General features: G+C 38.6%; 1 protein-coding gene across 1 annotated transcript; it reads right to left on the bottom strand.

The window, feature by feature from the left end:
• Positions 1–105,541: 105,541 nt before the first annotated feature.
• Positions 105,542–242,477, bottom strand: CPS1 (carbamoyl-phosphate synthase 1). The gene is made up of 38 exons (XM_007421662.2): positions 242,352–242,477; positions 230,921–231,030; positions 225,355–225,499; positions 225,018–225,107; positions 224,059–224,115; positions 222,888–222,980; positions 217,129–217,218; positions 215,532–215,660; positions 212,927–213,033; positions 211,183–211,324; positions 210,203–210,280; positions 202,396–202,494; positions 199,337–199,432; positions 197,250–197,439; positions 196,138–196,295; positions 191,299–191,427; positions 189,263–189,407; positions 186,494–186,704; positions 185,040–185,238; positions 180,216–180,392; positions 177,546–177,664; positions 154,203–154,344; positions 149,276–149,341; positions 147,225–147,288; positions 146,046–146,227; positions 144,711–144,905; positions 144,234–144,301; positions 137,952–138,027; positions 132,094–132,171; positions 130,059–130,166; positions 128,025–128,114; positions 126,156–126,326; positions 122,980–123,054; positions 119,387–119,485; positions 112,924–112,983; positions 110,068–110,180; positions 109,161–109,290; positions 105,542–105,700 (listed from the first exon to the last, which is right to left on the bottom strand). The coding sequence occupies exons 1-38, from the start codon at positions 242,475–242,477 to the stop codon at positions 105,602–105,604; spliced, it is 4,506 nt and encodes a 1,501-aa protein (XP_007421724.2). The 3' UTR covers positions 105,542–105,601.
• Positions 242,478–243,793: the final 1,316 nt, after the last annotated feature.

Consider the following 243,793-nt stretch of genomic DNA (forward strand, 5'->3'; position numbering starts at 1 on the left):
AGAAGTCCACACCTTTTGAGTGAATGGATACAGGAGGATATTTAGACCTGCCTTGTGTAGAAGATAATTTCTCTACCAAAATTGGTTTCTGACTGATGAAAAAGTATGTCTGCCAAAGTTTCAGTGGCAGTCAGTAATTAACTCAACAAAAGAAACAGGAAAAGATTTTGCATTTGAAAACTCCACTTTATGCAAGTATAATTTCCTGCTTATCTTTTTTTTTTTCAGGATAAAAAAGTAGTCATCTATTTGGCATGATTCCAGAGCAACAGTCTTTAAATCATAATTACAGTAAATTTAATAGACAATGTTATTGCTGTTTTGTACAGCAAAGCTGTACATCACTAAGTAATTGGCAACAGATGTGGGTCCCTTCCCCCACAACTCTAGTTAAAAAAAAGAGTAACTTTAAAAAGAACTATTTCTAGAAGAAGCCTTCTTTAAGCACATACTGTACATTTAAGAGATCTATAGCTCCCCCCTTAAACTTATCCATAATGATACATGGTTTCCCTTTGTGGCATTTGTTTTTTGTCAGTGTAAGGTAGGTCTGGTCTAACCTTCTAACATAAACTGTGCCTCCAAGAAAATGTGAGAGAACTGTTATGATTTGAAAAAAGAGCCACACTTTTATTAACTATTGAAAACTGCAGCGTACCCAGCAATAAAGCAAGGTGCAGGCATCCAGGAAGCGGCCCCTCTGTCTCCAACTGCTAGGCCAAAATCACAGGTCACATGTCTTTAAATTGGATCATTCTTAAGCAGCCCACCCTGGAGGCAAAGTGAGGGTGCCCAGTTTGTTCTACTCAGCCCCACTAGTCAGCGTTGGATGGGCTAAAGCACCCTGGCTGATAACAAGTAGAAACATTTTTCCTCATCACCAAGGGCCTCAGGATGTTATGCAATAATCCATCTGGGTCCTTGTGCCACCTAGAGAAAATAGTTCAGGGAGGATGGTGGCTGCAGGCCTCTTAAAAACAATGCTAAAGAGCTTGGAGGCACTTCCAAAGCTTCAGATACTAATACCTGCAATCAAGCAGAAAGAGCTCTAAATATTTTTGTTTGGGTAGCCTTCTGAACAGGGTAACCAAGCACAGGGATCCAGTCCTCCATTCATGCCCATCTCAACAGCATCCAGCCAGAAAGTTTGAAAGTCAGGAGACTTCCTCCTTTGAAGGCTGAGTGCACTTGCCTGGTTTCTGTCGAGCATGTTGATGACACATTTTGGATGTGCAAATGTTAACAAGACTGCCCCAAAAGGAAAGCATGTAAATTTGGACTAAAACCTCCAAATGGAATACTAAAGAAAATACAGCAACCCAAGTGAGCATGTGTAACCACCCTTCACCAGCAGAAGTAGCCTTGCCCAGCAAAAGAGATGCTGGAAAATTAACTCTACCTGGCTATCAAGAACTGGGGAGGAGCACAATCACAAAAGTAACCAAGTAAGTCTAAAGAGGCTAAGTCTGCCTTTTATGTAGACCCTGAGCCTAAAATAAGGCCTGACTCTCAACCTCTTTGAAACAGTACAGTACCCTTCCCAGAAGGAAGCTGTCCAACCCTTAGTCCACTTCCTGGGCTAAAGTGCAGCTGTTCTCCTTGAAAAAGGTCCTTCTTCTCTGCCATCCTTAGTCGGTGCAAACTGCTGGATGCTGCTGCCAGCAGCGACTTCCTTTGCTTGCTGTGTGGGTTTCGGCTGCTCTCTTAGGAGGCTACAATCTACAAAGCAGAGTAGCTAAGACCTCCAATAGCAATACAGTCCCCAAAAGAGGTCAAGAGAGCTGGATGGGTTGCTTTTAAGTGCGGCCATCCCCATCTTCTCCTCAGCTTGCCAATTCATAAGGCTAGTCCATGCAAACCATCATCATCATCATCATTATCATCATCATCATCCATTTAAATTAGTTATAGCTGCTTACTCCAACAGACTCTGGTGGTTTACAAAATTGACAAACAGTAAAAACATTTTAAAAACATAAAACAACACCAGTAGCCTGGACTAAAACAGCCATAGCCATAACAGAAAATCACCACAGCCCCCTCCCACCCACCGAAAAAAAACATTAATCCCAGGCTGGGCTGCTGCTGAAATTGCTTTGCTTGCTTATTTCCACCACTTCTGTCTACTCAGGTATGGGCACTTCATAGTGTTGGAGGCACCCTCCTTCCTTTTATCATTTGTTTCCACTGCATGCAATCAGAAGCCATGGAGGCAAGGTGAACTTGCCAGCTTCTACTGCATTCTTTCCTGCTAAGGTTTCAATGCAATGTCTTCTGCTTCTTTTTGAGTAAGTCTTTCACTGTCGTATAAATCCATCATGGGGGCATTTTCATGTAGATTTGCTGAAGCTGGTGAAAGCCAGCTTTGAGACAGTTGTCAGGCATTCTCAACAAGGGGCTGATTCAGGTCCATCACCTGATTGTTATGAAGTCCAAGATGGCCATTACTTTCCACCTTCTGCAGACCTCTTCATTTTGGATCATTATTGGAAATTTGATACCAAGGATGCGATATAGACAGTGATGGACAAAACCATCTACTGTAGGTTTTTACAATCTTTGACTCTAGTAGACCAGGTCTCACAGCCATGAAGAAGAGTGGCCATATTGTTGCACAGTATATTCAGACATTTCTGCTATGGTGTCCATCATTGCATTTTCAGAACCTGGAAAGGACATTAAAAACATTGAATGCTCACATGAATCAAGATATTATTTCTTGTAGTGCTTCACCAGTTGTACTTATTTTACTTCCAAGATATGCAAAATAATCTCGTGTATTTGTTCAATAGTTTTGTTTCCTATCTTTATTGCTCTACTGGCTGAGTCAGGTGAAGCATGGAGATATTTGGTTTTTGCAGCATTTATCTGGAGGGTGTTTTTGCCAGCTTCACTTGCTATATAGCTAACAATTTCTTGTAGGTCTTCCTGAGTACTGGCCACATCATCAGCAAAGGTTAAATCTATAATTATTGAATCGGATGGCTCTGTAACAACGTCACTGACCTTTCCATCCAATGCTTTTCTCAAAATATGATCCATGCGTATATAGTGGCAAGAGGGTATCACTCTGATGAACTCCAGTTGAAATGGAGGAGTATTGATTGTCTGTACTCTTGGATGATTCAGCATATTTTTGGTGGTACTACACTTAGAGCCAGTTTGGTGTGGCGGTTAAGGCCCCAGGTTAGAAACCAAGAGACCGTAAGTTCTAGTTCCACCTTAGGAATGAAGCCAGCTGGGTGACTTTGGGCCAGTCATTCTCTCTCAGCCCTAGAAAGCAGGCAAAGGCAAACCACTTTTGAAAAACCTTGCCAGGAAAATTGCAGGGACCAGTCCAGACATTCACCAGGAGTCAAAAACTGACTCGAAGGCACACCCACCCACCCACACACACACACACACAAATCTGTCAGAAGCCTTGCCCAAATGCTATCATAGTGCAAGTTATCAAATGCTGTTTTGAAAATCAGTAAATGCTATACATGTTTCTTGACAAAACACAAAATGCAATTCCAATAGTTGCTGAGTCGTGAATATTTGATCAATGCAACTATTCCCAGGTTTAAATTCAGCTTGATTTTCTGTAGTTCTTTTATCCATTTCAGATAGGAGGCAATTGAGAAATATTCTTTCCATAATTTTGTATTCAATATTCAGTAGAGAAATTCCTCTGTACTTGCTACAAGGTTTTATTTCCTCTCTTGTGTAATAGAATGATAACTGACTGCCAGTTCACTTTCCCATATTTTCCTAATAAAACTTTAGGTTTAAGAACCAAGGGTATCCTGGGAGCCTTATGTATTTCTGGCTTCAGCTAATTTGATCCTGGTGACTTCCTGTTCTTCAAGGCCTTTTGTATTTCATCCAGTCTTAACAGGCCTTTGTCTATGGAGCATATTGATTGTTTAAAAAAAAAAAAATCTCCGAAATGTACCTAGTACTAGCATCCAGAGTTACTGGAATTGGGTGTCTTACAAGTTCCTTGAAATATTTCTTCCATTGTTCTACCTCATCTTTCTTGTTACATAAAATTCCACCATTTGCAACTGTGATAATATCACTAATAGGTGCTGTATATTTTCTTGCCAGTTCTTTCATAAGATGAAATAGTTTTTTCAAGTCACCTTTTTCTCTTGTTTGTACTAATTCTGTTGCTTTTTGCTTTCAATGTACTTCTTTATCTTGTCTAGCTTGCTTGTAACTAAATTGGCCAAGATAGGTCTTGGTTGGCTAGCATGGTTTTCCTTTGATTTGCTAATTGTTTAAGCACTTATTCAGTGTTTGTGTGTTTTCGTGATGTACCTAGTCACCTTGACTGCTGTACTGTGAATAATGTTTTTCACTTTAGACAAGCAGATTTCCAATTGTTCATATTAGTGTGCAATTATGTTCTTCATGTTGTTTTTACATTTCTTTTGAAATGTGTCAGCAGTATCTGATGGATGTTATTCTTTTATTCCATCCAGTAGAGGACTTTAAGAGGCTTCTTTATAACTAGTTGTAACTTGTTTAATTTGGTGTGATCAATATTCAATATTCAATTGAATTAATTTTTATTCTAGCATAAAAGTGATAGCATTTACAATTAGTTTGACTATCAGAAATTTCTACCTAATCAGAAATAATGATTCTTTTAAATGATCTGGGCTTGTAAATGCTGAGTTTGTGACTAAAAAAGGTACTTATTCGTACTAAACTGTGAACAGTTGCCAGATCTTATAAAAATCATCCATTTCTACACATTTGGTTTAGGATGTATCTTTACCGTCACGATGGCCAATCTGGGTGCTAAAGTCCCTGGCAACTATGAGATAGTCAACTTTTTGGAATAGCTGTGATCTCTGTATGCAGTGCTGAACAGAATTACTCTGCTCGTTCATCAAAAGCACTATTACTTGGTACATAGACAGGGATAGTTTGGGCCTGCAGCTGTAGCCCAGCTAGGTGTTCATTCACTTGTTTTTCAGTTTATGACTGCATTAGAAAGCTGAACTGATAAAGCTACTCCAACACCATGGCAGCCATGTCCACTTGTGGATCTGCTATAATACAGCGTAAAGCTTGAATTTAAAGCTGGTATTTTAATTATGGTAATGCCATGGGCCAGCATTAATTAAGGTAATGCTGTAGACTGCTGAAATTAGGGCTGACTCAAATATTGTAATATTTCTGTATACATTATTTTGTGGAGAAAATGTTGAGAAATGTAGGAGAAACTCAGTAGTCATTTGAATAAAGAAATAGTGGGATAGCTAGTATTTGCAGAACCAGAAACAAAATTCAATATTATCTTAATAAGTTAGAGAAGTGGATTTTAAGGTCCATGCTTTTAAAAGCTGTCCTCTTAAAGACCTCATTACATTATTTGCTTTTCAGTAGAACAGAATATAAATTATAGGAATGCTATATCACTATTATTTATTGTATTTATTTAAAGATTTGTATAGCTGTCCATCTTATACAGCATAACTCTGGGCAACTCACAATTATTAAGCAATGTAACATGCCAAATTTAATATAAATTAATGGTATGATTTTCAAATTATGCTTCATTAACATCCCTTTTTTTTAAAAAAAATAACCATAACCTTTTCGTTTTGAAACAAAGCCCTGAAATTTACTGTGAAAATTTGCAAAGAAATTTGCAGTGGTAAGTTTCAGACAGATAGATAGAAATGTTTTAGTGCAAAGGAAATGTGGTTATAAGAAATAATAAGGCTATATAAAGTTTCAAAGGGGTGATTCATTTTGAAGGAGTTTTGATCAAATCACCCCTCTGAATCTTCAAATCTAATTTCCCAGGTGATCTGCAGCATCAAATCAAATCAGGCGCTTTTGAATTGCTTTGGAAAGATTCAAAGGTAATTTGGAGATTTGATGGGGCTTTCTGATGTTTTCTGGTTTTGCGGAATTTGAACAGCATTTGGACAAAGCTGGAAGAGGCCAGCTGAATACTGCCACAGGCTTTTCTATGGCCGAGAAGCTTTATCATCTTCTCTCCCCTTCCCTCCCCTCCCCTCCCCCCATTAGAGCACAACATGGCTCTTGGGGTGGTGTGTACTGTGCATCGGTGGCAGCTCTGGATTTGTTTAAGCAGCTTTGCTTGCAGGGAGCACAAGAGAGAAAGAGGGGCTCCAGTTTCTTATACTGCTCCTTTAAAATCGTTGGTCTTTCTTTCTCTACCTTCCCCTAAAGCAATGACCTTTTATCCTTACCCGTAACTTTCATTCTAGTTCTCTATTAGTATAGAAATCCCTCTTAGCCTCAGTGTCTAGTCTGTTAGCTGGTTTTACATTCTCCCCATATTTTTTAATTCCCATTTTCTTTCTCCTATTTGTCTGTCTCTGTCATGTCTTACACTGAGTGAGTCTTCTGCATGGTGTGAGTAGACCCAAGACAGTTAGGTTGCTGTCTGACTATGTGCATGATACAGACTACTGTATTCCATTACAGTATAGTATATTATACATGTAGTAACACACTTCAATTTTTTTGACAAAATATGTTACACAAGCATATTACCTGTCTGTTCCTTAACCACAATAAATATAGTGAAACAGAGTGGGAGTCGCAAGATGGGCAAGGGAGGCTGAGGTAAAAGTGGGTTTCCCAGGTGGCCAAAGCTGTCCTGCCATCCTCTGTCCTGCCATCCTCACCAGCATCAGCCTGGTGCAGGTAGAGGACATTCCTTTTTCCCTTCATCAGAAAGACCCAGTTGCAGCAAAGTGCCAGTGGGCAGAAGACTTGTGGCACAGAGGGAGGTAGAGGTGCTCTCCATGGGAAAGGAATTTGTTTGCTGAAAGAGAAAGAGTGAGCCCATGGCGGAAGAGGGGGATCTCATCATCCTGGCTTTCTGAGCTCTCCTTCTTAGTCACGGGCAGCAATGTAGCTCCTTACCTGGGACTTGTGCTGGCAATGAGAATATGGAAGAGGAGCATGAGTATGAGGCAGGATCCATACCTTTATCCCAGAATTCTGCAGCCAGCATTGTATGGGATCCCGGCTGCTTTGTTGTCTATATCCACTGCAAATACAGGTCATAGTGCACCCAAATACACTGCTAACATACGTACATACATATATACCTTTATTATGGTCACTGGCCAGAATACAACAATGAGCAGTGAATGGAACAAAATAAAACATTTGTGACTAGATCACTGATGCATGTTTCTGGTTTTACAAACAGTGTAACAAATTTTGGGCATGTTCATAAAATAGAGTCATACTGGTCTGATAATAACAACTGTACATAGCATAAATCAGAATTGCTGGGGTACTTCATTAAATGAGGAGTGATAAGAGGGGTCCTTTCATCCTTATAGAAAATACAATACAGGTAGTCCTCGTTTAGTGACCACAATTGGGACTGGCAACTTGGTTGTTAAGCAAAGTTGTCACTAAGTGAAACATGATTTTACAATTTTACATCACCTTTCCTTTGCTTTACGGACCTACGAAGGTCACAAATTTACTTGTTCATCACTGTTGTAACTGTGAACTGACACTAAACAAGGCAGTCACTAAAATGAGGACTACCTGTATAGCAAGACATTGACTATGGTTTCAATAGACCCTTCTCCTGAGGGTGGTGCTATAATTTAGTTATTTTGGCTATAACAGGCTTAACATACAAATTAAACAACAAGGTGCCAAAATACACTCCTGTCTCACTCTTCTTTGGGTTGGGATCTCTTTAGTAGAATTAGGCCTTGAGTATTGCAACAAACCTTTATTCTGGAATTCTCATAAAGGTTATGCATTAACAACAGTGGGTATCTATCTATAGAGATATGTAAGAGTTTGTCCCACCCCCTTGTTCTGGAAATGAGATCAAATGCGGGCCCAAAATCAGTGAATGCAGTGTATAGCGTACAGCCTGTCTTGGATTAATATTTTTCAGCCAGATGTTGCAGTATTAAGGCATGGTCAAGGATAGAGTGTCCAACTCTGAGGCCTGCTTGCTCATCTGCCAGGATCCGCTTTAAATTAAACCAATGGGCCAATTTCTTCTGGAGATGTTTAGTGCAGGGCTTGCTTATTACGCTTAGAAGGCTGAAGGGTCGATAGTTAGCAGATGTTTCACAATTACACTTTCTATAAATGGGCACTATGATGGCTAGACCCCAGTCCTTGGTATTTGCACAGGGCAATCAATATAGTTGTTGTTGTTCAGTCGTTAAGTCATGTCCCACTCTTCATGACCCCATGAACCATATCACGCCAGGCCTTCCTGTCCTTCACTGCCTCCCTGAGTTTGCTCAGTTTCATGCTCATTGCTTCAGTGATGCTATCTAACCATCTCATCCTCTGCCATCCCCTTCTCCTTTTGCCTTCAATCTTTCCCAGCATCAGGGTCTTTTCCAAAGAGTCCTCTCTTTGCATTAGGTGACCAAAGTATCTGAGCTTGAGCTTCATTATCAATCCTTCCAATGAGCAGTCAGGGTTGATTTCCTTTAAGATTGACTGGTTTGACCTCCTAGCAGTCCAGGGAACTCTTAAGAGTCTTCTCCAGCACCACAGTTCAAAGGCATCAATTCTTCGGCGCTCAGCCTTCTTTATGGTCCAGCTCTCACAGCCATACATTACTGCTAGAAAAACCATAGCTTTGACTATGCGGATCTTTGTCGGCAAGGTGATGTCTCTGCTTTTTAATATGCTATCTAGATTTGCCATAGCTTTCCTCCCAAGGAGCAAGCGTCTTTTAATTTCATGGCTGCAGTCTCCGTCTGCGGTGATCTTGGAGCCCAAATAAATGAAGTCTGTTACTGCTTCCATTTCTACCCCTTCTATTTGCCAGGAATTGATGGGTCCAGATGCCATGTCCTTAGTTTTTTTAATGTTGAGTTTCAAGCCAGCTTTCGCACTCTTGTCTTTCACCCTCATCAAGAGGCTCTTTAGTTCTTCTTCACTTTCTGCCATTAGGGTGGTATAATCAATATAGGCGTACAGAAAAACAAGTACAGGGTTCCATCATTCCAAATTACTGCATAAGGCTTCAGCAGTAATAGAATAATTACCTGGGGCTTTGTCAGGCTTAAGCTGTTTTATGAGGCCTGTTATAACTGGGGCCCAGTTAGGGAGTAGGTTAATACTGAGCTCTAATTTGGATTCAGGCAAGTCTTCTTGTGCATGTTGTTGTTGTTGTTGTTTAGTCGTTAAGTCGTGTCCGACTCTTCGTGACCCCATGAACCATATTGCGCCAGGCCTTCCTGTCCTTCACTGCCTCCCTGAGTTTGCTCAGTTTCATGCTCATTGCTTCCTTCTTGTGCATACCTGATGTCCTAAAATGGTCCTCCTGAGGACTGTTGCTGTTATAAGGTAAGGAAATGAAAGGGGCCTATTAATTGAATGGGAAACTATCAGGCATCAAAGTAAGACCAGGTTCCTGGCTTGGGATGTGTTTACTTTTGTTGTTGTTGTTTTTTATTAAACATTTTTTAAAAAGAGAAAAAAGAAGTCAAAAAAGAAAGGAAGGAAGGAAGGAAGGAAGGAAGGAAGGAAGGAAGGAAGGAAGGAAGGAAGGAAGGAAGGAAGGAAGGAAGGAAGGAAGGAGAAGAATAATAAATAAAGAAATTTACAAACATCAGAAACTGAATAAAATTGAGTATGCTATGTAAGGATTTTCAGTATAGCATTCATTTGGTTTTATATAGCTAAATCTCTTATGTCATTTTAAAAACTGCAAGTTAATATTAACATCAGAGTAATGTTCAAGTATCAATGACAGTAATCAATGCAGTATAAATTGTGCAGTAAAAGAGAATGTTACAGTCAGTAAGGGATCTATCCTTACAAGATTTTCAAATTCAGTCAAATCTCTAAGTGTTGCCTCCTGGTTTTGCGGTTCTTTTAAAACTATATTACTTAAGTCAAGCTATTGGAATTGGTCAGATGGTTCTGTTCATTCCAAAGAGAGAGTCTCAAAAGATTTCCTTTGTCTTACTAATAATTAGATCTTGCCATCTGTATGTTTTGTTGTCTCTCCATTGAGTGAATTTATTTGCACTCTCATCTTCATAAAAATAAATGTTTAATAATGAAGCAAAAGGTGATAAATCTGAACTAATTCTTTTTCTGTGTTTGTCCCAAACTTGTAATATACTGCTTATTATTAAATGATCTCTTATAAGTTGTCTATTTTTATTTGTATCAGTCCAAAGATTTTTATGCAGGCTGTCTGAAAGTCCTGCTCCCTCAACAAAGTGACACAATCTAATCCATAATCCAAGTTAGATAGCTAGTTCAACAACGCAATTTGAACTTTCATACTGCTGGGCAGTGGTGTGCTAGTAAATTTTTAACAGCTGACTGTCCCCCTACCCCCCAAAATCCAATGCCTCCACACCTCACTGCTTGCTTGATTGTTTCTGCCCTCCTGTGCTGCTAGCCACCAAATAGCTGATCAGCACGCCAGCCATCATGGCTCAGCTCTGCTTTCAACCAGCATGCAAAATTCCAGAAAATTTAACAATGGTTAAAGTCAGAAAGCCAGTTGCAACATACCGGTGCTGTCAGATCACCTCATACTTTAAAATTCTGTAGTATCTTAAATTTAATCCTTGGTTTTTTATTTGACCATATGAAGTTTGTTACTCGTTTCTGCCAGTCATTTAATACCTTATTTTTAATTTTTATTGGAATCATTTGACATTTGACATTGACACTACAATTTGGTTATAGTGGTTAAGGCACCAGACTAGAAACTAGGAGACTATGTGTTCTACTCCCACCTTAAGCATAAAACCAGCTGGGTGACCTTGGACCAGTCACTCTCTCAGACCTAGGAAGGAGGGAAGGGCAAACCACTTCCAAAAAACCTTGCCAAGAAAACTGCAGGGACTAGTCCAGGAGTCACCAGGAGTCAACACTGACTCAAAGGCACATACACACATTTGACATAGAAAATTGAACCTTGGTAGAATATACACTACCTAGAATCACTTTGGGTGAGATGCGTGGCTATATAAATATGATAAATGAATGAATAAATAAATAAATATTCATTTTAATGGCTGCAATTCTTTCTAACCAAGACAGTTTTGGGCTTCTCCATTGTAGGTTATTTGCCATTGTATGTTTCATGAGCTGTGAAAAATTATTTTTAAATATGTCTTTGTTATTTTTTGTCAAAAAAAATCCCTAGGTATTTAACCTTTTTAGGGACAATATTAAGCCTTGTTATTTGCTGCAAATATTGTTTTTCTTCTTCAACTACGTTTCATGTCAACATTTGCATCTGATCCTTATTAATCCAGTATCCCAACATCCAACCATACTGCTATGGTTGGATGATCAATTCTAAAGAGTCCTTTGGCTGATAAGTGCAACATCATCAGCATTATGACCGTACCACATCATGATAGCAAAGCTTCTCCATCCCTGTGCCTCTTGCATACACAGTTGCATTTGGGCAACGTTTGCTTAAATGACAAAGGGTATAACGTCTGATGCTAAGTATCTGTGCCTTTCATTTGTCTAGACTTCATTTCTCTAGAAGACTGATCCTGTGATTTGGGCCAGTACAATGTCCAAATCTAGAACACACTCCTTTTCAAGTTCCATCTGGATTCCATTCTCTACTTTCCACATCTTTTCATGACTGAGGTAGGTTTGAAATTGCTTTTCTGTAACTGCTTCGATATGCTATATTATTATTTGATTAAAGTGTATTATTAGTAGTAAAGTGGTACAAAATATTCTAAATACAGAGAGTCTTCATTTGGTTCAACAACACAGTGGTTGAGAAGATTGTGATAGTAGGATCCAAGCTTGCTGTACATCTTCAAAGTCCCAAATTCCTCTTTGTATTATCATAAACTGTCAACTTTGCCCCCTTTAGATTGGGGTTAGAAAACCAGTACCTTCTTTTCTTCATTTTTTTGAGATGGATTGGAAGTCATCTTCTCAGGATTAACCCAGGGAAGGTAAGAGAGAGAATCATTAAGATGTGTATGAAATAGTATGTATATTTCAGTCTCTCAGAAGAATTTCTCCAGATAATCCAAGAATGTGGGGAGTGTCCTCTCTCTTTTGGAAGTTCAAGATAGTAGCTGGGAAAGTGCAGAGATACTCCCTAATCAGCCCTAATTGGAAGGAATTTGGGGTCAATGGGTATATAATTTCTAAATTAGTGATAAATCTACCATTCCAAAATGAAGAAATGTTGGAACAGTGCTGGAACAGATAGTTATTAAAGTTTAAGGAAATTGGAGGGCAGGTTTCACAGATCTGATTTCACATCTTGAAGACAGCATATTTTTGGTGGGTTTTTTAGAGGCACTCAGAAAGATAAAAATATTCATGGAGAATTGCTGTATACCTACAGTATCAGCACATTAAAAACCAAGCTTTGTCAGTGTGCAAAAAGCTACGCAGTTTGTTTAGAAGTCAGTCCGCTATGTTCAGTGAAGCTTAATTCCATACCAGCATATACAGCATTAGAACCAATTATTATTGTAACAATAATAATAATAATTTGGTTTTTTTAGAAATCTATCATTATTGGTGAGGCACTAGCGATGAGTTTTCAGTCAAATCAAAGAGTCAGCTCCTCAGAAGAGATACAATTTAGGATCCATTTAATTGCTGAATGATTGAAGATACTCAATTATATTGGGAATTATTTCTCATGCCACAACTGCAACTCCTTGTCTTAGAGCCAGTTGTATTTTTCCTAAAAGAGAAAAAAGACAGAAAGATATTAGGTATTGGCTGTTTTCAAACAAAGAAAGGAATAAAAAGGGGCTCCACTTGGATTCATTTGTCACAGTGGCATCATGTTGCCACAGGAGTTGCATTTATTCTTGTGTCAGGCAGCTCGTACAGCAGGCCTAAGGAATGTATCGGTTAGTCAGAAAATAGAGTGCCATCCAATGACCCCAAGATTATTATAGGAGCAAGTTTTATTTTTCAGAGGCACAAAAAGGTTCTTTAGAAAAAAAAGTCTAATTAAAACATCCTCCCACAATCGTTGGAATCCAGTATGTCCGCATTCCAAGCTAATTTCCCGGTTTAAAAAACTTTCAAAAATATTAGGGGCCTTCAGAGGAAAAATGCAAGTTAAATGCTTTTCAAGCACGACTCTTTTAAGCCTTCATTACTCATTGTGGTATTTTATGAAGCTCAGGCTGCAATCCAAGGTTGTTGGGAGGTTTTGCTTAAGGGAGAAAATGATCAAGGCAAAGGAATTACTTGCTTCATTTCTACCAGCCTAGTGACGTATTCAGGAGTCTTACCTGAATCCTGGCCAGATGGAGAATCTATCGCATTTCATACAAAGTGTAACACTGGATGCTCATGCAAGATTTTCTGTTAACTCACAGAAATAATATCAACAGTTTTCTGCTGAAAAATGAGCAAAAGAGGAGGAAAAACAAAAAGTTCCTTCAGCAAAACAGGAAGATGTTTAACCAGAACACTGGTCAGCCTGTGCTTTTCGTACGTCATGGTCTAAGTGCTAAATATGTACCGAGCCATCCAAATCCATATCGTTTTAAAAACACAGTGATCATTCCAGTGACTAAAGACAATATTAACCTTTTATGCTAGAATTACCAACCAGTTTGTGTAACTTGCCCCCTCCTCTCAGTTTGCCTTGCAGACATCTGCAGCAAATAATATTTATTTTCAGGCCACAAAAATGTGAAGTTCTGGATTTCAGAAAATCAAGATGTTGTTAAAAGCACAAGAGTGAGGCTGGTCAATCAGCTGGTATTTCCTGATGTGCCCAAATGTCCAAACTGTCGACAAAACAGGCCCCTAAATAAATTACCAAAGGGCAGCAATGCACTGACATCCTGTTCTCTGCAAGTCTAAGAAAAGAATTGTGTTAACCAAGAGTAATAAGAGATCATTCTGGTAGCATTTTGAACCCTTTCCTCATTATTTGTAGCTGGCTTATCTTAGCATTTTCTTCACATATTTGCACAGCTTAGGAGAAGGGCTTTTAAATAAGTTTTTAACTTCTTTATGATGCTTTGCTCTAATGACCAGGATGACGTGGACCTCTGCTAAATTGTTTCTGGCACAATCAATAGAATGATCTCTGTGCCCTACAGCATATTTACAAGTATGCCATCTCAATGTAGCGGAAAAATAGTTATTCATTTATTCCCTTTGCTGACTTTTGGAAATATATACTAATAAATAATCCTTTCCTAAATTTCTTATCTGAAAAGTCAGAGCAGGTTATATGAAACAGCTTTCCCACGGACTAGGTTTCTGCCCTAAATGTGACTTGAAGGACAAGGTTTGCAATTATGCAATTTTTTTTCCCTAGCACAATTTCTTTATTATTCTGTATAATTCCAAATTTGGCTGGAACTTTTAAATGAGGTGGTTGAAGGTACCATCACAATTAATTACATTGTGGTTTCAAAATATTGTGTAGATCTGTAGCCTATCTGGGAATGGATTATCATATTGAGATAATAATTTTCCACTTGTGGTTGTGTTATAGAAACACTAAAATGACCGTGTATTAAATTGTGTGTTGCAATTCATGTAGAATAGAGGCTTTTAGGACAAGATGATAAGAGAAATGAAATCCGATATTTATTGATATTCAGAAAAGCGTTTAAGCTTCATTGTATCTCATCTTATCCTCCTTGTGTTCCTACTAATACGAATCCTCCCACTAGTAGGATTTTCCTGTCATGGAATCATACTTATCATTCTTCTGAATGTATTAAAATATGCTTTTTTGAAATCCAGGATATATATGCTAACTTTATCTTACCTTAATATTAAGAATGTCAGCATTAAATAATAATTTCCTTCCCAAATTCATACTCCTTCTACTTTGACTACTAAGTCTTCCCAATTGATTAGAAACAAGTCAGAGATATCAAGTCTGATCCTTTTATACCTTCCTTCACTTTCTGAAAGAGAAAGTTGCCAGCGAGACAGATTAGGAATTTTTTGGATGGACCACGCTTGGTAGAGTTTGTTTTGTAGATGTGTTGCTTACCTTGAAAATGTCAGGGTAATCATCATCTCCATCATTACTAGTTCACCTCTTTTCAAAAGATCTGCAATTTGTTCTTGGAAAACATCACCCACATCTTCTCCTTGGTTGGCAAGGGAAGCCAACAACAGTGCTACTTTTATATCTTCTTCCATATTTTTAACCCAGAAACTGTCAACAATACTACCAAATTAAAGTCTTTGGATTTTTTTCACAGAAGTGGACATTGTTAACACACATTGCAACATTTTCCTCTTTCTGTGGCTTCTATTCCTTTTCAGCATGTGTTTCCTTAAATTGAGATATTCTTATCATGAAGATCATTCCACTGAATTTCCATTATCCGTACTAAGTCATATCTGCCTTTCTTTACTAAGAGATTAAGCCCATCCTGTTTATTTCTCATATTCTGATTTTTGATAAAATAATAATAATGAAAGTCTCTAAAGTTTATCAGTGTTGTTTCTGATTTTGAGTCATGTAATAGTCCCCTGTTTAATTATTCTCTTATCCTGCTGTATTAGTCCTTTTTAGCCTCTTTCTAAGAACTTCAAACTCTGAGGTAATGCAGTCATAGTTACCTCATATGCTCCCATGTGACCAAGCAGGAAAAGTCTGGATGAGTCTTAACAGCTCATTCTTTTGATCCTTCAGAGACAGTATACTTCTTGAGCCAGTAGATCTGGCCAGTCCCAACAATTTCTGTTGAAGAAACAAGATAGGAAGAGTATTGACACTTCTGAATTTTGGTATTGGAGAAGACTCCTGAGAATACCATGTACTGCCAAGAAAAGAATAAATGGATCAGCAATAGAAGAGAATATATGTACTGTAGCTCAGGGTTCAACTGTGGAGTCCTTGTGGTTCTCTGAGCTTGGTTGTTTTCTTGCAGATGTTTCATTACCCGGCTAGGTAACATCTTCAGTGCTAGCCTGAATAGATTATTGAACAAATAAACCCAGAGTTCATACTCGAGGCATAAATAACCAGGCTAAAATTATCCTCCTTCGTCCACAGTGTGCAAAGACCTAGCTCTCTGGGGAAGGCTCTAATGCTAGGAAAGGAAAGAGAAGGATGATCAGCATCATGGCGATGGGTTCACCATTGGGAGACTTGAAAGAATAGGTTAGGGATAGATCATCTTGGAGAAAACCTATCTAAGTGGTCACTAAAAGTCGACAACAACTTGATGGTACATAATCAATCAGTCAGTCAATCAATCAATCATTAAAGAACTGTCCTCTTGGTCTTGCTAAAAGTATTAGTTCCATTCCTCTATTCTTCAGAGCTCCAGCCTCTCATTGTCTGTTCAGCCCAGTCTTTTGTTCTTTAATATCAGAACCAGATCCTGTTTCTTCAGCAAGGACTTAAAAGCAAATTATTTGTGTCTGTGCTGAAGAATATTTCCTATCTCTTGTTTCTGGCTGTCACTGTCAACCACTGGGTTTGCTTCTCTGTTAGCTTTTTTTCTTGTGAAAGGCAGATTCTTTGATCAGCTCTTATTGAAGTGATTTGTTTGTTCAGTCTAATACATTTGTCTCATCTTCTCTTGCGAGACAAAGTGTGGCTTCTTGGTGCTCCAATCCTCTTACTTTTACCTCAAGTACTGCAAAAAGCTTGCACATGAGAAGTTTGTTTTCAGCTGTAAACAAAAGCATGGAGCACACATTGCAGGTTATGACCATTCGTATTTACTTCTGTTTCTTAAGGTAGAGTCAGTACAAAAGCTTTCTATTTTCCCATGTTTTCTTCTCAGGTCTGCAGGTTAGCCAAATATACTTTGTCAGTCTAAAGGGGAAATTTGTTCGGGGCCTCACCCTTGAACTCCCCCTTCTAACACCTATTTGTTCTTTCTGCTCACCCCCTCTTCCTCTACTTGCTCAGCATGGAGAAATCATACAGTCACTCACAAAGGGCAATGAGCAGATCTCAGGACATGCCCTTTGCAATCAGCAGCCATTCAGAAGACGATCATTCACTCCACATAGCTTCACTCTCAGTCCGTTAAAACATTTAGTGTCTCTCTTCTTTATTGAACTCTACTGTCAAACTCATATTGGCACTACCTGCTCAGTCAGTTAGGCATTGTGGTTTGTAAATTCAGAATGTTGGCATTAGGGTTTATAATTCAGAATGTAGTACAAATCCAGCCAATTGTGACTTATTCAATAAACCATGGTTAAACAAACTATGGTTCAACATGCTTTGTGAACTCACCATCTCTGCATAGTTACAAAAGATTTCCTTTGGCTCAAGAATGTTTTGTCCTTCTGGATTTTCTATATTCCTTGTAATGTCCTTGGAGGAATACTAAAGAAACTGCAAATTATTGCTACATTTATAGCAACCTTTAAAAATACTATATATAAAATATAGCATGCACACACACACACACATATACATATGACTATAAACAATGTGTTGTAAAATAAAATTAAAGGAAAATGAGAAAAGGCTGCACAATTATTTTATCAACAGTACAGTTCCAAAATTTGACTAAATTCTTCAAAAGTCATTTTCCTTACCTCTTTGTTGTATCCTCCCCACAATTAAAATACCAGCAAGCAACACATAACAGCAATCGACTGCTATTCATCAGGTGCAGATTTAAGTTTCTGTATTGTACAATAATTCAGTTGGCCTGCTACAAAAAGTCCACAGTTCTTGATGTCTTGAGTGATGCTTAAACATTGGCAATGTAATCAAGAACTTATGCATTTCTGACATGTAGTAATGAGTCTAAAGTCATTTTAAGAATGCTGTGGATTTAAGCCAAAAATGTAGCACTTATACAAGCCCAGACCACATAAGTTTGTGGAATATTTAATCATTAAATATTTTGTGATGTACCCAATATATAAATAAGATTTTTTATATATATAATCCTTGCTTTAAAATCAAAGGGGACTAATTTAATATTCTTTAAAGCAACCTTCCATTGATGTGCACAAACAAGGCATTCAAGCTTGTTATTCCAAGGCTGCATAAATAATTAATACCTATTTGAGCCAATCCATTCTGCTTCTTTTAATAATGGATTACTGTCTTTGGAGATTCTAATTGATTCCACAAAATCTCTAATCCATCTGGAACTTCTAATATGTATTACTAGAGAGAAGAAATATTCCAAATAACAAATACTTTTGCCAAGAAGCACCTGTGATTTCAATTTCTACAGAAGTGTTTCAAACTGTTTTATCAAAACTAAGTTGATCCAGAGTAGTAATATTATGACAGGCCACTTGATTCCAGGAAAGGATTTACCAGCTATTTTTAAATTGCAGAGTAACAGATAATGGAAGCTTTTCAATATTTTTCATATTCTTTTGCCACATTAAGTACATATATTAAAATTGATCCCTAAACCAGCAAGGATCCAAATGTTGTCAATATTTCAATGGAGTGAAAAACAAGAGTTAAATTCCTACATTCCTTACACCAGCTAGTAACTGACATTAAAATAAACTGTGAATGTTTAGAAAATGAAATCTATCTTTTTCCAAGGCAATTGTAATTTATGCAGTGAAAATCTTGATGAATACCCTATTGGAAATATATATTCAATATCAAATAAACATACTTGAAATGATATGAATGTAAATAGCAATGCAAATTTAAAATATAAGCTAGCCTTGGAATTAAATCTTAATTATATTAGGATTCCTCTTAATTATATTCATCCTATCCCAAACATTTAAAGGAAGCCTAGACCACCTCTCTAAATCTTTTTTTTTTTAATTTGATATTCACATTTGACAGTTGGACAAGCTTCCAAACAATCTTTAAAGCAAGGTAAACAAAAGAATCAGTGCACAGCCTAAAACATAAATCCTTAAACATGTCAGAATTATCACTGAGGCCTTTGGCCTCTGCTCTGGTTTAAACCCCTACTTTAATATTTTCAGAATTTCTAATAGTGTCAGCAAGAGGCAAACATGCATGCACAACTCTAAAAGACACAGAGTATGCAAAAAGTAATGCAATTTCCTAGCTTTGGCACACATCAATAACATCAGAAGTTGAATCCATGATACCCCATAAAGTTGAGAAGTACCTACCAATATTAGGAGGCATGACTTAGGCATTACCCCAGGAACTGGGCCAACCCTATTGCCATGGCAATTCATTCCCATGAAATATAAGGCCCAAATGGGGAGAGGGGATAGGAGACGCATGTTCTGCCAGATGACCACTGTGGAGGCCTACCTATCTGCCCTTGGAGGGATGAAATTCAGGGAGCTTCAGCTACGGTGCCAGTGCTCCACAGATATTACAGCGATCAGGTCCTTGCTTTCTCAGCCATAGTACTTTGATTTCCATGTGTCCATTTCTAGAGTCCACTGGAGTTGGGTGGCCAATAAATTTAAATAAATAAACAGCCATGCTTTCCCATCCTTTTCCTTACAACTATATTGGCCATCTACAGTATATTCTGTGCCCAACAATTTTCCTATAAATCTCCCTGCTCCCTGGCCATCTCTGCAATTTATGATATCAAGATGCATATGTGATTGGTCATAGCCCCTGTTCAATACTGCATGCATCTGTCAAATGCAGCATTTTGCTGCCAGACATCAGTGGATGTCTTGGCTGAAGAGGAGAACGTAGAAGAGGAAGTGGAAACTGTTGCCAACGTTGGCCTCCAGGGTGAGGAATCCCCTAGATGCCTAAACCTGATAATTATATTGGTGAAGGACAGATAGGAGCACTCATAAATGCCAATTTTTCCACATGTTTTTTGTCCATAAGAGCAGTAAATTGGCTCCAGATTGTCAAGAACCTAGTAACAACCACCGGGAACAAAATACATGAGACTCTCTTGGAGCTAGTCACTGGAAAAATCACATGGAAAAACTGGCATTTATGAGTGCTCTTATCTGTCCTCCACCAATATAATTATCATATTTAGGCGTCCAGGGGACTCCTCACCCTGGAGGCCGAAGTTGGCAACAGTCGTCACTTCCTCTTCTATGTTCTCCTCTTCAGCCAAGACATCAGAGTCTGCAGTGGTGAAAAGAATCTATAGAAGAGTATATTAAGCAGTGTCTTTCCTTTTTCTCCCTTGCATACGTTCCAAGGTTCCCTTCCTCCCTGAAATGCAGGCCTGCCTCCCATTCTACCACTTAAACTCAAATCTACCATAGATTATAGATTGGACTGATTTTCTTATTTGTGTCTATGTCTCCATGATCTCCTCTACTGTAGGAACTCCTGGATGGGCAAGCTGAGCTTCTAATATCAGAGGTTACTGTTCCTTGTCTCTATTTCTCTCCAAGTCATTCAGTACCTCCACATTTCTGCCAGGATACTGTGTAATCCACAGAGGTCAGCAAGCCTGCTGTCATGAAAATGGGTGGCCCATCAAAAGATGTTGTGGTGTCCTTGTTCCAGGACAGTGGCCTTAGATTGTAGCCTCATGTTTCATAACTTCCTCTTCTACTTGGTGTCTGTTCTTGGAGGTAGCCTGAAAGGGATTATAGAAGGATTGTCAATAGAGCTCCAGAAATGGCTCAATGAGTAGTCTGTGGCTATCTGTGTTGTCAAGGGTGTCTGCAAGGCTTTTCCCTTTTCCTCTTCCCCATCTTCTGAAATGGCCACATTTTCAATGTTTCATTTGTAGGCACCACATGAGACTATGATGGTTGGGGTTATCACTGGCCTTGTGTGCAGATGTTACCATTGGGGAACACTCTTGGGACATATAGCTCTTCCTCATAGGTGCCTCAGGGCTCTGGCCTTTAAGGGCTAGCATCATTTTCCTATGAAAAGACAACTAAACCAGTTTGGCAAAACACCATTCATGCCTGCTGTAGTATATTGTCAATTGCCCCCATATTAATTAGAGCAACATTATTAGATGTAGAAAGTTCTAGTCTACTGATTCTTAACCAATTGGGCACAGCTCCTTGTCAGGGAGGGCATATGGCAATTGAGCAGGTATGAAATAGCCTTTCTAATTGCAAAGGAAAGGAAATCTCAGAACAATGCAGATAAATCTTTGTGGAAGCCTTGCATTCTGAGTGGCCCTAGGAAAACTGAAGCAAAACTGAGAAGGAATTCTAGAAATTCTTTAATTGTCCAATTCAAAAGTCATATGCTGAATTGATGATTTATCTGATAATATCAAACTTGAAGCTTTGGGAAAAATCTAATTGTTGTTTTTTGCTCTTAGTGATGAAAAATTGACCAACGAAAATAATTCTGCCTCATTTACATTTCTATCTATACTCTGTAGCTAAAGATGAAATGCTGTTTTATCAAACTTTGAGTATCATGACTAAAGCTGATAATGCCTTTGAATTTGTATTGAAATTCTTAAAAAAAAAAAAAAAAGAGGAGGAGGTGAATGGAAAAAATCCTTGGAATTTGCATTTAGGGTGCTCCAGGGTTCATGATCAGGAATTTGGGCCAAAATAATATTTAAAACAACAACAACAACCCTAATCTTGGGGTGCACTACATCCTTCACTGCCAAGCACTGGCTTCCAAAACTCTGCTCAGCAATCTAGGACTCTTCAACTTCACTGTCAAAATTCTTAATTCCATGAAAAATGGTTTGTTAAACTCTAGATTTTTTGCTGTCCTTTGTGAAGATTTGGGACTTGGTTACAGAATTCATCTATTCACACTGAGTTTGACTGGGTATCAATGGAAAATAAACTTGGTCAGATTTTTCAGCTGAAGGGAAAAGTTACCATAGTTTTGGAATATTAATTAAAAGATCAAGTGCTTGAAGCTTTAAAAATGATAGTTTTCAGCTGCATATCTGGCATATATATTTGAAGACTTGAACACATTGAACTTGATGCTTCAAGGGGCAAACATGACCATCATTGCTCTTTATGATATAATACAAGCATTTGTAGCCAAATGCCAACTATGGGTACAGTGAGTTGGTATTAAAAATGTCTTTTTATTTTCTAGACTTGTTGAAGCTCTCAAGTACAAGGGTATTGCAAATGGTATCAAGGAAGCAAGTAAATCTTATCTAGTCTATCTGCAGGATGAATTCAAGTGGTTTTGCCCAGATGCTGTGTCTGAAAAATTCCATCTGGAAGCTTTTGAAGAACGCTTTTAACCACTGATATTCAGCCTTTGCCAAAGAATCTCCAAGAGTTTGATTGCCAAAGATAACTTCCAGCAAATCAATTTGGGGAATTTTTAGATAAAATATCTTCCTGTTTACCTCAAAACAAGTGAGCAGGCTCTGCATGTCATTATCCCATCTTCATCACCATGCCTTTGTGAGCTGGTTCTTCTGTACTTGTGACTATAAAAACAAAGCACAGCATGCTTGATGATGAAAGTGACCTATATTGTGTACTGTGTTCCAAACTGCCCAGAATATAAAAGCCTTAGGCAAGTAAACTTCTTCAGTACTCATACTGGTAACAACTGAGGAAAAGAATATATGCTTAATGGAAAAGAAAAAAAGAAGAAAATGTGTATAGTTTATTTATTTATCAGATCCTGGTGGTTTACAACAACATATAACAGTGAATATTATTCCAGGACAGACGCTGAAGCTGCCTTGAAGCTGTACCTGAAAACTTTTGAACTTAGTGATTAATAATGTTACAGAAAGTGAAAATTATTAAATACATGGTTGTAGAATAATTGTATGAACTGTTAAAGATTTGTGGTTAGAAAAAGATGGTGACCAGGGAAGAGGTATGAGTAAGCTGAGTAAAGGAAGTCTGACCCAATTTTCATGCAGGACAGTTTGATACTAAGGGAAATGACTCCCAAAGGAAAGAAAAGAAAAATATCCATGCATTATTCAACTGTAAAGAAAAAGAAGGTGGGAATAATATTCCAAAAATTCAAATGTCCACAGTAATAACATATCGTATATTAACATAATTTAACCAAATTTAAAATGGAGCAACAAATAATAGACATCAATAAAAGCCATAATAGCATCATCCTGTCTTTGTTCCGAAATGCCTTTGGAAGAGCTCCATCTTCACCAACTTTTGGAAGACTATAAACAGGGAGCTAATTTAGCTTCTAATGGGAGGTTTTTCCACAGGACTGGTGCCCTTACAGAAAAACAGCCCTCAGCCTGCCTTAACTCACAAAGGTGGGTTTTGCCCAGGATGAACACAGCGGATGGGTAAATTCTGGTTGGAGAAGGTGATCCTGCAGGTACATAGACAGCAAGCCACATAGAGCTTTATGGGCTAAAATCAGCATTTTGAATTGCACCAATTGTGCTGTTCTTGAACAGAAACCTGTTTGAGAACCAATGGAACAACTGTAATATGCTCACAGCAATGAGATCAGGCAACCCACAGGCACTGCACATTGTACCATCTGCAGTTTCTGCGTTGTCTTCAAGAAGAGCTTCAATCTAAAGCACACCATAATCTTGTTGTTATTATTTTACATTTATAGATCACTGAATCCCTAAGGACTTTTGGCAGTATAAAGGTGAGGTACGTCAGAAACGATATATAATAAGCAATATACTGTAAACTGTAAAAGTTCATACAATCATTCTCCAACCATGTACTTAATAATTTTCACTTTCTGTAATATTATTAATTAGTAAGGTCAAAAATTGTCAGGTGCAGTTTCTTTTATAGAATCAAAAACACTGAATAACATTCAATTAACCAAACCAATCCAAACAAAGATGGGGTCAAAACTCAAATGCCCTCTGGGGACCCCTGTTTTGAGCAGCTTCTGGAAGGCAGTCAACTGAAAGGCCACTGGGAAGCTGTTCCAAAGAATTGGGGAAGCCACTGAAAAGCAGCACAGCACTATTGAGCTTTGTCCCTCACATTTCCCTAAAGATAGGCACCACTAATAGTTTTCCCCAGTAGCTTGAACTGGCTGGGCTGATTCCAGTGGGAGGATGCAGTCCTGCAGATAGCTAGGCACCAAGCCAGGCATGTAGGACTTTATGGGGGTACCAGCATTTTAAATTGGACTTGGAAGCCTGCTGGAAAGCAATGCAGGGCCCTAGCCTTAGTGTAATGTACTCCCATTAATGTCAGTCAGCACGATGGCTGTTGCACTCTACATCATCTGCAGTTCTGAATGAACTTCAAAGGCAGCCCCATGTAGAGAATGTTGCAGTACTCTAAGCAGGTGGTGATGAAAGCTTTAGTAACTGTAGCAAGATCCTCCCACTCTAGGTAGGGTTGCAGTTGGTGCAACAGCTGAAGCTGGCGAAAGGCCTCCCTGGCCACAGCCTCCACTTGCTGTTCTAGCAGGTGCTTTGAGTCTAGGAGAATCTCCAAATCACCAACCTGCTCCTTTAGGGTAATGCCACCCCATCAGGAGAAACCACTGGAGCAGACAGAAAACCCCGATGAATAAACAGTAACTCTGTCTTACTAGGATTCAGTTTAAGTGTATCTGCCTACACGTGGCAGGCCTGAGATCACCTGAAACAAACCCGTGATTGCCATGGAGGCCATGAACTCTTGGGCCAAACTCAACCCAGTATCTGTAACGTGGAGGTTGAAGTTCCCCAACATTAAAAGGTGGGGAGTCTCCATCCACCAGTCCAGTAACCAGTTGCAGAAGCCCAGAAGGGGATCCTGCTGGGCAGCCAGACAAGTGGATTACCAACAGGATCCTTACCGTGTCTCTGTGGCCCAATTTAACTCCTAAGTACTCACACCTTAGCACTGCAGAAACAGAAACTCTGGTCACAAATAAGGTCTCCCAATAATTCAGTGCCACCCCACTTAGCAGCTCTGGCTGTAGTCCAAACAAGTGATTATAATGGTATGATTCACTACTGTAAGATTTTCTTGTTCCAGGTAGGGCTGCAACTAGCACACCAACTGAAGCTGGGCAAATGTCCATCTGGCCCCAGCCTCTGATTACCCCCCCGCCACCCCCCCCCCACCCCCCGCCCAAAAAAAGGCTGAGAAATAGTTCCCAGAACAGTTCTGAGAAAACTGGGAAATTCTGAGAAAAAGGATTGCCGGCATCCCAAAGATGCCCAGCAAATTTCCATTAACTCCAATTAGTGAATCCCTCAAAGCATCAGGGATCCAAGGTTGAAACTAGCTTTTTCTTGGACTTTCAGTGCAGAACAGTAATCATCACTGGGAATATTCTGTTCATTATTATATAATTCTTGGACTTCAGACAGAAAAGATTAATCAAAGGCATTAACATTTTAAACGTGGGTTGAAATTGATTAAACCCTGAGATACCTGTTTATCTTTTAACTATCAGAAAATTGATAGCAAAGAGAAAAAGTACAAGTAATCCAGATTGCAGGAAGATAGGAAAATGTTTGAATGAACCATCATCCTGTTACAAATGCCTTCCTGACAGCAAAACCTAAGTAAATGCTAACAAGGGTTTTATAGGTGCTTTTGAAATAAGTACAGTTATGAAAGAATGCTCTACTCTTTGAATAAAGTGCTACTATGATCAGCCAAAGCACTGTGTAACATTCAACCTCCCAAAAGTAATACTGACAAGGAACACAGCATCCGTTTCTTTAAATGATAAATATTTTTGGCATGACTTGTTGTGTACAGCTTGTAAGGATACCAACCCTATAAGCCATTCCTATAAAACCTTGTCCAACACAATGAATCGCCAGGTCTTCTGCTTCCCAAACAGATTTTAATCTCATAAACTTTCTTCTGTAGACTGCCTGAGCTATGAATGCATTTAAAGAAAATAGGCAGGTTATTGTTAGCATTGAGTTTTAAAGAACAGTTTTTATTGGGAAAAGAAAAAAGAAAAGCAAAGTTTTCTAAAACTATTCATCAAAATCTTCTCTTTGCTTAAGGGAAGCTATCGGTGTACCTGTGAAAAACTGTTTATGTATTATGGAAAGCTTCTATAGATTAAACTTTTTTATCTCTTTCTTTATAGGTTATAATCCTACTGGCATCATAAAACAACTTCCAAATAATTGCAAAATGAAGATACTGAAGAACTAGAATGCCATCTGGAAATACAAAAAGGATTGTGTTTATTTCACTAGGTGTAAAGAGCTCATAACCTTCCCTGGATTGCACTTCTAACATAACCTGAACTGCACTTCAGAGAAATGCAGAAGTTGGTTTCTTTCAAGTAAAAGAAATCAAGGTCAAAATCTCAGTATAAAGAATATTATAGCACAATTACTTTCCAACAGTCATCCCTCTAATGAATAGTAGACAGTTAGTTGTCAAATCTAGATGGAGAGAGCATATATAAAAACATTCTTAGATGTCTTTGTGAAGCTACAGTCAACTAAAACACTCTGTAGCATTTATTGTACCCAGATGTCATTGCAACAAAAAAACCACAATATTGGTTTTTATAAACATTTTTGGCATAGGATCTCATGCACAAATTCTTTTTAAATTAGAATTTATTATTGCAATCTGTAACATAAAGATTGATCAGAATGCAAATAGATGACATGGTCAAAGCGCTAATAGCACAGAAAGCAAAGACAACTGCTCTAGTTTGTGGGATTAAGGAATGGATCACAAACCTCATGATTAAACGGACATGCATACGTGACTGAAGGGTTGGACTAAGACTTGGGAGATGCAGGCTCAAATCCAAAACCACTATGAAATTTACTGGATGATTTTGGGCAGCCACAAGTATTCAATGTAACCTCCTTAAAGAACTATTATAAGGTGGGGAGATGAAGTTTTGTGATGGAAGGGTGGAATATAAATTCAGTAATTAAGAATTTTGGCTGTGGCATGTTCATTGTTTAACAGACAGGTGTGAGCCAAAACCTTAAAATTAAAATCACACTTAATCTCCTACTAGTTTCAAAGAGTTAGAATATAAATAGTTTCCATGCATGTTTAGGTACATGCATCTCTTTATATCTGATTATTGCAACATACTCTAGATGGGTCTGCCTTTAAAAACCATCAGTGGCCCAGGGGTTCATGGATGCTTAGTAATCAGTGGTTATTATACCTGTTTTGTGGGCCCTCCACTGGCTTCCTCTTAGTTTCTGGATACAATTTAAAGTGCTGGTCTTACCTATAAAGCTCTTTGTGGCTTGGCACCAGGTTACCTGCAGGACTGCATCTCCCCACTAAAGGTGGCCCAATGACTTTGATCATGTCAGGAGCGGCAGCTGATTGTCCCCCATTTTCAGGAGGGGGGGATCCCAGAAAGGTTGTTTTTTAATGATGGGGCCAGCCCTCTAGAATGTCCATCTGTCTTCAATATTACCTACCTTCTAAGAAGAGTTGAAAACAAAGCTTTTCTGGAAGACTTTGAGGTCTAATACCACGTATTACTTTGGGAAGTTTTAACATTTCTAAGATTTTTTTATTATTATTATTGTGTTTTATTTATTACTGTGAGCTGTCGAGTTTTCCATGATTGTGGCAGAGTACAAATCTGATAAATAAATAAATAAATAAATAAATAAATAAATAAATTTCAGAATTGGATACTTAAACTTGAGGGAATGAGGACTTATTTAATAGTTCTATCTAAAATGAAGGCTGACATACCCAGCTCATAACCTGATGTTGTAAATAGTAAGGATCACTGTATAGGCATACGAGGGGGGACCCAAAAAAACCCAGAATTTATTTATTAAAAAATTGTGTATTTATTTTTACATGTTCAAACTTCAGTCACCTTCAAAGTACTCTCCGCTTGATGCAATACACCTATCGAGACATTTTTTCCACTGCTCAGAACAGGTTTTGAACTCATCAATTCTGATGTCTTTTAGCGCTTCTGCCGTTTTTTGTTTCACCTCCTCCACATCGACAAAACATTTCCCTTTGAGGACTTTTTTCATCCGGGGAAACAAGAAAAAGTCTCACGGGGCGAGATCGGGTGAATAGGGAGGGTGGGCACAAGGGTCATGCCGTTTTTGGTCAAAAACTGCTGAACGCTCAGCGCGGTGTGTGCAGGTGGGTTGTCATGGTGGAAGAACCAGACACCTGTTTGCCACAACTCGGGACGTTTCTTCCGCAAATCGTGATGCAGCCTTCTCAAAACTTCCCGATAAAAACTTTGGTTGACCGTTTCACCCGGAGGAACAAATTCTGAGTGCGCAATCCCTCTCACTTCAAAGAAACAGATGATCATGGTTTTCATGTTCGACTTCACTTGTGCTTTTTTGGGTCGTGGGGATGTGGCAGTTTTCCATTGGCTGGATTGCTGTTTCATTTCGGAGTCGTAGGCATAGCACCAAGATTCATCTCCGGTTATGACTTTCGAAAAAAAATCAGGGTCAGCCTCCAAGTGCTCCTTCAAAGCACGGCATGCAGTCAAGCCATTGCCTCTTTGTTCAGGCGTGAGCAAGCAAGGCACGAATCACCCATCACGAAATAGGCAAACGTGTTGAAAGAGTCTCTGAAAAAACACTCACTGAAGCCGAACGCAGCCTCTCACAACAACCCAGCTGGTACTCTGATGCGGGTGGGTTCCTAGGACACTCACCTAACAGGGGAAGCCTGTACTACAAGGGGCCTGCCCTCCAGAAGATAATTCCAGGTTTTTTTTGGTCCCCCTTCGTATAAGAATAAACCCTTCATATGCATTTGTATAATACAGAATGAGACCAGCTACCCAATCTTCATCTTTGAAGATAAAATGGAAGTAGGGCCAAGCAACCTGGCACATGTTACATCCTGTGTGTACAAGCAGGCATTTTCTCTTTTGAGGAACTAATTGTCTTTATATAAAGATAGTTTTATTATCTTCAATAAATGTACTCAAGCTTCTGAACAAAGCCATGTATTCCTCTATGAGCCAACTGTTTCTTGGCCGGCCTCTGTCAGATGAAGAGCTGGGTGCCAATTCCTAGTATTAAGCTTTCCACTCACCAGTCCCACAGCTCATAAACACCTTATGTCTGCAGGCTCACTGTGACTGTCAGCACCATAAGATTGCAAACCAGCTTTATTAAGGGCTCAAAGTTGGTGTATACAGCAGCACATATGTACTGCATATAATGCTTTACAATGCTTTAAAGTTAATTAACATGGAGATTTTGTTTCCAACACCTACTTAGAGTTATTAAACAATATCCATATGAGGAAAACATCAACAAAATGTTAGTACAGTATAGAGTCTCCCTGTCAGGATCATAGTATTTACAAATCCTTTGATGTGTTCTGTTTTCCTCATGTGAATGCAAGACTCAGAAATCTATCATTGCATTGCTCAGGAAATAACTACATTTACTGTTTCACCTGGTGCTGTCCTGTGCTCATCTGGTTTGACTCTAAGTTGGCTTAACAAAATCCAGTCCATGGATTGCAAGGTGTTCAGTGTGAACAGCAAACTACAGTGTTCTCTCATTGGACAATTCCCTTCCTGCTATGCCCTCCCACCTTCCTTTTCCAGGAAAGCAACTCCCAGTTCTTTCCTTTCTGTATGCAGGCATTGGCAGGAAGGAATATGTCTATATGCGTGCCTGCATGCGTGTGTGTGTATTATGTATTCACATACTGTATACACATACATATACATAAACTTAAATTGTATTTATACAGTGTATACAAAGTTAAGTGCAAGCTTAACTATTTTCAGCACACCACTTCCAAACTACTAGGAATAAAATTGAACAGGTCCATTTATAAACATTAGAGCTGTGCAAAAACAACATTGCAGCCAGGCCCTTGACTCTAGAAGGAACACAGCATTCTTTGGGTCAATCCAAAGATTGGCTTGCTCTGAATACTAAATGTTGAATCGTAAAAACACAGATTCCTTCCCCCGTTATCTGGAATGAGAAAAAATACAAAGAACTGTAACTTTTTGCTTTTCATCAGAATAGGGATGATATTTATCAGAAATGTAGAATATCAAGAAGGATGCATTTCAAAGGTAATCAAAATATATGCAAAGGTTTTCAGACTACACTCCTTTAAATTCTGATGTTATAGATGTTGATCACATTTTTGGTCTGAGGCAGAATTTCCTGAAATATGCCACAGAAATAGATTTTATTTATTTGTTTATTTTCCACATTTCTACTCTGCCTTAATCCAGAGACTCCTGGTGGCTTACATAAAGTGTACAGGAAAGTAGATCCTATGTGAAGAGTATCTGGAGCAAATTTTAGGCAGATGGATTGAAGGATTTTTTTCCAAGGGAAGGGCGGTGGCAATAAATAATTCCTAAACACTATGGGGCTGACTGTTGAAAACTGAGGCTGGAAATTAATTCACTTGTCTTTAATGGCCTCTGAAAACTTTTGAGTGAAACACCTCTTCAAATGATTTGTACCTAATATGTGTCTTTAAGAAATATAATCCTTAAACCAATCAAGTAGATGAAAGCACAAAACATCTTCTTTCTATGCACTGTACATGGAAAACAGTGGGGCAAATAGTTATATGAAGGACTCCATATCAAGTTCTGTCCACCGTGCCATGGAGAAGCTGCGGTTGGACAAAACATTATATCAAATCATCTGATCAGAGAGGAGACCTGCCAGTCACTGTACCCAACGTCCAGCTTAAGCATAGGTACCTGAGCAGATTGGAAAGGGAATATTGTGAAGGATTTGGAATTAGGGACAGAACAAATCAGAGCTCCCCATTCCATTGTGGGTGCATTAAAACACACACACGCACAAATTAACCTGACCTGCTCAGGATTCGGGAGTTGCATCAAGGTGGTGCATAGCTGAAAAAACTGCTACAAAAAGTAGACTATTATTTTCATTTTGACTTGCAAACTTTAGAACTAAGTAACAAACACTTGTTGCCTTTCTCCTGCATATACAAATATGCATGTAATGCTTGTATTTGCTGCAAAGGAAATTGGAATCTTCTTCTATTTCTTTTTGATTTTTTCTTTTTGTACCTTTGTCCTTTCCTTTCTTTCTCCTTTTTCCTTTTCTTTCCTTTCTTTCCTTTGTATTAGTTGTTTGTTAGCTTTTATATTCTTTTTAAAGCTTTTAATAACATTTATACAAATAGAAAATAAAAATCAGCAGTGAGAAGGGCAACTCTAAATAGGCACAAACTGGAGAACAGCCATTTCTTTCTTTCTTTCTAAATGTAGTACACGGATATGTATTTATCAGCCTTCTGCAATGTTATCCTCCCAAGGCTATCCCATAAACGTATACAGCATTGTGGTTGTTATCACTCCTTTGCCAGAAGATCTGGGATGCAGATATATTCAAAGCACACAAATGCCTTCCTTCCCATTAGCGACTATCCTGTCCTGTGAACACCTGAAAGTCTCAGTCAGAGCAACAGTGGCACTCAGATAAAATGCCAGCAGCTTCTCTCGCCTCCTTAATGGATTTCTAAGTGATGCTTTACCACCGAGATCCTACTGTCTTGTCCCCTTTTTAGAGCTCTTTTGTCATCACACATCCAGATTTATTAGTGTGGGAATGGATGAATTAGCTTTTCCACTCCTCCTCCTCTCCTCCTCCTCCTCCTCCTCCTTTCCCCACCCCACCTCAGGAAAGGCTCTGATTTAAACCTGATGCCAAGTGTTATCTCCTGCTGACTGGCATTACCAGACATCAGTAAGTTGCAAGGAAATAATTTTATATCTTATTGAAGAATTTTGCTGAGCTACTTTTGGCTGATTCAATGCACATAAACCTGTCACTCCTTTCTGGGGTAACTTACTGTCTCTTCTCTGTTCTTTCCCTTGCTTTCAGAAGACTGTTCATCCATTGTTTATTCATTTCATTGACTCATCTGAAGGCTGCATGGATGTGTGAAAGGTTTCCTATTAAAAGATTCACATTCAAATTCTCTCTCCCTCTCTCCTTCTTTGTCTTACACACCAACACCCACAAAGGGGCCCACAAAGCAAAAAAGCCAGAGGAACACAACTTTGACCATTCTTTCTCTGTTTCCTTCCTTCTGTCTCCCTCCCCACCATGCAGACTTTCCTTTGTTGGGTTTGTTGGCCTATGACTGACAAGCAATTACAATAAGTAATTTCATTTCTGTGGAAGATAATAAAATGTGATACCATAACTACCCACAGAGCCTCCAAAGTATTTATATTCAGTCTAATAACCTGGTGCTATGCTGTTAATCTTAACAAAGGGGACTGGCAGGCACTGGGACGCTGAATCTTCATATTCTTTCCACAGGGAAAGCTCCTCCAAGCTGTTTCAAAAAGAACTCCAGTCAATTTTTTAATTACATTTTCCTATATTAGAGGCAGAATCAGGAAACAGCCATCCCTCATGAAAAGAAGGGCTGGTGAGAATAAGGAAAGATCAGGAGATTCCTCCTTTTGCCTGGTTTCAGTAGCAGATTTCAAGGCACTGTTTGTCACAGATTTGTCACTGTTCACTGCCCACTGCAGTGAGCTAGCCTAGGCTTGGATCAAATTCTCTTTTCAAACTAGTGCACAATAAAGGTGTACAGAAGCTAATGTTTTCTGGGAAATTATTTTCACTTGAAGTAGAAAATTTTCCATCCATGTGGTTGTCTAAGTATGGAGAGACAGACCTCTTAAATTCAATTTCTCAATTTTTCCAATCTTAGATCCTCTCATTTTCTTCTTATTTTGAGATTTTTAAAAACTTTGTATGATTTTTTTTAATATTTTGTATTTTTTCCCAAATGTGTGGATTTTAATTTGCAATTTTGTTTGCTATATACATTTTGCAAACATTTTCTCTAACATAAAGTGTTTCTGTATTTTGTAGAAAATAAATTTGGAGCCCTGCAGATTTTAAAGAATAACTAAAGTATTTCAGTTTACGTTGTGACCTAAGAATGGAAAATTAGTTATGTTTGCATGAGTACCACATTAATTTCTCTACCATCCTTATTGCAAAGTTAAATTCTAGAACAGAAAGACAATATCTGTTAGAACTTGTAGTTTTAAATGGTTCACTGCCCTTCAGAATTTCAAAGGATATCAGTTTCAGAGATTTTCAATCAGAGCATTTGCTTACTTTCCCTATTGTTTTGTTACACAGCATGAAAAAACCCAAGCTAACTGCAAGTAATTATTCATTTAAGGAAAATGTACATTCAAACTCATGAATTAAAGGTGTCTGCTAAGAATCTCCTTGTACAGCTGATCTGTAGGTTGTTGATTATTCTTTTTGATATTTTTGGAAATTTATTATTTTAGATCAGTTTGTGGCCCTCAACCTCTATTTGCAGCCCCAGAGCTCCTTCAGATGTACTATTGAATGTAGGTTGCCCACCTTTTGAACTCAAATATTGCATAATTATGGGCAATTCAATAAATCATAAGTGGCTGGACTCAAACTTAGCCCAAATCTGCATTGTAACCTTAAAATAGTTACTACCAATTTAAAAAAAGAAAAACTCCAAATCCCCAATGGGGGTGGGTGGGTGGATGCAGAAACAACAGAAAATCTCAGTCCTCTTCATGTACATAACTAGGCTTTACTCATTTTGTATGATCGCTTGCCTACAGTGGCTCTCGCTTCCTACATGAAAAACAATTAAGTGGAGATTTTGGCCATCAAAATGTTGTCTATTCTTCCCATGGACAATATATGGTTTGACATGATTCAAAGAAAGGGCAAGATTCTACACCAGTAATAGTTGCTGAGGTAAGTTAATTTTCTCTAGGAAAAATATGGAACAGTTGGTCAGCCAATACTTTAACGAAGAAAAAAAAAGGAAACATAGGAGGCTTGATGGATTTCTGATCTATTTTGCAATTAAAGTTCCATCTGAAAAGCAGCTCTGTTTGAAATGAATAATAGCAAAGGAGAAATTTCTTTTGTAAGTTAGCTTCTCATGAGAGGTACAGTCAAAACTGATTAAATCAGAATTGGGGTAGGTAATACAGCTTCCCGGTTTGCTGGCTGGATAAAGTGACAGTTGCCTCTGTTTAAGGGACAAGTTATCCAAGTGGTTTTGAATGTATAATCAGTACCTATATAAGACATGTACATGTGTCTCCTGTTTTGTGTTGGCTTTAAGGATTTTTAAGTACTAATACAAAAATGAAGCAAATGAAATTCTCACCCATTTACACCAAGCATAGCTGGTATAAATATGAAGAGGACCACATTATGGCTGCCTGTCACATTAAAGATGAGGAGCTTATCAGAAATAAAAGGAGTCTCAAGCAACCCCTATTTCATCCTCCTAAATGTGGCTGAGAAGAAAGAGATTCAATCCTGGACTTGTCAAAAGTCAAAATTCACGATGTTGGTTGGATAGAAGTGTAGGTCTTCTTTTCTCTCATGTTGACATGTGTTTAATTTCAAGTTGTTTTGATTCCATTTATGAAGAAATGTGTGTATAATGCTTAAGTTAAAAAAAACAAATGGTACAAAATTCTCACCCATTTCTATCTGGTAATGCTACATTTACTCTTTTTCCACCATAATGGCTCACATATCATTTCTACGCAGCAGCTATGAGTACATGACTTATCCAAATACCCAGTAGGTAAAGTGAAATAATGTGGAGATCTGCTCATTTCACAGATAAACAACAGGACATTTGCTGTTAGAGGGCCATAGAAGAGAAGCCTGGGAGGTATCAGCTTGTGGCTGACTAGAACAGTGTTTTAGCTGCTTGCTGTTTACGGATATTTTCACAGACTTTTGAATTTAAAGGTCACTTATTATTATCATTCAGCTGTTCACTTCACCAGGGAATCACTCCTTTTGGAGGACTCTGAATGGAGTCTTCAGCAAGCTACTCACAAAAGATGGGAACAGCACTTGGAAAGTGCAAATGTGTGGGTTTGTGTTAGCTCTTCTAAGAGTCTAACTGAAGTGCTCATGGGAAATGTCTTGTATGATCTCTCCACTTTCTAATTTGTCGGTGATGAAAAGCAGCTACAATTGCTTTGGAATAGAAGAACATGGAAGAGGAGCAGCCTCTCTCCTTACTCTGTAGGGATTTTGAACGAAAAAAACCCCCATAAATAAAAAAATTGAGCAATCTACCATCATTTCCCTCAATGGTATGATATATGGCCTAAAGAAACAGGAGCTGCGTCTGCAAAGTCAGGCGTCTTGGGCAAAGGGTTTGTGGAGACTGTGCATCCACAGGGGAGGCCATTTCCACAGCTTACCCCCCCAAGTCAAGCATTTCAGTTGAGTGTGCTGGCAGCCCCCTGGCTGTCTGGAGCAGCTTCCCACCCTCACGCTTCACTTTAATTCTTCTGAGTGAGAAACACCAGGGTGGGTGGGTGAGTGGCCATGTTGTCAGCCGTAGGAATCGTTCTTCTCAACTCTGAAAAGAGTAATATACAAATCCAAGTATTGTCAACAGGTATCGAGCCCCACAATTATAATGTCATCCTTAAGCAGGAAATAAAAAAAGATAAATGGCATGCATAGTTAGACAACTTGTATAACTATGTATTTATAGAAATGTGTTTTGACCAACTTTCCAGTTGAAAATAGAGGTGGTCTATCTCTGAACCTATTCCGAACGTCTTTTTGAATTACTTATTTTTCTGCTGCCAGCTATAATTTAGGGGATGATTTAAATTTAAATTAAATAAAATTTAAATGATTTAAATTTACGGGATAGACTTTTTTTTACAAGCTAGTTGGGTATCTTCTGTTTAGGCCACTTATCCAAAAAATTTTTTAATGAACAAAGTGTGAGATAATGTAATTATTCCATGGTTAAAATTTAGTTTTTCCTCATAGCAGTTCTTTTGATCATTCCCAGAAGATTTCATAAATCTATTTGTCCATTGGGCTAGCACTGCTGATAACGTTTGGATTCTTCCAAATAATTTGTCTGGCCTTCTGGAGAAAAAAATTCTGGACAATTCAGAATATTATCATTTTCTTATACATGTAAAGCTTATACTGTAAACCTTCACTTGTTAAAAGTGTGCAACCAAGTGAGTAAAAGGATTCTATAGTTTCTTTAAATACAAGGAAATATCTGAATATTAATCAGGAAATATGTGTATATTATTCTTTTTTAGCAGTAAAATTTTGAATGTAGTTTGAACTTGTCAAGCTAGTTGTGTGGAGTTAATCAAGACATAGCAGTGGCTTACAACTGATTTGTATTCACATATCTTTAGCTTTTATGTGTGTGTGTGTGTGTGTGTGTGTGTATACACTGTATACAATTTTTATTAAAGAAATTTTTAAAAGAATAAAAACAATACAATTTTTGAATGAGAAAAGTAAGGAAAGTAAAGTAATAGATAAGTGAAAAAAGTGCAAAGAAAGAAATAGAAAAAAGAAGGAAGGAAGGAAGGAAGGAAGGAAGGAAGGAAGGAAGGAAGGAAGGAAGGAAGGAAGGGGAAGAAAAAAGAAGAAAAGAAAAGGTTATAAAGAAGGAGTTTCTGGTCTTCTTAATAGCAGTTACAAGTACATTTATAGTTTATCCTCTCTCTCTAAGGTTACAACATAATCTCCTTCTTTCTATAGTCTACTCTTTCTAATCATCAAACCAATAAATCACAAGTTCGTTTCTTTCTTTTTTCAGCAAAAAGTCCATAAGGAGTTTCCAGTCACTAATAAATGTAGTTATTGTCCTTTCTCTAATCAAACAAGTCAATTTTACCATCTTTGCTAATTCTCTCATCTTCGCCAGCCATTCCTCCACTTTCAGAGTCTTTCCATTTTTGTGCATATAATAATCTCACAGCAGTTATCATATATTAAAACAATCTTCCATAACTATTTTCTAATTGTCTATTCATTAGTCCCAACAGGAAGAGTTCACGAATGGAAGTTTAAGGCAGCTTACCAAGCTTTCTTGCCCCTTGTAGCTACTGAGCACCTAAATAGTTGGGGGGTTAGAACAAGTTCCTTACAAAAAAACCACCTGTGTATCTGAGGCTTTTAGCTTGGAGGGTGGAGAAAGGGAGACATGATAGAGAAGTATAAAGTCACGTATGGTACAGAAGGTGTGGATAAAGGATTCCCCCCCCCCCTTCTCTCTCTCACAGTGTTTGAACTCAGTCGTGCATTAAAACTAAATGCAGGAGATTTGGGGCTGATAAAAAACAGTATTTCTTTACATTCAGTGGAATTCACTGTCATTAGATGTGGTGATGGGTACCAATTTAGATGGTTTTAAAAGGGGACTGGACCAATTCATACAGGATTGAGCTGTTAATGCTATGTCTCTTGGTGGCTGTTGATTATCTCCAGAATCACAGACATGATTATCAGCTGTTATCCATGTTTGTAAGCTGCCTAGATGCATTTGCTCTTATGCCCTTCTATAAATTATGATCTGAGATAGTAGCAGTAAATTTGACTAAACAAACAAAAAAATATAAGTAGCTTTTTCAATATACAAATGACATATGGAAGACAATATGTCTTCAGTTCTCCATCAATCTATATACTACTAAAACTCTTGTGTCTGTTTGTTTGTAACCTTTAACTGGGCAAAACAATACGTCATAGGCCAACAATTTGTGAACCAAGGTATCTCATATGGGCTAATTTACAGAATGCATCCAAAATCTAGGACCCATGACTCCCGTGGAATTGAAATTTAGCAAATTTTATAAAACATTTCATGACATAAAAATTATCACAAAACATTTTATGACATAATACAAAATGTCATAAAACATTTCCTGTAGTCATCTCCTGATGTTTGATTGTGCTATACAGTTCAGTATGAATGACATGGGCTATTTTCAAGGCAGATACATCTCTGAATATCTCCCTGAATTTTTAAGAACTTTTCCAGTGAAGGCGGTACATTAGAAACTCTGCCATTGTTGAAGGCATTGAGGAATCTGGTAAGGAAATATCTCTGAAACGATGACTCAGTGGGTCATGGGTTGTGTAGTAATACAAACAGACAAAAAACAAAACAACAAAACAAAACACAAACAAAAAAACCCTTTTGGCTTTTTTTAGAAGACCAGGGCTCTCAAAGATGAAAAGACTGGCTTAAGTTCACATTTTCTCAGATCAGGTCAGGCATTTCTTAGAGCTTTTCTAAGGTCACAGATTCTCAAGAGAGAGAGAAGGAATGAGAGATACAACTATCTGTAGTTCACATGAATATCTCATAGACTAGATTAATTAAGAGAAAGTACTAGAGGCAAATCTATATTCTTTAGAAATTGATGAAAATTTTACTGAGTAGTCCTTTATATTTGCCATATTTTTACATAGTAAACAATACTCCTGGTGGTTTTTCATCCAAATACCAACCAGTTTTGATTCTGCTTAGCTTTAAGCAATTAGTTAAAGTCAACCAGGTGCTATTACCTAGCTAGATAGCTTTAATGCCAGGGTGCTATATAAAAGCCATACTTTCTCCTATCAACAAAGCTTTCATGGCTCTCAATAACAACGAAAGAATGAAATGGCTAATTACAACCAAGCTTTCATTAGATAATTAGATATCATAAACAGATAAATAGAGCTTTCAAAGAGGCAGAAGAGATATGGTGTCCATAACGTTGATGAGGTTCTCAAAACAATAACCCTTTTTCAAAAGTGACATTATCATTCATCTTTGATTCTTCATATTAAAAAAAGCATGAATTAAATTTAAGCTGCTTATTGAACTTATGCCATTTGTGGAGGGTTGTTTTAAACGTACAACATGTAATGTATGTCTTTGCCCTGTTGTGATTCTGAAGACACTGTACTTACTTCATCGAACATCTAGTATGGTTACAGGGCCAATTTATAGATGAATTCAAAGTGATTAAGATACAGATTTCTTATACTTTCTCTTAAGGAATATTAAAGCTCTAAATGGCTTAGGGCTTGATTATCTGAGAGACCTTCTTTTTTGTAGAAAAGAACCTCCCAGTTATTTAGATCAGGAGGAGATGCCTTTCTGAAGATGCCCCTGCTGCCAGAAGCTTGGCTATCTGATACTTGGTAGAGGATCTCCTCTTGTGTGGTTCGTACACCATGAAGGGCACTTCCCAAGTAGAGGCATTCAGGCCGTGCTGTCCCAGTATTTAGGGAAGAAAACATACATTTTTCAAAGATTTTGTCAGGTTGCACTCAGTCCTCAATAAAAGCAATCCTCACTGAAACTGACACAGGTTCATGGATAAGAAGTTTTATTGAAAAAACAGAAGCACGCCATGATCTGGCAAAAAGAAATAGCTGGAACTAAATCCCCCCAGCCAAACCCCAAATTTAAAGCCCTTTCCTTTCCCCCTCCCCCTCAATCATTAGTCCTTTTTGCTCAGGGTGTTGAGGCTCTCTGATTTCCTCCGTTGCCAGGTTCTTAATCATCCCTGATGGTTCGGGAAATGGCTTGCTGGAATCGAGCAGTCCTCGCTCTAAGCTGCTCCCCCCCTCCTGCCGGAATGGCAGAACCGCAGCGGTTTAAGCATACGTGCTAAAGAACAATCGCGAGGATTCTGACAGATTTCAATTGTTAATTATTTTAATAGCATTGATATTCTTAGTTTCAACTGAATTGCATCAATTGTATTGTTACATTTTATAGTCCGATTTTTTAAATTATTGTAAACTTTCTGAATCAGCAGCTTATAAATACAATAAAAAATAAGCAAACAAATGAATAAATGAATGAATGAATGAATGAATGAATAAAGCATCAATACATAAGAATAAGACCAAACAACCCTCACTGATGCACAATGATGCATCCATTGTGTTCAATTACACCTGAACCTATGCCATAATTGCTCAGATAATTCAGAAAGATCCATCAGCATCTAAGGACAGACCAGATTTCCTGTCGCCTGCAAACACTAAAATAGTCTAACATTCAGCATGTAGTTGTAGGACTGTCATGATGAGATCCCCCTATATGGATCACTGTTGTCCATGATAAAAACCAGATCAAGAGTATGTCCAACTTTTCAGAAGTTTGCAGTGCAAAAGGGTACATTGCCCATAAAATTTATTTATTCATAATTACTGCCTTAAAGCTGGGATAAAACTCTTTTTGTAAACAATTATTGATAATTTTATTATGGATTTTTATTCTGCTTATAAAATTATAATGCCTTAATTCTTTATACAAGAAAAAATATTAACTTGAATGCTCTAGCACAATTTTTGCCACAAAAATATCAAATACATTTACAAATACTTATTTAAATTTGAACGTTAGGGAGGTTTTTTAAAGACAGGTTTAATGCAGGAATGGAGTAGACAGACTGATGGGTAAATATATGCAAGAGTGATATTGAGCAGAAATCAACTGATTTAGCCATCCCTAATATCCTTATTTAGAAGATATAAGAGTGAATGTTATATAAGTAAAGATATAGTAAAGATATAAGCAATTACAGCATGGTAAAGGGACCTAAGCAAATTATTAGCTAAACAGGTAATTTAAACAAAGAGACAATTTAACAAAATATAAGTAAGGATACCCCCGCTGTTTTCTTAGAGTTCATAAACCTCATTGGGAGTCCACAGATTTCAGTGTGTCTCATATAATCAGGCCATTTCTATAGTTGAACCTCTCTATGGTATTCTGTTTTTATCTATTAGTGTGTGTTCCTTCATCCCTTTATAAAAGAAACCTTTTCTTATTTTGCACAGTATTGTACATGATTTACTATGATTACAAGCTGGAAATGAATCATAGCATATGTTTGAAACAAAGGACTTAGCTGAAACACTTTTTCAGCAATGCTGATAGAGGACTATTATTTACACAAGACATCAGGTCAGTCCAACAGGAATTGTTTCTCAGAATTTGGGATTTACAACCATTATGTCAAAGGTGGAATTACCATGAAATATATTGCTTCAGCTCTGGAGAGCAAAGAGTGTCTGGAACTCTCATCTGTCCTGACTTTTGTTGATAGCCTCTCTGAACGAAAGAACCAGTCTTTCTGTGTGCTCAAAAGTCAGCGGCAATGGAGGCTCAAACTAAATGGCACGCAGAGCATGCATAAACAGTTTTAAAATATTTTACTGAAACAGGGGCAGCACTTGAACTAGCGATGTTCTTTTAATAAGAATTATTTTACACTGTCCTACAGGAGTGGACAACCTGTAGTCCAAGAAATTCTTTTTTGCAGCTCCTTGTGACAACTGTTGTTGAAAACTGAAGGTAGAGCTCTTTCTCACAGCAAATTTAATTAAGATGCTTGTTTCCCATGCTAAACCAGTTGGAAATTAAGCCGTTGTAATAAATTTCTGTCTGGATTTAAATCCATTATTTAGTTTTGGCAGCTATGCTGGCCTAGTTGCTGTCCAGATGGCAGTTACCAATCTCCCTGATTGGGGGATTCACCTGCTTCTTTATTCCTCCCGCCCTTCCCAGCAAGCACTGGCCTCTTTTCTTTCTATTGGAGAGTCTTTGAGGACATGTGGTTTCCAGTGGTAGACCTTTTGTATGAATCCTCCCGCTCACCAGGGGGCAGTAAGGATTTACTCTGTGCCCCCTCTTTGTCACTCCGCCTGCTCTATGTCAAAGAAATGAGGTTATTCATTCAAGGCCTGTCAATGTGATAGCTGAAGTGCTGCTTGCCCATGCAAATCATACAGAAATGCTGAGTTTGCTATCACCTTCAGGTATGGTATAAGCAAATATATATATATATATATATGTTTAATATATAAATATATTATATATATGTTTAATATATAAATATATTATATATATATATATATATGTTTAATATATAAATATATTATATATATATATATATATATATATATATATATATATGTTTAATATATAAATATATTATATATACATATATATATATATATATATATATGTTTAATATATAAATATATTATATATATATATATATATATATATGTTTAATATATAAATATATTATATATATATATATATATATATATATATATATATATATATATGTTTAATATATAAATATATTATATATATATTATGTTTTCCAAAAAGTTAAAATACAGAAAAATCAAGAGAAAAGGAAGGGGGGGAAAAGCGGGGGGGAGAGAAAAAGGGGGAGGGAAGAAGAGGGAGCATAAGAAAAAAAGAGTAGAGAATATATTCGCCTCTTACTCTAATATCTAAAAATTTACGTAGTAAAGAATAGTTTTTAATCTAATATTCGGACAGATTCCTAAAAATTAATTTGTTTGGGTAATGCATATGTTTTGTACAAGATATTTCTATAAGTATAACATCAATCAGCAAATCCCAAAATCAAAGTTGCATTTTTTTGAGTGTCTAGCAAAATGTCTAAGAGTGGTTTCCAGTTGGAGACAAAGTTAGAGAGTGCCCTGTCTTTGAACAAAGCGGTGAGTTTCACCATCTCAGCCAATTCCATTAGTTTCAATATCCATTCTTCAGCAGTAGGTATTTGTATATCCTTCCATTTTTGCTCATATAGGAATCTCGCCGCAGTTATCATATAAAGAAATAAATTTCCGTGTTTTCTTTCAATTTGTTTATCCATCATATCTAAAAGAAAAGTTTCTGGTTTCAATTGTAAATCTATTTTCAAAATCCTTTGAGGTAAAGAACATATCATATTCCAATATTTCTTAAACTTTTCACACGTCCACCATAAATTATAGAATGTACCGTCACCTTGAGATAGATAGATAGATAGATAGATAGATAGATAGATAGATAGATAGATAGATAGATAGATATACACACACATATATATACATATATATAAATATTTCAGCTCTTCACAACCACACAGAAATGGCCTTCTTCAGGATGAATCTGTCCCCAACCTGTTCCTTCAGGTCTTCCAATGGTGTACCCATTGCGACTATACTGAAGTCCATCCACTTTGCTGATGGTCATCCACCTTTCTCAGCATTAGAAGCTAGGTCTTCACATAATGGGTCCAAAATATGATAATTTGGCCCTGGTTATTTTTTATTTCAGTGAGAAGTCTGTATTGGTTTGTCCATTTATTTATTTTCTTGGCTATACCTGGTATCCTCAGGAGTCTTCTCAAACACCAAAGTTCAAAACTATCAATACCCTTTCTACCCTGCTTCTTTAAAGTCCAATTTTATTTCCATAATATGTCAAGGGAAAATCATTGCCTGCATGTTTCTGAGCTTTGTAGGTATAGACACATCTACCACCTGAATGTCATTTTCAGGACTTTAATTTGCTACCCTACCAAGTGCTAGTCTACACTGCATTTCTTGACTACTGTCATCTTTATTGTGATATTTGACCCAAAAAGTCAGAATCTGTCCATCTTCAATAACTTCATTGTTGATTTGCAGGTTGATTGCTGTACTTTGTCACTATTTTGGTCTTTTTTATACTTAAATTTAGTCCAGTTTTTTTACTGTGCTCTTTGACTTTTATTACTAGTGCTTCCAGATTATTTGCGTGTTCAGCTGTCAGAGCAGGGTCATCAGTTTAGCACAGATTATTGATGTTTCTTCCTCCAGTTTTAATACCATGTTCACCGTCCAGTCCAAATAGGGAGAAAATACAGCCATCTTGCTCCTTTGCTGAACTGAAGCCAGCCTGTTTTGCTATATGGTGTCCAAACTGTGGCTTTCTGTCCTGTTTATGAGTTTTGCCCAAGGACAATGAGATGTTCTGGGATTCCCATTTTCCTAAGTACATTCTACTTAGGAAAATGACACAACTGATATGATATGGTTGATGGTTGACACAATCAAAGGCCTTTATATAATCAATGAAGCATGTATTGACCCATTTTTGGTATTCTTTGTTTCAATTATCCAGCATGCTCCAGCAATAATGTCTCTTGTTCCTTGGCCTCTAACCTAAAACCAGCTTGAACATCTGGCATCTCCCTTTCCATGTAGGGCTCTAATCTGCATTGGATGATCCTAAGCATTATTTTGCTAGCATGAGACTGTTACATCTCCTTTCTTTGGCATTGGTATGTAAATTGGCCTCTTCCTATCTGTTGGCCACTGTGTTCTTCCCCAGACTTGCTGGCATAGCTTGGTTAGAACCTTTATTGATTCTCCTTGCCATATTCCTGTAGATATTCAATCAATTCCTGGAGCCTTCCTACTTGAAAATAACTTGAGTGCTGATCTAATGTTATCTTCTAATGCTAGAGGTTTTCATAAATAGAGGATATTTTCTGTCCTCTATTTACAAGAACCTCTATCTGTTCATTGGCAAATAATAACTGATTCAAAGAAAATCAGACAAGGTTGGAAGAACATTCTGTACGCTAAGGATGTCAACATCCAAGATACTTTTCCTGAGATCTTTGTTTTTGCTGGATATGAATACTGTTCTCTTCATGGCAATTTCCACCATCTGTTCTAACATCCAGTTTGCTTTCCTCTGTTTCTTGGTCTTTGGTAGTTTCTTTTCACCTTAATCTTTAACAACTTATTTGATTTCATTCCACAGTTCATTCCCCTGGTTCCCTATCAGTGAGATTCAGGACTTCTTTCTTATACTCCATGTTTCTTATGTTCCATGTTTCCACTGGAATTCTGTTTTTGAAGCTTCAGATTTTCTTTTCCTGCAAGGCAACTTCAGCAACTAGACATCCTGTAGGCTTTAATCTACTCATGTCATAACTACCACAAAAAGTATTGCAAGAGAAGCTCAGCTCTTCCTCAGTAACTTGTAGAGTGCCATCTGACTTAAAGGGCCCATCATCCGGCACTATGTCATCAAATACTTTATCTTGCCTATCCAGGTGGTTTCCTTGTAAAATACAGAGTCATTTAGTATTGCCTTCTCCTGCACAGTATGAAATGATGGCTTTACTATTGTCACTAAAGTGATTGTCCTCTCCCACCACTTCCTACATTGTTGCTGCCTGATATAGGTACCTGCTTTAGCTGGGCAGCTGGGATGACCTTCATCCCTTGGGTGACCCTGCTGGGAGTATACACTCTTAGAGTACAGTCCTGCCATTCTTTGCTTATTCCTCTCAAGAACCCCCCCTCCACACACTATGAAGAGACAGCACAGTAGAATTTGAGGGGGCAAAAAATTTTATATCAGCCTTGACTCAGGCATATCACAGTTAAAAATAATACTACACACTACATATAGTATGTGGTGTGGATGCACCCATTTTCTGGACTTTGAACCCCTAAAAGGGCAAAGGGAAGCTTAGCCCCTCTTTAGTAGCTTCACTTTTGCCCCTGGGAGAAAAACTTTTCCATATGTTTTCATTTTGGGGAAAAAGCAGCTGGGGTGAGGATTTTGATTATACCCACTGTGAGAGGAGGCAAAAATTGAGCAGCACTGTTCCAGCTGTTCTTCCAAAATTAGCAACCTTCAACATGGCTTTTAATTGTTTACAAAAGAACCCCAAAGTCACATGACTACTCACATAATTCTCATACTTCATACAGTGTTGCTCTGGAACAGCATACATGAAAACAGAATAAGGGTGCTTCTAGGACAGTATTTTGAGTTTGCTTTTTCATAAAAGAGAATTTTATCTCTAGAATAAAAGGACTTTAAACTGTGTCCTGAATCAAGCCTAGTGGGGTTGGCATAGTAGGGGATAACCATGTCCCTACTAGTGATTAATCTTGGGTGAAAACAGCTGGCCCTAGTCCTCCTGCATCAGCTGGGTTGGAAGGCTGCCTACAATGGCAGCAGAGGGCAAACCCAATCAATCAGTGATAAAATAACAGCTTCTCATGGGCTGTTGATTAAAGAATGTCATCTAGCAGGACCAGAAGGTGGGCCTTTTCTGTTGCAGTGGCAACAATTGGGAACACCATCCCCTCCCCGCTGCCCATCTGAGACTAGACTGGCCCTGACTCTGCTGGCTTTTTGAAAAGATTTAACAGCCTGGATGTGTTCCTGGGCATGGGGATCAGCAGGTTAGTGGAAGCCCATGAGAAGCTGTTATTTTATTATTGATTGGGTTTGCTCTCAGCTGCCTTTGTAGGTTTTTATACCAATGTATTTTGAAGTTTATTTTTGTAATGTATTTTTTATCTGATGTTAGCTGCCCTGAATCACTACAGTGAGATAGGTGGGCATATAAATCAAATCAATAAATATTCTGGTAAATCTGTTACTGTGGAAAACTACCTTACTCACAAATATTACAGGTGCTTCTGAAGAATAACCGATGGGCCTTGTCAGAGAGGGCTCTCGGGGATGGTGCCACTGTGTACAACATGCAGCCTGATGTCACAAAGACACAGACAAGGCACAGCAGTAAAGTTGTCCCCTGAATTCTGAAAACTCAACTCAGTTTCCACTTTGAACTAACTTTCTGGGAACTGTTCCAATGCTACACCTGTTTTGCTCTTGCCGGGGTTGATTCAGTTTGGCTGCTCTCCCAGACTAGTTTCTCAATGAGAGCAAGAAACCTAGCTGGCCCACTCACATCTTACTTTTTCTTTAAAATGAGAATCTACTATTGATCCTTCTTTCCTCTGCCCCAACATTTCCCCTGCAGGTAACTTGGCTGCCACTTGGTGTTAGAGATAGGCTAGTCTGCCACTTCAGGATTTTCTTCTCGCCTTCAATCCTGAACTCGGCAGGTCTTCTCTTCCCTTCCCCAGGTCCTGTTCTTTCCTACCCCCCTGGGCTGGACCTGGGCACCACCTGAATGGGCTTTTCCACCTCACGAGCACCTTATTCCAAGGCCTCCAGCTGAACGTCTTTTCTTCTCCCAGCTGGTCTGAAGCCTTTCTGCTAGATAAGGTGTACCTGAGGGATGAGAGGGACAAACCAAGTGTGAAAAGAACTGGCCAGGGGATTCTAATCCCCTAACTGTAGCTTTTGAATTAGCAACAATTCTTTCATTCCCACGCCACAGGAAGAAAAGAATACACTAGTCTTCTCTCACCCCCTCCCCCCAAAATCCATACCTTGTTCTACATGGGTCTGACTAGATCTGTCTGGTAGTTTTTCAAAACATACAGAAATATTTCTGAGATACTGAGAAGTGGTGGTGAGTCGAGACTGAATCTACAAAATGGAAAGAAATGCCCCAGATGTAGCAGTTCCAACTCTGATCAAGGTCTTTTCCAATGTAACCATATCAACAGAGACTAACCTGCATGGAAAAGCCTTCTGAAATGCACTGAGGCAGGGTGGGGGGAGTGATTGGAGGGGTGAATGGAGGCAAATCAATTGTAAACAATGCATCTGCCAACAACAGGACCCTGGAACCTCTATGCTGACCAGATCTGGGAGGGAGAAGATTACTGATGGAACTGAAATTGTTAAACTTTGCATGGGCATGGAGAAATTGTGAGATAGTGTGAGAAATCCCTCCTGTGGAAAATAGACTGCCCCACTGGCTGAAGAGGAATGGGAGAAGTTCCTGATCTAAGGAAAATGGATTTTTCATCATTTGGAAAACAAACAAACAAACAAGGGAGAAAAATTATGCACGGTCAGAATTTGTGTCACAAAAACTCTGTTAGGATGGAGAGTTTCCAATAGAGGTGAATATGTGTAGCTCAGGGTTGAACTGTGGAGTCCTTGGGGTTCTCTGAGCTTGGTTCTTTTCTTGCAAACGTTTCATGACCCAGCTGAAAGTGCACTGAAGATGTTACCTAGCCGAGTAATGAAATGTTTGCAAGAAAAGGACCAAGCTCAGAGAACTCCAAGGACTCCACAGATGGAGAGTTTGCTGGCCAGCTAAAAGAGATGTTTGGAAAACCTGAGAGAAAACTGGATGAGTTCTCTACAGGCTCAATCATTTCATAACCATAAGTCTCGACATCTCCTCATGGTTCTCAATCCCTGCTTTCAAGTACCCATTCTTTCAGATTTTTCTCCTCCTTTTACTCATTGCACAGTCTTGGAGGGGTAGAGGAGAAAACAAATGTTTCCAAATTGTTCTCAAATATTTTAATTATCTGATAGAACCAAGGTTCCTAAATAAATTAAAATAGGAGCATAGGCCTACCCACACTGTCACCACTGAATGGAATAATGATTCTGAAGTGGCCACTTTCACAGTGTTAACACAGAATTCAAGACTTCATGGTTACCACCATCTAAGTCTGTATACTATTTTCACAACTACCCTTAGTCGTATCTTGTCACAGTACTGTTAGCCTGGTGCTCCTCCATCTTTCATGCCCTGAATGATAGATTTAAAATGCTGGTCTAATAAAAACAAAACAAAACACAGATATATTATCAAGCAAGATGGATTTGTTTTCCACGTTTGCTTTATTGTTCATCTATAGAAAACTGATTAGAAAACCAGACTGCAAGCTGTGAGCTAAGTGAGCTGAGGAAATAATATGTTTAGGGAGATCAAGGGTTACTACTTTCAGTGTTGTCTCACACTTATTTACAAAGCTGATAATGAATCATAACAATGAAGATACTACATTGACTTAGCTCGAAAAAGAAAAAAAAATCCAATATGTATATCTCATATGATTTGGATGTTTTGCGTAGGCATTTTCCTCGGAGGAATGGAAGTTGTTGACAGTTACAGAAAAGAAAAGAGGGCCCAACATCAAATAAATACAGCAATTAATGTGAAGATGGGAAATGAGTTACCAAGGATGGAACCTGGAAGTAGGAAGGAGGTATGTTATCTTGGCTTTCATGCTTGCAAAGTTTACAGGAGGATTAGATTGTGATGAGGTGAAAAAAGCCAAAATATATACAACTTATCTGGAAAAAGGAGAAAAGACTGAATACAAACACACACACATATAGTTTTATTATATTGTTATAAGACATATATTCAGTATAAACATTATATTATTTCAATACAGTGATATTTATAGTGTTGATTATTAACACTCTAATGTTTAGATAACTTAGACAGAAAACAAAAGGTATTATATCAGTATTAATTATGATTTAAAATGTCAAAGTTAATAAGCATAGTATTATATCTGACTATACTGAGTGTCTTTTTCCCATCTGTTTATTGCTATTCAAAATGCAAGAGTGACATGTGGGTGTGCTCATGGACATTAATTCCTCCTGTGACCATTCATGGATATTGCTGTGATTCAGTACAGTAGAAATCACGGATTGAGATATCAGCTCCACTGACTGATTCTTTGGTTAATCAGTCTGAAAGAGGATCCATTCAAACTGGTTGATTTTGGCAAATACAGGCATACTTAATTCAGCTTACTGTGGAAACACATTCACTGTGGTTGGGACAATTGGGGGGCGGGGGGGAAATTCCCCTACCCTAAGGCACTGAATTCTTGTTATACGCTTTGTATGCATTCATCAACAGACTTGATTTTAGAACACTGTGTTGTATCAGTTTATATTTCAGCCCTACATGTGGAAAAATTGCTGTTTTCTCTGTGACAGGCTAAAGTGGCTATGAGAAAATAAAAATGCCCTAGAGTCCAGAACGAAAAGGAAATGCCCGTCATGAAAATCAAAATGCTCCAATATGGTTATAGCTGCCATAAGCTATATAATATGACAGTATGTAAAAACATTTAAATCTCTAGCCCTGGATAAAAGGATTTAGAGCATCCAGACAGGAAAATGGAGCCTGCAGCAACCAGCACAACAACAGCGATAACCATTATATGAGCAATAAACCCAACCCTTCTCTGTAGCTTTGCCATCATAATTGCCTCCATGAGGGTAACAATTTATCTGCTTCTTGAGCAGGGCACACAGATCTTGACTTGACCCTAATTATTTGCTCAGCGAGCTTCTTCACGCTATCCTTCTCAGTGGAAAACAGATCTCTCCTCTCTAAATTAACTACTAACAGTGCTGGAACTGGAAACAGAACATAGATATGCATGCACAAGACACCACTGTTGTTGTCTATTGTGTCTAAAACAGCTCCTCATAACAATATGCTTTCCCCAAGTTAATGGCCTCACTTTATTTACTTATGCTCAATTTATCTTCTGATTATCAGAAGACCTTTCAATTGATTCACCTATCTAACTCTGTGTTCATTTGATTTTATTTTACATTCAGCACAGCATAGAAATACTAATAAACAGATAAATAAATAAGTATAAATTGAAAGGTGGCATGCTCAAGGTATAAGTCAATCTCTAGTACAATCTCATGTAGGTCCAAGAGGCATCCCTGGAAGATGAAAATGGATACAGGCCCAATGCATTGCTTGCCTGAAGAGCAAGCAGCCCAGAAGGTAGCGTCTAGAGAGAGCTGAGGAGCAAACTCACCAGTTCACCTTCTGAGCTATCAATGTCTTGTGTCTAGCCAGGGACATCGTGGCAGTCTCTTTTGTGAGGAGCCTCCTAACATGATCTCAAGACTCAAAATGTGCTTAGTTACATGGATCATTCAACTTTTACAAAGTATATTTAATGATCAAACATAGGATTGCAAAATTGATCATTAAAGGATCATAATCTTTCATTATAAAAGCAAGCTGTAGTAATGAATTGCTAAATGAAGCAAATGTTATAAACTAATAATAAAAAATACAAAAACAAATATACTGTCATTGCAGGGTAGTTTTCTCAACTTTTTATATATTGAAATTTGCTATTAATTCTCTTTACATTTGATCACACAGACTAATTTTGCCATATTTACTATTCCTCAGTTCTTGTCAGGATTGGTAAAAAGTAATATATCCTTTGTTTTCACAACATTGCTGTTCTTTTTTTCATAATTTTTTTTATTAAAGCTCTTTTTAAGAAGAAGATTAAAAACTAATACAAAGTGAGAAAAAGAAAAGAAAAAGAAATCAAAGAGAAAGCTAAAAGTGCAAGAAAGAGAAAAAAGTAAAAGAAAAATAGAAAAGAAAGAAAAACGATACAAAGAAGTAGCTTCCGATCTTTACAGCAGTTATAAGTACAGTTATAAATTTGCCTCTTATTCTATGGTTACAACATACCTCTCTTTTTTCTATATCTATTCTGTCTAATCATCAAAATCATAAATCATAAGTTCATTTTTTTTGTTTCACACAAAAAGTCCATAAGGGGTTTCCAGTCAGCAATAAATGTAGATATTGTCTTTTCTCTGATCAAAGAAGTCAGCATAGCCATCTCAGCAAGTTCCATCATCTTTACCGAACATTTCTCCATTGTCAGTAGTGCTGAATCTTTCCATCTTTGTGCATACAGTAATTTCACTGCAGTTACCATGTACAAAAATGAATTCCACAACTTTTTTCTAACTGTTTGTCAGTCAATACCCCCCCCCCCGCCCGCACACACACAAAAATCTCTGGTTTCAATTGTGTATTAATTTTTTAAGTCTTCTGAATCAGTGTATATTTGAATCCAGAATATTCCAGCTTTTTTACATGTCCACCAAACATGATAAAATGTCCCTTATTGTTGTTTACATTTCCAACATAAATCTGAAGTGCGTTTATACATTCTAGACAATTTCTCTAGTAACATATACCAACAGTACATCATTTTATAAAAATTCTCTTTAAGATTATACCATAGTGTAAATTTCAATCCTTTCAGCCTCATATTTTGCCATTGTTCCATCTGTATATTATAAACAAAAATTTTAGCCCACTTTATCATACATTCTTTCACTTGTTCTTCTGTTTCAAATTTCAATAAAAGTGTATACGTTTTAGCAATTACATGTTCATCATTTGTACACAATTCTGTTTCAGACTAAGTCTTACAATGTTCAAAAGCATAAATTATTTTGTCTACTTTAAATCTTTCTAGTAATTGTAAATAAGAGAACCACTGACAACTATATCCGTCTGCCACCAGATCTTCTCTTGATTTTATTTTATCATGAGATACTAGAATTTTAATTATTTTAAAATTCTAGTATCTCATGATAAGTTAGCCATTTGTGTTAGTCTATTATTTCTCGTCTATAAAATGCTTTTTGTGCTGAAAGCCACAAAGGTGCTTACCTCGGTTTTTATCTATTCCATATTCTCAGTATGGCACATCTACAATAATGATTTTTAAAATCCACATTAACCTTAAGTTTGTCGTACCAGAAATATCCATGCCACCCAAATCTCAGGTCATGTTCTTCTAACTCCAGAAGCCTTCTATTTCTCAGCAACACCCACTCTTTCATCCAAACCAAACAGCAAGCTGCAAACTATAATTTCAAATCAAGTAAACCCAATACTCTTCTTTCCTTTGGAACTTGTAACATGTTATATTTAACTTGTATTTTTTTCCCCTGCCACACAAATTTAGATATATCCTTCTGCCATTGTTTAAATGGTGCATTGGTTGTCAAAACAGGTCTTGTCTGAAACAAAAACATCATTCTAGGCAAAACATTCATTTTTAACATAGAAATTCTCCCCAGTAATGACAGTTGTAGTTTCTCCCATCTTAACATATTTTTTTAACTTCATTCCATGTCTTAAAATAGTTATTCTGAAATCATTAGTAGTAGGAGCAAGAAGACAGTGAAGGTCAGCTGGGACAGCAGAGCACAGGGAGGCAGGGGTCTTGGGATGCAGGGTGGCGAGGCCAAGTGTGGCTGGACCTGGGCTGGGGTGACTGGGGCTTCCTGGGGTGGTTACAGCTTTGCACCATGCTGCTGGGCCAGGCTGGGGCTGGACTTTGCATTGAGAAGGGCTTTGCGCTGCATTGTGGGGCACCAAGAAGCCCCTTAGCTGCAGTGTGGCAAGCAAGCCGCAGAGCTGTGCGGTTCTGGGGCTGCTTGCTGCCCCGCAAGGCAGGGTGCACGGCGGCCAAAAGGGCAGAAATGGGGTAGCGGGGAGGTAGGCAGATGGGGGAAGTTGGAGGCAGTCCCTTACCTTACTGAGGCTTGGGGCTGGGTGGGATCAAGCCTGGAATGGCTTTGATTGTGGTGGGTCCTCTGCTAATGACCAGGGAATTTGCTTAACAGCGGCAATGGGGAGTGCCAGGATTGTCATTGCTAAGCAATATGGTTACGTGACGTCACGCTTTATGACCACATCACTTGATCATGGAAATTCCAGTCCCAGTTATATGCTAGCACCTTCCCTGGTTTATTTGCAAACACAAATTTTTTTTGCTTTACATAATTCATTTTTATTTCCATTTGTCTTACTGTTAACATACATAATTGTTGTTGTAAAACCTTAATTTGTTGAGAAATACTTCTCTAGAAATGTATTTAATTCTCTTTTCTCTTTATTTCATCCAGAATAGTTTGTGTTTTCTGTTGACTCTTCTTTCATTGCTGAAGCCTTAGGTCTTTTTTAATAAACAGCTAAGATCACTAAATGTAGATTAACCTGGTTCCTTTGCCTCACTGTTTCCTCAGCAGCAACTCAGCCCTGGCTACTGAAAATTACCTTTTGATTTTTAGCAAGTTAAATCTTAGAAGTAAAGGCCAATCTCATAGCCATGAGGTCATCTACCAGCTCTGATTTTACTACTTGCTGACTGATGGACTTCTAGAAACGTGGGTAGGGTATACTTTATTACCCTGCAAACAAGTAAATAAATAATGTTCCCCTGGACTTTATTTTAACAAACACACTCTGTGATTTTCAACTGGGGTTCTTAAATGGAAAAAGAACTAGATGACTAACTGTCAACGTAGCACCATAAAGCCATTACAAGCAACAGCATGAGGCTGGTGTACAAAAGCCATTAAAAATGAAGCAGCTTCCAAACACTGGCTGATTACTGAGAATATCTGATATTACACACAGCCTGATTTTTACTCTGAATTCTGAATAAGAGTCTTGTTACTGAAGTATTTCACACTTTTGATAGCTGGAGACACCTTTTGCTTTTCTTAGGAATTAAATTTGGAGACCACTTCAGTCTTACAAATCCTAACCTTTTCCATCTGTAAGATAAGTAAGATATGACCACAGTACCCATAGTGGAGTCTGCCTCTCTCCATTCCTGCTTGAGCTAAGTAAACATTCTCTAGAGGCAGAGAAGCCTGCTTAAACTATTTAGGCTGAGCCCAAATGACAAGATCACACCTGCAGCCAAGACACAGCAAACTCCTAGTATGAAGAAGAGCCAGAGGAGTAAACCAAGCAGAGAGAGAGAGAGAGAGAGAGCGAGCGAGCGCAGGCAGCCTCTTCTGTAGCTGGCACAACTGGCTTATGGGCTGCTTTAACTTCACAATTCATGTACTTCTGGTGGCACACTGCCAGCAACTCTCATTAGAGCCCCTAAGAAATTATACTTAGAACGTTTCCATAGCATTACAGTGATAGAAACAGCATATAACCTAGTTTATAGCTCCAGTGGGCTGCAAAAATCAGGCAGCCGCTAGTCAGTAGCAAAGAGGTAAGACTGTTCCTATGTCTCTTTGCTACCATCTATTGGTCAGTTTTGCAGGTCTGGCAGCCCTGCCCTAGTTTTGCCAAATAGTTCCCAATGCATGAAAGCCAATACACTGAAGATGAATTCAGGTAAAATGAAGATCCTCATCTACTCATGAAAATTGATGCAGTTGTGTAGGGAGAGGTTGTACTTCCATAAAAAAAAAATCAGGCCTGGGCTTGTAAATCAATCAGCTTCACTTGATGCACAAGTCTAGATCCCTGCCAAACCAAGAGGACTTGTCCACTATTATTGTGCACTGATTACCTCTATTAGACTAATGCACTGCTTCTCCGTATGGGATTTTCTGTGCAGATTTTTCAAAAACTCCAGTTACAGTAATGTAATAAAACGCAGGGGGGGGGAAAGCATGCAGAAGAGGTGGCAAGTTGAAGACCTTCATCAGCGGTGTCTTAAGATGAGCAGGAACAGGCTCCCCAGAGTCCTGAGCTCCAGCAGCCCTGACATTGTGAGGCCAATTTCTGCCCTGCCAGGATATTGCAACTCAGAGGCTCCCTCAGCCTGGTCCAAATGACCCAGGCCCTGATCTGGATATGAGACCACCCAGTCCTTGAGACAGAGATAAGGATATTTGGTCAGAAAGCTGTGCCATGCAGAAGTATCCAGCTGACAGTAAATTCTGGCAAGAGAACATATGAATTGCTGGAAGAGGATTGATGACATGCAGTTGTATGCCAGGAGGAAGCTCAGCATGCAATATTACAGGTTGGAAGGTTGCTGGAAAGTAACCCAGATGCTTATTGCTTCACAGAAGCAATAAGCATCTGGGTTACTTTCCAGCAACCTTGTCTGCCAAGGTTCCTTTAGATCCTTGGCCTGGCATTTGTCTGGGGTTGCTCTCCAGTTTGGCATTTTGGCTCGATGTGTTTTTGCAGTGCTCTCAACTCTTGCGGTTGTGTGGATTTGCCTGGAGTACTAAAAGCAAACCTGACTCCTTCCCTTTTCTTGTTGCTGGTTTTCCACAAGTTTGTACTGCTCAGCTCCTGACATGTTACTGGAGAGTTTTGTACCCTATCTTGGCAATTTATGACCATGTAATTGGCCTTAACAGCCAAGGGGCAGCAGGACTGGGCAAGTGGCTTGAAATGCTTGCATGGAAGCACGCACAACATTCCTCTTTTCAAATCATGAAGGCAGGGCTTGTGCAGAAGCTTCAGAAGATGCTCTCAGCCATCTCCAGATACTGTGGGAAGTGAAGAGGCTGGACATGGACATGCCTGCAGAGACAACAAGATCATCTTGCAAAGCAGCCACACCGGCCTGGCAAACAATGTGGCTGCTTTAACACTAGAGGCATTTCCTACATGCTTCTGGGCATTGCAAAGCACTTCTTTGGAATGCTTTCCACAGCCATACTAACAGTAGGTAGGACTGGTAATAGCAAACTATGGATAGTCCATTTTCACTTCCAAAATCTTGCCAAGAAAACTGTAGGAACTAGTCCAGGCAATCACCAGGATGTAACACTGACTTGAAGGCACCCCCCACCCCAGAAAAGTATCATATTACTCTTTCTGTTTTTCCTGATTTTTTTTTTTTAGTAGGAACTTCCAAATTTATCAAAATCCATTGGTAGCTGTGGGCCCAGAGTGTACAAAGAGTGAATTCATTGGCTCTTGATTGAAATAAAAATGTTGTTTTAAGCAACTGCCACTTTGCAGTACGTATGTGATTGCTTCAAAGAGTCAAAAGATGAAACTTAGTTTTTATACCAAGCACATCCATGGAACCAACAGGAAAGCATGCTACACAATGAAGTGGAGGAGAGTTTATCAAATAGTGTCCTGTGAGACTAATAAAGAGTTAGCATACCCCATAATCTTATTAGATATATAAAATTAGACTGTCAAGTACAGCATTATATGTTACACTGAGAAACAGAAGGGCACAAGAGGGAGTGAAAACACCAGGGATAAATCACTGTCATTCATTAAAAGAAAACAAAGCAAAGCTACTTGGCAGACAAAGAATTCAGTTTTTCAGACAAAGCTATCCCTGACTGTTATAAATACACTTAAATGCATCTGTCAGCTCAGTAAATATGAAAAACAAGCTTTTCAATTTGTGTATGTGTGTGTGTGTGTATAAAGTGGTCCCATTCGTTTAGAAAGAATTCAATTGTCAGCCATTCATAATTCATAAAGCAAGGGGGAACCCCCCCCCCCCCAAGTATATCATGGGCACACGGCCACACTACAGATTTGGTTTCATAATTACTTCCTCTCTACAGATGATCTAGGTTCTGTTATTTTCTAAGACTAGCCCTAATATCAATATTCCAGGCTGATGAACCCCAGGTTACTTTCCCAGGCTGGATGTGATGTATAGACATTATGATACTATCTGTAACTACCACTATATCAGTGATTTAGAACAGAATACAATCCTAAAAACAATAAGACAACTTAGCAAAAGATTGGAGGCAGAACAGAACACTGGGCACCCCACAGCTTAACAGCCTTAGGACAGGCAGAACATGCCACTTTCTGCAGTTGGACCTGTGGGTAGGAATGGAACCACTGGAACAATGTGCTCCTAACTCCCACCTCATGAACCCAGACAGTGGTTGATTTTATCAAAAGCTACTAAGTAAATGAGAAGGGGCTATCTTTTTCTTGGAGGAAGAACATCCATGGCTGTTTCAGCCTCCAGTTCTGGTCTGCAGACTGACTGTTTTCAGGAAGCTGAACAAGGAAAGTCTAAGTCAGGGTTGTCCAAACTTGGCCACTTTAACATGAGTGGACTTCAACTCCCAGAATTCCCCAGCCAGCATGGCTGGGGAATTCTGGGAGTTGAAGTCCACTCACCTTAAAGTGGCCAAGTTTGGACAACACTGGTCTAAGGCCTTCTCAGGGAGGTGAAAGTATTGCGTCTTTCAAGATAGCAAGTACTCCAGCCCACCAACATAGCATGGCTAGGCATCCCTGGCTACGTCTTCAGTGTTGCAACAAACAGATGCCAATTTTTGAGTGGATTGCCAAAAACCTAGTCCTGCTTCTCCCTCTAAGTCTGCCAGTATCCCATTCTGCTTCCATTAAAATTGAGGGCAAATAAATACATGGTAGCAGAAAGCTTGAGAGCACACAAATAAAGCAGCATCTCTGAGATTCTTCTATGACAATGAACTGCTAAGCTTATTTTTCTGAGTGGTGGAGTTGTAGAAGTTTATATGAATTGGATTATATAAATTGTTCAATATTTATTTATAAGATCAGATGCTTTTGGTATAAAAGTAAATATACATATGAATTTATATACAAATAAGCAAATAGGAGAGCAACACAGCTTACAGAAATCATAACAAATCAAATTCAGTTAAAATTAACATTACCGGCTGAATAACAGGGAATCCTTTCATCTCATCTCTTTTGATCCTCATGAGAAGAGCCAACCCTTTTTATCCACAGTCAAGTAAGTTTAACTCTTGATGACTTGGCATACTTTTAGAACTTCTCAGCTCTGTAGGGGGTGAATTTCTATGCAGCAGGAACTTCCCAATTTGCAGCTCAGCCAAATAAAATCCAAGCTGATTCTGCAAAGCAATAACTGACAGCACAATATTTGTTCACAAAACTGGTTTCATATAATTAACAGCAGCCGCTTTGCATAGTCCTCTACTGGAAACAGTGAATGGATGGGCATATCCACAGTGCCCCCTTCAGCTGCTCCTGTCTTGAGTTCGTGCCCGCTTGATTTAAGCCAGCTAAAGAAAATTCTACCTGGACTGAGATAATTTGGCAAAATGTACCATTTCATAATTTCTCCAGTCACTTGAGATAAAAGAGGGGATAAAACTCTGTTCCCTCAAGTGACTGGAGAGGACAGTACACTGCTGGATTTATTTATTTTTTAAATCCCAGGGAAAAGTAGGTAACAGAAGGAAAGTAAAACAGTTATATAAACACATTTTGCAGAGTTTCAAACTAGAAGCCTTCTATTTATTTACAAGGAAATAAATTATAACTGTCAAAATATGATCATTTGAACTGGCCACATGTGCCTCAAGTGAGAACTCTGGATTGATTTGTTCTAGGGTTCATTTGTTGTTTTCTTGGGTATCTGTAGTATTCACAGGAGTCTCCTTTAATACCAAAGTTTGAAAGCATGAATACTTTTTCTAGCCTGCTTCATTAAGGTCCAACTTTCACTTCCATAGAGTACCCAATCCTGATACTTGCCCCTTTATTGTTGATAGTCGATCCTAAAAGGCAGATGCTATCCACTTCTTCAATATCTACATTGCCAATTTTAAGGCTAGTTGCTGTACCTACTGTAATTGCTTTAGTCTTTTTTATATTTAATCTTACTCCAATTTTTTTCTCTATGCTCCTTGACCTTCATTATTAGAGCTTCCAGATTGTTTGTATTTTCAACTATCAGAGTAGTGTCGTCAGCATAGTTACAGATGTTTCTTTCTCCAGTTTTAAAACCATGTTCATCTTCTTTCAGTCTACCCTTCCTCAATAGATATTCGGCATATAGGCTGTATAAAAGAGTATACAGCCTGTCCCATCCCTTCACTCATATGGAGCCTCTCTATTTTGCTATATTCTGTCCAGACTCTGGCTTCATGTCCTGTTTATGGGTTTCTCATGAGAGTGATGAGATGTTTTGGGATTTCCAGTTTCCTAAGCACATTCCACAGATTGACACAGTCAACATAATTGAAGACCTTTCTATAATCAATGAAACACATATTTTCTTCTTTTCTGGTGTTTGTTGACTTTATCAATTACCCATTGTGTGTCAGCAATAATGTCTCTTGTTCTTTATCCCTTTCAAAAACCAGCTTGAACACCTGGCATCTCCCTTTCCATGTATCATTCTAATCTTCACTGGAAGATCATTATTTTGCTAGCATGTGAAGAAAAGCAGAAGGGTATAATAATAGGGATATATCCAGTGGTGTACTGGATCAGCTCATACCAGCTCACAAAAGCTGAGTGTTAAATTTTCTGAATTTTGTGTGCTGGTTGAGGGCAGAACTGAGCTGCAACAGCTGGCATGCCGATCGTGTGTTTGACAGTTGACAATGGGATGGTGGCAATGGAGGGAGCAGAGAAGGTCATTAAACATTACTAGTACACTGCTTTGGTTTATTTTGTTTTGACTAATAAATTTACTTTCATAAGCATTCTAGAATTTGAAGGACACACTTAGGCCCACTGCTCTGTAAGGGTATCCAAAATAATTATCCTTGATAGGTGGCTGTCTTGAATATATTCAGTGAACAGAAGCCTACCATCTCTGTATTAAGTTTAACAGGTTAGAAAGTTTAACAGCTTAGAAAGTTTTTTTTCCCTAACATTCAGTCATAATCTGCCTTCCTGTAGCTTAAATGAATTATTTCTAATCTCTTGTGTAGACATTTTTTGAGATATTTTAAAAGATAATCATTGCCCATCAGAGCTTTTCTTTTAATTTTCAGGGCTAAACGTTTTTAGTTTAGTTCCTTCGATCTGACCTCACAGGACTTAATTTTTAGTCCCCTTATTATGTTTGTTGGATTCATTGAATCTGTTCCAGTTCGTCTGAATCTTCTTTAAAGTGTGTCGCCAGAACCAGTCAGGGCGAAACTAATGAAGAATAAAGTGGAATGATTAATTCCCAGGATTTACTTCTGTTACTACAGCCCAATTAGTTAGCAATTAGCTAGTATTCCAAGATCTTTTTCGCGAGTACTATTACCAGGTGACATATTTCCTATTCTATTTCTGTATATTTTGTTTTCATTTCCAGAGAGAAAATTTGCATTCCTCTTTATTAAATTTCAATCTGTTATTTTCAGCACATTTTTCTAACCTATGAAGTTTAATTTATTTTGAATTTTGTTTCTGTCTTCTAGATTATTAGCTATCACATGCAGCTTTGTATTATCCGTAAACTGGATAAACATTCTCTTCCCCTCCTCAACTTAGTCAAAAATGAACATGTTGAAAATTACTAAAAATGAACTTGTTCAGGATCAGATCCTGGGGTACCTCCAGTCTAATGGAGGTGACTCTTAACACTCTTTGTGTTCAGTTGGATCCACCTAATAAATTGGATTCACCTAATAAACTGTGGATTCACCTAATAAACATGCTACCCATCCTATACTTAACTAGCTGCTAATTCAGAATGTCAGGGAGTTCCTCATCAAAGATTTTGCTAAATTAAAGTCCTTGGCATTCCATCAATCTGCTAAGGAAATCAACTGGTCAAAAATGAAATAAGATTTATTTAACAAAACAATTGATTTTGATAAATCCATGCCAATTTCTAATAATCACCCAAGTGTTTTCACAATTCTTATAGACTGATTGCTTTATGAACTGCTCAACAATATTCCCAAGAATTGATGTCAGGCCTTAGTTTCCCAATTTCTTTTCCCCTTCTTTGAATATAGGGAGAATTTTTGTCTAATTTTGCCATGTTGATGGACTTCGGATGTCTTGGAAGCTCTAGCACCAGAGCCCTCCTATATTTCAACCAGGATTACTCTGTCAATCTCTTATGCACTCTCAGGTACCAGGTTCTGCAAGGTAGTCATTATGAGTCACATACCATGCATTTAATTGTCAGCTTAGCTTACATCAAATATTTTCGGTAAAAGTAAAAAAAAAATAAATCTGTATTTTCCTCAGCTAAATGTAGTTAAAATGATTCACCTGAAGAAATAAATGGCAAAGAAAGGTTCTTTTCCCTGAGTCCAAACCACTAGCAAAATCTCAAAGCCATTTGAATTTAGTAAATAAATGGAATGGCATTGACATTCTAAAGCAAGTGATGGAAGTTATTGGTATATATGCCTGCATTTTATTTATTTATTTATTTATTTATTTATTTATTTATTTATTTATTTATTACAATGAAAGAAAAATCCATATTTCTCTGAACAGCAAATGTCAGCTGTGTTTTTCATTCGGTTGTTTTCCCATGGCAAACACAGAGGTGGTTTGCGGGGCTGGATTGACCAATCAATCAGCCCTTGCGCTAACTTGCATCCAAAGGGGGCAGTTGCTTAGCGATTGCAGCTCGTTTCCCATGGTACCAGTTAGAGCTCCAAATGCACTATGGAGAATGAAAAATGAACAAATAAATTGGATTTGCCAGAGCCCATCTCACAGTCAAAGGAACGGGCAAGGAGAACAGAGGGAAAACACAAGCTGACCTTGCTCTATCCTTGGAGCCATTTGCTCCAGGAAGGCAAATCTCCAGAGCATGGTGGAAGTCCATTTTTATGCAAAAAGGAAGAAGCTAATGCAGTCTACCCTGAGCCAGCCTTTGTGTTTGGAAAGGAAATCCCTGCAGTGGGATCCACTTCCTTGGACCGGACAAGCTTTTCTGATGCTTTCCAGCCCTTTACTGAAAGCATCAAACAGGGCCAAACTGTAGCAAGGCTGAAATTCAAACAATTGCCGAAGATCACCTTTCAGTAACAGACTTGAACAAGCTGAAAATGAAGAGATGTTTGAAGAACCAATTAACCTTGCTTAGCCTTGCCTAGCATCACTCTTTCCAATAAATGTGACACCATGGAGCGGACAGTTAAATGAAGGATAGTTTGTTTGCTTGCTGATTTGTTTAATCCTATGCAGATCACCCTTCATGGATCTTACCAATTTCTACTTGATGTCGATCTTGGAAATTTGAATGGAGGGGAAAGGGGGATCAATTTTTAAACAGATAAAGCGGATTGGTTTGTTTTACAGAACAGCTTCCCGGTGCTGCGTAAATCTACTTCTGTCGGCATCCCCCATTTCAGCTTTGTCTCATGAAGATTATTTTTTAAAAAATGCATCCCACAATTCCTCTTCTCTCTCCTCCAAAGGGCAATTAAACCCCATTACCCTTCAGGAAACCTACTCAGGCAAGACGGTCACTGACAGCCTGTGAAATTGTCATCAAGTAATCATCATGAAGGTGTCTCAGAGCTTCTGTCATCAAGCTGCCTGCTTTGTTCAGCCAGGAGCTCTGGCAGCTTTGGAGAGAAAGTGCGCTGAGCAAATCCCAGGGTGGGACTTTTCCTCCAGCTTGGTCACCACTTACAAAAAAAACCCTTTCCCCAGCACAGTATAGTCTAACTGTATAGTAAGATCAGAGAAATAAATAGTAGTAGTATTTAATATTTATGATTTTTAAAATATTTATAGAGCACTTCATATTTTAAAAATCTTGAAGTGGTTTACAGTAATTAAAAAAGCATAATTTAAAAACCAATTAAAACAAGATTAAAACTATCAATAAAAAACTATATTATGGAAAGTTAATAATTGGAGAAGATCTATATATAAAAATACCCAGAATGTATTAGCTTGAGTGTTAGAGGGAAAGTCTTTGTGCACAGGCATTCCTGATAGTGGGAATCTGACTGAGCAATTATTAGAGAAACAGGTTTAGAATTATAACAGAAAGAAGATTTATATACTGAAATCCATGACAGGGATAGGGAAAGTTTAGCATCTAGTTGACTACATCCTTCCAGGAGGAGAATCAATGAGCAAGATCTCCATGTATGTGTGCCTGGGAACAAAATTAGAAAGAAGTAACCTTGAAATTAGCTGTAACATTATCTATAAGGGGACAGAGTAAAAAATAAATAAATTATATAGTAATTTTATTAAAGATTACAATTTACAACACTAAAAACTAATACAAACTAAAAAAAAAGGATAAAAAGAAAAAATAGAAGGTGCAGGAAAAAAAATCAAAAGAAAAATAGAAAAAATAAGAAAAAAATAAGAATATAGTAAAGAAAAAGAAAAGAAATATATAAAGAAGTAACTTCCCCCTTCATCACAACAATTTAATAACTTATCACATTCTTTTAAAATGCAACAAAAGATCTTTTTCCAATATCCTATGTCTAATATATAAACAAATCCATAAAGCCTCGTCATTTCAGTCCTGATGTTAGCAAAAGTCCATTAAAGGTTACCAGAGATGATATCTATTTTAACCTTGATCAAATAAACCAACTTTATATTCCTTACTTTTACTTTTAACAATCTTGATCTTTAGTCCCTTCAAATAATGTCCTAGAACTTGATTTCTTTTCATTTTTTCTTTGTCCCTTCTCACAAAATCTTCAAAGCTTTAACAAGCCTCTTTTGTAAATCCAATATAGCAAACTATCCAGGTCACTCTCTTGGTTTGTTATTTGTATCTCTCTTTTAATTATTAAGAAACCAGCAGATTACTTTTGTAAGTCCAGTGTAACATCTTTTTCCATGTCATAGCCTGTCATTTTAAAATCCACTCATCTAGTCCCCCATTACATTCAAGTAATTTTAAATTAAATACACATCTCACCTAATTCTGATGCCACACAGAAATAGTTCTGGGTATCATCAGCATACTAGTGTTCAAACCTCTAATGACTGTGCCCAGCTGACTCATACAGATATGAAGCAGTACTGGATAGAACACAGCAGGTTCACATGGGGCTCAACCTACAATTTCTCAGTACTATTGGGATTTGGGAACTGAATAACAGTGCTCCACAGATCCTAGAAGGATATAATGGTATCAAAATCCACTGAGAGATCCAGCAACAGTAATAGTGTCATGTCAGGGCAACTAAGATTCATTCCATCTCATATCCAAGCTAGAATCCAGACTAAAGTAGACCTAGATAATCCTGCAGAAATACTCATAATTTGGTTATCCCTACCCTCTTGAGCACATTGCCTTTTGAGCACAACAACCATTGGGGAAAGGCATTATCTTCTGTGACATGAGAGGGATTTTTAGAAATATCCATACTACAAGCTTCTTTAGAGCAGGCTAGACTGCCTTGTCTCTCAGTGATGCCATTTGTTACTTCCCAGTCAATCCCCCATGGTTTGCTCAAATTAGCCTTCATGGGCAAAGTTCAAGAGAACAATGAGTAGGGTAAACTGAAGTAGGTCGCAGAAACTGAAACTATTCCATAAAATTGGATAAAGCCATGTACTGGATACCTCATCTTAAACCATAAGAATGACAGCACTGAAATCATTATATAGATGCTCTGCAAGTTTATCACAAACCTCCAAAGGTTGTAAAACAACATTTCCCAGGGTGGTGAAACTAAATCCCATGCAGTTCAGAAGAGCTTTGCTGGACATTTGCTTATGGATGCAATGGAAGCAGCAAAGTCTTTGCTGCCCTCACTGACATGCATTTGACATATGTATGTGTACTATGGGCACATAATGATTAGGTGCATTGTCATAGCAAGTCCTTCACCACCAGTATTCTAGCTGCTCTCCAATCTGCTTCATTGTTCAGAGCTCCCTGGTATACCACAGAGCAGTCTGTACTTCAAAGCATCAGAAAAGGCACTTAGGAGCAGCTATATTAATGGGCTATTATTCTCACTGTCCAATGTCTACTGTAGTTCCTGGAAAATCCCCCAGAACATTCAGGAAGCTATTGGATTCTATAAATATCTGAGGACACAGTTTTAATAGATCCTCATCCCTGCAGGGGATAAAGCTGAATTTCACCAGGAACTAGTCTAACTCTCAGGCTTCTCTTGACAATGCTAGACTGCAAAGCAGGCACAAGCAGGCATTCAAGGACACAAAGCTTCTGATAAGGAGTTTTATGCAGAAAAGCTAATGGACCTTTACAAGAGAATTCCATCAACTGCTATGTATTAAATACAGGCTCTACTTCTAGTGAACTCAAAGCTTAAATTCTTGTACCACTCTCTTTTAGGCTGGAGGGTCAGTTTCTCTTTGTCCCTTCTTTTAGTAACAGACCAGATTGGTCTTAGCTGTTTGGTTCTGCACTTGTGAGAACTGTCTCCCAAACTAACCATGGCCCTGGGTTTATTACAACTCTATCTATAGCAAGACCACCTGGCCCTTCCCCCGAGGCAAATATTAAATCAAGAATATATTATTTTCTAAGGGTCTGGCCAGGTGCTAATTGGCATGGCCTCATAGAGCATTGAAGCTCTGAGCTGGCCTCCTCATTACTGCCTCAGTGTGAAAGGACAATTATCCTGGGATTTTCCAGCACCTTCCTCTAGATCACTCCTGCCTGCTTAGTCAGGAGTGTGTTATGTAGCAGACCACTCAGTTTCTTTGACTGAAACTAAAACAAAGAATCTCACAGTCAGATAGGAAAGATTTCCTAGTAAAAAAGATGGAACTGTTATGAATCATGACAACACTTCCTCTGACTTTCTACTCTGTCTTTATGCAGCACAGACACAGATTGTCAGATCAACTTCTTTCAATTCATCCCCCATGTTTCCATAGTATATATCAAGCCAGCCCTCTGATCTTGATTAAATCATGGATAAAATCAACTTTATTACAGACTGACCAAATATTAAATAAAACACCACTATGCTAAAGAATACCTAGATGTTGGAAGAGAGCATCAAGGATAGAGTGAATTGAAACCATATTCCTTTCATTGCCTTTTAATGGTTGCTCCCTTCAATATATCATAGCTCCCTTTATTCACGGTCACAATTATAAGGCCTACCTTCCCGTGCCTTCCTATATGTCATTCTCAACAATCCTGTCCCATTCATTCATCCATCCATCCACAGTATGAGATGAATATGATCCATATCGCCTTGCTATCTTATTGATGGGAGACCCATTAGACTCTTAACAACAGGAACACTTCCCATTCACTTGGCCAGCTGACCCAAGGGGCATTCACCAACTGACCATTTAAATAGGTACCATCCAACCTTTTAACCATATTAGTTGAGCCTCACAGCTCTTGCCTGGGGATAGGCTAGCTTTGCCTCTCACCTTCTTTGCCATTCCAAGTCCTTCACCTGGGAACAGACCAGGCATTCTCTCTTTGACCAAACTACCTCACAATGTGGTTGTTATGGGAAAAAATGGGAGGTGGAAACATTACCAATGCCACCATGAGGGTATATGTATATCTAACAAAATAAAAATAAAAGTAAGGTCACATTCAACAAAGGAAGAATGAGAAAAAGAAGAAGAAAGAGAGCAGCATCCTCATCCTCATGGTGATCCTGAAGGAGCAACTGCTGCTTATTGGTCTCCCTGTTGTATCTGCTAAATGATGGAAAAGCAAATGTTCTGATATTCCTCTGGCCACCTCACTGCCCAGCATTCTGGCTCTTCAGCATTCCTGACATTTGTTAAGAGCGGAGAAATAAAGAGAACTGGATAATTCCCAAAGGGGAAAAAAGAGTTACTGCTGATTTAGATACCACATGTTTTAAAATGCTTCCAGCCTGCTTTGAATCTGTAACTGATTTAAAACTAATCCATTGAATCACCAAATCCATGTTATATATATAAATCTTTGGTAGGAAAACTGTGAGCCTCCAAATGTTGTTGAGCTACAGTTTTTAGCAGCCTCAGCAAACACGGCCTACAGTGAAAGATGCTGAGAGGTGTAGTTCATGGGGACATGTTCTTCTCTGTGCTTTCTCCAGCTCTATCGTTTTTTTCCCCCGGGCAGAAGTGTATATTTCATATCCCACCATACTTTTCTGTAAAGTAAGGATAGGTAGCCTGATGGCCTCTAGGAGGTTTGGACTTCAGGTTCCATAAGGCCAGTGGGAAGAAGTTACAGAAGCAGAAGTCCAAAATATATGGTTACCTGTCCCTGCTATAAAGACATTTTTATTTTTGATTCATTTTTCCAACAGACCTCAACACAGCATTTGCCTTGTTCACAGATCTGTTCACCAGCAGCATATATTTACAGTTTTTCATACTAACATTCAAACTATATAATTATTTTGAATCCTATTTGTCATGTGTTGCCCATTCATTCAAATTGGAGCTCATAACTATCCTTTTAGAACTCTTTGCAATCCTTTCTTCTTCACTTTGAAGAATTTGTGTCATCACAATTATGACACAGTAATTTTATGACCTTATACATACAGACAGCCACACACACAAAATCTTCAGCCCTCTAGTTCATTGTGTGAATGAAAGAGAGAAATTATATTATTATTATTTTTTTTATTATTATTATTATTTTTATTATTATTATTATTATACATTTATTGGCCACCCAACTCCAGTGGACTCTGCATATGCTATGGAAGATATCACCAACTGCTAGAGATGGTTCATGCCTAGGCAGTAAATAAAATGCACGCTTATGCTCATGTTATAGGATGAAAAACTAGTAGTGCTGTATTTTTTATGTTGTAGTATGGGCATGTGTCCTGCATTTTTATTTTTATGGATTAATTTTATTTCATCAACTAGGATGTATAGTTGTGCAGAAAAAAATCAAGTAATATACAACCTCAAAATGACATTTTTACAAGAAACTACCCAAAGTGGAGACATTTGCATTCCACTAAACTCATAGTTCTCTACAGACTACTATCATCCTGTAGTCAAAACAGACCATGACTTTTGAAGAGAATGTGTGAATATACCCAGTCTTAACATAAACAGTTCAGGCTGTTGCTCGTTCTTGTTAAAAGAATTGTGCAACACAACAGCAAGTTCTTTCATTTCAAGCACTGTTCATCTTCTATGAAGATTTTAACAATTTTCAGATCATTTGTATTTTATCCCTGCTATTTTTGATATATTTGTTCTCTCCCCCTCCCCATTTTGTTTTTTGTTTTTTGCTGTTTTGTTGCTGTTACTTTTGAAACCTTACTGTCCTAAGATGCAGAAATATGAGAGAAAGACGTGCTTTATTTTACTGGGTTTCTTAAGAGGCATTTTGGAATATTATTCTCACTGGAGTAGCTTCTGCCTTTGAAGCTGTTGCTGTGGAGTTTTTCTTCCTTCTAAAAAAATGTTTCATTCTTATTCTCGGAGGAAACTTTGGAATGGTGACTAAAATACATTCTGTCTTGCTGGAGATTATGCCATACGTGCTTTTTCTCTGAGAGGTTGATCGGGCTCTTCAAAGCCTGGAAAGCCTCAGAACTGCATATCACAGAGGAAGCTTTCTGTCACCTTGTACTCCCACAGAGCAACAAAGCAGTAGGGGTGATTGGCTACTGAGTATGCAAACTCTTCAACACTGGGAGGAAGTCTTTCGGAGAGGACGTTATCTCGCAAGAAGCATATTGACACCAGTGGCTGGCTTGAATCCAGGCCTCTGCATTTTTCACATAAAATGAAAGGCCTGTCAAGGTAATTTTACATATCTAATAAATGAGAGGGAGAGAAATGAGAGGAAGAGAAAGAAGGAAATAGAATGAGAATCCAGTAAAAGAAATGGAGTGTTGGATGCGTCGGTTCCATTGCCAGCAATAACAGTTGGCATTCTCTTAAACATCAAGAAACTCACCAAACTTGCTTTGAGGTACAACATGAAATATTAGCTTTCCTGGGGCAACATTTAATTGCTGTTCAAGCCAAGAGGTTCACTTGAAATTGCCCAGTCCTTAAAATTATCCTCTAAGGCTCCTGGGGGTGTCCATGCTTTCAAAAGTGAGAAAGTTGACAACAAATGGGACACTCTTTCTGTGGAAACATCTTTGTACCAAGCCTCATATCCTTACATATTACATCTTTTCAAACCCAAATATCAAGACAGGACAGTGAAGCAGCTTTCCTGAGTACCATATTAGGCCCAAGTAAATGTTCCATCCCAAGCGGGAGATTCCCTGAGGCTACAGGAATATCCTTCATGTCTAGCTAGCCAATTCTCCTTCAAAGTGTGCATATTTCCCAGAAAAGATTTCATCTATTTATTCCCACCATTGACTGGGGATAGTTGAAGGGCTGCCAAGGGAGAGGACCTTGAGATTACAGAATTGTTACTGTTATACCTTGAAAGTCATCCAAAGAATCACAGCTATGTTTGAACTAATTTTCTGTAAAGCAGGGATGGGTATTAAAAGCATTAAAGCCTTTTAAAAGACATGACAAATTAATCTTTTTGAGTATAATTTTTGAAGAAAGTGAGCCTACCCACTTTTCTGATGTGGCCTTTCTTATTGTGGCTCCTGGCATGTCTACAATTGCCCAGTCAGCAGTGCCTCTGTGTGTGTGTGTGTGTGTGTGTCAGAATAACAAAAGCAGAGTTGCAGCTTTGTGACACAAGTCCCCCACCTTTTGTACCTGCATACAACAATGAAAGCAAGCTCCTGCAGTCATCACTATGTCCAGTGCCATCCTCAGCTGAAAAAACCCCTATAAATATACTTATATATTTACATATTAAATAATTAGCTTCATAAGTTGAGATAAATAATAAATACATAAACAAAAACAATATAGTTTTTATATAAAATATAAAATAAGAAAGCTATTGTATCTGAATGTATAACTAACTGCAAGACCAAACAAAAATTTTACCTGCTTCCAAATGCTCAGACTTCACTATAGCCCCGCAAAATCTAAATACAAAAATGATTTAACTCTGGGAAACCCTAATGGTAACATACTGTTATGTTTCTATGTAGTAAATTTTTAAAAAAATATTGTATTTTTTTTTTTTTTTACAATATTGGTGATGCAAATCATTTCTTACCTGAGACCTTTGAGTGTATGGGCCTCATTTTCTCCTCTGTGAAGACAGAGTCTAGGTCTATAATGCTGTACTTCTGAAAAGTAAGATTTGGAGCTTCACATAGAGTCACTAGATTAACGTTGCAGTCTATAGGAATTGGCTGATGTACCTGGGTTGGGTCCCAGAAAGAAGGACAAAGAGATCTAAGAGCAAATTCTACTCTTGTATAAGTCAACGGCAGGATACTCTTGAAACAAGTTTGATTTTTATTTAGTATAAAACATATCCATGGAATTTTCTTGCAAGCAGTACAAAAGTGTTTTGCCACTGCTTTCTCTGGGGAGGTTTTCTCAACTTCTAAGTCTAGTCTACAGCCCTAGAATTCCCTAGTGGTCTCCATCCAAGTATTAACCTGTTTGGCTTCCAGGCCCAGAAGAGGATGACCAGGTGCTGCTATCTGTATAGGTTCAAATACTGTTTCTTAATATTTGAAGTAGTCACTGCTAACTTCAGAATAATTTAATTGATGTTTATTCCTTGCTGAAGTTTGTGGATTACTTAAAATTGTTATTATATGCCCTTCACAATTTATCCCCCCCCCACCCCCAATGTTCAAACAACTGTCTCGCTTGCAACTAATCAGAAATGTCACTCTTTTTAGTGTCAAGTACCAGTGTGAATGAGAGTCAAAAACAAAGCAGAGAGAAAATTCCAACCCAGATTTGGAGGCTCCTGCCCATTTCCTATTGCTACAACAAAATGCTTGGCTGATATGCTGAATCGGATGCAGCTGGCAAAATTAGTGCTTTGTTCTAGGGACACAAATGATAGTTTGATTATCTTAACTGTGGCTGAATGGACTCTATCTTCAATAGGAAAATTATCCCAATAGAGGATCAAAGTATATACATCATGAAAAAAGATAGTGTTACAACAGCTTAAAGCAGATAAACTGGGAAGAAATGGAAGTTATCAAAATGTACTTGAGTATGGTGTTTTCAAATAAACTTTAACAGATACATCCTTGCTTAGGAAGATGTATTGTTAATTATTTTCATTGTGGCTTACATGTCACATTTATCCCTCTTCCCCACTACTCAAAAATGCATGTCCTATTTTTATAGGTGGTCACAAATGTCAGCTTTAGGCTGAAATCCCATACCTGACCTTAGCCCCACTGTTTTCAGTCAGACCTACTTTCCCGTTAGCACGCGTAGACTCACACAGCAAATTGTAATTATCTGACTGGTGAATGAAAAGGGAGAGAGAATGGCTAGTGAGCATATCAGTGCAAGGGCTACTAGCCATGAGACATCAGAAGTATGAACGGAACTAGGTACCATATTCTAAGTGCCATTTAACTAGTGAAGACTACAGTAAAACTATTACGTCCATGATTTGGATGTCATGCTATTGTTAATGCAGCCCAAGCTTACACTGTTTTTTGCTGCTGCATCACACAGCTTGTGTTCACCTGATGGTGTACTAGGGCTTCCACCAACCAGGTCTCCCCAGCCCGGTACTGCATTTGATTTTTCCAGTCCGGGGACAGGACCTTACATGTCACAGTTGATCATTAGCCCAATATTCAAGCAATTTTTAATTCTGATTTTGTCCTCTAAGCCAATAATGTTAGCTTGATGGAACTTACAAATTTGATAAGTATTCCATCTTCTAGGTCATTTATAAAGATGCTAAATAGCACCGGGCTAAGGACAGATGCCTCAGGGGCCCCACTCAATAGTTTCTGCTTCAGGATCACTTACAAACATCTTTGGGTAAATTGTTCAATCAGTTGCAGTTTTACTGGTCCACGTGTATGAATGGATATCAGCAAAGTTATCATAAGAGACCTTGTCAGACATTTTACTGAGAACAAAGTACACACTGTCTCCACACCTTTCCCTTAATCTGCCAAAATAGTATTTCCCTTAATCTACCAAAATAGTCACTAAAAAAAAAAAAAGGTAGTCTAACATGAGTTATCCTTGACAAACTCATGCTGGCTCCTAGTGATAAAGTTCTCACAGACATGCTGCTTCACAATTTGTTTTGAAACTTTATCCAGGACAGATAGTACACTTGATCTTAGCCAGAAGGCTGAGAAGGCCCCACTCAATCAAGTACCAATTCAAGCCTGGGAGGAATATTTTAGAGGATTGTACATGGACCCTGCTAGTAACATAAATGAGAGTGACATTGACCAGGACCAAGGTCAGAATTGGCCCCCTGTGTCTGTGCAAGAGGTAACCTGATTGATTGAATCCCTTAAGGTGACCAAGGCTCCAGGTGTTGACTGTGTTCTGCCTGAAATAATTAAAAAGAATCCCAGTCAGTGGATACCTCTGCTAGCATCCCCATTTACATTCATAGATCAGACTGGTTATGTTCCAAAAGATTGGGGGCTGGCAATAATAGTCCCAATTTATTAAAAGGGCAATAAGAACGATCCATGCAATTAAAGCCTTTTGAGTGTGGTTAGCAAATTATATGCTAAACATTTAAATCATAAGCTCCAAGACTGGATAGAGACAGAGGGCATAATCCAGGCTCACCCTCTGGATGAGCAGGCAGGATTCAGAGAAGGGAGGTCAACAGCAGACCACATTCTGATGCTCTACCATCTTGCACAAAAATACACCCATAAAAAGAAATCCTCCCTCCTCTTGGCCTTTCTAGATTTTAAACATGCCTTTGACTCAATTTCCAGGAATGCCCTTTGGGAAAAATTAAAAAAAACACAAGTATTGACAGGCGCCTCTTCTTTCTGATACAGAAAATATACTCCAACACCACCTTAAGGGTGAGGTGCAATCCCCAAGGGTCCCTCTCTGGCACAGTGAGTGTTCAGAAAGGAGGGCAACAAGGATGTATTTTTGGCCCCTCTCTTTTCAACTTGCACATCAGTTCAATGGTGGACCTTCTTCATAGTCCGGATTTCCACGCACCTAAACTATCAGGGTGCAAAATCCCTATAATCTACGCTGATGGTGCCACTATAATTCACAAACTCCTATTGGGCTGAAAACAGCAATAGCAACAATATTTTGGTACTGCAGACAAAATCATGTGGTTCTTCATATTTCTTATAAATCTAAAATTCTGGTCTTTGCTCAGAGAGCCACCCAATAAGAGTAGAAGGGCACAAATTAGAGCAGGCTACTGCATTTAAATATCTTGGGGTGGTTTTCCACTTTAAAGGCACTTGGAAAGTGTACCAGAATCACATAGTACAGCTAGCTGTTAGGTCTACAAGTGCTCTTAAGCGCTTCTTTTACACAAGCGGAGGACAATTAATCCCTGCAGCATTAAAACTTTTTGAGGCCCGCTGGCCCAAATCCTTTATGGGGCACAAGTAGGAATTTACGCAAAGAAGGATACACTGGAAACTGTGCAAACAAAATTTTTGAGATCAATCCTCGTTATGCCAATTCTAGTAGCTATCTGGGTAGATCTGCTTCCTTTTATGTTTTGTTGTTACTTGCTAACACAAAACGCTTGAAATAACAGTTCAGGTTGCAAAATGTTGCTATCTTGCTTATCAACAATGCAATTTGTTGTTAGGGTTTTAATTTATACTAATGGTGTTTATGGTATATTGGGATATAGTATTTATATTTTAATTTATATTTTGTTCTGAATTGTACTATTTCTGGCTGATCTCTGATCATAATAAACTGAACTGAATTGAAAATAGTATTGGGGATGAGATGAAATATACATAAATTTGCAAGATTCTCTTTAAGAAAATCTTAAAGAAATAGAACACAAAAAGCAAAACATTATAAATTCCATTCAAATAATTCAACCAAATTATGCACTAGAAAAACTAAATATTACAAACTGATACAAAAGTAGAAGAAAAATAAAAAGTGTTTGTGTGTGTGTGTGTGTATACACACATATATACATACATAGACACACACACAATATAATACAGTAGTGATGAAGCTTACCTATTTTTCTATATTGCAAGATTACTAATATTGTACAATGATATCTTACTACAAAATACTGTAACTCAGTTTGGACCACAGGGAATATTATCTGATCTTTCCTTTCTGCTGGTTTAGAGTTCAAAGGTTGAGAGTATACAAATTTAGTTAACAGACTAGTCCTTTTCAGTAATTTTCCAAAAAGTATATGGCAAATTAGGATGTACTGTTAAAAAAAAAAGAAATCCACAAATTGATGGACTTTTCATGCAGTCCCTCTGGACACTGAGATGACTTGCTAGAACAGACCCTAAATGGGGCTGCTCTAGCCATGCTAACTCTGTTGCTCCCTCTTTTTCCCCCACTTCCTTATGGGGACAGGAAATGTTAAATGGGTATATAAAAGTTAGATTTATTGTAAGTCAAGTAACTGTTTCTAAAACAATTCAAGAAGTCCAATTATGCCTTCTTTCAAGCCAAACTACTTTTATTTTGGGCTACATTTCTTCTAGTCTCAGCAACACTATGAAGAATCACTGCTTATTTTCTTCCTGAGATGCTGCCAGCACAATTCTGTAAAGGAGATGAAGAAATAGAAAATGTGAGATACTTGATATTTGGAAATTACTATTTAATTTGATCTCACAGACAACAGATAAGCAATATCCACCTGTTTTCTCTAACTGGTATCATACATTACTTGGTAGTTTACATAAATTATGTATATATCACACGCAACCATCAATGTACACATTGAGAGGAATGTGCATTGGCTATGTTTACTATACAAATTTAAGTATATATTTTGGGAGGATTTTTTAAAGCCATAGACTAATGTTGGAACAGAACAAAATTATAAATAAAACTTACGAAAACAGCACAGAGACAAAATAGAATGATTTCACTCATCCATAAAAATATACTCTTCTAGATGCCAATGTTTAATTTCCACACAAGTTCCAACAGTTTGTACATGATAGGTAAAACATAAGTTGAGAGGATGTTGGCCAAGTGTGGAAACTGTGAAACTACAGTTGCCAGCTATGTGTAATGCAAGAGTATGTTTGTGCGTGCTAGCAGTAATATATTTTAACTGTCCATAATCTTCAATTCAGACAAAGGCTCCCCTCTGAAGATAATAGCGCCATATGTCTCTTCCCGATATCCTGATAACTGATAACCACCTGCAATTTTCAGCTAAGCATATGGAAGGAGATGGCACTGCATTGAGTGAATCTCATTCATTCTGCATGATTAGTCCTAGATCTCCTGGTACAGATGTTAACACATATGGCCCCCATCACCATCACGCTAATCACATAAATAAGAAAAAAACTTTTCTGTTAACTTTGAGGCTCAGATTGACAGAAGTGGTCCCTAATTATCCATGCTTGGTACCTTCCCTCCTCTTTTCAGCTGTTTAAATTAGCACATGCTGTTCTGCCAAACTCTATAAATTGGAAGATAAAAAAAGTATTACAATGCTTATTCATTGCAAAATTGGCAGTCATAAAAATTGCAGAGGGGATTGTGAGTGGGCTGCCTGGCACTGGCTGCAACTGATACAATCTAGTCTCCAAAAGTTGCTGTTTAGAATATAGCTCTCATTCGTTCTAAAGCATGTCATTCTATTTGGTTTTTGCTTTTATTCATAATCAGATCCAATCAGCACTGGCTAGAAGAACTGTGCCAAGGAAAAACTAAGAAGAAAGCAAACGTTATTTACTCCTTGATGTGATCCACTGCCATCACTGCTGCAACTGCCCTGATGTATAATGATGCAAATGCTCTTTTATTTTCTTCTCCAAGGCCTTATTGCCAGGGAAGTAATAAATCTTGTGCAAGGGCTACATCATTTCAGATTGCTGCTGGGGCTCGTATGACATTATTGATTGGCCTTCTATACGAACAAAAGAACCTCTTTGACATAGAAGGAAGATCTCAGATTTTGAAGTCTTTCTCAGGGCTACTGGATCTGGGATGCAAAAGTTCAGACAGCTGCTGGACGATAACAGAGAGTTAAAGCGGCCTGTATCGGTCTGCTCCCACCTAGTGATTGTATGGATTTTCAGAGCCCTGGTATTTGCTCTTTATTCTAGGCTAGTTTGTAGCCTAGAATCCTAGAAAAAGGGAGAAAGGGATATTTAAGCAGAGCTACCAGTTCTGAACTACAAAATCTAGACTACTGTAGTCCTAGATAGCAGCAAAGAGATACAGAAAACTTTCTTTGGCGCCATCTACTGGTCCCCCTGATAGCCCTAATTTAAATGAAACTTGTTAAAACTCTCTGGTTGGAAAAATTCACTTAACAGTTGTGCAGACTTTCTTTAAAAAAACAAAATAAATTAGCAGTTAAAGCCAAAGAAAGAGCATTATTCCAATCTTGAAAAAAAAATCTTCCTCAGGTCCTCTATGTATTGCTGTTTTCTACTTTTCTTCATAACAGTAATTTCCTTGTTTTTTACCCCTCAAACACATACGCTCCCTCACCAAGATGCAAGCACCTATCTTTTTCTTTTTCTTTTAGTTCCTTTTGTCAGGCCCATACTATTTCTTTCTCAGCTGGCAAGTACTTCAGCTTCTAAGTTAACTAGTCCCAACTCTTTGAGAAATAAATTTTTTCAGGATTTTTTTCCTAAAATTCTACCCCACCCTAAGATTCCTTTCCTCAATTAAATCAGTTTTCAAGGAATAAAACTCCCATTACACCCAGTTTCAAAGAAAACATACTTTTCCATCATAACTCTTTAGCTTTTAACCCATTCTCCTGGAGGAAAAATGGGATTACAACTAGTGTTGGCTGTCCCCAGTGATCAATAGGAGAACGAAGCTCCAGCTTTAAAAAACCTCTTCTGACCTGGGCAATAAGTCAGATTGGATTACCACCGCAGCATTTCCCTGCAGCTGTAACTGCTTCTGGAGGTCCTTTGAAGGGGATTTGTGTACAATCTTATTTCCGAGCTGAACCTTGAGATCATCAGTGGAGATTCTTCTCCAAGGACCTTCGCAGCAATAACTTCATTCACTCAAATGAAGAAAGATTGAAGGAAACGGATGCATTTAGCCTTGAGAGGAAAGGACTAAGTGGACTTCTGATATGAAAATAATGGAAAGATTATCACACAGATGAAGGTCCAGTCCTGTTCTTTTGTTCTGAGATGCAGTCCAACCTACTCTTAACTGTCTTGCTAACCAGCATTGAATAGAATGTGCTGTTGCATGCTTTCCTGAAGTCAAGATATATATTTCTATTATTTACTCAGTAATGTTTTAGTAAGTTTTCTTCTCTTTTTTTCTGTTTGGTAATTTATATTTAACTAATAAAATAGTGGCAATTTTGGCATTAGGTCAGAGATTTAAAAAGACCTTTAAAATCCTTTTCCTTTCTGTTAAAAATAATGTATTCTGTTTTTTATGGTTAATTCTTCATCAACAATATATTGAGCATTAACTGTACAACTTCTGCAATTTCTCTGTCCACTTACTGATATTATATCTGTGTATTATTAATTTATTCTTAATATTAATAAAAAGGTACATGTTTCCTATAGCATTCGCTCAATCTATTATTCAGTAAAAGAAGTTATCCAATAAAATTGAGTTAAAATCTGTTTGGCAGGATTCGTTCCTGACAAATCCATGGTGACTTCTGGTAATTATCACATTCTTTTCAAGGTGCTTACAAACTGATCTCTTTTTGATCTGTTCTAGGATCAATTCTGTAGTTTGCTCCATTTTTCCTCCTTGTCTTTGAAGATAGGGACATTTTCTCTCCATTGGTTGCTTGACTGTTGCACATTTCTCTGGGATTTCTGAAAGATAATATATAAGAGTCCGACTAGACCATCAGTAATTACTCTAGTACTTTAGGGTGCAATTCATGTGATCCTGAAGGTCCAACCTCATTCAAAGTAAAGTAAAGAGGTATTTCATGAACATGTTTCTATCACTCCCAAGCTTCAGTCTTGCCCCTTCATGCTGCTCTTCACATTTACCTGGCAGGACACTTATTTTTTTTATTGGAGAAGACTGAGCCCAAACAGGACATTAATAGCTCTGCCTTTTTGTTCTGTTATCATTTTGCCTTCTTTATGGAGCAGTTGGTTTACTGGTTTTCTTTTTATTCTAAACACATCTAAGAAGCTGTTTCTCTTGTTCCTGGCATCCTTTGGTAGCTTTCACTTTTTGAACATGAGCTCTATGGTTCTGATGTCCTGCCTATACTTTTCTTCCATGCCCCAGTCCTCCTCTTGTTTCCTATACATGTTCTTTTTTGTTATCATATCTTCATTGAACTTTTTGTATAGCCACATTGGCTTTTTCTGCTGTCCTTCATATTTTTTGTGACTAGATTTGTTTGCATTTGCATTTGCATTTTTAGTATTTTCTTCTTTATGAACTCCCATGGATTTTATTTATTTTACAGGATTTATATGGCCACGTAGTTTGCAAAAAGTGTGACTCTGGGTAATGTACAGCAATAAAAACAGTATTACAAAATCCCCAGTAACAAAACAACCTGGAATCAACAACAAAGCACCCAGCTGGGGCACACCAACATAGCCTACACCTCTCAGGATGAGCTCATCCTGGCCCCACTGCCAGGTCTTCAAAGACTTCCTGAAAGTTAACAGGGTCAGGACCAGTCAAATCTTGGGGGGGGGGGGGGAATCATTCCACAAGGCAGGCACACAAGAGAAAAGGCACACCTTCTAGGCTCCAGAAGCTGACATTGTTTCAAGAAGGAATGTGGAGCATGCCCGTACTGTTGGGTGGACAGAGACAACTGGAGATAGTTCTGTTTTCTGGTCCTCTTTCTTGGACTGAAAGGATGATTGAGAATGCCACCTGAGCCTCCAAGTTCTTGAGCTTCCTTACCATATTTTCAAAATCAGTAGTGATACAGTTGTAGCTAGAGTATCATTTGCCCTTGCTTATATTAGCTAGAAGAGTACCTACCAGTGGATTTGATAAGTCTTGGAAGTTGTTGGCACATCCTTGATCATGGTTCTTCCTGTAGGGATTCACTGTCTTGTCTTTAGCTCTGCAGTGTCTCTTTTTCTTCCCCTGAACTGAGTCTGTTATATCTACAAAGGCCTCTGAAAACTATTTCAGAGTTCCAGTGAGGCAGAGGATCTTCTACATCTCTTGCTTCTGATTGTTACTCCCATCCACTGGGCTTGCTTCTCTGCTTGCTTCTCCTCTTTATGAAGAGTTGTTTCCACTATCAGTTTTTGTTAGAGCCTCCTTTCCTTTGAACTGGTAAATTCTTGTTCTTCTTGATTAGCTAAAGTGTGGTCATTGCTGCTCCAGCCCTTTGATTTTTTTTTTTTCCAAGTATTACTATGAGGTTGCATTTGCGGCAAATACAGGCCAAGTTGTTTTCAAACAAAATAAATCTGGCACAAACATTACAGGTCATAACTGCTCTTTCATATTCCCTCTGTTGTATTAGTGCCACCAATAGAAAGACTTTATTTCTTCATGTTCCTTTCTTAGGCTCTCACGTTACCCAAGTTTGAACTCTTGACTTAGAGGGAAAATATTTTAGGGACTCTCCTTTAAACTATTCTGTCAAACTCCTTTAGCTTTCCCTATTAGCTCACTCAGGAACACTCTATCCCGAGTTATTATCAAACATTCAAGAGTGGTCACAATAAATATTAAAATTAAAGATGTGCAGATTTAATTTGCAAATATTTTTACTCTTGTGAATTACATGCCCCTGGGTGTCACAATGGATTTCCTAGTGGCAGAGCATACAATTTTGTTTGAAAGGAAACCACAGATTTTCTGATAATCTCTACTCATTTTACTGTGTCTTTTGTATCTGAAATAATGCAGGCAGAAAGACAACAAATATGGAAAAAGTAAAGTAGAGGAAAGAAAGACTCAACAAAAGACATTTCTAGAAAAACAGAGGGATAGCCTATGAGGAGAATCTTAAGGAAGGTGAAAGAAGAAAAGGCAAGAAACTTAAAATGTTCAACAGTGTCCAACTGATGAACCATAAAGTAAAGTTTTGTTGCTGAGGCCTTTGAATGAACTGGTATTTAAACCTTATCTCCCTGGATGAGCCAAAGGAACAGAAGATGAGCTGCTGTTAGGCAATGAAACCCCTGCTGTTGCTGTAAGGGTTTAATTACTTGCCACATTACAGGGGAGTGAATGAAGCTGGCATTGCAATAACTGAGGATTTATTTTTGTCAATGAAGGACAGAAGTGACTGCAAAAAAATATTACAAAAAGGTGGCTAATAAACTAGGTTTTATTAGCTATACTTATTTAAAGTGTTTATGGGCTAGCATGCTGATGGGCATTTGATGAGATTGTGTTTCTTAATTGTGATCACGCTGGGACCACTAAACAACATGAAGCATGCCAGAAGTCTGAAAAACATAATGTACGCATATGTGAAATCAAGATTTATCTATCCAGACTATACATAATCAGTTTGGCAGCTGGTATGCTAAGCTGCTGAAGCAATTCTGGGATTGGCCTAGTATAATTTCTATGTTGTTTTAAAACAGGATTGGCAAGACTGGTGAATCCCATCTCAGAACAGAAGATTTTTGTAGTTGTGTAAGGTTCACAGCTACCCAGAAAACTTGAAATCAATCAATCAGCACAAAAGGATTTCAAGCAGGGACTTCTCTAAACAGCGTTTTATTTGGCCAAGCAAAAGTCTGGGTGCTCACACCATGCACCAAGAGAGAGCAGGGTGGCACACCCTTGGAGACAAAAACAGTCTTTTATAGTATTCTTAAAAGGGCAGAACTAATTAACATTATAATGAAGATGAGGTTTTTTCTTATGCCCTTATATGGTTTGGTTCTCCTTTTCTGGTCAGTCACCTACTAAACATTCCTGGCATTCCTTTCCCCCTGACCTCTCCTCAGCAGGTATCAGTTTACACAAAGCCCTTCAGTTGTTTAAATGGGTCATGATACCAGCCAATCACTTTGATCCACTGTCATTTCTGATGGATGTTAACCCATGTCTAGACTGCTCTATTTCACTTCAGGTGGGCCTCAGAGGACTGAATCATCTCTGCAAAATACTCAGTAATTGTACAAATATGTATTCCAACAATATATGTATTTGTGTTATGTATTTGTTATTTATAAAATATAGAATCATGCATTTGTTATTTTGAAAATGCATGGTCACCCTATAATTGGAAGCATGCATGGTGAAGTACAAAAGAAGAATAAAAATCTGTACAAATTATACTAAAACAATAAATTACACAACAGCTAAAAGTAACAAATAAGAATTATAGAGAACAGCCTAGTTTAAAACAGAGCACAATAATAGTTGTATAAATAAATTAAATTGCAAAGGACACTAAAAATGTCCATTTGCGGGGACTGAAAAGGTAACAGAGTAGGTAGTCAAACAATGCCATAACTCGTTTTCCAGTTGTCCTTGTTGTCCTTCTCTGAACATGTTCCAGTTTCTCTGAATCCTCCTTAAGTGTGGTGCCCAGAATTCAACAAGAACAAGATAGAGTCTGTTCAAAGCAGAATAAAGTAGAAAAAAACACTTTCCTTGATTTGGAAATTAGGGTTCTGTTGATGATGTCTAAAATTGCTGGTTCATGTTCAGTTTGGTCAACTCCTATTCCAATATTTTTTCCACAAGACTAAGTGGGCCTCTGATATGAAAATAATGGAAAGATGACAATGCAGAAGAAAATCCAGACCTGTTCTTTTATTCTGGGGTGTAATCGCAAAAATAATGAATTTATGTTACAGTAAGACAGATTCCAACCAAATGTTAGAAAACAGCTCCCTAACAATATGGTTTGTTTGACAGTGAACACATTATCCAGAGAGGTAGGGCGGGGTCTGTTTCACTGACTATGTTTTAGGCATGCAAGGCTTCACCCCAGGGCTCAGCAGTAAAACCCAGCTCTCCTGACACTTAAGCACTTATTCAGCACTTGACTTGGCAGAAGATCCTAATGCATGACTTGATGAGATTAGAATCTTGACTGAAGGCCAGAATGAAGCCTCAAACACGACAGGTAATGCCTACTGTAGTGCAATGAAGTGTGTGTGGGGGGGGTGCGTGTGCGCACATACTCCAGAGTTTAAGCTCTAGGCTTTTTCCTCTTGCCATTCCAAGTTAACAGATGCTTGGCCTGTCTTTTGATAGCCTTGGGAGCTCCCAAAAGCTCCCAGAAGTTCTTAACATAACTGTTCTGGACCATCAGGAAAACAGTGAGTTCTGCCTTGGCAGTCTCAGCCCTTACAAACCAGAAGCTAGGCAGCCATCTGGCTGGGATGCTTTAATTTGGATCCATTCCCATACACTGAGCAGGGAGTTGGACTGGGTGGCTTAAATGGCCCTTTCCAACTCTATGATATGGATTCTATGATAGGATCAAAGCACACATCAATTATGCACCATATAAACAACTTTGCTGATTTCATTTTAATTAAAGGAAGCATATGGTTCTCAGTCAAAAAATGAAAAAGGATCTCCACTGACATCAGTGGAGTTTGTTTTAACCTTTTTGAATGTTGCATGCAGAAACTGAAGCATCTGGGGGTAAGTCTTAAGCTCCCCCCACCCTCAAACTGGGCACAGTAGTTTCAATTCAAATTGAACCCTGTGCTCTTCCTCTAGCTAAAATAATATCAACTGTGTTCATTGATCCTCTGTTCTGGACCATCTCTCTCTAGCACTGGTTAAATGTTAAACTTTAACCAGAACTTCCATGAGAGGTCAATGTGTGAGAACTATTTCTCTCATTCTGCTTTCCTGTCGAAGGCAGGCAATATTTAAAGAATGTTCAGATATTCTTCTTATCTAAACTATGAGATGGCTTTCTTGTAAAATAAGCAAAAGAAAGAAAACATTACCAGCCACCTTATATTTAATTAAAATAACTCCTTTGAGTTACATTTTTTTCCTGTGAAAATTTCTTCAGTGGGACATAACTCGCTCCCAAAATACACATAGAGAGACAAAATCTGAACTGAATCAGCACACATTCAAATTGTTTGGAAAATGTATATGTTAAGAAAAGTTCATACAAAAATGTAATGCAGCACAAATTCAGACAAAAAAAGCTTCTTTTTTTTAAATTGTCCATGCAGAAATGGACAAAACTGAGCTTAATGTGGGATTGTGGGGTGGGTGGATGGGGGAGAGTTGAGAATCAAGTGAAGTTGGAATTAAACAAATCTATCCATCCCTAATAACACGCAGGGAAATAAGTCCATTCTGTCCAGTGTGCCTGTTATTCATTCTTTTAAAAAATTAAATTACGTACTTCCCTGTATATTTTTGTGAACATTTTCACAAAATGCATTTTTAATAAATGCCATTTTTCTCTGCCTATTTTAAGCTAAGAACTGCATGGCAAAACCTGGAAAAGAACATAATGCAAAGGTTAGACAGGTTCTAATCTACATTCTCTGGGTCAGTTCCCCTAAAAATAAAGACCATGCAAAATTATCTACGATCTCAAGAAATGGGAGCCTGTGACAATTATACAACTACATGCTGTAATCATTGTACAGATCTTCACATTGGAGGGTGGCAGAGAATGGGGATGTTATCTAGTTCCTTGATTTAGCAAATTGCTCTTAAAGAGTTGCATGGAAAGGTCCTACAAGGTTGCTAAATAGGACACAACTACAATACCTGGGCAGTGAGGCTGTGAGAAACCTTAAAGGGATGCTTTGCATTAGTTACAAACGATCTTCAAGGCTACTCTATCAAGTGCCAAGGAATTTGGGAAGCCACGTCTCAGGAACCGTTTCAGCAGACTTCCAGTGGAACAGCCAGATGCCCCGCATCAGATTTCTCCCTCACTCTAACTCAGGATGGCTCCACAAAGCAAAGAGAGGGTGCTTCAGACAGATCTCACGCACAGCTTTGAATTTCTTCACATGACTTGGCATTTTGCCCAGAAAGAGAAATCTAATGTGTGAAGAAAACTGACTTTACAAAAATCAGGACAAGAAGAAAGAGTTTCTGCAAGTTTCCAAGCTGACAAACATTTTCTCCATGGGCACAAAAATGCTCACACTACAGGAACTGAACAAAATTAGCTATGAAACAACCGCTGTCTATTTCTCACTTGCCTTTTCCACGCTGTGCTTTGGAGCGAGCATATATTTCTTTCTGTCAAAGGAAATGTGAAGAAGGTCTAGGCTTTTAATCCTATGCAGTTTGCTTCAGTACCCCTGAAGTCAATTGATTTAAACAGTTTATTTGTACCCAAGGTTGCAGCTATTGCCACAATTGCTAGATTTAGTTCAAGAGTAAAGACCTTTTTAAAAAATGCCTGTTGTGTGTGTGAAGAGGAGAAAAGCATCCCCCTGCCCATTGGCGGTACTCCCTCTGCCTCACCCCCTGCACATGAAGGATGACTTTCTGACACAGAGAATCCTCTCTTTCTTTGAAGGTTCTCATAATTTAAACTCCTGATTTCCCAGAGATTTAAACCATGAAAAGTATGATCACAAAAAGGTAGTTCCACCATTTCAAAGTTATTCCTCTGGATGGAGAGTGACGGGAAGGGGATACAAGTAATACACTCAACTCCCTCCTCACATGTTGAATTTCTTTGTTTTTAAAATTTTTGAAAAGCGCTTAATGGCCTCTTGAAAGGCTTTCTGCTTCAAGTCAAGTTCTATCCTCCTTCTCTACAAAAATGTCTCAGCTGCTCTGGTTTCTGGATGGATCCTCAACAGATCCAGGCAGAGATGAAGTGCATGTTGTACTGGCCATCTTACCTTTTTTGACCTCACTTGCAGACACTCTTGGATCCAGGCATGTGCACTGAATTGATCTGCTACTTTCTGCAAGTATTTGTAGGGAACACTTAAAGTACCATGTGTCTCTTTGAGGTCCTTTTAAAATTATTAATAGTCGTTATCTATATTCTGTGACAGTTGAGTTCTGTAAATTGTGTCCTGTGAAGAAACTGTGTGTGTATGCTGAATCGCTTCCCTATCCATTCCATCTGATTATCCCAAATGTAGTGCTATGACTCAGCTATGAAATCTATGATCTGTCCACTCTGTCCATGATTTTATTAACAACAATCATGCCCAAAAGAATAGTTGAATGGAGGAACAAAAGCAGAGCAGAAGTGAAGGAATCTGTCATCATGTTTGACAATGTCATACAGTGTACTTTGGGCATGCTTTTATGATTAAATCCAGTATCTCCCATTCTGTGTGTCAGGACCTTCTCAGCTGGCCTATCCTCAGGGAGGAAAATTAGCAGTGGGAAGTCCTTGAAAACCACTCAGTCTGCAGATACAGGCCCCAACAGAGGGAGCAGAGAAGAGACTATATTTTGGATCTATCACCCAAGTCCAAGAGAAAGGTACATAACTGTCATATTGCAGAGAAGAAATAATTAGGAAAAGATGTTGCTCTTGAGTAGCCTCTCATCTCAAGCAAGTGCTACAGTGTTTATACAAAAACAGCCAGTTGGTGGAAATATGGTACTCTTTGTATTCCTGTAATTGTCTCCCTTGTATCCTGTTCCTGGACCCTCTGACTAAGAGTTTTAATGGGCTTGTTGCCTGGGTCTTGATTTTCCTTGCAAACCTCATCTTCATTACCACAAGTTGAGTCATCTGTATTTTGATTGCCCTTCTCAGCTTGACTCTCAGGTGGCTTCTCGTCTATCTTTTCCCCTGACCGTTGCAGTCTAAGGAAAATTGCACCATCTGGAACAGGAACCAACTATTCCAAGACAGTATCCCTATTCAGGTCTTCAGCTTGATGCAGAAGGACCCCAAGTATGCAGGGAAGAGGTATCTGACTGACCACCAGGGTTGGAGGTGGCCCTCAAAGCCTTGGATGGGGGTCAAAAGTAATTACTCAACTGTACTTTTTAATGTGACAAAAGGACAAAATAAGTAAACAAAATAATAATATATTAATTATAGAGAATTTAAATGAAAGGAAATGTAGTTTTTCCTTCAGACTCAACTCTCTCTCTCTCTCTCTCTCTCTTTGGTCATAGTCCACCTGTTTCTGAGATTGTGGCCACCTGCAGCCCTCAAGCTGAACTAGGTTGCACCTCCCTGGTGTAGGGGACTGGGATCACGTATACCACTTTCATTGCCTCTATTCCTCTATTCTATCCCCTTTGGACACTGAGAAGGGATGTTGGAATGGAGAAGTAGAGATGATGATGCAAGATGCAGAGATGCAAGATGATGAGGGGAAAGGATATATGGCCTCCTGACCCTTTACACATTTTATATTCCCATGCATTCAGACTAAATGCTTGAGTAGGACTAATGTTATTTATTGTATCCACATTCCTCTTCCCCATGATTATTGGGGCCAGAACCTTCATTCGATCAATCCATAGTTAAAGCACTGTTGCTTCCTTGTTTTCCTGAAACATTTTGAAGCTTGTTTGCAATTTCTGGCTTAAAGGGCAAGCCACAAGAAAGCCACAATCTGTTTATTCTGATTTAATGGCAAACCATGGTTTGTTGCAAACCAGGGAGGAGGGAGTACAAGTTTTTTCCACTGTTTCGCTCGTAGTTATTCTAGGCATGTGCATTTTGCTGTTCAACCCTTTAGTCTTGGAAAAACAACACTATCCTTCTGTATAGTGATGGCCAAATTCTACTGTATTTCTCCCCCATTTAAATAATCTGAAACATTTTATGTTGTTCTTTTACAATTAAGAGTTACCAGAAAGTATATAAAACCAATATATCTTACTAATAGTGATCTTATACTCTCCTTTTATATTTTGCATTCCTCCTGTTCTTTTACGATTGTGGTGCCCTCAGGTTGTCTCTTTCCTTTTGTCCTGAAGAATTCTTGTTGTCTGCTTTCTTAATATTTGTTTCACCAAATTGGTAAAGTATGGGAGCAGAACCAGGGCCAAAGAAAAGTGTTTTTTCAGTATGAATTTGGGGAAATATAGAAGAGCTTCTTACCAAAAACTGCATACCAGAGGACAGCAGGATGATTGCTGGTAAAGACAAAGGAATACTAGCTCAATAAACCACACCAGCTAATTGTAGCTCATCAAGTGCACGGTGACACTTGATGAGCTACAATTAGTTGAAGTTAAAAGTGGACAGAAGCCTTTTCCATTTTAACCTTCACCAGCTCGCAGCAGCTGACTGAACAAATAAACCACAAAACAAATATGCCATTAAAATATAAGATAATGGATAATCGGGGGATGTTACCAATGCAGTTAGAAAAGGGGGGCATTTTACTCTTTGTGGAATGGACAGTTTTGATTTCCATCAAAAGCCATTCCCATTTGCCAAGGTCTTGCCTTTTCATGGGCAGAGTCTGAAGTGGCAGCTGGAGAGGCATCTAGCTGAGAAGGTTGGTAATAATGGGCAAGCTTTCTTTCAGGCAAATGGATCTTCTCTTGAAGGCCTTGGCTTTGCATGTTTTTCATAGTAGAAGGCAAGAAGAAAAGAGCATCAATAAGACCCACAGCTGAACCACGTGGTATTTCAGGGACGGTGACTGTTCTGCTCAGCCTCTATGTTAAAAGGCAACCTCAAAACCAGCCCAGCCTGACCACTGGATAAATTTCATCAGAAAATAAATGGCAGAGAGAGGATTACTGCCTGTAGCTGAACCTCATGCCAACAGCTAATTGGTACAGGATGCCTCAAATGTGCCAGTTCCTCTTACTGAATCTCCATTTAGTCAACTCAGGTGGCCCAAACCTGCTTGCCTGTAACATCAAGGTTTGAAGTGGATTTGCATTCAATTGAATCTGCTGCACTCACCCTATAGAAGGTCACTCCCCAAGGTCAGGCTGGCCTCAACCTTGCTGGCCTTCTGGAAGGGCCTAAAGACCTGCCTTTGCCATCTGACCTGGGGATAAGAGAGTGGCCTCAAGCCCATAAAATGGCTGTTCAGTTCTTGAATGGCTGTGCTGTCCTGAGGATTGTACTGTATGGCTTTAATGGTTTAATTGTTTTTAACGTTTGTATTGTTTGTATGGCCATTTTATTTTTTGATTTGTTGGTACTATTTATGTTTTAATTGTAAGCTGCCCAGAGTCACAAATGTGAGATGGGTGGCTATATAAATTGAATAAAACAAACAAATCTAACTACACTTGGGATCCTTATGCAAATCAGCTTTCCAGATGTGGCGGGTCTTAGAGATACTCAACCAACCACAAGTCCCACCAGATGGCATTGTTTAACAGAGAAGACCTAGTGTACCCTCTCTGTCAGATTTGATGGGATGCATACCGTCTCCATAATCTGGTCAACAATTTTAGTCCTACCCCTTCTAGGGCAGCCTCTTGGACACTATAAATAAATAGAAAGCATTAAAACGCAGCTTCTGCTAGAAGAAAGTTGCCCATGCCTATCCAAAGTGTTTAATTTGTTTTATGTTGGGAAATGAAAATAACTAAGTTGATCTTCCTCTTTCAGTGCAGATAGGAAACTCTTTTCCACAATAGGTTATCTAGCTAAAACTGATCAGCTCATCTATCATTTAACTGTGAGGTCACTGAGGGCTTCAGCCACCTGGCTTCTAGCTATTTGCTAGTTAGATTCTTGACATCAGAAATACAGCATATTACCTGGATGAGCAAAAGCATAATTAATTACAGTTTTTATAAAACTGTGAAATTCATAGAGAAAAAGAAGAGCCTACCTAATAGTATGTAAATAGGAAATAAAGAGTTCTCATATAATTTTCACTGTAATGAACTCTGAAATCCAAGAAATCTACTCAGATTGGCAACTTGTAACTAGTTAAATTGTTTTGTTCTTGTTTGTTTTATTGATCTTATTCTGAAAGGTGTATATATACAGTAGTTGCTTTCATTATTCCTTGTGTTTCCCCATTTTCTTAAATAAACTCCCTTTTAGGGATGACTGTAGGTTTTCAAAAAGACATTTGTCATTAAATCCATATTTTTGCATATTTCATAAGATTTTCTAAAGTTCTGCACTGGCCAAGAAAATCCAAAGTAAATTTCCAAAATGCTCGGAACTTTCCAACTAGATAGGATGTTCAGTGGAATGATGGCTTCCTATAATAATTTTTTTTCTTCTTTTAAGGGGAACCATTGTTGAGGATTTATAACATCTAGATGAGGCAGGAAGGCTCAAAAAGATGGAGGCCAATCATTGCTATGACTTTGCAAATTTTACCTGTTTCAGGGAATTTCAGGATGTTGGTGGAAAGAGCAGGAAAGGCCATGACAGTTCTGTTCTTGATCATGGTGAATCAAAAGTTGGATAGAGGCACCAGCATTGGGGTGGGTGGGTGGTAAAACACATATCACGATGTCATTAGTATGTTTTGTTATTTTGACAAAATCTCAACTTGTTGAGGATACCCCTAGCTAGAGGCAGCTCTATCATTCAGATCCATCTCTTCATAAGTTAGTATAGGACACAAATGGAGCTGCCATTCTTCTAATATTTTAGTAGAGCAATTGGTAACTTTTCATATGGAAACCTAGTCGCTGGCACTGTCTGTCCGTGGAGGTTTGCTACTTTACCTTCTTCCTCCATGTCCTGATGTCTGACTTTACTTTTTAGAGACGCAATACAGTTATCTGGCTGTATTTACCATTGTAAATATGTACTGTTGGGCTGTTCCCACTTCTCCAATGGCAAATTCAAGGTTGAGAGGCTTTCAGGACTAGAGCTTTGGAATCAACTTCCCCTTACTCTTTGGATGACAGACAACTGTTTAGTTTTTTAAAGCTAGGCTTAAAGCTTTGTTTATTTCAAAGGAATAGGGATATCCCTCTGATCAGGGATCTGTGGCTTCTGGACTGGCCTTGCGGGGAAGCCAGTTTCCCTGGCTTTTATATTGCATATTATTTAATTTAACCTGTTTACATTGATTACATATTGTTAGTTAAGTTTTATATGGTCTCGTTTAGCTAGTCTTCTTATTATAAATATCTGTTTGGCATCCCATTAGTCCTTTAGAATTGGAGCTGCCTCGGTTTGTAATGTGACTATTTTGCATATTTTAATTAATTGATATTTCTTTATTTCTGCTCCATGCTTAGTTTCTAAGCACAATATAAATGAACGCTGCACTTAGAATCCCAACATTGTCTAGGTAGCACTGTCTGAATCCCATCCTTAAATGGTTGGATGGTGTTAGGGGGCGATGCGTAATCCTATCCTGATGTTACCCATTTTTCTGTACAAAAGCAAAAGGAGGGTGAAACAGCGGCAGTCATGTGGTACCTTTTCAGTTGGGAAAAAGATGGGGTGACTCCTAAGGAACCCACAATTTTGCCTACGCTTCCAGAGAGAAAAGCGAGTCACAGATGAAATGGCCAACAATGCTGGTAGTGAAGGGCTGCCTGGGGGTTTAACTCAGGCTATGCTGTATTCCAGGTCTTGAATAAATTTTAAGTGTTTCGTTCTTTAAAAATTTTGGTCAGAGAAATTTGAATCCAAATTCCATTATTTCAACATCTGCAACGATTAATATGGTCTGGTACTCTTTCACTGTTTTTATGTTTTCACTTAATCCTTCATCCGCCAAGAAAAGTTACTGTAGTGATTGGAAGAATAGCATATGGTTGAAATCAATATGAGAATTGCTTCATTTTAAGAGGTTTTAAGAACCGTACAATGATTATTCCATATCAGGCATAATAATTATTTTATGTACAATGGTATGGAGAAAAATGATTGCTTCTACTCTCAAGCCAGAGAGAAAACATCACAATTAGTGTGAAAACAAGTAACCCTAAGTATCTGAGACAAGTTTGTATTACGGATTCTGAAAATGGAAGACCTATTAATTTAATAGACCTCACTTGTTTTCCCTCTCATTTGGTCGATTCTTTTACCAGTAGTCAGAGAAATGCTGTTTTCTTTTAAAGATGATTTTACTTAGCATGAATGCATCTTAATGATGAGGCATCAGAAGGTGTTACATGAAACAGATGTCCTATGAGTTTGCCTTTGCTGTCATTTACCATTGAATTCCGAGCACACGTGAGTTTGATTGCTGTCTTTCACTTTATTGAGGCTTCTCTTTTTATTACCTCCTCTCTCTCTCTCTCTCTCTCTCCCCCCCCCCCCTCTGTCCTAGGCATTTCTAGCTGTGTTTAGTTTTCAGCCATATTGTAGACAGAAAACCAACTCAAAATCTATATTGTCTGCATGAAAGTTTCTCTTGGTGTGGCCCTGAACAACAGAACAGAACTTTTTGAAACTTCAGTGCAGGTAGACCTGAGAAGAAGGTTACAAAAAGCATCTGTGCTAAACTTTGTTTCTTCTACCCAATTGGAAAGAATACTTGGCAGAAAGGAAACAAGCTTTAACCCAGCCATAAGCCTGGCCTCCATGGGCCACGGAAAATGGCAACTTCTTTCACACCAGGCCAACTCGAGAAGAAGCAATTGCAGGGAGTTTGTTTCCCACTCTCCCATCCTTATGGAAGAAAAAAAAAGTCCACTTTGCTTCAGCTTAGGCAGTTTTGTAAGCTTAATGTGCACCAAGAGAGCATGTTATTTATAAAAGATATAAGAAAAGAACAGAAAGGAAAAATGTGACTGATTTTAAATGATTAGCACAGACTTGTGCATTTGGATAAGTTTCTTTAATTGTTTGCTTAGAAAGGGTAATGGCAAGATTACTGTGAGTGTGATTTAACACTGGAAAAAGCTTTAGATGTTTGCCCAGCAGAAAAATAACAACGTATAAATTGAAAGGATTAGAACTGCACAAAAACAACTGGACATTATAAATGTTAGAAGTTATCCAGATGAACTGCAAATTAAACAACCTCAAATGCCATATTCAAGAACAGAAGCTAAGAAATGTGTGGTATTTATCAAGTATTCAAACTTGTTCAGCACACGGAAAACACTAGAAAATGTGGTATACTTAATTTTGTAAAGAGGAGTAGGACTAAGGGTACAGAGTTGCAAATTAAAAACATCTGCACTGATGGAGGAAGAAATAGAAAAAGAATATAAGGAAGAATTAGAAAAAGACCATTTCTAGGAATTGTTCATCAGAGCTTTAATTTCAAATGATTGGGAAGAAGATTGGGATGCTGGTTTAAATATGCAATATGCTTTAAAATAGATGTTGTGGCACAAATTAATGTATTGTCTACAAATGTTCATAAGACATTTCAAGTTAAACCTCAGGGGAAAAAGTCAGATGCCAGATTGGTTACTTACTCTGTGCAACAACAATAACAAAAAGGAGTATTAAGGAAATGTGACAGAGGGTGGGGGGTTTGTTTGTTAATATGAAGAACAGTGTTTCACACTGGAATTTCAAATAGTGGCTTTTGAAGGAAAAATGGACAACAAGGACAGTAACTGAAATGAACTTGCTGCCACATCTAGAAGAGAACAATAATAGTTCTGACAGTTTTAAATATGTTATTTTGAGGAACGGTTACTATTCTATTAAATTAAATCCAGATATCCATCCAATGATTTGAATTCCCAAAAAGATTCCTCTCCCACTGAGAGCTAAGGTGCTACAGAATTTAAAGTAACGGAACAGTTGGGTGAGATTAAGTTGCAGAGCCAACAGAATGGGTTAATTCTACATAATAGTGGGGGGGGAAATAGGAAGAGACCAAATTTGAATATGTTTAGCTCCAAGAAATGTGAATAAAGCTATTTTGAAATAACATTTTAATTTACCTAGTATAGAAGAAATTATTGCAATACTTTAGGTGCAAAACTATTTACAGTTTAGATGCTAGCAATGGATTTTGTTAACTACAACTAGATGAAACTAGTTCAAAACTATGTACAATTAATTTTGGTGATGTGAGAAGGCAGGGAGAAGTGAGGGCCTCAAACGAACCATGTTTGCTAGGGGAGAGCGCTGTGCACCATGGGGCAGCCTTGGGGGGGTGGCAGGAGGGAGGATGGGCAGAAGGCACACTCGCACCAGAGTGGAGAGGGACGGCAGGAGGGAGGAAAGACTGCAGGCAAGAGGCACGATCGCACCAGAGTGAAGAGAAACGGCAGGGGGCGGCTGTCGGGTCAAGTGGGGATTGGAATGTGTATTGCACTGATTGGATTCGGAAAGTGGAATGTCTGCGGTTTTGCGGTTAATTAGCGGCGCTCCGGGGCAGTAAAAAAGGTGAGATTGTGAGCCAAGCCCTCGCAGGAGGGGGGGACAGATAGGGGGTATAAAAACCTGTCAGACCTTGCTTCGGGGTTCCTCCATTGCTGCGGGAGGGACCCACCTTTGCAAACGTGCCCAATAAAAACTTCTGTCTACTGGATAACCGAACCCGTGTCTGTCGTTTTCTGACAAAATTGGCGAGCCAGCCAGGAGTCCTCGACGTGGACCGGACTGTGGGGAACCGGTGAGTAATCGGCCGTAACACCCCGTTGAGGTGTCTCCCGTTTTCCCCGGAGTCGGGTCCAGGACAGGACTCCAATCGCCAGTCAGACAGAAGTAAAGAGGAAGTCGGCCGACGAGGAGACCTCCGGGAGGTCTGGTGAGTACAGCCTACCCATAATCTCGGGGAGATTAGCGTGGTTACGAGGCGTTGGACGCCGCAAGGGGACAGAAGAGTCCGGGACCTTCTGTAAGGTGGGAAACGTAGTCAGGAAGGATGGGTAAGGCGCAGAGTAAGAGTGTAAGGCCAGGGGCCAATGGGAAAAACGCAGTAGGGGAATCCCCACGGATTCTCCATTAGGACAATTGTTGCAACAGTGGGAGACACCCTGGTTGTGTCCATTCACCAGGGGTCTGGAAAAACCGACCATGATAACTTTGTGCACTAAAGAATGGCGAAAATATCCACTAGTGGACCCCGAATTCCCCTACCATTGGAATCCCCAGTAATTACTGGGTGACCCAACTAAAAAACTACATTGTGGAGCATAAAATGTTAACACAGGAACCCTATGTGGAAGTCTGGTTCCATGTTCATTGGGAGGGGCCTCGACCCAAGTTAGCCAAAATTTTTGTCCAAAAAGAACAGGAGGATGAGGAGGACCTCTGGCTGACTAGACCTCAATGGGGGCCGCTACCTCCTCCTCCTCCTCCTCTTCCTATCGCTCCCCCTCCGGCGCCCCCACCCTATCCCGGGCTGCGGAAAGAGCTGGACCAGCTGAACCAAGACATTCAGAACTTGCCCTTTATTCTAAGGTCGGCCAGTGCCTTCCCCGTCCGGGAAGTCCCGAACGGAACGAACGCACAGGGGGTGGCCGTCACCAGTTACGTAACGATTCCCATCAAACCCAGTGAGTTGAGGGAATTAAAAAGGACCCTCCCTCGTATGCAAGAGAACGCCCATACCGCCGCCGAACAATTGGAACTTTTTCTCGGCCCGGTGGAATACTCCTGGGGGAACTGAATTACATTTTAGCCCACCTCTATACGCCAGAAGAGAGGGGCCAGATTTGGCGAGCTGCGCTCGGGGCTTGGGAGCAAAGGAATGCAAATGTCCCAAATGCCCTGGCCGCAGATACTAAATTCCCTCTGGCAGACCCAAATTGGGATCCCAATAATGCTGAACATCGGGAGAACATGAGAGGAGTTTCCCCCTGTACGACTAGGGGGTCATGGTTCCCCAACCGGGACCCACGGGGAACCCTTGGTAAACATCACGGTGGGTCCCACCGGCGAGGAACGGCAGTTCCTCGTGGACACCAGAGCCTCTCGAACATCCCAGGGATTGCGAAATCCCGGGGCGCATCGGTATCGGTGATGGGGGTGGGAGGCTCTCTGGTCAAGGCAGACGTACTGGAGGAAGTGAGACTGGAGTGGAATGGGAAGGAGGTAACTGCAGATGTGTTACTGATCCCACAGGCGAGAGTGAACTTGCTGGGAAGGGATCTCATGGGTAGTCTAGGAGTGGAGTTGTGGAATGTGGAACAGGCAGAAAGGATGTGTTTGTTGCGGGAGGCGGACGTGGAGGTTGTGAACCCTGAGGTATGGGCAGGAGAAGGGGGCGGGGCGGTTTCGCATAGCCCCAATTAGCATCCCCTTGAAACCAGGGGTGACGGGTTTGCGGCAAGCCCAATACCCGCTGTCCCGGGATGGGAGGCGCGGGCTGAAGCAACAACTGAGATGGACGGTGCTGCCCCAGAGGTACACCGAGAGCCCCCTCTTGTTTGGACAGGCATTGGAAGAGAAACTCCAGGGGTTCCGGGCCCCTGGGGGTTCTCGGGTGCTGCAGTATGTGGATGATTTGTTGGTGTCTGGAGAGAAGGAAGTAAAGGTGAGAGAAGACTCAGTGGCTTTATTGAACTGGTTGGCTGAAGAAGGATTGAAGGTGTCAAAAGGGAAGGTCCAATTTGTGGAAAGGGAGGTCAAGTATTTAGGACATGTACTCCGGAAGGGCGAGAAGTTGATTGATCCTTCTCCCATACAGGGGATAATGCAGTTGAAGCCCCCTCATACTAAAACAGAGGTGCGGCGGTTTCTGGGTCTAGTAGGATATTGCAGGCTATGGATAGATGAGTACATGAGCAAGGCTCAGTTTCTGTATGAGAAGTTGAAAGGATCATCTGACAGGGTAGAATGGACAGACAGGGACACAGAGAAGTGGGGGGGAATTACGAAGGAGCCTGGTGACGGCCCCGGCTCTACCGAACTTGCCCCCCCCCCTTTCACCTATACGTTACAGCCCATGGGGGAACTGCCATTGGAGTGCTGACTCAGAGACGGGCTGGGAAATATCAACCAGTGGCCTTCCTGAGCAAAGCCCTAGAACCGGTGGTGAGGGGATGGCCGACTTGTGTGCAGGCAGTGGCTGCCGCTGCTGTACTAGTGACAGAAGGGAAAAAACTCACTTTTGGGAGCCCCGTGATTGTCCATTCACCCCATCAGATCTTAAGTGTGCTTAGTCAGCAGGCGGCTGCTTGGATGACAGAAGGGAGGATGTTGAAATATGAGACAGTTCTCCGGATAAGTCCTGATGTGGTGGTAGGAACAGACAGGAATTTGAACCCAGCGGAGTTTCTTGCGGGGGAGTGGAAAGAATGGGAGCCGGCAGAGCACGAGTGCTCCACCCTGTTGCAGCTGCAAACAAAGACCCGGGAGGACCTGCAGGAGGTCCCGCTGGAGGAGGGTGAGGTCTGGTTTGTGGATGGGTCTAGCCGAGTAGAGCAGGGACAAAGGAAGTCAGGATATGCGATAGTGACGGCGGAGGGAGAGACAATAGAGAAGGGGGCACTACCAGGGGATTGGTCGGCTCAGCTGTGTGAAGTGCACGCTTTGAAACGGGCACTAGAGTTGGGAAAGGGAGTGTCCCTCACCGTCTACACAGACTCGCGATATGCCTGGGGAGTAGTGCACATTTTCGGGAAAATTTGGCTGGAACGGGGTTTACTCACAGCTGCTGGAAAGGGAAGGTTGCAGGGAGGAAGCAGGTCATTGGGTTACAATTGAGGGGACCCCAGTAGTGAGCCGTGCTGACATGAGGGGGATGGTGGAGAAACTGCACGAAGGGTCTCACGGGGGGTGCAGGCTTTGGTAGACACTGTAAAGCTGTGGGAAGGGCCAACGGGGTGTTGAAGCAACATCTCACCAAACTGGGATTGGAAACAGGGCTACCTTGGACAAAGACACTTCCGGTTGCCCTGCTTCGAATGCGGACAGCCCCTCGCAAGGATGTGGGGGTCTCCCCATTCAAGCTGATGATGGGAAGACCTTTCCTGGCTCCAATGGGAGAGCCTATCCCCGAGCTAAAGGATGCCTTCCTGAGAAAGTATCTCTTGGTACTGTCACAATCTCTCTTGTCTCTAAGAAAACAGGGACTCCTCGCTCAACGGCCCCCTTGCTGAAAGACCAACACCCCCACAAGCCAGAGGATTGGGTCCTGATAAAGACGTGGAAGGATGAGAAGCTGAAATCATCTTGGGAGGGACCATACCAAGTTCTCCTGACAACTGAATCAGCGGTTCGGACCTGACAGGGGGTTGGACCCACTACCATCGGGTTAAGCAAGCTCCCGACCCCCGACCATGGACTGCCCAACCGGGAGACAGACTCAAAGTAAAACTTAAAAGGAACTGAACTAAGGCAGGGGAGGAGATGACCAACATAAAGGCGTAGAATTGGCACAGACAGCTTTGATCACTGGGGATGATCCCCGTGGGAGGGGGGGGATGTTCTATCATTTTGGGTCTTCTCCCATACCAAGACCCTGGACTAATCAAAGGCAAATGGCTCTAAATCTCTTGGGGATAACCAATGCAACTCAATGTGTATATTTCAACAATACCCAGAACCGTACCCCCCATTGCCCTCAAAAGGTCCTGCTTTCACTTGTGGAGGGGTCTATAATATCCCTTACGCCTCAACCCCTCTATACCTACCTAAAGGTTTCTTTTTGTTATGTGGACATGAAGCTTACACCTATGTTCCAGCCTATAGTTCAGGGGGCCCTTGTGCCATAGGGCGCCTGACCTCTCTATATGCCCTGCCTCCAATACAAGCGCACCCATCAAAAGAAAAAGAAAAAGGGAGCTGCCATCTGATTGTGAGAGTGATGTGACACTCTTGTCCGAAACAGAAGCCATGGCTCTGGCCCTCTCCTTAGTAGGGGTTCCTGCACTAAGCGGAAGAACTTACCTGGACCTAAGGAAGGTGGCCTGCCTCCTGGCTAAAAGTGTCAACCTTACATCCTCTCTCATTGCAGCCCTCACTGAAGAAGTCACTGAGATCAGGAGGGTGGTCATTCAAAATCGGATAGCTATAGACTATCTCCTATTAAGGGCAGGACAAGGCTGTGAATCTTTTCAAGGTCTTTGTTGCTTTAACCTAACCAACAATAAGAATTATGTTGAAGCAAAACTAGCCAAGTTGAAGACCTTAGCCTCTCGCATATCCGAGGATCCAGAGGGATGGAATTGGTCGTGGCTCACTAGTTGGTTACCTAACTTTGCTTGGTTAAAACAACTTTTTGTACTAGCCATTGGTTTCATTGCCTTACTGGTCCTAGTATGTTGCTTAATGCAATGTCTCCCTGCTTGTGGGAATTACCTGTCCCAGTGTGTGAAGCCCCGGGTCCGGGACGAGGGAGCAATCCTGTTAGCCAGGTTTGAGGCCCAACAGAGGCGTGAAAAGAAAAGGGGGATTGTGAGAAGGCAGGGAGAAGTGAGGGCCTCAAACGAACCATGTTTGCTAGGGGAGAGCGCTGTGCACCATGGGGCAGCCTTGGGGGGGTGGCAGGAGGGAGGATGGGCAGAAGGCACACTCGCACCAGAGTGGAGAGGGACGGCAGGAGGGAGGAAAGACTGCAGGCAAGAGGCACGATCGCACCAGAGTGAAGAGAAACGGCAGGGGGCGGCTGTCGGGTCAAGTGGGGATTGGAATGTGTATTGCGCTGATTGGATTCGGAAAGTGGAATGTCTGCGGTTTTGCGGTTAATTAGCGGCGCTCCGGGGCAGTAAAAAAGGTGAGATTGTGAGCCAAGCCCTCGCAGGAGGGGGAGGACAGATAGGGGGTATAAAAACCTGTCAGACCTTGCTTCGGGGTTCCTCCATTGCTGCGGGAGGGACCCACCTTTGCAAACGTGCCCAATAAAAACTTCTGTCTACTGGATAACCGAACCCGTGTCTGTCGTTTTCTGACAGTGATTAAAAGACTGCTTTTTATATTTCATCTGTTTCCAAACTCTAGCAAGGAATGATACCACAAAGGAGGTATGGGTTGTATTGATGATATAAAGAAAACAGAAGTAAACAAGAGAATTCAGAGAAAGAAATCTGAAATTAAATACAGAAAAATATAGATTCTAATTGAGAGAAATAAAATATCTGGGTCATATTCTTACTATACAGTGGGGCAAAAAAGTATTTAGTCAGCCACCAATTGTGCAAGTTCTCCCACTTAAAAAGATGAGAGAGGCCTGTAATTCTCATCACAGGTATACCTCAACTATGAGAGACAAAATGGGGAAAAAATCCAGAAAATCACATTGTCTGATTTTTAAAGAATTTATTTGCAAATCATGGTGGAAAATAAGTATATGGTCACCTACAAACAAGCAAGATGTCTGGCTCTCACAGACCTGTAACTACTTCTTTAAGAGGCTCCTCTGTCCTCCACTCGTTACCTGTAGTAATGGCACCTGTTTGACCTTGTTATCAGTATAAAAGACACCTGTCCACAACCTCAAACAGTCACACTCCAAACTCCACTATGGTCAAGACCAAAGAGCTGTTGAAGGACACCAGAAATAAAATTGTAGACCTGCATTCAGGCTGGGAAGACTGAATCTGCAATAGGCAAGCAGCTTGGTGTGAAGAAATCAACTGTGGGAGCAATAATTAGAAAATGGAAGACATACAAGACTACTGATAATCTCCCTCGATCTGGGGCTTCATGCAAGATCTCACCCTGTGGGGTCAAAATGATCACAAGAACGGTGAGCAAAAATCCCAGAACCACACGGGGGGGACCTAGTGAATGACCTGCAGAGAGCTGGGACCAAAGTAACAAAGGCTACCATCAGTAACACACTATGCTGCCAGGGACTCAAATCCTGCAGTGCCAGATGTGTCCCCCTGCTTAAGCCAGTACATGTCTGGGCCCGTCTGAAGTTTGCTAGAGAGCATTTGGATGATCCAGAAGAGGATTGGGAGAATGTCATATGGTCAGATGAAACCAAAGTAGAACGTTTTGGTCTAAACTCAACTCGTTGTGTTTGGAGGAGAGAGAATGCTGAGTTGCATCCAAAGAACACCATACCTACTGTGAAGCATGGGGGTGGAAACATCATGCTTTGGGGCTGTTTTTCTGCAAAGGGACCAGGATGACTGATCCGTGTAAAGGAAAGAATGAATGGGGCCATGTATTGTGAGATTTTGAGTGAACACCTCCTTCCATCAGCAAGGGCATTGAAGATGAAACGTGGCTGGGTCTTTCAGCATGACAATGATCCCAAACACACCACCCGGGCAACGAAGGAGTGGCTTCGTAAGAAGCATTTCAAGGTCCTGGAGTGGCCTAGCCAGTCTCCAGATCTCAACCCCATGGAAAACCTTTGGAGGGAGTTGAAAGTCCGTGTTGCCCAGCGACAGCCCCAAAACATCACTGCTCTAGAGGAGATCTGCATGGAGGAATGGGCCAAAATACCAGCAACAGTGTGTGAAAACCTACTGAAGACTTACAGAAAACGTTTGATCTCTGTCATTGCCAACAAAGGATATATAACAAAGTATTGAGATGAACTTTTGATATTGACCAAATACTTATTTTCCACCATGATTTGCAAATAAATTCTTTAAAAATCAGACAATGTGATTTTCTGGATTTTTTCCCCCCATTTTGTCTCTCATAGTTGAGGTATACCTATGATGAAAATTACAGGCCTCTTTCATCTTTTTAAGTGGGAGAACTTGCACAATTGGTGGCTGACTAAATACTTTTTTGCCCCACTGTAGTTCATATAAAACCTAATGAAATTAAAATAGAAGCTATTGTTGGAATGCTTAGTCCACAAAACAAAATTACAAAGTTTTTAGGGATATTTATTTGGCTAAAAGTATACCAGGTATGGCCTTAGTCCCCACACCTTTGTGACAACTATTGCAGAATATTGAGTTTCAGTTTTGCAGAGCTTAACCATTTAATCAAAGAATTAGCTCTGAAATAATACTAGGTTTACAGAATGGCTTCTGCCTCTGTAGTGAGTGCTACAGACTTGGGGACAGAAAAGTATGCTATTTAAATAAAAGGGGGCAGCATAGTGATATGTGTAATGTGCATATTCTTGAAATGTGTTATTAACTTCGCTGTGGCTACAGATGAATAACTGGAGATAGTTGTGTTATTAACCGTTTTCTGGTAGTCAGAGAATAATGTTCTTTGGATTGGCTTTTTTCAATGTTTGTCTAAAAAACAAATAGAGCAGAGGGCTTTATTCACAGGCTAGGCTTTCACACGATTCATGCTTTAAGAGCACAATTATAATCAGAGTGATCACAGTCTGACTCTCTACAGGAAAGAAGACACAGCCAGCTGAACTGCTGAGCAAACTACCCATTTGGTATGATCTCTTGATAGGCGATATCGACAAATGTGGCAGGAAGAGTTTTCTCTTGGCATAGATGTTGAGAGTGTTACTGTAATTTGGCTTAGTTGTTAGGATGGAGTCAGAGGGTTCTTCTGTTCTTAATTAACAGAGAACAAAAACCATGATTAAATTTCTGGCTGTATGTTTTTAAAGCTTTCTACAAGAGCATGTTCATGCCTTTTATTAGAAACTAGCAGAACTAGAAAAAGGAACATTTGGAGCATTGGAGGAGTCTGTGTACCCTGGTTGTATGATACAGGAGTTTGAGACCTCATATACATGCTGTTTTCTTGTTCAGCAGAGCAATCATTCACAGTATGGATGAGCATTCAACAGTTTGAGAATAAGAACTTTACAAGTACTCATTTAATGATGACTCGTTCAGCAATCGTTCAAAGTTACAACAGCACTGAATGAGGGGACTTACAACTGTTCCTTGTAGTTGCAGCTGTTGCAGTGTCCCCACAGTCACGTGATCACAATTTGGGTGCTTGGCAACCAGCTCACAATTACAATGATTGCAGTGTCCCACAATCACATGATCACCATTTGCGATCTTCACTGCTGGCATCTGACAAGCAAAGTCAATGGGAAAGCTGGCAGGAAGGCACAAATGGTAATCGTGTGACTGCAGGATACTGCGACCGTGTGGGATTCACCTAACTACAACAACTGGGATTGCTGCAACTGCCATTGTAAGTCGGCACAGTCACGCAATGTCATGCTTTACAACCGCGTTGCTTAGCAATGGAATTGCTGTCCCAATTACCATCGTTAAGTGAGGACTACCTGTATTTAAAACAAGAGCAGATCCCTTCTGTTTTTTCTGACTCCACTCTATAAGTGATGTATGGGTAGAAATTAAAACATCTGCTTTATCATGACTTCCCTTCCTCATTCCTCAGGAAATTCATTGTTGCCTACCCACTGTACAGAAGACCAAATGGCCAGGTTAATTTACTTTCCTATGTTTATCCTAGCTGCATCAGTTTTCCCATGTGGAATGAAAGCTACTTTTAAAAGCTGAGCTGGTTTTGTGAGCAAAAAGAGGGTACAGTAGAGAGAACCGCTTGCCTTTTCCTCCCCTGGCCCCATGGTCTGAGTTACTCTCAACAGCTGCAAGTACTCGAAGGTCTTTTCTCAGAGTCCTTACGCCCACGTTCCTGAAGGAGGAGATGGTGGAATGCAGCTACAATTTTAGATCACAAGCAGAGGACAAAGAAATTGTTCCTTTCCTCAGTACTCAGTGTTGCTTATGCAAACAGAAGGGAAGATTTTTCTAAAGCGTACTGCTTCATTTGGCAAAAGAATGGTAAATAAACCCCCTTTTTCGTGAATTAGAACAAAAAGCAGAGATGGCCACATAGAACAGCAAGACTGTTGTTGCCGGAGAGACTTTGGTGTAGTGTATAATTAAAGAGGTGATTACCTATGGATGGTGCACTGAGAGCACCTGTGCCTGCAGGAAGTTTGGCACTCACACAAAATGGCAATGCTGGTATGCAATTAACAAGCCATTAGCGAGCATTCAGCCCTCATCTGTTTTTCAGCTGATTTCCTCCTTCATTGTATGAGAGGCTATGGACACTGTAGAAACTGCTTCGAGTACCTTCAGCTGTGGAGGTAAATGACGATTAGGTGTAAGCAGGGCTTCCTACTCCTTTCCTCCATTTCCCTTTCCTGGAAAATATTAGCAGAGACAATAAGGAAATCAAGAAAAGATCTCTGTGTAGGTGCTGTGTATTTGGTTGATGCAAAAGGCATCTTGCAGTGTTTTTTTATCATTCTTAAAGTACTCTAGAGACTGTGAAGTGCAGTTAAGCTGTTCATTGCCTAAAATTTGAAGATTTGGGTGAAATATTCAAGTCCGACAAGCATCACACATTGACAAACCCAGGAAGTTCTACTCCGAAGATCCATGGAGGCAGAACTGACCCTCTACTGAAAAGTTATGGGAGACTTTCTGATGCAGAGGAAGAGGCTCCAGCACAGCGCTCAAAAGACTATGCAGCCTAGTAAAATAGCGAGGAAAGGAACAGATAAGAGTTCATATTATGCGATAAGAGGCATGGGATATAAAACTGTGGTGGGATTTGCATGCCATTACAAATGCCTCTTACTGAACACGAAAGAGTACAGCCAGGTAACCTGAAACTGTAGAGCTGGTGTCAGGCATGGAAAAGCTCAAAATAAGCCGAGGTTAGCAAAGGATACCAAAAACAACAAACATGATTTTATCTTGGAGGTTGAAGTTGTGAGTGGTCCTGAGAGTAGGAATCCAACCTGAGCAATGATTGTAGTGTAGCAGGTTTTATAACTATATCAGAAACATTTATTTTCAGGAAATATATTACAGGGATGGGCAAAGCCTAGCACCTGGCTAGCTACTTCCTACCAGGAGGAAAGTTGTCACAGCAGTGGGGAGAGATTGCGAGTTTTCAGGCTCAGAGAGAGAAAACCACAGCACACAGGAACTGTCTTGTGAACCAGCTGAAATTCTTTATTCATAAAACTGCAAGCTAGAAAACTATCAATCTCTGACAGCTTTACATTTACAGTAGATATCTCTGTAAGTAGCATGCAGCTAAGGCAAGTAAACAGATTTTCAGATCCCCTCCTCCATTCTGTCATCTGCCATAAAAATATTGGACTGTAGTAAAAGCAGTAAATTATTTTATAACTCTAATTGCTTCTCCATTCAGTGACTAATTGTGACAATTTCCCTGCCTGCAAAGTAATGCTTTTTCTGAAATCATTATACCTAAACTGTTATGTATGTAGCTATACAAAATTCCCCTTACAGTTAATCAAGGGCTCCAGATTAAAATTTAGCTGGCAATCTGCTATGGCTAGCAGAACAAATGGCAATCACGTGACCGTGGGATGCTGTGACAGTTGTAAGTGCAAGAACTGGTCATAAAGTTATTTTTTTAGTGCCATCGTAACTTTGAACAGTAGCTAAACAGGGCAGTCATTAAGCGAGATCTACCTGTATTCTGGACTAGCTGTAGCTGCCAAGTGAACTTCAAGAGTAGCCCCAGGTACTCTTTGGGGAATGTAACCCTTCCTTTCAGAGTCAGATAAATTTAAACTAATTTTATATATTTAATAGTAATAGAAAAAAAACCCCTCTGAATTGCACAAATGGAACTCTGTTATTAATACATCATTCTGAGGCTGAGCCATGGCATACAAAATAGAAATTAAATTTTGAATAAATTGTTTGGCATGAAAGCGTATTCACTACTCCTCCCTGCACTTTAAAGAAGTCACTTGACCAAGGCAAACAAATAGGGACATGTAAGATTGATCGTTGTTCCATTTAACTTGTCATGGACTTTCAACAGGAGTTTTTTCAACCCTGCCTGCAGATATTGGTAATATAGTAGAGACATTTTTATGTAAATCTCTTCATCTTTGCAAGAAGCATGCATGTATGCTTACAAGATCTCAGTGAAGCTATTCCTGCAAGAAAATCCTAGTGAAATGATGTTCAGAGATACAAATAGTTGGAAGTGGCTAAATGACTGAACAGCAACAAGGATTCTGTTCTTTATTTTGTGAGGTGGGCATAGGTTCAAATCTTACTTGAATTGTTTTTAATTATGAAAGAGACTTATGGAGGCACTGCAGTGTAACATAATGAGATAAATTGGGATCAGGCCTCAAATGTATAGAAGATAGTGGGCCAATTCAATATGAAAAACAAACAAAAAGAAGCTGTATTATCTGTCATCAGCTGTCACCCAAAAGCTGTGAATTGCCATCCTTTTATTTGAAAGAGTTCCTGTCACATTCATCATATTCAGTAGCAAGTGATTGTGATATTGCTGAGGTAAATCAAGTGGTAGAAGGCTGATTGCTGGCTGTAAAAGAGAGGGCAGGAAATTCTTCAGAATGAGCCATGGTGAGAAGAAGATAGATTAAGAGTACATGACACTCAAATGATGGTTTTGAATTACACTATGTGAATTTTCTGAAGGTATCCCTGACTGTTGAAGGAATATACAAAGTGAATCTTCAAGGAAAGCAAATGAATGTTTCCAAACCAGCAGGAACAGTATCAATCATCTCTTGACCAAAGGAGTCCCAACAAACAATGACAAGGGTGGGGGGGAAAGGGGACATTGGTTTGGCTTATTTGCTAACAATGTAATATGTTGTATCTTATGCAATTTCATATTTTATGCTTTACTCCAGAACTCTACCATCATATTTACATTCTTCATTTATCTTTCTAAAAAACCATGCTATCAATTGTGGTATCTCATATGACATGTATATCATATTATATTTTGCCATACATTATGAGAAAGCCAGTGTGGAGTCTTGCTTAAGGTGTTGGACTGGGACCAGGAAGTCATTGAAGCTCTCTGAGTGAATTTGGGCCTGTCAATCTCTTTCAGCACAACTTACCTCAAAGGGTTATTGCTCTGAATCTAAAATCATGGGAGGTTCCTGCCACGGAGAATAGGCAAGATGTAAATCTATTTAAATGCTCAAGAACAGAACAGGCTCTGTTAGAATGCTTAAAAACTTAGAACATTAAAACAATTAGAACAACTACTGATTTTATTTTTTCACATGCTTAGCGTCAGGCCTAGCCCAAGGAACTCCAAGAGACAATGCAAATTCACTTCAGCTATGTTTATTAGCTACAATCTCTAGCAAGAATCTTCCCAGACTGAAACCCCAGTTCCCAAGTCAGCCAGCCACAACATTGTGAATTCCTCAGGGAGGTGCCAGTCTCATCCTCTTGTATCTCCCACATTCCTCCGCCGAGCTAAGAAAATGTTTTTCTCCCTGAGTCTGGCCTTCATAATTCCATTCCATCACACTTAGCCAGTTTTCAAGATACTTTGGAATTAAGCCAGCCTATAGAGCAATAAAGATCAAGAACACAACCTTTCTTATTTCTAAAGTATATTAGAGTAAAATTCTCATCATCTTTATACATCGCATCTTATTCTGAGCTGACATATCCAGGCTGCAAAAATCCAGACGACCAATACATGGCAGTAAAGAATTAGAGTTTTCTGTATCTGTTTGTTGTAAGACAACCGTCACCTCAATTTTTATCACCTGGATGTGGCAACTCTAATCCTACTGCACTGCTGGCTGAGGATGATGTTGATGGTTGCTACCACATTGGCAGTAGAAATCCAGTTTGGGGGAAACTGCTGGCATAGAGTTCCAAAGCATAAGATAAAATGCTGGGTGCAAAGATGTTAACTGACATTAGGATTTACACAATAAAAAAAAAAAAATCTCATTAAGGAATGGAATTTCTTCATTGCCAGGAAGTTTTCTTCTATGCTGCAGTGCTGGTATTCAACCATCTATAGTGGAAGAGGCTTTTACAGTCCAGTTTTCCAGAATACTGGAGAGCTTCAGTGAAGAGTTTTGCTACCTGAAACCATAAAATCCAGGAGAAGTGTAAATGTTTAACAAAACAGGTTAATGAGAATTAGCCAAATTCCATCTAAGTTTCATCTGTAAATTATTTTCAGCAGATTTTTCCATTAAAGGAATCTATTGTATGGCTGATGCAAAGATAATTCTTTCTGTGTTCAATTTACACAATAATCATTATGGCTGGGACTGCGAGGGGGAGGAAGAAAGGAGGAAAGACTGATTTGCTGCGTTTATTACAACTAGCATATTTGAAAGGTTTAAATAAAGTCTCCTTTAAGTTGAGCTCAATGCTTTGCAACTTCTATGTACTGTAGTTTTTCCTGGCACAGTATGGAAGTGATTTCCCATTACTGCTTTATGGAATGGTTCTCCTCCCTCACCCCACCCCTCTAGCCTGCTCTCCTGGTATGTCCCAATCCTGCTTAAGTTCTAAGCCCAGACCCAGTGAGCCAGAGATGCCACCTGCTAAAAACTGAGAGACTTAATTTGAGTTAAATCAAGCAAACAAAAGGCACATTTTCTGTTTTCCAAAGGTGCAGTTGAACACAAAATGGGAAACACATATATAATAAAATAAAATAAAATATACAATACAAAGCAATTATTGAGATATATGCCAACATCTCAATTCTACCTTAATGTCAGCCTTGCTTGATAGTCCAGACATGAAGCATGCCCAGATGAACTAATTTTACTTTATTGTAAGGTTAAATCAATAGAATCTTGCAAGTCTGAAAGTACATTTCTCCTCTGTTGCCTTTACAGCCCAAGAAACTAGGGAGAGTCCCTTCTGAGATGTTTGCCATGTCCACATTCCTTTTGTGGGCTAAGCTGTCTCTTATCCAACTGTTGCCCTGGCTGTAGCTCTTTCCAGGATCTAGCCTCCCAGAAATTTCCAAACGTTGTTATCAAATTATAGTTTATAATGTGACCAAAAGGGAAAAAATGATGATAATCCTGAATTGTAATTATGTTTACTCTTATGCTGTAGTGATAGCATAGAATTTTCTTTTCCTGCTGCTGTAATGAGTATAGCATTGTGAGAGGTGAGAGCCGGCGTGCTGCAGTGGTTAAGATACTGGATTAGGTCCAGGGAGATCCAGATCCAATTCTGCTTTCAGCCATGAAAGCTCATTGGGGGATTTTGGGACATTCACTTTCTTTCAGACCTCACAGGAGTTTTGTGGAGAAAAACTGAAACTGAAATGTATACTTCCATGAACTGCTGGAGAAAAAAAAAGTCTAAATAAATAAGCAAATACTGCAGAAGCCAATTAAAATCTGCCAAACTCAGTCTTCAAATAAGGTCTTCAAAACCACAGTTTGCCTGTGCTTTTATTCATAAAGAAAAGTATTCATATTTGGCTGTTTTTTTCTCTCTTTTTTCTACAATTTCTTCATACATTACAATTAAACAGATTATATTTTTGTTTGTGAGCTTGTTTTCTTTGGCTCTAATTAAAATATGAGATGGAGAAGAAGCAAGATGGTTTTCAAGGACAGAAAGGGTATGGAAAGATATGAGGGGTATTGGTGTAAACTAGTTTATTTTCTGTTTTTATTTTCTTATCACATGCCCTTAATTTCTTCAGTTTATTTTTATTAATACTCCCTTTCTGAATTTTGCATAATGTGGCTTACCCAGAAATGGAATGTTGTAATAAGTATCTGGGTATGTATCTCTGTAAGTCTGAAGAATTCCCAGCCCCTTTGCCCATTCCTTCCACAACCTGCCTCTGAGAAATGTATTAGGTCTTTGCTACACAAGGATTCTGGGCTAGATCGAAGCATCTCCAGAGATCTTCAACATCAGCTGAGTTTAGCAGATGAGACAACTTCCAGCTTAGTGGTACTCAACTAATCTTTCTTTTTGCAATACAGACTATATGAATAATTTCTTTGACTGTTTCTGCATTTGACTTCGCCTATTTCCCCATTGGAGAATTCTTTATTCCTGCATCCCCATGACTAACATGTTAGTCAGCAAAAGTACAAGTGACCACTAGATGGCAGTACAGAATTACCTTTCTTTTATCTGTATGCTGCCATCTAGCAGTTTTCTCCATCTTTGCAGCCATGATATCAGAGTTCTTTTTTCTCCTCCACCTAGCAAGCTTTAATCATTCAAGCAAGCTTCCTGGGGTGAAACTGAAAAAAGTTCTATTTTCTCCTTCTTTTTGTCAGAGAACAAGGGGACATGCAAAGCATTAGGCCACTTATATTAAGAAGATTTGTATTACTCTAGTGTAATAGAGATGGTGGGTGTACTAGTTACTGGAGCCTAAAAAAATGTAAACAGTATTTTGTTTTGAACATATTGACCCATATGCCATCATTGCAGCCTATAGTCAAAATTGAAAATACTATATTAAGGGCCTGGTTGCAATACTGATGACAAATTGTACTAACTTCCTAATTTTTAATAAAATCTATAATAGGAGTGATGGCTGAGTAATCAGGCAGCTTCATCCTGTTAAAAACATCCAGGCTCTTTTGCAAATAATCAGCAAATGTGCGCAGCTAGCAATTTACTTCATTTCTTCTTGGTGGGGATGGGAGTGGGGGTGGGGGGCATTGTTTTATTGCTTTGTTTAAGCAAAACACCAACTGCATTATGTTTTTCGCATGCTCCTTTTGGTTGGCTGGAAAAAGAACACAAGCTGATGGGATTCCCAGGATTCAGAAGTTGATGGGAGTGAAAAATATTGGCAGGCCCATTTCAGATTGCTTGGGGAGATTTGAAAGTAAAAACTGCTACGTGGAAGTGCCCATACTTCCCTTTCTTTTTCTAAGTAGTGGTAGAGAGAAAACGGCAGTGGCAGGATGCAGAGAGATGAACAGAGGAAAGTTCTTCTATTTCTTTTTCACTCCATCTCTCTGAAATACTGATTAGCTGTGCGCTGCCTTGGGGAAAGAAGTTGAGGGGATTGAGAGGCAGAGTCACTAGGAACATAGGAATGAAGAAAGGGGAAGAGAAGAGACCGATAACTTTGCTCCCCTGCTGCTGTTTTGTGTCTTCACATACATTCTCTTGTTCTAATTATATCAGCAATCCTGTTAAATAGGCTAGTGTCATTAGGCCTGTATTACAGCTAAGGAATAAGGCTTGGGGAAGAGAAGACTTTGCCTAAGGCTATCCAGCAGAGAAGAGATATGAACCCGAAATCTCTGGATCAGATTTCAATCTCTTTGCCATGTATTAGCTCTTATGTATATGAGTTTTCTGAAAATCAGCAGCTTGCTCGTTATTAAATAAAAATGGTTTTAAAACTGTAATAGTGACAAGACAGTGAAATACTACACAGATAACCAAAAAAAAAAAAAAAACCCACCATCCTAAATCAATGAGCTGGCCACTTTTTAAAATAGTTTGCTGCCAAACATTAATTAAGGCTTTCACATAGGCCTTACTCTTCAGGATGCAATAACTGATTCAATGGGACTATGAGAAATACCTGTAAATTAGTGAGGAGAGAGATTCCACTGTCAACAGCTGTCCTACGGATTAGGTAATTGTCACGCACAAACTTTGTGTTGTTGGTGGGAAGGTTAATTACCAAGTCTATGCTCCCATCCTTTATGAGCCTGAAATGAAGCATATATGATGTTAAGGGCTAAAATAGATTTTTCTCCAGTAAATCAAAACAAATGCATTTTTTAGTATTCCATCAGTACAGGTCTTTGTACTCAGTTGGTAATTCTTTCAACTCTAAAGCTAGATCCAAAGGCATTAAAGCACCTTGAAACTGTCTGCTTACAGTCCAACTCAAGATGTTCACATTTAAAAGCAAACAGTATGAGACATAAGCACAGCAGTGGGTTAAAGTATATGAAAGATGTGTCAAACTCATTAGACCATATTCAGCTCCATAAAGATTGTGCCTTAGCTGTAACCACTACAGGCACAACAGCAGCTTAAATTAAACTAATCCGTACTGTCAGGATGATAGATCCATCAGAATGGCAGGAAAGGGAGAAAGTTGTGACTCCTGCAGAGTTAACTGGGATACAGAGTTCAGTGCTTCTGAGGGTCTTGATTCCACCTAAGCTTCCTAAGCAGGGTAATATTTGGTAATAAGACTTCAGAATGCCCAATAATTATGATATGATAGTAAAATGGGGGGGGGGGGGGGGCAAGGCACATGAAAAGCAATGATAGCCATATTGGCCAATGAGGAAAAAAATCTAAACCCAAGTTTTCTAGAAATCAGGTCAGCTCATACAAACCGAGTTATGTTGACACCATTTCTCTGATGAAGAGTTCTAAAAAAATCAAAAGCTTACACATTATTTTTTCTCACTGTTGATTCTAATCAACGTTTTGCCCAGCTGTGAATGTTACCAATTTGTTGGATCTCTTACTGTCTGACTGGGGGAAGCGCGGGGTCTGAGTTCTCCTGCGATGGCCATGCGACTGGAGACACAGGTATGCCATTACTGTTGAGCCACTTTGAAGTTGCTGGCGTAGCATAAAGCTGCAGAGAGAGATTTATATACATACATGTATGCGTGTGTATATACTGTGTAATGATAAAGGAAAAAACCTTCCATTTAAGTCGATGGTACTGTAGGAGATTGCACCTAATTGCAACTGAAAATCACTGACATGCTTCCTACTGAATTTCAATGACAGCACCCTGTGTGGGTGTGAACCACTTGCTGCCTTTTTAAAAAAAGTTCTTGCAACGTGGTGTGGGATATCATAGACCCCACCCATTTAGCATAATTTCTCTCTCTTCCAGTTAGAAACTGGGTGACAAGTTGCAGCACACAGCAGCCTAAGACCTAAGGGAAAATAATCCAGAAAAATTCCACAGGATTGAGGTTTAGCAATGACTAAGAATTCCTTCTTTATTCCTTTATTTAGTAATAAAGTACTGCTTTGTCACTTATATTCTTATGAGTCTGGAACTTGGGTAACATAAAAGGATGCCCTCATATGGATTAGTATGGTTTTAGCAGATTGCTGTCCTCCTACTTGTAAATTTGTACACAAAAAGATGAACACTCTACTATCCAAAGGCCCTGAAACTTGTAGACCTGCTTATTGACTTCTTGCTACACATGAAGTAGAGAGTTCTAAATATTACATGTATTTTGGTTATGCATATGGTTCGGTCCTAAAGCAATGTGAATAGCCAGCTATCCCACAAGAGTTTCAATTACAAGTTTAGCAAGTACATAGTAGCAGAACAGCACAAATGCTTCAGCAGAAAGCATTTCTTGCTGTTGGGCAGAGCACACTGGAAGATCTCATGGATAGTTTTTCTGTTCCAGGATCTGGCAGGATGCCAAGTGGTAAAGGATATCTGTCATCTGTGCTGTATCTTCTCTAACAGGCACCATCCAACAAGAGAGAAAGTAGAGAGAAAGAATCAGGGTAGCTACAGCTGTTGTCAAGAGGTTTTAAATCACATAGACCCTTTGTGTGAGACAATAAAGTAAGAAGCAATCTGATGGCTCTGCTGCTTTCCATATTCCTCCTTGTGCAGAGGGTAACATGGATGGAGAAGATTCTTTACTACAGATAGCTGCTGCCTACAAGAAAAGGTGATGCAGTGAGGAATTACTATTGTGCTTGTCCCCACTTCTCATCTGTGCTGTTTACATGTTTTAAGCTGTGCAGCTTAAATGCCTAAAAAATATTTGTGGGCTTTTTCCCACTTACATCCCTGTCTCTGGCAACATCTTTTGCCATGTTCTCTCAGCCCATACATAAGACAGCCATAACATCTTTAGCTGTGATGGTGCTATCCCCTTAAGCTGAGAACAACCAATGGCAGTTTCATGGTATGGCCAAGTTGAAGTGCTTCATTCATTGTCCATGTTGTTGACAACCAGTCTGGTGATCCCTGAGAGGAGGGTCAGCCTGGGGTCTATTGATTACTTCAGGCTAGTGGAGGCCTGCTTACCATCCCCCACTGTCTTCTTGTACTCTTCTCCAGCATCATTTATTTCGTACCCCCACCTAGAGAAACACTAGGTTTTGAAAGAGGAGGAGACTGATGTTTTAAAAATCTGAACCTCCAGAAGCCCACTCAACAGGCTTGCAGGAGTTCAGCAGAGATGCCTGGTTTGGAAAGAGTGCGCAGGTAGAGCCACCTGTCAGAACTTGCCACCTCCCCAAGCTGCCTTGTTGCATCACTGTTGTGATTGTTGGATGGATTCCCACCAGTTGTTGACATTCTGAAAAGGGGAGGACTGTGAAACTGATCACTTTGCTTAACAGCTCTGTAGATGTGGAACAAGACACAACCAATTTGTGGCAAACCCAAAGAGGCAATAGATTCAGGGCATGGATTGACAGTGGGGACAGCAAAGTTTATGCCATTATATAGTTTGCTGCCAGGTGGGTATCACTTTAACTCAGCAATGAGCAGGAAGGTCCTGTGATTCCATTTACCTTAGTAAAAGGAATATAATCCGAAGATGAGGAAGAGGTAGCGTATTGTCCCTTATGCCTGTGGAACCAAGATCTGTATGCCAGTACTTAACAAGTGGACTTGGAAGAGCCAAATCAAGAATTTGTGTTTAACAAAACAGCTTCCAAGTAACTTTGGCATATGTTGTTTTGGACTTTGCCAGCTGGCAGTATAATAGCTGATACAACAGACTCTTATTTAAAGGTGAAAAGGAAGTATTGACTGGGGTCAGAAAAGGACTTAGCTACTAGTCATCTGAATGTTCACAGTACTCTATTACTACTTATAGAAATAAATGACAGAAGGGCTAATTTTTTAGTCTAGCCAATATGTTTTTTCTTATTCTTAATAATAAAAAAATCATGATATGTACACATTGGGAGACCTGAAGTTCCAGAAAATTGATAAAAATCCCTATGCACAGAACAGAACAGGTTTCTTTTCCTTTTTCTAGTTACAGTTTGCATGTTTCTAAACACCTACCTGGAACATCTGGCTTAGAAGACACATATTTAGCCCATGTGATAATTTCACATGTCTGAGCGGGGAGGTTTGGATTTCACCAAAATCAGGGAAGTCTTGTCAAACCAGATGTTTGAAGCTACTCACAAAATAGATCCAAAATCTGGTCATTCTTACTTGCCCATATGCCTTATCCTTACCCAAGGTTTCCAGGCTCTATTTTATATTTCACCTATCTGTTGAGGAGATGAGGGAGCAGTGCAGAATCATTCTGGATGAGCCCTTAACTAAGAAGCATGGCCCTTCCTGAGCTCTCATACAACAAACAACCTACCTTAAAACCTTGATTATGCAGCTGTTCTGCTTCATAAAGAAATTTTGGGCGGAAGGAACGCTGAAAGAAAAATGAGAATCGGGCTATTAAAGCAGAACACCTTTGTTCCACAGACAAACCAGTGTTTGCAGTGCGGATCATTCACAATATACAGGAAATCTCTGCTGTTATCATAGGCTGCATAGCGAAGCTCTATGTTAGTCTTAGACATCTGCCTCTTCTTAAAAGTGAATGTCACAGAAAGCTATAAAGGGCATGAGCTTTATTGTAGTTGGCAAGTGATTGTAGATTAACAAGCTTCAAAGACACTGTTTGCTTGGCAACTGAAGTCCATATCTCATCAATAAGCTGGGTCCCCCAGGGTCTCAACACAGTACTCTGCCTTTCAGGACCTTATAGCCAGGGAGTATGGATTACGAGACAACAAAATGTCAAATTCAGCAATCAGGGAAGAAAGCATAATATTACGGTCAGGGTAAATTATGTAATTTGAGCAAGTTTGCATCAATACACTTTAACAAGCTTTGCTTAGTCACTTGTTCAGGAAAATTCATAATTCTGTAGCCAATCCTCTACCCATCAACCCCTGGGGCTTGAGGAAAGGAGGAAGAGGAGAGAAAAATGGGCAGAAGGGCAAGAAGAGAGATTATAGCATGTGAAAGCCCAAATGTAATTCCAAAACATTAGTAGAAACTAACAAAGAATAGGTTTCTCTCCTTTGTAGTAATATCTAGAAACTTACTTTTTAGACAAAGTTGAGAGCGTAAGCTGGCTAAAAATGAACTAGATTTTAAGATGGAAGTTCCAAGAGAAGCAGGCTGTGTAACAGGAATATGCAGATTAGTAAAAAAACAGAAAAACCTTTACTGTTTATGTTAGTAGGACAGTCTGCCCCCTTTTTAGGATAGAAAAGTTCATAGCCATGTACCATTACAATGGCTTATAACGTCAGACAGTCTCTGTACATTTTGTCCTAATTTATGTACCTGTTAACCCCAGTTGCCCCAAGAGGCCATTTTTTTAGCCACTGTTGTTTGCACTACCTGGTGAAGGAGACAATAGTAAAGTGGTGTGGAAAATGGCTGGTGAGGAAATGAGAAGGCAGTGGTGCAAATACAGGGTAGGAGGTTAGGGTTAGAGGGCACCCAGGACCTCCTCCACAAGAACGGTGGTTGCATATTTAACTACCTTAGAAATACAACATTGACATTTATTATTGTCATCATCATCATCATCAAGATTATTTTTTATTCAGTTAATTAATTCTGCTGTTTAGTGATAGCTTTCTGCTATTGTTCAGAGCCTCATAATCATCAGATCAAAGGCAGCAGATGTTGACCTTCGAATGAAAAGTCAGGATTTCAGAAAACTATTTATTCTGCTAGTTAGATTTCTGGATTTGCTTTTCCTGGTACAGGTTTACACTGAAAAACCCTAACAAATATAGCAAGGAATTTGTAAAGGAAAATGAGTCCAACTGTAGCTTCAAGGGTCACTTCCTGAGAAGTCATTTCTGCTCTCTGTACAAAGGGGAAAATATAAATATCCAACTTGACAGAGCTGGCGGCTTCCCAACTTTGGAATCGCTCTGCCTTCTGGTCTGGGCTTTCACAAAAGAATGATAAACTTCCATCAAACATTACTGAACACTTACAAAACAGGTCCTCCTCAAAAAGAGAGAGAGAGAGAGAGAGAGAGAGAGAACAGCTGTCATCTGAGCTGTCCTAGATGCCAAGACTGATCGAAGTATCTATAGTAGAAACCATTCACTACTAAAAAGTGAGATGTATCAACTTGGCTTAGAACTGCAAACTACTGGGGTTCTATTTTAGAATGAATTTTCTCATTTCCTTCAATGTGCTTTTCATACTTGTATAATTATCCTATGAATAGAGGCTCCTCAGCTGATTTTGTTTTTTATGGAGCTATGCCAGTTCAGTTAGTACTAAAAGCAGCGGAGGCTTTTCCTACTGCACTTGTTCAGAGAACTTTTACTGTAAGTTGAATATGAAATCAAGCAGGTCTGAACAGAAATCAAAATATTTTTTTTCCTACACTCAGAATAAATCTGCACAGATTAATCAACAAATCCATCTTTGTGCACTTCCAACTATATTTTGTCCTGAAATCATTTAGCTATTTTTTCTCAAGGACTAAAGAGTCTAGTTAATGGAGTGATTCGTGATTATATCTCCTTCAGCCTTATGTTTCTTTTTCTAAACCAGCTGTTAAGGCTGCAGCTTGTATCAGAGGCCTGCTCACGGATGGGAAGGTGGCCTAACCTAATCCTTTCTTTCCCGCACCACAGATTTAGTCCCTTTACAAGCCAGAGGTGTTTTTTAAAATCTTATTTGGAACTCCTCCATCCCCCACCGTCATGATACTGATGTAAATTGGGGGCCAACAACACCTTTTAAAAGCAGACTAGTTAGGAGAAGAGTCCTGGTTTTTACTAATGAGAACTAAATAAAATAAAGGGTCCCTGGAAATGATATGAATATAATGCCTGATTAACAAACCTGGGCACTAAGATTAGTACACTCTCCTCAAATGACTATAATGTAGTCATGGAAGCGGTGCAAAATCCTGTACAAATTAAGCCTCATAACTGACTTCTGAGTAAGATAGAAGATGACAAGAACCATATCCTCCATGTAGCAGAGAGAAGAGTATATGATTTCTACCTCTAATATCCTTTAAGGTGATGCACACCTTGCTGCTGCAAGCACTGAAGCATGCCAAGAGAGTGGCGTGTAAAGTCTGATTTCCTTGGAAGCTTATTGGCGTTTTGTAATATTTGGTTGTTTACAAATATGCAGTGGATTACAAAGGCCACTGGTCCTCAAATCACATTCCTACGAAGACAGGCAATGGAGTATCTTCCACATCGTTACAGCCCTCTGTGTCTCTTCTCAATCTGCCTCAGACTTTAGTCTTTTTTAAAATTCAGATGCAAGCATTATAAAATCAGTTCAGAGCATTTCTCTGCATGGTATCGTACTCAGAAGCAACAAGCTCACTATTTGGTTCCCATGGTAATATTATCACACCTAGCATGCCTAACAAAAGATGTGACAGACCACGACTGTCCAGAAGTTCGACCATATACTGCATTGCATTGGGCAAGAGATTGTACTAGTTAATCTCCAAAATCTCTTCCAGCCTTTACATTCTCTATATGTCAGGTGATTAAGGAATAGATCTTAGTTAGTCAAGGTTTAAAAATAAAGTATTTCCTACATGTTGTAAGCATGTTCATCTGGCATTACTGTACCACAGGGAAAAGACAGATGCATGTCTTCAATAAACCTTACTAAATAGTACATTTAGGAAAGGGAATAAAAAGAACTAGTCAACTGGTATGTTTTTAAAAATGCCAGGTACCAGCCAAAGCTACTTTATTTGCATTATGTTTTCCCCCACCTTCTTTCTATCTAAGCCAGGCTTCTCCATAGTGGTCAATATGGTCCCCGAAGGGTCAGTGGGACCATCCAAGGGATCAATGTTGTTGCTGCTGTTCATAGTACTATTAGCTAAAGTAGTATTTATTCAATTATTTTCATATAATAAAAGTTTGGAGGTCAAGGAACAATCAGAAACTTCATAAAGGTGTCGAAGAGCTGAAGAGTTTGGGACCCCTGATCTAAAAGATCACTGGAACCTTCTGTTAGAAATTAGTATAGCATTATTTTGGGAAATAAAGTGCTATCTTTGCCCACTGAAATTTGGGAATGTCTTCCCAATCTAACTGAATTTACTGCCCACGCTTATAGCAAATTAGGACAAAGCATTAATGTGTTTTTGCTGTAAATATGCACTTACAGAGCACACGTCGCAATGTACTCTCTCTCCTCCCATGCATTATCCTGTCACTTGATGCCTGACACAGTAAGGCAAAAGCTATCTCCATGTCTGGTCCCAGCAAATCTTGTGCTCAACTTGCTCCTATGTAAAGTATACAAGGGAGCCTCCCTGACCTGGCCAATACTCCTAATTATTTTGCTTTTAGTTGTAGTCAAAAAGATTTGAGAGGAAATCAAATATTCGTCACTGTAAGAGAGACAAGTGGAAAGGATATTCCATTGTCCACTGTAATGAAATTGGTCACAATAATGACTGATGGATATTGTAAAGCTAACCTACCCAACTCGCATCTATCATTCTTGCTTCGGTCATTCTCATCTGATCCCTAGCAGCCACAGGAATAGTCTTCCTCCTCCTCCTCAAAAATTTATTTATTTATTTATTTATTTAAATTCATTAGCCGCCCAACTCAAATGGACTCTGCTCAGTCTACTTGCAGGACATAGAGAACTTAAGTAATCAGAAATCTTGGGTTCATATTTATATTCATTATTTATGTTTATATTCATTATTATTTTAGCAGAATTCTGTCTGACAAGTTATTCAGTCTACCATTAGTTTTACTGACCTATCCATTTCTATTCTAAAATATGCTTGAGTGTATGTTCTTTTAAGAAAAATCAAATTTCATCTGCCTTAAAGTTGGATTCACCTTTATTTTCCTGAGGCATCCACCACTGAACATGACCCGTTAAATGAAGAAAAACGACATAGTAAAAAAGCGAGTTAATGATGTAGTTGATTTCACACACTGACACTTATTTCTACTTTCCATGACCTTATGACTTTTCTAGATAGACCTATACTTTCAGCATGCAGAGTAGATGCAGTGCTCATTAATCATCACTAGGGGATTAGCCAAAAGGGCAAGCAATTTGACTGGGCATCCTCTATCAACAGGTCAAGCACAGCACCTTCATAATGACTGATATACCACTATTATTTGGGCAGCAGCATCTGCTCTGTGGAGCACACCGTAATACGTGGCAGAACTCAACAGCTGGAGCAACAGAGCTTATAGTGATAAGAATTGCTTCTAGCCCATTTGTAGAGTATTGAATGACCCCAAAGTGAACAGCAGGGACTCATATAATGAACTATTTTGCTTGAGAGAAATATCCAATTGAATCAAGGTTGGGTGACAGCATAATTCATTTAAAGGATGAATTAATTGCCAGGCAGATTTCCTGAGCTTATTCTTTCAGGGGTGGGAATGATTTTTAAACCAGTTTAATTTTATAAGGTAGTGCTCAAAGGCATTTGTATTGGTGATTGGCTAGTTGAATCCAGTTCTTTACCCACTACAGTTCCCTGTTTCTCAGAGGAATAAATAAATGGAGAGGATTTACTCATTGCACTAGAATTGTTATTTTATAATCCCTGAGAAGGTATTTGACCCCTTTTGTTTGCTTGTTTTCACTCTTCTCTCGGGTCAGCTTCCTGTTGCTAAAAGTTGGGGGCCTAATTCTCATATCTTTTCTTGCTGTCTACAATAATCACTCAAGACTGGGAAGTCAGTATTATTTTTAATTATTTTCTTATTGACTTTATGCAGGGTATAAGCTTATTACGAGCACAGCAGGGGGATTGTAAAAGGCCATCAATTGTTTTTATGAGACCCCTAGCATTTTCCAATCTCAGATCCAGTGACTGATCATTTGGGAAACAGACACAGAGGCCTTGAGGAGATTTATTAATGTATCACCCTTCTTCTGTATCTTCTGCAGCTTGTAATTACCCTGAGGCAGTGAAAAAGCATTGCAGGAAGACAAGGATGGGCATGATTGTAAGGTCCGTGGGGGGTGAGGACTACTTTTATTTTCCAAAATGAAGATTCACAGGTTTCATTCAAATATGTATGCCAAATTGTCTTAGATGACATGATCAGTGAGAATATGCAGGGGAGCTATTGCTCTTAATAACGCAAACTTTTGGTATCTGCTGTGTATCACCAGACTATTTAGTATGCTAAAACTAATAGGATTTAGATTTGCCTGGGTAGAAAAGGCTTCCATTTGAACAACCATAGCTACAAAAATGCAGAAGGAAACCTATGTAACTCTATTGTATGAAATAATTGAAACATTTGATAATAAGCCAAATATATCTTCCCTGAGCTGGAGCTAATACATGATGTTTCAGAGAGATTAAGCTTTCTCTCGCTCTCTGTTTCTCACTTCTCCCTAGGTTAACTAGGACATTACAAGCATGCGTTCTATTCACTGAACTATGGGCCCTTTCTTACAAGAAGCACTTAGAACTTTCAAGGATGAGATCTGCTCCATACTTTTTAAGCAGGTTGCCCTAAGTCAGTTCCTGCACTATCCATAGATTGGTATATATTATTTGAATTGTGTACTTCTCAGAATTTGATGAAAATAGTTCTTTGCTCAAAAATGTAACACAGTGAATATAGAAATGACAGGCAGGAATATTTCATGGCAAAGCATATTTGAAAAATAGTTTTTCACACAGGTTAAAAATATTGATGCAGCAACAGGACATAGCAATGACATGGACCAGAACTATAGTAGCTTGATCTCTTTCTTCTTACAACCAGACATGTCTTTGCTCCCCTATCAAAGCTGCAGCAGCTCACCTGGATTCCAAGCAGAATTCCCTTTTGTGGTAACTTAAATCCTGTAGAGAGCATTGCTTTCAGGAAGGCCGAGTGAAGGTTTCCTCCAAAGCTAGCCACCTGGATATCAGGGAAAAACAGAAAAAGAGGGCCAAAAGAGAGAAAGAACATAGTTTGATCAAGGGCCTTGAAACAAAAATGAGGGTACATTTTTTAAAAGGGGTCATTTTTCTTCTTTTCTCCTCTTTGTAGCTCTTGAAACAACCAGGAAAATGGCAGATCAGCAGAGATGAATCTTATATTTTAATTAAGCAATAATGAAGGAATAAGGAATATTTTACGCTCAAACAGCACACCATGGAGCAACATAAACAGATCCTGGTATGAATGATGTGGATGCCAAACACAGCTTCTGGTTCATAAGCATGAATACATTCCACAGAACATTGATACTACTTAATGCTTAAATAACAGTGAGGGTTATAAATGCTTCTCTGGGCCCATAAATGAATGATATTGCCTGCGATGAGAATGCATGACTGCTTAGCTTAGCAAGAGAGTGTAGTCATTTCTTGATTATTTGAGAAGCTACTTCAACTCAATACAACACACAGAAAGGGTAATTTGGAAATAGAGGAATGAGATTCATTTTGCATATAACTTAACATGCTAGACTTATAGGACGAGTGGCTGAGAATTTAAACGATGATACAGGTCACAGAAAATCAAAGATGTAATATGCATAAGGAATCAGAAAAATGGCAAAGTTGGTACCCAATGTCAGCTTCTGTGCATTTTGAAAAAGTGCTTGATAAAATAGTCCAACTGATGATATTTAAGTTCCTTTCCAAGTTATATAGTCTATGATATGTGGAGTTATCCTTCATTGTTTTTGTTATTAGTTGATAGAATCTGAATTTTACTACAGTTATTGTTTTGCAATCAATTGATGAAAAGAGAATAACAAATCAATCCCACCATGATGAAAGCAGCAGCAGCTCCTGCTAATGTATCTCTTTATGAGGGAATAATTAGAGGCATGATTCACTTTTGAAAGCCAAGCACGAATGCTTTAGACAGCACATCATATTCTTCTGATAACATGCAAGCATTTCACAAATCATGGCCATATCTCCAAATTAGGTATTCTATCAATAGTGTTTCATAGGTTTTCTTTCCAAAATCATGAGAAGTCCTGAGCTGCCTTCACAGTTTCAGTGTCTTGGGAAGAGAAAGAAGTAGGGACCAGACATTGTTAAACCAGTAGAATGGGGCTAGAGAAACAAAGAAGTGCCACGCTCTAGGTAACACGCTAAATAAAACAAAACGAGAGCTTCACTGCTGGAGCTGTTCTAGCTTGCAAAATTCTACATCAAATTGCCCTTCTATATGAACATATCAGGTTCATGTATTGCACTAAACTATAAACCACACCTTTTAAACCATGATGGCTTAGTGGATATAATATGCTAAATCAAACCCAGAAAAAATAAGCTTCAATATAATGGGCTCCAATAATTAAGTTCTCTTCTATGCATCTTTCAGAATAGAATTGATCCAACTTGTATATTAAATACCGAGATGGGGAAAGGAAACATTATTTCAAAAGTTTAAGCTGCTGTTATTGGCACTTATAAGCGGTTGGAAATTCCTATTTGAATTGAAGTTCTATATTTCTATAGAATATTCATATCCATGCGTTCAAAATGCATTTGTAGAATAAAGTGACTGTTTTACCAGTGGAGAGTTATTACCTTCTATTCACTGGCAAGAAAGACCTTCACAATTTTCCTATTTTATGGCAATTGTGAATATGGATCTTTCTAACTCATAAAAGTTAATAATCTCTCCTTTATGACTAAAATATTCTTTCTCACTATCTAACACTTAGAAAACTAATCTTCATCCCCCTGGCTAAAATATTATTCCCTTTTTCTTTTCTTTCTGATGAAATCAAGCCCCTTCAAAAAGTGAGAAGGACAATCAGCTTTTCTCTCTCCATTAACTAGCCTCAAAGCAAAATTTGCTGCAGTTGTGACTGAGTACAATCTCAACAGCAGAGTGATAGTGATAATACTAAAATCCTTGAAAGATATAGGACATGTTCTAGTATTAGCTATACCATATTATAATTTCATGTGGCCTTTATATGTGAAAAGTGGACATTGTTATTCAATTAAATTCACTACAATTATATTGCAATCCTATATACCCTTTTGGAACTAATCTGTTATTGAATAGGACTGTGTTTATCATGTATTTGAAGCACTTGGACATAAATGTGTTTAGTATCATAAAGGTCAATATAATGATCTCTTCATTTCAATTTACAATATACTCTAAATTATTTATAACATTTCATCAGTTCTTATTGACTTAAAACTAATTCCCATATAAATGTAATCACCATAGTCACTCAAGCCAGGCCTAATCATAGCTATGTTGGCAACTATAGAAAATTCCTCAGGGAGAAATATAAACTGTGCCTATTTCTGAGACTGTATGCATAATGCAGACACATATGCGTATGTCAATACGAGGCTCAAATAATTTTTCTCTTTGAAGGAAGTTTACTAAAATAATAAGGGTAGAGTTATGCAAAAGCTTCCTTCTGATTCAGTACATATCCTTGCATGTAAATCAGAGGGACCACTATATGTTGATGCTGTATAGCTATGGCACCATATTCAGCACAGATACTGAACTTGTTTACCATAGCTTAGACTAGACAGATGAAGTCCGTGATCTATTTTTGGGTAGCATGATAAACATCTACCTTGGCTGATTTTACACCATCTGCAGTCCTAGACTATAGACAGGTACTAGTATTGCTGTAAGTGTAGATTGCTTCTGGCTCAAGCATATTCGGCACCATAAAAGAAAAGGCCGAAAACAAGTAAAATATGGAATCATGCTGAAGTTACATGTTTTGGAATCTAGCAACAGGGAAAAAATACACTGCAGCCACGTAGGATACATAGAGTTCTTTTCCCATATTATTTTTCCATCATGATTTTAACAAAGTAGCCATAAATATGTCTCCCAGATTTTGTTACCCTGATGTCACTTCCACATCCAAGATCACCAAATATTAATGTTCTAAAACTTGATGTAGTCTCTGTGACTTTACATCAATGGGAATTTTGAAGGCTGCATATTCTGTGGTGTCAAGAAATATTTCATAAAATATTCTGTCTGTCATTCTAAAATGTTTACTGGAACCTGGTACCCTTCTGTGTGCTGGGGGTGAGGGGAGAAGAAGAGAGAAACAATGTCTATCTTTTTGGAAGAACTACTGCAAAGAGATGGGACTCAGACACGAATGAAGGGGGGCATCCAGTGGTCAAAGAAGCTACATTCTACCAGATAATAAGTTTGATATTTTTTCATGTGACAGGCTGTCTTCAAATGAAAAAAATAAAAGTTCTATTTTTTTTTCTCTTTTCAAAGATTGATTCACTACACATAGCAACTTAATGATAAAAACATCACTAATGTAGTATCATGTAAAGGTGACCTATTCTCCAAGAATCATTTCCTGGATATGCTGATCCAAGAGTTATGGTCAATAGAAATTATTGTCCTTTGTGAGAAAACATCATAAAAGTTGGTACCTCCCCAGTGGATGCCATTTCACATCGTAGAACAGGGTCAACATCTCTCAGGCGGGGCCAGGAGAACATTGGAGCCTGGAAAATGAAAGAGAAATGTGAATTAATTTGTGACATTAATTCTCCAAAAACATGTAGCAGCAAGATAGAAGTGGGCAACTATTTGGTGACCAGAACCTGATTTGACATTTTGGTGGAATGGGAAAGATGATAACAAGCAGGATAATAATGCAAGGTGAGGCTGTATCACACATGCTGGTATAGCCAAAATGTTCTATTTTCTCGGGGGGAGGAGCTGAGGGGGAAGTTTTTTATTTTTTAAATTTTGCTAATCCCTATTTTGGTGGTGCAACAAGAGCGCTCTAAGGGTGACCAAAAAATGAGATTTAGGGCTCACATGCAGCCTGGGAGGCATAGGTTGCTTACCCTTGCAATAAAAGATTACAAGGTGTCTGCAAATTACATTTGTGATATAAATAACCTTGATTTTTCTAAAACAGGGTTTCATAATTGGTGTCCCATTAAAATGAATGTAATCCACCCAGGCTGCAGTATGGATTGATATGTGCTTGACCCCCATCTCATTTTTGTTATCCCAGCCAGAAAGCAAGCAAAGAGAAGCAATTCTTGCATATCTCGTTATTTCTTATTTTATTGGTAGTTTGCAAACTGTTTTTAAAAGTATTCATATGTCCACTTTTGATTGTTCAAGGTGGGGAGAATAAGATATCATGAGTTCTATAATCATAGATTTGATGAAAATATCCCCAAATCTCTCCTACTGTAAGTTATATAACACATATTTAAGCAAAGAGCAGTGTGGAATTTTTCCAAGGACTTTCTAGAATTCAAATAAAATAACATTACAGGAAGAACATGAGACTTTTAATAAGGCATTTATCTAATTTTTAGATGAGAGGCTCCCAATGAAATAACATATTCAGGTTAATATTTGACATAGCAAGTTGATAACTGTCTAACTTATTGCACTTGTGGGGGTTCTTCCATTTTTTGTGACAAAAAATGAGTGAGTGTTGCACTCAGAAGCCAAGGCTGACACACTAACGGGTCTGGCGGTAAATGTTAAGTATCGTATAGACTTCAAAGGACTGTTTATGACAGGACAACTATAGCCTTGGTAGCTATAGGAGCTCTGGCAGTTTTCATCTTCACCAGCAAGGCTGATTTCATAATACTCAGGAGTTGTAGTCATCTACTGAATATCAAGCCTCCCCAGCATACTTTGTATTCCAACAAGAATAATTTACAATATAATAGTGCTGGGCAAATCCATTTTTGCCTCAAATATCAAAGAGATTGCACTTAGAGACAATGAGAAATTCTGAATGGATAGCAGATGATGCCATTGCTAGCAAATGCTAGAAAAAAAGGGGGTGGCAGGGAAATGGTCCTGGCATTAAATCCTGGTTGCACTCTCCCACCTTACATCAATCCATAATAATGGAAAACACTGTCTATCTATCCGTGTGTGTGTGTGTGTGTGTGAGAGAGAGAGAGAGAGAGAGAGAGAGAGAGATGGAAAGAGAGAGATTTATAAAGTAACCCAAACTGTCTCACAGATGCGTAATGGGCACTAGCATCATTCCATGGTGGATAACCAAAGAGCAGTAATATGGCTGACCTGCCATGACTGTGATTATAAGATTCAGAATATTGGTACAGAGCAAAATACATGATTTACCCAAGATCTGACTCTTCTTTGGTATCGCCTATATCAATTTCTGAAGGTATTCTTGCAGGCCCTTTCCCTCCATTTGCTACCACTTTGAATGACACAGTAACAGGCAGGGAGGAAAAGAGGAGCACATAGCGGCCAAGCTAATCTATCCCAGAAAAGCAATTGTGACAGATCTCCCATTTTGTGGCCATGATAAGAGATGGAAAGAAATCACGAACTTTTCAGCTTTTGATAAGTCTGCCTTCTGGCAAGATGTTCTGGGGGCAGCTGCTTTTCTCTAATGGGAAAACAACTCCAAACTGGAAGGAAGATATGATTGGGGTGTTCATCAAAGCATCGCAGGAGAAGATAAAATTAATTCATAATAACGTACAGTATTTATGATTCAAAAGGTTTTATCACTCCCATAGGACTTCTTCAGAACTTTTTAATTATTTCTGACATTTTAACAATTATTATTGCTAGAGACATTTTCAAGCATTTTTGGATTCCTAAAAAAGATTTTGTTTAGAATAGAAGGATCAACAGAAGAGAATATATGTAGCTCAGGGTTGAACAGTGGAGTCCTTGGGGTTCTCTGAGCTTGGTTATTTTCTTGCCAACGTTTTGTTATCCAGCTAGGTGATGATGTTACCTAGCTGGGTAACGAAACATTGGCAAGAAAACAACCAAGCTCAGAGAACCCCAAGGACTCCAGAATAGAAGGATGTCTTGTAAATCACTATAGCAAATCAATGAGATATTACAATACCTATTTTAAAGTGGGGAGTAGTCAGGGAGAAATTGGCCCTTTTCTCAAGGTTGGGGTTAAGCTTGAAAAAACTAGGGCTAATAATTTACTGAAAGGAGCCCATCAGATATTCTCTAAAGCTTTCAAATCCTCCATGAACCTAAACAAGATAGTAGCCTAAACCTGAACATTTAACTTTTGAGACCAACTTGAACAATTTGTGAGTTCCAAAGTGAACTGCTGCTTCGATCCACAAAGAAAACTATATAGAGTGATCTACCAAACATTTCATGACATGGTGTGTTCAGTCATTAGCTCTCAGCTAAAATGCAAAGTGTCTTGAATGTGTACTGTATTATACATTATGCATTGGGGCATTCATTATGCACACCTGCTTCATGTACATAGAGGCAATTTTACTAAGAAGAGTGAAGGCTAACCTGTTTATAGGGAAACTGAGTTATCCATCTTCCAAATGTAATAAACTATTCATTAAGCTTACCCTTTGTTCCAATGTACAAACTTTGTTAATATGCATTTGATTTGGAGGTCTGATTGTAGCTTTTAACGTGGTACTTTAATAATCAGCACATTGCATTCTGATAGGGAGAGCTATTTTACCTATTTCTCTTGAGAACTGAAGCTCCCCCAGCCCCAGTTAAATGAATGGATAAAAATAATTTAACTTTATAAAGTTACATTTATAAGCCACAACTGGCTAATTGTTCTACAACATCACTCCACACATACCTTAATGCCCACATAATTTGATGGAATCATGGGGTTTGTCAGTGCAGGAAGGGTGGACTCAAGGATTTGTTCCCCAGTCATTACTTTAGTGGCCACATCAATGAAATCCAGGCCAAGGGACTTGGATACAAATGGGATAGACCGTGATGCTCGCAAGTTACACTCTATCACCTACAGGAGAGATAGGGGAAAAATCTTTAACACTTACCCATATATTGATTTTGCAGAAAGATAAATACCCCCTTTATAGTCATAACTATTTATAAGCTTAAACATTCTAGCCATTATTAGAATATTAACTCTATCATTCTCTGTCCTCTTGCCTACACACATAGTGAAAAGACAGTATTTACTTACATCCACAATAGATACATATGATAACATGAAGAAAAGCTTATCAAATTCTCAGCATTTTCTGAGACCACGTTCATTCAAGATAGTCACAAATGGTCTTCAATTTGTTAATCAAAACTGAAAAAACATTTTCCAGCTTGGTTATTATTTCCCAAATCTATACAAATTACATCTTCCAACAAACATGACAAGATTAGAAGATGAATAAATGAAGTATGTAACAATAAAAGGGTGAAGGAAGGATTATCAAAGGACTGGGGGTGAGACAGGACTAGAACTGAGTCATAAGGTGAACCACACTGAAAACTTTGGCCTCACCATGATCACTCTGAAGTTTCAGCTTGCTAGGTTCAAGCAAGATCAGGTGTTTGTGAAAACAGCTCTCTTTGTATACAATGGAAGGTATTATACCGGCCTACCAATAATACATGTAATAGCATACGTTTATTTTTGTTTTGTTTTTCCAACTGATGGCATGATCTTATTGTAGTGGGGCAGAGGAGTGGAATTGTCTGATTGAAGTGGGCCTTCAGCATATCCATAGTGAGAGTGGGTGTGACAGCAGCTAAATTGCTTTTCTGGACTTTAGGGGAAGATATCCTGGATGAGGGTGGTGGAACAAACCAAATGCAATATTAACAGCTGGCTTCAGCCAACAAGCATATTTTAAATATATATATATATACTAACTGTAGGTTGGGAAAAAGCTAAGAAGGATTAAGGTCAGGGGCAGACAGAATCTGTTCTCATCCTGACAAAAAAACTTCCTCTGTTAATGGCACCTGGAATGCTTATCTACTGATAGCTACTGTATAATACCTGGAGTAAGGGTAAGTTTCATTAAAATCATGGAGAAGTAGAAATACTAAATTCCCCCTCTCTAGCTCTTGCAGTCCTGACATTGTTCCCTCTCCATTCCTACAATTAATATTGTATCTAAGATAGTAGTAGGTAGGAATGAACCATTCTGTAAGCAAGAATACTTGGAAGACAAATATCCTCTTTACATTTCCTTCTATTCTATTTGTTTTTGAGCTATCCATAATAACCCAAGGTAGCAAAATAGCAAGCTCTGTATATTGCAGAGTCAGACTTGTGCCAGGCCAATAAGATGAGTCGCTTATAACATTCTTACAAATCTTATTTAGTACTGATCTGATTTAAGCCAAGTGCTGAGCTAACGTGCTTGCTGACAGACGGCAATTCTACAGGGCTTGCTTTCTTCTCAAATTACTGTATAATGTGGGCAAACAGAGCTGTTCTCTCAAAATTGTACCACAAAATGCCTTCTAGAACAGTGACTGACAAAGAGTATCAATGGCACATTCTGTACACCCATGTGACATCAAACAAGGCAGGTATTATAGGCCTTGCGCTGGCTTGTGCTGTGCAGAAAACAGCAGCAACAGCCTTGGTTGTTTTTTGCCAGGTGTGCACGAAGAAAAAGAGGTCTTCTTGGAAAATGTGCCATTTATTATGATGATCTACTATTTTCTACATTCAAAAAGGCCTCACCAGCACATCATTTCCCCTGATGAGAAACTGGACGTTGAATGGTCCAGAGATAGCAAAGGCATCAGCAATCTTTCTGGTTGCAATTTTCACCTATAAGAGTAAATGAAAACACATCATTACTTATTCAGCCCCCTCCCAAATAATAAAAATCCGTTAAAGGTAAAATGCATAGCATACCTTCCCTGACTGATCTAATGGGGTAGGCTGACATGATCGGGGAGAGGCAGTCCCTCAGATAACCCGGCCCCATGCCATGAAGGGCTTTAAAGATCCAAACTAACACCTTGAATTGGGAAGCAAACCGACAGCCAATGCAACTTGTGAAGCAGAGGTGTAACGTGTGCTCTTCTAGGAGCACACAGAACTACCTGTGCTGTCGCATTCTGCACCAGTTGAAGCTTCTGGATATTCTTCAAGGGCAGCCCCATGTAGAGCACATTACAGTAGTCCAATCTGGAGGTGACTAGCAATAGAAGAGAATATGTGTAGCTCAGGGTTGAACTGTGGAGTCCTTGGGGTCCTCTGAGCTTGGTGGTTTTCTTGCAAACGTTTCGTTACCTGGCTAGGTAACATCTTCAATGCTAGAATGGGATGGGGTTTGCTCTCTGTTTGATTAGGGTATTGTTTACTGCTGATTGTATGTCTGGTGATAATCTACATGGACAGACTTAACCATAGTTTCAGCTGGGAAACTGTCAGCATCTTAGACCAAGCTAAATCCAAAAATGCAAGGGAATTCTTGGAAGCTTGGTATTCAGACAAGGCAGCCATCGACAGACACATAGAGATAAACAGCATCTACACACTATTCAAAAGAGATAATAGAAAGGAAAACAAAAGACCAGAACATCTCCTCACCAGCAATCATCACCCAGATAAGCAGAGATTAACACCAAGATTATCACCAGACATACAATCAGAAGTAAATAATACCCTAATCAAGGAACTACCAGAGGGAAAAAATAAAACAAAACAAAACCCCCACCCCCACCAGCACTGGCAGGGCATGCCACAGCATATAAACAGAGAGCAACCCCCATCCCATTCTAGCACTGAAGATGTTACCTAGCCGGGTAACAAAACATTTGCAAGAAAACAACCAAGCTCAGAGAACCCCAAGGACTCCACAGGAGGTGACTAGAGCATGAGTGACTGTGAGCAGAGCCTCCCAATCCAGGAAAGGGTGCAATTGGTGCACAACACGGAGTTGTGCGAAGGCCCCCCAGCCGCGACTGCCACCTGCTCTTCGAGCAAGAGTGGCAAGTCAAGGAGGACCCCCAAATTGTGCACTGGGTCTGTCCAGGGCAGTGCTACCCCATCCAGCAACAAAGATGGTATAGTCCCAGAACTGGCAGGACCCCGAACTCAAAGTCACTCAGTCTTGCCAGGGTTCAACTGAAGCCTGTTGATCCCCATCCAGATCCTGGCTAGATATTTGCCTGCCTGTTTTGTTGCTACAACTCTCCATAAAACAAGGGAGCCAACATGTTATGCAAGGCTAGTAAGTCTTTAAATTAGTGTATATTATGCAGTGATAAAATACAAATAATATTGCTTTGTAATAGCTGTCTCCAATATGGTGCCCAGATATCTTGGACTTCAGCTGCCATCATCTCCCAGCTTTTACCAAACTGGGCTGTGATTATAGAAATTAAAGCCCAGTATTCTTGGAGGACACCAGGCTGATGAAGGGTGTTCTGAGATAATATGTTTGCTCTAAATTAGAATACATTCTAGCAATTTCCTTAAAAAAAAAAAAAAAGCTGAGAGAGATATTGAATTCTACTCTGTAGCCATAAACAAACCTATATTGTCATATAAAACAGTATTAGCTATACTGATTATCAGAAAAGCGTGCAACTATTTTAATATTCAGATGGCTTAATATAGGAATTGTTTCAATTGGGGAGTCTGAATATTCTCATAGATAGTGTAGTTTAACAGTTTTCAGATGAATTTTTAGAACTTCATGCATTTTAGTCCCATGGTGCCCTTCCGTCTAGTAATTAGTTATCTAGTTATCCAAATGTTGACCTTCTCTAAGGCTCCTTGGCTAATCGTTTGTGCAGGAAACATCAAAGTAGCATCTCCAGAATGAACTCCTGCATCTTCAACGTGCTCAGAGATGGCATGGCAGACAACCTGTTCCAAAGAGCCAGGAAAATGCAGTCATTTTATAATACTCTGAAATCTTTGGTTTAGCCAGTTCTAAACATGCAATCTATAATAGGTGAAGTTACTATCAAACAAAAATATGCATGCATTATATGAATACACCTAGATGGTTTTCTAGAATTAACTAACCTGTGCCATGTTTAACTATATACTTTAGCTTATGTGCAACTACCATAAACCCCAAATATTTTATCTTTCCAGTCTTCTTCCAGTATAGACAATTATGGATATTGTGTATATACAGTATACACAACTGGGATTAAATGACATGTATAGGATTGCATTGTAAACATAATTTTGTTCTATAATTTTAGAATTGGCAATTTGTCCCTGATTCAGATTTTTTTTTTTTTTAAAGTTGGATTTAACTGAATTATTTTTCTAGATATCTCCTGGCTTCAGAGAAGTAATTTAGCACAAGGGTTAAAGAACTGAGCAATCAGTGAAGAAATTTACATCTCACTCACAAATCTCATGAACTTAGGAGAGTCATTCTGACTCAGTCCTTCCTCCTGCTCCAATATGATGATACTGACATTTTTACAGGGTCATTGTAAAGACAGAAAATATATGCAGAGCACTTCAAACAACAAGAATGGCTTGTTATCATTAATAATAATATTTATTATTACCACTACCAATTACATCTGCTAGGTCCTTCTGCATATGGATAATGTCAGAACAGCATAACAGGTTTCTAGGTTTGAGGTTTCTAAGCACAATTAATGCACATTGGTGGACTTATAAAATCCTGCTAAAGATACATTTCGCTCTCTTCACTTAGTAGGGATAAATGGGAGACATAGAGGGATTACACAACCTCTTTCTTTCATCTATTTGTCTCTGCTTCACTTTTCCCTGATCGGAAAAGGTATTTCCTCCTTTCTTCTCTTTTCCTTCACAATCAGGAGGGAAAGCACAGAGAGACACATTTTTTGTCACAGCATGTCATTCCTTAATAGACCTGACATGAACATTTGGACTGTAAGCATTTGGCTCCGTGGGCTTGGTTCTATGTGTTACACATATATGCTCTGCTAAATATGATTCAGTGAATTAGTTAGAGGATTTCAGCCAGGGCTCTTCCCTACACAGAAGAGAGTTATGGGACCAGGGAATGAGAGAACTGCCAAATTAACTGTGAGAAAAAGAAGAGTATTCAACGTGGTGACCAGACAAATGAGAAATGGTTAGGTCATGAATTTGAGCTGTGGCCCTTCAAAATGCAATTTTTCTGGGAAATCCAGAAGTCTGCAGTGTTTTGTAAACTCTGTGATCAGCAGAAGCAGGAAAAATGCTGAATGTCAATGCTGGAGGATTCCAATCAGGATTGTGTCATTTTTTTCCCCTACACAAAATTCAGGGAATGTCTATCAAATTGCTATGGTCAGTGGCAATGATAAATATCTTGTACTGTGTGGGTTATCAGACTAATCTGTTATAGCACTACTATACATTAAGGCAGAGAAAGATGCCCAGTATCTAATGGCCTTCGTGAGGTTTTTAGGGAAAGGTTATTGTCACTGAACAGTGCACCCAGCAGTATACCATGGAAAGTTGAAAGGCAAATAAGCAAAGGTGACAGCTTTTCAATGTGTTACAAACAGTGTTAGGTAAATGCAATGTTCCCTGCTGAAACTGAAAACAATGAAAGTAATTCTAAAGAGCAAAAGCAAGCAATATGATCTTGAAAGAAGCTCATACTGGAAAAAACAGCTTACTGACAAAATATTTCTCAAGGCTAGGTGGTTATATAAAATCTGTGTTCAGTCTGCCTTTGTTTAGCTCATCTGTAAAGAACATCTATCTAGAGTTTAAAATGGAACATTTGTCAAGTCTCTCTACGATTGTTTTATAAATCCAGGAAGAAAAAGCAAAGCAGAGAAATGTCTACCTTTCCATTCTTTGCAACTGCATCCATTTCCACCTCTCGAGCTCCTTCAATGAATTTTGTTAGGACAACAGGGTGTTCCTGTTATTATAAAGAGTGAATGTATTCAGCATTCAAGTTAGAAAACTTTAAGAAATATTTAACTGAAATGAAGAGGTAAAGTAAAAAAGAAAAAAAAAGTAAGAAAATTGCTCTCACAAAGTCTTCATGGCTCTGGAGAGTTTAAAATGGAAATTAAAACAGTTGTAACAACACTGAAATCAATTACACACATCTCACTAATTTTAAAGGAATGCAGACCTGAGTGTACACTGTGGCTGTCAAAGTCTGCATTAAATCACTTCATGTGTGGAAAGTCAATCATTCCCTCCCCTCACCCCCCCCCCTTCATGGGTACAATTGGCAATTGCAGCCTTCAATGTTGTATTCCTACAGAGACTTCTTTTCCCACCATCACACTCTTCTTGGTTCATGACACCTTGGGAAGAAAGAAGAAAAACATGGATAAATTCCACCCAGCCTCCCATAATTCCTATATACAATCTGCTGTAGAGGTGGTAGGAAGAGAGATAGTCAATTTATGCATCATTTGCTTGCAAGGTTCTTCCCACCCCAAATTTCTTTGGTCTAGGGTTTAACAGGTCTTGTTTTCAGAGTGTCACTGATGTACTAGCAATCTGCAATCTTCCAGACTTTGTATTGCCCACTGTAATGTGAAATTCATGACAGTTCCCAATATATTGGACCTTTTTTTAAAAAAAAAAATCCACTGTATAATGATAAAATAGAGCACAATAAGAACAATTGATTTTTTAAAAAAGGATTTCATCAGTGTATACAATGGATTTGTGTACATTGGTATGTTTGGAAGGGGGAAACACAAAACAACAGAAGCAAAACCATCATAAAATGTACTCAGTTCTGGAATTTATTTTTAGAAACTATCCTTCTAAAATCAGAAAGAATATACAGAAGAACATGAGGTAGAACACAAATAAAAAAGGGAGGATTGGGCAACATATCCTTTAATACTCTAGAAAAATAATATTTTTAACATTTCTTCTAATGTGAAAAAAAAATGCAAAGAAAAATGACTATAAATTGTTTACAACAAGTTTGGCAAATGGACTAAAAATAATTTTACAAGACTTTGTTCATGAAGATCAGTGTGGATTTTTACCTAAGAGACAATTAAGAGAACAGTACTGGATATTATAGAATATCTGGAACAGCGTAATGAAAAACAAGCAGTGCTATCTTTTTGGATGCAGAGAAAGCTTTTGATAATCTTAATTGGCCTTTCCTGTTTAAAGTTTTAGAAGATATGGACTTTGGTGAGTAGGGAGAAAGATTCTAACAGAGCCTAATCTGTGTATGTAAATTACATGCATTAATGAAGTTCATCCCACTTCACAAGTAATGTAGACCATTCAAGCTTTAATTGTGCCTTCTTGCACTTCATCTTGTGAGAGATGGATAAAATATGTTATTATTGACAAAGAAATAGTAGCTTGAGCATGCTAAGAGTGCAGCTGTGTGAGAGAGAAGGAAGTAGTGTTAAGTGTTATGGTTATCAGATAGTGGCAGATGGAGAGGAAGTTGTCTCCTTGTGTGGGACAATGGAGCAATCTTTAATTTAACCTGGGGCAATCTTTATCAGTATAATGCAATTAGCTGAAACCTTGAGCAAATTATCATAGACTTGCAATGGATGAGGTGGGAGGGACCAGGAAGAAATCATAGAGCGGCCGGAAAGAGTGTACACCCTGAGTACCTTAGCCAATGGGGAAAAGGGGAGGGACTTGCGATCGGGAATGTATATAATTAGGCCGGAGTGTGTACGTGGGTGTGGCTTCTTATTTGCAATGAAGCCCACCAGCCTTTGCAAACGCTTCTAATAAGCTTTACTTCTGACTAACCCAGAGAGATTTGTGGTGCTTGTTTCGCACAATCTGCATGTTCAATCAATCTATCAATATATCTTTTATTCTATTACAATCCAAGACCAGTACAAAAATAAGTTAAAACAATCTCATATTCATGTTAGTATCAAGAAGGAGGATATCCTCTGATCCATGCCTTTCTTAGATTTCTGCATTTTCCCCCTTTTGTCTTGTCACATCTGTGATCATTTGATAATCTTCCTTAACTTTTACGTTTCCTTTTTTTACTTGCCAGTGCCTCCATAGCCTTGTCCTCTCTTTTATTGTGCATCCTTATCCAGTGTCTTTGTTTCATTGCTTTCTCACTTCTGAAGGAGCCTAGGTTTGTTTGTTTTTTCCTTTTGACCCACATGCTTAGAACTGTGTGCCCACAGGGTGCAACCTATTGAGTTCACATTCTTCCTTAGAATCCGCAGTTCCCGAACAGACCTTGGCACCGTTTTTCAGCTTTCCTATCTTTGCTAGAACTTGGCCTATCACTAATGCCCACAACTGAAACCCTGGACCACCTTAGCCAAATGGTGAAAGCAGTAAGACACTTTACAGTCTCTCCTCCCGTCCTTGTTCTTTCCCCTTTGTGGAAATTTAAATCACAAGCTGCTGAGCACAGGGATTTATGATTCTTTTGTTACAGAAACACCACCAATGGCGTTGGTGTTACACAGGGATATAACACACGAAGAACTTGTCTTCAATGAGCAGGATAAGAAATCAGTGCAATAGAAAAGTTAGCTCTCTGAATTGGCAGGAAAGCAGCCTGGATGGAAAAGCAGGAAGCATAAAAGCTACACCATGCCAGGCTACCAGGAACCTGACTCGGTACAACTCTTTCTTCACCACTGCTTGGCAAGATTGCGAACAGGTAAGATGCTGATGAGGAGATGTGACAGGGCAAGGAAAAAGGAGAGATGACAGAAGAAATCAGGACTGAATGAGAAAAATAGCATCGTGTGGGGAATACAGGAAAAAGGGGGTTTTGTTCTCTCTTCCCAGTGATATAGTGGTAGGGGGGCTTAATCTGGACTTCAATAGTAAGCTTTTTCTGGTGACTGGCTCAACTCCTGGTGCCTGTATAGACATGTCCACAGCAATATGGAATTTACCACTGATTTGCCATTGCCTTCTTCTCAGATATATATTTTTTTAATTTCTGAGGCTAATCTACATCCCTGGGATTTCCTGGTGGTCTCCTATCCAAGTAATAACCTCGCTTAGCCTTTTGAAAACAGCTGAAATTGGCTAGGTGCTGCCACGTACTTTGACTCAATTGTGTTGGAGAGGGGATATTTAGATTTAAGTTATTGATTTCAAGATGTAGTAAGCTGAGTCTGAGGCATCTGGGGTTTCTCCTACTCATTCTGCTGCATAAGATCCTGGGCTTCTGCCCAGATCTTGTCCTGACAACCCTGATACCTCTTCCCATCATGGATGCCCTATCATGGCTATCCATTTTCATGGGCTATCATTCAGAATTGCATAAAGTCTAGTTCAATCATTTTTCAGAGGTATCTGCTAAGAGCCTTTACTTGGAATAATTCCAGAATTTTCTTGTTTGCTGCTTTTCTCTGAATCTGAAATCCTGGCAGCATCAGTCAAGAGACTGTGATGGGGAGAGAGCACTGATGGCAATCTCATGGTCCAGGAAACCAGGCAGGCACAGAAGCAGCTCTCAATAAACCTTAACTGTACTTCTGATTCTCAACACACATTCAGTGGGTGACACTAAGCCAATCACACAGAGCACCACATTTTCTAAAGAGGAGAGTGGTCCCAGCTGGAACCAGATGTCCAAATGTGATTGGTATGTTGGAGGCTAAGCTCTTGGAAATCTAGCCTAAGTGGCTCAATAGAAGCTGCTGGCCGGCTCGTTTGTGAAAGCTGAAGTCCTGACGAAAGGTCAGTCTTGAAAAGAATGCACTGCCCAGTCTTTCATCTGATCCTCTTTCTGTAAATGGAGAAATAAAGTCCAGATATGTCCCTGATGTCCTCTTCCCAGTGGTGGCCCTAAGGACAGTTCCTTATGGTCTATCTTAGCATGTATGTATTTAAACAATGTATATAGTGACTTACCCCATCAAAATGACTCTGGGCAATGTGCGAATTAAAAACTGAAATATTCCAAAACCATGCTCTAAAGTAGTGTTTCTTAAACTTTTTTTCTCTCAGGACCCCTTCCCACTTTTAAAAATTATGGAGGACCCCAAAAGAGTTTTTGTTTGTATGGATTATATTTATCTATATTTACTGTATTAAAAATTAAAAATGGCGTATTTGCTTCTCATGATTGTTTGATGGGCTTTTAACATTGTGTTATTTTTCAACATAGGCTGGCAAATAATTTTGATTTTGCAAACCTCTGAGAGGGTCTTGGGAAACCACCCAGGGGTCCTAGGACCTCACTTTAAGAAACAGGATCCCTCTAAAGCATCCCTGAGGTTGAAAGCCATTCATCTTCCAATCGCTAAGGCAATGCAATCAGATAATGGGGCTTCCTTAACCTCCCCACCCAAATGCTCGGGGGAACATCTGGATCTTTGTGCAAACTGTGCAAAAGGCCCACAGGATCCAGCCCATCCAAAGCTGCTCCACAGGACAGGTACAGTGACAGAGAGTGGTTTACTTAAAAATGAAAGTTATCTGCTTAGAGATATATTTAAAATGGGGCAAAACATTTCTCAGTGTCAGGTTTGAGAGACAGATTTTGTTTATTAGCAATCCCTTGTTTCTACCCCTGAAGTGAATGTTTCCAGCACGATGTGCTAAGGGGTCTCTGCTCCTGATGTTCACTGATGCCTCTGCCAATTCTGAGTGAAAAGGGGCTCCTTTCTTCCCAGGTGCCTGCTGAGCAGAGATATCATGATATGAAAACATGTCTAGCCCTCAGCAAACTTCTCCCCACCTCTCTCCCTAAAGAGATTTAAAACAGCCATAACTTTCCAAACCTATAGAATCTGCTGCCTGGGTGAATATAGATTGGTCTGTTCATCTGAATTAGAACTTTCTGCTAAACCTGAAGCAAGATACCTTTGTACTGTAGTACGCCCTGATTTTTAAATTAAAACATTGCCTCCCTGTCCTCCAGCTGGGTCCCATTTGTTCCACTGCCTAAAGGATTAGCTGTAGATATTGAACAGGATGGAGGGCAGTGGGAAATGATGTCTACATCTGGCAGTGAGGGAATGCTCTTTCCAGCTATTCCCCACTACAGAATTTCCCAGAGGGCGTACTATACGCTGTGGTATAATCCAGCCTGCTTTGGCTTTCTCTGCTGAGATCGAGAGAGGCACGTCCAGGTAATTAGCAATTGGTTACGCTGGTAAGCATCCGTAGACATCTTAATCAGGTTAGGGGATTACCTACCTATCCTACAGCTTCATTATTTCTAAAACATCAATGTCAGTGACAATTACAGAAGCAACTCAGCAGAAACACAGCATTGTACAGTGTTGTATAAAAGAAATGCAAGCTAAGTCATTCCTGAACTTCTAAACTCTTCTCCGAGGCACGTCTATGGAACAGAGATATGATTGTGGACTGAGGTATGATAACCTCTTCAGAATTTACCATCAACATGCTAGTAGGAATATAAAGAAAATTTTAGAAATCAAGTCTGTTTCCTGTCAGTTAGCTCGATATAAGGGCAGTAGTCACTATAAACATAGGTAAGATAGAACAATACAGATCAATAAGGAATGGATAATTAAGTTAAATATATTCAAATTACCTCACATCCTGAAACAATCAGTAATCAAATGTACGAAAAAATGAGGACCAATTAATGGAAAATATAACAGTTGACTTGTAGCAGTGGGAAGGGAAGGGAAGGGAAGGGAAGGGAAGGGAAGGGAAGGGAAGGGAAGGGAAGGGAAGGGAAGGGAAGGGAAGGGAAGGGAAGGGAAGGGAAGCTTGGTGTAATACCTGTGAAACTCGGGTTGCCTCTGCTAAGAATTTCTTCATTTCTTTCTCTGTATGTACTACATTCATTGCCGAACCACTAACAGGAAAGATAAAAGAAAACAGTTTTAGATTCAAAAAGTTCTTTTATCTGAAGACCTGGAAAGCTGAAAGGACTGTTCTCCAAAGGAAACCAGTACTACTGCTTATTTACCACTAACATGAGAACAGGCCTAAGAATACTCCAAAGGGAATGACCAGGAGCTGGGAATCGTTCTACTGTATAGAACAGTGTTTCTCAACCTTGCTGGGGAATTCTGGAAGTTGAAATCCACACATCTTAAAGTTGCCAAGGTTGGGAAACACTGTTCTAGAAGGATTTCTGTGCTCAGTCTTTTCAAACACAACTTGGTGTTTGCTGGAAATGCTTCTTTGTAAAATGCGGTCTAACTTAAGGGCACCGAATTTTCACGGCTGGTTTACATAAGACCTGGCCGATGCAATTTTAAAATAATTGTGCTATTAAAACTTAATGCCAAAATAAATCATCATAATTTTTGCAGTTAACATCTTGTCAACTGGAATACAAGTGAGATGGTTCTGAAAAACTAGGGAATATAGATAAACAGAAACAGACAGATAACTCAGAAGCCAAATATGCATTCTGCATAGTTGTTTTGCCATTTTAAAAAGAAAATAAATGCTGACATTTGCAGACTTCAGAAGAAAAAATACGCATCCCTCAAAAAGTAAGAGAAAATTTACCCTGGGTTCAGATGAATTTCCCCCTCTTAAACTTGTCAAGGGGACAAATTTGAAACTTCCTATTCATGAACAGGGATAAAGCACTGTTTCAGAGTCATGTTCCATCTGTCACTATCTAGATAAAGCACATTATCTTTATTTCCTATTCCTATTCCTATTCCAATTGTCTTGGAATGCCTTTGAAATTCCCATACCAATAAATTTGGTTCAGTGCCCTGGAAGGAATAATCTAGCACAACAGCTAAAACTCGTAAGGTTTTTAGGAAGAAAATTAATTATTGAAATATTTAAATATAGATGGCTATCTCCTCCCAAATTACTATTAGTGATATTTGGGATTTATGTGGCATTTTTGAGACCTCAAAGCACTAAGCAGATAGTATTTCAGCAATACTTCAATCTTATTAAGTAAGGCTTAATTACTTATATATTATATATACTTAATATATTTACAGCTACTCTGGGAGGCATCAAGTCCTGGATACAGTAGGAAGGGTACAATAATTGTGAGGTTGTGGGAGGAGAGCCATGTTAGCCTATGGTGGCAAAGAATTGGAAGGAATCCAGTAGCATCTCTTCTCACAAACAAACTTTATTAAAAGGCTTAAGCTCTCATGCATCTGAGGCATCTGATGAAGTGAACTGCAGCTCACAAATGCTCATGTCTTTTAATAAAATTTGTTAGTGGGAAAAGGTGCTGCCAACTTCCTTCTGAATCATTGTGAAAAAAAAATACAAGGAAAAATCTCACTGGAGTCAGCTGGGCAGACAAAGAGCCCATTTAATTCTCACTGCTGATCACTAACATCAAGACAACTAGTCCAATTGTCTAATTTATCCATGGAACACTTTCTCTGCTAAGAAAGACTGGCATTCAAAACACATTTGGCACTACAGATATGTTTTGTTGACCCAGCTATTACTTTGCAACATGTGCGTAATTTTGACCCCTGGAGTAAACAATTTCTTGTAGAATGCTTATAAGAATATAGAAAATTATTATTATTATTTTAGGTCCAGCTGGAAATCATAGTTTCAACTTCATTAAGACTTAGCTTAAAGGTATGTGTCGAATTCCTTTGCGAAGATAAGAATTAAAAAAAAAATTTTTTTTAAATAATCCGTAGATGAGTTCTTTCCATGCTTTGGAATTTTTAGACTGCTTTAAAAATCCAGTTTAAAAGTTATGAATTATTTAAAGGTAATTCGTAATTAATTGCATCATGAAGGCTTATGCACATATCCTTTTATAGCTACACTATAGGAGAAATGCCTTTTCCTGCTTAAACATTCTTCCTGCTTCATTCAGTGTCAGGGTTGCATCCTTCGGATCCCTTTTCACCTCCCTTTTATTATTGGAAAGCTTCAACTCAGTTTCCATTTGCACTTGCAAACTGTGCTCAGCAAACTCTATTTCTCTTCCTATCCTCTCATCTGTGAATAAGCCCTTCGCTGCATTAAGCTTTGGGGAGGGAGTATTTAGAACATTCCTGCACATTGATTCAACTCTCTTCTCTTTGCTTGGTTTTTGTCAACTCTGTCTTGGAAGAAAAGCAGCTGCCATAGGACATATTTGACAGAAAATAGTTACACAGAAAAAAAGAGCATTTTCACATAGAAGGGCCTAACTGAAAATATTGTCAACGTGATGCAGATACACCTGTCTTGAAGAGATATCAAGAAATGAAAGTGGCAAGTTGAGGGTTGAGAATGTGAACATTCTTAGGGCCATTTCAAAGGTACCATCATTCCCAGGCATTTTTCTTCCCCTCCTTACATTTTTATGAGCTAATAACATGCTATGATAAATTACCAGAACACTGAAGAACGCTGACATTTAGAGGTAATTCTTCAGGATTCAGGTTCTTCCAAGTGTCAGGAAGTTGTTTTTGACATTTATCTGCCTAGTTTTGAACGTGCCTGATCACTCAGGAGGCTTTTGCAGTCCTATCCATGCATTCCCACTGTCAATGATGGGAACTAGGAGGAGCAAGGAGTGTCAAACTGGTGACTCATACTGGGGACAAATATTCAGAATAAAAGCTTCAGACTTCGAACAGTTCCTTTCTGCTATTCTTTAGAGCAGCCTCCATTTTTTAGGCTTCTGTGAGATCCTAAAAAAAGAGAGATGCTGCATTGCGAAGAGCCCCATTAACATTGATTAGACGACTCCTTAATGCAGCAGCATCTTTTTTTTTTTTTTCCCCGAGCTTCAATTTTTATCTGGGAAGCATACTAGACTGGAAAGTTATGGAAACCAAGGTTGGTTTAAAAAAAACCAAAAAAAACCCAAAAACAAATTGGAATGACATTTTAGATTTCCTAGAAGCATCTGGTTGCATTTATATTAACCAGAATATGCCAGACTGCTATGATAGTCTGATTTTTTTTTTAGAATATTAAGCATTATGGATGACTGTCAGTTCCATTAATTTTTTTACCCTTATTGCAGGTTCTGTTTGGGGCATCAGAAAATGGGAACTTCATCTCAGATGTAATCAGAGACTGCCCATGTCAGGTTGGGGCCCAATACAAAACATGATTTGAGTCTTCTATGGATTAGCATGGGAAAAACACAAATTGCTATGGCTCTTCTCTTTTTTGTAAGAACAAAATGGATGAAATTTACAGAAAATTTAGACCTTTCTGACAAGGGTGTCTGCAGGGGAAAAAAAAAGCCACAATGGTGGCCACAACAATACGATCAAAGCCCCTCCCTTTATGTGTGTTGTGATGCACATTAAAAAATGGCAAGGTGCTGATCACATGGTCGTGGCTGCCATCTTGACTTTTTTGACTCCCTACTGACCCCCCTGCCTTCTGCCAGTTTCAGAAAAACAGGTCCAGGAATTTTGGAGTCTTCTTTAAATACCAGTTTCTCCATGCGTGTGATATGGCTTAAATACTGTCTATAAATGTGTTGCTTTTAGAAATACACAACATCTGCCCCTTCTGTGGAAATAACCCTGCCAATTTCAGACCACAAGGATGGGAGGTTCTTATCCAAAAAAGTCTTTAACCATTTGGGAGATGAAGAGGATTGGTTAGACAGCAATGTCAAGGAAACTGCAGCCTCCTTGAAGGCTCCCTTTGTCTTTTTCTTTTCTTTTCACAAACATACAAAAAGGATGTATCAATTTTGGACATAATTAAATTGCATTCGATTCCACGGCCTCCGTTTATTACATTTTTTGCTTTGGGTATAGTTTCTAAAACATAGTGCCACAGATGATCCCTTGTAGGAAATAGTTTCATTTGGAAATGATGTATAAAATCTACTAGTGATTTCTGTTGCTATTTCAAATGAACCAATGCACTGCAATTACCATTTAGTCTGCTTCTTTATATCGTATCACTGTAGGCAAAGGATGCCTCCAAAACAGTAGTTGGAAAGCCCTTGAAAAATCATTCCATATGATTAGAAAGTAGACTTGTTAGTCACCTGAATCTACTCTTTTTTCTTATTACCCTCCTCATCCTGGTGTTTTGGGAAAGCATGCAAGACCTGTGGCAATTTTTGCAAAATCTGCATTCTGCATTTCCATAGCCCTCCAAAGTGCTTAACATTCACAGGGTTCGATGGCTGGTGTGGGTCTTCCGGGCTGTGTGGCCGTGGTCTTGAAGTTTTGTTTCCTAACGTTTCGCCAGCACCTGTGACTGGCATCTTCAGAGTGCAGGAGCACAGACAGGAGCAGTTCTCTCTGTGCCCCCAGACAGGAGAACTGCTCCTGTCTGTGCTCCTGCACTCTGAAGATGCCGGTCACAGGTGCTGGCGAAACGTTAGGAAACAAAACTTCAAGACCACGGCCACACAGCCCGGAAGACCCACACCAGCCATCGTATGCCGGCTGTGAAAGCCTTCGACAATACATTCACAGGGTTCCTTCCTTAATTTGGGTTGCTTTGTAGAAGTCCTGGTTCAACTTGGAACAACTACAGACTTGGTTCAAAGCAGCCCCCTTGAACTTGAGATGGGATCCAGCTGCATTATATTGTATAAAATATTGTAAATAAATCCCTGCTTTTTCAGGGGGGAATATATACATACAACCCCCAAGAGCTGATGATATGTCACTCAACATTTATTATTTAATGTGCTGCTTTTCCAGATAAAAAGCCTAATTCAATAAATTGCAAAAGCAAATATTGAATCCAGAGCATTCAATAATTCTTTCATTGCATACCAGTCACATAATAGTAGCTACAGCTAATGTTTATATGAGTCAGGAAATGATAGATATTGTCCCAATACTTCCTTATTATGCAATAGACGGAGTCATGGATATCTGAGAGATCAAATAAGCTGCTGAACAGACAAACAAAATAAGCCCATCTATAGGAGTATTAGCCACAGAGAATGATCATTTTATTGCCAGCACCTTCCAGGGCCTTGAAGCTACAAAACTCAATTTTCCAGTTAAGAAATCACCCTTTCCTGGCATTGGAAAGAGAGATTTTGTGGACTATTTATAGGAACCAATTTGACGGTGTTGTTTTTCATCTTGGGATTCCAGCCATCAAAGGCCTCAGCATTTCTCAGCATGAGCTCTTAAGGCCTGGTCAGTCATGCCACCAGGTACGCCAGAGTATCAGTGGCAATCCTGAAGGACCTTCCTTGGCTGATTTGCTCAGAGAGAGGTGAAGCAGAAAGCAAGAAAGTGAAGGAAAAGAAATGCAGCTCAGGATGGCTTTGAATGAGTTTTAGGCAGACCGGACTAAAAGTGAAGCAAAGGTGGTAGAAAGAAGAAGAGAAGAAAACGAGTGGAAATTAAGTTCATTAGCTCAGATGTTTATTGTATCATGGTGTACATATACATATGAATTTGTCCAGTCTGCCTCCTATGCATATATACACATACACACATAGACACATGAACACATATATAGACAAATTCATGGATAAATTCTATTAACACCTATGGTAGCTAAATGGAAAGTCCATATTTGGAATGAATGTCCTTTAGCATGCCAAATATGTATAGGGGTCAAAGAGCATGGGAGCACTATTGCCTTCATGTGCCGCACATTGGATTCTTAGAAGCATCTGGGTGGCCACCACTGGAAATGGAACTAGAAATATAATTTGACCCTTCTAGAACTTGTATTGTGTTTTGCAAAAATATGTCTGTGTCCTTTAAATTAAAGGTTAGAGGAAAATGAGGATACAAAAGAGAAGAACAGCCTCGGGGACAGTAAGTAGACTCTAGAGTTAGCTGGATATAATTGGGAAACCAGGAAGTAAATGATCCAAAACTTGCATTGGTGAAGGTGGTATGAGATAAGTATAGTTTGTAGTTTGTGTCTGAAGAGTATACTTTGTCTAATATACCTTGAAGTTTTCATGACAATGTTAAATCTAAAAGGCATTACTTCCAGCTTACTAAGTGAGCAGCCAACAGGACAAATACTTGCAGTCTCTACATTGATTAGATGTGCATTTAAAACTGTTCAGTTTCTAAGTATGAATTCTTAGTATGACAATCTATTCAGTTTAATCAAGCAAGGCAGGAATTTCTGCTTGTGCTAACAAAACTGCTTTACCTCAAAACATAAGAAGGTCTCAGCAAGCATGGGTAGCCAACGGAGTTTGCAAATTCCACAGCGTCTTCCTAGAGATTTGGAAAACATACTTTATTTATAACACTGGTAACACTAAACTCAACCTTCCCCAACCTGAAGATTTTCATATAACTGCATTTGGATATATCTGCAGAAAACCTTGAATCCTCCAACATTTTCTATTTCAATGAGGCTCAAACTACTCATTACTTGGAATTCCATTAATCATTCTTTCTTTCCACATTTTTAAGTCAAACCCCCTGACAAGGAGGAGGACATGAGAAAAAAAAGTTGCTGAATTATCTACTTCCTATGCAAAAAATAGGCTTCTTGTTATTTCTTTATACTACAGTATTGCTAGAGAAGAAATGCAACCTTCCAATTATGCACACAAAAATTAAATTGTGAATGTTGGCTTCAACTAGTGACTAAACCTAGATTACATATATGTCTACCCACCAAGGAACTGACTGCTTTCCAGGGTGCCTGGGCCACCTGCAACTCATCAAGAACAGCTGAGAATATAGATCTATCTTCTGCACGGTCAATCTGCAGTGGATTGGTACCCATAATTTTAACTCCATTTCTGTAAAGTGGTACAGCTAGGTTATTTGGGATCTGCCCTCCTACAGAGATGATGCAGCCGTCACATGCCTACGAGCAATCAGAAGATAGAATGTTATATGCAAAATTTGCTACCAGTCTCAGCATTTCATTTCCCCAACAATACGTCTGTCAGAATGTTAGAAGCAAGAGAAGAAACTCTTCTCCGCTTCTGGCAGTATTCTTCACCTCCCTCCACCAAAATCCATCCAAAAGGATTGGGTACTCATAGCAGCTCCATATTTGGTTTACCTAAGCATTGCAGCTGAATGATATGACCGTAAAACAATATGATAAAATCCTGTTTCATTTTTGGGCAAGTGCCATTAATAATAGTATGCGTAACCAGTTTTTTTCCCCCCTTCCCCACATCCACATATACCCAGGAGCATCTCTTAATCAAACTAAGAATCGTGACCCTCTAGTACATGGTCTATCTCTATCTTTTTAGAAAAGCAGCTGGTCTTATTTGCTTCTCTTACATAGTCATGCTGAGAACTCTTCCACTGGTTTCCCTGAAAACAAGGACAAAACTGAGCAGGTATGATGAACTGCATTGTAACCTACTTGGGATTGCCCAGGTAGGAAACAAGTATAGAGTGTCATCCTTTTAGGAACAACATGGCAATGTTTGTTTGTTTGTTTGTGCCATTTTGCAATCAATTAAAAAATACAACAATCTTGAGGAGTCCTAGCAAAGGACAGACTGTCACAAAAAGTCAAAGCATCTCATGGAAGTTGTTATATCACACATACGTACATGTCAGATGTCCTTAAGTTTATATTTAGCATTTGAAAAATCACATTCGTATCAACACCATTGTCCTCAAGCATAAAATTAAGCATGTGTGTAATTGCTTTTACTGTCACAGGTTGAAACTAAGCTCAGCAAGGGCAGGACAATTTATGCCATAAATAACTGTGAAATAATTAAATTAGCTTTTACATATTGTGCAATATATCATCTTTGAAACACAATTATATATTTATTTGGCATTCATTACCAAGCAGTTACTAGGTTTAACAATGCCTTGTAAAATATGATGTCAGTATCTAAAACTAGTAACTTTAAGAAATGCCCTGCTAAAATGGGAAATAAGACTTTGACTTCACAAATGATTTAGCTTGTTTTATGAAGTCTTGATTTTCCTTTGGTTGAAGCTATTTGGAACCATTTTTAAAACGAATTACCTCCTGTTGGTAGATGTCCAAGATTCTCTCAAGTGATAGTTCCTCAAAGTAAAGCCTGTCACATTCATCAAAATCAGTGCTCACTGTCTCTGGGTTGCAGTTCACCACAACTGTCTTTTTGGAGAGCTGACGCAATGTGCGGATGCAAGAAACAGCGCACCAGTCAAACTCTACACTACTTCCTGCCAAAAAAAGAAAAAAGCCAAAGCTAGTTGGAGGTTTTAACAAACAGCATTAGGCAGAAGGCTTAAAAAACAACTGCTATGTCAAGGTCGGAGTAAGAAAGTTTGCAGCTGTAATATCATGCCTGTATCCACTGACAATATGTATTACCTTGATAAAAGAAGTGCCTTTGTGAATTGCTGGGTAGTTAATGGATCCACTGAATAGCAGCTTCTTAAATTAATGTAACATATGATAGGTCTGGCTGCAAGCCATTTATATGTCTTAATAGAAAAAAAATTGTCTAAAACCATAGCTAAAACATAATGAATAAATATATTTTCTGCCCGTGCCTTCACCATGGAATGTGGTGAATATTGTGGAATGTATTTATGGCCTCTGGCCTTACATTTGATCTCAACATTTTTTGTGGAATTTCCAAATGGGTTTCATACATAGATATATACACTATATTCTCATTGTGCACTCAGTGCAAGGAAATCAGATATAGATTCAGCAGAAGCAGTCCTTCCAAGTATGCAGTAAACAAATCAATGAAATATAAAAGCAGTTTTAGTCATTTCAAATCTCAATTAAATGGTAATGCTAGTTAGCATTATTTGAAGTAAATGTTAATACATATAAGTATCGTGTCTATTAAAGTATAAAGACAAATAGTGCAAGGGGGAGAGGATTGCTATGAAAAAATGAGGAAATAGAGAAGACCCCCTGGCCATTTACTGTTACCACATCTTCATCATCCTTAAGAGTTACCTCTATGTAAGTCCCTTCTGGGTCTCTAAATTATATTATTAGAAATAATCTAAATTCTCCATCTGGAAAACTTTAGAATCCTTTGATTCTAAAGCTACAAGATGAAATGCTTGAGAACAATGAAATAGCAATTTGGCATATAGAGTTCAAGTACTACAGGAAAAGGTATTACAGAAGAGAGTATCAGCTAAAGGAGCTTCTCAGTTGGAAAAAAAGGGGAGAAGCAATAGAAGAAAGATTTACCTATATGATATGGTCCACAGCCCAGCACCATCATTCCATGGTCATCAAATTTTACATCATGCTCCTAAAATAGAACACAGTAAGAGAAGTCACTGGGAATTATTTTCTGCAGTATCCTCTGGGCTCATGGAAATAAAGCACTTCTGCCTTACAGTTCTTTGTCTAAAAATAAAACTGTCAGGGTTTAATTTGACCTTGTTTGCCTTACTTTACTTTTTTCTTAATATAGGGCCCTTTTAAAGAAGTTGGTACAGTCATGTAAGACACAGTTTAGGTCTTGCTGAAAGGTATTGGGATGAATAATGACTTAATAAATGAGTGTTTTCATCTTGTAAATGATTAATATTGACTTGCAGAGTATGCTTACATAGGGGCACAGTCCAAGATGAAACAGAGCCCTGGGGTTATGATACAGTTAACCGCTTTGCTGCTGAATTTGGGGTTATGGAAGAGGACCATACCTAAAAATTCTCACAGGTGGGAGACGCTAAAATTGGGTTAGTTTCCTGGATTAGCTTCTTTGGTTATGGTGTTCACATGACACCCATCAATAAGTCTGTAGTGTGAACAGGGCCTACAGTAAATATAACAGCTTCTGAGATAGTACTGTGGTAGGCTACCCTGATCAGGTAATGTTTTTTTTTTTTATCCCAAATTCCTGTCCAATATTGTCAGAAGGAATCTTCTCCACGCACTCATTGGAGATAAAAATGAGCCAGGAGCAGCTCCTCTTTATAGCTTTTTGTCTGAATGTCAGAAATGGGGGTTAACCATTGTCTAACCCCAGGCCTTGTTTGGGTGATACCCAGAGCCATAGTTCAAGTAAGGTAACCTAAAAGAAACCATAGTTTCAGACTATTATTAAAGTCTTCACCATGACCACAATCTTGGCCACACATTAAGTCCAACCACAGCCACTGAAGCAACTGAACTTACTCCTAGATTAAGAGTGAATAGGACTGCAGACTAAATGTTTCATCTATTACTGTCATTGTCTGTCAAGCTCTTTCTGAGCTTCACTGCACTGCCACAGACTTATGGGACCTCCCATACTAACTGATTTCCATTTCATCTGGCCTTGACTCAGGCTAATTGCTGCTCACCCTACAAGAATATGGCATAAGAAATTAATTGCCTCTGCCATGCTTGGCTGAATGTCTACCCACGATTCACCTTGCTGTCTTTGATGGTAGGTAATTCATTCTCCAGTACTTTGTGCTTGCATTTCACAGCTACTTCAGCTAAGAATGGCCTCTATTCTTCCTATTGCTTTCACTGCTCAGTTGCCTTTCCCCCAAGTAATTAATTGCTGGTCCCCAACTCTTTCAAACATAAATCCCAGACTGATTTGGCCTTATGGTTCTCTAGTATTTTTGGTGTATGCCTAATGGCTCAATGGCATGGCAGCAGAAGTTAGCCCATCCCCTAAGATTCTGTCTTTCACTTTATAACCATTCTGCTGCATTCCCCCAATTCTACCAAGTTCTTAGAAGTAATCATATATATCAGAACCATTTGTACAAGGACCTAGGGAATTAGCTTTTTCATTATACAATTCATTGTCAATAACTAGCATGAAATGAGATGGGACAGTACCACCCATTGCACTTGCAACATAGTGGACTCCACAAATTGATTTGGTAGCGAGACATTAAATTTCACAAAGAAAAAAAAAATCTTCCACACTGCAAACTGGCAAGTAAAACTGATACGGCTAAGATTCTCTTTGGCCATCCACAGCAAAGAGAAAGGCTGTATATTAGTTGTTCACAGAAGACAAAACGGTGCTGCTATGGGTAAATTCTCATTCCTTATCTATTATGCTTGTTCAAAAGGACTTTAATGCCCCCAGCTATATTTTTACTTCCTCAATAAAAATAATAGAAAAACATTTCCACCTGTACTCCAATGGGATTATGCCTGTGCCAACTGCTGTAAACTATAACTGTCTACAGAGTGAGTGAATTTGAGTTGCAAGGTCAGTAGATACTAATGGGAGAAAATACATCATAATACACAATAGCCGTAACCTAGTAAACGACAGCACTTACCTGGCCATTGTAAGTGACATAGAGGTAATTAGTTACAGCAGGGTATTCTCCTGCCAGGGTATCAATCTGCAAAAGAGGGGGAGAACTGTCAGTATGAAAACAACCACAACAATTTGTCAGGGTTCATGCAGTATCATTTCTTGCTTGTCCTGTTTCTCTCCAGTTTTTTTTGTTGTTTTTTTTGGTTACCTCTCTGTTCAGATACTTACTGACACAACATAAACAACCATCAGTCAAACATTATTTTAACTTAATAATTTCAACTTAAGCATTAATTGTAAATTCATTCTCTACCTGCTGATGCTTATATAGATAATAATATATTATGTATGTACAAGAGACTTTGGAGGGCACCATTCTCAAAGAATAAAGCAGGAGAGAACAGTCCAAGTTACTGTCTAGTAAAGATGGAGAATGAACCATAAGCATGGAATGCTGGTGGGCTGGCCCTGCTCCGCACAGCAACATTGGTCCCATTTTAAATCAAAACTAAAAGAAATCCTGTATTGCTTTTCTGTAGAAAAAGGTGTAAGATTAGCCATTCATCATTCTACTTCTTCATTTATTAAATACACTTCAGGCAGTAGAATTCCCCCCTCCCCCAGTACACACACATATATTTCATTTTGCAGAGTCAGGAGGTCTCTATGCTTCTGCTATTCAAATGGTAATGTCATGCTTCATAGTTACGGAGGGAACTTTCAAATCCTTTTTTTGATATCTGAATTAGAAGCTTCAAAAATCCACATGGGCATGCCTGCAACTGTGGACAGACTAAATCTAATAAGATACCTTTCTGCCAGATGTTGATAAATACTTCCCTAATTTCTCAAAAGTGAGTCCCACTTTATTCGATGGGGTTTATTCTCAGGTAAGGGTGCTCAGCAGTAAAGGTGCTTTTAACATTAAACTTGTACCCATGATCAGCTGCAGTTACAGCTTGTTTTCAACTGTCCATATCACTTCACCTGTAACTTCTGACCCTTTATATACACCTTTCTACTGAGAGCATAGAGTACAGTTTGAGTCTGTAGCAAAACGTATCTTGTTCTGACTCTATAAATTCCCTCTGTATAGGGGAAACATACTTTTTGCTGCCTCTCTCTCTCTCTCTCTCTCTCCTTCACACACACACACACACACGGACTTGTCAAAGGATAAACTGATGCTTGGCATTCAAGGAACACTGCACTGTCACCAATGCTGCAAAGCCAGAGCAGCACAAAATTTACATGCTTGCTGTAATTAGATTGGAATATATTGGAAGTGAAGCAAGAAAGGGGGCAGCATTTGGGCAACAGGCTTTTAGGTGTACATGGACCCTCCAACAATTTCAAGAGCAGTCAATGATCTCTTAAAAAGAAGGGGAAGAGAAGCACATAGAACTTTCATTTCAGTATCCCTTAACTGAACAGCAAAATGAACACCTCTGAAAGCAACTGTGGGAATGTCATAAATACCTGAGGAACATATTACACTACCACAATGAATACTGAATGAACTTGCAATGATGGGACACCTATAAAATGATAGGCAAAAGGAGTTACACATATTATGGTTGCACAACATAATGGGCCAACACTAATATTTTCAGTTTTTATTACTTCACTGCTTAAATCCAAAGCAGAGGAAGTGGCTTAGTTCAAAGCAGGCTGGAGAAGTAGATCTTCCTTTCATAAGTAAATGAAAATTATTTAATGTTAGTTGCCATTTTGGCAAAGTATATGCATGACTGAATGTGAAACTACCTCATGCTGAAATACTCTGATGCTTGGATGTTATACAGAGAAGACAGGCAGCTTCCTATGTTGGAAAGATCACATGGCGACCAGAAGTGGCCAGAGTCAAGTGAGAGCCCTCTAGCTCACAGGTCTGGCTTCCTAGGCTAACAGCTGCAATGTTAAAGTACTGAGTCTTATCAGCTTTATTATATAGCATGCTAGATGACTATGGCTATATACTACCGTGGTGTGCACAAGATTGAAGGCCAGTTTAAAAATACTTTAGATCAGTTACTAAAATACAGGATGCCTACCTGGGATGCTTCAGCTATTTGCAGTCATGCATTCTCTCACCCATTTCCAGCTTGAGTCAAGGAAGTCATTATCTAGGGGAGACTTCTGTTGCTGAAAATAAAGGCTAGACTTGCTGGGTAAATGTAAAGTTCCCCTCAAGCACATTGAACAGACGTGCTCATACAGTTTTCTTGGCAACAGCATGGAAGTGTTTTGTTATTGCCTTCTTCCCAGGGTGTTTTTTGTAACTTCCCAGAATAGCCAACAGGCCTTAATTTTCTGATATCCACTATAAAGCAGGCCAGACCCCAGGCCATGGGACTAGACAAAGTCAGCCAGGAAGCTGGCTTGCTGGATAGATGTGAAACACTGTGATCTTGAAAAGGACTATTTCATTCAAAATTCAAAACAGGCTATACAGTACCAAGTATACCAGAAGTGATCCAACCTCAAAATGAGCCCTTTCTGAGTGTTTCAGTAATGATAGATCTCTACCAGAACTTTCAAAATAAGCCTTTCAAAAGTCAGAATTGGAGTCAGACTACTTCTGGAACACTAGAATAGCCTGATCAAAGTCAGAATTTTCCATGAGAGAATGTTTCACACAATTCTATTGGCTGGACATTGGGGTCTTACCTTCTGTAGGACACAAAACTACCACTACAGTGGTACCTCGGGTTACGAATGCCTCTGTTAACGAACTTTTCGGGTTACAACCAGCTCCGGCTGCAAAAATTTACCTCGGTTTGCGAACTCCGCCTCGGGGTACGAACAGGATACGCGGCCATTTTCTCTCCCGTGACACGGTCCGCGGCCATTTTTCCGCCCCGATACGTGGTCCGCGGCCATTTTCCACCCCTGGCACGTGGTCCGCGGCCATTTTTCCGCCCCTGACACGTGGTCCGCGGCCATTTTTCTGCCCCTGACACGTGGTCTGTGGCCATTTTTCCTCCCCTGACATGTGGTCCGTGGCCATTTTCCGCCCCTGACACGTGGTCGTAGGGAGGGGGACTCTCCCTCCAAGCAATAGCCGCCTCCCTGTTCTCCACGCCAGAACGGATTAACAGTAATTACATTGAACCTTATGGGGAAATTTCCTTTGGGTTGCGACTAATTCGGGGTGCGACCAGAGTCACGGAACGAATTAAGTTCGTAAACCGAGGTTCCACTGTATATCCCTGCCTATAAGACCTTTGTTTTTCTCTTTTAACCTAAATATTTCTAGACAAACAGATTTAGTGAAATCATAGATTAACAAGTCAGTGGGCCACTACTAGTACTAAGGAAAACTGATTATGAACACCTGGGCTGGGCCTGACTAATCAGGAAATGTTGAAGTAAAATAGTTGCTTGTGGTAGAAGCAGCTTTAAAGAATTATAGGCAAGTGTTTACATGGCTAAGGATGAAATGTGACCCTTATTAAAGAAGGAGAGGAATCAAAACTTTATATGGCAAGGAAGAACCCAGAAAGAATTGAAGCAGGAGTTAGCTGATGAATGTTTCTACCAGGAAAAAGGGCACAGGACTGTAAGCAGTTGATAGATTTGTTATTTTAAATGTAATTTAACGCTATGCAAAGGAGAATTTCAATTTGGTTTACAAAAAACAAACACCTGCAGCTGAACTGATCTGAACTTCAGTCTCACTAACCATAGACAGTGGGGTGCGTTGATACAGAAGTTTAAATCCTATTTAAGAGTGAGGGATTCCTCAGGCAAATCAGTCCCTCTTGTGAAATTAAATGAAAATAAAAATGTGTAAGGGTTATTAGCAGATCTGTTACTTTAGGTCTGAGAGTGATTAAAGAAATGCTACATTTGAGGCTTAGCATGTCATATCAGGCCATGTCTGGCCTGATAAGACACAAGATAGGAGATAGACTTGTAATTCTTATCCTTTCTTGTACTTGATAGAAAAAGGGTAGAAGCGAGAAGGGTCTACTTGCTTTTGAAAAGATAACCATAGATCATATGATCATAAAATCATAAAATGTCTCATGTGCTCCCAGATCCAAAGGCTGATTCTCATTTGCAGAATCTTCTGAAATTACCAAGAAGCACTACAAAGGAGAATCAGCCTCTGAGGATGTAAGAAATTAGCTCAATTTTTGTTTCTGAAGAAGAATGAACACAAGCACCACTTGAGCACCATCGACACTGACAAAATCACCATCAGTCAATTGCAAAAGTCAGCTTTACTTGGAACAGCTTATATCCTGCGACGATACCTTTAACCTCATCAAACAACAACATCTGCCTATCCCAGGTCTTTGAGAAGGACTTGATAGGTGGATAAAAATGCCAAATGCCTCAACAACTGGTTGACTGTGTGACCAACACTAATATCATTTCTGGCAAATTTCAAACTAGTGACCCCTCTGAATGTCGACCAAATATTATAACCACTATGCTACAGAACATCATTGGTAAGAGTAGCTTCAGCAGAGATTACAGAGCTGCAAAGTTGGCAACCATTGACCTAGTGAGGGGTGTTTCTGGCACAGTGTCCAATAGGCAATCAAAGCACAGGGGTTGGCCTTGAAGAAGATAAATTGAACAGCAACACTTGAGCTGCCAGAAGCCGGAAAACACAACTTTAAATGCAAAGCAGGAAAACACCAGTGGACATTGCATTCAGTATGCTGGAGATGAGTAGAGGATGATACCCTCCATTCCTGCTCTCCAGAAATGGTTGATGGCATGTACTCACAGCAGGGCAACCTGGCAATATGGATATGCCCTGTGCAACCAGGATCTCGTTTTCTTATCTGCAGATAGGAATGTAGTTCTTGAGAGATGGAAAATTAACAATGTCCATGATTATCAAATGTACAGACTTCCAGTTTCTATTTTCAGTGTTTACACCAAAATAGCAACTATAGCAGCAGCAGCTAAAGGATATGTATTTATACCTGTTTCACCCAGGGTGTTACGTTCTTCTTGATTCTTATTTCCCTGCTCTGAGCTTCACTCAGTCCCAGACAGTTCCCAATCTGCTTATCTGAGAAGCCGATCTGCTTGGCTCTCCTCAGGCTTTCTTCTGGAATAAAGTTGCTGTAATCAACATAAAAAAGAATACATAATGGATACAGGTTTCATGTTCTAGTCCTATACTTTTCAGCCTCAGGAGAGGGTGGAATGTACATGGAATAAAGTGAAAAGGAAAGAAAGGTTGGGGGGGGGGAACAAACCAAATCTTTTCTTAACAATAAATCCCACCCACTCTTTTAAGTTGCTGAGTGCTTAAAATATTACTATGTTTCCTTGGAGAAAGTGTGTGATTCAGAACAATAATTGGCTGCTAACCCAATTATCTGGGATACAAACAATTTTCTCTGAGGTCAAGTCTCACATGCAGCTTGACAACAGATTCAACACTACCTCCTCGTGTATCTCTAAGCAATTCTGGAAGGAATTGTTATACTATTATATTACACTCTTCAGTTCCAAAAATACAGAGATTATATTTACCAGCCATTTTAATTATTTATTAATAAAGACAAAGCTTTACAAAGCATAATTAAACATTATACACTGCAAAATTTACTTTGTATTTTTAAAATAAGAGCATAAATATTGGATTTACCCAACAGTTACCTCATACCTAGTATCTTTAAGCATTCATAGTACATTTATTCTGTCTGGGTTGATCAAATCTGCTGCAGTATTAAAACATACTATGTATTTACCACATACTTTTTTATCTAATCCTAAAAAATACACAAAGCTTCTCTCTAAAATATAATTAATTGTCTGTGTTCAGTTTCATATGGCCTGGTTGCAAAAATCCTATCATTCTTCTCTCACAACTTCTCTTTCCATGGACAACTTTTATCTGCAATATTAAGACAATTTGTGTCTTTACACAACATATTAATACTGTATGCTCATCACGTCAGTTTATTGTGAAGTAGGCCTATGCAAACTTACTTCTGAAATGCTGCTTGGTTTCCTTAAGAATATTATACCAATCAAAGTTTTCACCTTCTCATACTTTCTGCCTGAAATAATTGCTAGATTTAAATTGTCATTTTAAGTTACCAACTTCAAGTATGCACAGCTGTTCCATTGTGAAACAACTGGAAAAGTAAAATAGCTGTTTCAGGGTGCTGAAAGAGCTTGCAGGTGTACTTTCAGAGACACTGTTTCTAACCTTTAACAAATCTTCTTGTAGAACAAATAAAGTGCAAGAATAGTGGAGACAGACAAATATTATTTCTATCTTCAAAAAAGAGAGAAAGGCAGAGCGAGGAAACTATAAAAAAGGCATAATTTTAGAACTGATTACCGTATTTTTCCATCAATAAGACGCCCCCATGTACAAGACGACCCCCACTTTTCCAACCCAAAATTAAGAAATCAATATTTTAAAGATAGTGCAAACACATTTTTATTTAGTAATTAGGTAACATTTACCTGATACACTCGGTGGGAGGAGGTCCAAACCGTCTCTCTGCAGCTCTATTTCCAGGCTCTTTTGCATAACTGATTACATTCAATCACGAGTGAAACTGCCCATAGCTTGTCTCTGCAATCAGCCTTCCTCTAATTGGTCTGTTCAGCATCAGCTGAGGTCAGTTACATCAGGCTCGTGATTGGAGGAAGTCTGTTTGGGAGACAAGCTATTTCACTCGTGATTGGAGGCTAGCAATAGGAGGAAGCCTCTCTGCAGAAACAAAGTATGGGCAGTTTTGCAACCACGTGATTCTCGGCTGACTTCCTTGAATAAGACGCCCTTCAATTTTTAGGATAAGGATTTTAGAAAAAAGTATCGTCTTATAGTCAGAAAAATATGGTATTAAGCAGTCTGTCTGCAATCGTCTAGGAAACAATGCACTGATTACCAGAAGCCAGATAAATTTATTGGGAATAAATCATGCCAGATCACACACATATATAAATCCATTTAGATTTACTATTATGGTAAATCATGGGCATGAGTTCATGAAATCATATGACAAGATTTTTCATGACAGTCTTATAGACAAGATGGCAAAGTACAAATTTAAAGTATAAATCCTGGATCAAGAGATGGTTAAATAAGTGTTCTCAATGAGTGCTCATTAATGATTCTATGTTAACATGGAAGGAAATCTTCAGTAGAATGGCATTTTGCTCTGAAACCTGTGCTATTCAGTATTTTATAAATGTTCTGAGCAGCTATAGAGGAGTTGTTAGCAATTTTGCAGACAATGTAACTCTAGTCCCAGCAGGTGGCAGCACCTGGCTGATCTTATCTGGGATCAGAAGCTAAGCAGGGTCAGCCAATTTAGGACTTCAGCCAAGAAATACTAGGATTGGACAAGAAATTTGGGGAAAAAATCCTAGAGCATAAAAAAATCATAATCATGTATAGTCTTGGTCCCATTCACAATCGCATCATTTCTCAGACCACAGGAAATAATTCTGCTCTTTTCTGTATTAAACAAGCTACACTAAAATTTGTTGTCAACTTCTGAATGCCACATCTTAAGAAAAGTATTAACCATAGGAGCACATCCAGAGAAAAGCAGTCAAGCTGGGGAGGGAGCTGGGATGGGCTGCAAACAAAATTTTGCATGAAACAGTACAGCTGGATTTGTTTGGCCTGGAGGATATCAAAGAGAAACAGGACAAGAGTCTTCAAATATCAGAAACTGAGAGTCGTTCTCTGTTGGCCTCTCTCTCTTTTTCTTTTTCTGGAGCTACATTTTAACAAAAAGGGGGAAAAGCTTGCATATATTTTGAGCTCTGTTGCTTCCTGTCCTTCCCATTAACAGGGTCCTTGCTTAGATACTTAACTCTCAAATAAATAGGCTTCACCTCTTACAGCCTGTGGAAGCCTTTGCTAAGAGCTTCCTACACACAAAATAAGAAAGATATGACTTCCTTTATAAAGTTTTAGAGGTTTAGTAACATGTAAAATGATTTGTATGTAGCATAAGTATGAGTGCAAGCATGAAAATAAAAACAACCTAGCACTGTGGGACGATCCTGGAGGAAAAGGAGACAGATATTAGAAACCAGACTATTCCTTTGGTGTAAAGGAAGTGGTATAGTGCAAATCAACTTTTGCGCTAGTAAACTTGATAAAGTTAGAAGATGTGCAGTCTCAAGCATGCTTCTAAGGAAGTCTCATTTAATTCAGACAAAGGTAATGCAGAGTAACTTGCTTAGAATTTAATCCTCCCCTCCCCCGTTACTGTTTTCTGTATTTTAGTAGGAATGTGCCTCAACCAAAACAATTGATACAGATGTTGATTAAGAAATTTGGAACTTGGTTCCAAATCTATTTGGAGTTTAATCCCCCAAATGTTGATCATTAAAGTGTAATTGAGAAACTTGCCTTATAAGTAAAATAGAATGACAATTTGCAAATGAATAAAAGAAAAACCAAACAACCAATACATCAGAGTCATCTGCAGTTCGTCATCACTAGCTGTTAAGGAAAGTTCAAAGTTCATTCTGATGCATGGTTTAAGTTCTGTATTACTGAAGTATGGTTTCAGGAAACATGGGCTTGTACTCCTCTGTCTTTTTGCTGCCTCTAAAAAATTCCCCAAGAGTAAAGCATTTGCAATGCAAGAAAGGTTTCCTTCACTCTGGGCTAGAAACCAAGAGGCAGTTTCACGTTTCAACCATTCCAGCCAGAATTTAACGGCATCAGATGATGTTCTAATCTCTTCCATCTCCTTACATGAGCCATGGTAACTGTCATAGGCATCTGGTGGAGCAGGGGTGGGGGCAGGCAAGTAATGAAATGCACATTGTGATATCCCAATGCTACTCACATGACTTATGTACTTGTGTCCAACATCACAACCCAAGTACCAAAAATCAGGGTTTGCATCATGATGTCACAGCATATTGCGTCATTTTTTAATTCATGACATTTTGTATCAGACCCTTAGGATAATTGACTATAGAGTATGGAGCTTCTTGGTACAAAAAGTATATGCAAGTATTGGAAAATGAAAGTAAAGTACAAAATTCAAATCAAGCCTTCATTAGTAAACATAATATCATATCAGTTGGGATAAGGAATAAAACACCCAAATAATGATGGAAAACAGGCCCCAACTAATGATTAATATCTCTCTAAATTTCTCAAACCTCCTCCAAATTTACTGGACCAATTCTCATGATCCCACATTTTTCACTGTATGAAGCACAGGACTTGGTTTCTAATCTGATATCACTGTTGACAAAGACTAGCATTACTGTATCTGGGACACAAACTGCTTTACATACCATTGCTTCATCTAACTCAGCATTCTCTCCATTGAGGATGGGAAAAAGATAGAACTGGGTATACTGGCAGATTTCTGACTGATTTGAAAGTGGTCAGCAAGAATTTTTAATGTATCCATGTGTTTACTTACAGGATTTCTAGGCCACTCCAATCAACCAAGTGTAAGTAGCATACAACACCCCCCACCTCTAATCCATAATTTGGTTAAAAAGATGGATAAAGGTTCACAACTAGAACTAAAAGCAGTAAAGTAGTACTATATATGATGTAATACAATCAAATAAAAATCAGAAATTAATATTCTAAACACACACAAAACTTTTGGGGGGACTTCATTGTTTAATAATAGGAGCCACAAAATTGCAACCTCACTGCTCCCAGTTATTTTGAAAGTCTGCTTATTGAGGACTATAACCTCTACTTAGATCTGGTACACAAAGTAAATCCCTGGCCTCAGAAGTCTGTGTAATTCTAAGCGTATCCCTTTTGCACCAGACTTCAGTTGGTGAATCCCTCAATTTAAATTAAAAGTAGTAGATCTCACAAGCCTAAGTTTACATTAACTAGCACCAGATCTGATATTGTGTGATCCCTGATCCTCCTGAGAAGTGCCAAAGAATGGAACAAGCCAGTGTGTGAAGTGCCCACTGCTGCAGTAGATACCCTGGGCTTTTCAAATGTATTTATTTCCTTTTAATACACACACACGCACACAGTGCCAGGCCCAAAACTAGAGTGAAACAGATTTTTGAGAAGCAGTTCAATAGCTCTCCAAAGTCTCAGGCAGAGGGCTTTCTGATCACATGACCTTTTTCACTGTGGAAGATACCAAACACTTAAGTGGAAATTAATCGCTTGGAATCTCTAAGTGCCGTGCACCTCCCAAATATTGCTCTGAGATACAGATGGATCAACTTGACCAAAACTGGAATTCCATGGGCATCACATGAGTACACACACATGACATGGTATGCTCACTACATCTTTGCAAACATGCAAGTGTCTTCAGAACATCTTAATAAGGCTAAATTCACTTTTCCACCTTGTAACTAATTTAAAGCTTTGAAATTCTAAGAGGCAGTGATTCATGTGCTCTGTACCGTTTTGTTTCCTGTGTCTGCCTACACAACCCAACTGGTTGCAGTTTAGGGCTGGAAAAAGGTGTCCTTAAGTGAGACAATCAACCATTTTACACACTGCAATAATCATTTAGTGGTTAGGTGGTGCTCCTTAGTCTCTAACAAAAAGAAGCCTCCTGTGTTTTTCTCTTTATAAACAATGCAGATGATTCCCTTTACACACGCAGACCCCTTCTGTTTTCATCTTCTAGTACAGATCTTTATTGCCGCAAGGTGTTGTTTTGTTTTGTTGAGTTTAAAATTCTACCCTATTATCACTGAAACTCCATCCACTCACATTTCTTCTTCAATAATAAATGATAAAAGGAAATGGAATAAATTCTCCTTAATGAGGAAATTTTCACCTAGCACAGAGGAACTGAGGAAATCTATTAACTGAATCAGGGAATGATTGCAGCATTGCAATTACTGAAGGCAGCCAGACCTGTTCAGTACAGTCTTCTCTTCCACTTGACTGATTCCCATCTGATCTGCTGGCGCCTACGTAATGCCAGAGCATGCTGCCGGAAAGCACCTGCTCTCATATGCAACTGAGCACCCCACTGAAGGGCTTCACAAACTTAGTATTAATAAGGGAGGAGGCACTGCAGAAAATATGAAGCCGTCCAGCGGTCAAACTCAGCACATTTATCCCAGGTGTATAACCAAGTACTCAGTCTAGCCAGGTTAAAAAAAAATCTAGTCTTGCAAGGAAACAACAAACTGGAATTCTGTGGGGGAAATTATTGCTATCAGAATTGTATCCAGCAAACAGGAAACCAGATAAACAACCAGGGAAGAAACCCAACCCTAATCAAGGAACCATCAAGGAAGAAGCCATGCCCCTACCATGACGGGCAGGGCAAGCTACTATATAAAAACAGCCAGCAAACTCCACTCTCCCTTCCACTGATGATGTTACCCAACCTGGTCATGAAACATCTGAAGAAAAACAACCAAGCTCAGAGAACTCCAAGAACCCGACAGTTCAACCCTGAGCTACAGATGCTGTCTACTATTAAGCTCTGGTGTAATCAGGCCCAAGAAGTGAAACTGATGGACAGCTGCAGCCTTGGTCGATCCTTTACTCTGTATCATGAACATTTATGGATAAAAGAGGCAAAGTACGTGATGGCACAAGAGCACTAAAGGTTTCCCCACCCAGGGCTGGCCCTGGAAGTCAGTGAAATCACCTATCCTTGTATATAGTATCTCAGGAATGGAGCTTTCTACCTTCTTTGGGCTGCAAAAATATGAGACAGCAGGAAAAAAAATCAGCCAGTGTGGAATTATTTCCAGGCAATGTAACCTCTGGTCATATATCTTTGTCTGTCTGTCTGTCTGTCTGTCTGTCTATCTTTGGCTTTTCCCCCAAGCTCTGGGATAGGTTGATGGGGTGCTCCTTTGATGTAATGCTTGTTCGTTTGTTTGTTTTGGCTGTGATATGCAATGCAATGTGCTTTTTTTGTTTGTTTAGTTTGCTTTGTTAGGTATTGTACTTGTTTTAATTGTATGCCACCCAGAGTCAGTTCTGAATGGGGGCAGGATTATGCATTGAAATTATAAATAAATATACTAGGAACTGAACGTATGTTCTTGGAAACATAATCCCACTAATAATATTTTCTGTCTCTTGCTCGCTTTGTGTATCTGCTTATGCATCTATCTCCAGAGTCAGAGAGAGAAAGAGAAAGTGTAATACTACAGCAGCTGATCTGCGATTCTCAATCTTTTCTTTCAAGTTTTAACTTGAATAACTGATAGACAGAAGTAAAAAAGGCATTCTCTTGCCTTTCTTCTTCCTGCCAGCTTTGCTCCTCAGAGGTTCATGTGGGTTTACTCAATCAGTTCTGACGTTTCACACGCTCTAGAATAAGCAATTACAGTAATGAAATTGAGGCAAATATTGTTTGTCTCCTTGCCTCAAGGAGACAAGGTATAACTACTTTCCTCAAGAGGAACCTTCTTTAAAAGACAGCTTGTCAGGTTATGTCAGGCCCCATTACAGTAATAGGAGATGTAAAATAGCAACAGTCCTCACTCTGTCTTTTTCAGCACTGATCACTGTAATTGGGTAGATTTGGCTCACAAACATATTCATTTTGTTTATTTTCTAATATTTTTTTAAAAAAATACTGTTAATTTTTAAACATGCTTTACAGAAAAGAATGAAAACATTACAAAATAAAAATAGAAAAGCAATACATGAAAAACTATAAAAAAAACAAACAAAACAAAATAGAAAAGGGGGAAATTCTTGATATATATCATATATCAATCAAATGTCAAACAGATTTTTAAATCTAAGGGGAAAATTATTGATTGTCTAATGATAAAAAATATCATAAAATCTATGCCACAGAAAATCATATCGCGTCATTTTTTGACTAGTATATAAAATTGGTCTTTTAAAAATGACTAACTCTCACATTACTTGAATCCAATATTTAATATCAGGAATATTACTACTTTTCCAATTTCTCAAAATAATTCTCTTGGTAGCACCCCTAGCCTGATACAACCATGACTCCTCAAAAATAGTTAAATTCCAAAGTTTTGAGAAATAATTTAACATAGTACTGACATCACAAAAAGATACTCATCTAAAAAAAAACAAATCTGAAATCCTTACCACAAACCAGATGAGATCAAATAGTAGCATAAAGTGTCAAGAATCCTTCTGAAACCATATCATTCCTATTCTATCATTTCAAAGAGGAAGTAGTTCCTCGACTTCATTCCGCAGTGAATGGGTATCAGCCTAACCCCCCTCCCCCTTTGAATGCACAGAGTAGACTTTGTAGGCAAGTAATCTGTACATCAGTCTGTACAACTGTGTGTACATGATAGGTCAAAGGAAGACACAAGGCTGCTTTTCACCCATACCTGTAGAAATGGTTCTTTCAGATAGCATGTTAAACTTCTGCAACTAACTCCTGTTGCAAAGATTTCAGTGGATATTAATATGCAGTTCTGGCTCTCCCAAGGCTATCCTTCAATATCCTGAAAGCTCTGTATTTCTCAAATCTGTGGAAGAATGTTTTGGTTTGCAACCTACCAATAGCTTTATATGCTTTCACAACTAGTAAAGGATGAATAGGAATCACAGCATGTGTCAAACATTTATCCAGAAGGGGAGCAAACCCCATTCCCAGGATGCCATGTGTTGATCAAACATGACTGATTCAGTATCTATATTCTTAAGTTGCACACACTGTAATACAACTATTGTACAGTATTCAGATTTTAGATTGCAGCTCATGACTGAATAAATTGGAACCAATTCTGGCTGAATGAAGTATCTGTATTAGCATCTCCCATTGAAAAAAATTACACATTATCTCAATTTCAGCTAACAAATAATCTCACTAATAAATAAAAAGCATGGATTTATTTATTTTTCTTTGTTTTTAAGGTTCAGATTTAAAAGCAAAAGCCTAGGGGTTCCATCAGGAGTAGCTGTGCAAATAAAGCTCCAGATGACAATTTGATTAAAGACTATATTCTTCTTGGCAAACATGGCAAATCTTTTGTGCATGTATTTCAGCTGAACACAATTGTGTGCATGAGCAACTTTTACAAGGTTGAGACATCTTCCCCAAATAATTACTTTACCATATCATTTGGATGTTATTGAATCATTCGCCCTGATATCTCCCAAGTTTGATGTAGTAAAAAAGAAAGGGGAACTGATAAATACATACTGATTGATTATGCGCCATTAAGTTGCTGTCAACTCTTAGCGATCACATAGATAGATTTTCTCAATGAGATAAATGCACATACTCCTACTTTTATTCCTACTCCATTATTTCCCAAATATGTAAAAAAGCAGAGGCACATTCATAGCAATCAAAAGAAGCTATACCTTCTCTGTGTTTCTACAAAACTAAAATTATTTCCATCAGATGGGACTCATCTGTACAGAGGCAAGAACATCAGCATGGACCTTCCGATGAATCATGTTATTCTCTTATTTGCAGATATAGAATTGATTTTTTTTCAAAGCAGTGTGACACCCAATTGGAAAAGCAATTATTTATTGATGATCCTTTGATCTTTCTTTCATTCTACTGTTTTCATCTTGCAAAGTCTGAATCTGAGGTTTTCATTCCAATGTTTGTACCTTTGCAAACTTCATACTGAAGTATTTTTTTCAAGAAGGAAAGAATCTATTTTTCAATATATAGAGTTGTATACCGAAATAAAGGTTTCTTTTTAAAAATCCTTCTATTTCCCAAAGTGGTTCAATAGTCTATTGAACCAGAATTGCTTGGTTCTGTTTGGCCCATATGATTGAAAATATCAGAGCTTGGGGGAAAGACATAAATTGAACTCTCAACATGATTCAATGCATGTTCATCTTGGTAGGTACCATTACTGAATGAAGTAATTAACCTATGCACTAATCCTTAAATTTCTTTATACAATCAGAAATCTAAAGTTGGTTTCTTGGGATGAAGAAGAAATGAATAAAAAGTCCCAGGGGTACCCCTCATTTTAGTTATTTCACGAGAAGTGACAAAAACATACTAGAACTGTTCTTGGACTGTGGCGAGATTGATCTCTCTCGCTCTCTCTTTGAGGAATGACAAGGAGCTAAATTCTCAAATGAGCTTCCATCTGTAGACTTGTCACTTATATTCCACCAAAAGTATAAAAGAGAATATATCACTACAATAAGTGGCAATATATTTATGTATGATAATTTACCTGAGACATACCCGTTTGGGAATAATTTCTGTAATTTAAACCGCAATACAATAATGTTGCACAATAGTGGGAAAAACTGTGACCAGATAAGCTATGCACCAATTCAAGAGTCATTCCATGTGGTTCTTGCTGGTTCACACATCCTTTTAAAGTGCCCACTGTACTCTCACTGGCAACCAGAGTGAATACACCCCCTCTTGAACCTGATAGACTCCACTCATGGTAAGGAGATTGAGGTGTTTCAAAGGCACTAGCAAAATTTTTATTTTTAGCCTTAGCTTATAGAAACCATTTGTTGTCTCCAGTGAATTGCTCATTTTATAGGATTTCTTCCATATATATATATATATATATATATATATATATATGCATTTTTACATATGTATATATTAATGGTGCACTGAATTTTAAATTTTGTGGCTTGGTCTTTGACAGTAAATAAATAATAAAAAAGACATATTCTCAAGTCCATTCTTTGAGGGGGCAGGCCTAGCTGAACCCACCAGCATCCTGTCCTCTGCGAAGGTATTAAATCGTCTGATCTCCCTCAACCAAACATTTTGTCATCACATGGCAGGGTGAATAGGCATTTGGGGGATAAAAGAAGAAAGAATTAGATGGTTTCCTAGTACCTCTCTTTTACAGAAGTTTTAAACAGAAAGCATAAAGGTCAAAAGCCAATGCATTCTTTTTAACATTTTCCTTTCAAATATTGTGCTATCAAATAGTACAAGGGCCTTGCAAAAGCTTCCAGTAAAATTCTATTTAGAAGGAAACAATATGGCATAATAATCACCCCATATACAGTATCTCACCACTTTTATATCTACTTGTATGGACCAGGTACTATCTATCTATCTATCTATCTATCTATCTATCTATCTATCTATCTATCTATCTATCTATCTATCTATTTGAGTTAAGAAGCCTGGGGATAGTGGCTTAATAAAGACAGTTCTCGCAGAGGCTGGAGCCTATCTAATACAAAGTAAAAGGCATTATAGGTCTGCTTTAGCAAAGATAATCTACTAATGCAAATATTAATTTCAGTACCTTCAAACAGAAGAGCTTAAACACTCCATGACTGAATTTCTAGTACACACACACACACGCTACAGATTTCACAGAATTGGCCACTCTTCCTTCTTTAACTGATTAAGTATAAGCAAAAATTAAAATAAAAAAAATAAACTAACAATGAGAGAAAGCAATGTCCCCATTCTGAATTTCTGTTAGTTCCGGAATAAAGTATTAATCTTATCAATCTAATAATAGATAAAACATAACTATATTCAGAGGTGAAGGGTGACGTTAGGAAAAGGAAGAAGGTGAAATGAAAAGAATGGATCCACCATGTCAATCCCTTACTCCTTACTTGCACGGCAACGCATGCACAAAATCTCTCTGGAAAGCGATATTTTAAAAGGCTGGTCACACTTGTTTACCTGCAGATAGATTTTATGTCAGCTCAACCATCTCCCTGGACGCAGAGCAAACATAGATCTAAAATGAATTTGCCAGATCAGCTATTTTGGCACCTTTGAAACCAAGACTCCTTTCTCAGAAGAAGGAAAGTCCACTACAAAACAATTCCTTTACAGGTTTGTTTGAAGTAGCCAGAAGGTGGAAAGAGGGAGTAGGACAGAGAAAGGATTTGAATCTATTGATTAAACACTGACTTAAGTCTGACAAAGTGATATTAATGTTTGCATTCAATAATATTTTGGATTATATCCCCATCCTTAGCAGTGAATTTCTATCCACCAGTAGCTATCTTTCTCCCTTTCTAGCTGTGTCAAAGGAACTTAAAAATGTAATGTTTTATAGTGAGCTTTCTTCTTCTGACAGCCCATAGTTTTGGAGATGCAAAGCAGACATTAGCTCCCAATTTCCCTAATTGTGTATGTATTTTTCCATTTCTTCAGGGGAAAAAAAATCAGTCCCTGCTTTATAATACCCTTGTTCTATAATTTATTATAATTACAACATACATAAAAGCAAAACACTGGTAAATCCTTCCTCTTTTTTTGTTATCTCTATAGATAGTGCTCCAATTGTTACAATTTATTTTATAGCATGAGGCACGACTATCATTTCCATAATTGTGAGAAAGTTCAATGATTATGAGCTGAAAAAAGAACAGAATACCTCTCTCTCCTACAATCTCTCTTTTTAAAAATGTTTTAGCCTTTTTTAATCTCTTGCAGATATGCTTTTTAGTATTTCATTACTTCTAATCTCTGAAAAAAAGATTGCCTAGCTTTATTTCAAAAATAAAGAACAGAAGGGCCATCTTTGGTATGTTCTCATGGAAAGGACAGTATCCTTTCTTATAAAGTGAGTGACTGTAAGGGTCTAAGAGTTCAGGTTTACAAAAGGCTGTGGAAATGCCAGCCACAAGGAACTTAGATAGAAGTAGTACAAAACATATTAACAAGAATTACAAGAATTCAAAGCTTCTCTTCTGTAAACCAGTGAGAACAGCTAAACCCCCACTACCTGATCATCAGTCTGATTTACAGGACAATTTAAGCAGAAAGAAGAAGAGGTGAATTAATAGCCTAATCCCTAGTAGCAAATGAATAAAACAAGAACATCCTTTCTCCCCTTCCCTATCCTTTCTATTATCTGAATTAGGTAAATTAGGAACCTCCAACTGGCAAGCTCTGTGTAAAATCTGCTCTTTGGTTGATAAAAGGAGGAATAATGCCTTTTTATCCAAAAGGTAAACCCAGCAGGAAAAGAGTAGAGAGAAATTTGTGTTGGGCACATTATTGAGGTCCTGAAACTCTGGAGAGCTATTTGTTCAGCAGAAACTACCACCACTACTACTACTACTACTACTAATTATTATTATTATTCTTATTATTATTTCAGAAACAGGTGGAGGATTTCTCCCATACCAATTGCCATGATTGCTTACTGCTTCCTTACATTCTGTGTCAGCCAGTTCTAAGTTCTAAATGCTCTAGGTAAAAGTTTGTTTATAAATGAGAAAATAAGGGGAAACAAGGACAATAAAACGGCATCATGTGCTATTATTAGCCCTCCAGAAATATAAAATTGGCCAACCCACTGTAGCTTCTTTTTCCCTGATAATCTTTTGCACACAGATATCAACTTCTCTGTCTAGTTAGTACCTCTTTCTCTCTGAGCACCTCTCCTAGCACACGCACACCCCAGTTTTTTCCTATGCCACCATCATGGGATATAGTGTAACCTCTCCCCACATAACAAGATATAGAACAGGGCTGAGCAAACCCTTGACGAAGCAATCTCACACTGAAGTCAATTGGGGAATAGAAACAGAAACTCACTTTAATGCAGTGAATCAGTCAGAATTCTGAAAACTGCTTTATTAAAATCCTGCACGACTGGAACCAGTTTCCATATCAGCAAAGCGAGAGCAGGAAAACAAAGCGACTAATACCAGTTTCTCTGTGCCAGCCTCTCTCCCTGCGGTTTGACCATCGCTTTGTGTATCTCACTTCTGCTTCTGTTGCCTCTGCTAACTGAATCATTAATAGAAATAGAAATAGAAATAATTGTCAGCAGCCATAACTTTGACACAGTGAAGAAGTGCCCAGGAAAAGCAACACTTTGACCATCTTCTTTACCCAGCCTGAACCCAATGAAACCAAAGATGAGGGGTCTTTCCCAGGAGAAGTAAGCTTGGCAGTTAGTTATGCCAACCTATCTGGCATCCCACAAAATCCAAAGCAGCAAAGCTAGACCATCCCACAAGGGCAAGTCAGAGGTAATTCTGTGGGTTCATGCCACACCTGGCACCCCCAGAAAGCAAGGAGACAAATAAAAGCTTACTTTTAAAACATTTTTAAACTTTCAGTTTTTAAGTCAGAGTGCACTGGTTGAACATCTCTCTAAAGGCTCTCTGTTGGACAGTTTGGAGGCTGTTATCTTGCTTTTTTCTCATCCCCACTATCTTTGAATTAAAAGAGATACAGGAAGAATATTTTAAAAATATATTGGGGTACCCTTAAAGTTATCCCACTGAAACTGCTTATGTTTTCTATTAATGGTTTTGTTTTGTCTTGTTTTGTTTTTATTAGTTACAACTTTTGCTCTTTGTTGTTCTTATACTATAAATCAACTTGAATCTTGTACAGTAGAGCAATATCTAAAGGTATATAAATAAATAAAATATTTATGCCCTTTCTATTTTCATCCCATTCTGCCAAAAAAAGAGTTAGATGAAGATGTTTTGAGCCATTAATAGGCTATGGCCAGATTTTTAAAAAATAAAATATGGAGACTTGCATTTCTCCAGATCAAATAAATTTACTCTTGTATATTTAATTACAAACTCAAATGAAATCATAGCCTCTGTGACTCTTTAATCAAGGCTGATCCATACCAGCACATATGGCTGAAACAGTTTGTTAGGTGGAAATCAGGAAGCAGGAGTATTAGGTATGTTTGCCACCTTGAGTTATACAATACATTAAAAAGGTGGATATAACAACAACATTGGGGGTTGTTATTATTATTGTACCAAGTAGCAACAATGGTGCAATAATAATAACAACCCCCAGTGAGGCACTACCTTGACATGGTTGTGGGGCTTGAGTGCTCCAAGGAGGATGAGAGCTATGCCAGAGGTTCAACCAACTGGACGGGTCTCATCAGAGGAGCCAGGCAAAGTGTGTCTCTCCCATAAACAATATGGTAAGACATAATTTACAGAAACCTTATACCGGATCAGTCGTCGCCCAGGTCAACAAGGACCGTGCTAGATGTTCTAGTTCCTGGACATCTGGTGACAAGTGGGCTACAGGATTCAGTACTGTTGGGTGAGCAACCAGGGCCAGCCGGACTACTGGAAGAAAAGTTGTTTGCCTGTCACAAATATACAAAGACTGAAAACAAAGAAATAATGATCTGCTATTACAAATCAAGTCCAACAAGAAGAGGATATCTGAAAACAATGCACCAGTTCTGGAAAGAGCAACATCCAGAATCAGAAATAACAGAACAGAGGCTAGCAGATCAACGTCGATTTATAACATGAAATAAAGTATTCACAGAAGTAGAACTGGAAGAACTGCAAAGGTCTACCCAGGGCAAAGAAATCAAAGCCTTGCCAAAAGTAGCTCAGAATATAGAGGCAAACCAGGGGGCATCGGCAGTACTGGAAGCCAGCATAGCTATTGAATCATTTTCATTCCCAAACCAGGCACCCTCTCCTCTGCCTTCTCCTCAGAAAAAACAAAGCCCTCTAACTAAAAAACAAGAGGAATTGAAACAAAGAATAACAGAGCACCTAGAATAGCACAAAAACAACAGAATAAGGTTGCCTGCACTGAAGCTTGTTACAAAGAAACAGCTAGCACAAGTATTAAAAGATGCCAATGCTGTAATATCAGATATAAGCACCAGCTCACTGCAAGAAACAAACCAACTAATGTACAGCACAGCTGCAGTTATAACTGAGTACCTTGGATGCAAAATCAACAACAACAACAATAAAAAAAACCAAACAGTGCCCCACCAAAATGGAAGATCAGGTAGGAAAATAAGATCAGCATGCTAAGATCAGATGCAAGCAAACTAGAACAGATGAAAGAAAAGAAGCTGAAGAACAAGAAGACCAAAGAATACAGAGCCCATCAAGTTTGTCACCGGGGGGCGGGGTTGTAGTTGATCTGTATTTGGGGTTTTATTTCTGTAAGCCACCCAGAGTCACCATGAGTGAGTTGGGCAAATAAATAAATTGCATAAAGGAAGGAAGGAAGGAAGGAAGGAAGGAAGGAAGGAAGGAAGGAAGGAAGGAAGGAAGGAAGGAAGGAAGGAAGGAAGGAAGGAAGCCTGATCAAGAAATATCACCTAGAAACAAGGAAGATCAAAGAAGCACTGGAAATAATAAAGCAGCAAATAACAGGCATAACCAAAAATATCGGCAGACACGAAGCTCGAATTGCACACTACAGGCAGAATCTCCAATTTCAGTCAAATCAGAAATGTTTCTACCAGTCCATCAATGGAGAGACTGCAGTGAACCACTCAATCCCTGACAAAGAAGAAACAGTGCAGTTCTGGGCGCAGCTATGGGACAACCCAAAGAAATACAACAAGAATGCAATTTGTTTTATTCTTATCCAAGGAGGTGGATAAGAATGAAAAAAAAAAAAAAGCTGAAATGGTGGAGAAGAGGGCAAGGAAGCTCAAGAATTGGTCAGCACCAGGTGAAGATGAACTGCATGGTTTTTGGTTGAAACATCTGACTGGTTTGCACCCACTCATAGCCAAGCAGTGTAACAACATATTGCAAGGAGGTGAAATTGAAGATTGGTTAACATCTGGCAAAACCTACCTGATAATGAAAGATCCAACAAAAGGGGCAGCATCAGGCAACTACAGGCCAAATACCTGCTCACCAACAACTTTCAAATTGCTAACTGGTATAGTGCACCATGAAGCCTTACTGAATACTAAAGAGACCAAACTGGCCTACAAAAAAGACCAAATGAAGAACAGAAAAGAAACATGGCAAGGCAAAGTATTACATGGCCAGTATACACACACACACACACACACACACACATGCACACACACGCACTAGCAGGCAAAGCAGATAACAAGAAGACCTGGCAATGGCTAAGAGCAAGAAAGTTGAAGAAAGAGACAGAGGCGCTAATTCTGAGTGCACAAGACCAAGCCTTAAGGACAAGTGCATATAAAGCCAGAACTGAGAAGACAGCAACAGATAGCAAATGCCATCTCTGCAAAGAAGCTGAAGAAACAGTGGATCACCTAGTTAGCTGCTGCAAGAAGATCGCACAGACTGACTACAAACAGTGGGACGACAAAGTAGCAACAATGGTGCGTTGGAATATCAGCGAGAAATACCATTTGCCTGCCAGCAAGAACTGGTGGGACCACAAAACAGACAAAGTCATAGAAAATGAAGAAGCTCAAGTGCTCTGGGACTTAAGAATTCAGACAGACAAGCACCTGCCACACAACACCCCAGACTTCACAATTGTTGATAAGAAAGACAAAAAAGTCTGGATAGTGGACATTAGAATACCCGGAGACAGCAGAATAGAAGAGAAAGAACTGGAGAAAACCACAAGATGCAAAGACCTGCAAATAGAAATAGAACGATTGTGGCAAAAGAAAGCAAAGATAGTACCAATAGCAATAGGTGCCTTGGGTGCAATTCCAAAACATCTGGAGCACCACTTGAAGACCATCGGCATTGACAAAATCACCATCAGTCAATTGTAAAAAGCAGCTTTACTTGGAACAGGTTACATCCTGCAACAATACCTTTAACACCATCAAACAACAACATCTTGCTTGGGATGTTGTTGCTGGGAACATGTCTTGGGAAGGACTTGATAGGTGGATAAAAATGCCAAATCCAGCCTAAACATCTGGCTGACTGTGCAACCAACAACAATAATAATAGTTCTTATCAGTGACAATGGAATACATAATCAAATGTTTTTGAAAGCCAAACAGAAACTCTTAAACCCAGGTTTACCAGGAAGAATGGTCAGAAATCATGTCTGTAAAGCAGGACTAAGGAATAGAGCATCAATCCCTAGCTACGTTGGTGGAAAGCCCTTTGGAATAAGGGAAATATGTCAGATTCAGAATTTGGGTGGAATGTGATATTGGAGGAGATTCAGGCAGAATATTGGAGGAATTTCTTGACTGTAAGAGTTGAATAAGCAGTGGAATCGTCTCCCCCTTACAGTCATGGACTCCCCACTCACTGGTGGTTTTCATACAGGAGCTGAATGAAAAATTCTGGAGATGATTTAAAGGATTTCTTCATTGAGCAAGAGGTTTGACCTATAAAAGGATGACTACTAAAGTCTTTTCCAACTCATACATTCTATGATTCTATGTACGGAATGACCTCAATACACATTAGACACAAATGGGTTTCAACTGAGTCCAGACAGAATCCATCATACCCCAGAAAAAGCCATGGAATGGGGACAATTTAAAGAGGATGGAACTTTTATCCTCTTTCTTGGCCTCTCCCATATTACTTCACATTGTTTACCCTTACCATTTTATATATTATAATCTCAGAGAGGAAAATTATCAACTATAACATATATTTCCCCTCTTCTCAAATGCATACACACCCACCCACAGGATGAGGAAAAATCATCTACATGATCTATGTGTTATCTCTTGCTTTCTTCTGAATATAATCAGTAATACCAAACTTGTATTTCTAGGATAGAAATACACAATGTGACATAATCACTCTATTTCCCCAATAGTTGCACGGGATCCAAATGACAACTTTGTTCCACAAATTGGCCAGAAGATAGGACATACTTTCCAACAAGCTTTCTTGTTAGTGGAGGACATGTAATGGAGTCATAAAATGAGATGTACATTTGCATGGTAGATACATGATTCACAGAAAACCTTCCACTATGAATTTGTGTATTTTGGTAGGCTTCCAAGCTACAGATAAAATTGCCTTGGAAAATGAAATAAGTGGATAAGGGTAGATTTGGTCCAGGAGATACAGATTCCAAACTGACCATCTGTGGTTAGCCAATTTTCTGTGAACTATAAACTCTTAACTGAACAAGCATCTATAGCATGGTATGTGCAATATTCATTTTCTTCTTACTGCAATTCATTTTACAATATTTAATCACTTCGTTATCTTTATCTGGCTAACAGATCAAGCTGCCCAAAAGTGAATTTTTAAAAAAGAGTTATATGTTCCAGGTTTCTAGACATTTTTATAATGCAAACATAAATAACAATGGTAACAGAAAGACCATGTTGCAGCTAACAGAGATGCAGATCAAGCAACAAGGAAGTTGCCGCTGTGTTTCCAGTCACATTTCAACATTGCAAAGAGATTTAAAGGGAAGATTGTGTTACAATAAGTTATTTTCATGTTGGAAACAGTTCTACAGGGAGGGTAGAACAAAATGGAATTGGAAGGGTGAGGTTGAAATGGTGAATGGAAGCAGCAGGACACAGAGTTAGCATTAAAATGCCATATCCAATCCTATAATTTCTTTAACTTTCTTTGGCAATAATTTAAAAGGCTACATGTGGGAGTTTCTCCTAAGTTGAAATCACAATATATTTTCTTTTCATTTCAGTAAATGTTCTAATGCAGAGACCTAAGATGACCCCCATTAATATATTTCCCTCTTCATGCTAATATCTCCTCATAATTTCCTTAAAAGCCACGGTGGATGATGAGTATATGTCTCTAGGAACATTTTGGCTTAGAACCAATTGAATGGACTATTGTCAGATTCTCCTTCAAAGCTTTGTGCAAAGCAGCAACAGAAGGAAGGAAGGAAATGAATGCAGTCTAATATAGTCCCCTAAACTATAGTCAAAAGCAGAATATTCCTTCCTTCCTTCCTTCCTTCCTTCCTTCCTTCCTTCCTTCCTTCCTTCCTGCCTGCCTGCCTGCCTGCCTGCCTGCCTGCCTGCCTGCCTGCCTGCCAGCCAGCCTCTGATCATCAGGCATGCCCTATTAATTTCAGTCATCAATGTTGTTTTTCACTCTTCTCTCCAATGTAACTGCACCATACAGCCAAGAATAGGGATGGATGAGAAATTCATTGCATGAAGGTTTTTATACAAATAAAATGATTTTTTGTACTTTGTGACATGAGGGAGATTACAAAACAGAGGCCATGTTGAAATACACACCTTCCAGAATTTTGCAATATAATTTGCAGCCAATGGTATGGACCAAAATATTATAGGAAAATGTCCAGATTTGGAAAAAAAGTGCGTACCAAAAAGAAAAAAGCATACAGAAGTGTTTGTGAATATTTATGTGTGCTTTTTTCTGATAGCACCAAAAAGGACATGTGGTTAACAAAATGAGAATTTTTGCAAAAATGTAAAAGCATTTGAACACTTTACAGAAGCGTTAACATCTAATAAAATTGTGCCACAGAATTTAAACAGCAGCAACTGTGATCAAAGGGGCTGACCAAAATCATCAAGCTGGTTGTTGTGCATTCCACTAGCTATATGTTGTTCATCCCTGGTTTGATGCATACGCTTGTATTTTATTCATTGTTCCTTCATTTATTTCTTTAGATCTGATGCCAGTATAGAAAGTAACTTTAGTATTATTCCTCCTTATAATAGATTTTATAGACTAGCACAATGGAAAAAGCATTAATAAAAACTGCTCAATTTGTTTCTGATTCATTTATGGGACCGAGTCTGTGCAAAAGGCTAACTATAATCAATCACTGTGTCCAACAAAAGAAATGGAACTTATGAAAAATATGGGTAATTGAATGCATATGACTGTTTCCTTTTGAATGAAATCAAAAAGACAGTGTAACAAAACATGGAAGTTAAAGGGGAAATTACCTGAGATGTGTGCTATGGTAAATTATCTATCAAACTATTCTTCCATAGTTGCTTAAGCTTAGCTAAAGCTCCAGCTGACTTTCTGAATAAAATGAAAACTACTCAATTAAAAATTTACAGATTGTCAAAGGAGCAGAACAAAGATTAGATGAAAAGCTTTTTTTCATAACAATAATTCAAAACCTTTCTGCCAAGTTCCTTCCTGACACTGGAATGTATTTAATTATTTGACAGAATGTGAGTTTCTGGTGCCCTCATGTGGCTGTCAAAATCCATATGCATCTCTAGGTAAAAAAAAAAATGCCCTTACTGTGCAGACAGTAATTCAATAAAGACACTCTATAGGCCTCATAAAATACAAGAAAGGGAAAGGGAAAGGGAAAGGGAAAGGGAAAGGGAAAGGGAAAGGGAAAGGAAAAGGAAAAGGAAAAGGAAAAGGAAAAGGAAAAGGAAAAGGGGAAGGGGAAGGGGAAGGGGAAGGGGAAGGGGAAGGGGAAGGGGAAGGGGAAGGGAAGGGAAGGGAAGGGAAGGGAAGGGAAGGGAAGGGAAGGGAAGGGAAGGGAAGGGAAGGGAAGGGAAGATAGACCACAATAGCAGAATGGGAATACTGACTGACAGCCTTGATCTTCAGTTTGCCACTCTACTGTATTGTATTTTATACACTCACACTAGAGACCTAAAATACTATTTTCTATTTAAATACCTCTTCAGTTGTAGCTGCCCAAAAAGAAAAGGGATGGCAAGTTGATTAAAGTGTCAGACTAGTGACTCATCCAGACAGCTCCCCTGTAGCTTAGAGTGGTCTCCTGGCTATTTTTTGAGTACATCCACAAGATAGTCAGGATGATAAAAGCAGGATCATGCCATCATGTCACAAACCCTGTCTCTTGTGATATGGCACACACATATGAAAGGAGCAAAGCTTGCAGTGGGATGGCATGATCCTGCATTCATCATTTTGATGAAAACAACAAGATCCTGCAGACACCCATGTCCACATCAGAACCTCTATCAAGAAAGTGGTGTTTTCTATCACAAAACAGAAGAGAATTTCCTACTTGAACTTTCCATGGAGGAGGAACATGGAGGAGGAGCTTGAGGGTTGTCAATTATCTGCAGGCCCACTGCAGGACTACCCCCTTCCTATATGGCTCTTGTTTTCATGGTTAATGTCTGGTCTGGCTGCTGGAAAGACCAGAACCCCCTCAGCAACCAAAGTTGTTTTCTGGACTCAGGGGAATAGAAAACTCATAGAACACTTTCTACAAACCTGCTATTCCTACTGGTAACTTCTGCAAAGCTGCCTGCCTCTCTCCCCCTGGGCAAAGCTGCAGCTACTGTCAGGAGAGCAAGGAGCAGAGAAAGGGGGAGGGATTCTTCTCCTTCTCTGTCACCTGTCTCTCCTCCTTGCTCCCTGTCCTCTACCTCCTGCCCAAACTGGATCCTTCACATTCCCTGCTCCTCTTTCATTTGCTGCACCTTCCCTCTGCTCACCAGTGGCTCATTGAATCAACATTTACTCGGGTAACCCAATTTTCTGGATTTGCACATCACACTGAACCATTAACTAACTTCATGGTCTGGGTTCATCAACACAGTAAGCTAAAATGCAGATGACTAGTCTGTAGTTCAATGTGTCATGTGAAGTCAGTTTATGCCATCAGATTATGAGCCTTCACCAAGCCTTTTGTCTTACATCTTTAGCACATCTGGTTTTGAGATATGATTCAAAAATTACTGCCTTAATGGCTGGGATCAAGGTACAAGAAAGAGCCCACATATTCTTACTTGAATTTTAAGTCTTCCTCAGACTCAAGTGAGGCAAAGAGTAACCAAAAAGTCTTCCTTAGTGGAAGCATCCAGTTATGGAATGTCTTCCTTAGAAATACTTGCCTCTTTCTTTCTTTAGCTTAATTTGGTGCCAGAAAAAGTTAAAAAAAACAAAACAAAACTCCCAGGACTTCAGAAGATTTTATTGTCCTGAAGAGTTGTTTGTGCACTTTTTAGGTATCTGATTTTATTCCTTCAGCAAGAGATTTTTAGCTGTTACTTTTATGGTAATATATTTGGTTGCATGTTTCTGCCTTTCCTTTAGGAGCATAAGATGATGTTCCTTTCTATTGTTTTCCTTACAACAACCCTTGGAAACAGATTTGGCTCAGAGAGGATGATTGGCTCAAAGACCCCCAGTAAGTTGGAGACCATGACACACTTTGAGAATCTATGTCCATTAATGGATTCATCTCTTTCTTGTCAGTGCCAGAGCTGCCCTCTCACTGATCCTGCCCTTTTGGACTCAGTCTGACACACCACCCAAAGGAGGAGTCAAGGGAAGTGGAGGCTGCCACTCCTTCTTCTGGCTCTGGGTACAATTTACACTGCAAAAGAGGGCAGATGAATATGCAGCTCAAACCAGGACAGGGTGCTATGGTTGAACCTTGGCAAATGCCTGACCATACTAATCCCCAAATCATGCTTCTTTCTAAGAGGATAAACATTGCTGGAAACATAAATTTGGAGCAGCAGAAAGATGGAGACAAGAATGAAATCCAACCCAAATGGCTTGCCAGGAGAAAGGGAAAGCAGTCCCTGAAAGAATTGTGTAGTTGAGGCAGTGGAGCAGCAGTACAACCAGCCCACTCAGCCACAGCATTACCTTTATGGTTGCATTGCCATGACCACCCTTAGTACGCTAGTTAACCATAAAAAAGAAAAAAAAGAATATGCAGAAACTTTTGCTAGACCAGCACTTTCATAGAAACAACCATCTGCCATTAGAATAATACAGCAAAAGCATATTCAGCTGTCTTTAGAAGAAAGTTTAATAGACTTACCTATTAAGAGCTTTTAAGTTCTTCTCCATGTTCACAATATCACGCATTTTAAAGATGAACCATTTATCAATGTCTGTAAGTTTATGGATATCATCTACAGGAAAGTTTTCATTCAAGGCCTACCAGAAAGAGATGTTGATTAGTCATGGTTTCATGAATTAAAAACTGACTTGTTCCTGAACACTGCATTGAATGAAAATATGTGGTAGTTATTTCTCTCTTGTATCTGTTCTGAAATTTAGCTCTTTCTAAATCTAACTTCCAGCAACAGTTTATATGGACTGCTTTTTAATGCAGTCCATATAATCTGTTAATTTAATTTAACTAGTTGCATTTTATTTTGTTTTCACTGTTGCCATCAAAAAAAAAAACTTCATGCTTAATATTCCCTCCAGTGTTCCTTTAAAACTGTATGCTAGTTCCATATGTTAGAAATTATGTTCAGAAGTTTATAAAAGCTCATTTCAAAGTCTTAAATCTACAGAAACTGGTCCATATAATTGTAGTCAGGCACAGCTTTCACTTAATAGTATAAAATATTATTTCTAAGCTTTAGTTGGAGTCAAGTAAGGAGGTTTGCCCAAGATTGGTCAGATAAGTTCAAAAATTTCATATTCCTTTTGGAACAAAACATTGAACTGTCTTCCTGTATATTAGTTTTAAGGTTTGCAGGTTCCCTGAAACCTTAAGAATCAGCCTTATAAAAACAATCCGACCTATGATTATTGTCATGGATTCTGGCTGAAAAGGAGAGAAACACTGTGGACCTTCAGCAGTTTGCTTAGATGTTCAGTAGAAAGTTCCCCGTCTCAACTGAACAGGCAAGAAAGTTCAGTTCAAATCAGTTTAAATCTCACTAGAATTAGATTTCTTCTATACAACAGTGATTTTCAAATACACATTGCCTTTAGCTTTCAAACTGTGTTCCAGGGAATCCAGTGGTTCCTTGTAAAAAGATCAGTTGCAGTAGACAAACTTTCTTGGAAAGCTTGCTCACTACTGCCAAGAATCCTATATGAAGTGCAACTTCTGGAGAGTGAAAAGATGTGTTTTAGCAACACTGAGGGCCAACAGATCTGATTATGGCCCCAGCTGTACTCATTTGGCATGATTCAAAATTCCATAATGATGATTCAGTATGTTGGCATATTTGTTAAGATAGGAAATATTCCCTGAGAGAAGCAAACTTGACAACCACAATACTATATTTTCAAAGAGACCCTGCTGAAACGTTCCTCTCTGATAGGCACTACAGCATTCTTCCTGACCACACTGGTTTGTAAACAACCTGTTGATATCAATTTCTCCTTTCTTGTGAAGCCTTATACACCCAGTGAAGCAACTGGTTCCTTTCAAATGAGAAAATACATGCATTCATACAAAGCATCTTTTGACCCAATTAAAAAGCAATGGCTGTCCACAGAAAAAGAATAACAGCAGCTACCTAAATTATACAGAGTTGCTTACTCATAATTTTTGAGTTAGACTTTACAATACCAACAAAGATGTAAACGATGTTCTCCAGGGAAAAAGGGACTTTGGGCCCACTGAGGCACAAAAGGATATCCGCCTATTAAAACCTGTACAGGAATATGACTAAATTATTTAGGTTTTATGCTCACTGAGGAATAAGTATTAGCTTAATTTTCTTCATAGCAAGCTAGTTTTCTGTGGGCAGAGATTTGGATGAGCATTCATTCATGTAAGCCTCTACATGAAGTCTGAAGTAGTATACCCCAGAAGTATAAGTAAGATCTGAGTCCTGTAGCATTAGTATTGGCAACTCAAGAAACAATCAGCACCATCATATACCTAAAACGTAGTGACGGTTCATGTAATTTGAATGTGACTCTGCAGTTCTTTATCCCTATCTCTACTTCTACCTCTTTTTTAAACAGGAAAGTAGCATCCATAATACAAATTTGTAATTGCATCTTTTCAAAGCAGAGTGTCAAGACTCCTTCTCCATCTCCAAATGTTGGATTTTGAGAAAAGTGAGAGTTAAAGGATTTTTGACAAGCCTAGCAAACGGACTTAATATGGCATTGCGCTAACGGGGATAAATAGTTCATTCTTTAAGTGTCATAACAATTGTTGAAGATTTCTGGCCAGCAAGTTCCAGCCGTCTAGATGAATTTTAACAAGTAAAGAAAACTGAAATGTCAAAACAGAAAAGAATATAAAACATATTTGAATAATTCCATATTCTGGAAGAATCAGTGTCCGTTCTTCTTAGGTTGATGCCATAAGCAGACTGTATAATGGCTTCGGGGAATCTGAAAAGTAGTCTATTTTGGAGAAAGAAAATTAACAGCAGGCTTGTTCTTCCTGCTTCTTAATTATTAAAGATTTAGTGTAAAGGCTGCCACCAGACTACCTATGGTCTCGATCTTCATAAAAAAATTACACGAGAATGTTGGAGGTTCTGATACTGTGAGATTATTTCAACCAAGATCTTGTTTGGCATGAACAGTTTGCTCTATTAAAACAAGAATTCTGCCACATTCAAAATGTTCCACCTGAATATTCCATTCTCTTTGTTCTGGTCTCAGGAAAAAACATAGAAAGTGCTGATTTTCATCTTGAAAAGGCACTACTATCTGTCCGTTAAAAGAACTGTTTGTCTATTAGCTAGTGGCAAGATGAAAATTCAGCTATTTCTCACAGTACCTTGGCCACAGCGTACACCCGCGTGCTGGAGGCCTCAGATAGTTCTTTTCTGAGATCCACGTTACTAGGCCAGTCTTTATTCATTGGCAAGCATGACGTGAAGCCATCAATGGATGGGTGGCACATTCTTAAAGCCTTCTGAAAGCTCTCTTCAAAGGTGCGCCCAATAGCCATAACCTGAAACGAGGAAAGTCTTATTATTGTCATACATAGGAAGTGCTCTTCTGTTTCAGGATTTCTCAAGAAAAATAACATTCAAGTTGCCACCGTAAAAATAAATTAGGAGAAGAAGCATAAGGCAGAGTGATCTGTGCACAAGAACCTCATGTGTTGAAGAAAACCAGAGTACAAGATGTTAGAGATAAAGTTTAACAGCTTTGATTCTTTGCACCTAAAACTTGATTGACCACCTGGGATATTAGGAATAGAGATGGCATGCAAGTCCCTGTCTTCCTCCTAAGCGGAAGACTTTCAGAGTTTTTTTTCCTACAAGAACAGAATCACTTATTTCCTTTCTTCCATCTTCCCCTTCCCCCCACCATTAATACATTTATCAGAGACGCAGGTTTTCTCCTAGAGCATGTAAACTTTATCCTTAGTAAACTTTACTTATCTTTTTGGACCTGAAGCATCAACCTCTAGTTACTGTAAATAGGCTTGGTTGTGCTCACTCAGGCACACTATGCTACCCACCCATCCATCCCAATTAATTAACCGGAGAAGCCAAACTAGGGCTACATTCAAACATTTCACTACTGTACAAAATTTCTCTCCAAAGGACATGGGAGCATAAAGCCATCTTAGGAGGAGCTTTTGAACTGCTTTTTAAATACATCGGTAATTCTTTCAGACAGAAAACAAATGCAGCATTGCTCCCTCCTCTGTCCTGCTTCATGTCTTGGTTGTTTACAAGATCCAAATCATTATCATCATCATCACTTTATTACTACCAACACTACAACAAATAGACAACAAAAATATACCTTTCAATATCGAAATAAATCAATGTATCATAAAAGTTAAGGAGGAAATGCTATTTCAAATTCTATGGTGAAACTACAGAGCTGCCTGACAGAGCAAAGTAAGTTCAGTTCCTCACATTTGTTGGAGATCTATGGTTAATATTTTCCCCAGTTTTTCTGACAAAATTCAACCCTATTAAAAAAAAAAAAAATGGAAGGGAACATTGCACTCAAAATGCAGCTGACCCAGTTGCCCCCTCCCTTGCTTAGTTGATCCAGGATGACTGGCATAGTTAAGCATGAGTCGTTTTTACATCCTCTAAGCTGCTGCAAAGGAGGCTGACATTTTTTGGCTATTAAAAAAATGAGACCAACATTAAAATGATAAAATAAAAAGCTGCAGTGGCATGATTAGGGTTGGCACCACTGCAGACCTCGCCCCTTTCTTGAACTCAAAGTAAAAGAAAGATAAATAATGACTAGGCCTGGGCTGACTGGTGAAGATCCACCTCAGTTAGGCATCTTGCCTCCTGGAATCATTTGGTTCGCCCTCAGCGCAGCCTGTGTGGAAACAAGATCCATCTGCCTGGATCACCTGCTTCAATTTGGCAACATGGACTGCGCATCACAGTAGCCCCTATTAGCGATCAGATCAAAAGCAAAGCAGCTGCGTTCTGGTGATTAGAAACGCGGCATTGCTTCACTTTACATCAAAGGGCTGTTTCAGAGGAGGCAAAGCACCCATTTGTATGCCATAAACAAGTTTTGCATACCTTTTTTAAAAAAGAAAAATGTACAGTCATTGTATTATTAGATTAAATAAGGCTTTCCATAAAGGAGTTGTCTATATTTTACTTTTTTCTATGGAGGTAGAAAGGAGATCTGATTAAAGAAAACCTGATGCTCTAAAGAAAGTCTTGGATGTCAAAATAATACAGCCAAAGAATATATTTTAAAACCATTAAGAAAAAAGTCTGAAAACAAGCAAATATGTTATTAATGATTATACGTTGCAAAACTGTTGGACAATTAACTAATTAACTGCATGATTTACCCACTATGTCACATTCCATTCCTCTTGAAACCTACAGATGAATGTGTCAGTATTACTCTAGAGAGTCCTAAATTAATTTTTTAAATGCCATGCTCTTTTCCACCATCTTTAAAACAATGTCCATAGGTATTCTATTAGAAAAAAATGAAAATGGAAATAAAAATAAAATTGCTGACAGCTGAAAATGTTGAATTTGATTTTCTGCTTAGTTATTAATATTCAAAGCATTCCTTCTGCATAGGTCTTAAGACAGCAATCAACTACTATATACAAGGAGAAAATATGAAACAAATCTCATACCTTACATGTGGTTACTAAAATCATCATACGTTGCCAACAAATAGAAAATTGTTCTCTCAAACACTTCTTAATTATGAAAGAAGTTGACTAGAGATTTTTGCAACTCTCATAACTTGAGAAGCCGCAGCCAAGCTACAGCTCCAATAGCATACTGAGGTTTGGTCAACGTTTTTTGTTTGCACATTTTAGTAATTCTAAAATAGATACATAGGTGTCTCTGAGGCAGGGGATAAGGAAAGAAACATGTGTCATGATGTTGCATTGTGCTGTGATTCACAATACACTTTTCATCATTTTGATGTCATCATGGTTAGGAATGGATGCCTCCGGATGGAAGCGGGGGTAGAAGGAATAGCAGAGGCAGCCAAGAACAGAACTCTGCTTGTTGAGAGCAACTGTGTTCAACCTAAAAACTTAGTCTTAGGGTGGACATGGGCACAATGCTATCCTGAGCAAGTGCACATGACAGTCTAAACACATAGGGTACTGTAATATCATTTTTCCAAAATTATCCTTCCCATTTTTGACTTGCAAAATTCAGGAAAGAGATTCACTGAAGGATGGTATACTTCCCCAACAGTTTTTGGAAGTCCAAATAAAATGTATTAGAAAATGTTCTTGTCATAATTTTTGGCTATAGAAATACTGACTGAATGATACTGTTCTCACTGAAAAATAAAGACAATAACTGGCAATTAAAAAAAACAACAGAAAGAGTCAAAGCCATTGTTTGCTTCAAGAATGAATCTGAGTGTGAGGTGTAGTTACACTTTTATTAATGAGTACAGAAATTGGGAGGCATTTCACCAAATATTCTCCAAGGGAGGCTGAAATTCCCAAGAGTTTGGAAGTAGCTCAAAGAAGAGAACATTCAAACATTTATCAAAACATTAGCCACATTCTAAGTTATTTCATGAATCTTTTCACTCTTCTATGGAAGCAACAAAGAACTCGGTTGTCCTCACTGTTAAATATTCATGTATTTGATTGACTGCTATTAAACAAAATTACCATATGCATGAGCCACTATTTATCTTTATATTTTCATGCCACCTTTCGTATCTCAAAATGATCCACCACATTAATTTGTCATAAAATGAATTAATAGTCAAACATAAAATTCATAGTAAGATCTATTTAAAAATAATTTATTTCAATATTAGCAGAAAAATAACTGCAACAGTAAATAGTATCATTATCTAGCTCTTAAAACCAAATATAAACAACTAGGTCTCTAGACCTGGCTTTCAGTCAGTAAAGGCACTCACTCTGGGAAGAACAAGATGCCTATGGATGTTTATGCAAGGAAGGACTTTTTACCATGCTCTGCATCTTGTATGAAACAGTCATAATTTAGTCCTCAGACTAAACTGTTTCAGTTTGTATTAACCAGTTCCTCCTATCAGGAGCTCCAACAAACAAATAGGCTTGAACTGCTCCAATTTACCAGCGAATGTGAGAACTTGGACTTTTAGAGACATTTGCACAAAGAGTGATAATGTTCTTCCATTATTTCTGGAAGAACTAACTAATACAAGAGGCTTAAGTCAGCTTTTCCCAAGTTGTCCTGGAGGACGCTATAAAAATTATAATGGTTGGCATTCTAATGTTTTTCTTTCCCACTTTTTACTTCACATGAGCAACATATTACCAGAAATAATATTATAGATGCTCAAAATTACTTTTGAAAACATGTCTACATCACACACTTGACTTTAAAAGTAATTCTGTGTTCCTAGGGAACGCTGGTGGTTTTGTGAGAGAGATCAGGTAATCTCTGACAGAAAATCCTTCACAAACTATGATGTGCAAGATTCTGGAAAGAGAAAGCTATAATAATTTAAAGCACAAATATATCACATAGATTGGAGGATCTTCAGAGATTTCAGATTATAACTCTTATAAATCCCAGCCAGCATGAACAATGGTTGGACTGATGGTAATTATAGTCTAAAATATCTGAAGGGTATGAGGGATGTATTCCTTTATATAGCTTCCAACTCCCTAGCCATGGATCTAGAATGCCTTCAAAAATGCCACCAAATGCTAATCTAGATAAAGGGGGAAATGATTAAATATGTGGATATTCATATTTGTTTTTATCTTGGCCTCACCCACTTGTTGGAATGCATCCATGTGCATGCACACATGTACACACACACACAAACACATATTATTTCCAAGCCAAGAGTTCACCAAGAGCAGCCCTGAGCCTGAAATAGGTTTTCTATTGCTGGTAGAGACAGTGTATTGTGTGCAATGGTTATGAATGTGAAGTCCAACGATTAACAGGTAGAGCTACAAATCAAAGAAGATTTCTAGTTCCTCTTATCTCTGCCATGTGCCAGCAATCTTAGAGTAAGCCTGTGTCTGTGAAACACTCTGAACTACTGCATCCTCTTCCCGCTCCCCATTTCCAACACTATCATCAACACAGCCAAATGATCTCAATATTGTTTTGAAAAGTATATATTTCTTTGGAAAACAGGGGGAAAGCATTGGACTCACCTCACCCACACTCTTCATTGAGCTCCCAATCTTGTTGGATGCACCCTGAAAACGATCAAGGTCCCAGCGTGGTATCTTGGTTACTATGTAGTCCAAGCTGGGTTCAAAACAGGCAGTGGTCTTTCCAGATACTACATTCTCAATTTCTGGTAAAGGGATCCCAAGGGCTATTTTGGCAGCTATAAATGCCAAAGGGTACCTGGCATTAAGAACAAAAAGAAACATTTTCATATTGACAGAGGGTTAGAATCATAGGAAATCATAGAATCATAGGGTTGGAAGATATCTTGGAGGTCTTCTAGTGCAACCCTGTGCCCAGAGCAGGAATCCTCCAACCATCCAAGCTTTGGCAGAAAGCCTCCAGTGTTAGAATGCTCAAAGAATTGTCTATTAAAGTGGAACTATATGCAGCTCATCTAATAAATATTGAATCTTGGGCCCAGCTCATAGCATACGGGAGCAGTGCAGCTTCTTTTGACCATATTCCTTCAGCGTGTTTGAAGGACAGAAACATTGCATGATGTAGATATCTTGTACTGTTTAGGCTACAGCAAATGTTGTAGTAGAGAGTACTCATGTGATCTTGAGTACAGCAAATAAAACATGCTTGGATAATGGTTGGAAAACCATATTCATAGTAAAAGTATTCTATGTGCATTCAATAATGTACTAAGACGCAGATCAAGAAAATAGAGGCTGTTGGAAAAAAAGGACAGAAAATGCATTAAAAGCTTTTGCATATCATAGAATTGTACAGTTGGAAGAGACCACAAGGATCATCTAGTTCAGTGTTTCTCAACCTCAGCAACTTTAAGATGTGTGAACTTCAACTCCCAGAATTCCCAGCCAGCATTCTCCAACCAGTATGCAGGAATTCTGGGAGTTGAAGTCCACACATCTTACAAAGTTGCTGGGGCTGAGAAACGCTGATCTAGTTCAACCCTCCGGCAGCTACATAGTTTTCAGGTTTGGTCCAGGAAGTACACAGAGACCACATAACTTATTTTTCTTCAGGGCTTCAGCATTTCTCTGGCTTGCCCACGATTTGTGGAAGGGAATGTGTCCAGCATTCCTACTCCCAAGGAAAAGAAAAAGATCTAAGGTTACAGCACATTTTGTGCACCTACAGAATTTAATTTTACATTCCAGGCGACAAAGCAATCCTTGAAGGAAAGACATCAAAGCAGACATGCATGATAATCAAACAACTCTAGCAAGGATGTCCAGCCTGAGGGTGAGGGCTGCATGCATCCCTGGAGAGTCTCTCCAACACTAAATTATAAATGTTAACATAACAGAATTGGAAATTTATTAAATATATAAGGGCATTCATGAATTTAACTGAAATTGTGTTTTGACATAACCATCTATTTAAACATTTCCAAAGGCTTTGTAAAAACATTTCAAATGCTTCCCTTGCTTAATTGTTCACCCATGACTGTATCTTGCCTTACCCTGTGGCCTTCGATGCTAAGGCAGAGCTTCTAGAAAGGCGAGCATTGACTTCAATGATGCAGTACTCTAGAGAGGTGGGATTTAAGGCATACTGGATATTACACTCCCCCACAATGTTCAAGTGGCGGACAACCTTGATGGTTGATTTGCGTAGCATCTGTAACTCTTCATTTGAAAGGGTCTGGCTGGGAGCCACTACAACAGAGTCTCCTAATTGAAGAAGAAAAAAGGTGAAGAGCAGTGATCATGATTTAGTCTAACTGTGCAATGTTCAGTCTGTGTTAAAACTATAGACATATTTCTCAGCCATCAAACATTATCAGTAGACAATGCACAGAACTAAAATGCATGGGAATAGATGTGCTTAGTACTGGATGCCAATTTATTTATTTGATACAATTTAAAATAAATTAAAATTTGAAGCTTTGGGAGTGGACAATATACAAATAAAATACATACATACACACATGCATTATAAGACAATATTAAGAAGATGCTAAAATGCTGACCAACTATCAACAATCTTTTTTTTCCATGTATCTTGAATTCCATATATTTTTGATGAACCTGGATTCAACTTCTGTGACAAATAGCTTCATTCTACTGTACATATTTATCCATCTGTTGCAATAAAGCTCCAAATGAATGAGTCATTCCTTACAAATTCAATTTTTTTCAAGGGTACTTTATGCTATTGATGCATACTAGAATTGTGCAAAGTATTTGAAAGAGGTGATTCATGAAGTATGGGAGTGCATTAAAAAGACTTCTTTGTAATTGTTAAAGCAGCTTTGTCATCTATATATCTCAAGCAAGTCAAGGCTTAAACTTCACAAATAACACGGCTGCTTTAATGATTCAAAGAAATATGTTTTGCTACATGCTCCCACACCTTGCAAAGCACATCTTTAGAATGCTTTGCGTAACATTAATAACTATCTACCCTCCTAAATAGAGGCTCTGCTGTGCTATGAAATGAAGTGCCTATGATTCTGTGGAATCTCCTTAATTGGAAGTCTCAAGATGTAAAACAATTGCAGATGTTTAGGAATGCAGCAACTTGACTTTTCCAACTCAATGGAGCCTCCAACCTGACTACAAATCCTATGCACATTGGGTAGAAAATTAGTCCTACTGAACTCTGTCAACCTTCCTTCCACATTAATATACAGTACATGGGATTCAATTCCCATTTCGTTTTTGATCATATTCAGTGATATTAGATTCAAATATCAACTTTAAATTGACCATGTTCTTGCATGCTGCATGGAGACATCACAATATCTTATCAGTTGAGTTGACATAGGAATACTTATTGCAACTTTTAATGGTACTTCATGCAACTCACACAAATACTTGAAACATATCAAAAAACTATCAGAAAACCAAATGTTTAATGTTTGCCCAATGTTATCATAAAATTCACAAATGACAAATAAATGGGACTCAAACTGAGCAGGTACATACCTATAAATATCTTGGAGTGCAGTTCCATGCTTCTCTACCCTTTTTTTTTAACCAGGCAAGTGTCACACAGCATATCTCTACAGCTATTGTAAGATTTTGCCACTCAAAAGGAGCCCATTACATCCCTGCAGCTTGCAAGGTTTTCCAAGCTAAGGTAGTCCCTCAGCTTCTTTATGGCTCCCAAATTTGCCCTTTTGCAAAGCTTAACATTCTTGAAATTATTCAAAATAAGCTAATTAGAGCCATACTGATGGTTCCAACAAGTATCAAAAATGCCATCTTACACGTAGAAACAGGTATAATCTTGATGGATGCTAAAGCGTCGTTTCTTCTTATTACCTTTTGGCTAAATTAATCCTACTTCCTATAGGTTTGGACCCATTAGTACTTAGAGATTGTTTTAAATCACTGTGACTTCAAAAAGCTCTAGATAAAATTCATTTACTGGGCTTCTCTATGGAAAGTTTATGCTCATTAGGTTTTGATAATGCTAGAACTGCCCTCAAACAATGAATGTGGGTTATAGATCTCCAAATTTAAGCAAGGTGTCATAGCCTAATATTTATCATATTCTTCCAAAAGGGTTTGCTCCACCCTTCTATTTATCATCCATTATGATTCTGAATTTTTAAGAATTCACTTTAACCAGGCTGGATGCATTGCCCTCAGCAGTCCTTTTTGGACATTTTAAGGGTACTCTTATGTATCTTCAGTTATGTCCATGTGGTCATGGCTCAATAGAAACTCTAAGCCGCGTGCTACTATATTGCTCCCCATATAAGCATTCTAGACAGAACTTCATTGATCCAATCTTGAAGAAATTTCTGGATAGGGAGTATGAGTTCTACTTAATGTTACTTCTTTTGGACAAGGACTCAAAAATATCTTCCCAAGTCATCCAGTTTTGTGCTACAATCTGTACAATACACTGCACCATTAATTACTGTAAGTTTGGAACTTCTTGTAAAACTATTGTTATTCTGTTTTATTTTATTATATATGTTCTTAACTATTTTTAGACCCTATTATACTTATTGTTTTTCTGTTATATAAAGAAGTGTATAACAGCTCTACTTTTAAATATTCTTTTGTAATAAACTGATTTGATTTTTTAATTGTTTTTTGTAGCCTATGTTCAGAACCGTTGGAAGATGGTTCTGGAGGTTGGAGAGGGCATTTGATGTTGAAAATCTCTGAGGCTGGATTAGGGAAATTGGATCAATACTATAGTCCCAGAGATGCCAGCACTAAGCCTTGGGATTCCAACAACAAAGTATTAAATAATAACATCACAAACCTACCCGTATGAACTCCCATTGCATCAACATTTTCCATATTGCAGACAGTGATACAATTGTCAGCTGCATCTCTCACAACTTCATACTCAATTTCTTTCCATCCTACCACTGATTTCTCCACAAGGATTTGATTGGTCATTGCAAATGCCTTTATGATTACAGAGAAAAGAAAGTCACAAAGCCTGCATAGATGTGTTAGAAAATTAACATTTTCTTGAAAAATGGCTGCTGTCAAAGGGCCATTTCCATTAGTAAAAAGAGCTTTGCAAGAGCAACTGGGCTACATACAGAAGTGCACAATAACTTCAGTGAAATTTTCCAAAAACCTACTTATCATCATGCATTAAATGATTCCTTTTTATTTAGATCTCCTCAGTGACTGAACAAAGATTATATGGTTCTCTATTAGGATGCTGATCCCTCCCAAGAGGCAAACAACAGGAAAAGACCATCACCTTTCTCCCCCGTTAAACTTGCAGAAATATCTGGCCTGCTTGTTGTATTCAAATCTAACCCTACCACCTGGCAGAATGAGGTGGTCAGTGCAGATGGCAGATGCCAAAGCCCTAACACCACAATCTAGCCAGCAGTTTTTAGTTAAAACATTAGTCTTTTGTCACTGCTGAAGAAAAATTCAACTGTCAGCCCAACTGACTTGTGCCTATGGAACTAGAGTAAGATGTCTAATAATCTAGTTTGGGGTGATTTCTGGTTATCTAGTTACTTAGATGCAAATGTGCTATGCTTTCCTTCCTGACTCTAACTTTCCAGAGGTTACAACTTGATGATGTCATTTTGTATATAATACAGGTGGGCATTATATTATTCTGCTTCCTTTCAATAACTGTTATAGCATGATTCTGTTCATCATGACTACATAACAATGTCTCTAGTACATCATGTAGTAATGATGTCTCTTTAACCTTCACTAAACTGGAAACAAGCAGGCTATGATCCTAAGGTCTTTCAATGACAGAGGCCCTCCCTATGGCTATTTTTGTAATTAAGGCAGAGATTTCCAAAGCTGATAAAGGATGAGACCCTCAAAGAGTTACAGTATTTCCATAATCTGTTACTGAGGTTGTTTCCTTGTTCATATTTTGAGATACCAATGACTTCTTCCACATAATCCATCCAAGTGAGGATCCACCCTTCACTTTTCAGAGATAGCAAGTTTTATAACCTCACTAGACAGGGCACCCAAATAAGGTAAAAAATCTTCTCAATATTATTCACTTTACCCTATGGTATATTTCTTGTTGAAGGTTTGGTTTATTCTACAGAAGGTTATCTGTCATCCCAAAATACCATAAAAATATTAAGATTTTAAACATTATTGGATATTGATTGCTTACTAATCGCACCATCATAAAAAAAATATATCAACATGAAAAGCTGAAAATGGATAAACTAATTTTCAGGCTGAATTTGCTAGTTGCTTATAAGATATGTAAATTAACATTGAGAAATGTAGATTAAGGTAAAAAGAAATGGAATGCTGCTTTGCTTAGTAAAGTAACCTAATTTTCTAAAAATTATTTTAGAATTTCTACTCAAACCATAGCCTTTGTTATTATTTTGGGGTGATGATTTTTAAATAAATTCCAATTTACATATTTTTGCTATCATCTTTTATTATTGATACTTATGGCAGTTTTTATATCTATTTTATAGATTGATTATCTTTTTTTTTTTTAATAAGTAGTTACAGTTATAAGGGAAACATACTTATTTAACTTAAAATAGCTGCACCAAAGAGGTAAGGTCTATAATACAGACCTCCTTCTTCTTCAGCATTTGGTGGACTCAGAGCAGTGTTAAAATAATTTGCCAAAGCACTGATACTCAGATTGAAATACAGCTGGTATCTGATGTTTCCATAGTATACTAACAAAGATGCTGAAACTGAACTTCCAATGTACACTCTGTCCAACATATGGCCTAAAACTCTGCCTGCTGTGACCTGATTTCTATCTTTGATGAGCCCTGGATTCCAGATGTGATACCAAAATACTACCAAAGAACAGCCAGAATAATACCTTGGTAGCAAGATCCAGGAGATGTTCCTTGTCAATACATAAACCTGATCCTAGTCCTCCCAAGGCATAAGCTGAGCGTATCATAACAGGGTAGCCAATTTTTTCTGCTGCTTCCAAAGCATCTTCTATCTGCCATAATACAAAAATGAACAGAAAACAAGATAACAATAGATAGGAAATCTCTCAGCACCTAAAATCTTTGAGTATCATCCGATTACTGTATAACATGCTACAAATAGACCTGTGGATGCCAGTCAGGTTAATACTTACTATTTATGTTTGGACAAAATGGTAGATAAATTTAACTCTAATAACTTTCCTGAAAAAAATCTGGGAAAGATAAGTTTGTTGAAGATGATAAAAAGACTTCATTAGATAATTTTACACATTCCAGTATACATACCTCATGGGAATGGATGACAAGATTCCCTTTCATCACCTTATGACTAACTGACCACAAGCAGCAATGGTAGGTAGATATTTAAGGATTTACTCTAGACTCCCTCTTTATCATTCTCCCTGTTCTTTATCTAAGAAATTGCTAACTTTGCTCACTTCCTTTTGCCTTTCTTCTCAGGCATACATACAGAAAGCATGAACCTTTTCATTCTTCTCTTGCTAGGATGTTGTTAGCTAAGTGTTAGACTTTGTCTATTTTTCCTTAAGCAAATCTCTTTTCTGTTATAATTATGAAACCTGCTTCACTAAGCATTGCTCAGGTCAGATTTCTGCTCTCAGAAATGTTTAAATGCCCATACTTCCACTTATAGTTCCAACAGGGTTATGAGCCCAGGAATAAAATGAATGTACAAAGAGCTTCCATAAAGGAGAGAGAAAGGGTAAGTCTCTTGAGCAGTTAAAAAAGTGATTAGAAAATAAAATAGCCAATTTCAGAGATGGAGTCATGATAAAGTTGGAATGATCTACCTGAGAGTGAGCAAGTCCATTTAAGGGAAAGCTATTTGGAAAATCCTCCCAGTCTTATATGAGAATTAATTTTGTAATAAACTGCTTGCAAAACTTTGATATGTATAATGCTGAAAGACAGGATGTGGCTTTCAGTGAAGAATCTGCCTAGAAGGTTCCAGCGGTTGACAAATCAACTGCCCTAAGATTGGGAGACAGGACAAACCTGTTAGACCACACCTTGATCCACTATAAAATAAAAAGATTAAAGCAATTAATGTGAGAACTGGTGGGCTACTAGAGGGTATCAGTTTGGATTCTGAGGCAACCTCTGATTTTATTTTAAAAAGAAGAAGCTATATAGGACAGAATAAATGAATACATTATTTGGAAAATAGACAAAAGTCCACCTAAGCTGGAACAGCTTCATAAAATTCCATTGTGCATTAGGCAAAGGACAGATGCTCTATTTAGCAATTAAAGATGCCTTATATCACCCAGATTGGGAGTCAAGTAAAATGTATTACACAGAAAGGACATGATAATCATTATTACTATGATTAGAGAAATGTTTGTGAGAGGCACTCCCCTAAAAAATAGATTATTTGAATTAAACCTTGCATATCATAAAGCAAGATCAGCAAATTGCAACCACAAAAATAGCTTACATTTGTGGCATCAGAGGATGGAACACAGAGATCCAGATGCTGTTTCTAAACTGGATGCTTTAGTCAAAGGAATAACATTAAAGGTATGTGTCTAAATCAATCCAGATGTGCATGTTGTATAATGGAAAAAGGCATAAATCAAAGAATATGGAGATAAAAGGAATGAAGCCATTATATGCACAGTGACATTTGGGGTCCTATGCATGTCACCACAACAGATGGAAACAAAAGTATCCTAATGTTCATAGGTGATTTTACAAGTTACACATTTTATTACATGCTCAGTGAAAAGTCAAGTGCTGGAGAAATTTAAAGAACATGTGGCTTTAATAAACAATACATTTTGAAGAAATCCTCAAGTACTATGTACAGTCAATGTGAGGTGCTCATAAACAAGCAACATGCAAAGGTACTTGAAAGAGCAAGGGATTGCACATGAAACCACAATGGCCTGTCCTCCAGAACAGAATGGCAGAGAGGATAAATCATTCCTTGACTGAGATGATGAGGCAATGCCTCAGGTTGCAGAATAAATACAGTAAAGCCATTATGTGCAACACAAACTTTCGTGGAAAGCCATAGATGCAGCAGAAAAAGCCCAGCCATAGAAATATTCACTTCTAAAGTTTATGTATATGTGCCAAAAGTAAAGAGAACCAAGCTGAACTCATCATGAGTCATTATTCGATACCTATAATACTGCAAAGAATCTGTGAGCCTAGATCGTACTACTGTATACAACTATTAAAGTACACAGCATTGCTTACCAAGCTTTGAAATATTGCATGGCAAAGCCATAAGGAGAAACTGAGACACCACAGCCCAGATGCTCCAAGTAGTGAACCAAAGGGGCTCCACCAGAAAGGTTATCCTACACTGCCATGAGGGAGCTAGTAAAAGAATTCCATACTGTACATGGAAGGACATCAAAAAGATGTTAGCCACTAAAGAAACAAATGGAGAAAATCTGCAGAAAAGGAAATTGAAGAGTTCCACAAAATGATACTTGGGAATTTGTTAAGCTACATGAAAGGGAAACAACCCATGGGAAACTACCCACAGGGATGCAAACCATGGAGTATAATGGAGAAGGAGATGTCCAGTGCCGTATAGTGAGACCCCAGGCCAAGGGTCATAACAGAAGTATGGTGAGGACTATGATGAGACATTTGAACCAGTAGACAAGCATACAGCAGTAAGATGCATTGCTTCATGGAGAAATCAAGGAAGACATCTGCATGCAGAAAGTACCTGGTTTTGAGGAACTAGGAAAGAAAACTCTGGTATGCAAGCTTCAGAAGAACAGTTAAGTCTGGAAGCAAGCATTGAAAACCTGGAATGAGAAGCTGAGCAGATGCTTATCAACCAAGGCTTTGCACACAATAATCCTTGTTTTTATTTAAGATTCAGAAACAAAAGATGTTTCTCACTTTTGTGGATGATTTAATTACCTGTTACTAAGATAAGAAGGATAGCCAATAGACTATTTTAAAAAAACCTTCAACAAGGAAATAAAGGTGAAAGGACTTGAAAGCGTATTCAACTACCTTGGCATCCAGATAGAAAGAGAGCAAAATGGAAGTTACCACCCTCATCAAAGATCTTCCTGAATGCATAGGGCTAAGTTAAGCTAACAAAGTCAGTAAAAACTGTCTTCCTAAAACAAACTGCAAACTCTGAGTCCCTGTCTGAAACTGACAATTACAGAACTAGAACTGGGAAGCTGTTATACAAAGCCACAGTGACAAGGCCAGTCGTTACTGCAAGAGTCAGAATCCTGTGTAATCAAAGGGGACTGGGCTGGAGTCAGGAACGTGGACTTAAATGGCACGGCAAGTTAAACCTCAGACTGCAAGTCAAACTTCGATATAGACTGTCTGGGCAGAAGACAGGGTAGAATGAAAGTCCACAAGGAGACAGCTGTTTCTGTATGTGGATGGGGTGATCAGCTAGCAAGCAGAAAGCAGTCAGTTGTCCTATCATCCACTGAAGCAGAGTACATATCTGCAGCACAAGTCAACCAAGAAATCATGTGGCTACATAAACTGTTAATAAGCTTTGGGATAGATGAACCAAAGCCAACAGTCCTACAGGCAGTCCTTGTTTAGCGGCTGCCTTGTACAGCAACCATTCACAGTTACCACAGTGATAAAAAAGTAACTTTGCAACCAGTCCTTGCATTTATAACCTTTGCAGGTCTGTACAGCAAAGGAAAGCTGAAGATCATAAGCACAATCACAGTTTCACTTAGCAACCACTTTGCTTAATGACCAAGTTGCCCCTCCCAATTATGGATGCTGAACGAGGACTACCTGTATTTGAGAACAATCAAATATGTATTAAACCAATATTATGTATTAAACCCATATTAAGCTACTGGGGAAAATACATTCATTTTATGTCCCAGTTGGTAGAGAAAAAAATATTGTGAGGGGTTCTGCTTTCATATTCTTGTTAGCTGCACAGCTGAAATTACTAATATGACATTCATACTCCATGAATGTATTGATTATTAGCAGCAGTTCATTACTTTATCGACTTCAATAGGATAAAAACCATTCTGAGATAATTGTTAAGTTGGGTTAACATTAAAACAATATTAAAAATTAATAAAAGTTATTTGCTCAAGGACATTTGCCCCCAAGTGAAACATAAGAATGGATCTGAGCTCTAAACTTCCTCTGCATTTAGCATGCTGCGAATGCTAAGTCACATTATCTGGCGCTATTGTCCACAGAAGAACTAAGCTGGGGTAGGGAAGAAGGGAAAGGGGGCAGGGTTCTGCAGTGCCTCTTCTCTGCTTGTCCTGCCCCCTGGCCAGCATTGCGCTGATCAGCCTGTGATGAAGGACTGTGAAGGAATGACTCCCTCTTGGGGTGGAGTCAGAGGCTAAGCTGTATGGCATGGCAGTACCTTTATCTTTCATCTTGTAAGGTTTTGGGGAGACAAAGTTCACCACAGCAGTGCCACTATTCATGCACACACAATGTAAAGGCAGTGGGACAAATAATAGAGTGAAAGAGGAAACTTTCAAAATATAGCATAGACCTGCCTGCAAATGGGATGCTGTATTCCCTTCACTGGAGTAATGCTTTATTCCTGCCTTCTTCATAAATTCATGAGTCAAAATATATTTAGAGCAATGATAAGTGGGGAAATAAATCCTGTCCCCACAATTAGGATGGCATGGCCTCCACACTTACACACATCTCTAGTTCAGCCATTTCAAACTACCACCAGATTTATTATTTTAAATCTGATTTACCGATTCCACAGCATAGCTGGGAGCAATCTTCTCATTAATTTCATTCAGTTTGTCCGAAAACATCTGCCTGTCCTCAGTGGCCATGATAGATTCAACTGATGTTCCAAGGACCTTCACTCCATATTCTTGCAGAATGCCACGTTTAAACAGTTCCACTCCTGTACACAGAATGAATTGGAACAATTAGTATCCAAAATGTTCTGAAATCTTTCCTCCTCAGCTAGTGATTTTTTAGCTATGATGGAGAAGTGAAGGTGGGCCATCATGTTACATACAGGGACTAGCTGGATATAGGGCCAGCTGGCATGAATCCACTCCAATCCTTTTCTGGAGGAAGAAAAGTGGGAGTTAGTTATTTCTACAATTTATATGCCATTCCATTTCCAGAGACTCTGAACAGCATATAATATTATTGTTAGAAAATTAAAAACAAAAATCAATTAATGCAATTACGTATAACCAATCAGTCCCATGCACCACCTTTTGAGGTAGCATCCCCAAATGCCTTTCTGAAGAACATGTTTTTATACCTTTCTAAAAATGTAGCAAGGAGGAGGGTCAAGATATTTGAGAGTAAGCTGTTCTAAATTGGGACGGGGGATCACTGGGAAGGCTCGAGCCCAGGGTCCCTGAAGATGGTATTCCCTCAGTGGTGGAACTCTGTCAAGCCCATGGAACTGGCAAATCAAGGAAACAAGAACCAATAGAAGAGAAAATATGTAGCTCAGGGTTGAATTATGGAGTCCTTGGGGTTCTCTGAGCTTGGTTGTTTTCTTCCAGATGTTTTGTTACCCAGCTAGGTAACTTCTTCAGTGCTAGAAGGGAGTGGGGTTTGCTAGGTTTGCTGCAGGCAAACCCCACTCCCTTCTAGCACTGAAGATGTTATCTAGCCAGGTAACACGTCTGCAATAAAACAACCAAGCTCAGAGAACCCCAAGGACGCCACAAAATAAGAACTGCATGGATTCCTGGAAGGGTGAATTCCCAGCTAGTTAATTAAAGCACAATCTCTTTGAAATGCTTCCTTCCCCATCTCTTACATCTGGACTGTGTTGCCTTTTCTCACAGATAAAGAATGTTCTCAGCTGCATTACAGAAATCCCATAACTTACCACAGTTCAAAGCAGTTTGTCCACCCATACCAAGAATTAATCCATCTGGTCGTTCTGCTTTGATGACTTCTGTAACAAAATGTGGGGTGATTGGAAGGAAATAAACAGTGTCAGCCTGCTTTAAGCCAACTTCATTCGTCTGAACTGAGGCAATGTTGGGGTTCATCAGAACTGTTTTCACATTTTCTTCCTAGAAAAACAAACCAAAATGAATTTACATAAGTAAATCCAAAGTTACAAAGAAAGATTAAATAATAGGGCCATGCTGTCAGTACTTTGATTTAAAGGTAAAAAGGGCTTTTGCAGTACTCGGGAGTGCTCATCTAGCAGCTGGCTGCATCTCCTTAAAGCAGCTGCATCATTTCATAGGTTTGTGCAGCTGCCCTTTAAAAGAATTAAAATAAATCACAGGAAGGCCCATAATCGCTGTAGTGCTTAGGCACAGTTTGCATTGTAGAGTCCTTGGGGTTCTCTGAGCTTGGTTGTTTTCTTGCAGACATTTCATTACCTGGCTAAGTAACATAGCACTGAAGATGTTACTTAGCCAGGTAGTGAAACGTCTGCAAGAAAACAACCAAGCTCAGAGAACCTCAGGGGCTCTACAGTTCAACCCTGAGCTACAGATATTCTCTTCTATTGGTACAGTTTACATTACTGTACCATGCAAACAGTCTTGACTACATTACTGTTGTAAATCATGCTGCCAGAGGCAAGGACACCAAGAACAAGTGTCATTTCTAGCAAGGCTGATTAGCAACAAATCAAGACAGCCGACTGATAGTGAAAAAGGAGGTCAAGCTAGCAAGATGGAAAATGTTCCAGTTAAGAAACTGGAAAACAGAACGTTTCTTAACTCTAAAATGGAAAGCAAGAGAATAGAGGAGGGGGAGGCAAGATTATTTTTGTTATCAAGAAAAACCCATTTTTCCTTCTGGTTTGCTATCTTCAGACAATATCTCTGTGAAGTTGTCCTTTCCCATAGGCTGACTTTAGTGGTCTCAGTCACTTTGCCAGTTCTACGGGCTTACCAATGTTCCTGTTATGTCAACCAAGCATCAGCTTAATCAAACACTGAAAGTCTGGCCTGGAGAATTCAGGGCTTCCCAGTCTTCATAATTGTAAGCATATTTTCCAGAAATTGGGAAAAAAACACTGTACCCCATGCAAACCATTGGACTCACTTCTTACACTACAAAATATAACAGAAAAAAATCTAGCCAATGTTAAGCTTCTTTAAATGCTGTTGGATTCAATAGATAAGACCTAAAACAAGTCTTTAGTTCTCATACTGAACTGAAAATAGAACTGAAAAATATTTCACTTTGGGTGGATCATGCTCATTTTCTCAGAAGAGAGAATTGATCTTTGCAACCAGGAATCTGATGGGTTTCTTCCCTCCCACCCCCCACTTTTAAATAAAAAAAAATGAATGAAATCACATTTTGTAGCCCTTACCTCATACTGTGCTATTACAATTTTAATCTCGTTGTTGGAAAAATATTATGCAAAAATCCAAACATGAGCACCGGTGAAAGATTCCTTCATCCTTAACTGCGTGTACAGTGGAAAACCTAATTATCACCCCATTTATAGAGTTATTCCCTGTAAGATATGTTTCATAAATAATTCAGGGCTTTCAAAGTCTGTCACTTGCTTCTGCAGATACAGGTCTCATACAAAGTTGCAGATAGGGTCATAATACTCTATTTTTGCCGCATCACCAGAATAACTAGTAGTTTATTGTAATAACATACATAAATTCTGAACGTCTCAGTGAATTTAGCCTACATGATGATTTGTGCTCTGGCTAACACAGGGACCTGTTACCTATCAGCTGCTACATTATTTACAATATTCTTTGCTCTCCCATTCTGGGAACAGAGTAACAGATACCAAGCTGAACTTGGAAAATAATAAAATGCATTTTTTCACAATAAATCAGTGGGGCTGAACTATCTTTATCACAAACAAGTACTACAACTACTACATTGTGTCAAAGATTTTATAAAAACAGAACAAACTCCTACTGTTTGAAGGATCAAGAACGGCTACGGCACATGCCAATATTTCAATGTCCTCATTCTTACCTTCATGGCTTTCACAGCCTGGGAGCCAGAATAATCAAATTCTCCTGCTTGACCAATAGACAAACCACCAGATCCTAGGATGAGAACTTTGGAAACCTGGAAGTAACCAGCAAGTATCTGAGGTTACATCAGCATGTACATTCTCAGTCTTCTTAAATCAAGGAAGCTGTGTCCTAACCTCTTTCTTTCAAACAGGAATAGCCAATGCTTCCCTTTCAACTCTCTGTTCTCGTTGATTGCATATTTGCAATGAGAAAGACGTTAATTTTTAAGCACTTCTATCAGCTTTTTCCAACACTACTTACTACTCTGGGTAGCTAGCCAGCTGGGAGTTCTTGAAGCTCTAATCTTAACCAATCTGGAAAAGCTACACAAGTCTACCCCTTGGATGGAAAGCTTCTTGCAAGTGACTGTCCCCATTATTTAGACCATTTCATTAGAGTGGATGGGACTATTTCCCCCCTCCCCCCAACGCATATTGGTTAAACAAGCAACCAGTTCTAAGGAAGTTCTCGGATTGAGGAATAAGCATTTGTTAGGCTGCCCATTCAAGCAAATAGCAAGCTCGCCAACCTTCCTTGCAGCGTCTGACAAGACATTGTAAGAATCACTGTTGTCCAAAGGAGAACCTCTTTAAAGAACTATTCACTTCCAGTGGCAAAACCCAGAACTAAAATCCTGTAGTGAAAAATCAGCTGTACTTGGGACATATCCAGTAGGGGTATACAAAACATTTTGACCTCAAAACATTCGAATCTCAAATCATTAATTTCGTTTCATGCCTGGAACATTCAAAAGTGTTGTATAAGTGTTCCAACCATGAAACAAACAACAACTTTTCTATTGTGAAACGAAACTTGGCTGTATCAAAACGCACACTTCTGAGTGCTCCAACTATGCTGAGCACTTCAGTTTGGCGATTATTTCAGAAACAGTGAAGGGGCTCCTTTTTTTCAGCTTTTTTCCAGTTTAGCCAGTACAGCAACAGGGACTAGTCATATTCCTGCTATTACTGGTTTAGACTGGTGATGCAGGTAAGGAGTGTTGAAAGGAGAGAAACACATAAGCACATGGCCAGAGAGAAGGCAGCCAGCAGCTGCACGCCGCCAGACTACCTAGGAAGGTGTTGCTGTTTTTTCAAAGTTTGCTATGGGAAACGTTCATGGTTGGCTTCCATGGGTGTTGGTGCCGTACTTTATTTTTCAGACAGGTCATGCAAAGTTTGGGGGCTTGTCTGTCTGTGCTAGTTTACTTAGCATGCAAGTATCACGAATGCTGCTGAGGTGGTAGAAATACAGTGCAAAGATTACAAGGCTGGTTTATTGAACCTTAATAGGCATGAGCACTTGGTGCATGCTCTGGCACCTTGCTGCAACAGTCAATATTATTGATGCCATTAAGATACATCAGCAGCCATCCCCCACCCCCCCACCCCGGTCCACAGCCAGCAGGCAGTCCTATCCCCAGGGGGAAAAAAAACACACTGCAGGCTGCAAATACAAATAAATAAATAACCAGTGCCAACTGAAAATTGCCCATGAAGATTATATTATTTAAAAAAATAAAACATAGAGGGAGATGTACTAACTGGGAGTTTGTTTTAAAGAGTTTACCGGTCTCTTCCTCCTATAATATATCAGAAAGACCCAAAGGGTTTATTTCAAGAAATTGGAAATACATCTATCTGTTCTTTCTATGGAGGGGGAGAAGGTGTTAACAGGCATCAATATAAACCAGTTTTTCAATTAATGAGAGCAAAAGTATGTTTTTGTTGGATCCTATGGGATTTTGCTTTAAAGTCCCCCCTCCTCTCAACTGAAAATCATTCCCCTGTCATCCATTATTAGGATTATGATTATTGTTAGATTTCTATCCCATGTTTTTATATATAATTCAAGTTGGTAAACATACCTAATATTTCTGCCTCCTATTTTCCCCACAACTATCTTGCAAAGTGGGTTGGGCTGAGAGCGAGTGACTGGCCCAAGGTCACCCAGCCGGTTTTCCCACCTAAGGCAGGCCTAGAATTCACCACCTCCTGGCTTCTAAGCCAGCACCTTCACCACTACACCAAATTGGCTCTCTCATTCAACCTACTCTGTGGCCCTGGGTTGAAAAACAGGGGAGTAGCAGTTGGACACAAGTTTCTATTCTTTCCTATGGCCTGAAGATGCAAAACGTTTTGAGCTTTGTTCAAAGGAACACAGTCTGCGCTTAAGGAGCTGGGAAGTTAGATTTTATGATTCTTATGACCAACTGCTAGGTTGCAGCACAGCTAAGTCTGTAATACGAATTATTTAGGATAGGAGAATAATTGCAGTAAGAAATGAAATAGCTAACTGTTAAATCATGATGTCTCAGCAATCTTGGGAAATGAACTGTTTAGTCAGAAATCCCTTCTTCCATAAGCCTAGGTAAGAACGGTCTGATTGTTACTTTCTGGAATATGAGCAAAAATCTTTCTTAGGATTAGTACCCAACTCTACTATTCAAAGCAGGTTCTAAAACAGAACCATGATAAACATTGGCTCAGATTAAGCCTCAAGGAGACATGTCCTAAATCATGCAGATCTAATAGACTGTAACATTAAATAAGCCAATCAAAAATTCTCCTTTAGCTATGTACTAAAAGGATGCATTCCAACCCAAAAGGATTAATAATCATTTGGAGCAAAACTAGTGTTACCGTAAGTTTCATGTATAATAAAATTTTTTGCAAGGCATTTTTTGCAAGGCATTTTTTGCAAGGCATTTTTAAAATAAATTTTATTAAAAATTTTACAAAGAACATAAAAACTAACCCAAACTGATAAACAGTAAAAAGAAAGAAAGAAAGAAAGAAAGAAAGAAAGAAAGAAAGAAAGAAAGAAAGAAAGAAAGAAAGAAAGAAAAGAAGCAGCAGCTTCCAATTTCTTTTGAAGCAAATATAAGTACAATTATTTTTTTGCAAGGAGTTTTTCTTATGAAGATTTCTATTAATATTTCTATCCAGTTCATATAGTAACAGCAATAGTCAGTATATGATTAATATTTAAGACAAAGCACATTCATATACAGACCTCAACTCTTGAAGTGGCAGCTGTGGCCTTGGGCAGCACTGAAGGAATGCTTGTACCTTTTCCCTTCTTGATCAGCGAGATAAATGAATCAAATATGAACTATAAAAATAAAGAGTAAAGAATAGCAGCATCCAAAAGACTACATTGATTATTCTTCCTGTTTGCACAGAGTTCTAGGATCATCACCAGTACAGCAGTTAATTCGAACCAGTGTGTATTTCTCATGTTGCCAAAAGTGTGACCTTCTACACAAGGAGCAAAGCAATAATGCAAATTGTGTGGTAAAGGAAGACAAATTATTATTGGCTATGCTGTGTAGCCACTGATCTAAAAAAGAATCTTAAATGTAACCTTTAAGGATGTTTCTGACTTTGGTGATAAAACTCTCTTAACAGTCTTATGAGTATGGATTTCTCCTTCACCCATTTCAATGTATGGTTCAGCCCTGTCCTTGAGAGAGGACATATGTCCAGCGATCATTTAAGTTCCTGAAGGGTCAAGGAATTGAACAGAATATTTAAAAACAAAAAACCAAACCCACACGATGCATTCAGGAGGCACAATTTCTACCTGTTACATTTTACCTCTATCATTTCTCCAATCATACTCTTCCACATATACAGCCTTGCTTCAGATTACTTGTCCTGGCCATTTTTTCCAAGTACTTAACATAAAAGCAAGCAGTTAGACAAAAAGTCAGATGCTGTTCTTTTCCCCCCCCAAACGAATATACATAAACAAGCAGTTTACATAAATTCTATTACTATCATAAGCAAAGGATTTGAATGGTTTTAGTGCAGCAACCTAACAACCCAGCAAAATTACCCCTCTGGAATTTGCTATTTGGTATCATTAGCATTCTCTCTATAATTAGGTTGTGAACCTAATTACTCTAATTAATAGTTAACTTAATTAATAGATACGTTCTTTGCATTGTATCCCAAACAAACTGAACAACCAAGGGCCTAAGAAATTTAATGCACACTTCTCATATAATCTGCATGAAAATCTAAATGCCATTCATCAAGGACCTTCTGCTGCTGATTTACAACAGCCTCGTATAGATGTGGATTTCAATTGTGTGGAATTTTATTAGACAATAACATCAGCCTACTCATCATATCATGGAACAAATCTACCCATCTTTAATGTCTCAGTTTATTACAAAGGTATAATAACAATCTGCCTCACAAGTTTACTGATAAACAGAATAAAAAATGTGGTTGTCCATTATGAATCTTGCGAAATTTTCCCCAGCTATACTTCCCTGGCTTGAATTTACTGCATTATGTATTCAAATTATTCTTGCAGGTTGAAGCACTCTGTGTGTGTGAGTTTTATGTTTTATAACTGAAATAATATTAATTTTAAAATAAACTTTTTATAGGGATAGTCAAAGTCCAGCACCTAACTAACTATATCCTGCCTGCAGGAGAGTCCCAGAGCATGTGCTTTGTATACGTGCGCCTGGGAAGCAAGGCAGAAATACGTGAGTATAGATTAGCAGTCTCTTAAACAAAGGACAGGGAGAAAGAGGGGGCCTTGAGTGAATCCTTAAATGTCTATAATCTACTATGCCCTCTGGTCAGTAGGTCATGAGGTACTGAAGACTCAGTGCCACTGGATTTGGGGCTCCAATATCCTTTTTTACTGACTCATGCACCAATCACAATTCCCATAGTCTATTGAGGGGTTTCATACCAATCTCTGGGTAAAGGCTTAGTGAATGCATCTCCCGGCATCCCTTCTAATGAGCAGTATGTTAGTTCATCGAGTTCTTCTTCTTGAGCATCTTGCACAAAGTGGTAATCGGTGTCTATATATTTTGTTCAGAAGGTAGGTTTTCTCCATTTGGGAGAATTGAATATATCCTGTATTTGTCATTCACATTGTTTGCTATTTGTTTTAGGAAGTCATTTTCTTCAGGCCTACTGATATAGATGGCTTCAGTAGCCTTAAGAATTCAAGATCTTTTATCTTCTGTGTTTGGTTCAGGAGATAACTTTCATGCTTCTTTCTTTCTACCTGGATCTCAAGGTAGTAAGAGATGCTTCCCAGCTCTTTCAGCTCTGTTTCCTTGTTGGATTCTTTACTCTCTCTTGCCTATTCTTCTTAGCTTGGTAACATTCACATAGATGAGAAAGTATGTCTAATTCTCATCTATGTGAAAAGTGGTAGATAAGGGGAAATGTTAATTACTCTTTCTTAAACTGACTGCTCCTCCCTTATAAGTTGAACATCTGCATCTACTTGCCACACACACACATACACACACACAGTTTCAGTCTTGCAGAGATTCCCAAAATCAGACTGAAGGGTTAGCTCAACATTTATGAAGGATTTTTTCTCAGTTCCTTTCAAGTTCCAAATTGTTTCATTTAGCACATCTATTCCTTGTCTTTCATAAATTTCCATCTCTTTCCAGAAAGCAAGAAAGCCAATAAGCAATTAAAATGCATTTTTTTCTAAAATGTCTTTTGAATACAGTAACTCCAATGAATACTAAATATCAGGTTCTTTTTTTTTTTTTCCTTTCTGCACATTCTGATGCTGTTTTCTTATTACACTCACCAAATTACTCAACATATTGCTAGCGGGATTACCAGGAGAAATCACAGGCAGGGGATTAAGCTTCATTTTCAAATATGAGAACAAGGAAATGTGCATGTGAATCCATTTACATAATTCTACAACTTCAGTAAGGAAAAGGTATTCAAAATGCATTTGAAAAGTAATAGGTCTTTTCAAGGGGAAAGAAATATAGTCAGAAATATACTGTTTTCTTTCACAAAGATCAGTAATTGGGACCTGATTCTACCTATTCAAATTGAACTATAGAGTTTAATACAAAGTATCACATAGAATTAAAAGCTTAGCAACAACTAAGCCTAAGTTGGCCTTTCCCACCTTAAGTCCCTCAAATGAGGGTTGACTACAACTCCTATAATCACATCAGCTTGACCAATATTTAGGTGTGATAATAACTGGACCCCAATATCTGGGGACTCAAGGTTAGAAAAAGCTGCCTTAACTAAATAATTAGACAAACCTAATACCTTATGCCTTCCTTGTGAGTTTCCTAGAACAATATGACTTGCCCCTGTTAAAAAATGAATTAGACCAATCATTGATCTGATATTCTTAAAAATATAGGGTTGTGCACAATGGCACCTCTTTGCAAACCTGCCTTGAGTCCACTTGCTGAAGTGACCTGCTTTGAGGCAGTGCCTTGATGTAGAAAAGAAAGATGTTCCACCTCCAGTCAGAAGCACTGAGGCAGGCCCCATGTTTCACCCAATCCTTTGTTTTCTATGCAGGAGACCACTGAAGGCCAGAGAAGTAGCTAATTCGATGCAATGTGATGGGTCCACTATGCATAGCACTTTGAAAGAGGGCTAATTCATGGAACCACACCAAAGGGAGACACCAAAGGGACCTTGATCAAAGAAAAGCACCCTTTCAAGGCACACCGATTGTTACTGTAAACTATTGGAGTTCCAAGTCTAGGAACACTGACTCATCAACACATCATGACCAGCTGACCACAATATAGGAAGTAGATAGAGTAGGGTATAAATTGAGAGTTAAAAGATTTACTCTGTGTTTCTTTTTCACTGTGCCTGCTCTTCCTTTTAAGAGATTATTACCATCTGCCTTGCTTCCCAGGTTCACAGAGAGTGCATGCATTTTCACTCTTCTCCTAGTAGAATGTACAGGTTGTCCTTGACTTTGTTTAGTGGCTGTTCAAAGTTACAACGGTGCTGAAAAAAGTGACTTATGACCAGTCCTTGCACTTACAACCATCGCAGTGTCCCCACAGTCACATGATCAAACTTCAGACGCTTGGCAACCAGCATGTATTTACAATGGTTGCAGCATCCCGGGGTCATGCGATCACCATTTATGACCTTCCCAGTCGGCTTCCGACAAGCAAACTCAATGAGGAACTGTGTGATTCACTTAATGACCGCCGCAAAAAAGTCCTAAAATCAGGTGCAGTCATGTGATGCCTCGCTTACCTACTGCACCGCTTAACAATGAATTTTCTGGTCCCTATTATGGTCATAAGTCAAGGACTACCTGTAGTTAGATAGGTGCCATGCTTTGCCTATCCCTATAAAATATTTCTTGTAAGTCTCCAGTCTGCTATAGTTCTAAAACCTGCATCACTAATCATTGCTTAGGTCAGATTCTTGCTCTTGGGACCATTCACATGCACACAGAGAATGCTTAAACCACCAACAGGGTTGTGTTCTAGTAACTTAAATAATTGTGCAAAGAGGTTCTGTAAAGGAAAGAAAAAGGATTATCAGTGAAAGGGAGGATTAGAAAATAAAGCAGACAACTTTCAAAAATGGAATCAGGAAGGTTTCCACTTGTGTCTTTCCCCTGGCTGAAGACACATCTTCAGATACTGTATACAGATGGGTATGAAGGGGAGGCAGGTTCCTCAGGAGTTCTGACCTCCAGCAGCCCTCATACTGCGAAACCAATTCCTGCCTGGCCAAGTCAAGTGACCCAGACCCTGATCTGGAGGTTAGACCACCCAGCCCTTGGGACAAATGTAGACTCTGGATACAAAGTCAGAAGACTGCACTCTGCGGAAGTCTGGTTCTGGCAGAAGAACATATGGGCTACTGCTCATATGAGGATTGATGACTCTCAGTTGGTGCTGAGAGGAGGCTCAATATGGAATATTTACACCCTCTCTAACAATTGGTAGGTTGCTGGAAAGAATTCTTCTGATCCTGCTGCTGGTTGCTTCCCCGTGGTCTGCCATGGGGGAAGTTGAGCAAATCTCTTGGCCTGTCAGTTGAGCAAATCTCTGCAATTTCTCTCTAGTTTGGAATTTTTGCTGAGTATGTTATTGAAATGCTCTTGTCTCTTGCTACTGTGTATGTTTGCCTCAGGTACTGAACCATAGAATCATAGGGTTGGAAGGGACCTTGGGGGTCTTCTAGTCCAACCCCCTGCCCAAGGCAGGAGTCCTAACTGCTTAATAGTTCTCACTGTCAGGAAATTTGTCCTTATTGGACAAATAAGGTTGGATCTCCCTTTGATGAGCTTTTACCCATTGCTTCTTGTCCTGCCCCCAGGTGCTATGGAGAATAAATTGATGCCCTCTTCCCTGTGGCAGCCCATCAAGTATTGGAAGACTGCTATCATGTCTCCCCTCAGTCTTCTCTTCATTAAGCTAAACATACCTAGTTCCTTTAGCTGTTCTATGTAGGATTTAGCCTCCAGACCCCTTATCATCTTTGTTGCTCTTCTCTGCACTCTTTCTAGGGCCTCTTTTTTGTATTGTGGTGACCAGAATTGGATGCAGTGTTCCAAATGTGGCCTCACCAGTGCAGCATAGAGCAGTACTAGCACTTCCCTTGATCTTGATCCCTCTGTTGAAGCAGCCCAGGACTGCATTGGCTTTTTTGGCAGCTGCAGCACACTGCTGACATACTTAAGTGGTGGTCCACCAGGACACGTAGATTCCTCTCATAGGCACTACTGGTGAGCCAGGTATTGCCTATCCCGTACCTGTGCATGTGTTTTCCTGCCTAAGTGCAGGACCTCCACTGAACTGTATCTTGTTGGATAGAGCCCAATGCTGAAGTCTGTCAAGATCCTTCTGAATCTTGAATCTCTCTTCCAAAGTGATAGCAATTCCCCCCAACAAACAAACCTAATTCTTTCCATTGTCTCTGCCGTTGGTTTCCTCAAATGTCTACTGCTCTGCTTCCTGGAGAGTTGTATAACCTGTCTTAGCCTGATCGTTTACAATCACATAATTAGCTCCTTAACAACCAAACTACAGTGGTACCTCTAGTTACAAACTTAATCCGTTCCGTGACTCTGGTTGCAACTCGAGTTGGTCTCAAGTCGAGGTAAAGTTTCCCATAAGGTTCAATGTAAATCCGGTTAATCTGTTCTGCCCTCCGAATTTGGTCACACCACGAGGCAAATTTCCCCATAAGATTCAATGTAAATACGGCTAATCCACCCTCCGAATTTGGTCGCACCCCGAGGTAAATTTCCCCCATAAGGTTCAATGTAAATACGGATAAACAGTTCTGAAACATATGCATTTTATTTTTAAACCTCAAAAACCTTCCAAACGCCACAAAAACCTTTCAAACGCCACAAAACACACCACAAGCCTCACCGAACGTCTCCTTGCTACTGCGATCTCGCCCACAGGAAGCCGCGACCATGTGGCAGCAGGGAAAATGGCCGCGGATCCGGTTCATAAGTAGAGGCGAGTTCGTAAGTAGAGGTAAATTTTTGGGGCCGGAGCTGGTCGTATCTCAAAAAATTCGTAAGTAGGGGCGTTCGTAAGTAGAGGTACCACTGTACTGCAGGACCGGGAAAGTTAAGACCAGAATTCTCCTTCTGGTCATCCAAGTTGAAAATGCTCCTGAACTCTCAAGAAATTGCTTTAGGCCTGGACCCCGGTGTCAAATGACATGGCAAGTCTAAGCAAGCAAGAATGACCAGGATTTCAGGAAGGGATCTTTACTACTAGGCTGAAGTGAATACAGAAACTTGAAAAAATGTCAGAGTACATTTCCAGCCTCAGTTATAGTGGGTTAATTAAGATGGAGACTCTTTGAAACACGTTTCCCCCAAATTTCTCATATCTGGGCTTGGTTGCCTGTTCTAAGATAAACTTTTAATACCTTGTTCCTCACTTTCCCATAATCTCTCACACATAGAAACAGAACAAGAGCTTGGGACACACACACACACACACACACACACACACACATACACACGTAGCTAGGACGATCTACCTGGCAGTGAGTAACTCCATTTTTGTACATTTAAGGCATTTAGATAAAGTCAAAGGAATTTGGAAAACCCACTCAGATTATATAAACAAGACCCAGAGTTTCCAAAGTCTCCCATTTCAGAAAAGTCTCAGGTGTCTGGAGGAATCTAAATCTGCATATACATTTTAAAGACAATCATGATCATGTGACTGAGAATGAAGAATTGCCTATGAAATGCATGCTCCAGGAAAAAAAAATGGTCTATTTTAATTAGACTGTGCATATGATAAGCTAACAGCAGCAAAGAACTGCAACCATAAAATTGATTAAATGTGTGGCACAGAAAAATGGGACATAGAGATCCAGATGCTATTTGTAAATTTGACAAAGAAGGTGCGCTTCCACGGTCCTGAGAGATAACATTGTTTAATCAAAGGAACCCAGGGTGTGCCAACCCTGCCAGATCGAATCGGCCAGGCAGATACTACAGGAGGCAGGTGGTCTCTCAAGTAACCAGGTCAAATGCCATGTAGAGCCTTATAGATAATAGCCAGCACCTTGAATCACACCCAGAAGCAAACTAGCAACCGTGCAGCTCACAAAATATCAAGGTATGCCCGTCACTGTGCTCTGGATCAGTTTGATCTTCCAGGTGGTCTTCAAGGGCAGCCCCATGCAGAGCAAACTGCAGTAGTCAATACAGCAGAAGTGTTTCCATGTCTGGATTCTGAAGTGATAGAATGGTGCTACCTGATTTCTTATATGCATAGATCTACTCTCTGATATTAGAGACTGATGCTATGCAAAACATTTTGACCCAAACAGCTACTGTGTTGTGTGAAACAGCTTTGTTTTGGCACCAAGCATGGCCTTGCCCTCCACACTGCTGCAGCGCTGGGCCCAGCAGTCTTAATTCTGAGCAAAGCTGAATGCACACATGTCTATGCAACATCTGGTTTCAAATGGGAAATGTTATTGCAGAATAGGGCTTTGATGTTTGACCATTTTATAATGTTTTTTTCCAGATCATCCCATCAAAGTACCTCAGTGTCGGTTGGCCCTGGATTGCCTTCTGGATAGAACTGCACTGTGAAAATTGGCTTGTTCTCATGCATAATTCCCTGCAGGATTTAAAAAAAAGAAGAAAAGAATTATGTTAGTCTTCTTCCTGGGGACAAAAATAATTATAAAATGCTCTTGTTGGCAAATCCTACATGCAATCAAGGCTAACTGTTTGATACAGTTTAGAGGTAGAACTGAAATTTATTACATCTTCAAGCTGGGTTTTGTCCAGTAAGCAGATGAGCAGCTCTTTAGTGAACATTTACAGTAGATTCATCCCTGAAATGAACACCACGGTATCTGTGAGTTCTGCGGAGGTTTTGAACTGGCTCTTACCTGCATTAACAGAAATGTTACCCAATCCCAGTTCCATTATAGGAGAATCACCTATGTATATTTGGTTCAGCATCTAAAATTAAACCCTGGTTTACTAAGATAAATACTACCATCTTTTTCACGACTACTTTTCACAAAAGGCCTCTGAGTTCCAACGAATGCAAGTTGCAGATCTGAACAGCTTCCCAAGGAACAGTAATCATGTCTTCTTTCTTTCACCATGCCTTGCTGCAACTTCAGTTTCCATCCAGCATGCTCTATAGAACACCCCCACTTCAGCTTAAGAGTTTTACTAACTACAGAGGGGGGTTGCCACCATGTCCAGAGCATTTCTCTTCTCTCCCTTTTTCTTTCCAACATACAGACAGAGGAATAGGAAATCATGGATTTTTTACTGGTCCCTATAAAAGTATTTCCCTGCTATCCTCCCATATACACAGTCCAATAAATCATCCAGTAATTCATCAGAGATAAATATTTCATTGAGGAATGGGCAAGGAATCTTTAAGAATTCACGGGAGTGATATTCTAAACAATACTGATGCCAACATATTCTTCGATGAGCAAAATCTAGTTCATCCTGTCCCATCAAATCCTTCAGATACCCAGAGAGGGGAACTCTTACCTCGTTGGTTTGATCGTTTGCATTCACAAACAGAGGCTTCCAGCCTGAAGGGAGGGAGTTCCCATCAATTGCATATCCATGATTCTGAGCAGTAATGAAAGCTTGTCCATTCAACATGTTCACAACTGGCTGATTCTGTCCTCTGAAGAGTCAGGGAGAGAAGGAATGGTTTGGTAAGGAAATTACTGTGTGTGTACGTGTGCGCACGTGTGCACGCATGCTTTCAAGTCATTGTTGATTCCAGGTGACTGCCTGGACTAGCCCCTGAAGTATTCTTGGTGAGATTTTCAGATGTGGTTTGCCCTTGCCTGCTTCCTAGGGCTGAGAGAGAGTGACGGGCTCAAAGCCACTGCCTGAGGTGAGACTGGAACTCACGGCCTCCCGGTTTCTAACCTGGTGCCTTAACCACTATGGCAAACTGGCTCTCACACTTAGCAGCCTGTTGAAAAGCTCCCTGGTGATATTTCCTCTTGCAAGCATGAAGCATATGGTAAGCCAGGGAAGTTGCGCAGCCCTGGAGAAATGGCTGCTTAGTGAGAGACAGGAGAGCACATGATCCTTGTGGTGACTTCGTTAACCAAAGGGCAAGAACACCACACTTCACGCCTCAGAACCTCTCCACATTCTCTGCTGAAATGAATTTTGAAAGGAAATTTTATTTCAATAAGTTGAATGAAAACTGAATGAAAAAAAAAATGCAGAAGCATTTTTCTGCAGCAGAGCACTACATTTAATCATATTCAAAGGCCAGAAATTTTATTGTTTGTTACTGCTCTACAGGAAAATGTTAAAGCTAAAATAAAATTACTTCTCCAAATCATATTCTTTGTGTCTTTGTAATCTTTGTTAGTCATTTGTTTTCCAAGGCCAAGAGAATTGACCATGATTACTTTTAAATATACCAGATTGCAGTGATATCATGGAAAGAAACCACACAAAATCCATGAAAGGAGCTTCTGAAATCATAGCTGCTTTTTCACTAGGTGTCTTCTGCATGATTATTTGCCTTTTGGCAGTGAAGGAGCCATTTGTTGCTGTTGCTGCTGTACTGAATGGGAAAGGGGAACTGCAAACGCTGCAGGGTGAAAGTTACTGACTGAATTGGTTGGGGATTTTTGGCAAATGGGACTTATTCCTAAGTAAAACCTACATTAGAAAAGAAAAGGCATTGTTTTACATCTTCTGCATCTTTTACATTCAAACTCTTGGAACCCTTGCTTTACCTCTGTACAACCTCTCAAACACTATTAGTAAGTATTCCATTCTCTCCTGAAGCAGGTCTGTCCACTCTACTCTTACCAGAGGGAGAAAGTTTTGACTGAGAGTTTCAGGGGCTTCTGTCTGGCCAGTACAGGTAGTCCTCATTTAATGACCACTTACTCAGCGACCATTCGAAGTTACAATGGCACTGAACAAGGAGATTTACTATGGGTCCTTAAGTTGCGGCCATTGCAGCGTCCCCGCAGTCACATGAGTGCGATTCAGGTGCTTGGCAATCGGCTTGCAATTACGACAGTTACAGCGTCCTATGGTGAGGTGATCACCACTTGCTACCTTTCCTGATGGCTTCCCACAAACAAATTCAATGGGGAAGCCAACAGGAGGTGGCAAATGACAAAAAATTATTTTTTACTAAATACAGAATACTTTGGCTGAGTTCCTCTCAAATAGATTTGTGCTAGATGATAGTTAAAAACACTCATGCCTCTTGCTTCCTGAACATTTGCACACATATGTCTCATACCTGTTTGCCATGGCCATTTTGTAGGAGGTTGCCCCAGCTGCTAAACCAGTAATGAGACTCCCCATACTAGTTCCAAGCAAAGGCTCCTGGCGATCATTTTTAAGAACCTAGACAGGAAAGACTTCTATCAACAATGACTAAAAATGCATTTTCACCTGCACAGATAAAATCCTTCTGGTTATAGGCATTATTTTAAATTGATTTCTAAACAATCCCCTTTTTAAAATGATATTGCCAACTTCTTCCTTGACAGTAATTTGCACATATTTAAAAGCTATGCAAAGGGAAATTGCATAAGGGCACCTTTTTTAGTTCAAAGAGTTGCAGAAAATCTGCCTTAAGGAACTCTTCTATTTCATGCATTTTCATGGAAACATGTATAAGCAGCAGAGCAAGCAATCCTAACTTAAACTGGGCTAGTTCTTGTGTCCAACCACCACCACTGAAGCGGGATGTGAGAAGTGAGATTTAAAAAGGCATACATTGCCAGGTTATAAACAATTGCGCTGTAATATCACTGAATAAGCTATTTAGTAACCATTCAGACTATGGCTTTTATCATTTTATCATATTAGTGCTACATATTTTAATCATCCTGTTTTCTTGTACTTTTCAGTTGTTCCGAATTTTATTCGCTGATTTAGTCTGTTGAAAACCATTCCAGGAAAATACATTTTTGAAGAGTAGCATTTGCTGTTGTTTATTTGCTTCAAACTCTTTGTGATCCAATGGACATCAGTTTGCCAGAACTGGCTGTCAGTACAGTAATTGCTGTCTTGTCTTCTTGTAAGCTCCTGTTTATGTTATCAGTAACAGTATTCAGCCACCTTATCTTCTCTTGACCTCTTTTTATCTTATCGTCTCTCAGCCTCTTTTTCCATTGCCTTTGATTTTTTTCAAGTATATTCCAAAATAGTCAAGATTTAGCTTGATTATTAGTGCTTTCAGTGAGCAGTCTAGTTTTACTTCATCTGGTATCAAAGCATTTGTTCTTCTTGTGATCCAAGGTATTCTCAGCAATTCACTCCAGCACCATGAGGCATTCATTGTTCCTTGATCACCCTTTCTGATGATCTGGTCTTCATAGCCATATGTTAAAATCGTTGCCTTGACAATACAATCTTTGTTGTCATTGTGATGTCTCTGCACTTCATTATTTTGGCTACTTGTCGAAATAGCAGACATTTCATCTTTTCTTGTATATATTTATATTGTTTAGCATTTTATTTGCTGATTTAAAATTCCCTGTGAACCTAGGAAGATCAAGTCTGTTACTACTCCACCCTCTTCTCTGTCTATTTCTGCTGGATTGGCATTGCCTGCTGACATACTGTAATCTTACAGATGATTACAGATATATTTAGCAGCAGTCCAGCTTCTATATTCTCTTCCTTTTCCTTCAACAAGAAACTCCCTATATCTTCCTCATGGCCAGCCATTAAGGTATATCATCAGCATATCTGAGATCACTGATATTTTTCCCAGTAACTTTAACTGCACTTTCTATTTCTTCTAGTCCAACATTTTTCATTGTATATTCTGCAAGTAAGTTAAATAAATATGGTGACAGTATGCAACCTTCAGCACTCCTTTCCAAGTTTTGAACCGTTTGCTCCATTCCAACTGTTGCTTCCTAGTCATCATACAAATTCTTCAGTTGGCAGATGAGATAGTTTGGTACACTCATTGGTAAACTCTTTTTAAGAGTTACCCACAATTTGTTGCAGTCTATACAGTCAAAAACTTAGTATAATCAATAAAACAAAAATAGGTATCTTTTTGGAACTCCCTTGCCTTTTCCATTATCCTTCAGATATTACCAATGTGGTCTTAGAAGTTCGCAAATGCTTCTTCTGAATCCAGCTTGCATATCTGGCAGTTATCATTCCATGTATTGTTAAAGTCTAGATTGCATGATCTTGAGCATTATTTTACTAATGTGTTAGCTAAGTGCAATTGTTCAGTTTTTAAGCATTCTTTAACAGTGCCCTTTTTAATACTGGAATATAAATTGATATTTTCCACTTCCTTGCCCACTGCTGGGTTTTCCATACTTGTTTACAAATCTCTAGTAACACTTGAGTAACTGCATAATCTTACATAGTTTTAAACAGTTTGGCAATGCCAAATATTGTTAGCAATATTTTTAGCACCATTTGACATCATTTTCCAGAATGTGTGATTCTAGTTAAGTAATCAAGCCATAGCCATCAGCAATCTTTTTTGTACATTACTGCCAGATATTTATGCCAAATCTTCTTTCTCCATTATATCTTTGCCTGGTTTGTCTTTAATTGTGCTCATCTTTGCATAAAAGTTTCCCTTTAAAAAAAATTTTTTTAATAGTCTCTTGTCCTTCCCCTTCAATTGTTACCCTCAGTTTCTTTGCATTCCTTATTTATTTATAACTCCTGTCTCTTTTTGCTCTTCTCTAGAATTTAGTTGGCTAAATTTGTCTCTGTTGCAATTAGTTTTCTACTGTACTTTTCTTCATCTTTTTTTCAAGAGTAGCATTTTAATAAAATGCAAACAAAGAAACTAACCATGGGTAATCTAGTTCAACAGCATCTTAACAAAGACATTGATTCCAATATATACTCTTTACCTTCCTGACATTTTCAATTAGTTCCTGTGCTTGGGTTGGATCACCAGGGCCTCCAGAAATGAAAAGTCCATCATAATCCATTGAGGTAAAATCATGATTCCAAGGCACTAAATATACTTCAGCACCTCTCTGGCAACAAAAGAGGATTGACAACAACAAAGATCATTAGGTAACTCAATGATTATGTGCAATGCAGCTAATAGGATACAGTCCTGAGTCTGAATATGAGAAAACTCCATTTAAATCCAGCCCACTTAGATTTGATTGGTCGCATTTGAATTTCTCTATTCTTAATCACTGTGGTTGTCTCTGAAAATGAAGTATAAGTAATTAAATGTAATATTCATTTTCAGAGATAACCACAGTATTAATTAGTATCCTACTACTAGACCATTTCTCCATGAACAATTCTTGATTAACCATATACTATACAGGTAGTCCTTGTTTAGTGACCACAATTGGGACCAGCAACTTGGTTGTTAAGCAAAGTAGTCACTAAGTGAAACTGTAATGGTGGTTATGACCTTACTTCAGCTTTTCTTTGCTTTACAGACCTGCAAAAATTGTAAATGTGAGGACTGGTATCAAAGTTACTTTTTCATCATTGTTGTAACTGCAAACAGTCACTGTCTGAGGCAGTTGCTAAACAAGGACTACCTGTAATTTATGTAAAATAAAATCTTTAAAATAAATATTAATCTTGCAAGGTTATTTTCAGGATAAAATAAAGAATAAAGTAAAGCAACAGTCTAGCTTCTGTATTCTCTTCTTTTCCCTTCAGCAACAAATTCCCTATGTCTTCCTCACAGCCAGCCATTCAGGTATGTCATCAGCATATCTGAGATTGGCTGGTGTGGGTCTTCCGGGCTCTGTAGCCGTGTTCTGGAAGTTTCCAGAACTTCCAGAACACGGCCACACCAGCCATCGTATGCCGGCCGTGAAAGCCTTCGACAATACATATCTGAGATTGTTGATATTAAAATAAAGAGCCAGATTGGTCTAGTGGTTAAGGCACCAGGCTAGAAAGCAGGAGATGGTAAACTCTAGTCCCACTTTAGGCATGAAAGCCGGCTGAGTGGCTTTGGGTCAGTCACTCTCTCTTGGCCCAACTCACCTCACAGGACTGTTGTTGTGGGGAAAAGAGGAGGAGGAAGGAATATTAGGTATGTTCACTGCCTTGAGTTATTTATAAAAATAATAAAGGCGGGATTAAAAAAATCTTTAAAAATTGTATATAACTATGAGCTCCACAGATAAGTGAAGTACATCTCTGCAGTAGTCACAATTGTTGGCTTTCTCAATATGGTAGCCCATTGTGAGAAGAATGAAAGAACAGGTACTCTGTTCTTTTCATTGTTCCCCTCCCCATTAATATGTGCATATACACATACATATACACACACATTCAAATATCAGTAGATATTATCAGTCCCAATAAGAATTTAATGTGTCAGTGTCTGTATTTTAGATTGCCACAACATCAATAAAATGTTATTTGAGAAATTAGCAAGCAGGGCTTTCTAGTTAGTCCTGAGTAAACTAATAAAACCACAGATACATAGAAAAGGAGTCTATTTGTTTTAGAAACACGATTTACCTTTACTAATAAACGAATAGCATTGTGCTTCAATCCACAATCCACAGCTACTACTTTGATTGGATTTCCTTTGCCATATATTCTGACCTCCTTCACATATGTTAAGAAAAAGAAAAACATTATTCTATATTTATTTATTAAGTAGAGATTTGCATCAGGTGCAGATGACTCAAGCTAAATCAAACTGTTTTTAACTGTTGTGTGAATTGTTTTGACTGTTTGTTTACTGTACACTGCCCAGAGTCACATTAGTGAGATGGGTGATTCTATAAATCAGATAAATAAATAAGCAAACAAACAGGTTAGGACAGAGTTAAAATTCATCCAAAGCTTTTGATGAACTTTGCTTTATCTGAATCACTCCTGCATTTATCTGGATTTTTTACTTGAGAACCAGTACTGCCTGAAAACCAGCATCTTCTGCAATGTGATGTATATCCTGGCCTTCTTCTATTAAGAAGCTTATGGCATCCCACAGCGATCCCTCATCCCAGCAACGAGGCCTTAATTCAGATACTGGAAGAATGTAGGTTTCCTTAGCCTGAGCAAGGAAGCGCCTTAGGATGTACAGTAGCTCACGCTGTAATATTGAGAGGTTCTTTAAACACAGAGGTATAGATAGAGGTATAAATTAACGTCTTCCTTGAGTTGAATTTGACTCCTGGCAACAATACCGCAATGACTTGCTATTGCCTTCTTCTAGGGTTCATCTTCTGTGGTTCCAATTAGTATCATCACTGTTGTCTGTTTGGCACAAAAGGAAGGAGGACATGGAGGAGGAGGCCTAGTAGTAGTAGCAGAAGCTGTGATTTTTTCCTGGTATCTTTTTCAGTCTTCTTTTCATTTCATTATCCAGCAAATCAGTTTGTGAAATGCCCCAAAGCTCTATGTAATTGTTGAGGAAGATAATACTGAGAATATCATATTTTAATATTTTAAGCAGCTATCTTCTCTTTTCAGCATGAACAATGAAAGTAGGGTCCTGTTGATTGAGAATGAGGAGCCATCTACTCCAGATTTCTCTTCCCCGGAATGGCCATGTAGATCCACCTCAGAAACCCATGAATAGGATATGAGGGCTCCCTCTGTCCCCTGCTCTAAACCCTTTCCAGTAAGAGATATTCAAACATACAATTTTTAAATTTAATTTTATTTATGTGATTTATCCCTTCTTCACTCTGGAGGGACTCCAGGAAGTTTAAGATAATAAAAAGATGCATAAAATATTTAGCTATCTTAACTAAAATGCTGTATGTTCCTCCATTACATGTTCTCATCCAGATTTCCTCAGCAACACCCCATCCCCTTTGTGCTGGGTTAGAACTTTTCTTATCTCCAGCCAAAGGAGCTGTCTGTGCTGTCTACAGATAATAGGGGATGTAATTCAAGATATCTGAAGGGCGCCAGGCTGTGGAAGACTGGTCTAATCCATCTCTTTTTACACGTCTATGTTGTGGCCATCATTTCATCACATCTTATATAGGAGACCTTCACGGAAATTATGTAATGTGCAAAGAAAATCTTTTCTGAATCTACTGCCCAGCGTTAATTTCACTGAATGGCCATCTTCTATATTATGAAGAAAGTAGAAAGAAATTCATTCTATCCATTTTTTTAATTCATGTTTTAATAATCCTCTAATCATGATTTATGTGGTTATAAAATAGAATTCTGCTCTTTCAGCAACTAGTGCAAAATTATCATCATATGCTTAATGTTCACCCTTACTGCCCCCACACTGATACAGATCAATTGATAAGTTATTGGTAGTTCCTAAGTGTGCCTATATTTAATACATTTTGTATCTTTTCCAGCAATAAGCAAGTCAGCATTCCTCATCCTCATCAAATCTATTGAACCTGAGACAACTGTGATTTTAAGTGCACACTTTCCCAAAGTCCATGTCTGATCTACTGCTGAGCAAACTATTTTTATCTGTTTAATAACCCCCTTTTAATCAGGCTCTTTTGGCACACCGATATTTCACAGCTGGAAGGCTTCATGAAAAGATGATCATCTCCTAACTGAATCATTTCACAGGTGAATTACCACTATTCTGGAGGAAAATAGAAGCTTCTCAGAGAAAAAAAACCTGACCTGAAGGGAACATATAAACTAGTAAAGCAGAAGTCCTCTGTGCAATCTAAATTTTGGGCCTCATCCACAACTCTGTTGCACTGCACAATACTGTGCTCCTCAATCTCTCCAGTCTCCAACATACTTGGAATCCTAAGGTTACATGCCAGGGGAAGTCTCAGTGATCCCCAGACAACAACTACAGACCCATAATTTTATAGTTCCTATTATGAGGAAAGAGAAGAGGGCTTACTGTGACATACTTTCCTGGTCATAAAAAAGTTCTGACATAATTTCCTGGTCATAAAGAAGAACAAACTAGTATTACATCTTTGGCTGAAATTTCTAGTTCCTTGATATGCAGGAAATGGCACAAATGGACTTGTGCCAGTGATATCATGAACCTCCAAGAGACATCTTTAATACAAGTTCAAACAGATACCACACAACATTCCTTATTACAAATGCTACTTAGCAAGGGATGACCACTGCCTGATGCAAAGGAGCAGAAAGCACTAAGATTTACCACTCCTAATCTGTTCACCCTATTTGATGTAAAACTTTCAAATTTCATATACAGGCAACCAGATTAACACACACACACACACACACACACAGACAAGCAAGCCTTCATCACATCTACCCTGACCTTCATTCATACTCTGTGGAAATAACCTCAGACCTTTCAAATGTCAAGGAAACCAGGATTAAATTTACTCCACTCCCCAGACTCTGCAAATGCAGAAAAAGAAATAAAGAAAATTAGATAATTTGTTCCACAGTTTCAATATATTCTGACAACAGCTGCCTATTGCCATTTTGGAAATATTATCACTCTTCTAACCTATTATTGATAATAAAAACTCTGAAATGTTATCATAGATTGATTTATATGAATGCCATTTCTTGATAAGGTTGGGCAGCCTTATAAGTCTAAATTATAAATATAAACAAACAAATAAATAAATAAATAAAGATCATTGTGTGCTATAATTGAAGAGCTTGGCTAATTGTCATTTTTATTTCTGATGTTACTTTATAACTCCATAAAATAAAGTTGTAAAGATAATGGGATCACAGGAGTTCTGTTCATCTTGCATCCACGTCTGCTATTTTCAGCATCTTTATAGCACTCATTCTTTGTACTGGCACAGATGATCAACAGCACCCACTTCTGGTGCTAATTAATTCTGTAAAATAGTTAAAACTGGAACATAGGTTTAGATCTTGAAGAGTCTTCTTTTCATTTTATACCCATCAAGTTCTTTTTTTTTTTTTTTAAGATACCAAACAGAATACTCATTTATCTGGTAAAAAAAATCAAGTCTACATACAATTGTGAAAATAATCCAGCTACCCATTTGGTGGAACATTAAGTTCATTCACTCAGCAGTAAATCCTACTGGGCGAATTGAGCTTATTCCCTGTCCAATATTCTTAGAACTGCACTCATTCCAACATCCTCAGCTCTGGGTGCAATTGTCTTGGGGCTAAAAAGCAGTATGAGGAGATCTCAATTTCCTCAGGAGCATGGAAGAAGAAGAAAGAGTGGAGCCTTAGCTTAAAAAATTATATGAATGGACACATTTCAGGCTGAATGCAAACATAGAACTGAAGACTCTAGCTTGAAAGAAAAGCGCTCCTGTTCTTGAATGGGATTTTTATCAACAATATAAAAGTCAAGCTTCTTGAAAACCATGGCTACTAAACAAAGGGGCCTCACAAATGGCATCAAGGGGGCTGGAGATGTCAGGGAAACCAGCTTGTTCCCCAGCTGCTTTTAGAAAATATATAACTAATGTTATACTTCTGTCTATACAGCTATATTTGCTTCACTTTGAAAAAATAGAGTTCTGTCTCAATCACAAACATTTACACCTACTGTTTAGATCCACATAATTTTTTCTCAGAAAAGCCATGATCATGTAAAACGTATGTGAAGTCTTTTGCTGCATGAGGCATTATGAATTGAAAGGGAAATTAATTGGAACAAGATCTTGTTCTAATTCAGGAAAATTAATTGGAAAATTACGGATTTGGGATCTGAGTTCTAATTAATTTAGGGTGATTTTGTTGGGAAATTAATTAGCTTGTCTTCTGGAAAAAAATGTTGGATCAATACCTATAAATTTGCATTGTTCCACTTTTTCCCTTTTGAAAAATATTTAATTATTCTTGGCAGGACAGATCTTGGCAATATGCCATGTTGTGTTTTTTTAAAGCTAACAGGGTTCACACAAAATTGCAATTAATGGTGGCAGTCATAGGACAAGGCAATCCTGTATATACAGTAAATTATTGCAATAAATAAACAAACTTACATTGGACCTGCTAGGGATTTTTGAAGATTTTCTTGTATCCATACTTTTATGCAAACAGAATTAATATTTGCAGCTCCAAAACTAAAATAAGATTATCTTTCTGTTTTTGACATGTTTTACTACAAACTCCACACAGAACTGTTCATTAACTAAATATTTTAGGATGTGTAACTTGCTTTCCCATGTTATACCAGTCTTGTAAGCAAGTGCGTGAGTAAATATAACTAAATCACATCCTATCTAAATTCATGTGTTAGGCTGATTTTCCTTAGGACCATGTTGCTTGCTTCCTTATTTATTTCAGTTTATATGGCCACCCATCTCAAAACCATGACTCTGGATAGCTAACAACAATTAAAAATACCATAAACAATAACATAAAAATAAATACATAATCAGAAGCTAAGATAAAACCAAAAAACCATCAGATCAGCATCAACATAACCATTTCATAACCATAAACCATTTAGCTTATGTTAAACAGGTACTGCAGAAATCATCTAGATGACCCTTATGAGGGCATCAAAGATGCTGAATTTCCTTTTGGCCCTTTAAATCCTCTCATTTAGTTAGTCTTGCTTTGTCTTCAATGGTTGTGCAATTCAAAGTAGCCCTGAGTAATTGTCTTCAGAGATGAAGGTTTCAGTTAAGTTTCATTTTATTTTTAAAAGCAACTGGCTATTTCTGAAAATAACTGTTTTTCTGTTTAACACTTTAATAAATGTAATCAAATGGAAATTGAAGTTGATTTAATCTTTCTCCCTAACTTGGAAGTAATCTTATATATGTGACAGACCTTATATGATTGTCAAGTACATTTTGGAGAGGCTCTGGATCCAGGGCAGCTTTATAATATACAAAAATATGGGTATAGCATTCTGTCAGACATCCCATTTGATGTAGGACATAAATAAAATCTACCACATATTTCTTTTCAAATACAACAGTATGGTATGCCAGTGCAAGGTTCATCATTACAAAGACAACAGCCTCTGATTCAAAAGGATTGCCCAAACAGTTGTAGTAAACAGTGTAGTAATAGCAAAAATGTTCCCTGTGATATCTTCTCTTCATAGCCAAGTTATCAAGAAACTTGAGGAAATTCTCTCCCTCTCCTGGGATGAAGATAATTCATTTCAGAGGAAATGAAGATCACAAACAGATGATGAGAACATTTGGCCTGGCCTTCTTCCTAAAGGTAGGTCTGTTCTAAGCACATGACCCTGAGGCACAATGATGGTACTTGGCCTATCCCAAGCAAAATTCACATAGCATCTCATCATCATGATAAGCAAACTGAGCAGGACAACAGAAGATGCTGCTGTACTTCTATAGTATCTCAACTCAGAATGGAATCTTTACCTTTGTTGATACTTCAGCAATTAAGTTTTTCTTGTTCGGATCAAAAAATTCCACAGGCTGACCCTCAAATTCAATCTTTCCAAGAATAGTTCCCTGTTGAATTAAAAGAATATTGTTATCAGGTCCCGATGGACAAAAGACATTTTCATACCACCATCCCTCTAATTCCCAAACTCTCCAAAGCAATTCTATGATGACTCTGCATTGAAAAGAAAACATCAGCTTTGCCCCAGCTTCGCATAAATCACAGCAGAGCCAGAAAAAATACAATTCAGCTCTCACAAGCATCCAACACAGAGTAATTGCAGTGGTCCAAAGCTGGTTCCAAGTCATTATAAAGTGCTCATGTGGAATGCCCAAAATCTATTAATAGCTGAAGTAGTTGCCTTACTTAAACTTTTTTATACATTCTAAAGATTTGAAGACAATTGAAATAAGGAGCAGAAATAGTCTGTCACAGGCATAACACCATACTGATTGAAAATTTTAGAATCATCTCAAAATCCCAAATTCTTCAGATTGTAAATGTTAGGGGAGCAAGAGACCTATGGGGCTTAACACCACCATGGTCTGATTTAATATAATTTCCCATTCCCCCTCCTTTAAAAGAGAAAAAGAAAATGTGTTTGGCTTGTATTATGTCAAAAAGCCCATTCTTCTATTACAAAAAAAAAAAAAAACTACTAGTAACAGAAAAAAAAAAACAATTATGTTTTACAAGGTATAATGGATGTAGGTGAAAGAGTTCAACTCAGGTTGCTTAAACCAAGCAAGAACCATTTTGGAATGTAACATTAAAAATCTTAGGTACGGGTTTCTTCATATTCAGAGGAAATTTATCATTGTTATTTTCATGTGCTGAATTAATATTTCTGTTTAACCTTTTGATGCATTTTTGTCTGGGGGTTTCATGTTTTTTTTAATTTTCAAGGAAAAACCATCTTGACAATTTAGCTCAGGAAATGTGCCAGTAGAAAGGAAAATATTTTCTTTTTTCTACCTTTTTTATTTTGTTTTTTACTTCAATATCCATCTAGAAAAGATTATGATTAAGTCAAAAGTTTGGGAGATATTTTGTGGTTTGATTTATCCAGCAAAATGTTTTGCTACACCAGCCCTCTACATAGACTTTTCTAAACAGACCAGTACAACAACTCTTGGTTTTATCTACCTTGTCTCGAATGATTTTAGAAAGCATCCTGGTGTCAATCCCATAAAGAGCTGGAATCTGAAAAAACAAATGCAGGCATATTAAAAATTAAAAATAGGAACTTGTGGCAATTTCATCTGAATATGGAAATTAATTCATTTTGTGGCAAATAATATTGACCAAATATCAACTGAGCAAGATCATCTTGGCCTCAAAACACAGACAAGTTCAAAACCTATTCTATATATCACACTGTACAGCTCATATTACTTTCTTTTAAAAAAATACCATGGCAGTGCTATATGTTGAATATTTTAAGTGCATTAGTATTCAGTGAAAGCTGCTATCAAAGATGACCTTTCATTTTTTTTTCAGTCATAGCAAAGAAACAACCCATCAACATACAAATATTTATGACATGAACCAATATGACTAATAAATCAACAATGTCATAAGAACTGGGCTTGAAACTGCCACAGATTTATCTCAGTCCTGTATAGTTACTTTCATCTACAAACCAGTCAACAGAGCATCAATGTGATCAGTAACACAAGAGGAGATAAGTAGGTGTTTTATCATTATTCCTGTTAAAAGAATCCTGGGAAATGCATTTTTGGGGAAGGTGGGGATCTAAAAGGGAAGCATACATTATAAGGTTAAATTGAACTGATAACACATAATTTCCATAATTTCTCTCAAAGACTCCCTCTCTGTACAGAACCAGAAGTTGTACTATCAAGTTGTACAATGCTCTTCCCCACTGCAGCAAAGAGAGAAGAAGAGAGGGATGAAATCTCTGATTTTTTAAGAACCTGCAAAAATCTGCTGAAGCCCCCATTTTCCAGGCTGTTTTTGTAATCTAGTAAAATAAGATTACAAAACATACATCTTCCTTAATTTGTACAATGCAGTAAAACACAAATCACAACTAACATTTTAAAAAATATATTCCATAGAAAACATATACTGGGACAGCTCACCTTTTCTTCCTTCAGCCATTCACCCAAAGTCTTGACTGCCCGCCAGTGACTGTATTCATTGGTGTAGTCCAGGACCAGCAGGCCTGAAACCTACGAAGAAAATGGGCCTGTAAAACTATTTTTAAATTATTTTTTAAAATTCCTGGCAGTAAAGTGTTAATTCTGAGTCTGTTTTACCTAGGGCATATTCTAGAGGATCCTGAAAATAGCCTTTTAGCGATTAGATATTACCAAAGAATTCTAAAGAACATCATGCAGCCACCATTGGCACAACCAGGAATCTTTGTTTGAAATCAAACAAGGTGTTTTTGAATGAGGTGTTGGGTTTTTTGCTTACCTTGATGCCATCAGACTCCAAATACCTGTGGAGGCCAAGTTCATCTAAAGCAGCTGTGTCAGGGACGCCACCATTTCCTATTATTGGATTGACCAGGGTGACAATCTGCCCGTGGTAGCTGGGGTCAGTCAGGCTTTCAGTGTATCTGGATTTAGCACAGTAGGAAATTATTTTTCTAGATCAAAATCCCCATGTTAATTTTAACGCTCTCTGCCAGACTAGCAGGCTGCAAGACTGAATATAAGAAACCAGGTTAACTGCTGTGTTGAACTGTTAATTTAGCTGAGAATATCAATACTTTCTAAATTGGAGAGGGGAAGTCAAACATTGCCATTTTTGGCTATTAATTATGATGAATTGAAAGAAATTGTAATCAATTATTTGTCTATGAATACATGTACCTAAAGATTTGAAGGGAAAAATTCCCATTCAGTCCAATACATCATTCTGTGCAGGGGATAGCTACTAAGAAGTGTTCCCCTCCAACTCATGAGTTTCATTTTTAAGTGGATATATATCAAAAATGAAGTATTCTTGGTGTTTCCGCAAACGTACCAGGATTCTTCAGGATGATTTACACAGGCTGAATCTAATTCATTTCATTGTTATTTAAATTATATATAATTGAATTGCTATATTATTTTTCAAATATCAGCAAGTTGCAAGAGGCATTTTTATGGAATGCAGACTTCACTGTGAAAAGATGGATTGTCGCCCACAGGAAAACACTTTAACTAATCCAGAGTGGTGGTGGGCTGATATCAACAATTAAATGTGTTAATCAATTGAGAGAAATGGTGTGTCAGATTAAACAATTGGTATGAAATATTTCAGACTATGATTCTGTATTTTTGATATATGCAGATTTTGCCAATGAGTAAAACAAATTAGGTCCTTAGTTTTAATGAATGATTTTTGTAAGCCTGGAGGGTTATTATAAGCTAATGCTGTTGAAGTTAGTTAGGTAGTTTTGAAGTATATGAATTATTATTGCAGACCTAGCCTCCTGTTAAATGCTTTTATGGCCATTGGGCCAATAGCTGCTGAAATAAAGGTATAGATACATGGTTGCATTTTCTACTATCAATCTGATAATATGTTACAGAAAAGTATTTCAACAAAGCAAAAATCATTATAGAGTATAATACAACTATCGATGCTTGTTAAAATTTGCTGAACTTTGCATCTCCCTATATTGCTATTCCACAAAATCCAGTATAAAAAAAGTCATTTTTGCTAGTGCTGGCCCAAAAGGTTTTCAGATGGGCTAAAGATTTATGTGATTTGAAGAGAAAGCAGAGCAGGGAAACACAATGCCTTAAAGTATCACACCCTGTTCCCAGGCATGTAACCATATTGGCAGAATACTAGTAGGAGGGTTATCAGGCACAACTTACATATTCCTTTATAACTACAGCCATTTCTGTAGTTATTTAGAGTTATTTGAAATCTATTGCTTTTGGCTGGCAACCAATAGGGAAATCTCAGGAAGAGACTCTCAAGGAATTGACTAGTAGATCAGGCATATCTATCTGAATAAATATAGTTTCTCTAATTTGTAGCTGGACCACATACCTCTCTGTACTCCAAATTCTATGTTCATCCTGATGGGGGTTGCTCTAGCCTGGGTATTAGCACCCCATCATGTTCAGCCAAGTTTGGTTTACCCTAAGTGACCTGGATAGCACAGTATTTACATTGTGCCAATGACACTTTTCAACATGCAAGCTCTGTTGGCCAGGAGGAAGTGGGCAGGGTGTACTTTCTCATTGTTTCTGGAACTCTGATATTGATTCCTAGGAGACATATTCCGAATGCAGTCAGTGGTTCATGAGAAGCAACATGAAACTGAGGTCCATTTTGGGGAGCAGAGGAGCAAATGCATTTGAAAACAAGTTCAAAATGGTCTGCAAACATAACATTTTCTGCCAAGAAATCATCCTGTTGAAGGGGAATTAATCCTTCAGGTACAACTTGGCAGTGGTGATGCAGCAAAATATATTACCCATCATCCATCATGGTAGAAAAAAATAGCACTCTCCATCATTCTGATCTCTATGAAACAGTTGCTAGCAGGTGGGCCTATTAACAGAACTAGCAGTTAACACTGTCAAAGGAGTATAAATAATTATTTTCAGATGCAAAACCTTGCAACCACATTTATGTACTTTAATATAAGTGCTACTGTTCCCAGTGAAAGTAGGATTCTTTCTGTGCTGTGGTGCTTTCACATATAAGAGGGAGACTTTGCACAGAATGCGGCAGTACTGCTTTAACGATCTTCCCAAACTGATCAAAAGGTCTGAGTTTCCTTAAATTGGAATATTTCAAAAATTCTGTTCCAGATGGAAAAACTCATCCATCACATTAAATATTTCTAAAGCACAGGATAAATAGAATAACTACATAGAAAAGCTGGCCAGGATTGAACATACATCATTTAAAGAAGGAAAAATTGCCCTGAATGTGTTTTGAATACGTTCCTTAAACTTTCTAATGCTTTAATTTCTCTTAGAGCTACCTGAAGTTTCTGCTTGTTCTCTCCATTCTGAATCCTCCTCTGAGAAAGCCTCAGAAACCCTCTTACTTACCTAAAAGCAGTAAAGGTGATTCACAGTATTCTAAGTATGATTAATTAATTAATTAACTTGCATTCATTAAAAGAGATAACTTTAATTTACTATTCACATATAGGTTGCATTAAAAGGGCAATAGGTAAAAGAACAAGATGCATCAAAGGTCAAATTACATGTGACTGGAAAAACAAGTAATAGAACCCTGCACTGAAGTCACATAGGTAGATGAAGGGGGTAAAGTAGTAATTCAAAAATACATATATTTCTGCTGGGTTTTGAACCAACAACCTCCTACATATGACCCAAAATGACTGTGCTGTTTTACCACTGATGGTAAAAAGGAAGGTCTCAGAAGCTCTTAGATCAGGGCAACAATTACCTCAGGTAAGGGGATAGTTTTGTCTGCAAAGTCCCCAGTTAACTGTGGGTTAGTCTGCAAAGAATTACAGCACTCCGGAAGAAATGGTCAAGAGCACATAAGGTGACAATTGGAGATTATTTTCCAACCACAGCAGGAAAACACATTCGGAGATCAAATTTCAAGGGGATGGAAGTGAGTAAAGGCTGACATTGTCACTTCTGCCCTCAAAAAATAGTTGCTGTCCTGTTCTGATGATGGGGCAACTAGGCAGCGCAGGTAAGTCCTAAGGTGATTCATCTAATCACCATCCTGTCTTGAAGAGTGGCTACCCAGCTAAGAAGGCAGTAGCTGTTTTGCAGTGTCTGCTCCCTTGCAAACAATATAAAAGTACTCAATTTTTTAAAACGTTTCCTTTAGCTAAATCAATTCTTGCTATAAATCCCCTTTTAGAATCATCTAAGAATAAATAAAACAAGGATGTACTACATAGTGCAGGAGCAAAGATAAAACTGGACAGAGACCTGAAAAGGTAGGAGGCATAGACAATAGTTCCATATTATTAGGTGAAAGAGGGCAAGTGAAGACAGACAAAGGTGAGCAGCCAAAGGTGTGATAAACCAAGGTAAAAAATCATGCAGTAGGAATCCAGATGAGAGGCCATTAAATGGGCTAACCCAAACAACAGCATAGAAGTCTAGTGAAGAGCAGCGTTTTTGAGCTTGACAAGCAACGTGCTTAGGGAAGGAGGATGCTTTACAGCAACTAAATTAGGCAACCAGAAAAACCTGGATAAGGTGTGGTAAGGGTGGGGGGAATCTGCTGAACGCTATGAAGAACATGTTCCTTCCCTTTTTCTCTGTTCTCCTAGAAAAATCGAAGAGATGATTGCTGAGGTAAAAAAAAGGACTGGCTGCAACATTTTCAGTCAATGCTGGGTTATTTTCTTCCCCATTCTGGGAATGCTAGCTTCCCCCAATAGTCGTAGGACAGCTGGGCTAGTCTATGGAAGGCAACAATCAGAAGGAATCTGGTAGCAACTCTTTCCACTAACAAATGTTATTAAAAGGCATATGCATTACTTTTCTCCACAAACATTTTTCTCCATTTGGACTTTCCATTACTCAGTCTGAAAATATATTCTTAACACCTTTTAGTTAATAAGATTGTGCTAACCCATTTCAACTGCAGATGGGTTTTCATTTTGTTTAAGAATAACAAGAAGCTTTGTTTTTAAATAGGTTCATTGGCTGGATAGAAGATGATTCCAATTTTCCCTTTTATTTCTACCTTTGCAGCTTTTCTCCATTCCCCAGTCCTTTTTTCACACACGTGCACATATTATATATATGTATAATGACTCCCTGTGTCTATATGAAGAGGAAAGGAGGGGAAATGGAAATTTTCAATGTTAGTTTTAGGTTGTGAAAAGGTGCTGCTGCAGAAAATTTTTAAAAATCTAGAGTGGGAGATGTGGAAATACTGGCCTGGTTCATGCTTAAATCGTAAGGTGATTTTTGTCTTTGCATAACTTAACTGTACAAACATGTTTTAAAAATCTGGTTTAGGATTATATGAGAACATTGCTATTGTGTCTCTGAGCCTTTAATGCTGGCCTTGAAAGCAATGTTTATCTGAGTTGTGCCAGAGATTGACCGAAAAAATAGGACAAGCTGATAATTTTCATAGAGACTGTCTGGGTTCAGATGACACTGAATCACAAAGTTGTCAACTACATGTCTGAAGCCTGTCTCTATGATTAGGTTATGATTCAGAGTGTTGTAAACACTAAACAAATGACTGGATAAACTGTGGTTAAATTAATCACAGATAAGCATGTCATCATTGTTAGATGACTGGGAAGTAAAATAAAACCTTATGGTGCTCTGTTCCTCTAGCCCCTCACTAGGAAATTGGGAAGAATTTCCCAGTTCTTTCCCAACGGCCAGCCCATTGGGCAGCCATTGCTTCTTAGTGCTGCAGCAATTTGAAAAGGCAACTCTCCAACCTTCTCAAATGCAAAAGGTGAAGGAAGAGTGAAGCCTAATCACCAGAAGCTGCTATAAGCTTAATGGGATGTTTTCCCCCACAATGGAGAAAACGGGGAGAGCAAACCGGAGTCACTGCTCCTTCCTGCCACTAGCAAACATGATGTCCGTGGACGAGGCTTTATCAAGAGTACAGGACTATGGAAAGTCAATCAGGGGGCTTCCAGAAGTATTCCTAGAGGAGAGAGCAACATGAGCTAGTTTAGGCTGCCCACCTCCATCTCTGTTTTATGGGGAGCCAGGTCATCTGCATCATTATCTCTTTTTCTTAATTCCATGGCAAAGGCAAGCTGGATGGAAGGGGAGAAACACTATATATATATATGTGTGTGTGTGTGTGTGTGTGTGTGTGTGTACCTCTAATATATATGTATTTCTGGCTAAGAGGAATAATAGTGAAGTCCTGATGTAATTTGTGGTTCATACAGAGATTTACCAAACTGACCTGGGGAAGGCTGAGATCACACAGAATGAAAGGGTAAAAAATAAGAACTGTCCAAATGAGCAGCATCTCAGTCCACTAAATAAATGTGGATGCCACTTTATTATCCCTGTAGTATGACAAACAGATCGTGTGCTCTTACCCGGCAAGGCCAGTGTTGAATACAACTTCCCCAGCTGTAGAGGATGGATGACCAAAGGAGTAGCCTCTCATCCTAGTGCCATCTTCCAGCACCAAACTGGCAGCCTGGGCCTAGAGGAAAAAGCCCATGAAAATCAGCACTTCATTATTCACATATATGCAATTACTTCTAAATAAGACCAGCCTCTGTCAACACTCTCCAAGCCCCATTTTACCCTCTATAATTCTGTCGTCTATAAAAGTGAGCTGAAAATGGGAGAATTTTTGTTGCTGCGTGGTATTGTACGCCTAGGTGAGGAAAACAATTATTCTATTTTAACAATAGTATATACTAATAAAATTCAATGTAGCATGTAAAATGAATTAGAGATACATTAACAGAATTCAGCTTGGACTCCATTTTGTCAATTTTAAAACAAAAAAATCCTCCTCAGACCATGTGGGAAATTTGGTCACAATAAACAGTAGAAATACAGTAAAGGTAACAGTAAAAACAATAAAGCTTAATCAAGATAACAAGTGCTGTGAGGTTGTACGTAATAGTAACTATTGTTGCTAAAAAAAATTCAGAGGGTATTGACACTTTGCAGAAAGACAATGGGTGTTGCAGGAAACAATTCTAGGACATTTCTGAAGCCCCATCCTGGCCAATGTATACACAGTGCTCAGACTGAAAACTGAAAGGGTCTTCTGCAAATTTAAGATTTCTGGCATTGGGACCCTGTCTAACCTGGGGACAGGAGTGGTAGATATAACCACAAGGGGATTGACTTGGATTTAGAACCAATAGATGATGATGATGATAGATAGATAGATAATTAATAAGGAATTGTCAGAAGAAAACAAGGAAGTTTAATGCATCCTGCAAAATATTTCTGCACCTTTCCAGAGCTGTAAGATTTAACAGTCTTAATGCGATGCTGAATTATATATAGAAAACTTGGAATGTATCAGTTTATAAAGAACTTTGGAATTGCTGAGCTTAAGAATGTAGCTTCAAAATAGAGTTTTGCATTGTTGAAAAGAAATGACCATTCTGGCCCTAAAATCCTGGACTGAAGATATGTTTTTACTCTCAGCCTTGACATAAACAATGTCAGACAAATCAATATGTTTCCATGTGGGCATGGTTTTTTATTATTTAAAAACTGAGCCATTTTTACATTGTAATATATATATATATATATATACTGTGTATGTATGTATGTGTATATATATATGTGTGTGTTTGTTTATTTATTTGTTTGTTTGTTGGGGGTGATATAGTTTTGTTGCTTGGGCATGCATACATGAGAGCCAGTAAGTTGTAGTGGTTGAGGTTCTAGACTAGAAGTGGAAAGACCCAGGCTCCAGTCCTCCTTTAGGGATAGAAGCCAGATGGTTGACTTTGGGCCAGTGACATCTACTAAGCCACACTCCGCCAGTGTGTTAAATTATGGTCCATAAACTACAATAAAGAGGCTTTCATCCTACAGTGGATTAATTTGGACTGTATATACATATACACATTTTGTATTTCACTGTTTTTTATATTCTAACAATAGAAATAAAACTTTTAAAACCTTTCCACAACTACTTCCCTTGATATGTCTCTACATTTTCACTGTGAATCACATGAGTCTTTTCTATGTGGTTTGGAAAGATAGAGTTCAAGAGCTCCAGCTGGCCAAAGATGTGGCTGCCACATATTTGCAATAAGCACAAGCCCTTCAGGTCTAACAGTACTTAAATTCTGTTGAAATATTAAGGTAATGTGTTTGACACATGTGTGTCAGCTTCTAGAGAAGCGTATGTCCCACCTTATTCCTTGGCTTGGCTTTCTAAAGAGAATGTTTCCATCTTCTAGTCTGAGGTCTTCATCATTCAACTGATATTTATTGGTCACATACATATCCCACCTTTCCTTCAGGAGTTCAAGATGACTTACATGGGAATCACTCTTCATTTTATCCCTCCAAAAGCAAACCACTGAGATATATTTGGCTGGGAAGAGTAGCTACAGATTTCCTAGTTTTCCTTAAAGACTAAAACAATCAATTAATTTCTTCATTTCCATGCATTCTTTGATCTTAATCAAGGATCTGGTAAATACAGACAGAATTTTCATTAGTGCACAAGGCATTCCTGCAATTTTCTGAGGCAAAGAACCACACATCTTCTTACTCTATGTGTACTAATGCAGTACACTACTCTATGTGTACTAATGCAGAGCAAAATTCTGGCCAAAGGTTCAAAGATCCTCTGAGGAGGGGCTAGGGGCTGCACTGCCAAAAGCAGTAGATTGGGTCAGGACAAAAAATTAATCACATGATTTTAAAAAATTAATTAATGATTTATAAGCATTAAAATACAGTTAATACCATTTCTCTCCAGTCTTGTATTTAATCATTTTCCCTTTCTGTCACATTCAACACCACAATCAAGTAGTAAAGTTTGGAATTTCAGGGACTGCAGCCACAGCTTCCAGGAGTTGCATGTGGCCTCAGATTATCTATCTTTGATCTAGTGGATCAGAAATGGCTCTTACATTTTGAAAGCCTCAGTTTCAATCCCCTCACTTTCACCAGCAGTGACCTTCCTGTGATCAGAGTCTCCCTCTTTTAGTCTCATCTCCTTGCCTACAAATGAAAATAATGATTTAATTTCTAAATCTTTCTTCTGAGTTAACGGCACAATTCCCTGGAGACTTCCTTGGAGAAAATCCCTTTGAAATCAATAGCAGTTATTTTGAATAACTACAATCAAGATTGTACAAGTGTGTTATAAAATTCTGATTGGTGTTAACAAGCAAAAGGTTGCACTATTTGATCCTATTATTACATTGCCCAAAGGGCCTTGCACAGCATCTTAGCATATTTCTAGACAAGCAAATACTTTCATGTTTCTGATTTAGTATCATCATTATTTAAGAACAGACTTGTTTATGCAGCATTCCTGAAGCAATTATTTTTCTTTAACGTGCAAGTGTGGACCTTACCATGTGTCCCTCAGTTGATATGCTGGTTTTTTTTTTAATGTATTCAATTTTAATTTACAAATCATTAAATGATTATATTGGCTAATCAATTTCCTGTGAAAAAGAGATGGTGGTTTCCACATGGCTAAAATGTCTTCTGCAGGATCATGTTTGCTGAATTGAGGTTTTTTCTCTTCCCTGCCATATTTCACCTGATATATTGGCATGGGCACTAATCTTTATACTGTAGTATGGCCTAAGAAAAGAGTACTCCTATTACCATTATACAGTTCTACCATTTGGTTTTTTATTCATAATTAATGATATGTCACTAATATGAATGCAGCTCGGTGGCATATAGTAATACATTTGGAATTCTTTTTTTGTTTTTTTTTAAGTGTAGCAACCTGCTTTGTCCATAAGGATTTTTAATAGAAACAGAAATATTTTTTTAAAAAATGAACAGCACATAAAAAGAGGACAAACTTTAGAACCATGTGTTCAAAGTTATTCAGAGATTCATCTACTCATTGGATGACAGTTGGCATAAACTGAGGTTTTGTGGAAGAAAAAGACATCTGCAAAATGGAAGAGAGCAAATGAGACATCTTTGAAGAGGCAGACGGTCAAAGTGTCCTTGTGCTTAGAAGTTCCATTCCATTGGAATCAGCATCCTTTCAAGCATGGCGTATGTGAATCTCAATCTTAACCTCAGTCTCTCATCATAGCACTTAGTTGCTAGTCCCCAGAACTGAGCACAGATTTCAAGATGGGCCTAACCACCTTGAAATAAACTGGAATAAAGTGAATAAACTGAAACAATTACTTACATAATTTGTAAACAAAGCTTCTTTGATATGGCCTAAAATTATCTTTTTTGCAGCCATATCACACTGCTGAATAATAATCAATTTACCATCAAATACAATTCCAGCTTCTTTCATCCTAACTCCTGTTTCCTAACTGAACAACTCTGCATTTGTATTTGTTAATTTACTTTGTATCAATTTCAGCCCATTTCTATAAGCTATAAAGATTATTTTGAATTGATTTCTGCCTTCTAGAGTATTAGCTGTTCCACAAAAATTTATATCATATTCTCTCCATTTCTACATCCAAATTCATTAATAAAAACATTTTTGAAGAGAACAGGTCTGGAATTGAATCGTCTAACACCTAACTTAGTATCTCCCTTCGGTTGGATGAGAAACTCATTGATGAACACTCTTGGAAAATGATTTTCTAGCCTGCTATCCACTTAATTGTCATTCTATACAGCTGACACTTAACTAGCTTGTGGTCAGAATATCATAGGGTATAATGTTTTGCTGAAATCAAAAGATATTATACATATATTTATAGCCATAGCACTTTTCAAATAACAAAGGATGTTAAGTAGAAGAAGATCACCCACCCATCAATGATGCTGTAATTTGGATTCCTGCATCATATAACAAGTTGGACTTGACCTCTAAATGGTTCCATCTAACTCTACTGATCATATAAGAGAGCCAGCTGGGGAATACAGCTGAACTGTGGGGTCCCTCCTCTTCAGTCAGAAGGTCCAGAATATGTTGTACAACATATTCTTCACAGTACCAGCAGTACTGTGGTCAAGATTTGCAAGATGGAAGGCCTGGTGTCATGATCCAAGTTGTTCTCTTTTTGTATCTGTGTCAGCGTTGCCCACACGTGCAAAGAAGTACGATTCTGCACCTGCCATCTTGCAGACTCTACTTCAATGGATGCCTTTGTTGGTGCCCTATTGTCCACCCCATGAAGCCAAACAAGATCAAGAAGCAAGGTCTACACAGATATCAGTAAGCTATAATGCTAGCCTGGGGTAAATAAAGAATCTTGGAAGTGGTAAAAAGAATTTGTTAGCACTGAAGATGTTACCTAGCCGGGTAACAAAACATTTGCAAGAAAACAACCAAGCTCAGAGAACCCCAAGGATTCCACAAAAAGAATTTTCCACTCTCATTTATAGTGAGGTCATTAAGGTAGAGTCTCTTTGAATGATTTGAAATGCTTTTTCCCAGATTTTGTGCCACCTGGGCTGAGTTGCCATTTATGAGATAAATTGCCAATGGTCTTACCTTCTGTCTCTTGATTGTTTATGTCTACTTTCCCTTCCATTCCTTTCCCAGCCTCCCCACAATCTCTCACATCCACCCAGCTACTTCAGCAGCCACATGCACTGTTTTAAACTAGAGTGATTCCACCAGCCTAATAGTCAGCTGCCTTGGGAGAAATTGATTCCACCTTCCAGCAAATTTGATTTGTCAGATATATTGATTCAACCCTATACAGACTCTGATTGACGAGGAGCATAGGTCGGTGTGGAATGTTGTAAGTACCCCAGACAGTTGAAAAAGAAGAAAAAGGGCATGGGAAGAGTATCTGAAAGACACTGAACAAGATGCAGTGAAGTTAGTACATCATGAAGGCTTACTGAATACCAAAGAGACAAATTGGCCTATAAGAAAGACCAAATGAAGAATAGAAAAGAGACATGGCAAGGCAAAGTATTACATGGCCAGTACATGAAAAAACTAGCAGGCAAAGCAGCTAACAAGAAGACCTGGCAATGGCTAAGAGCAGGAAAGTTGAAGAAAGAGATAGAGGGGCTAATTCTGGCTGCACAAGACCAAGCCTTAAGAACAAATGCATACAAAGCCAGAATTGAGAAGACAGCCACAGACAACAAATGCTGCCTCTGCAAAGAAACTGAAGAAACAGTGGACCACCTAGTTAGCTGCTGCAAGACAATTGCACAGACTGACTATTTTGTCTGGCATGACAAAATAGCAACAATGGTGCATTTGGAATATCTGCAAGAAATACCGTTTGCCTGCAAGCAAGAACTGGTGGGACCACAAAATAGACAAAGTACAGTAATAGAAAATGAAAAAGCTCAAGTGCTCTGGGACTTTAGAGTTTAAACAGACAAGCACCTGCCACATAACACCCCAGACTTCACAACTGTTGATAAGAAAGACAAAAAAGTCTGGATGGTGGACATTGGAATACCCAGAGACAGCCGAATAGAAAAGAAAGAACTGGAGAAAATCACAAAACACAAAGACCTGTAAACAGAAACAGAACAACTATGGCAAAACAAAGCAAAGATAGTACCGATAGATATAGGTGCCTTGGGTACAATCCAAAACATCTGGAGCACCACTTGAAGACCATCGGCATTGACAAAATCATGCTCAGTCAATTGCAAAAGGCAGCTTTACTTGGAACAGCTTACATCCTGCAACGATACCTTTAACGCCATCAAACAACAACATCTGCCTATCCCAGGCCCTTGGGAAAGACTCGATAGGTGGGCAAAAATGCCAAATCCAGTCTAAACATCTGGCTGACTGTGCAACCAACCATAATAAGCTAATTTTTCCATCTTATAAAAAGATTAAAAGCAAACATCTAGGAGTACGTATAAAAACATATTTTTTTTGCATGAAAATACAAATTAAACTTTCCCTCTTGAGTCTCTTCTTCCTGTTAATAAAAATGGACTTTCTTCCATCAAATTGGAACAGAAGAACAATACTAGGCCATTGTTCTTTAATGAAGGTTTCTTTAATGAGGAAATGTTGGAATAAAATGCTTGCTTATCAGAAACTTGATTCAGGCTTCTGCAGTGTGGCCAGGCCAGTGGCCGACACACGAACCAGAAACCTAGGATGAGGGAAGGTACCAGATAATAAAAGCACCTAAAAGCACAATAAGGCGATCACTGCTTGAGAAATACCTGATGCTACGTAAGCAAGTAGGGAAACGTATAACCATGACAGGCTATACAGGAAACATAGAATAAACCAATAGTGTTGCTTAAAGCTGTTGCATGACTATAAAAGGCTATATGCCCCCACAACCTGCCCCCACCACCTGCTTCCTGACTTGTAATACCCAATAAAAGAGTAGTTCAGAACACGCTCTGGGCTCACTCACCTCGAGGAAAACCTGCGTGTTTGTCTTCACTCTCGCCTGTCGAGACCCCATGAGTGGCCCACCCTGATGCGGACAGCAAAACCGCAAGGAAACAAATCTCAGTGTTAGCATTTCATGCAAGAGGAAGTATCAGAAGAAAATGCCACTAAGGCTCTCACAGCGAGTTCTGAAACCCTACAAGCCGCAAACAATACAACTGGGGTAAGAGTTTCTCTCAGGCTTGTCTAAAGGAAAGTTTACAGCGGCCAGTGAGAATGCACTTATAGATTTATTGGGGCTGCTAGTAGAGGTTAGGATGCTTCTTCCTAGCTCTGGCTGTGTAATAATTTTTTCAAGAAAAGCATCTTAATCCTACAAGTCCCCACTAACAAGTTAAGTGTAGGCATTGATTTGTCTCCCCTCTCCACTCCTCTCTTTCCATAGGGAGGGACCCATTCAAACATCCTGATCCCTGTTTTCTCATGGTAAGAAAAACCATTACTTCATAGGAACTTGTTGACTACAGCAATTTAAACTGCCCTTTCATCTCACTCTCCCATTAGTAATTCAGACCTGGCATCACTGCAGCCTCTTCTTCCATCTTTGTTTAACATGAGTGAATGAGTGGTTGACATATGGGAAGGAGATCTTTTTTAAATTTCCAATTGCCCCTTTTGTTTGAGCGTTGCCAGTGGCTCTCTTCAATATGGACCTTCTTCTCTCCCCCCACCCTTGCTGATTTCTTTCTCACTGTCTCTGCTATCCTTTTCAGACCCCTTAAGTAGGAGAAGCAAGGTCAATATTAAATTGCCCATTGGCTGCCCCAACTGCTAACCTATTTACCTCTTTCATCACCATTCACTAGTTTCTTACCTATTCCTGCCCTCACCCTTTCCTTATTTCACTCATTCTGGATATCAAGTTAAGGACATTAAAAGACAGCTTGTTTTACTCTCTTGGAAGTTATGAAAGTATTTAACAGAATGGAATGCAACTTTCTAAAATATTTATATCTGGAAATGGTATGTAGACATAATACTCCTGCTTGACTATAGTAATAATATTAATCAATAAATCAGATATAGACTATTTTTCAAATAAAAAAGGAGTTGAAACAAGGATGCCTACCATCTTATTTTAGTCTCATCATAAAATTAGCAGGGAATATTAAGAAAAATAATATTCAAGTTCTTCGTGGAATGAAAGAATAACAATGTAATAAATGTGTTTTTGGTTTTGCCCCAAATCCTAGAGATTTACTCAATTACAATTCAGGCTGAATATATTTTATACAGTAGTGGGATCAGAAGTCAATTTTATTAAATTATCTGGCATTAATCAACATATAGAGAGATGTAAAAATGACTTCACAAAACTACTGGACTTGTCTCAGATGGATTTAGATGCTTAAAAGCAATTATTACCAATAATGGTACTAATCAAGATCAGGTAATTATGGCCGTCTCTTGTGAAAGATAAAAGAGAATTTAAGTAATGACAATTTCTTTATCATTGCTTGGTAGAATAGCTGTAATTAAAATTATTATTCCTGTTTCAAACACTTCCAATTCCGTTATTTCTTACATGGTTTCAAAACTCTTAAAAGTTTTAAAAATATATGTGAAGAGGGTTTGGGAACTGAATTTGATGGGTCAACTTGTTAACTCTTTACTGTATAAAATTCCTTTTAACCCTATTTCAGCAAATCATCAAAAATTAACTAAAATATTTGATAGATGGCACTAGATCCCTTAGAATCTAGGCTTTCTGGATTCATTGAACAGTTTGTAATAAAACTGGTACATATTACCATCTCTGGTGGCAATGAACATTTAGTCCTTCATCTTGACTGAAAGTTTGTAAGGAAATTGGAAAGATTATATTATAATGTTGAATAATTAATGACAGTTTAGCTTTGTTGTCAGGTTTCCTAAGATTTATAAAATAATGTAACACAAGAAATTATACATTGTGAAAATTATTATAGTAGGATACTAAAAAATTGAAACACATAAGTGGTATTTAAAAGAATAGGAAATAGCACTGGCTGAAAAATTAATACAACAGCAAAGAGTCTTGAAGAATCTTTAATAGAAGATGGTTTGACTCACCTTTGATCTCACTTTTTTAGATATGTAAAAAAGCAATTCCATTTAAATATTTTTGTTCTTCTGTTTTTTATTTTAATATTTTCTTGATTAACTTGCCTTAACAAGTCCTCAGCCATGCTTGATTTTTTTTTTTTAAATGCATATGTGCTAATAATCAGATCTTGCTGGGTCATTGTTGATGGAGCACTAAAACTGACCTGTGAAATATGATGATAGGTAGAAGGAATGGCTAACTTTTGCAAACCATTTGTCCCAACAAATTTGAGAACCCATTTCTGTGTTTAGCACTCTTAATTTTGGTAAAGAAATCATAGCTCAGCTTGAGCAGTCTCTGTAATGCTTTTCCCATGCCACACTGAGCATGTCACCTTTCATCCTCTGTCTCTCTTTATAAATTTACAGAGGTTCTAAAGAAGTCTAAATAATGTAGTAAACCACTGTGGGTGAGGATGTGGTAAGAGGAAATAATTTGTAGTGTGCAGTATTAAAACTGGGTAATCTCTTAAGACTGAGAAAAACTGGAAATTTCACATCTGATGAAGAAACCTCCTAATCCTAGTACTGTATTAAGGCTGTATGAAAATATGACAACAATGCAGGTAAAACATAAACTATAGATAAAATTGCCTATTCTCTTGAGTTGGAAAAAAATTCAAAATTTGTAATTTGTCCTTCAAGAAATTAAGGCCATGATTCTACATCTCCTGGATTGTACTGATCATACCATTATAATTGAACTAATAATACAGTATAATTGAACTAATTTGTTACATGTACAGTACTTGTGTGCAGGCAAAATCATTCTATACTGTATTCTGGGTGGCTTAAGAGATAGCAACTGACACTCAGATTTGGATAGTACAAATTGATATAACTGTAAATTGGGGGTGAGTGCCAAAAAAAAAGTTAATGGAGCCAGAAGTGGTCCTGGCAAATACAGCTAGGGAAATTGTCTATTGCTTTCAACAGCTAGATGTTGCTGAAGATTTGTGAATTATGAGAAAATATGAGAATAGGGACATGGTTTTTCCCCTCCTGTCTTTCTCTAAGCTAAGGATGTTGCAGTCTAAGTCTGTGAAAAGAAATAATGAAACAAACTGAAAGAAGAGGCTGGAATAAAATATACTCTAGCAGCACTGGGGAGCCTGGATGCCTCTCTGAAAACCTGATCCGGAACTATGAAATGAACCTACAACATTAATGTTGGTTGCTTCCTTATATATTTGTAAATAAAGTCAAATATTTAAAAACACCATAAGCCTCCAGTACTTTCCTTTCAAAGGGAACCAAAGATACATAAGCATTGTGCCCCTATATCTTCTCACTGCTCCAAGTAAATGGGGAAATATATCAGCTCCCTTAAAAAGATATAGAAGGCTTGCAATTCCATAACAACACCCCCAAGTATTATGGCTTTTAAACTGTTTTTCTGACCATGTGTAGGAACAAAGATAGAAGTTAGCCCTGAGACAGGTAATCCATCTGAGAAGGACAATTTAGAAGATCAATAATGGGATTACACAAGCATCTTGCCTCAGAGTCCTAGTTAATGCTGGTTCCAAGGAGGAGGAGGAAGAGAATAAAGAAGAGAGTGAGCAGGACTAGAGAGGCTCCAACCCTGGCCTGATTTCCCGAGCAAGGGTTAGATAGAAGAAAATAGGTCTGCTTATTGTTATTAACTGACTGAGAAAGACTTCCATCACATAGAAGTTGAATAACCCAGAGCAGAAAGAAGTTTAACATCTAAGTGAGAAGCAGGCCTTAGTTTCAACCCAGTAATCCAGTTACTAACTTTCATGATTTCAGATTGGCCATACTATCTCATAAACCCTTGTATTATATAAATGATTATATGTGAAGCCATATCCAAGGACAATAGTTTGTCAGCTAATCCCGAAACCCTCTACGCTGTCCATGGAATGTTCTCACAGTGCTATCCTGAATTTAACATTCAGGTGCTATCAGAAGAAAATGCAAACTCTACAATGTTATGTCCTAGTATTAGATATTATAGCATTATATAAAAAGATCATAAAATTTCTGACATCTCATATTTATAAATGTTATCTTTGATGTCTAATATTGCCACATTAATCTTAAACCTATTGTTAAGAACAATTATTTCACCATCAGTATGGCCAGATTATGTACTTCTGTACATTTAAACAGGATTTGTGAACCTTCACCTTCCAAAAGAATTTAACCTATAGTTTAAAACTCAGGGTACACACTAGTATTTGCTAAGTCAATATATCCTTCAGTCAACAGTCTCTAATAAATCAGAACTTAGAAACCTAGTTTTGCTCAATAATTTTTTTGTGCTTGTTCAAGAAGAGTTATCTGCAGCCAAGAATTTCTCAGCACATAACACTATGCACTGAAAGAAAGAATTGGTCAAATGTTTAATGAGAAGTTGTAATTACCTTCATAGTGAGTGATCGGATACCAATTCTTGAAAAGTACTGATTATGCTGAATGGCTCCATGCAAAACACCAAATCGTCCTCTCAAAGTTTTCACAATTTTGTAGGTTATCAGCATTCTTGTCATCTTGAGGAAAATGATTTTTTTTTTCAGGATGGACTGTATACAAATGTGCACAGAAACAATGCTACAAACTCAGCTGTGCTACCTTTGCTTTGTGTTTTTATTCAATCTTCCATTAAAAAAGTTTAGCTTGACTCCACCTTCTCTGCTCCTCCTTAGAGGAGGGTCCAACACAATCCTTAGAGAAATATAAGCATGCATAGGCAAAAGCTGAATCCTAGAGCAAGTATTAACGACGCCCCTACTGTTGGAAACCAGGTAGAGATGCAGAGGAGTATTGTATCAGCTTTCTTCTGCTACAGCTTATTAAGATGTAAAATTACATAATTTTTGCTGGGATCTATAGGAATGGGATAACTTCAATTGTGTTAACCAGCATGTGTCAGATTTGCAAATTATCTATATTTTGGGAATATTTTGTCTAAGGGTATAAAAATGTCTTGATGGTTCAACTAAAGACTATCTTATGGACCATTTTACAAGGATCCAAGCTGCTAAGCCAGCATCTATTTCCTAGTTACATTTGGGTCCTGACTTAGTTCTTAACCATTCTGATTAAGTTCTGAAGGATACAACACATATTCTGGTACAGCTTTCAAGTTATCAATGAAAAGACACCATGCAGTCCTTATTTTCCACTTTAAGAAATTGTGGGGTATTTGAGGAGTAGGGGAAAAGAGATTTTAAAAAATTGAAGAAGCAGTCTGAAAATATGGGGAGTTACAAATAGCCAATGATATATGGATCTTGAAGACAATTCCATGACTAAGATTGCATGATATAAGTCTGAGCTGCCCCATTGAGAGGGATGTCAGAACTTGTTTCTCATTTATGCACAGCTAAGGTCACCAGAATACCAAACATTTCCCTGAGGGCACGATTTTGCATTCCTACATAAGTACAGGAATATTTTGTGTTTTATTGGCCAAAGGGAATAATAAATAAAGCTGTTGTGCAGTTTCCTGTTAGAACACCACAGCAATGCAGAACTCAACACCTCTTCAGAAATAAAGCAATAACCAAGGCATATTCAGTATGCATTCAATGAGACAAACTCCTCAAACACTTTAGTAACTTTTGCTTACAACTAATGCAGAGCTAATCATTGATCTGATAATATCCTTATATGAATTCACCAAGAAATATTGTAAAGTTAATAGTCTAATTCAAGGAAGTATTTTTTCAGAAACGACGGAGAAAAATATATTGAGCTTTCATGGAAACTGAGCATTTCAATATTTCATGGAAACTGAGCATTTTTCCACAACATACTCAGCATAGGACCATAGCATGAGCTGCAATTAAACATCAAATAGATC

Source organism: Python bivittatus, unplaced genomic scaffold, assembly GCF_059951505.1.
Source record: "Python bivittatus isolate LINGU-HERP-01145 unplaced genomic scaffold, Pbiv_v1 ctg000200_np1212, whole genome shotgun sequence".
Classification (NCBI taxonomy): domain Eukaryota; kingdom Metazoa; phylum Chordata; class Lepidosauria; order Squamata; family Pythonidae; genus Python; species Python bivittatus.

Excerpts from the sequence above, each read along its gene's own strand:
- CPS1 (XM_007421662.2), bottom strand. The coding sequence starts at position 242,477 with ATGACAAGAATGCTGATAACCTACAAAATTGTGAAAACTTTGAGAGGA. Across the intron at positions 215,661-217,128 it reads CTATTCGTTTATTAGTAAAG|AGAGGTGCTGAAGTATATTT; the intron begins GTAAATCGTGTT and ends TTTTGTTGCCAG. Across the intron at positions 186,705-189,262 it reads TGCAATGGGAGTTCATACGG|GAGACTCTGTTGTAGTGGCT; the intron begins GTAGGTTTGTGA and ends TTCTTCAATTAG.